We start from the raw sequence: 288,358 nt of genomic DNA, 5'->3' as shown, positions 1-288,358 counted from the left end.
CTGACACAAAGGCCGCACCAATTTACTTCACGGAAAAGTATCCTGTAAGTTTGCTGGGCACGTGCTTCCTGACAGCTGGCAATTGTGATCCTTCCCATAGTGCATCAGTTATCCCTGTATGTTTCCCCAGCATTACACACAGTCAGCAAGTTAGCTGGCAGACATGGTACAAATCATCTGATGTCACTACAGAGCATTTAATCGTGCACATTTACATGATTAGTACTCACCAACAGGGCCACCAATCACGATTCCCAGGTGGTCCAAGAGATCCTGCTCCCTGGTGATGAGGTCAGCCCACCGGTGCTTCAGCTGGTGGTCACTTCTCTGGATGGCATACACACGCTGCATGTGATGCAGCACCTTTCCCCACCGGATTCTGTGCGCCTCTGTGTGATACCCCTGTATCACCCTGCCCCCTGCCTCGATCATCAGTGGCAAGAAATGGCACACAAGCCATATGAAGCCCCCCAACTCCTCTTCACCTATCCTGCCAAGACGTGGCCTACCAGACATTGTGAAATGTGAAAGGGAATAGGGGTTAAAGAAATAGAAAGGGGAAAAGGGGGAAAGTAGGGGTACAAATACAGAAGAAAAGTAAACTTAACCACTAAAAGAGCCCAACTATCCCCAAACTACCACTACCCACAACAGACTCCCACAAACAACAAAAACACTAGATAAATGGACAAATGTACACAAAACACAGTAGGACAGTATACACCAACAATATTTATTTCACAAATTGACAATAGAGACAGCACACAGGACAAAAAAGCACAAAATCTAAGGACACCACTCTCTACACAGCCTCACAGTCTAGAAGAATCATAGACTGCAAAGTGAAAGTACACCCACTGTACATGATCTGTAAACAGGATATCCTATTACATCACTTCCTGTATAAAATATCCACCCTTTTTCGCGTTATGCGTCATTTTTTGTACACCAATACTGTATTTGCGTCATTTTTTTTGACGCACAGGAGTGAAAATTAGCCTGCATCCAAATAATAGTACATGGCCTGTACAATTATCTGGATGCGGCCTAATGATCACTCCTGTGCGTCAAAAAAAATTACGCAAATTCAGTATTGGTGGACATAAAATGACGCATAATGCTAGGAACGTCAAAATTTCAGTGCATGAACTGGTTTTGAGCATTTTTTATGTTTTATTTTATGTTACATTTGGGACACATCAGAGATAGGCTGATGGCACCCACTATGGTGTTGATGGTGTATGTTCACGTGTGACATCATACTGCAGCTGACCATGATCCGCTACCTCCTTCACAGTATTTTTACGGTTGGCTGACGCACTAGATGGCCATATGTGTGGCCTACATATATGCATTGCACAAATTGGGCATGTTTGGCATAAGGAGAGGATAGCAATGTGATGCACATATGTACAATACCTAAATGCCTTTGGCTCAATGTGTGTGCTTTGGCAACTAATGTATTTGTTGACCAAGTGTGTGTGTATCACATGATGCATTATTGCACATATGCTTGTATGACTGTGAAGTCCATGTGTCCAATCCTTAGATGCAATTCATTGTGGAAATTAGAGAGGACATGTGTTAGTCATACATGTAGCAACATCCGTAATGTGGACTTCCAAGATTTAGGGTAACGTAGACACCACATGTGACAAAGCATGCACCAGATAGATGTCAGACACTTGTTCATGTCAATGGTCCACATTTTCAACATCCTATGTCTTAGAGTTTTGGTAACAGCTTCCTAGGCACTAGTTGGTGAATCCCACAGTGAGTCATACACATGCATTGAGGAAGTGGGTACCATGTTGTTTGCCCAGACAGACAAAGGTGAATCACAAATGTATGATGACACCACAGTTGAGGTCATAGAAGTGAGCCACAACTCTCAAGTGGCTGTGGTGGACCAGCAGACGAGGCAGCACGTGTCCACATATTTTCAGTGATCAATTGCACATAGGTGTCTTGTTCATGTGTGTGGTCCAATGATGATCCTGTATACTTTTTGGGGTGTAATTTGTCACAGTTCGGTCCAGGACTCATCATGAGTCAGTGGCAGCTATTCCTGTATCTACTGAGTATCCTTTGTTGATCAATGTGAGTAAAGTGGATGTGGACATGAGAACCGACATGGGAATGGTCCCACCCTGTCACTAAAGACGTGTAATGAGACAGTCAACAGGGCAACCTTGGTGTGCTGAGTGAGATAATGTCTCAGGTGTCATGTTGCGGCAGGTGTCATTACAACATTTGTACACAGGTTAGCCTCTGCAATTCCCACTGCATCTGGGAACATCATAGCCTCTGTGCTGATTATTCTTGCAGCTATTCACCACACACGGCCCATCAATATGTTGTGAGCACTGTGATTCTGTGTGTGAACTGTCAGGGTCCTGACATGTGTGGATTTTTCATGGACATTATCAGAGGTTGCTGGTTCTGCTGAAGGTCCCGTACCCAATCCCTGCATACAGCCCTGGGACACTGTCACACTTTGTCATTCATGCATAAATGAGACCCAGACAAGGGATGGGCCATGAATTTTGCTTTTCACAGAGGATTTAACTCATATGGTACAGTTAAAAGGCAGATGATGCTATACAATGTATTTGGGTATGCATTGAAGAAGCCCATGCCCAAATACCCCCGATGAATGAGAGGTTTGCTAACGCAAGTGTGGTACATATGTAGACACAGGGATACTTTAGTGTGACGCACAGACAGATGCCAGTCAGGCTGCCAGAATGCAGGGTGAATCATGATCCTGCAATTTGACAAGTTACATAATCAGTGGTCTGACTAAGACTGTTTGTAGGACGAACTAGAGAGTTGACATGTTAAACTGTGTATGTCCTGTGTTTTTGAAGGTGACAAATGAACCCAAGGGCTGTGTTACACGGCTTAATTAGTATCAATGCTTAACAGTGTATTTGACAAAATGGCAACTCCTATGCTGTTCCAGGCATCAGTAGGGGCAGTGCTTGTTGAAATGGGTGGTGTGCATGGAGGTGATAACAGGTGTGGGCTGCATCTGTTTCTCACAAGTCCTGTAGGTGAGATTTGCATTCTAATGGCCAACAGACATTTTCACACGGGAAGCAATCTACAGGTGCTAACAGGGCTTAGAAACTAGAAGCCAGTGTATTAATTGACCTGACGTCCATGCAGTCAGATGTTCTATGACAATGGCATACCATAGGAAAGGGTGTAGCACACTGGGTTGCTATTGACAGGCTGTGTGTGTAGAGGAGGGAATATCAGGGTACACATCTTAGTATTCAAGGGACCTCTTCAGACAGGTGGATTGTGACCAGGTGCATGGGTGTGTCAGGAGTTAGGAAATGGGCTGACATGCACATGGAATGTCATGTGTGCAATGCTGCTCATATGTGAGGCACTAGTGCTGTCTATGTACAGCTTCTATGGAACTCTGGTCACAGATAGTCCTTGCAAATATTGGATGCAGTTGGACTTACTGCTGTCAAGGGTCTGGTCAGACATTCCTGTTACTGATGCAAAAACACATCGACTGCCTCATGTATGAGGCTTGTTTTCCCCTTATTGAGTGATGGTGTCTTAGTTGTGTGCCATATGCTGCGTTGGACCTTGATTTCAACATGTATGTGTGAAATAGGTGTGGTCCTCTGCTATTGGCCTTCAAAGGAGAAATGTACATGATATATGTCATTTACAGTGTGTGTGTATGTGACCATTGTATGTTACGCATCACATTAGCTCTGGGATTTTCAGTGTCCTAATCAGTGTATCAGCAATGCTCCATGAGGCAATTCTCTTATTCTGATAGTTAGAGATGAAGGTGTGCAAAAATGATTAGCCAGACCATGATATGGTGATTATTATAGGTGTTTATTTAAATTAGTTCATTAAAGTGGTGATGGTGATTATATTTAAAAGAAATTGTCCACAATATGTTGCCGCCTGCGTATACCAGCGGCCGTGTTCTGTATTTCCCCCTCATGTTGCAGGCCAGCATCCTCCTCTCCCTCCTCTTCAGGCATGTGTGGCTCTGGTTCCAGGAGGGGAATGTTTCTTTTGATGTAAATGTTGTGCAATATTGCACATGTTAGGATGATCTTACAGACCATCTCCGGGGAATATAGGAGGCTACCACCAGTGATGTCGCGGCACCGGAACCTTGACTTGAGGATGCCGAAGGTCCTCTCAACTTTGGTGCGTGTCCTCCTATGTGCGTCGTTGTAGGCACGCTCTGCTGCAGTACTCGGGTTGCCAATAGGTGTCATTATCCATGGCTGGATGCCATACCCCTGATCAGCTGCAAGAGAAAATTAATGGGATCATGTTGATGTAGCTAGCCCCATTGAAATTACCTTTCATGGCAGTAGTTGTCTTGTGTTGTCTGTGACACTTTTGTGTTATTATGTCGCATCCTAGGCTTGTAGGATGTACCATCTGCATCGTGTTGTTTCCTTGGCTGAACGAGTGTTTGGCTGCTGACCGTTTGTCAGCAGTATGTTTTGGGATTTGCAGTACAGTGTGCCCTCCCTAGCATTGTGACTTGTGATACAGGTGTCCGTGTGTCTTCACTGGGGGTGAGATGATAGTTCCATACACAGAATCATTTTGACAGTGTTGTTAATACGTTCATATCAATGTACCCTGGACATCCCATACCTTTAGACTTATGCAATGGATTAATGTAAACGTCATTGGGACACTTACAATTTGCAAGGTGACATTTAGGCAATCCACTCCACACGTTGTGATCTTTGACGTCTTAACATTAGGCTGTACAGTAATTTCAGATGTGTGACAGGTTTAATGGTGACCTAAGAAACATGGCTATCGATGTCACGACCTCAGTGTGTTCCTGTTCATATGTTGCTGTTGTGGTGTATGTGTTGTGTGTCCTAGAGGGTTGCTGTGCAGTGTGTGTATATAAGTAGGTTTTTGTACTTACCAACAAGTAGCACATTGCCATACCGTCCATCCTGGAAGTGTTCATTGATGGTGCAGTGACAGAAGATGAAGGAGTCATGGACACTCCCAGGATATTTAGCCACGATGTTGGTGATCAATCCTTGGTGATAGACTATGGCCTGCACATTGATGGATTGTGTGTGCTTCCTGTTGCAGTAGAGGTGTTCAGTTGCAGCAGGTGGCACAAGGCGTACATGTGTGCAGTCAATTGCACCAACGACATGTGGGAAGCCACTAATGAGGTAGAACCCCTGTTTTGTTTCCTGCTGCTTCTGCAGTGTGTTAGGGAAGCAGATGTGGCGGAGTATAAGTCCAATGATGGCATCCAGTACTTTGGGCAAAAAGGCAGAGAATGATGGTTGTGATATTCCGAAACCAGGGCACCAGTTGTTTGAAAAGAGCCACTTGCCAGCATGTGAAGTACGGCAAGCAGCTTGGTTTCTGTTAGGATGGTGCGGGTGTCAGCAAAGTGGGTGCCAACTGCGGTTCAATGTTTCGCAGCAGCTGCTGAATGGCCTGCCAGTTCAACCTGTACCTCTGGATGATGTTGTGTTCCCTGAGGCCATGAAGGGTTGTTCTGGGGCGGAATATCCTCTCCTGCCTTTGGGGTCCCTGCTGGTGTTGTTGTAGCTGCTGGGCTCTGCGCCTGCGTGCACGCTGGATAAGAATCACCTCCATGTCTCCCTTTTGCTGCTCTGCTGTTGCTTCTGTGTGTTATGATTAAGTACAGGTGTGTTTGCCCCATTTTAACGCCTGCCCTGACCCAGGCGTTAAATTTTGATGCAAATCGGGCTGTGTGTCATTTTCCGGGTCCGCCTCCCGGCCGTGCGTCATTTTTGCCCAAAAGCATAAATACGACGCACGGCCCTTTAAGTCATTTTTTGGACGGGAACGCCTACCTTGCATATCATTAACCCAAAGCGGGTTGCCGCATCCCAAAAATGACGCACACGGTGGAATTTTGTTGTCCGCAGGCTCGGGCGTCAAAGTTTAAATACGGTGCAACGTTTGCGCTGAATGTGCGTCAAATGTTTTGACGCACATTCGGCGCAGACGGAGTATAAATATGCCCCTTAGTTTCTGACAAGAAATAAAAAGCTGAGATCTGGATATGTTTCTCCATGCCACTTTCCCAATTTCTACCACTGCGCCTCTGCCAAGCCTTTTCTTCTTTGTGTCTCACAGAAACCTCCCACGTCTTAGTCCTGCGCTGAAAGCATAACAAACAGAAGTCCTGTAGGTTTCTCAGTAACTTTTAGATTTCACCCTAAAGACCAGGGTGTTACTATCATAGCTGCAAGCACCTAGGACCGGGGAACCTGTAACATAACAGATTGCTGTCTTTTACTACTCTACAAAAGGTGAGATTCCATTTTATTTCTTTCTAGCAACAGGGCCTTGGTACCCTTGCTACTCCATTGGTCCGGCCAAGGGGACTGGCTTCTAGTTGCTACATTAGTCTATACTGATATCTTAAAACTCTTACAAAGGGCAGTTTAAACAGTTTGCAATATTTGGGCCCGTATTTATACTTTTTTTTAGCGCCGCATTTGCGCCGCTTTTTGACGCAAAACGGCGCAAACCTACAAAATACAATGGCATTTGGCAAGTTTGCGCCGTTTTTGCGTCAAATAACTACGCAAATGCGGCGCAAAAAAGTATAAATACGGGCCTTGATGTTTTTCTCTCCGAGGATCAAAAACATTACGTAATCCATGTTCATACTCCATCGTAAATACCCGCTCCAATAAATAATTATGGGGAAATTTTAAAACCATGACACAAGAGCCAATGTGCCATGGATTATGCAACCTGACCATGATCACTAAGCATTAAGGGAAGGAAAGTAGTGAACTTGCATAGGCACTTCAGGAGCACTCTAGCGGTGTTATGGCATTTTTAAGACATGATGACAATGCACAAAATGGTTCATTTTTACATTTATCTAGTTAAATGAATATCATTGCTTTGTTTTTTCTCAGAACACATTGTCACTCAAAGTGTTACCCGTAATGCCTTAAAATGTCACACATAACAACTCTGAAAACGTGGACGTGTCACACATAAGCAAAACACAAACATGGCAACTATGTACATCCTGAACTGATTTATTTCAAGATGCCCTGTGGTTTGATAATGAAGAAAAAGGAAGCTCAGTGAAATATATAAGTGCCTAGGCTCACACAGTTTGTTCAAGCAGGGAACCCAGGTTTGATGTCAGGTTTTCTAGATTTACATTTTGCAATTTAGCCATTAAATGGGTATCTGTCTCTCCCATTTTACATCAAAGCAGTGCTTTAAATCGGCACTTCCTAATTTTCTCTCATCGAGTGTCAGAACTTCTCGGACAACTAGAGTACCAGTACTCATAGTTTCTTGGCATCTGCGTAGATGCTGCTGCACTCAGTAACTCTTACCTGCAGCAGTCAATATGTCACCGAACATGTGAGAGAGATAGAAAGTAAAAGCAAAAAGTCTGTGAGAGTTTACATGCGCAGGGCAGGGTCGAATTGGGAAAAAAATTAGGCCCAGGCACTGAAAGAAAAAGTGGCTCCCATTTGTGAATAATAACCTTTCATGATACGATGATTAGTATCTAGAGTAATTGTGGGAGAAATCTCTTCTAAATTAAGCTTTCCTCTAACTTGTGGGGTTAGTAGCACTGGCCAAGACAAGGCACACCAATAGGCCACCATTATTTCTCACCTGATCTTCAGGCCTATGCATTTCTCTACTTCGGTGTCTGAATGTGTTAGTCACCTGTTGGTCCCTTAGTCTTTGCCCCGCCCACCTGCCACCACCAAAGATCTTTGAATGTCCTGTATCATATCAGGCCATGAGTCAGAGACCATGCACATCCTTTGTTTCCGGAGGCTTCTGTTCAACATGAAGGAACCATGGCTCTTCCTTTTTTTGGTTGTCACCCAGGAGCCTCTCTGCAAGCAATGTCTTTGGGATTGCATACACCCTTGTACTTGACGTTGTTTGTATTTTGGGTAGAGACTTGATTTGAATATGGAAGCGCTGCAGGAATTCACTCCAAATGCCTTTCTCTTTGCCTTCATACCTCCTTCCTATTTCCTGTGTACACCTCTCTTGTTCTTGCTATCACTTTTTCTCCTCTCTCTAGTTATTCCTTTTTCTCTCATTTAGTTATTTTCCTCTCCTTGGTGTCTCTCATTCTGCCTATGCCCATCACTCAGTCTGTCACGTCCCCTCTCTTTTTCCATATCTTTCTCTCTGTCTTGAAATCCCCCTATCTCTCCCACTCTGGTCTCCCCTGTGGCCTGTTTCTTCATCTATTTTTATATCTCTTATGTCTTTATTCCTCCTGGTATTTTGTGTTTCTTCTTGAAGTTTTATTTCATTTCTCTGTCTGGCAAACCTCCCCTTGTTTCCTGTCTTGCTCTCTCCTGTCAGTCTCTTTCACACCCCTCTGCCCATTGAATTCCTTTGTACTGTACCTAATGATATATTCTTATGTGTCCCTTTTATTGCTTTGCTGCAGACAGTAACGGAAAGTCCTCTTGTGTCTGGAGGCAGTGTTGCTTTTCGCCGTTCTATCTATCTTTAACACATTTCTGACCCTTGCTAGAGATGCAGATAGATGGAGCGACTGAGGAGGAAGAGATAAGGAAGAAGAAGTGATGAAAGACAGTGGAGAGAAGGGTCAGAAATGTGTTAAAGATGGAGAGAACGCTGGAAAGCGAAAGTGGAGAAGAAGGAGGCCAGAAAGTGGTAGCACATGCTGTGCCTGCTCAGTTTCGCCATTCTCCCGCTGCACAAGGCAATGACCCAGCCATTCTCTGTGCTTGGGTACAATGAGCTCCGATCTTTGCTCTAAGGCTAAAGCTGCCTTTAAAGTCAAGCACCAGTGGCCAAACCGGCCCAGGCAAATGTGATTTTATCTACAGCTGAAAACAAGCATTTGCATTGCAGTGGGTCTTGCATTTACTTGAGTTGGAGCTATTGGCATTGTAAATGCATAACTGAACTTTTTTGCTACATTAATTGGTCAACCCTGCAGCATATTTGGGCCCCTTCTGCCACATAATTCCAGTGGCCCTGCATATAAGTAAAGGGCTAGTAGGCCTAGTGGAATTTTTTTTTTAAACAAGGCCCTTAAAACACAAACTACTCCCAGGTGCAAAACATATTTACTTGGCAGTTGGTACAGGCAACATTGCCCGCGGGGCAATGAATAAATAATTGTACTCCAATAATGTGTGCTTACTGGATCACTGTCCCTTTACTGCAGTCGGAGAGTTGAACAAAACGCCCATGATTTGTCACACGCTTGAGGAGAGCCATCTCATATGATATTAATGATCCTCAGTCAGGCTTGAACTGAAATATTAGCTATAAAATATTGACCACTGTACACCATTATCAACTGTAAGCTCTCCTCGAGGTTAGTTTATAAATAGACACACACATAGCTCAAGTTTCATAGCCTCAAACGTGTTTAGTTCATCTAGTCATGTTTCTGCTTTGTATTTTCAGCATGTATCACGTTATAAAAATAAAACGACAAGTCCTAGAATGCAGCGCTGAAACATAACTAAATGAGCGACTCACACATTGAACTAGGGAGCTGGACACCTCTACGAATACTACTCCAAGTGCTGGTTTCCAGCTTGTATCACGTTATAAAAATAAAACTACAAGTCCCAGAATGAATATGCGCGCTGCAAGGAATGTGTACTAAGCAGATCAGAGTGCATACAATGTAAACATGTCAAAATAGCTCTGGCGATTAATGTTCTTTTTGGAGAGAGAACGCACTTTTGTCTAGTGGAAGCTTGGACGCATTATAAGGTAGTGCATAGGGTTAATGTGCCTGCTGCAAAGAAGGTGTGCTAGGCATATTACAAAGTGCATATAATGTAAAAATGTTTAGTATTCTCGAATGTTAAAGAACTAAAATCTCTGCCACCACGCCAATTAGCATGGTCGGATCACTTTCTGTTAACATTTAAATTAGACATACCTAGGCACAGGAAACTGATCCATAACACCATTCCACCTACCAGACGTTGGCATAATTTGAAAGCTGTTGACTGGATTTACACTCTAGAAAAGTCTAAACCACCCAGCCAGAACAATGTTACGGACCTATCAGAGTCCTTAAACAAATGGATTACCGGCAGTCTAGATATTCTCGTACTGTTCTTTCTAAAGGAAAGGGACGACATAAGTAGATCTCTCCCTGGTTTACTGCCCATCTTTTGCATTTCAAACGAGAATGGAGAAGATGGGAAAGAAAATGGAGAAAGTCATATGACACTGCAATAAAACAAGAATATAGGAAAGCGATTCGATCATATCATACTGAGATAAAAATAGCTCAAACAAGATATTATTCCTCAAGAATTGAGCGGGCGGCAAACTCTTCCTAAAGAGATCTTTCGGGTCCTTAACCAGATTACCCAGTCTCAAGAGGAATCTAGTCCTTTGGAAGCATCGCAGGAACATGTTAATAACCTCGCTTCTCACTTCCAACAAAAAGTATTGGATATCTATACGACCTTCCCCCTGCTATTGATTATACTCAGGCGACACTAGAACAGGATTATATAGCCCCCGCGGTTTTATCAGATTTCCATGCGATATTGGAAGAAGATGTTAGGAGATATCTTTCAATCATTAAATCAGGATCTCCTCTAGATCCAGCCCCTCCTCAAGTGCTGTCACTGGGAGCGCCAATGACAATTCCCATCATTACAGATCTTATTAACCTTTCACTGTCCTCTGGAGTAGTGCTAGACCAGTAGAAACATACAATTGTCAAACCACATTTAAAGAAACCTAATCTTGATCCGGTACTGCTTAGCAATTATAGGCCTATTTAATTATTGCCTGTTATGTCCAAAATTTTTGAAAAACACCTCAATATCCCATTGTCCAGTTTCTTGGAGGGCAATAATATTTTATAGTCCACTCAAATGGGCTTTAGACCACTACACGGTAATGAGACTGCACTAATTGCGGTCACGTAAGAGGCCAGAAGGCGCCTAGACCAGGGTTCAGAGACAGCTATCATCCTCCTAGACCTAAGTGCGGCCTTTGATACAGTTGATCTTGATATTATAATCGACAGGCTACAGAAAATTTGAATTTCTGGGCTGTCCCTAGACTGGATCACTTCTTTTATCAAGAATAGAACATTTCAAGTTATAGATAGATCTTATTTTTCAGAATATACAAACAATAGCTACGGAGTCCCACATGGGTTCTCTCTTAGTCCCATCTTGTTTAACATCTACATGCGACCCCTGGCAGATATAGTTAAACCTTTTGGACTAACCTTAGTGTCATATGCTGATGACACACAGCTAGTCGTTTCTCTATCTAATGACCCCTGTAGTACAAGTACATCAATTGTCCCCTGTCTCCAAGCTGGAGCAGCATGGATGACCAGAAGCAAGTTGAAACTTAATTATGAAAAAACAGAGGTGATGATACTTGGACAACACACAACAACAATCCCTAATCCGTTAATTAGGGAAGGCTTGGGATCCTTACCTCCCCCCAAAGGATTGATCAAAAGTCTGGGTGTATGGCTTGACCCCCAATTATCAATGGCCCACCAAGCCAAAAAAATAGCTGTGACCTCCTTTGGTATCCTTAAGCTTTTAAGAAGGGTTTTTACAATCCTACCTTTTACAGCGAAAATAATTATCATACAGGCACTGATTAGCTCATGATTGGACTATGGAAATGCACTGTTCCTTGGTGCACCAGGATATGTAATTAAAAGACTACAGACAGTTCAGAATGCTTCTGAGCGATTGCTGTTAAGGCTGTGAAGACTTGGCTATTTAAATTGTAAGTCCCGCTCTCACTTTTTCTCGCTACTATTTTAGCCATAAATGTTGGGAGGCCTACGGGTAGTCATGCGCTATACAAATCCATATAACATAACATAACAATATGCCTGCTGCAAAGAACGTGTAGTAAGCAGAACAGAGTACATATGATGTAAAAACGATACCGCTGATCGAGTTTGCGCTCTGAGCACTGCGAGCATCATGGCAGCCAAGAGAATGTACTTTTGTCAAGTGGAAGCTTTGATTCATCATATGGTAGCGCACAGGGTTAATGTGCCTGCTGCAAAGAACGTTTGCTAGGCAAATCCCAAAGTGAATGGCATGTGAAAATATCAAAATTACTCTAGTGAATTTTATTCTTTCTAGAGAGAGAATAGACTTTTGTCTAGTGGAAGCCTGGAGTAATCATAAGGTAGTGCACAGGGTTAATATGCCTGCTGTTTGCTAGGCAAATCACAAAGTACATGTTATGTAAAGGATTTCAACATAACTGGCAATTTATGTTCTTTCTGGAGAGAGAACGTACTTTTGTCTAGTGGAAGCTTGGAGTCATCATTAGGTAGTGCACAGGGTTAATATGACTGCTGCAAAGAACGTGTACTAAGAAGATCAGAGTGCATATAATGTAAAAACAATACTGCCGATCGAGTTCGCACTCTAAGCACTGGGAGCACCATGGCAGCCATGAGGCGCAGACCAAAGAAAAAAGTAGTTTGCTCACCCTGAAGTAAATCGGCAATCGTGCAAATCGTGCAAATCCCTGTAACAGGGTCGGTGTCCAAGGCGGTAAGCAAACCGCCCCAAAGTGGGACAAACGTAAAGCATTAACCAATTACATCAAGTGATTTTTGAAAGGCAAGCCCACAAATGAATGAAAGTGATGGGCATGAGGTGGGCGTAGTTAAAAGCCCACAATACTTACAACAGGTCAATGCGCTTGTGCGCTAGACCTAAAATCGGCCTACCAGCTGACCTCTGACTCAGGCCTCTCAGACATTGACTGATTGCCTGCCCTTCCAGTCCAGTGCTGGCATGTGGTATTACGGTGAGAACGAGAAGTGGTACATGTGGACTTGTGTGAAACTCAATATTTTGCAGAGAAAATGTGTTTGTGTTTGTGTGTGTGTGAGAGAGAGTGTTTTATTGTGTGTGTGTAAGCTGTATTTAGATGTCTTTGTGTGAGTAGAGAATGCATATGTTTATGTGTCATCTCCTTCATTTCCAGATCAACATAGTTACAGACTTCCATATTTGGCAGAAGTAATTCCACCTCTTACCTTGATAGCGTAAATTAGAAAAAAGATGTTTGCAGCAACACTTCAGACTAAAGAAACCTAGGACCCTGGGTAAAGGAATTTCCTGGCTGAGGAAATTGAATTGACTGTTGGGGAATTGTTGAAAGTGTATTCTGTCAATTTCAATAATTAAACATCAGCTTGGTGAACAAGTGGTGCTGCAAGTCCACCTTAGTAGAGACAAACATATTTGAAAAAAGGGGCACTGGGGAGGCCAACACCAGTTTTATTCATTGGGAGATGGCAATGACCAAGGTTGGCAGTCGAATGCAGGTAGGGACACAAAGAGCATGGTCTGACAGCCAAATTATGTATTATTGTCCAGATTTATGAAACGTGGCGCTACATTGAGTGTAGCAGCACTTTTCATATGGCCCCTTGTGCCCCCCTACCGCCACCATATGTGCGCTGTATTTAAAATACGGTGCACCATGGCGCAGGGTAGGGGGCAATAGCATCAGAATTTCTGACGCTATTGATGTACTGGTGAGGGTTATTACCAAAATGTTCTCTCTTAGATTTCTTTGCGCCATTTTTCTGGCCCCCCCTAACAGGGGAACGCCCCCTTTGCATACATTATGCTTGGTGCAGGCATAATGTAATGCAAAGAGTTACAAAGTGGCACAATGCATGCATTGTACCACTTTGTAAATAAGGTGTGGGGAAAAGGCCACCTTAGCATAAACAAATGATGCTAAGGCACACTAAAGCAGCACAAGGCCCTCTTAAATCAGGGCCTATGTTTTTAAAACTCTGCCCCAGAGAAATTGTCAACACGACAAATACAATAGTAACATGTTCTGACTTACTTAATTGGTCACAACATGCTGTGTTTAATATATCTTATGGGGTTAAGACACCTGCTACATCTAGCTACATCTTGGACCTAGCAAGTTCTAGGATAAAATGATGCTTTGATAACTCTGGTGGTTAATGCCCTTGCTAGAGCAAACAGTGTCCAGCCTAGTCACAGGTTTGATTCATCATGAAGGATCACAGAGGGACAACATGCCTGCTGTAAATCAAAACATGCAAAATGCAGATCACAAATTTATTTTTATGTAGATAGATCAGATGATTAATAATCTTGTTGCAGCGAGCTCTGTTACATGTAGGTCATAATTAAAAATCCTTGTAATGGAGATTATTGAGTTAAGACCTTGCCTCAAGGAGTTGCATGCAATCTACAAGGTATACATTTAGAATATTACTGCATTCCCTCAATCTTTTATGATTTTAAGGTTGCCAAAACGATTACTTTTTATACTAATAAACACTTACTAGTAAGTGGTACATAAATGAAGTAATAAATCAGACATATCCACCCTATATTCCTGCAATGCATGCAGATTTCTTGCACAAAAGGTTAGAAAAGTAAAAAACGTAGCCCTGTCTCTTGTGCAGCACTAAGCGCCACCCTTCCACAAACTTCACCCCTAGTCCACAGATCCATTTAGTCAGAACCTTCAGTTATTGTTTTCCATTTAAAGTACTGCATCACAGGTTAATAAGACTCCGGACCTCATTTATGTGGCCCTAGTGGCACACTGCACCCCCGGAGCAACATTTTTTTATGCTACGGTGGTGCAATGTAGTACCCCATATTTACGAGGCCATGCAAAGCCACCTTGTATGGCTTTTCATGGCCTTGTAAATATGGACCCCTTTCACGCAGAACACTGCTTGAAAGGGGCATTCCATGGTTGTTACTTGGGGTGTTCCCACATAACACCCAGGGAAACCGAAGGAATCGGACTCATTCCCAGATTTACAAGTCTGGGAATGCGTCAGATTCCTATGCCACCTCACTGGTAGCGTAAGAGTGACATAACCGTGAGAAATTTTCTGCAGCACACTTAGCAAGAGGAAAACCCCTCTTGTGATTGTTTTTATGCAGGAAGGTGCCCCTTTCTGCACAAAAACAATCATCTCCACAACGCAGGCACCTTGGAACCATGGTGCAAGGGTGCCTGCGTTGGTGCATGGCAGCAATTTGTGCACCAGTGCAGGGGGGGACAATAGAAATGCACTGTATCTTGTAGATGAGGCCCTCTGTTTTTATTTCTTTGTGCGTGAAGTTTGTCCATGGAGGGCATGCAGAAGCCACATAAAGGCTTGGCTTGATATAGACTGTAGGATCTGAGAGAACTACGAGCTGAGTCTCAGTCAGGCATTTGGCCCAAGCCTTGCTCAAGCCTTCAGTGGCTCACCTAACTCTAGCAATAACCTATGCATCTCAGTACAATAGTTATTTAAGTAACTTTCAGTGCAGCTTGGAGCTTGTTTGTTTCAAAAGAGGTAAATGTAAGTTACAATTACTAATTGGATATCTTTTTTATTGTGCAGGTCACAAGTTCAGAATCAATTCTGTTCAAGCTTCTCCGTCTGTCTATGAATTTCAGAAGTGCCAGCGCTTCAGTGATTCTCCATGAAAGTCAGATAAGAGTTATAGAAATATCTACAATTTTTTTAGAATACCACAATTTACTATTGTATTGTATTGCCGTTTATGTAGTGCTTACTACCCTTGATGAGACATTGAAGCGCCTTCTGGCAAACAGCACACTACTTCATGACTCAAATATTAATGTTTAGTTAATTCGTTATTGGTCTTAGTATTCTGTTTTCAAGACTTTACATGTTTTTAGACACATTTCTTTGTAACATGATTAATGGCATTTAAACATGGCCATTAGGAGATGATTTGTGATTCATGCAATGAGGCTGGTGAGACTGGTGAAACTATTTGTATTTCTTTAGAGGAGAGAGCAGGGCCCAAGACATCTTTTGTTTTTAGGTCTCACCTAGGCAGCGCATGTGCTGCCTCTACGAGGCATGGTGTATCTCAACTTTGGGCATAAACATGCCCACCTCTTGTAGTTCGTTGCTCTGTGTGCCTTTCAAAAATCCTCGCTTTTCTGTGGGCAGTTGCTTACAATTGTCCCTCCTTTTGGTGTGCTGCTCACAGCCCATGAGACTGATTCTGTTACTTGTAGACTTTCACTTCTGGGCCATTCGTTTTACGTTTGCACACTATTTTTTCTTTTGCAGCTCAGCCCAGTCTCGGGGAGTAGCAGAATTAAGTGCTGTACAATCCTGCATGTGAGCCTCTTGTGATTCTTGTTTATTCTATTCCCTCCGTGAGCAAAAGCCCACGGCTTTCCCTCCTCCTCCTTCTCTGTTGACAGACTTGAAGAAATCCAGGAATGCGGGGGCTTCATTGCATCATTCATGTGCAGAGAAGCACTCATGGCCGTCTCCCAGTGAGCTCCACTGCTACCTGCGTAAGCCAAAGACCACAGCTTCTCCTCCTCCTCTGACAAATTGTGTATTGACACTTATTCTGAAGAATTACAACCATTTGAAGCTATTTTGTGATTCTCATTGAATTCTAAATAGATTTTCTACTCAGTCGGGTGACACTTTTATCTCTTTTTATTTGTCTTGTCGGGTCATTTGAGTTAAAGCGCCTACTCGAGATTAGAAAATTCAACATAGAAAATTCAATTGTTTCATGAAACTATCAGTGGGTAAGACATGTCCTATGTGCAATGAATGTAAAATACTTTACTGTGAGCTGCCACCATGTTTAAGTGCCAGCAGTCTTGAGGTAGGCAGTATGCTCTTTTCTCCTTCTTGCAGTGTGTTATACCTGGGCATGTTTTGCTGTTTAAATACCAGCCACGGTTCAGCGGCTCAAGCTACAGGGACTCCAGATTACAGTGACAGCGTGAAACACAAACCTTCAGGATAAGGGCTGCACATTTCAAAGTACCTCTGAAGTATCCTAGGAAGTCTTTGCCATGCTCTAGATGATTGTACCTAAGAAAGTAAAACCATTCTCTTAGTAGTAATTCTTCATTCCAGCTCCTACAGGTAGTGCTGCCAGCTGCTTCTATGTTCCTAATGGTAATTTTTCTTTCTAAATGCTCTAGGCAGTATTGCTAGCTACTTTACGGGTCCCAGTGGGAATGCCTCATTCTAAGTCGTCTAGACAATGCTGCAAGCTGCTTCTCTGGTCCCAGTGGTAATTCCTCATTCTAAGACCTTTAGACGGTGCTGCAGCTGCTTCTCTAGTCCTGTTGGTGATTCCTCATTCTAAGTCTTCTAGACAATGCTACAAGCTACTTCTCTGGTCCCGTCGGTAATTGCTCATTCTAAGTCCTCTAGGCGGTGCTGCTACCCACTTCTCTGGTCCCAGCGGTAATTCCTCATTCTAAGTCCTCTAAATAGTGCTGCTAGCTGCTTCTCTGGTCCCAGTGGTAACTCCTCATTCTTAATCCTGTAGACAATGCTGCAGCTGATTCTCTGATCCCAGTGGTAATTAATCATTTTAAGTCCTCTAGACAATGCTGGCAGCTGTTTCTCTGGTCCCAGTGGTCATTCCTCATTCTAACTTCCCTAAACAGTGCTGCTAGCTGCTACTTTGGTCCCAGTTGTAATTCCTCATTCTAAGTCCTCTAGGCAGTGCAGCTAGCTGCTTCTCTGGTCCCAGTGGCAATTCCTCATTCTTAGTCCTCTAGACAGTGCTGTAGCTGCTTTTCTGATCCCAGTGGTAATTCCTCATTCTTAGTCCTCTAGGCAGTGCTTCAGCTGTTTCTCTGGTCCCAGTGGTAATTCCTCATTCTAAGTCCTCTAGGAAATGCGGCAGCTGCATCTCTGGTCGCAGTGGTAATTCCTCATTATAAGTCCTCAAGGCAGTACTGCTAGCTGCCACTGCTCCCAGTGGTTCCTCATTCTAAGTCCTCTAGACAGTGCTGCTAGCCGCTTCTCTGGTTCCAGTGGTAATTCTTCATTCTTAGTCCTGTAGATAATACTGCAGCTGCTTCTCTGGTCCCAGTGTCAATTCCTCATTCTAAGTCCTCTAGACAGTGCTGCAGCTGCTTTTCAGATCCCAGTGGTAATTCCTCATTGTTAGTCCTCTAGGAAGTGTTGTACACTGCTTCTCTGGTCCCGTCGGAGATTTCTCATTTTAAGCCCTCTAGACAATGCTGGAGGCTGCTTTTCTGGTCTCATCAGTAATTCCTAATTCTAAGTTCTTTAGGCAGTGCTGCTAGTTGCTTCTCTTGTCCCAGTGGTAATTCCCCATTCATAGTCCTCTAGGAAGTGCTGGAAGCTGCTTCTCTGGTCCCAGTGGTAATTCCTCATTTTTAGTCCTGTAGGCAATGCTGCAGCTGCATCTCTGATCCTACTGGTTATTCCTCATTCTAAGTCCTCAAGATAGTGCTACAGCGGCTTCACTGGTCCCAGTGGTAATTCCTCATTCTAAGTCCTCTAGGCAGTGCTGCAGCTGCTTCTCTGGTCGAAGTGGTAATTCCTCATTCTAAGTTCTCTAGGCAGTGCAGCTAGCTGTTTTTCTGGTCCCAGGGGTAATTCCTCATTCTAAGTCCTCTACACAGTGCTGCAGCTGCTTCTCTGGTCCTAGTGGTAATTCCTCATTCTTAATCCTCTAGGAAGTGTTACAAGCTGCATCACTGGTCTCGTTGGTAATTCCTCATTCTAAGTCCTCTAGACAATGCTGGAGGCTGCTTCTCTGTTCCCGTCGGTAATTCCTCATTCTAAGACCTTTAAGCAGTACTGCTACCTGCTTCTGTGGTCCCAGTGGTAATTCCCCATTCTAACTCCTCTGCACAGTGCTGCACCTCCTTCTCTGGTCCCAATGGTAATTCCTCATTCTGAGTCCTCTAGGAAGTGGTGCCAGCTGCTTCTCCAGTCCTGTCGGTAATTCCTCATTCTAAATCCTCTAGACAATGCTGCAAGATGCTTCTCTATTTTCAATGGATTTTCCTCATTCTAAGTCCTCTAGACAATGCTGCAGCTGCTTCTCTTGTCCCAGTGGTAATGCCTCATTCTTAGTCCTCTAGAAAGTGCTAGAAGCTGCTTCTTTGGTCCCGTCGGTAATTCCTCATTCTAAATCCTCCAGACAATGCTGCAAGATGCTTCTCTATTTCCAATGGATATTCCTCATTCTAAGTCCTCTCGTCAGTGCTGCAGCTGCTTCTCTGGTCCCAGTGGTAATTCCTCATTCTTAGTCCTCTAGAAAGTGCTGGAAGCTGCTTCTCTGATCCCACTGGTAATTCCTCATTCTAATTCCATAATAGAGTGCTGCAGCTGCTTCTCTGATCCCATTGTCATTTCCATATTCTTAGTCCTCTAGGAAGTGCTGCTAGCTGCCTCTCTGGTACCGTCGGTAATTCCTCATTTTAAGTCCTCTAGACAACGCTGCAAGCTGCTTCTCCGGTCCCGTCGGTGATTCCTCATTCTAAGTGCTCTAGGCAGCGATCTTAGTTGCTTCTCTGGTCCCAATGGTAATTCTTCCTTCTTTAGTCCTGTAGCCAATGCTGCAGCTGCTTCTGTGGTCTCAGTGGTAACTCCGCATTCTTAGTCCCCTAGACAGTGCTGCAGCTGCTTTTTTGATCCCGTTGGTAACTCCTCCATTCGAAGTCCTCTAGGCATTGCTGCAGCTGTGTTTCTGTTCCCAGTGGCAATTCCCCATTCTTAGTCCTCTACCCAGTGCTGCAGCTGCATCTTTGTTCATACATCGACTACACTCCAAACCAAAACACATAGGCAAAAGACATTGCGGGTCATTCCGACCCTGGCGGTCGGTGGCCGCCAGGGCCACCGACCACGGGAGCACCGCCAACAGGCTGGCGGTGCTCCTACGAGCATTCTGACCGCGGCAGTTTAGCCGCGGTCAGACGCGGAAAGCCAGCGGTCTCCCGCTGACTTTCCGCCGCTCGTAGGAATCCTCCATGGCTGCGGAGCGCGCTCCGCAGCCATGGAGGATTCCGACTCCCCCTCCCGCCATCCAGTTCCTGGCGGTTCTCCCGCCGGGAACCGGATGGCGGGAGGGGGAGTCGCGGGGCCCCTGGGGGCCCCTGCCGTGCCCATGCCTATGGCATGGGCACGGCAGGGGCCCCGGTAAGAGGGCCCCTAAAAGTATTTCAGTGTCTGCAAAGCAGACACTGAAATACGCGACGGGTGCAACTGCACCCGTCGCACCTTCCCACTCCGCCGGCTCTATTACGAGCCGGCGTCATCGTGGGAAGGGAGTTTTCCCCTGGGCTGGCGGGCGGTCTTGCGAAGACCGCCCGCCAGCCCAGGGGAAAACTCGGAATACCCTCCGCGGTCTTTCGACCGCGTAGCGGTATTTCGGAGGGGGGAAGTCTGGCGGGCGGCCTCCGCCGCCCGTCAGACTCAGAATTAGGGCCATTGTCATTTACAATACCAATAGCTCTAACTCTCACAAATGTGAGACCTACTGCCCTGCAAATTCTTGTTCTAGTAATGTCTTACTTGAGGGCGAGGTTGGTGTCCAGGGTGAAGTTTAGGATTGAGGAGTTTTTAGTACTGACAGATGGAAACAAGGAGCTTAAACACACAGAAAACTGTCAAGCCATTCGGTGTTTCATTCTTAGTACCATTAAACTTGGTGAATATAACCTCTGTTTATAGTGCCATTAAATTGCAGACATGGGTCACAAAGCTTTAAAAATAAAAAAAGGTATTTTTATTCAAATTAAGATAAATATCATTAAAGAGGCTTGCGTATTTTGGATTACAACCAAGAGTCATTATAGTTTACAAAAGAGGATTATTTTGGGTAATGCAACTGACTGCGGTTATCAAGGTGTTTCTTGACATGCGTAATAAGCTCATCTTGTATTTTTTTCCTGTTTTATGATGTCTGGCATGATAGTACAGGCATCTGTATGACCTATTGTTGCCTGTTCATTAAAATATACATAGAGTGGGCTTTGGCTACGCCCCGAGGAGTAACCCTCTCTCAAATTATGCTATTGGCTGTTTGGTGTATTATTCTAGCTTCAGGAATTGCTTCCATTGGAATGCGTGAGGGCCGTCTGAAAATACTATTCAATCATTACACTATTTGTAACATTCAATATTTTTATGTAATCTATGCATTCTACAAAGAAAGCAATTCTTTTTTTCTACTACCTCCTCATGCCATCCCTGAGTATCGGCGAATCCAATAGGTTTGATTTTTTTGTGCTAAACACAATTGTACATTTCTGTATTTTCTTCTGTTAGCATGTTAAGGTCAGACCTAATGCTTTTCTTATAGTGTATTTATTAGATTTTTAACAAGACACACAGTAATTGCAACCAGATTTGCCTTCAGAGATGGTACACACAATAAGTAATCCAATCAGGTACACCGTCTTATAATAAAGTTGGTGATTGGTACATGTCCGATATATTGATTACGACAGTAACAGTGCAGGATGTTACCTCCTCCGCCCCCCAAGTTATGCATTGCTCCATGCCAATCTGCCACTGGAGGAGCCCTTGGAGATCACCATTGAGTGCGCATTTGCCGAGTAGGAGCGCTAGGGCTGCAAAGTAGGTGCACACTTTGGCCCTTATTTATACTTTTTTAGCGCTGCGTTTGCGCCGCTTTTTGGCGCAAACAAAGCGCAAATTTACAAAATACAATTGGCCCATATTTATACTTTTTGACGCACAACTGCGCCAACGCAGTTGTGCGTCAAAAATTTTACCGCCGGCTAACGCCATTCCAAAACGACATGCGGGCGCCTTATTTATTGAATGACGTTAGCCGGCGCTGCGGACTGGTGTGTGTCAAAAAAAATGACTCACACCAGGCAGCGCCGGCGTAGGGGAAAATGGAGGTTGGGCGTCAAAAAATGGGGCAAGTCAGGTCTGAGGCAAAATTCAGGCCTCAACCCGATTTGCACCATTTTTGTTTTTACGCCCAACCCCCATTGAAATGACTCCTGTCTTAGCAAAGACAGGAGTCATGCCCCCTTGCCCAATGGCCATGCCTAGGGGACTTATGTCCCCTGGGCATGGTCATTGGGCATAGTGGCATGTAGGGAGGCCAAATCAAGCCCCCCTATGCCACAAAAAAAAACTAAAAAAAATACTTACCCCAACTTACCTCAACTTCCCTGGGATGGGTCCCTCCATCCTTGGGTGTCCTCCTGGGGTGGGCAAGGGTGGCAGGGGGTTTCCCTGGGGGCATGGGAGGGCACCTCTGGGCTCCTTCTGAGCCCACAGGTCCCTTAACGCCTGCCCTGACCCAGGCGTTAAAAAACGGCGCCCATCAGGCTGGGCGCCGTTTTTTAAGGCCTGGCCCCTCTTGTGCGTCAAAATGACGTCAGAGTATAAATATGGGGCACAGGCCTTAAAGTCATTTTTTGGAAGGTAACGCCTACCTTGCATATAATTAACGCAAGGCTGGGTCCCCCTTCCAAAAAATTACGCACATGGTGGAACTTTGACACCCGTGGGGTCAGACGTCAAAGTATAAATATGGGGCAGGGTTTGCGCCGATTGGGCGTCAAAAAGTTTGACGCACATTCGGCCCAAACAGAGTATAAATATGCCCCAATTGTATTTTGTAAGTTTGCGCCGTTTTTGCATCAAAAAGGGGCGCAAACGCGGCGCTAAAAAAGTATAAATATGGGCCTTTGTGTTGTTTTCTGCGCTTAAAGATGCACAGGGCACATGCTTCCCATGTCTGGATGTAAGGCCTCCTGCACGGCGGTGTGTACTGACTGCTAGTAGCTCTGTAGGGCTAGCCAGGACCATAACATATGAGTGAGGTCTGCGTCTAGGTTTGGCATCTTGGACAGCTAATCCGCGCATCGGGAGTTTAGCTGGGCAGGGGTGAGATATGCCCTGTTAAGAATAAAAAATTGTTTATTTTGGAAGCGAGCATTCCGGGAGACTAGCTAGGTGAATTCTAGTGCTTGTTGCAATTCCCTGTTGTGGAGCACCTTGTCGAAATTGTTCTCCCACTTGTGGGAGGGCGCTGTGAGAGGGACATCTGCAGGTTTGTGGATGGCCTTGTGCAGCCAAGTGATCAGGGCCAGATCTAATGCTTTTGCAAATGATTGTCTTTGCACTCAGTAGGCCAGGTACACAAAGGCAATTTCAGCTGTGAAGGAATGCTAATGGACAAAAATAGCTTAATTTCCTCCTGTCAGAAATTCACAAAAAAAATTCTGAGAGACATAAATGGTTTTTATACTGCAAAATTATCTTCCACTAGTACATAGGACCACGCAGTTGTAGCCCCCACACAAGGGGGTGGGGTGTAAGTGGAGCATTGCATACTATGCCTTGTACGGTTTTAAAGACCCACAAACGTTTGAGTTTGTGCCTGCTGAGAAACTCAAATTTGTTCCTTCCTGAGTTTTATTCCAGCAATGGGCTAAATTAGCTTCACTTTCTGCTGCTTAGAAATGGGAAATGATTACCTCCAAACTAGCGCGAGATGCAGGGAAAGGGTTTAGAGAACTGCTGTCCCAATGGAATAAAATATATATATATATGTATTTGCATGTGAAGCTGCAGGTTAACTGTGCGTAATGACATGCATGTATGGATGTTTATGGTATTTCTATAGCACAAGCCTAGCCAAAAGGCAGCAGGGAGCTGCATGTGATGAAAAACAAGCATAAAGTTGATGAGTAATAGGAGACGAAGTTAGGTTGTGGATGGTTAATGCATTGTGATATAGTGCTCTTTACAGAGGTGAGTCTTCAACTCTTTCCTTATTTGGAGCATTGCTGGTGCGGTCCTGAAGGATACATGGATTTTGTTCCATATCCTGGGCACATAGATGGAAAAGCTTGTCTCCGAGATAAGTGACGGTGCCAGTCGCTTGGCTCTGTAAATGATGGAGCTGGTTTTGAAGATGGTGCAAGCTGGCAAGAGGTTCTAATGCAGTTCCATCAGAATGAGGCTGATGTGATCATATTTATTCAGGCCCTGGATGAGAGTGAGACCTGCTGCAGTTTTTAGGATGCTCCTAAAGGATATCAGTCTGGAGTCAGTGAGGCCATGGAAGAGGGCATTAACACCATATAGATGTGAGAGTATGAGGGTTTGCGCAGCAGTTCTGAAGTCACATTTTGAAAGAAACAGTTTGGCTTTCTTTAGAGGAGAGAGCAGGTCCCCAGACATCTTTGTTTTTCTGGCAGTGTTTTATTTGAGGGCGAGGTTGGTGTCCAGGGTCAATCCAAGTATCTTGGGGATTAGGAGAAAGTTGAGGTTCGAAGTTGTTGTTTCACCAGGACACATTTATACTATATGTTGTATGCTATTCTTGCCAAATAAAAGGATTTCTGTCTTGGTTGGATTGAGCTTCAAGTAGGCTCTGTACATTTAGGTTTGGATGATAAACAAGCAGTGTTTAAAGCATTGGATGTCTGAAGCAGAGGAGACATTCAAATAGAGTTGTGTATCATCAGCATATTGCTTAATCTTGATGGTGTTATCTGTGAGTAAAGCACCAAGCAGCTCCATATAACTTTTAAAGATGACATAAGACAGTATGGAACCCAGAGGGACTCCATAGGTAATAGGGATCTTTGTGGCCTTGCGATGGCCATGTGAACAAACTGGTGTTGATTGGAAAGGTAAAAAGAGAACCAGTGAAGGGCATTGCCGGTGAATCCAATTTAAGAATTCTGGTTGCGTATGATGGTGGGATTGTCGACTATGTCGAAGGCAGCTGATATGTCCATCAATATCAAGAGGTGTAGGAAAATACCATCTTGCCTGGCATGTTACCCCCATATTTCACTGTATATATGTTGTTTTAGTCTATCTGTCACTGGGACCCTGCCAGGCAGGGCCTCAGTGCTCATAAGTATGTGCCCTGTATGTGTTCCCTGTGTGATGCCTAATTGTCTCACTGAGGCTCTGCTAACCAGAACCTCAGTGGTTATGCTCTCTCTGCTTTACAAATTTGTCACTAACAGGCTAGTGACTAAATTTACCAATTCACATTGGCATACTGGTACACCCATATAATTCCCTAGTATATGGTACTGAGGTACCCAGGGTATTGGGGTTCCAGGAGATCCCTATGGGCTGCAGTATTTCTTTTGCCACCCATAGGGAGCTCTGACAATTCTTACACAGGCCTGCCAGTGCAGCCTGAGTGAAATAACGTCCACGTTATTTCACAGCCATTTACCACTGCAATTAAGTAACTTATAAGTCACCTATATGTCTAACCTTCACCTGGTGAAGGTTGGGTGCAAAGTTACTTAGTGTGTGGGCACCCTGGCACTAGCCAAGGTGCCCCCAAATCGTTCAGGGCAAATTCCCCGGACTTTGTGAGTGCGGGGACACCATTACATGCGTGCACTGTACATAGGTCACTACCTATGTACAGCGTCACAATGGTAACTCCGAACATGGCCATGTAACATGTCTAAGATCATGGACTTGTCACCCCAATGCCATTCTGGCATTGGGGGGACAATTCCATGATCCCCCGGGCCTCTAGCACAGAACCCGGGTACTGCCAAACTGCCTTTCCGGGGTCTCCACTGCAGCTGCTGCTGCTGCCAACCCCTCAGACAGGTTTCTGCCCTCCTGGGGTCCAGGCAGCCCTGGCCCAGGAAGGCAGAACAAAGGATTTCCTCTGAGAGAGGGTGTAACACCCTCTCCCTTTGGAAATAGGTGTGAAGGCTGGGGAGGAGTAGCCTCCCCCAGCCTCTGGAAATGCTTTGATGGGCACAGATGGTGCCCATCTCTGCATAAGCCAGTCTACACCGGTTTAGGGATCCCCCAGCCCTGCTTGGCGCGAAACTGGACAAAGGAAAGGAGAGTGACCACTCCCCTGACCTGCACCTCCCAGGGGAGGTGCTCAGAGCTCCTCCAGTGTGTCCCAGACCTCTGCCATCTTGGAAACAGAGGTGTCTGTGGCACACTGGACTGCTCGGAGTGGCCAGTGCCAGCAGGTGACGTCAGAGGCTCCTTCTGATAGGCTCTTACCTCTCTTGGTAGCCAATCCTCCTTCCTTGGTAGCCAAACCTCCTTTTCTGGCTATTTAGGGTCTCTGCTTTGGGGAATTCTTCAGATAACGAATGCAAGAGCTCACCAGAGTTCCTCTGCATCTCCCTCTTCACCTTCTGCCAAAGGATCGACCGCTGACTGCTCAGGACGCCTGCAAAACCGCAACAAAGTAGCAAGACGACTACTAGCAACCTTATCGCTTCATCCTGCCGGCCTTCTCGTCTGTTTCCAGGTGGTGCATGCTCTGGGGGTAGCCTGCCTCCTCTCTGCACCAGGAGCTCTGAAGAAATCTCCTGTGGGTCGACTGAATCTTCCCCCTGCAACCGCAGGCACCAAAAGACTGCATCACTGGTCCTCTGGGTCCCCTCTCAGAACGACGAGCTTGGTCCCTGGAACTCAGCATCTCTGTCCAAGTGACTCCCACAGTCCAGTGACTCTTCAGTCCAAGTTTGGTGGAGGTAAGTCCTTGCCTCCCCACGCTAGACTGCATTGCTGGGTACCGCGTGATTGGCAGCTGCTCCAGCTCCTGTGCACTCTTCCAGGATTTCCTTTGTGCACAGCCAAGCCTGGGTCCCCAACACTCCTTCCTGCAGTGCACAACCTTCTGAGTTGTCCTCTGGCGTTGTGGGACTCCCTTTTGTGACTTCGGGTGGACTCTGGTTCACATTTCTTCTAAGTACCTGTTCAGGTACTTTTGCGGGTGCTGCCTGCTTCTGTGAGGACTTCCTACGTTGCTGGGTGCCCCCTCTGTCTCCTCATCCAAGTGGCGACATCCTGGTCCCTCCTGGGCCACAGCAGCACCCAAAAACCCTAACTGCAACCCTTGCAACTAGCAAGGCTTGTTTGCGGTCTTTCGGCGTGGAAATACCTCTGCAAGCTTCATCGCAACGTGGGACATCCATCCTCCAAAGGGGAAGTTCCTAGTCCTCTTCTTTCTTGCAGAACTCCAAGCTTCTTCCATCCGGTGGCAGCTTCCTTGCACCCTCAGCTGGCATTTCCTGGGCTCCTGCCCACTCTCGACACTGTTGCAACTATTGGACTTGGTCCCCTTGTCTTACAGGTACTCAGGTCCGGAAATCCACTGTTGTTGCATTGCTGGTGTTTGTTCTTCCTGCAGAATCCCCCTATCACGACTTCTGTGCTCTCTGGGGTAGTAGGTGCACTTTACACCTACCTTTCTGGGTCTTGGGGTGGGCTATTTTTCTAACCCTCACTGTTTTCTTACAGTCCCAGCGACCCTCTACAAGCTCACATAGGTTTGGGGTCCATTCGTGTTTCGCATTCCACTTTTGGAGTATATGGTTTGTGTTGCCCCTATACCTATGTGCTCCTATTGCAATCTATTGTAACTTTACACTGCTTGCATTACTTTTCTTGCTATTACCTGCATAATTTTGGTTTGTGTACATATATCTTGTGTATATATCTTATCCTCATACTGAGGGTACTCACTGAGATACTTTTGGCATATTGTCATATTGTCATAAAAATAAAGTACCTTTATTTTTAGTACTTCTGTGTATTGTGTTTTCTTATGATATTGTGCATATGACACCAGTGGTATAGTAGGAGCTTTACAGGTCTCCTAGTTCAGCCTAAACTGCTTTGCCAAGGCTACCTTCTATCAGCCTAAGCTGCTAGAAACACCTCTTCTACACTAATAAGGGATAACTGGACCTGGCACAAGGTGTAAGTACCTCTGGTACCCACTACAAGCCAGGCCAGCCTCCTACAAGAGGTGGAGGTTCTCTTCATCTGTGGTCAAGAGGACATCATCTGCAATGTGTACAGTAGCAGTCTTTGTGCTGCAGTGTGTTTTGAAGCCACACTGGCAGTCGTGCATGTGATTCTTAGCATTGATGTGATCTTGGAAGTGAACATTGACTGCTTTTTCAGCTACCTTGCCAATGAATGATAGGTGAGTGATGGGCCGGCAGTTGGTGATGTCATCAGGATCTAGTGTAGGTGTCTAGGAGTGGGATGGTCTGGCTGTTGTCAGTGCTTCTTAGAAGATGCGTTGAGTGAGGGAGTCATTGGCAATGGTAAGTAGGGGTAAGACAACATCCCTAAACAGAGCTGTCTTAAAGGCCGATGGTAAGACACCATCTTCATAAGAAGTCGCTTGGAGGGAGTCAAGTATGTCAGTCAGATATGGGAGGGATAGGGCTTTGAAGGCCGACCATTGCGGTATTCTATGGGAAGGGTTGGGTGTAAGAGATGAAAGAGGCTTGGAATCATTGATATGCTGTGGGATCTTCTGTATTTTTTCACTGAAGAAGAGGTTGATGGCATTGTACTTTTCTGTGGAGTGAGGAATAGGTGGGTCCAGCAGAGGGTTGATGGTGTGCTTGATTGTTCTGAGCATTGTTCTGCTTCTGTTGATCGCATCATTGGTGGTGTTGGTGTAGTACTTTGCTTTGGCTGATGTGATGAGATGTCTGTATGTTGCACAGAGGGACTTCAGCATCAAGTGGAGTTCAGGAGTTCCATTTTTTTCCAATTTGTTTCCTGTCTGCATATGGATCATTTATTGTCAGCAAGGTCTTTAGAATAACAGGGTGATGAAGCCTTTGGCTTGCATTTGTGTGTTGTAAATGGGGTGTGGATATTCCCATAGCTTTTCAAAAATATGTTTATGCTGTTCAGAAGGGTGTTGGTGTCACACGTGGAGTTGATAGAGTGAGAGATGAGATCAAGCTTTAAATTTTCCATGGAGAAGTCTTTGAAGGCTCTGACAGTTTGAGCTTTTGTGTCGACCTTGATTTATGGGTAGTATGCTGAGGAGAGAGAGAGGGGTATGGGTGGTTTGAATTGGACTGTTAGCGATGTTGAGAGGATAAGGTCAAAGAGGTGGCCTTTGGAGTGTGTTGTTTGTGCGAGATACAGTATCACAGACAGTGTAGTTATAAGGCTGAAGTGTGGTCTTGTGTGTTTTTTCAGCTTGTGTTGTATGGGAGGTTGAAGTCACCCAAGAGGGTGGTGTGGGCATGTTGGATGGACAAAGTGGAAAGGAGGTTTGAGAATTTATCAATGAAGTCCTGTCTGGGAGGCCTGTAGAGGAGAAAGGTGGCAGTCTGAGTTGCAGAGAGTAGGAAATGGACATGGACGTCATTTAGGGGTCACCAGAGATTGCATTTGTGACCCCTGGCTTATCCTTTGTGACCCCTGGCACTATCCTTGTGCCCCCTATCCTAGGAGATTGCTAAAGCAGTGTCAGGAATGCTTAACTGGGCTTTCTGAGCGTTTTTCTTTTACTTGTGTTTAACTCGCAGCCAACATTAACATGTTACCTGCCATAAAAAAACATTCAGCAGTGGAACCACACCACACTGAAACAAAATATTACCATTTGTGACCTGTGGGACATGGGCTGAGTTCTTTTTAGAGAGTTAATCTCCAGTAAGAACCTAGAACAGTGGTAAACTGAAAATAACAAAACTTAACTAAATAATTTATTGTTTCTGACTTAAAAGGCCTATCAAAAGGTCACTCCATGTCTCTTGCTGTCTCTGAGGGGAAAGTGCAAATACAGCACAGAGTAGAGAGAAAATAAGTGATGAGAGGAAAGAGGGAGCAGCAGAGGGGCCAGAAGAGAGAAAGAAGACACAACAGATAGGTGAGATACAGAAGCAAAAGAGAGAGAAATAGAGTGGGTGTGAGTGTGAGAGAGAAAGAGACAGACTGACAGAGTGAGAAAGAAAAATAAAGAAACAGCTGAGAGTAATTTTACGATAAAGAGATATATGCTGGAGAGATATAGCCAGACGTGTGAGAGAGCCAAGAGAAAAGTTTAAGACAGGCAAAAAAAGAGAAAGCTGACAGAGGGAAAGATAGAGATGTGACAGATAGATGAGAAAGATACAATCGAGACAAAGAAAGGGAGACAAGAGAGAAGTTTAGGACAGTGGTGAAAAAGAGACATATGACAGACAGTGGGAAAGACAGAGATGTGACATGCATATAAATGAGAAAGGAGAATAGAGATATAGGGCCATAGTTATACTTTTTGACGCAAAACTGTGCTAACGCAGTTTTGCGTCAAAAAAATTAGCGCCGGCTAACGCCAATCTGAAGCACCATGCGGGCGCCGTATTTATTCAATGACGTTAGCCGGCGTTAGCCGCCGGCGCTGCCTGGTGTGCGTGAAAAAAAATGACGTACACCAGGCAGAGCCGGCGTAGGAGGATATGGAGCTTGGGCGCCAAAAAATGGGGCAAGTCAGGCTGAGGCAAATTTTTCGCCTCAACCCGATTTGCGCCATTTTTTTCGACTCCCAACCCCCATAGAAATGACTCTTGTCTTAGCAAAGACAGGAGTCATGCCCCCTTGCCCAATGGCCATGCCCAGGGGACTTCTGTCCCCTGGGCATGGTCATTGGGCATAGTGGCATGTAGGGGGGCACAAATCAGGCCCCCCTATGCCACAAAAAAAAAAAAAAAAAAAAACACTTACCTGAACTTACCTTAATGTCCCTGGGATGGGTCCCTCCATCCTTAGGCGTCCTCCTGGGGTGGGCAAGGGTGACAGGGGGGTCCCTGGGGGCATGGGAGGGCACCTCTGGGCTCCTTCCGAGCCCACAGGTCCCTCAACGCCTGCCCTGACCAGGCTCTAAAAAACGGCGCAAAAGCGGCCTCGGAGTCAATTTTTTAGACGGGAACGCCTACCTTGCATATCATTAACGCAAAGTAGGTGTCCACGCTAAAAAATGGCGCAAACTCCATGGACTTTGGCGCTAGACGCGTCTAACGCCAAAGTATATATATGGAGTTAGTTTTGCGTCGGAATTGCGTCAAAAAAACAACGCAATTCCGGCGCAAACAGAGTATAAATATGCCCCCTAGAGTGCAGAAAGGTGTGAAAAAGGGCTAAAAACAGACAGGTCAGAAAAACACTGCAGAGAGTGGATCGGGTGAGAAAGAGACATCTTAGAGATAGTGAGAGACTGGTGAGTAGGAGGCAGTTTAAAGGGAGAACGATGGAGAGTAGAATGCATGTGTAATAAAGGTGATGTAGAAAGACTGGTGTGAGAGAGCTCAGAAAGAGACAGAGAGAAAGAGGGGGACAGGTGAGAGAGAGGAAATAGAAACAACTGAGCAGAGAGGGAATGGAAAGGTGAGAAATAATTTATTAAGAGACTGCTGAGAGAGGGGAAGCAACCTAGAGAGGTGATAGAGAGGTAACAGGCAGATGAGAGAGAGGTGGATAAAGGGACTAGTGCAAGGTCGATGAACTAGAGAGATGGGTGAGAAAAAGAAAGAGAGGGGTGAGTAAGAGGTGTGAGAAAGGTGGGATAAGTACTAAGGAGTCAGGTGAGAGAAAGGTAAACAAGACAATTCAGAGAAGTGGTAAAAGGGGAGAAACAAGTGGGAAAGACTCTGTTAAGAGAGGTGGTATGAGATAGGAGAAGGGGAACAGAGAAACTGATGTGATACCTTGGGGAGAGGGAGACAGGTGAGAGAGTGAGGGCTGATAAAGAGATAACGGCTTTGATACAAATAGCTGTGAGAGGTAGGGGGATTGATGGGTGAAATGTATATGACAGCTGGAAGAGAGGGCAGAGAGCATAAACAGAAATTGAACTGCTTGAGAGAGAGCTGAGGGGAGGATGTGGGTGCATTTATAAAGAGGCAGATGGATGAGAAAGAAACAGCCGGATGAGATGGAAGTATGTAAGAGGGAGATCATAATGACATAATGACAGTACCTAATCTCATTATCAACCTTGCGTATATTGCATGATTTGTGACTTCAGTGATGTTCCTTCTCATGGTGTCATCAGAGTAAAATGTCATAAGACATCACTTCCTAGAATGATATTATGTGAAAATTTGTCTGATGTCACTTCCTGTGATGTGACTGGGGATGGTGAAAAGGCAAGTGATGTCACTACCCCTGGGATTTTGGTGAATCGACGCCCTTGGAAATGGCTTGTCAACAGCTCCAAGGATTTGAGTGTTACTTGCTTCCCTAAGGTGCAGAACCAGGAGAACTTATGGATAACATCAAGGCTTCCTCCCTTCTTATGTCTATATTTTAACACAGTAGATGCTGGAGCCTGTGGGAAAAAGGACATCTAGGATGTGCAAAAGTTGGGTATGGACCATGTTTCTGTGATGAAGCTTGTGATAGAGGACCGGGTATGCAACATCTGGTGCATGGAGTCCTGCACATTGAGCGTTGATTAGCATGAGTTAGAATGTGTGTTCTGTAGTATAAGTGTGTGGTAGTCAGTTGGACCTATGTACAACTAAACTTTGGAGAAGAGGGCGCACAGGGAATATCACATGACATAATATTCATGTGATGCAAACTTAGAGGTACACTACTAAAATATTTGTGAATTCCTATGGCCCAAGTCGTATTGTTTGAGGTCAAAGACAACAATATTTCATGTTTACTTTGTCCTTGGGACAAGTAGGCCCAACTCCCTGCAGCAAACACCCTTGGGTTGCCAGTTTACAGTGCCACATTAAAAAGCAGGGAAGGGCATTGCCTGCAGTTGAGGTAATATTTGTGTCCAGAAGTTAATCCTGTTTAAACTTTTATTTAGGGTTCATTAATGCAAAGCCTTTATTATTTGGGTGGGCACTCTAAATAAATGTTGTAATCTTGGATGGCACTACTGACTGTGGTTCCAGTAAAAAACTATGTACAAATGTTTGTGAATCTTAACAATATGATACTACAAATAAAGCTCCCACAATTCTCTCTGATTGAATGCAAATATTTGCAGAAACGTGCAAGCAGAATTCATGATTCTTTGCTTTCAAAATAACATGTTTACAAAAAAATGCAACTAGGAAAATATGTTTTGCTAAACTACTGTGACATTTTAAGCATCTTTTCTTTGAAGCATTATTTAGTCAAATGTATTGACGCATGCTAGTATTTCCAAAAAATACAAATAATGGAAAATCTGTATAACTACTTTCAACAAAATTATGGGAAACATGAAAATAAACAAGCATCGGCATAGCCAATAGGTCTGACATTGGTGGTCAGCCTTTTAGTTTTGTCAATGTGTGCCTTGTTTTGACGTGGGTTTTGTAATACTTTATTGTTGTGGGAGCTGCCAAGCTCTCACCATTGTAACAATCATTGCCAAAAGGAAAAATATTTTTGGTCTCAAAAACCACACATCAACGCAGTAGTTCCTGGCACTAAACAAAATTATTTTGTGTGCCTATATACTGCTTGTGAATGAGCAGATTGTTATCAAGCATAGTGAAACCAGCTGATAGATGGATAGAGAGAGATATCGAATTTTAATATAAACAAAAGGTCTTTGTTAATGCCAGACCTAAATAGGGGGCCAATTCCTAAAGAAAAACACAAACATGCACCTATGGTATGTATCTTTGTATTAGTGCAGATTAACCTATTTCATGAGCTCACAAGATTTTATAGAAGTAGACCAGGAAAACGTATTCCTAGAAAGTATTTGTGAACTGTATTTTAGTGCAAGCAAACATGCATGTGTAGATTTACTCATTTGAAAATCTTTTGAGAGTTTACAAGTTTACAAGTTCACTTTCTCTCAAGCCATTTTGTTCCTCAACCATGAAATGAGGCTTAACTTCTGCCCTTATCAGGAGTAAATTTCCAAACTTGCACTTTAGTAGGTTTGCACAGACGCAAAAGGGCATTCCAACCTTGGAGCTATTGTTTATCGCTACCTTCAGCTCCAGTATGTAGATCTGTGGAAAGGTGGCATAATGAGAAAGTTGCTAGTATTAAAGCCCTATAATGGTATTAGCCCGGGCATAATCAGAGAGGCTATTTTCAGCGCTCTTATATTGCTGCCATAATTTGCCACTGCATTACATGGCACCAAATAGATAAATATATTTTTTTACAGGACAAAAAGATTTATGAAGCAACCTGTCTCAGGACAAGTGGATAGTTTATTAACTTCCACACCCCTGATTCCACAAAAGTGCAAAAGATGTTGAAAAGAGAGGACATCTCAGCATATACTTTTGCATTTTTTTTTTATGTATCAGACTCAATTATATTTATTTCTGCATTAATAAAAGTAATATGCAAGATGCAGAGTTCCTATCTCCTTCTCATTTCGAGGGTGTCACTACCTATAGAATAAGTTCCATGCTGAAACAGAGAATCTCAGAGACTTCAAGCGGTTAAGGCCATTCAAACTCACTTCGACATCCAATAATTATTCTCCATTTAGTTTAATGGAATCAGATGCCTCAATCACGCACTTTCTTCTGACCTAATATGATGATAACTATGACATAACAAAATGCAATAAATGAAAGTAGGATTTCATAAGATAATCACACCTCTCAAGAAAAAACACGAGTGCTCTACATGACACGTAAAAAAATAAGCTGGTTTGACTTACACACATCATGGGTCGTGAATGTACTTTCTTGGTTGCATATGTGAAGCACATGTGAGTTACATATAGCCGAAACATGCAGCATATCATACATTGAACATTTTGCATTACAAACGAGTTACGAATATCGGAACATGTTAAGTTTCAAACGCTGAAGATACAAGTTAAAAAGGAAAATATTTTGGGTTAGAAATTAAAACATTTTGTGTTGCAAATCTCTGAACCACTTTGGATTTGATAAAATGAGCATTCAGGTTACTCAGTGTACAAAAGGGAAACATTTGTTTATAAGTTAAAAAGTGGGTTTACAAGAAAGGTAGCTAATAAAAGGTGTAAGTGACAACAGTGATCTTTTTTTCAGTTTAATATTGCTTTAATCAAAATTAATAGTAAACAGTAGTACAATAGGAAAAATAAATGGTTACAATATATATTTCCAAACAAAATCGGACAAGTATGTTAAACTAGAGAAATACAGAGATAAACGTCCGTACGAAAATGTTTTATACAGGCAACAAAATATATATTGTACTATACAATACTAGCATACTAGCATTTTTATTAAAGAAAGTTAATAATGAAATAAAAGAGAACAGGAAGAGAAAAAGAAAAGAAACTAAACAGTGCAAATTGTAAAACACATATTTGAATGTGCCAACCATTAATTCTATATAGAAAATTAAGGAGGTTCAAAAACAGTATTGGTAGTGGTATAAAAGGTCTTTTGTTTCAAAAGAAAAGAGGTAAGAAGAAGCCATAGCAATTCTCTTTTGATTAGCAATTGAGTATTATTAGCATTTGCACAATCCATTCTGTGATAATAACAAATCAAATTCCACCAAGGGACTACAGATATTTTTGAGGTATCTTTCCAATTGGAGGTTATAATTTGTAGTGCGCTAGCAATAAGAAGATCAACAAAATAACCAAGCATAAGATGAGATTGCCATTTGGAAGAAGCACTTGCCAAAAAATGTGTAGACAGAATCTGATTAATTGTATCCCAAACATGTAACCAAAACATTTTAACTAAAGGGCATTCAAAAAACATGTGCATATAATGACTATTTTCTAGAGAACATGACCAACACTTGTAGTCTGCAGTGAGTTTAAATTTATAAAGGTCCATAGGAGTATAATAAAGTCTCTTATAAAAATAATATAATGTTTGAGTTGTAGACGTTGAACGAGATGTTTTATGGAGTTTTAACCATATTTTCTTCCACACGTGTAAAGGAAACTGTTGATTAAAATCTAGTTCCCAAGCTAGGTCTATTTTAGACTTTGGTCTTACAATGTAGGTAGTTATAAGAATTTTATATATAAAGGAAGCCTTTACGGGCATGGAAAAATTGTAAGGTTGAGAGGGGATCTGTGTAGAGGAAATGAATGTAAGGATTCAGTTAAAAAAAATAAAGGATATTTTTGAGGTATTGGTACAGTACAGAATATTGGGAAGAGATATGAAACTTTTGTTGAACATCCTGAAAATCAAGCAGACCACCATCTGAGAATAAATGATCTAGGGTTATGATACCGTCATGTATCCATTCTCTCCAGGCCATAACCCTGTTATTTAATGTAATATCTGTATTATACCAAATAGGAGTTTGTTGGATATTCTCCTGGGACGAGTGGGAAGCAATGAGTAATGGTTTGGCAGTAGAAATAGAGTAGGCAATCACTGGAGATTGGAAGGATTTAGGGAGTTTTGAAAAACGAATTACATCTTTAAGAGTAAATTGTGTGATTTGTGAGCACTCTAGTTGAGTCCAAATAGTTGTATCATCCTGGGGGTTGGAAGAAAGGAGCGCCCATATTTGTTTCAGGGTAAAAACAGAATGATAACGCTTATGACAGGGAAAATTGACACCACAATTTTCTCTATATTCCTGTAGTTTAGTCAGTGATATACGGGATTTACGTTTATTCCACACAAAAATCATGAATAATGTATTGATAGTTTTAAAAAAACAGAGGCAAGTTTAACTGGAGCATAGACAAATAAAAATTTAGTATGGGCAACATCATCATTTTGATTGTAGCCAATCTCCCCCACCAAGTTATATATAGAGGGTGCCATCTATCAGATAATTTAGAAATTTTCGATTTCACTTCCTGGAAATTAAGTTGGATAGTGTCTTTATTAGAATTAGAATATAAGATACCCAAGCATTTTATATGTTTAGAGTTCCAAGTAAAGCCAGTATCTTTATACATGCTGGATAAGCAATAAGCATTTGATGGTAAACCTCTAATTTATTTACATTAAACTTATATCCTGAGACATTCCTGTAACAATTGAAATAATTCAGGAGTAGTTTTTGGGGGTTTGAGATAAAAAGCGAAATATCATCAGCATATACTGTGAATTTAATTTCCAAATCATTATGTTTAAAGCCATAAAAATCAGATGATCAGTGTATTTTCTGTAGAAAAGCTTCTAGGGCTAATATGAATAAAAGGGGTGATAGTGGACAGCCTTGTCTAATACCTCTGTAGAACGGAAAATATTGAGATTGTTTACCATTAACAAAAATAGATGTAGAAGGTGAAGAATATAAAAGTCGAATAAGCTTAACAATGTGTGGACTGAACCCACGTCACTTTAAAGCCCCAAACAAGAAATCCCAGCATACTCGGTCAAAGGATTTTTCTGCATCTAGAGTTGTAGCAGGCATAGGTTCTTTGACTTAGAGGCTAAATGGATAATGTTAAGAAAAACTCTAGAGTTATTGGAAATATACCACCCCTTAACAAAACCTGACTGATGTATATCAATTAAATCTGGAATGAACTGAATAATGTGGAGAGCAAGAATTTTTGCAAAAATCAGTGGTTATAAGGGATCTGGGTCTATAATTTCCACAGTTTGAGAAATCTTTATCTTTTTTTGGAATTAGACATAGCGTGGCTTCAGAAAATGTACCTTTTGTTTGATCTTGTGCTAGGAAAAACTGAATAAGTAATAATAGTTTAGGGACTAGAATACATGTAAATTTAGAATAGAACTCAACTGAGAAGCCATCAGGACGAGAAGCTTTATTTTTTGGGAGTTTGGTAATGGCATGTTTAATTTCAGCCTCAGACATCTCAGAATCTAAGGGAGATAAATCCACTAACTTTGCAGTTGATTTAGGAATAGGTTGGAAGAATGAATCTATGTCTTTCATGTGCTTTCTGGGGAATATAATTTGGAGTAATAGTCCGTAAAGCATTCCAAAATTTCTGAGCCACTGGTGTGTCTGTTTCCATGTTTATCTATAATAACACTAATTTTAGATTTTTGTTTCTTAATCTTAAGTTATTTAGCCAATAATTTACCCGATTTATTCTTTACTCCATAAAATTTAGAATTAATTTTGAGCAGGGTACCACATGCACTTTCCCAGGATTGTTTATTATATAGTAATTTAGCTTCAATTAACTTGGATAAAGTATCTGGTTTATTAAAAGAGAAATATTCATGTTCAAGATGTTTGATTTGTTCAAGCAATTCAGATGATACTCTGTGATTTTTTTTATTTTTTTTGGTTTCAACGTATTCAATAATAAAACCTATAGCTGTAGCTTTAAATGCAACCCACATAAAATTCATCTGAGTATCTGAGGGTAGATTGTTCCCAAAAAATTAATCTGCAAACACCGTAAATTGTTCAATAAATAGTTTGTCCTGCAATAAAGAATTATTCAATCTCCAGCGATTAGAGAAGGGGAAATTGCTTGGGAAATCCAAATCAATAATAACCGGGGAGTGATCAGATATAAGGATAGACCCAATTTCAGCATGCAAAATCGATTGAACAATATTTTGTGTAACAAATATATAATCTATTCTAGAGTGTGAGTAATGAACTGGAGAATAACATGTAAATTCTAATACATCTGGGTGAGCAATTCTCCATACATCATGTAGACCTCTAGATGAAATCTGCATTGTATTGGGGATATATTGGGTTTGGGAACGACGGTCTACAAAAGGGTCTAGTAATTGGTTGCAATCCCCCCACCACAAAATTGTCAGATTTGCAAGAGAGTAGCAAAGAAGAATAATTAGCCCAAGATAGAGGTTCTACTCCAGTAGGACCATCAAAATTGCATATAGAAAATAGCATACCATTAATCCTGGCTGTCAATAAAACCCATCTGCCTGCATTATCTTTGACCTCTTTTATAACCTGTATTTGCAAGGATTTATGGATCAGAATTACTACACCATTTTTGTTGTTAACTCCAGAGGAACCAAACACACGACCTACCCAATTCTTATTCAGACATTTAAAGTCTTGTTCCTCAAGATATGTTTTTTGTATAAGAGCAATTTGACAATTTAATTTAGAGAGATGTTGAAGCACTCTTTGTTTCTTAACCGGATTACGTAACCCCTTAACATTCCATGAAATCATACGAAGACTGGTCATTGGCGAACCAATAGGAATCATTTGATCGTAAGTAAACTTAAAATGCAGACAACACATGAATTATAAAATAAGAGGGAAGGAAGGCTAATGAACATACATATATAGGTGGTTGCTTGTTGTTGTCAATATTGTATTAGAGAATAAAAAAGAGAGTGAAAGAAGAGAGATAGAAGAAAAAACAGAAAATATAAAGAGGGAAAGTGATTGAGGAGGCAGCACAGGCACCCCAAAAATCAAAACAGAAGAAGATGACGAATAGCCAAAAAGCTTTAGTCATAATTGTCTTGTAAAGAAGGATATTTTATGGGAGAAAGGGTGGAGCACGAAAGGTGGAGGCCAGCCAACAACGATCACCCGAGGAAAATAAAGTATTCAGTAACAAGGGGGAGGAGAAAAGTGAGAACAGAGATATATGTTTTAAGGAATAAATTAACAGCTAAGAACTGAACTTATCAACGAGGGAAGTGACATTGTATTGTTGACATTACATGTACACGAGAACATGGACGCACTTGGAGAAAGAAACTTCTCGACTTGACAGATCAGCAAATTTGGTACCTGGGAAAGAAAAATAAACTGATTAAAGGTCCCATATTGAATGATCAAGTCTTGCTGAGTTCCATAGCGTCTCCCTTGTGATTATATATAAATTGTTTCAAATCAAATCAGACGGATTATCAAAGGTAGTTGTTTTATCTTTAAATGTAACTTTAAAAAGACAAGGGTGAATAAGGCCATATCTCACATTCATGGACTTCAAGGCTGGTCTGAGATCCAAAACTTCCTTTCTTCTGGCAGCAGTTGCCCTAGCTAAGTCTTGACTGAGGATATTTTTTGGCCAGACCATAGCATTTGTTTACGTTATTTAGCAGTTCCTCCTCCTCATCCTCTGTGTGCCCTCCAGTGCACTTGGCTGTCACCTAGGCCCTCAGCGCCTTTTGCAGCTCCTCCTTCTTGGATGAGCTCTTAATGGGACAGTCAAAGCTTCTACAGAACTCTTTTAACTGAGCCATGGTATAGCTATCCAATTTCTCCAGGTCAAATGTAGCTCCAACTGCCGCATCTCCAGATTGGGACATGATGAAAAGTCAACAAAAGTGCAAAGTTCCAAAAAGCAGAAAAGTTCCCAAATGAAGTTCAGAAGTCAATCAAAGATTACCACAAAAATGGATGTAGGGAAAAATCCAAGCAAAAGAGAAAAATCAAAGATCACCAAACAAGTAGTATGTGGTCACGTAGTGGTCTGCACTCAAAACAGTAGTGTACACTTAATCACTGTATGACAAGTACAAATACAAGTCCAAATCCGAACCGCTGATCCCCAATGTTAGAAATGGGGTCTTTGGTTGACAGGAAGGTTACCCCCTGTTCAAGCAAGGACCCTCACTCTAGTCAGGGTAAAAGAGAATCACCTTCAGCTAACCCCTGCTTACCCCCTTAGTAGCTTGGCAGAGCAGTAGGCTTAACTTCAGAGTGCTAGGTGTAAAGTATTTGCAGCAACATACACAGTAACTTAATGAAAACACTACAAAATGACACAACACCAGTTTAGAAAAATAGAAAATATTTATCTAAACAAAACAAGACAAAACGACAAAAATCCACAATACACAAGTCAAGTTATCAATTAAAACTCAAAAAGAGTCTTTAAGTAATTTCAAACACACACTAACGCAGTTAGCGTGAAAAAATACCTTGGGTGCGTCAAAATAACCCTGCACGGGTGAGTGCGCGTCAAAAAGGGCTTGCGATGCATTGATTCCACTAACGAGCAGGATCTTGCATCGTTTCTCGTCTCGCCAGGTTGGGGCACGTCGTTTCTTCTCTCCGCAGGAGAGCGATGTGTCAATCCAGTCAGCAGTCTCGAGTCCAGGCAAGCCTTGTGTTGTTTTTCCATGTCCAGCACTACTTGAGTTGGAAATCCAGCCGTACGATTATCCGAAAACCCCGCAGCGCGGGTTGTGATTTCCCAGCCTCCGTCAGAGATGCTGCGCGTCGTTTCTCCCGCTAGGTGCGTCAATTCTTCAGTTGCATTTCCTGCGAGCGTCGATTCTCAGCTGCGGAGCCTGCAGCGCATCGTTTCTTCAGCCCCAGATCGGAGTTGCGTCAATCTTTTCCCTGCACAGCGCTTTGTGCGTGCATTTCCTTGTCTTTAGGCTCCCTGCTTCTCCTTTCAGGGTCCCAGGAACTGGATGGGCTACACAGGGCAGAGTAAGAGTCTCTCCAGAGACTCCAGGTGCTGCAGAGAGAAGTCTTTGCTGTCCCTGAGACTTCAAACAACAGGAGGCAAGCTCTAGATCAAGCCCTTGGAGATTTCTTCACAAGAGTGAAGGCACACAAAGTCCAGTCTTTGCCCTCTTATTCTGGCAGAAGCAGCAACTGCAGGAAAGCTCCACAAAGCACAGGCAGGGCAGCTCTTCTTCCTCAGCTCTTCAGCTCTTCTCCAGGCAGAGGTTCCTCTTGTTTCCAGAAGTGTTTCTAAAGTCTGTGGTTTTGGGTGCCCTTCTTATACCCAATTTCTCTTTTGAAGTAGGCCACTTCAAAGTAAAGTCTCTTTTGAATGTGAAATCCTGCCTTGCCCAGGCCAGGCCCCAGACACTCACGAGGGGGTCAGAGACTGCATTGTGTGAGGACAGGCACAGCCCTTTCAGGTGTAAGTGACCACTCCTCCCCTCCCTCCCAGCACAGATGGCTCATCAGAAAATGCAGACTACACCCCAGCTCCCTTTGTGTCACTGTCTAGTGTGAGGTGCAGCCAGCCCAACTGTCAAAATGACCCTGACAGGAAATCCACACAGAGGCAGATTCACATAAATGGTATAAGCAAGACAATGCTCACTTTCTAAAAGTGGCATTTTCAAACACACAATCTCAAAATCAACTTTACTAAAAGATGTATTTTTAAAATGTGAGCTCAGAGACCCCAAACTCCACATGTCCATCCACTCCCAAAGGGAATCTACACTTTAATCAGATTTAAAGGTAGCCCCCATGTTAACCTATGAGAGGGACAGGCCTTGCAACAGTGACAAACACATTTATCAATATTTCACTGTCAGGACATATAAAACACATTACTATATGTCCTACCTTAACCATACACTGCACCCTGCCCTTCGGGCTGCCTAGGGCCTACCTTAGGGGTGTCTGACATGTAAGAAAAGGGAAGGTTTGAGCCTGGCAAGTGGGTACACTTACCAAGTCGAATTTACAGTTAAAACTGCACACACAGACACTGCAGTGGCAGGTCTGAGACAAGATTACAGAGCTACTTATGTGGGTGGCACAACCAGTGCTGCAGGCCCACTAGTAGCATTTGATTTACAGGCCCTGGCACCTCCAGTGCACTTTACTAGAGACTTACTAGTAAATGAAATATGCCAATCATGGATATGCCAATTACATACATATTTTGTAAAGAAGCACTTGCACTTTGGCACTGGTTAGCAGTGGTAAAGTGCCCAGAGAAACAAAAACAGCAAAATCAGAGTCCAGCACACATCAACAACCTGGGGAACAGAGGCAAAAAGTTAAGGGAGATCACGCCAAAGATGAAAAGTCTAAAACTGTCCCCTCCAGCTGAAAGGGAGGAGCAACTACCCAACCTCATGGGAGTTCTCATCAGTAAGGCAGAAGAACCTGGACAGACCGTCAGCATTGATGTGCTCTGTACCAGGACGGTGTTCCACCGTAAAGTCCATCCCCTGAAGGGAAATGGACCACCTCAACAGTTTTGGATTCTCACCCCTCATCTGCATTAACCATCTGAGGGGCCTGTGGTTGGTGTGAACTCAGAAGTGAGTCCCAAACAGGTAGAGTCTTAGCTTCTTCAGTGTGCAGACCACAGCAAACGCTTCACGTTCTATGGCACTCCACCTACGTTCCCTGGGTAGTAACCTCCTGCTAATGAAGGCTAAGGGTTGATGTAGGCCCTCTTCATTAAGCTGTGAGAGTACTGCTCCAATACCATGCTCTGAGGCATCTACTTGCACAACAAACTCCTTGGAGTAGTAAGGTGCCTTCAGCACAGGTGCTGTGCACATGGCAGCCTTCAGGGCATCAAAAGCGTTCTGGCAAGCCTCTGTCCAGATCACTTTCCTGGGTTGCTTCCTAGAAGTCAACTCAGTTAAGGGGGTAACAATGGTATTATATCCCTTAGCAAACCTCCTGTAATATCCTGTGAGACCTAAAAAGGCTCTCACTTCAGTCTAGGTCTTGGGAGGCTCCCAAGCTAGAATCGTATCAATCTTAGGCTATAGGGGTGCCACCTTGCCACTCCCCACCTGTTGTCCTAAGTACACCACAGAACCCTGCCCTATTTGGCACTTGCTCGCCTTAATAGTGAGGACTGCCTTCTACAGGGCCTATAACAATCTCCAGAGGTGTTGCAGGTGTTCCTTCCATGTGGATCTAAACACAGCAATGTCATCCAGGTAGGCAGTACTGAACTCATCCAGTACTGCCAACACCTGGTTGACCAACTTCTGAAAGGTGGCAGGGGCATTCTTCATCCCAAATGGCATCACTTTAAATTGAAAGTGTCCATCTGGCATAGAGAATGCTGACCTCTCCTTGGCCTCCTCAGTTAAGGCAATCTGCCAGTACCCAGATGTTAAATCAAACGTACTGAGGTACTTGGCAGCTTCCAACCGGTCAATGAGCTCATCAGCTCTGGGGATGGGGTGTACGTCAGTCTTGCTGACCGCATTGAGTCCCTGGTAATCCACACAGAACCTGAGTTCTGGAGTGGCACTAGGTGCAGCAGCCTTTGGTACCAATACCACTGGGCTGGCCCAAGGACTGCTGGAGTGCTCAATAACCCCTAGGGCAAGCATTGTGGATACCTCATCCTTTATGCATGCCCTGACCCTGTCAGTCACCCTGTAAACCTTCTGTTTAATGGGTGTACTGTCCCCAGTGTCTACATCATGTGTGCACAAGTGTGTGACTCCTGGGATCAGGGAAAACAGTGAGGAAAACTGTCCCAGCACGTGGCAACAGTCACCTTGCTGCTCTTCAGTCAGGGAGGGGGAGAGGATCACTCCCTCCACGGACCTATCCTTTTCTCCTGCAGACAGGAGGTCAGGAAGAGGCTCACTCTCCTCCTCTACCCCATCATCTGTCGCAAGGAGCATGGACAGTTCAGTCCGCTCAAAGTGAGGTTTGAGGCGGTTGACATGCAGAACCCTTAAAGGGTTCCTTGGAGACCGCAAGTCCACCAGGTAGGTGACTTCACTCTTGTGCTCCACCACCTCAAATGACCCAGTCCACTTATCCTGGAGCGCCCTAAGCTCCACTGGTGCCATCACCCACACTTTTTGTCCAGGTTGAAACTCAACCAGAGTGTCATTCTGGTCATACTAGCGTTTCATGTCCTCCTAGCTTGCTTACAGGTTCTCCTGAGCGAGACTCCTGAAGCGGGAAGTGTGGTTTCTCAGAGCCAGCATGTAACTGAATACATCCTGGGGGAGTTTACGAGGAGCTTTCTCCAAAGCATCCTTGACCAGACTCAAAGGTCCCCTCAGAGGGTGGCCATAAATCAGCTCAAAGGGACTAAATCCAAGTCCCTTTTGAGGCACCTCCCTGTAGGCGAACAGAAGGAATGGCAAGAGGACGTCCCACTTCCGCCCCAAGGGCTCTGACAGGCCCATGATCATGCCTTTTAAGGTGCGGTTGAATCTCTCAACCAGACCATTCCTTTGGGGGTGGTAAGGGGTGGTAAACTTGTAGGTTACCCCACATTCCTTCCACAGAGACTTCATATACGTGGATATGAAGTTGGTACCCGTATCAGATACCACTTCCTTGGGGAACCCTAGGCGGATAAAAACCCCCATCAAAGCATGACCTACCACAGGAGAAGTGATTGATCTCAAAGGAATGGCTTCTGGGTACCGGGTGGCATGGTCCACCAAGACCAGGATAAACCTGCTGCCCATGGCTGTCTTAGGGTCCATAGGCCCCACAATGTCAATGCCTACTCTCTCAAATGGAGTACTGACAACAGGCAAAGGCTGCAGTGGAGCCTTACATTTCCTCCCGCTCTTGCCACTTGCCTGACAAGTCTGACAAGACCTGCAATGTGCATCTGAGTGCCTGCGCAGTAGGGGCCAGTTAAAGTGGGTGACACGCCTCTCAAAGGTCTTGTCCTATCCCAAATGTCCAGCTAAAGGCACATCATGAGCCAACCCCAGTAGGAAGGCCCTGAAGCACTGGGGTACCACCAGCACACGGGCTGACCCAGGCTCAGGAACCTTAGGCTCTCTATAAAGGAGGTCATCCTCCCAATAGCTCAGGTGTGATCCTGGCTCCCTGCCAGCCGCCTGGTCTGCAGCCTGCTCCTGCAAACCCTCCAAAGTAGGGCATGTGCTGCACAGAATGCTTCCATGATGGGCCTCCCTTCCTGCTGCCACTGCGACAGCTCAGGGACCTCCCCCAGTTCAGCCACCTGTTCCACTGTAGGCTCCGGGACGTCACCCTCAGGCTCTGCCTCCTCCCGGACAGTGGGAACTTCTAGGGCCGGTTTCCCGTGCCCCCTGCCCTTCCTCTTCTTGGCGGTCCCCTGGGCCACTGTTTCAGGCTCCAGGGGCTCTTGATTACCCTGACGGGCTGCCATTGACCGGGTGGATACGCATACCCACCCAGGCAGACCCAACATCTCCAAGTGAGACCTGTGTTCCACCTCCTTCCAAGGGGAATCCTCCAGGTCATTCCCTAGCAAACAATCAACAGGCATGGTTAGACTCACAGCTACCTTCAAGGAACCTGAGACCCCCCCCCATTCAAAGGGAACCTGTGCCACTCTGCACAGGCGCTCTGAGTTGTCCACTGTAACTACTTGGTGAAGAACCCGTGGATCAATCTGCTCTTCAGACACCAGCAGACTCCTCACTGTAGTCACACTGGCTCCTGTGTCTCTCAGAGCCTCCACCCTCTGTCCATTAATAGTCACCCACTGCCTGTACTTCTTAGTGTTTTCAGGCACTAGGGTTCTCTGGACCATCTCACTGTCCCCTAGTGAGACAAGGGTCATCTCAGCTGGTTCCTACCCACCAGAAACCAACTCCTCCCCAAGCGCTACACTGGCCAAACCCTGGGACGGCGTACCAGTGGGTGCTGGTGTACTTTTGTGGCATTGAGGGTCCCCCCTCACATAACCCACCTGGTCACATACATAGCACTTACGTGGGGGACCACCTGCCACTGGCTTCCCTTTGGAGAACCATGGCTTCTTTTCAATGGGGCGTCGGGAATCCTTACCATGGGAATCAGTTTGGGGCCCTTTAGAGAACACCCCTGTTTACCCTTACCCCCCCTTTCTTCTGAGAGGGACCCTGCCCACCCTTGGCGTGGTCTCCCCCATACCTCCTTTGGACCCTGGTGTTCTCCCAGAGGTCCGCTTCCTGAGCAAGCTTCCTGGGGTCAGTCAGCTTGCTGTCAATTAGGTGCTGGCACAGCTCTGGAAAACATAAACTGTACAAGTGCTCCCAAGCAATCAGATTGTAAAGCCCCTCACACGTAGTTACCTTACTGCCCTTCACCCAACCATCCACTGACCTGCAATAAGAATCAACACATTCCAACCATGTTTTGGATTCCTTCTTCTTGTAGGACCTAAACTTATCCTTGTACTGCTCGGGATAAGACCATACTTTTTAAGCAAGGCATCCTTCATGCTAGAGTAGGTGAGATTCTAAGCATCCCCTAAGGCTGTCAGTGTACCCCTCCCCTCTACCTCAAAGTGCTTCCACAGACCCACCCCCCAAGGAGCTTCAGGGACCAGATTCATATGGAGAGCAGACTCATACCCCTTAAACCACAAGTATATGTCGTCCTCCCTTTTATGATTCTTCACAAGGTCTTTAGGAATGTGCACCCTCCTTTCAGGCTGCACTGTGATGTGGCTGCCACCAACCCTACTAGACTGGCTCCTCTGATCCAGCTCTCTCAAGCTACGCTCATGAGCCAATAAAATCTTTTTCTCTTCTAGGGCCATCCTCATTTTCTCCAACTCCCTCTGGTGTTCCCTCTCTGCCTGTCTGTCCTGCAATTCTTCAGGTGTCAGACCCTTAGATGAGACACTCATCCCTGGACATAACAGGCCCACCCACAATACCATTGTGTATGGATTGCACTTCTTCCTCCTCATCTTCCTCATCCTCTGTGTGCCCTCTAGTGCTCTTGGCTGTCACCCAGGGCCTCAGCGCCTTTTGCAGCTCCTCCTCCTTGGATGAGCTCTTAATGGGACAGTCAAAGCTTATACAGAACTCTTTTAACTGAGCCTTGGGATAGCTATCCAATTTCTCCAGGTCAAAAGTAGCTCCAACTGCTGCATCTCCAGATTGGGACATGATGAAAAGTCAACAAAAGTGCAAAGTTCAAAAAAGCAGAAAAGTTCCCAAATGAAGTTCAGAAGTCAATCAAAGATTACCACAAAAGTGGATGTAGGGAAAAATCCAAGCAAAAGAGAAAAATCAAAGATCACCAAACAAGTAGTATGTGGTCATGTAGTGGTCTGCACTCAAAACAGTAGTGTACACGTAATCACTGTATGTCAAGTACAAATACAAGTCCAAATCCCAACCGCTGATCCCCAATGTTAGAAATGGGGTCGTTGGTTGATAGTCAGGTTACCCCCTGTTCAAGCAAGGACCCTCACTCTAGTCAGGGTAAAAAAGAATCACCCTCAGCTAACCCCTGCTTACCCCCTTGGTAGCTTGGCAGAGCAGTAGGCTTAACTTCAGAGTGCTAGGTGTAAAGTATTTGTACCAACATACACAGTAACTTAATGAAAACACTACAAAATGACACAACACCAGTTTAGAAAAATAGGAAATATTTATCTAAACAAAACAAGACAAAACGACAAAAATCCACAATACACAAGTCAAGTTATCAATTAAAAATCAAAAATAGTCTTTAAGTAGTTTCAAACACAAACTAACACTGTTAGCGTGAAAAAGTACCTTGGGTGCGTCAAAATAACCCTGCACGGGCGAGTGCGCATCAAAAAGGGCTTGCAATGCGTTGATTCCACTAACGAGCGGGACCTTGCGTCGTTTGTCCTCTCGCCAGGTTGGGGCGCGTCATTTATTCTCTCCACAGGAGTGCGATGTGTCAATCCAGTCAGCACTCTCGGGTCCAGGCAGGCCTTGCGTTGTTTTTCCACACCCAGCAGTACTTGAGTCGGAAATCCAGCCGCACGATGATCTGAAAACCCCGCAGCACGGGTTGTGATTTCCCAGCCTCCGTCAGCGATGCAGCGCGTCGTTTCTCCTGCTCTGTGCGTCGGTTCTTCAGTCGCGTTTCCTGCGAGCGTCGATTCTCAGCTGCGGAGCCTGCGGCGCATCGTTTCTTCAGCCCCAGATCGGAGTTGTGTCGATCTTTTCCCCGCACAGCGCTCTGTGCGTGCATTTCCTTGACTTTAGGCTCCCTGCTTCTCCTTTCAGGGTCCCAGGAACTGAATGGGCAACACAGGGCAGAGTAAGAGTCTCTCCAGAGACTCCAGGTGCTGCAGAGAGAAGTCTTTGCTGTCCCTGAGACTTCAAACAACAGGAGGCAAGCTCTAGATCAAGCCCTTGGAAATTTCTTCTCAAGAGTGAAGGTACACAAAGTCCAGTCTTTGCCCTCTTATTCTGGCAGAAGCAGCAACTGCAGGATAGCTCCACAAAGCACAGCCAAAGGCAGGGCAGCTCTTCTTCCCCAGCTCTTCTCCAGGCAGAGGTTCCTCTTGTTTCCAGAACTGTTTCTAAATTCTGTGGTTTTGGGTGCCCTTCTTATACCCAATTTCTCCTTTGAAGTAGGCCTACCTCAAAGTAAAGTCTCTTTTGAATGTGAAATCCTGCCTTGCCCAGGCCAGGCCCCAGACACTCACCAGGGGGTCGGAGACTGCATTGTGTGAGGACAGGCACAGCCCTTTCAGGTGTAAGTGACCACTCCTCCCCTCCCTCCTAGCACAGATGGCTCATCAGGAAATGCAGACTACACCCCAGCTCCCTTTGTGTCACTGTCTAGTGTGAGGTGCAGCCAGTCCAACTCTCAAACTGACCCTGACAGGAAATCCACAAAGAGGCAGATTCACAGAAATGGTATAAGCAAGAAAATGCTCACTTTCTAAAAGTGGCATTTTCAAACACACAATCTCAAAATCAACTTTACTAAAAGATGTATTTTTAAAATGTGAGCTCAGAGACCCCAAACTCCACATGTCCATCCACTCCCAAAGGGAATCTACACTTTAATCAGATTTAAAGGTAGCCCCCATGTTAACCTATGAGAGGGACAGGCCTTGCAACAGTGACAAACAAATTTATCAATATTTCACTGTCAGGACATATAAAACACATTACTATATGTCCTACCTTAACCATACACTGCACCCTGCCCTTCGGGCTGCCTAGGGCCTACCTTAGGGGTGTCTGACATGTAAGAAAAGGGAAGGTTTGAGCCTGGCAAGCGGGTACACTTACCAAGTCGAATTTAAAGTTAAAACTGCACACACAGACACTGCAGTGGCAGGTCTGAGACAAGATTACAGAGCTACTTATGTGGGTGGCACAACCAGTGCTGCAGGCCCACTAGTAGCATTTGATTTACAGGCCCTGGCACCTCCAGTGCACTTTACTAGGGACTTACTAGTAATTCAAATATGCCAATCATGAATAAGCCAATTACATACACATTTTGTAAAGGAGCACTTGCACTTTAGCACTGGTTAGCAGTGGTAAAGTGCCCAGAGTATCAAAAACAGCAAAATCAGAGTCCAGCACACATCAACAACCTGGGGAAAAGAGGTAAAATTTTAAGGGAGACCACGCCATGGATGAAAAGTCTAACAACTACATTAAGTGTGAATATTGTAGAAAAAGGGCAATAATTGTTCTTGGCTTGGATGAAGTAGATGGTTGAGCTGATCCGATACGATGGGCTCATTGTATATTAAGAACAGTGGTGCTCTGTAGACCAACAATCTTTAGAATATGTATTTGCAGAAATGTAACCATGTCCTGGTCCTCTGCTCCCTCTGGAATGCCATAAATATGAAGGTTATTTCATCTGTTACGATTTTCCAAATTTTCTGTCTGTTTTTTAAGTAGCGTGAGTTCTTTAGACAGATTGTCTACTTTGGCGGTGGTATCCTGTACATCGCTAATCCGCTGCTCCACCTCAGCAAGTCTAGAGTCCAAACGTGACCATTTCTCCTCAATTCGTTGCAAGGTTATATTCGTCTCCACTACAAAAGGTTTAATTAACTTTAACTCATCCATAATGTCCTCGAAGGTAAGAGGCGAAGGAGATTTGGGGGGGAGGATGGGTCTTTTTTTGCTCTTTTATTGCCTCCTGAATCCTTACGACCATTAATAGTGGAGGTAGAGTAAAGAGAGGTTCTTGGAGTATGTGGGACTTCCATATTAATGGTACAGTTAACGTTGAAAATAGTAATAAAGTGGATATTCCAATTCTCCAAGATAGAAGAAAAATTAGTATAAATGTGCCTTCGTAGCCAATAGAATTCTCAAGACATTAAGGCCAAAATACTCAGTGTTGCGGTAACATATCCAAGTTATTGCTTATCAATTAACTCCACAGGTAATAGCATCTGTCAACTTCATATATATATTATAAGGTTGTCCATTTAATTGCTGTATTAGACTATTAATCGAAATCTGAGGAGTTGAGAGAAAAAAAAACCTAAAATGGCGGCTGAAATCCTGTGAGGATCAGGAGCAGCAGGCATAAAGAATTAAACTCTGTTAAAAACCAGAGTTAAAAATAGAAAAAAACTCAACATGCTGCTCTCTAATCGTTCACACACCATTACCAGAGGGTAATAAATCTTTAGCTGTCAAAATGCAGCTTGTCCGTGAAGAAATCACCTCGGCCGATTGGGAGCGTCATTATCAGGCAGCCATCTTAATTTGCTCCTGTGCGCGTTCTCACACAACAGTGATCTTAAGTCAGGGGTCTGTAACGTTTTTGCCAATAAGAGCTACTTATGATCAATGGAAATGAACCTGAGCTACTTATATTTAGTATAGTGAACACATCAAACCAGGTTACATTAATGAGCACACTATGCACGTTTACGAGCGGGAAACACATCCATACATCTTGCAGGGTTGCCAACAGTAATGTAAAAAAGGCTTTGCCAATCTGGGATGCCTTGCTATGGGTAGAACAAAACAGCCATAGGTGCACTGCTCCTGGCACAAAGGTAATAATGTTAGTATTAAGTCTCCCCATCGCCAAATTAATTTTCAGTTAATAGGTTTATGATTATTTTGGAAATTCAACCATTATTCACCTAGAATCAGCTTATGAGTTCTAAAAATATATACATTCTAGCCTCAATTACACTCTTTTCAATCTTGGTAGACTGATATTAATTGATCCAAGCAAATGTTTGTGATTTAGTAGGCTGAACTGCATACAGGAGAGCTACTTAAAGGAAGCCAGAGAGCTACCAGTAGCTCACGAACTACTGGGTGTAGAAGCCTGTCTTAAGTAATGCATTCACAGCATGTAAACACTACTTTGGAAATGTAACATAACCAGTTTTATATAACCATGAATCTGGTTGAGTACTAAGCAGTGGCACACAGTTTTTGCCCTAGGTTAAGAATAGCCACTCTAGGATTCATCCAGTCACAATGTTATGTGGAATGCAGCAGCTGCACATCACATAAGCAATCACTGTAGAAGTGGGCGCAGGCTGTGCATCGCAGTATACAGTGCACAATGTATTCATTTAAAGTTAAAGCTTGGCTTTTAAAAAGTGATAATTTCAAGTTCTTTACTTCTTCATATGGCAGTTGTTTCATGGTTTCAGACGGATGCTACTTTAGTTTTATGCATAAAATAAGGCCATTTCGAACCCGAAGAGAAAAGATTTTAGGGTTAGTTACTGAGTAAAGCTTAGGGCCACTTTTCATGTGCCCCTTAGCGCCCCCTAACATCACCATGTGTCCGCCGTGTCTAAGATATGGCATCCCCTGGCGGTAGTTAGGGAACTAGCGTCAACATTTTAAACACTAGTTCGGAGCTTTGCAGGATTAAGCCAAAAATGTTGATGCTAATCCTGCAAAGCCCATTGAGGCCCATTGTAAACACTGGTGTACCTCCTTTCAACGCCTCCTCGTAGCAGACGTTACAAGTGCTGAAAAAAATTACGCAAATACATCTCTTAGATTTCTTTGCGACATTTTTTCAGCCCCCTACCGGGGGAACTCCCCCTTTACATGCATTATGCCTGGGGCAGGCATAATGTAGCGCAAAGGATTACAAAGTGGCACAATGCATGCATTGCCCCACATTGTATATATGGCGCAGGGAAAAGGCCATCTTAGCGCCGCCTTGGCCTGAAAAAAACGATGCTAAGGTGGCGTGAAAGTGGCGCTAGACCCTCCTAAGTCAGGGCCTTACTGTTTCATTAGCAAAAGCGGAATAATTCAGATTTTCAAGAATGCATTTAGCTTCACAACGAACAACACAAAGAATGGCTGCCACCTTTCATAGGCCGCTCTAACCGCATTTTGGGGTAAGCATGAACATATCGAAGTGTATTTATGAAATACAATTGAAATGCACCGGATGAAATATAAAAAGTAAGCACGCCCGTGAAGTTATATCAACATTTGTCCTATAAAAATTGACCGTTGCTAATTTTTAGGTTAAATACCAGCCTTAAAATAATTGAGTAGTTCAAAGGTCAAATGGTGGAGCTATTTGAGTTTAAGTGAAAGGTAGTTTGAGGCTCCAAAAACCGAAGGCTAATTGCCACAAAATGACATTCTAGGAAAACGTTCTACCCTTCTCTAGCTGCCCTGTGCAAGGCAACTGTACTCTAGTAACTAGCTGAGACCCTAAAAATAGACATTCCTTTTCCCTCAAATGATTACTATTAATTATGTTGACCTCAAAAGGATGAAAGGCTGAGCCAGACCAGTCGTCTTTCAAACTTTTGACTTCCATGTTATTAACGCATTCAGGCCCATATTTATAGTTTATTTGCGCCGCATTTGCGTTAATTTTTTTCACGCAAAAGCGGCGAAAATTTACAAAATATAAAAGCGGCGAAAACTTACAAAATATAATTGTATTTTGTAAGTTTGGGCCGCTTTTGCGTCAAAAAGTGACGCAAATGCGGCGCAAAAAAGCATACATATGGGCCTCTCTGTACTTACCCGTGAATCTGTTTCGACAGCATATAGTAGTGCAGCTGTAAAGCAGCTAAAAATATAAAGGGGCACAGCCAGATAAGAGGCACTATATTTAGGTGGCAGGTGGTGAAGATAAAAAAGGAGTGCCACAAGGAAAAAGAAATGGACCGTGAGGGTAGAGAAGGGAAGTGCCATCACATTTTTCCTCTAAACGTCGCTCTTTTGTTTCCCTCATCCCCTAAAAAATTATCGGTATATATTGTTTCCATCTCTAACAAAAACTTGAATGAAATAGGGAATCACGCTCAATACAGAGCCGAAGAATTATGTGGAAATCTGTGACAGTTTCTATTGTGGAGAGTAAAATAGCTGCGTCAAAGCATCCACAGTAATATGTCTTACAACAGTAAAAGGAAACATTTTCGTTATCCGCGTTAATGGGGCGTGTTCTGTGTGGCGGGCCTAGCTGTACAAAAACCAGGAATTATTAAATCTATCCCTTTGACCGTATCATTTATTTCACACAAACACATCGGAGAACAAGCATGTGGGTCTGCACTTGTGCTGCTACAAGAAACGCAGAGAGTATCAAACACTCCTTGTTCTACAGACAATTTTATCGGGTTTACAAAGGAAGGCACGGCGTTCCATCATAAACAGGCATAACAGAAAGGCTGACACATAGACATTGAAGGAGTCCGACTGAAACAAGATTGACGTACAGTGACCATTGGCAACCAGAAGGACAGTCGTGTGAGAATCATTTCTGTTCAATTCAAGCGTGTAGCTCAAAAAAATACATCGGGGTACCCCTACTGTGCGCTCTGTTGTTCAGTATGAACCTACATCTTATAGTCCACCTCATCAATCTCACCTACATTTCAAAATGGCTATAAATGGGGATTTGGCTTGGGCAACCAGACATTTGGAATGCCTGGAGAACTCACTCTACTGGACCACAGACAGCTGCTGATTCAATAAGTGAGGCCCGCTGTAGGTGATAATAATTAGTAATGCAGATTTTCCCAGTAAACTATGAAGGAAAGTCTTCATTTTATTAATGACACTGAGGCGAGTATTATTTTTTGCTAATCTTGCTTTAATTAGATAGCAGCAGTCAAGAAAACTAAAATTCCCCTGAGGCTAAGCAACAAACAGCCAATGGGAATAAAATACATGTTGTAATAGCCACCAATCATAGACCTGCACATAGCATAGTCACAATACTTGACTGCGACCAGCCCTCTTTTCTTGTGAGAGTAGTTAATGAGTATGAGAGAACATAGGAAAAATAGGCAAAACTACGGCAATTGCCAGAATCAAAGAAAAAAGTTATTGACAAAAGTTCATCCATAAACAATTTGATGGAGAAATCAGCACTTCTGGAGGAAAACCATGCTGGGACTGTGAGGAATCCAAGGTAGAGGTTAGAAACACCATCTGCATTGTAATGTTCTTAGGAAGACGGTGGCAGGTTTGTGGATGCTGTCAGGGAGGGAAAAGAACAACGTCAATCACCAAGAGTTGCGGTGGGATAATACTCACCTCTGTGTCTTTAATAAAATTAAGACTTTCCGTCATTGTTTATTATTAAAATCTTCATTTTATGTCAAGACCAGAGGTTCCCTTTATGCTTTTTTAAAGCATGTTAATTACCATAGAAGTTGCTGTGTGAACTGGTTTACATTAAAATGTCCTAAAAACACTACATTTGAACCAATCAGCTGATCTCAGAATGTCTTCAAGTCTGCAACCCACCCAGAAAGCTTTGGAGGCCATGGCACCCCTAGAGGAATGAGCCACAAAGACTGAAGTATCAATGCCGACAAAGGAAATGACCCATTGGACCCATCTGGCTAGGGTAGTTGAAGAAACAGGTTTGTGAGGTTTGCGGAAAGAGATAAGGAGTTGTGAATGAGAGGACATTGTGAGATTGGTTGTGTGCTCTTCATAGACCTTAAGGCATTGTCCTTCACAAAGTTTAGGTTAATTAGGAAAGTAAGGATAGAATACAGATCGTAGATTAGTCTTAATGCGTTTGCTGACAGAAAACAATACTCCAAATAGAGTAAACTGATGGGAGGAAATGTCTAAAGCTTTAACATCTGACAGACGTTTAATAGAAATTCACTCTCATAATACCACAGTGAGTTTGGCAGAAATAATTTTTAGCTAAAGAACTGCATTATCAGGCCAAGATAACAACAAATTCAAAACAACATTAACATCTTATAATTTTGAGTACTTGAAGTGAGGAAGAATAGAAAATGTTACTCCCTTTAAAAGACGGCAAAGGAGAAGGTGTTCTCCCACTGGTTTTCTGGTAATGTAGGTATGATGCATGGAAATTTCAGATCTGTATAAGTTGATTGGATTGTTCTGTGGGCCTTACCTGCACTGGCTTCCGCTGCTAAGAAATTTATAACATACGTTATATTGGCTGAAATGGAATTGAGAGTCCTTCCCAGACACCAGCTTGACCAAAGAGACCAAGCGGAACTGTATGCTTGTCTAGCACCTGGAGCGCAGTCTTTGTTAATGAAGTCTGAAGCCTCTATCGAAATAAGGTTGGCAGAGTGGTCTGACCAGACACCTTCCAAGCCGAAAGGATGTGGGATTTGTTGAGAACTAAGTTGTGGGGATAACCTAAGGTGTCCAGGAGGACGGAAGGAAAGAATGGAAGCAGGACTGGGAAGTCAATTGATAGTTCTAGAAAAGGATGGAACCACACTGGTGATTGCCAGAAAGGCATTACTATCACCATTGTGGCCTTTTGGCCTCTGACCTGGGCAAGAGTTCCTGTGTTCATGAAAAAAGGAGGGAAGGCATAATTGACTGATGTGGACCGGTTCTGAAGGAAAGCATCTGAATCTAGGGCCAGGGGGTCTGGACGCCAGCTGAAGAACTGAGGCAATTGGGAATTCAAGCGCAAAGCAAAGAGGTTGATTGAAAAGGACTCCATTTGTTGAGGAGTTTCCAGTTGCTGAAATCTCTGAGAAAATGAGAGTGCCAATCTGCGGTCACATTCAGTCTGCCTGGCAGATACTCCGCTGTAGGAGAGATCCTATTTTGGAGTCAAAAGTCCCATAGACTTTCTGCTAGACCCGCCAGAGGTTTTGATCTGGTACCTCCTAAATGGTTGATGCAATGGACAGCTGACACATTGTCCATACGGAGGAGGCTAGAACGCTGTATTTTGTCTTTTGCCAGAAGTTTGATTGCAAAGGAGCCCCCAAGCATCTCTAAATAATTGATATGCAATTTGTCTTCCTTGATGGACAAAGTACCTCCAGTCGAGATAGGACCACAACGGGCCCCCCAGCCCGTTAGGCTTCTGTCTGATTCTAACACAAGATCTGGGGCTGATGCAAAGATAGTCCTGCCATTCCAGGCATCTAAATGTTCTATCCACCACTGAAGTTCTGAAAGTCACTCTGGACCTATGCTGACAATATCAGAATAGGCAAGACCTTTTCTGAAATGATGAATCTTTAGGCGCTGAAGGGCTCGATAGTAAAGGGGTGTGGGGAAGATAGCCTGAATAGATGAAGACAGGAGACTTAGGCCCATATTTATACTTTGTTAGCGCCGCATTTGCGCCGCTTTTTGATGCAAAAGCGGCGCAAACTTACAAAATACAATTGTATTTTGTACGTTTGCGCCACTTTTGTGTAAACAAATGACGCAAATGCGGCGCTAAAAAAGTATGAATATGGGCCTTACTATCCTGGCCAGTGATGTGAGAGATTTTTGTACTGCAAAGAGTTCAAAGAATTTCTGTTTTGATAGTTTTTACTTTTTGATGTGGAAGATGAAGGGTAGTGGTTGAAGAGTTCACCAAGAAACACAGAAATTCTATTTGTTGAGTGGGAGGCATTATGGATTTTTCTTTGTTTATTATGAAACCCAACTGTGACAGTAGAGAACACATGAAGTGAAGATGAGATAGAAGCATGTAATGGTTCTGGTTCATGTAGAGAATGTCTTCTAGGTATATAGTTAGCCTGATGCCTAGAGATCTGAGGTATGCTATCACTGGTTTCATTATCTTTGGAAAGCACCAAGGTGCTGATGGTAGGCTGAAAGGAAAGGAAGAAAACTGGTATATTTTTCCCCGCCACTGGAACTGGAGGAATTTTCTGTGGTTCGTGTGAATAGGGATTGTAAGATATGCATCCTGCAGATCTAGATGTACCATGTAATCAGATTTGCAAAGGGCATCTCTGAGATGTACTATAGTTTCCATTTTGAAGTGACCGTAAATTACAAATTAGTTGAAAGCTCTGAGGTTGATAACCGGTCTCATTTTGTTGTTTTTCTTTCTTACCAGAAAGAGAGAGCTTATGAAACCTAAAAGGTCTGGGTGTGTGAGTTGAATTGCGTTTTTCAATAAAAAAGAATTTACTCCCTCAGAAATTAAAGTGAACATGTCTGAGGAGAAACGATGGGGATAAGGAAAAAACATCTGAAATGGGGCTGCATAAAACTCTATAAGATAACCCTGTGTAGTGTTTAGAACCCCTGGGTCTGCATTTATTGTTTTCCATTTTGGAAAAAACATTTGAAGACGGCACCCTACAGGAGGAAGACCAGAAAAGAGAATTACATTGTTGGGTGCTGTTATTGAAACTGTGTTGTCCCCGACCCTGATAACATCTGCCCCTTTGTGGGTAGAATTGGGGTTGGTGTTCCTGCACTCCATATGATGAATTGAAGGAGCCTCTGGATCTTTGGGGTTGAAAGGAACGGCCGATAAAGCGGCCCCTGCCTCTAGCGGCCCATGCAAAAACCTGCTGTTTGAAGACTTTCTTGAGGGACTGACGCACTTTATCGATTGAGGAGAAAGTAGTGACATATCTGATTACATCCTTAATGAAGGAATCTCCGAATAGCAGTCCATACGCCTTAACACCAGGATCGAGAGTCACCAAATTTGCCAATTTAGGATCTAGCTTTAATAAGAGTTCTTTTCTCCTCTCACGAAAATGGCTACACTGGCATTTCCCAGAAAGCAGACCTGCTCTGTATCCATAGGGAGAAATCTAGAGGATCAATGTCTGAATTTTCTAGTTTGGATGACTCCACCATGTCAAAAAAGCAGGCCAAGGGACCTACTAAATCCAGTCATTTATCCTGGCAGGTTGAACAGGCTTTGTCCACCCCATTGTGGGGATCTTTACAGAATTCGGAAAAGAAAGTCATGAGGGGTTGGTCTATGGAGGGAGTGGATGTGATATGGGAGTATAAAAAAGGTCTTGGGCATTCAGATTTTAGTTTGGCCCTTGTCTGCTTATCTAGTGGTTGTCTTAATCTGGAAAATATGTAATCCCCAACATGTGAACTAGGAAACCATTCCATTGAGTTGGGATGGCGTATAAGGGAGGGGTCGAACATAGGGGTCCATTCCAAGTCTAAGATAGTTTTGGCATTGAAAGGGTCAGGAGAAGAAAGGGGCAATTTAGTTTTTTTGGGAGGAGTGGAAGAAGGGTCGCTAGTGCCCAAATTATCTGAAGCTTCATCAGTGTCACCCATGTCATCATCAGTATCGAGGATGTGTGAAATAGCAATTTGCTTTGGGTCACCCTGCAAAGTTTTATTTTAGATTTGCATTTAGAGTGAGCAATAGAAGCATTTCCCTCATTGGAAGGAAGCCTTGGAGGATCCAAGTCCTCAATCTGGGGGGAAGATTTCTCACCAGTTAGTGTAGCGCTGGAAGGGTTGACATTAAATTGGGACTTATGAGATGACATAGCAGTGAGCTTACATTTTCTGCTACCCCCTGCATAATGGGTCAGTAAAGATTTTGTCATCATATTCTTGACAGAGCTTTCCAGATTCTTACCATTTCATCTATGGAGGCCGCGGTGACCTGTTCAACAGAGTTGTGAATAAAATCACATATCCTTTTTGAAAATTTCACCCTCATCATTAATATCTTCCATGAGGGGAGAGGAAGGAGTAAAAACTGAGGAAAAGGAAAAAAGGAGGAGGAGAACATGCCCAGAGAGGTGTGTACACCCTTGCCTGGGGCCGATAGAAGGCTCGAGGGCAGAGATTTAGGCCACTCCCCTTCTGACGTGGAACGAGGAGGAGGGCCGGTGGAAGCAGGAAAATCGGTCGGACCAGAAGCGACCAGGCAATGAAAAGACGCGTGTGGAAAAGCGTCTCTGTAAGGTTGAGAGCAGTGAAAGAGGAGACACGAGGCAGCTGACGGCGGTGATAATGGCCTAGTTACATGTGGTAACGAGAAACAACTGTTAAAGCCCTTGGCCAAGTGCGAAGCGAGCGTGAGCCGAGGAAATGTTTAGAACACGAGTAAGGGGAACTTCAACACAGAGCGGTTACATGCTTTATAAAAAAAAACTTGAGACACTTAAAGTAAATTAACCCAAGCAAAAACTATGTATATATATATCAAATTAAATATGTATGAGAAGTACTTATCTTGACTGCAAGCAGCAAGAAAAGGGGGCTGGTCGCAGTCAAGTATTGTGATTATACTATGTGCAGGTCTATGCTCGGTGGTTATTACGATATGTTTTTTTATTCCCATTGGCTGTTTGTTGCTTAGCCTCGTGGGAATTGTAGTTTTCCTGTCTGCTGCTATCTAATTAAAGCCAGATTAGAGAAGCAGAAGAGGAGCCTCCGGTCTTGACATAACATTGCCACAACAATACCACTATATGTAAATGACTTCAGATGCTAGGCGTGACGTCCATCTTGCTGTAACACCTACTGTGTTATTTTTAATTCAGTCAGTAGTTTGCATATAATCCACACTTTGCAGAGCCTAGAAACTAAGGTAGCAGAAGTGGGCATGACATGGAAAAAAACACCTTTTTCTAGCACTGAAGTCAATGTACTCGTTTTTGGTTGACGAGAAGATACAGTTTAATTTCTTATGATCAGCAAGTAATGCATTCAGCAGCAGTAGCCAAAATTGTTCCAAAAAATTGGCTGCTGATTGCACCCCGATCTCAGGACCTCTTCCAAGCCTTCAAAATCTACTGAGAGATATTCCTTATAATGAAATACAAACAAAAGTTCTTCAGTGTCCCTCAGTGTTGTGGAACGTACAGTGTGGAACAACTTGGAACTGGAGACAACAACCACGCCATCATGTGTTTAAAAAAACCCAAACTATAAGATTTGGGGCCTCATTTACAAGCCCTTTCCACCACCGCTTCGAGGCGCTTCATGGCACTAGCAGTGCATTATATTCGTCCATCTTTACAAACTGACGCATTGTGTCACATTTTACCTGTGCCAGGTACAATGTATGTAGGGTAGGCTTTCCCCACGTAGAACTGACGCAATGAAATTTCCAACTTTTTACTGCATCATTCTATGACTGCACTGCATCAAAATGTTACAGCCTGCTCAGACCAGGCGTAAAATTGATGCAGGGCTTTTTCCTGTGGGACTCCCCTCGCATTGCTGGAGTTGCGTCAGTTCAATGTATCAGCTCTCATTGGCTGCACTCTACATCAAGGTAAGAAGGATGAGGATCCTGGAATGTTTGAGGATAGGGAGGAGGAGACAGGAGTGCATTGTCAGAGTGCGCATAACATTGTTTGACCAAACAGAGGAGGAGATTTAGGACAAGTATAGGTTAAATTCTGCTATGATATTAGAACAAATAGCAGATTTGCAACCACAAATGCAGCAACACACACAGAGTGAACCAATGCAATACCCACTCATGCTCAGGTGTTATGTTCCCTGCACCTCTTAGCCTCAGGAAGCTATCAAGGAGTAATAGCAGCAGCTGGATGTGTGTCCCAAAGTGTGTGTTCACGCTGCTTCCACGTATTCCTGAATGCAATGCTAACCAAAAAAAATGAGCACATCATATTCCCCAATACCCCACAGGACTTGCAGCTCACATAATTACATTTCTATCAGGTAGCCCAATTCCCAGACGTCATTGGCTGCATTGACGGGACACATGTCGCAATCTGTCCACCATTTTTTATATATATATATATATTTTGTTGAACAACACTTGGCAATGCACTCCATCAAGATTCCAATATTAGGTATTTATTTCAAAGTTACAAACGACGCGTTTCGACCAAACGGTCTTTTTTAAGTTACATATATATATAATATATTTAAAGAAATCGTAAATGTAGCCATTTCATGAACATACAGGTCATCTGTAATGGCTCACACATCATCACGGATTTAGTGGCCAGATCCCCTGGCAGCACACATGACTCCTACGTATTCAGGCATAGTGGAATCTATACACGGATACTCGGTGGGGAGTTTGAAGAAGGATACCAACTTGCTAATTAATTACAGAACAATGTAGTATAGTGTACAGATGAGGTTAGAGATGGCAATGACTCAATATTCACTCCTGTCATTGTCGGAAACAGTACACATAAAGTGCCATCCTTCATCCTCACACCATACCTCAATCCATCTACACCAAGTGAACGGCACTACAATGCTGCACATAGGAGGAAGCAAAGTGTAATTGAGAGGACATCTGGCATGCTGAAGAGTCACTTTTAATGCCTGCACAGAAGTGGCGGGGCATTACAATACAGTCCTGAGACCTGTTGCAAGATTGTGGCTACATGTGCTATGTTGCACAACATCGCAACATTGAGAGGCATACCCCTGGAACCTTCAGATACGGAGTCTGATGAGGATGATGTCCCGTTACCACCCACACCCAGCAGATGGATCAAGAGCAGTAGATGGCAGATAAATAAGTGCAGAAATTACACACTATTATTTTTTATGTAAGTAATGAAGAAGAAACATATTGGCCCTCATTACAACCCTGGCGGTCGGTGTTAAAGCGGCGGTAAGACCGCTAACAGGCCGGCGGTAAAAAAAATGGAATCACGACCATGGCAGAAACCGCCAACATAGACAGCCACTTTAACACTCCGACCGCCACAGCGGTAGAAACAAACAGCCCGGTGATCACCGTCAACAGACAGGCGGAAGACAATGTACTGCCCACACTATTATGAGAGGCCAATCCGCCACCTTTTCCGGGACGGAAACAGGACTTGGAAGGGAAAACACTCACCTCTACACATTCCACGAGGAACCAGGATGGGATGGAGCCAGAACTCCAAATACTCCCTGCGATGGTATTCCTGCTCCTCCACCAGGTGCACGAAAGACGGCGGGAACGACCACGGTGAGTACTGCACCTATAACACAGGGGGGGGGGGGAAAAGAGAGTGACACACACACGCAACACGCAACACTCCCATCCCCACCCTCACCCACAACAACATACACACAAATACATGCTGCAACATTACATTAACACCCCCTTCAAGAATGCAAGGACAAAAGGAAATTAGTTGAATGATTGTAATAAATAAAAATCCATTAGTTAAAACTTGAAATACAGTAAAAACAATTATGTACACCAACTACACAAGTCCGGATAGTGCACCATTCATAGTGCGTGGACCACTGGGCCCAAAATGCATGGGCGAGGCCCACACTTGATACCAGACTCCAAACGGAGAGAACACTGCAGGGGCATCAGATCGAAATGAAACAGGCACCTCAGGGGGAAGGGAAGGGGGGCCACCTCAGCCGGATGAGTGCACGACGCCAGCTCCATGAGGGGGCCCCATGCCCACTGCTGTATCCTGGGGACTGCAAAGCCACAGTCTCTCAAGTCTCTCAAGTGGGTGGGTTGCCCACTGCTCTATCCTGGGGAGTGCAAAGCCACAGTCTCAGAAGTCTCTCAAGTGGATGGGTTGCCCACTGCTGTATCATGGGGAGTGCAAAGGCACAGTCTCTCAAGTCTCTCAAGTGGGTGGGTTGCCCACTGCTCTATCCTGGGGAATGCAAAGCCACAGTCTCAGAAGTCTCTCAAGTGGGTGGGTTGCCCACTGCATTATGCTGGGGAGTGCAAAGCCTCAGTCTCTCAAGTCTCTCAAGTAGTGGATTGCCCACTGCATTATCCTGGGGAGTGCAAAGCCACAGTCTCTCAAGTCTCTCAAATGGGTGGGTTGCCCACTGCTTTATCCTGGGGAGTGCAAAGCCACTGTCTCTCAAGTCCCACAAGTGGGTGGGTTGCCCACTGCTTTATCCTGGGGAGTGCAAAGCCACAGTCTCTCAAGTGGATAACAGTCTCCACTGGTTCTGGAGGGGGCTTTGTGCCCAGAGTGGTTCATCCTGCCAAGGACAGAGGTAGTGGATGCCTTTCTCCTCTGGTTCTGGAGGGGGCTTTGTGCCCAGAGTGCTTCATCCTGCTAAGGACAGAGGTAGTGGATGCCTTTCTCCACTGGTTCTGGAGGGGGCTTTGTGCCCAGAGTGCTTCATCCTGCCAAGAACAGAGGTAGTGGATGTGATACTCCACTGATGGTGGTGCAACATGCAAGCTGGCCAGGCTCCTGGAACTGACCACCAACCTCGTACGACTGACCGCCAGGGATGGCAGCCATGTCTGCGGTGGTGCCACTGGCTCAGGATGTCGCGGGGCCGCTGGCGGTCCTGGCGGCGGTGTCAGTGGCATAGGTGCTTGCAGCGGACTCTGTGGCATCGGTGCTGGCGGCGGGCTCTGTAGCAGCGGTGCTGGCGGCGGGCTCTGTGGCATCGGTGCTGGCGGCGGGCTCTGTGGCTTCGGTGCTGGCGGCGGGCTCTGTGGCGGCGGTTCTGGCGGCGGTCTTTGTGGCGGAGATGCTGGTGGCGGGCTCAGTGACTGCGGAGCTGGTGGCTGGCTCAGTGACTGCGGTGCTAGTGGCAGGCTCAGTGACTGCGGTGCTGGTGGCGGCCTCAGTGACTGCGGTGCTTGTGGCGGCCTCAGTGACTGCGGTGCTGGTGGCGGTGTTGGTCTTGTCTGCCGTGCAGGTTGGCGTCGACGTGGACCTGCCCTTGATTTTCTGGCCCTTCCCCACCTTGGATGGTAGCGCAGCTGTCTTGCCACTATCCACTTTTGTTTTGCCTGAGCCCTTGGAGGCAGGTGTTTTCGCCATCTCCCAACGGGATGTGTGCAACTTTTTTACTTTTAGAGGTGGCGGAATGTCCTTGCCCTCGCTCCATGGAACACTGGCAGCCTTGTTGCTTGGCGCACTCCAAAAGCCCGCAGTTGCTGGCACCACTGTGCCCGGTGATGTGATGGCTGAGGTGCTGGGTTGGGACCTGGAAAGGCGGCCCTAGGGGATGGACGGGGGGGGAGGTGTAGGGAAGAGGTCAATATTAGACAGAAAAAGCTTTTTAGACACACTGGGATGGGTAGATGGAGGGGGTTTGGAAGTGGAGGAAGAGATAGTGGTTGTAGGAGGTGTACGTTTGCTGACTTTGGGTGAAGGTGCATGGGCTGGAGGCTGTTGTGAGGTGGATGGCTGTTGGGTGGGTGTGTGGCTGCATTTGTGTACTTTGGGAGAAGGGCTCACAGACACACTGGGAGAGGACACAGGGGATGTGTGAATGGTAGTGGGGTGGTGAGTGCACGTGAGCGGTGTGTGGTGATGAGCGTGCTGGTGATGGAGGTAGTGGCTGAAGATGTACTGCATGCAGGTGTGAGTGGAGACGAGACAGGGAGGGAGGAGGGAGACGTGGAGGAGGGGGACACAGTGGAGGCAGTGGATGTTGGTATGTGTGCATGGGTATGATGCTTGTGTGAGTGCCTGTGAGATGTGTGGTGCTTATGTTTGCCAGAGCCACCCTTGTGTGTTGAGGTGTGTGCATGCTGGTCTGATGGTGTGCTTGGGATAGGCTGAGGTACAGGGGATTGGGTCTGGGTTGAGGAAGCTGGAGGGGGGAGGCTAGACAAAGGGACAATGGCTGCCATCAGTGCTGAGGCCAGAGCCTGAAATGCTCTCTGTCGGGCTGTCTGGCCAGAATGAATGCCCTCCAGGTATGCATCTGTTTGTTACAAATGCCTCTCTACACCCTAGATGGCATTCAGAATCGTAGACTGCCCAACAGTAAGGGATCTCAGGAGGTCAATAGCCTCCTCACTGAGGGCAGCAGGGCTGCCTGGGGCGAAGGAGATGCCCACCCTTCTGGGTGAGCGGCCACGGGACACACGCCGAGGAGCTGCTGGGAGGGCGGTGCTGGTAGGGGGGGTGGCGGCTGTACCTTTTGATGCGGGGACACAGAGGGGCCCACCACCGCAAGGGAGCTCCCATGAGAGGATGAGTCGCTGTCGCTGATGTCACCTCCTGTCCCCTGTCCCCGCCGTGGAGCATCCCTCTCACTCTGTCCCACTGGTGGCTTCAGACTCCGTTGTCTCGCCCTCCAGGGCCATGTGGGATGCAGCTCCCTCCTACTCCGGTGCCACTGCTCCTCCGCTTGATGATGCTATTGCATACAAGAACAGGGAGACCACAAAAAGGGGGGGGGAAGACAGAAGAAAGACATGTTCAGTTCATGCAATACCACTACCGTTGGCGGACACTACAGACACAGCAGCCCTCTGCACTACGCCATGCACTTAGAGTTCCCTTATTAATCACAGGGACATGGGGTACAAGGCCTATGCCTGATTGCTGCACACATGGAAGTCACAGGAGCCTGACTAGGTGTAGTTGGCTCTTACCACTGGTGGGGTTGGGGTGCCACATAGCCTGCCTCATGAAGGACCCTTGCCTACAAAACTCGCCCTGGCCTAGGGGATCCCATAGCCCACTTCCCCCACCCAGACACCTCGAAATGTGCGCAGAGTCAGATGGATGTGACTGTACTCACCCCCTTGTGGCTGCTGTGATGCCCTCAAGAGCCCATCCAACTCCGGATAGGCCACCGCCAGGATCCGTAACATCAGGGGGGTCATGGTGTGACGGGCACCCCTCCCACATTGGGAGGCCATCCCCAGCTGGGCCTCGCCGTCTTCTTGCTCCAGCGGCGAATGTCCTCCCATCTTTTACGGCAGTGGGTGCTACGTCTGTGGTGGACCCCCAGGGTCCGGACATCCTTGGCGATAGCACGCCAAATATCCTTCTTCTGGTGGGCGCTAACCTAGAGGAATTGTACAGGAGATAAGGAAAATCTTTAACCGTCCGGACCGTCACAGTAATTGACCCACATTCCCACCCTTGCCCTGATGCACATGCACTCACCGTCCGCTCATGCAGGCCTCAGTCCCCACCCCCTGTATCTTCCATCCACACCACTCCAAACAGGCATTGCCCATACATCATGCTCACAGTGTACTCACCTGTTTGTCTGGAGGACCGTAGAGTAGCGTGTACTGGGGGAGGACCCCATCCACTAACTTCTCCAACTCCTCCGAAGTGAAGGCAGGGGTCCTTTCCCCAGACACATGAGCCATTGTCGCTTCCAGACTGAGGTCACAGCAGCACTTGCAGTGTAGGTCCTCTCCTGTCGAAGGTCAGGTATCAAGTGAGTGAACAGACAGAAAATGGCGGTCACGTCCGCGGCGGTGCGTACCATCACCGCCGGCGTACATCGTCATTGGCTCCTGGGACCCATAGGGTCCAATGTTAACCAATGCAGGATTGCGCTGCGGTCTTCGATCGCCTACCGCGACGGTGTACAACGCCAGGGCAGTTACCTCATATCCCCTTGTCCCACCTTACAGGTCAGGCAGCTGCCATTTCAGGGGGCCACATGGCATTATTTTTAAATGCATCACACCTATCTAGGTTCTTGCATACACACAGTGACAGGCACATTGCAGATTGACAAATGTGTGCAATAATTATTATTTCAATACCTCAGTGTTGGCTGACTCTCTGCTCGCTGTTCTTGTCCATAGGGCACATCCGCTGGGGCAGGTGAGGAGATGGCGGCATCCTCCGGTGTACAGACCGCTGGTGGACCTGTCGACAATGGAAGAGAGACACGTAATAGTCACCTACGGACTTGATCGTGCAACAATCCATGAGCTGTGTGCCCAGTTGGAGCCAGACCTGATGTCAGCTATCCGCCATCCCACAGGAATCCCCCTCTAGTGCAGGTCCTGTCAGTACTCCATTTCCTGGCAAGTGGGTCTTTTCAAACTACAGTGGCCATTGCATCAGGGATGTCCCAGCCAATGTTCTCTAACGTGTTGTCAAGAGTGTTGTCTGCCCTGCTGAAACACATGCGCAGCTATATCGTGTTCCCTCAGGTGGAGGATTTGCCCACAGTGAAAGGTGACTTCTATGCCCTGGGACATATCCCCAACATCATAGGTGCCATTGATGGGACACATGTGGCATTGGTACCCCTTCGCAGGAGTGAAAAGGTGAACAGAAACCGGAAGAGCTACCATTCAATGAATGTGCAGATGGTGTGTTTGGCCGACCAGTACATCTCCCATGTGAATGCCAAGTTTCCAGACTCAGTGCATGACGCTTACATTTTGAGGAATAGCCGCATCCCTTATCTGATGGCCAACTCCAGAGGCACCGTGTGTGGCTAATAGGTGAGGACAAGGACCCTATACCGTGTGAATAGTTGTCTGGGTCTGGGGTTGTCCCTAAGGGTTAGTGTGTGTCTAACAGTTGTCCCTCGACATTTGCAGGTGACTCCGGGTACCCCAACCTCTCATGGCTACAAGGAGGCACATGGGCGAACTAGGAAAGTGATCGAAAGGACCTTCGGCCTCCTGAAGGCCAGGTTCCGGTGCCTCCATATGACAGGTGGTTCTCTTTACTACTCACCAAAGAAAGTGTGCCAGATCATCGTGGCCTGCTGTATGCTGCACAACCTGGCTTTGCAACGACAGGTGCCTTTTCTGTAGGAGGATGATCCAGAAGGAGGTCTTGTGGCAGCTGTGGAGCCTGTGGACAGTGAAGAAGAGGAGACAGAAGAAGAGGATATTGAAAACAGAAACAACGTTATCCAGCAATACTTCCAGTGAGACACAGGTAAGAAGATGTCACTGGCTCACACCTCTCATACAATTGTTAGACCTATCATATATCTGTCACTTTCACCCAGTGTATGGACCCTGACTTGTCACTTTGCCTTTCCATTTCACAGATGTGGGTCCCACTGTGTGACCTCTGCTATATTACCTCATGGATTAGAGCTGTGTGATATAGGTATGTTGACAATACAATCGACATTGCTATTTTCCTTAGTGATTGCAAATACACATTTGTGAAAGCACAGACTGACTCCAGATTGTTTTGTGATTCAAGGGTGTTTATTTCAGTGCAAATTAGTGGAGGGGGTTGTAAAATGGGCAGAGGTGATGGTGGAGGATTGTCCATGGCAGAATCCAGTCTATTTGTTTCACAGGTGCATTGTCCAAAGGGGCATAGGAAGTGGGGCTAGGGCAGTTGATGGATGGACAGGGTGACGAAGTGGGACAGAAGGATGACATTTAGGGTGGTCTCATTTCCTGGCGGGGGTCTTGGCATTGTTCTCTGTCTTTGTCCTGGATCTCAGGGACCGTTTGCGGGGTGGTTCTCCATCTGCAGGGGGTGGGGTGCTGGTGTCGTGGTCCTGTCCACTAGCGCCGGCGAAGGTGGTGGGCTGTTCATCATCCAGTCTAGTGTCAGGGGCCCCTTGTTGTGCCACAGTGTCCCTCCTGGTGTTCACAAGGTCCTTCAGCACCCCTACAATGGTGACCAGGGTGGTGTTGATGGACTTGAGTTCCTCCCTGATCCCCAAATACTGCTCCTCCTGCAGCAGTTGGGTCTCCTGAAATTTGGCCAGTGCCGTTGCCATTATCTCCTGGGAATGATGGTACGCTCCCATGATGTTGGAGAGGGCCTCGTGGAGAGTGGCTTCCCTGGGCTGTCCTCCCACTGTCGCACAGCAGTCCTCCCAGTTCCCCTGTTTTCCTGTTCCTCTGTCCCCTGAACCGTGTTCCCACTGCCACTGCCCCCAGGTCCCTGATGTTCTTGGGGTGGTGGGTTTGCCTGGGTTCCCTGTAGTGCTGGACACACTGCTGCTTGACGTGTCCTGGGGACAGAGGGATGGACCCGCTGGGTGGGTGCTGTGCTGGTGTTTCCTGAGGGTGGAGGCTCTGTGGTGGCATGTGCCAGTGTCAGGGGAGCCGACTGTCCTGAGGTCCCAGATGGGCCGGGCTGGTCATCTTGATCCAGTTGGACAGAGCTGCTGTCATCACTGTGGGCCTCTTCTGTGGGGGGAGTGGACATGTCTGGAACCTCCTGTCCGGTGACGTTGGGTAGGGGTCCTGCAGGGGTGTAAAGGCATTATTACTGCATCTGTGTGTGCCATCGTGTGCAATGGGTGGGTGACCCTGTACTCCAGTGCTTGCATTCTTGTGTGATAGTTGGTTTGGGGATCTGTGTGGGTATCTGTAGTGGACATGCTTTGGTGATGGGTGTCCATGCTTTGTTGTTGCATGCAGGGCTTGCTATTGGGATGTGTGGGTTGTGATAGTAGGGCATATGTGAGGTGTTGGAGTGATGGGGGTGAGGGTGGGGTATGTGATAGCATGCAGGTAGGGTGGGGGATGTAATAGTTAAGATTTGACTTACCAAAGTCCATTCCTCCTGCTACTCCTGCGAGGCCCTCAGGATGCAGTATAGCCAAGACCTGCTCCTCACATGTTGTTAGTTGTGGGGGAGGAGGTGGGGGTCCGCTGCCAGTCCTATGAACTGCAATCTGGTGTCTTGAGACCAAGGAACGCACCTTTCCCCGTAGGCCGTTCCATCTCTTCCAAATGTCATCCCTAGTTCTTGGATGCTGTCCCACTGCGTTGAACCTGTAAAACTGTAAACTTCGCATTTGTATAGCACACTACTCACCCGTTAGGGTCTCAAGGTGCTTTACACATACCTCTGTGGAACCCCTCCTGGCTTTTCCCAGTGAGTCACCCACTCCTGGACAGCCCCAGGGTGAAGCCAGGCATCCAAGCGATGTGAGGGACGTTGTGGAGATTAAGCAAGCTATTGCCCAGAGTTACAGAGTGGGGCCCATTAATTAGATTAGGCACAGAGGCGAGAATTATCTGGTCCAAGGGAATTGAGCCGAAAACCCTCCAAGGTGGGTATTGAACCCAGGTCACGGGCCAGATCTCTGCATCAAGGTCTGCCACACTAACCATTGTGCCACACTTTTCCACCCTGTCTATGATTCTGCGCCATAGCTCCATCTTCCTAGCTATGGAGGTGTGCTGCACCTGTGATCCGAATAGCTGTGGCTCTACCCGGACGATTTCCTCCACCATGATCCTGAGCTCCTCCTCAGAGAACCTGGGGTGTCTTTGCGGTGCCATGGTGTGGTGTGGGTGATGTGTGGGGTGGTGTGTGTTGTGATGTGTGAGGGGATGTGTTTGTGTGTGTTGTCTGAGGTGCGTGGATGTTGTGTGAGTGATGGTGTTGTGTGCCTGTGGATGCAAGTATTGTTGATGGTGGTGTCTGTCTGTGCTTCTTTCTCAATTGTTGTCATAGGGGTTTGTGGGTGATGTGGGTGTGCGTTTTATATTGTATTGGGTGCTTGGGAGTGGTGTGTGTATGTGTATCAGGTGTGTGTATTTCGAATTGTCCAATGTGGTTGTGTTTTGTATATGTGTGTGTATTTTGGCGCAGCGGTGTTTACCGCCAATGGAATACCGCAGTTGAAAGACCGCCATGGGGATTCATGGGTTGTGATAGTGTGGGCGTATTCCTGTTGGCGTGACGGTGGAGGTTTTGTTATCGCCAGTTTATCACTGACCTTTGGTGTGGCAGCCTTGTATGGGTGTCTGGATTTTGGCGGATTCCGGCCTGTGGTTCGTAATAGCTTTAGCGGAATTCCGCCGCTGCAGCGGTGTGTTGGCGGTCTTCTGCACTGCGGTAAGCGGGATTTACCGCCAATGTTGTAATGAGGGCCTTATTGCCTTAACTTCAGGTCAAATATGTGGGCATACAACTTAGGTAGTTCAAAAGCACTATCTGTACTTCAATCAAATGTTTCACCATAAACATGATATAAGTAGTGTAATGTCACAAAACAATAAGCACCAGAGCATGTCCCGAAACTTTTTGCATCCACGCACTCCACTGGAACGGGCATCTCTTGTTGAGGCTTCTGAGACAGCACTGTCTGTAACAGCAATGCCTATACTCCATCATAGGGGCAGTCACACTACTGAGGCTGGAGAGCTTCTCACTATCCCTACCACCTAGGTCGCTGTTCCCAGCAATCCGGGCTGTCTGCATGTTCTCCACTGCATTTGTAACCTGCACCAATCCCTGTGCAATGTCTCCACTGCAATGTGCCATCTCCACTTGCATTCCCAAGGCATGTCATGACAGTAAAGCAGTTGCATTTGTGAGGCGATGGACAGATCTTCTAAACCCATCCAATCTGTCCATTAATTGGTGATGACGCCTACGGAGGGTGACATGGTCCTGCTGCATTACTGTGCAGAGTTCCTAAATGGCATTCGTCCTCTCCCTTAAATTGTCTGCTGTTGCTTTCTGTCCTTCCAACACTATTGCATTCACCTGTCACATGTTGTGATTCAGAGACACCAACTGCCCGTGCATTGATTTCATGTGCTTACATTGTAGGTGCTGCACCTTCAACATTTATGCCTCCAGATCTCTAAACAAAGATGGGCCCTCACCTTCATCAGAGCTCTGCTGTACATCTCCTGAGGCGAGTGTATTGGTGCTGGAAAAGGGACTGACGTCTGTGGGTACTTCTATCCTCTGAAGGTGGTGTATGCACGACAAAGAACCCTGTGGAACCTCCCTTCTTTACCAGGTCACTCCCCATGTGGATAGTGTGGGGGTCTGCCCTTTTACAAGAAATATGACCACCCTTGATCTCGGACTTGTAACCCCATGAGAATTACGATCATTGTTGAATTGCAACAGTAAAAATTTAATCTATGTGATCAAGTGTCCCTGCAATTTAAAATACATTGGTATGACCACTAGATGGGTTGGGACATGGATTTGTGAACACAGAAGTACAATCTTTTGCAAATAGGACTCAACAAGGCTTACCAATCATTCATTTTCACAAACGACAGTGCGAATGACATGGAATGGTATGTTATTGAGAAAATCACATAAGCAAAATATGACACAACCACTGTTATGATTTGAACAGCGGTGGGTATGGAGGCTCCATACAGACAAAGATAGGCTGAATGATGAGGTACTTTGGTCCGCAATACAGAAGTAATGCAAATTCCCGACAGAGGCCACCATACAATGATTGGACCTGATTCTTTGGCCACATGACTTACTTATCGCCTAGTGATGGCTACAAGCCTTATACCTCCGTCAAGACATATGTCTGGATATGATATTAGGGACTTGGACAAATCCCTACTCCTTCTCAAGTGAAGTTTTTCCCACCTGCCCCTTGATGCCCTCCTCAACCCTCTTTCACTTGTGTTACCCTTTTCCCCTTTGTATCCCTTAATATTGTGGACGGCATAAATATAAGGCACCCTGTAAGGGATTCAGCCCAAGGCGATTACAGTATTGTAGAGACTTTGCTCGGACGGGAAACTACATCTCCCACCATCACTTGCAAAGAGTTGTGCGGAGAGTGACGTGCTTTCCATTTCCCTCAGTAGCCATGGTGTGTTTTTGTCCTGAGTGACACTCCAAACTTGCTCCTTAAAGCTCAGCTCACTGTGTCTGCCTCCTCCTGTGGATCAGGCTTCTGGAACCAACATGGACTGACCCACTTCCTGGTTTTGAGGTCATCAAGTTGCTCCAGAATTCAATAATCGTAAATTGCGATTACCTAATAGCGATTTGCTATTTTACCGAATCGCTATTTGCGATAGCGAATTTTAGACAATCTAAAAAAAAATGCAAATCCTATGTTGCAACACATTTTGCGATTTAGTAAAAATCGCTGTTTAGTAATCACTAATACTTTCTATAGAGAAAGTGTTTTTTTACTTGCCTATACCATTGGCGCCAGTGAACAAATCTTCATAAAATGTTCCTAACAAAAATTGACGCTCACTTGAGATGCTGTCTGAAAAGTTTTGGGGTGATCAGTCAAGTGGGGGGCTGAGAAAAAGGGGGTGTCACAATTTTTTTTTCCCCCATTCATTTTTCCATAGGGATTTTGAACAGCAATAGTGCTGAAACGACTGGACGGAATTACACCAAATTCGACAGAAAGCTAGGGCCTGTTACAGTAAGCGACCTTTTTGTGATTTGGTGTAAATCTGTTAAGTAGTTTTAGAGAAATTAAAGAAAATCCAAACTTGTATATATAGGAACACAAAGGCTCCTCAAACCCTCCTTCTGATTGGTTGCCAACACTGCAACAAGGAAGTGTTAGCAGCCATGTTGAGATCGGCTTCAGCTGAGTCCTAGAAAAAAAGATGTAAGAAAATAAAAGGGGCCAGAGTAGGGACCCCCTGACCCCCTGGCTCTGGTGTCTCCCCCCCAGATCTAAAAAGCATTTAAAAACTTTTTACTACGATTTGCGGCAGATCCGTGGATCCAACATAAATTAAAAAAAAGATTATGTGGGTGGAGGGCACCTGGCACCCCGCAGCCCTGGGCACCATAACCTCCCTGGAGCTCTAAAGAATTGTAACGGGGAGGGGGCGCCAGCCAAACCCTGCAGCCCCAGGGACTGCCAACTCTCCAAAGCGTGAAAAAAATATGATGCGTGGGCTGTGTGGCCTCCCTGCTGTCCCAGGGTCTACCACATCCCCAAGGCTTAAATCAAATTTAATGCCCTCCTGTAGCCCAGGGGACTGCCACCTCCCCAAGGCATGAAACAAATATGATGCGGGGGAGCTGTGTGGCCCCCCCGCTGCCCCGGAGACCACCACGTCCCCAAGGCTTAAATCAAATGTAATGCCCCCTGTAGCCCCAGGGACAACCACCTCCCCGGGGCTATTAAAGTTGGGGGGGCTGCGTGGCCCCCCCATTGAGGAGCCAATGATGGCCCTGGGGACTGCCAGCCCCGAGGTCTGCTCCTGCTATGTCCCAGGGTGCCAACTCCCAGGACACTGCTGTTTGCTTTCGCCTAGTGGGAACTCACAGCTCCCACCAAGCAAGAAAGTGGAGTTCTCATCTGTCTTCCCTGCACGCTAATATGCGTTCAAGGAAACAGATGAAAACATTGCTTCCACAGGGAAACAGATGAAATCATTGCTCCGCATTGCTCTCACAAAGATTGCTCTCTCTCTTCCATCCCATAATGGGATGGAAGAGAGAGAGAGACAGAGAGAGAATCATTGCAATGGTCTCTCCATGCAATGACAGCTAAAAAATAAACACATCACATGAGGAAGTCACCTGTGGCATAATGGTTAAGGTCACAGATCATCACACTGAAAGTTGCGGGTTTTAGTCAAGGTGTGTCTGTAGTCATTTACCTACTGTAATTACTTTAAAAGTTTAAGGTTCATACTAAAACATTCCCTCACTCTTTTTAATTGACAAATATATTTCTCTTTTCAATTTGTCCAGAAATATTTCATTCTAAGTATATCATTCACCAAAGCCTAAAAAGTTCTCTATCTTTCCCCCTCTCACACTATTTCTCTTTCTCTCTCAATTTCTCTTTTTCAATCTCTTTCTCTCACTCACACACCCACTCAGACCCTTACGCACCCACTAACAGACTCACTCAGACACTCACACACCCACTCACACACCCACTTAGACCCTTGTGTACCCACTCGCATCCCACTCACAGACCCACTCACACCCTCATGCACTCACTCACATACCCACTCAGACACTCATGCATCCACTCACAGACCCACTGAGACTCACCCACCCAGTCACAGACCAATTGAAACCCTCACACACCCACTCACAGACCCACACGGACACTGACACACCCACTAGGACACTGATGCACCCACTCTCACACCAAGACTGACACTCATGCACCTACTCCCAGACCCACTCACACTCTCACACACCCAATAAAACCCTCACACACCCAGTCACAGACCCAAACAGACACTGACGCACCCACTAAGACACTGATGCACCCACTCTCCCACCCAGACAGACACTCTCACAGCCACTCTCACCCCCAGATACACTCTCTCACACCTATTCTCACACCCAGAAAGACAGGACACGGCCAACTTCCACCACGCACGGCCAAAGGGCCGATCGCCGCTGCACTGCTAATTACCCCAAAAATTACACCTGTTATGACGTCTTTGATAACATCACTGATAATATCAATGTAATATTTGCAGTAACATTTTTGACGAAAAAACTGTGCTTGGTGGGGGCGTGCGTTATACTTGCCTTAGGGCACAAGTTATAGTTACTTGCGATAATTCTAACTATAGCAGGTGAATTGCTATGGTTTTGTCCTTATAACCTTTGTTTTTTTTAAATGAATACTATATATATATATATATATATATATATATATATATATATATATATATATATATATATATATATATATATATATATATATGTTTTTGCTCTCAAACATTTAGGGCCTGATTAAAAGTCAGGAGGTAAATTTAATCCTCAGCGTAACCCTCTGTTTATGCACGGGACAGAATTACAAGTTTGGTTTCATGCATCCAATAATTACTGGATGCCATTAAATAACCCAACAGTCGTTAAATTTTGCCAGGTCAAGCCTGACCAAAAATAACATGGGAAACATATGGGGCTCAGATTTAAGAGCCCCTATCGCCTCCTTGTGCCACAGTAGCGTCATTTTTTTAATGCAAATGTGGCCCAACGAGGCCAAAATTTCTGTGGCAAATTTACAAAGTGTCGCAGTGCATGTATTGCGCCACTTTGTCAAACTTTGTGCTATATTATGCGTCAGGCATAATGTATGCAAAGGGGGCGTTCTGGCATTGGGGGGCCGAAAAAAAAATAGCGTAAAGAAATCTAAGAGATTTCTTTGCCTCATTTTCTTCAGGCACTTTTAACGCCTTCTCACAGCAGGCATTAAAAGGAGGCACAACATTGTTTACAATGGGCCTCAGTGGGCTTTGCAGGATTACCGTCTCTGTAGTAGCGTCATAAATTCTGAGGATAGTTCCCTAACTACTGTAATGGTGTACCGTATCTTAGATACGGAACACACATGGTGGCGATAGGGGGGCGTTAAGAGGCGCAAGAAAATTGGTGCTGCACTGGGTGCAGCGCCACTTTTCTTAAATCTGGCCTATGGTATTTACCATATCATGCAGATCTTGGTGCGTTAAACACCAAAATCCTCATGTTATTCCTCATAAACTCATAATAGGTGTTACTTATCGCATCTGATAAATAATGTACCTTGTGGTATCATTATTTATCAGGTGCAATAAATATTACCTCAACTTTAATCAGGGCCAAAGTCAGTTTCTGTTTCCTCTTCCCCCATCCCTTTTCTACCCCATCTATTTCTTTTTCCATTTCTTGTACCCTATCTCTGTATTTCCCATGCCCTGCATACTTAAGCTTATCTTTCTTCCTGTACTTTATATTCTGCCTTCCAACTTTCTGTACTTTGTCATCTCATTATTTTAGTCTTATCCTCTTCCTATACCTACCACTTACCCCTCTTCGTCTGTTCTTACCCCAGCCTTTCCAGTGGTTTCTTTCTGTCCAACATCCTCTGTTCTTTACCCATTCTTTTCCTGGGCTCTTTCTACCTGGCATTAATTCCAATACTCTTTCTGAGCCCTATCTTTACAGCTCTTCTTGTCCCTCCTTTTTTAGGGTCAAGCCTGCAAGATCATGCACTAGCGCAGGTGTCTTGCTAGCGAGAGTCTGTGGTTATCTATAAAGGGCCTGGAGCCCACCCGTTCTTCACCATTTGTTGGCCTGCGTAGTACTCTTCTTTAAAGCCTTGTAATTCGTGACTGCAGGCCAAATATAATTTCCATTCCTGTCTGTGGAGTAGGGACCAAGCACTGATTGATTCAACCTAATCAGTGCCCGTCCGCTGATCCTGATGTGATTTGGTACTTCTTTTTAACTTCTGCCATGCAAACAGAAGGCATGAGACTGCAAAACCGTGCCCCACAGGACAAACACAATTTCAATGTTTTATTTTCTATAGTTGATACTTTTCTTTTGCTTTTGCCAAGTCTTCTTTTCTCACTTTGTACTCATGTTTTGTTTTGTTTTTGCTTGTGGATGCTGTTCTCAAAAGATGATGAATATCTTGTTCTAAATATTGCAAAGCGACATTGGCCCATATTTATTCTTTTTGACGCAAACCTGCGTTAGTGCAGGTTTGCGTCAAAAAGTATAGCGACGGCTGGCGCCATTCCAAGATGCTGGCTGGGCACAATATTTATGGAATGGCGCTAGCTGATGCTAATGCCCTGTTAGCGTCCTTGGAAAGACGTGTCTAGCGCCAAAGTATAAATATGGAGTTAGGTTGGCGCTGAATTACCGTAATAAAAAAATGATGCTAATCCAGCGCAAACCAAGTATAAATTTGGGCCATTGTTTCTTTCTTATATGTAATTTCAGAATTTATGCTTTAACACATAATCGTGGTGTACAACCCCCAATCCACCCCACTCCAATCCAATCCGCTCCAGTCCAATACTAACCAAATCACCACACCTCACTGCACAACAATCCACCCCACTCATTCCAATTGGTCCAAGACCAATTCAATCCACCCTACTCCAAACCAAGCCACTCACCCAAATCCACTCCAATCCACCATATTCCAATCATCCCAACCCAGCCCACTCCCATCTGCCCCACTCCAATCCAAAATAATTTCTCCACTTCAATAAAAAACAATCTGCCCCACTCCAAACCAAAACAATGTGACTCACTCCAATCCCAAACAATCTGCCGTACTCCAATCTGCCCCACATCAATCAAAAACAACCTTCCCTACTCCAATCTAAAACAATCTGCCCTTCTCCGATCTGTCCCACTCCGATCTAAAACAATCTTCCAATCCCAAACAATCTGCCGTACTCCAATCTGCCCCACATCAATCCAAAACAACCTTCCCTTACTCCAATATAAAACAATCTGCCCTTCTCCGATCTGTCCCACTCCGATCTAAAACAATCTACCCACTCCAATCTGCCTCACTCCAACCCAAAACAATCTGCCTCACTCGAATCCAAAACAATCTGCCCCAATTCAAAACAATCTGCCCCACTCTAATCTGCCCTACTCCGATCCAAAACAGTTTGCCTATCTCCAATTCGCTCCACTCCAATCTGACCCACTTGAATCCAAATATTCTGCCACACTCCAATCTGACCCACTCAATCCAAAACTATCTGCCCCACCGTAATCCACCCAACTCAAATTCACCCCAATCCATTCTACCCCTATCCACCCCACTCCAATCCAATCCACCAAAATCCATCCCACTCCAAACTGCTCCACTCCAATCCGCCCCACTCCTGTCCAAAACAATCTGCCCCACTCCTGTGCAAAACAATCTGCCCCACTCCAATCCCAAAAAATCTGCCCTGCTCCAATCTACAACAATCTGCCCCACTCCAATTTGCACCACTCCAATCCAAAAGCAATCCACACCACTCCAATCTGGCCTACACCTACCCAAAACAATCTGCCCCACTTCCGTTTGAAACTATCTACCGTACTCCAATCTGCTCCACTGCAATCCAAAACAGTCTGCCCTACTCCATTCTGTCCCACTCCAATCCAAAACAATCTATCCTACTCCAATCTGCCCCACTGCTATTCAAAACAATCTTTCCCATGCCATTCTGCCCCACTCCAATACCCCACTCCAATTCACCCCAATCCACCTCACCCCAATCCAATCCACCCCACTTACCCCACTTCATCCCACTCAAATCCATCACAAACCACCCCACTCCAATTCACCCACACACATGGGCGTTCACAGAATGTTTTCCGGCAGGGGGGTATAATTTTAACGTCACCCATCCTCTGACCATTTTTGATAATGTCAAAAAGGGCAGGGGCATTGACATTATAGTGCAGGCAACGTAACACTATGGCGGCCATAGTGTTATGCTGCACTGTGAGCCTGCACACTAGGCTGTATCTAAATCCAGCTAGGAAGGCAAGCGTCCCCTCCTTGCCCCTGTGGATGCCCATGCCCACACAAGCACAATACAGCCCAATCCAATCTACCCTACTCCAATCCAATCGACCTCACACCAATTCAATCCACCGTACTCCAATCCAATCCACCACAATCCAGGCCAATCCACCCCACACCAATCCAGCACAATCCAATCAAGTCTAACCCAATCCATCCACTCAAATCCATTCCACTCTATTCCAATCCAATTCACCCCACTTGAATCCAATTAACCACACCCCACTCCAATCCATCCCACTCCAATCCATCTCAGTCCAATTCACCTTAATCCACCCCACTCCAGTCCAATCCAGTCCACCTTAATCCACCCCATTCCAATTCAGTCCACCTCACTCCAAACTACCTTAAGCCATGTGACTCCAGTCCAATCACACCACTCCAATCTAATCCACCCCACACCAATCCAATACACCCCACTCCAATCCACTCCACTCCACTTTAATCCACCACAATCCAATCCACCCCACTCCAGTCCACCCCACTTCAATCCATTCAACTGTAATCCACCTGCTCCACAAATCCATGCCACTACAAAAATACATCCCACTCAAATCCACGCCACTCCAATGCACACAACTCCAACCCACCCCACTCTAATCCACCACAATCCAATCTATCTCATTCCAATCCATCCTACTCAATCCTATCCACCTCACTCCAATCCAATCCACCCCACTGCAATCCAATCCACGACTATCCAATTCATCCCAACCCACTCCAATCGACCGCACTCCATTCCAACCAAATCCAGTCCACCCCACTCCACTCCAGTCCACCCCACTCAATCCAATTCACTCCAGTACAACCCACCACACCTCCATGCAATCCACCCCACTCCATTCCACCCTAGTCTATTTCACCCCACCTCACTCCAGTCCACCCCAATCTAATCCACTCCAGCCCACCCCACCCCATTTCAATCCACCCCACTTCTATCCAATCCACACTGCCCAGTTGACCCCACTCCGATCCAATCTATCCCACCCCACTCCAGTCCACCCCACTCCAATCCAGACTACTCCAATCCACCCCACCCCAATCCAATCCTATACAATCCAATCCACTTCATCCAGGCCACCCCACTCCAATAAATTGAATCCACCCCACTCCAACCCAAGCCACTCCAGTTCAATCCACCCCACACCAATTCAATCTAATCAACCCCACTCCAGTCCAACCTAATCCAATCTACCCCACTCCTCTCCAATCCCCCTTAACTCTAGCCCAAACTGCTCCAATCCACCCACCCCAGTTCAGCCTAACCCACTCCAATCCAATCCATCCAATCCATCCAACTCACCTCAATCCAATTCACCCCACTCTAGTCCAGTCCACCCCACTCTAGTCCAATCCGCTCCACTCCACTCCAATGAATCCAAAACACCCCACCCCACTAAAGTTCAATCTACCCCACTCCAGTCCAATCTAATCCACCCCACTCCAATTCACCCAACTCCAAATCACTCCACCCCACCCCAATCCAATCCACTCCCCCAATCCAATCCACCCCACTACAGTCCTATCACTCCAATTCAGTCCACCCACCCAAGTGCAATATAATCTGCCCCACTCTAATTCACCCACTGCAAACAACCCCATCCAATGCACCTCACCTCTTTTCAGTCAACCCCACTTCAGTCCACCTCATCCAGTCCACACAATCTACCCCACACCCACCCAATCCACTCTACTCCAATCCAATCAACCAAACTCTACTCCAATCCAATCCACCAGACTACCTCAGTCCACTACAACCACTCCACATTATACTATCTCACTCCACTCCACTCTACCACACTGCACTCTGTACACTCCCTGCTACCGAACCACTGAACTCTACTCTGTGCTACTCAACTCTATGACGCTCTACTCCAACAATTCCCCTCTACAACACTACTCCCCCACTGCACTCTATGCCGCTCCATGCCACTAACTTTTAGCCATGCTGAACAGCAGCCACACTGATGTACAACATGATTAAAACAGACTGCCAAGCCAATAGCTCTGATTCCCTTTTGGCTTTGCCAATGCTTGCCCTATTTTGTCTCTGCTGCGTCTTTCTCTCCACCCACTTTCTGTGCCCTCTCTCCCATTCTCTCTTGTGCCCCCCTTTTCTTGTAACTTTTCGATATTCCTCAGTCTTTTGTCTGCCCTCTCTCCTGACCTCATCTCTCCCCGACTTCATCCCCTCAAAATTCCCCTTTCATCCACATATTACTTTATGGTGTGTCTGAGAATGTCAGCTCAGTAAACGCCTGGTATCTGTTTCTTTGGTTTACGAGCACGGTTGCAAGCATAGTTGATGTATAATAAATAGAGTGATAAATGCAGTTTTAATTTTGTAGTAGAGGGAAAGAGGTGGACAGCTGCGGACACACGCATGTGTGTTTTGAGTCTTAGCAAGTAACCAGGTAAACTATAATAAACTCACATAATTTTATGTAATTGATACCTACAATATTAAGATCCCCCTGGCTAGGTTGAGCCCACTCAGATGTGCCATCACTCTGGGTGAGGGTACTGGTGATGACGCATGCCACGGAAACTCGTGGGTGAGAGTCCCTATATACCATCCTTTGGTATTTGGTCATGTGAGTGCAGTAGAGAAAGCTCAGTGGTTAGTTTACAAGTGATTTATGTCGCTTAGTGAGACAGAGCTCGTGATATCCGTTTTTCACTTTGATGAAATACATAGGAAATGTTTATGTATTTTTCCGGTCCTCCTCTCTGTTAGGGAGTTCAGGAGTTGTTTCCAATTAGCTGGTAGTGGGAAAGGTCTCACATCCTTCTCAGCATGAAAACATTTTTTTACATCTTAGTAAATGCTTCAGGGAAGTAAAATTGAGCTATGATTGAATGCTTGGTAAAAATAAGACCGGATATCGACAGTCCACTTTTTTCCATTTAACTGACAGTTCGGATCATGCACCGATCCGTCCCCTTCAATAACAAATGGAGCGATTATGAGGATGTGGTGTCACACAAGGCTCACTTACAAGGTACAGATTTTGCCATTTTTGTGAACAAGGAAATTTGGACGTGACTTGGTTCTAAATTGAAAATATTTCTACTATTCTTTGACTTACTGAAAATAACTATTCTACCCGTTTTCTGTATTTTAATGTATCCTGTCTATGTAATCTTACCATTTTCCATATTGGTTTCGGTGTGAGTTTTTTAAAGTTGTATAAGTATGTGGAATCCCAGGAGCACCTTGGCCGAGATTTAAGGGGCCTAGAGCCTCTTTGCGCCACATTATCATCATTTTTTTACGCTTATGTGGACCTACGAGGCCAAAATCGTTGCGCTAGTTTTACAAAGTTGCACAATGCGTGCATTTTGCCACTTTGTAACCCCATGTTCCACATTATGCCTGCGCCAGGCATAATGTATGCAAGTGGGGCCGAAAAAATGGCGCAAAGAAATCTAAAATATTTCTTTGTGACATTTTTTTCTTGTATTTTTAACACCTGCTCAGAGCAGGTGTTAGGAGGGGCACACCATTGCTTACATGGGCTCCTATGTATCTTTCAGGGTTAGCACCAATATTCTGTCGCTAACCCTAAACAATACATTAATAGCGTCAAAAATTCTGACGCTATTCCCCCTACCCTACGCCATAGTACACTGTATTTTAAATACAGTGCACACATGGTGGCTTTAGGGAGCGCTAAGGGCCACATGGAAAGTGGCGCTGCACTGGGTGCAGCACCACTTTTCTTAAATCTGCCCCCTTGTACCCTAGCTTGGCCCTGGGCACACCAGACTGAGGGGCATATTTACAAGAAAGTGGTGCATCACTCCTGATGCGCCATTTTCTTGTCCCTCTAATGTCACCATGGTAGAGCTATATTTACAATGCACGTTAGCACAATAGAATAGAATTTATAACGCTATTGTGGTGCTTTGATGGATTAGCACAATTAATTATGGCGCTATTCCAGCAAAGCACTAGGGAGGCCCATACGTTTTTATGGGCCCGTCACTTTAATGCCTGCAATGTGCAGGAGTTAAAAATTACAGAAAAAAGGATGCAATGAAACCTTGCGCTATTTTTTGCGGCCTCCCTGCAGGGGAACGCTACCTTGCATACATTATTCCTGACAAAGGCATAATGTGGTGCAAGGGGTTACAAAATGGTGCAATGCTAGCATTGCGCCACTTTGTAAATATGGCGCATCAGAAATGCCTAGCTTAGGCCACATTAGCATGAAAAACATTACGGTAATGTGGCGGAAAGAGGTGTTATGGCCTTGAAATCTGGCCCTAATATGGGAGCGGCATTTTAATGCCTATCTTGTAGATTTCACTGAACCATTTTTCAGGGGCTCCCAGCGCCGGAACGACCCCCTTGCATACATTATGCCTGGTGCTGGCAATGTGCAAGGGTTTACAAAGTGGCGCAATGCTTGCAAATATGTAAATATGGTACATCGGAAATGCCTACCTAATGCCACATTAGCATAAAATAATTATGCTAATGTGGTGCAAGGGGCTTGTAAATAAGCCCCTGAGTCTTCTCACAAACTTTAATTTTTCTGATTCTACAGGTTAGTATTTGGATAATCCATCAGATTTTAAATAGTACTTCTCCCTCTGGATAAAATATAACACCCAATTGTCTCTCAAAGTACAATATTGTAAAGATGCCATAACTAAGGTATAAATCAGGACCAGCCAGGCAATCTGAATTGTTCACACAGCCTCCAAAGGAAAAGACCGATATACCTACAAGTTAAATTCAAGCAATACCAACCAAACAGAATACTGTTCTTCAGGCTTGCACCACTTATCATCATACCACCTTACCACAAGAAATTCGTAGGAAGTACTGCTTTCTTAGTACAAGCCGCCAAGCTCTGAAACTCACTACCAGACAACATTAGAAGCACCCAGGAGCATATATGCTTCCCAAAACAGATGAAACATGGCTATTTGCTCAATAACTGCACAACCCACAACCCGGCAACAGACCCCAGTAATCATAACACAGGGTGTAACAAGGATACCACTGGAAAAGACATTTAAGATGACATTAAGAGGGAAGTTTACGGGTGCTGGCTCAGTGCGGGAGGCAAGCAGATTACTGTGTACGTGACCCATAGGTCAATCACTTCTGCTTTAGCTTATAGTTTTAGAATCAGAACAAGGTCTCTGGAACATCCCTGGGCTCTTGAGCAATGTCAGTACCTTGTGACTATCTGTGCGTTGCAGCACAACTTCAGTAGTGAGATCCCTGCTGCAGCTGTTCATCATCTCCATCCCCTAGTCTCTTTCTTGACGCAGGTGGCAAGGTTGTGGATTCTGTGGTCATGCTGGGAAGTGATTGCAGTCTCCTCTGTGGTTCACCACTAAACAAAAATCCACGACCCAAATAAAAGTGAAGATCCACTGTAGGTTCTTAGGAGTCCCTAGGGGGACAAGAGCAGGTTCCAGGAGCCTCCCCGCAGGGGTTCCTGTCACAGGACACTATGGTTGACAGTCATAAGGTTGTGCGCTACAGCGCCAGCATATATTGCAGTATTCATCGCGGACAGCGGTAGCTTATTCTTCTCAGCTCCACACACTATAAGTGCGCAGAAGGTCATGGGTTGACTGCCGAAATGTGGTCTTTTGGGACACAAATATTTCCTGCCTGGTGCACAATCCTTTGCTCTGTGTGCGCAACTGTGAGTATCTGGTATGCCATTGTTTTCATTTTTGGCCTGTCTCATGCTAGTCCCACATTTGCACAAAGTCTTAGGCCTGCCTTATGACACAAGTCTGGTCAAGGACAAGTCCTTGACCTGAAGGGGCGCATTAAGCATGCCTCCAGTAGTTTTGGGGGATTACTGTCCCTTTCGCAGGTTCATGCGTGTGATATGGTAGTGGCAGTATACCATGTTTTGTAGATAACTTTGCATAACTTGGCCTTTTCATCTGTGTTACAGGAGTGGGAGTCTACTAGCCCACTTCTATAAATTCCTTCTGCTGTTCATGATGAACCTGGAATCCTAGTGAATTCAGGTCCATGCCTGTCTGTGTGTGGTGTGTGATCAGTGAGTCCTGTATGTTGGTATGAGTGAACCAGAGTGGCACAGGTCTATAGGTTCCATGTTTGGATACCCTGATCTGCCCCTCTGCATAAGACGAAGGTGAGGTTACTTTCCCAGACATGGGAAGTGTATTGCTGACATTCATAAGATTGGATGGAGGGAACTTAGACAGTGAAATGAAGAAAGAGGAGAACAGCTCCCAATTAGAATTTTAATAAGATCCTTTGGTACAGAAGGGCTACTAATTAGTCTTCCTGGAGAATACCATTTGGTGGATGGTAGGAGTTTAAATGGAGTTTTTGTTGTCAAGGTCAAAAGGGTCTATCGAGGAGAGTCAGCCTTTTGTATATCTTGCTGATGACTGTCAGGTTTAGCTATGATAGTGAGGTGAAGAGTGCTCACATCATGTTGTGCTCCTGATGTGGATGGTCAGCCCTGCTGTAAAGACAATCACTCAAAAAAAGAGATTGAGTGTGGAAGACAGCCTGAGAAGGGCACATGAAAGGAGAGCCATCCCAAACTAGTCCTGAAAGTGCAGACAGAGAATACATTTCTCCTGCCTGTTGCATCTGTAAAGGAGTGGGAACAGTTGACCCATTTTTTGTTTTAGTTCCAGATTCTCTCAGACCAAAGAGGGTGTGCTCTAGAGAATACCCAGAGGATTCCTGTGCAACCAGAGCTGGTGTCTGCCTGATAGTCAGCATCCCAGAGGTGAAGGGACATCACTTATAGTCTGAGCTGGAGGCAGTACTGCCTGTCTGGTTCTAAAATGCTCTGAGAGCCCCGCCTGAAAGAAAGGAGAAAAATCAAGCCATCTCTACAAGAAGATCTTACTGCTGGTGTGGTGTGAAACAGGTAATCCTGCTGCTGGGGTCCATCTACCAGAGACTTAAGAAAAAGCACAACTGATGCCCTCCCAGCTTGGAGATAGTCATCAAAATTCAAGGAAAAGCAGTGGCACTCACAAAGCATGCTCGAGCAGATCCTGGCAGCATCCCTGCCATAGTGACTGTGGCATTTCTCAGAGTATGCCCGATCGGCCAACCGGGCTGAATCAGGGATTATATATTGCCCTGCATCACATGTTAGAGTGCCCAAATGACTGTTGCTGGTGTGACCGTGGCACTGGTTGATATGTGCCTAAGTGGTTTTGGTCACAAAAGAAGAATCCTGCAACCTGCAGCACCTAAATGGCCTCAGCTGATATTGCCTAAAATGCCTTAAAGCTGCCAGGTCACTGACACATGACCTACGCCTAGAAGGAGGACTGCCTCATTGCTCTATCCCAGTAAGACCACAGCAACTGGCATTCAAAGAATCACCAACTTGGAGGAAGGGGACTACTTCAGCTATAAGGTCTACCTGTTGCACGTACCATCAAGCCCAGAAGAGGTCCCGATTTGAAGACAGGAGCCGCTGACTCCAGGACCCCGCTGTGTGACATCCACCTGCCCAACACAAAAGGGGCAGGGGCGTGACTCGACCACCACTGACATATCTCCGATGTGAACAGCTATTAGAGGGGTGCGGGCCCAAGGCCTACCACCACCCAGAGGCAGGTGAGAGACTGAACAGAGCTGCTAATATAACAAGAGATTCACAAACATAAGAGAGGAAGTGCTGGACCTGCACTAGTTACTATGACACTAGACCCTCAGAGTACAGAAAGAAGTAGATGGGTGGTAGCGTAACAGGGACCAATTTTCTAACTGTATTAGCCTCAACACCACCTACTATGTATCTGATACTCTTTTGCTCTATGTAGTTTTGGGTTGTGTAGTGTAGTAAAGTGCTTGACAATCATGTTATTGCACTCCTTGGCCTTTGTTGGGTTATGAGCCTGTTGCATCCCCACACTCACCTCTTTGAGAAGCCTATGACTATTTGACAATGCTAGCACAGAGAGTCCAGTGCTGAAGGGGTTGTACGCGGCACAGTTTTGCAGAGCCATAGTAGGACATATCCCAGGACAGCAGAGTCAGACAACCCCAGTGTCCATGGCTATGGCCCAGTAAACTCTACCTCTCCTATGGCCCACTGAACAGGTCTTACAATTAGCAACAAGGAGTGTGAGATCTTACAAATGTAATTTCCAATTTGAAACAACAAAGCAGTAAGCCAACCTTCACAATTTCAGCCCTTTAAGCCACTTTGAGCCCTAAATAGCAACAATGGCAGATACAAGATTGAGCTGTGCATACAGCAACCTGTCCTTGGAAAAATTGAGGGATATGTGCATGGATAGATGGTTTATGGCTCCCAGAAGCAAGGGCATGGAGATCCTTGTGAGTAATATGAGAAGGCAGTTAGAGAAACTGAAGGGGGGGGGGGGGACTGTGATGGATTCTGGGGAGGGTACCATGAGAGGAACCCAGAGATTGAGTGCTGGGAAAGCAGGTTTTCTTAGCTCCTTAGCCGAGATGTCCCCTAAACATTATAAGGGCATATCCCAAAATTTGTGTTTGCCACTTATTTCTAGGGTACCTTTGTCAATGACTCCAGGAGTATTTCATTTGGGAGGTCAAGTCTAACAGAGACCCAGAACTTGTAGTTGGGTCTCCAGAAAGGAGAAGCCAGTGAGTTTGAGAGAAAGAAGCTTAGATTAGCTTGCCAGGAACAAGAGAAAAGGAGAGATTGACAGGAAAAATTGGTTTGTGTGGACAGAAAGAGGGGGCATAAGGAGCAAGAAAGAAACAGTGAAAAGCACAAAAAGAAAAGCAGAGAGAGGATAGTTTGAGAAAAGGAGAACTTCAGGATATCAACTGTGAAAGCTACCTCTTGGAAAAGCAATTCCACTTCCTACTTTTCAGGAGTTCTTACCAAGGTTCTAAAAGTGCTTCTACTCATGTATTTGAAGGAACAAAATATTTTGGAACTCTTTGTTAGTTTTCAGATTGAGTGTACCATTTAGGCTTTAAATGATGTGCCGAATGCAGCAACTCTCCTGAGCTGGTTGCCTATGAAGGGGAGAGTAGTCATTGGAAGGGTGCCTGTTGCTGAACAGATTATGTATCAATAAATGAAAGAAGAATCTCTGATTAGAAGGTTAGGACTGAAGCCATTTTAGTATCTGTAAATGTTCAAGGATAGCAAGTGAACTGATTGAGTATAATTTGTGACCTGGATTCATGGAGTATTGAATAATTTAAATAGGTGGGTGAGATGAATGGAGGCGAAGGATTTTCATGTCTTAAACCAGTGATTGTTTGATAGTGGGTCATGGAAGAGTGCTTTAACCCTCTTAAGTAATATCTGTTACCCGACAGAGATGGATACAAAGAAGCATGAATGCTGGTTGTTAGGTGGTTTGCCAACAATGTGAACAGCGGGTTGGAGCATTATGGCTTTTAGCCAAAGAGCGAGAGGAACTCCCCATAGACTGGATCCAAACTGGAAGGTAAGGGTCATGGCAATTCCCAAGGTTGCAAAGAAGGACAGAAACAGAAGAGGAATTAGGCTCCAAGTCAAGAAAGACGGATGAAAAAGGAATCACAGGAAGGTTATTCCAAGCCCAAGGTGTTAACTATTTTTATGAATCTTGATATGGATCGATGGTTCCAGCTGAACACAAGGGGCTAGGAACTCCAAGTCCTGCTGTAGCAATCATGCTGTGGTGGGTTTTCTGGTTAAAAAATGGGACCAGATTTGGAGAATGGTTAATACCTGACCAGGTGAAGAAGACAGTTATAAAGAAAAATATCCTGGGTGACACACAGTGAGGACTTCCTGCATTCCCCCATAGGCTCACATGGAACAGCACCGGTAGGACCTGATAAAGGAAATCCAACACTGCAGTGGGAAGAGTGCCCCAACCGCCTGATCTTCTAAGTAAAGTAAATGTGCAATCCCTGAAGAGGCAGAGGAGCATCCACTGCTGCCATTAATTTTGTGAAGATGCACAGTGCAAACCTCAGTTCTCAGTAGATCCGTTTGCAAGGTAGCAGAGACCACCATCACAAAACTCTGAATTGTTATGGAGGTCCCACACAGTAATGTAGAAATGAATGTCCCTCTGGTTTATTGCATGAAGCCAATTCCCACTTGGAGCAGACAGCCAATTTATATTCCAGGTTCACTATATATATATTGTGGCAGGAAGAGCTTGAGGAAGTGGCAAACAAAGATGTTGTGTAGACCTCGGTTTCACCTGTCAACTGTAGAGAATTCCCAGTTAACCCCTAAATTACTTTTTGCCAGAAGGATGACATTGATGTGCTACATCCTCAACAATTTCTGTACCTCTACTCAGAGCTTTCTTGAGATAGGCTGGTAGTGAGGAAATAAGAGCAGTGGAATTTGAAGCCTGAACCAATGACCCACACCGTATAAAGGCCCGTATTTATACTTTTTGACGCACAACTGCGCCAACGCAGTTGTGCGTCAAAAATGTTAACGCCATTCCAAAGCGCCATGCGGGCACCTTATTTATTGAATGACGTTAGCCGGCGCAGCTGACTGGTGTGCGTCAAAAAAAATTACTCACACCAGGCAGCGCCGGCGTAGGGGAAAATGGAGCTTGGGCGTCAAAAAATGGGGCAAGTCAGGTCTGAGGCAAAATTTTGGCCTCAACCCGATTTGCGCCATTTTTTTTTACGCCCAACCCCCATTGAAATGACTCCTGTCTTAGCAAAGACAGGAGTCATGCCCCCTTGCCCAATGGCCATGCCCAGGGGACTTATGTCCCCTGGGCATGGTCATTGGGCATAGTGGCATGTAGGGGGGCACAAATCAGGCCCCCCTATGCCACAAAAAAATTACGAAAAAAATACTTACCTGAACTTACCTTTCCTTCCCTGGGATGGGTCCCTCCATCCTTGGGTGTCCTCCTGGGGTGGGCAAGGGTGGCAGGGGGTGTCCCTGGGGGCATGGGAGGGCACCTCTGGGCTCCTTCTGAGCCCATAGGTCCCTTAACGCCTGCCCTGACCCAGGCGTTAAAAAACGGCGCCCATCAGGCTGGGCGCCGTTTTTTAAGGCCTGCCCCCTCCTGTGTGTCAAAATGACATCACAGTGTAAATAAGGCGCACAGGCCTTAAAGTCATTTTTTGGAAGGGAACGCCTACCTTGCATATAATTAACGCAAGGCTGGTTTCCCCTTCTAAAAAATGACGCACATGGTGGAACTTTGACGCCCGCGGGGTCGGACGTCAAAGTATAAATATGGGGCAGTGTTTGCACTGATTATGCGTCAAAAATTTTGACGCACAATCGGCGCAAACGGAGTATAAATATGCCCCAAAGTCTATTGTATGAGGTAATTAAATTCAAAGCCACATGATGCCACAAAAATTTCCCCATGCAAGGTTGAATGCTTTATTAACCCAGGGAGGAAGACAGCTTTGTTTCTTTAGTTCAGTGGAGGTGGAAGAGGTGTAATGGGTCTTGGGGAATATCTGTTGCTTCTTCCTCTGGTCACCGTTAGACGAGTCCTGGAAAAACTGGCAGCTTGTGAAACCTATAAACCACCTTATGGACATGATTTGCCTTTCAAGGAGGAGGCTGTCTGTCTTGGAAGAGTTTAGAAGCACATTTGGCTGAAATCACAGTGAAAGACATCAAAATTGCAGATTTGCACCCTGTCAATTGTTCATTGTGAGGGGAGGCAAACATTTGGGTGTTTAGGTGCCAATTCATGAGCCCCCGTGGAAGCACTTTACAATTAGTGTAGAGGAAAAGTGCTGCCCAAACAAACTGGAGGTGTTGCGAGGTTGCTTGCTTTGCTGTCCTGCTCCCCCTTTTACCCCTTGTGGTGTCAGTTACCTCCACGCATGATTTATGGCTTCAAAACATGGCCACCACTCAGCACACCTCAGTTTCACTGACTTAGGCCTCTTGTGGCAAGCCGGTCATGCCCTCGGGAGGCAGTTGTTGCGGGTCCAAAACTGGTCCACTGCACTGGCTGGCCCGTAAACCTTATCCACCTGCATAGAGTCTGAGGACCAAGGGGCATATTCACAAGAGAGGCGTATCATAGATGATGTGCCACTTTTCTTGAGCCCCCGTGCTGACACCTAACAACACCATGGTTGCACCGTATTTACAATACGGCGCACCATGGTGGTCGTTAGCCCAATAGTCCCATAATTTGTGATGCTATTGTGGCGCTTTACTACACTAGAGTCAAAAATGTTGATGCTAGTGCAGCAAAGCACAGGGAGGCCCATTGAATATAATGGTTGTGTCATTTTAATGTCTGCTCTGAGCAGGCATTAAAAATGAAGGCAAAATTGATGCAGTGAAATGTTATAAATTTCAAAGCACCATTTTTTCGGGCTTCCCTGCGCCGGAACGTCCCCCCTTGCATACATTATGCCTGACGCAGGCATAATGTAGTGCAAGGGGTCAAAAGCGGTGCAATGCAAGCATTGCTCTTCTATGTAAATATGATGTGGCAGAAAAGCCACCTTAGTGCCGCCTTAGCATCAAAACAATTAAGCTATGGTGGCGCGAAGGTGGCGCAAGGGGCTTGTAAATATACCCCAAAGTGTTTTGCCCTTACACTGACACTTACAAACACAGACAGAAAGACAGCACCAACACACATGACAGGGAGTCAGTAGTGCTCACGTACACATAGAAACACAACAACATGATAGTTTTCTTCAACACTGGGTAGTGTGAAGGGAAAGCAATGGGGCTACCGCAGGCTTGTCGGAGACACTCATCAGTGATACAAAGCTAACACAACAAAACCCCTCGCAAACAGGTGACAGGTCTAGTGTACTACACACTTACGTGTAATGGCACCGAACACCACCCATATCGTGCCTCTTGATCAGCTTTCAGTGCAATGGTTTCTTCTATGATACCACACATGTCTTGTTTGGGCCCCATCAATGCACAGGTTAAGTAAACAAATACATTACAAAGACATCACTAGTGGTGATCTGCGGTTGGCGAAACACGAAATGCAGCTGAAGTCTACCGAACAGGTGGTGGTGAGTAAAAGGTGCGTGAAAAACCAATGAGCACCTAAAAAGAGCCTTGAGGGACAGGCCTGTGGGCAGGGTTATATGTTTAGGGGGCACGGTCCCTAAGAATGACAACAACATAAAATGTGATTTTGCGAGAGGTCTAGTGAAAGGGATTCCTGGTTGAGTTATGGATGTCATATTTTAATATATTAAAGGACACACTCCTTTTCTTTTAAAATATTGCCATTATTCTAAGCGTAGAGAATATTAGGTTAAAATTAATAGACACTCGTACACTTTAAAGCACTTTTGGCTTGGAGAATTGATTAAAACTAGATAAAATTTTACAAACATTAAAATATAGGATTACTTCCCATTAGGACTACCTTAACTTAAATGGGACAGGATCAACATTTTTCGCATTGTTCCTATACTTTTCATAGACCATGGTAATATGCCTCTGTAGGGCTACTAAACATTTCATTGACAGAACCACTTCAATTCAGCTAGGCTGTGAAGCTTAAACTGAGAAGTACTCACAGATATCACCAAATCTGTTGCTCTGTTGCTAATAGAAGTGTACCAGCATCTTTAAAGCAGGTTTCTGTATATTTAATGGACATAACCAAAACCTCAGAACTGTAATACTGTATTTTCGTGAACCTTACCTATGCTCCTCAGCCGGACAAATATGTTTTTCATGTATAGCACGAGCACCTCTTAGGAGAGATTCCATACTCCTATTAGCCAAAATGACTGGACAGCAGAAGTGGCATCAGGTACTCTTAGACTTCCTGATGAAATCACAGTCCTGTCTCATCCTCCCTCTATTAGCCAATCACAAACTCCTGTTTGAAGCTGTTGAACTTTGAGTATGACAAAGAAGAGAAAACACAGAAAGTAAACAAAGCCTTGGTTATGTCAGGTTTTTGTGCGCACCAAGGGCATTGCCCTGGTTGCTAGCTGACAAGCCATGCACATGCTGCCCCTGGCTCCTACTAACTGACTTGATTGCAGCCGTACAGATATATCTGCTCAATCTTGTTTCCCTTGGTGAGAAATGTTGGTGTTTTTTAGCCAACATCTTTGATTCTGGGACTTTACAATTCCAGGTTTCTCGCTATAAGCGAGGACCTCTGATTTGCAAATATTGGAGTCCCGTTGTGTAAAAAACTGGACTAGCTGTATTTGATACCTATTTCGTCTGGCTTGTCGGCAGCTCTGGGTTGGTACAGGTGTTACAAAGAAATTTGTTATTTCTTAAAGTGCTGATATAGGTGCAAGTTCAGCTAAAACTGTCCTTCATGTCTGATGTATACTATAGAAGACGAGTATAATAACCCTATTACACTGCTGTAAACGACAGAATCATTTGCTCCCACAATACATCCTGCACAGTCACGGTTTCTGTTAGGAGACCACTGAAACACGTAACATCTGATGGGGCAGCGCTGGCCTGTGAAATAAGAACCAAAGAATGAGTCTTGAGTTCACCTAAGGTCATTTGCACAATTAGTAACTTCATTTTTCATTCTCATGAGATAAGAAAAGGTTAGTGTAACATCTGTCATTGGTATTGCCTCTTGATCTAAGGGCCTTTTAGCATCGTGTTATGTGACAGCAGCAATAACATTGCTACTGCTAATGTCCACTGCCTTGCATCCAAGATGCCTCAGGGTCTGTGGTCTTAAAATGTGCATGTTGTTACTTTTGCGATTTAGTTTACATGTCCACGTATCAGTGTCCCTGTATCCCAATGCCCCATTGTCAATTACACGGTGTCACTGTCTACATGTTAATGCCATTGTGTATCTGTGTACCCATGCCCCTTTCTGTTTATGTCCTCATGTGTCTTGGTCCCTGTGTCTTAGCATATGCCTCTTCTGTTAGTCTACTCAGTATCCCACCATTAGTGTCCTGTGTTCTAGCATCATTGTTCCGTTTTCGGTGTCCCTTTCTCAGTGCCCTTATGTCACCGTCTCAATTATAGATTTTTCTGTCAATTAGGTGATTACATTATTTTTAACCTATGTATGCACTGAGAAACAATACTGCATATGTTAGGACACGGAGACTAGCACCAATCACACGCTTAAGACTTTCTAAAAGCAAAGGAGAGATTATTCCTTGTAGCGATTTAGTGGGAGACTTTACGACAGCTTGGGACCCAAACTGAAAAATCTCCGTTCGCTTTGTAACTTGCACATTTATTAAAAAATATACTTTTGCCCAAAGTATTTTAGGCATTAGAAAGCAATATACAGATATATCAGAAAAAAATACACACTAAAAAAGTAAACTAAGAGTAAAGAGATAGAGCACATATAGAAAGTTAATAGGTTGAAAAATGAGTGGATAGATACATAGGGATTACAAAAGATGTGATTGAGAATAACTTCCTGGATGAGTGGGAAGAAAGAACTTCTCTTCTTCCTACTATTAAAGACCAAGTCTAACGTAAGAGCTTCTGCTAGCCTCGCTCCTTTTCATGGACCTCAATACATTTCCTGGGCTACAACAACCGACAACTGCACAATCTGTTGTTGATTGTGATTCTACAATATATAGGGCCTCATTTACAAGAATCTGATGCATCGGCAGGAAGCATCAGATTTCTTGCGCTGCCCTACAATTCCCTAGTGATGCCATTGATGCGCTGCATTTACAATACAGAGCTCCATAATGCACGTTTTCACAGATGCATCAGAAATGCTGACGAATCTGTTGGCGCTAAACTCATGCATTGCTGGACCAGTCTAAAAAAATGCGCTACTCCAGCAATGCGAGGAGGTCCTCATGGAGAAAAGCGCTGCTCTGAGCTGGTGGTAAAATTCTGACGATGTCAAGTCGCAGAATGACCCAGTTCTGCGTGGCTTTTCCTGTGGGAACGCCCATCCTGCATACATTAACCCTGGTACAGGTATATTGTGATGCAAAGGTTTACAAACTAACGCATTTGACCCAATGCATCTGTTTGTAAATCTGGTGCAGTGTAGAGCACTGCTAGCACCACCACTGTGTGAAAAAAAATGACGCAACAGTGGCACAAAGGCCTTGCAAATGAGGCTCCCAAGTTCTTCAGTTCAGTTCTTCGGATCCACCATGACACTCAGCGTGACCCCCAGTGTAAATGCTTGGATCCAGAACCCATTGAAAAAGAAAAATACACCCACTCACAGACTTACCAACCCCACAAGGGGTTAGGTGTGGCAGGGGTTGGATGCACCCAGGGAGATGGCTGCAGGGCCTAGCCACAGGCCAGACCCTGCAGCCAACACCCTGACAAGCACGGCCAAAGGCTGTGCGTGCCATGGGGTTGGCAGCACATGGAGGCCCAGCCACCCCCTTTGACCAACCCGCAGCTTGGGGCTGCATGCATGCAGGGGTTGGCTACAGGGCCTAGCTGCAGGCCAGGCCCTAAGGATATCCCCGACTGCATTTAAAAAACATAGAAATTCACTGAAAAAACTAAAAATTACAGGAACGTTACAGTTAGGAATTAGCATTTAGAAAACTCAGAACTTCACTGAAAAAAAGAAAGGTTAGAGGGACGTTATATTTACACACACAAAATAACAGAAATTCATCTGTTATAGTGTTTTCAAATAACTATAACTTGTGCTCTAAGGTAATTATAATTCACCTCCTCGCCATGCACAGATCACCCCACATATTACATCATTCATGACATCTTTTATGGCATCATTGATAATATCACTGCAACATTTGCAGTGACATTTTTTATAAGAAAACTGTACGAGTTACCGAGGGCACAGTTATAGTTACTTGAAATAACTCTAAATATAATAGCTGACTTTCTATGGTTTGTGCGTCTAATTCAGAACCTAACTATGAAGTCTGGTAACATTTGTTTTTTTCAGTGAACTTTGCAGACCTATTCTTTTTCTACTTTGGCTGATGATGCAAAGTTCTGTTGTGATTAGTTAAGGGGGTGCAAAGAAAAAGGGGATCCGAAAACACATTTTTCCACCAGTGCATTTTCGATAGACTTTTTGAACACACTTAGGGACAGATGTAGCAAAATTTTGCGAGTCGCAAATGGCCCGAATCGCAATTTGTGACCCTGCAAAATCGGAAATGGGATGCAAAAACCCCATTTCTGAATCGCAAATTGCGACGCGAGCCATTACCGACACGCAAAATTTGCGACCCCATTGTGCGACCGGCAAATAGGAAGTCGCAATTTGCGAGTCGCAAACCATATGAAAAAGCCACTCGCAAATTGCGACTAGTCGCAAAAAGCCCATTTTGCACACCCAATTTACCACTAAGTCAGAGTAGGTGGTAACCAGAACCAAAGTATAAAAGGAGACCCAGAAGGCATCTGGGTTACGCAAGATGGCGGAGATATAAGTGATAGCAAGGAGGAGGAGAGTCCACGCCGCACATCAAAGGAGGAGGAGGAGCCAGAGACAGGAGAGGATATACAGAACCAGGCAGACACTATTCCAACAAACAGAGGAGGAGATATATGATAAATACAGACTCAGCAGTGCAGCAACATTAGAATTAATAGATCTACTCAATCCGCAGCTGCAACGCCAGACTCTGCGCGGCAGCGCCATCCCCACACATGTGCAAGTGCTATGCTCACTGCACCTCTTGGCCTCGGGTAGCTATCAGGGGGTCATTGCTGTGGCAGGTGGGGTATCCCAAAGTGCACTCTCACGGTTCTTCAGATGTTTCTTAGATGCCATACTCACACACATGTCCAGATACATATACCTACCCAGGAATGAGGCAGAAATCAACAGCACCAAGATGGAATTCTACAGCATTGTAAACTTCCCTCATGTAATAGGGTGTGTAGACGGGACACATATACAAATATGCCCTCCTGCAAATCTGGAATATCTGTTCCGCAACCGGAAGTGTACCCACTCACTAAACATCCAGGTGGTATGTGACGTCCATTATGTTATCTCTGACATGGTAGCCAAATTCCCAGGGAGTACACATGACTCTTACATTTTCAGGCACAGTGGGATACACCAACGCCTAGAACGTGGGGAGTTTGGAGACGGATATCTCTTAGGTATTGCTGAATACACCCTGAAGCCATACACACAGGTCACTGTAGAAACCATCCATGCCCTGCTAACATTGTCCATTTATGCCAAACAGGTGACAATGCATATGCGCTACGACCATGGATACTTACCCCATACTTAACACCCAGCAATGAGAATGAGAGGCAATATAACAGTGCACATAGGAGGACCCAAAATGTCATAGAGAGGACCTTTGGACTGTTAAAGGCAAGATTCCGATGCCTCCACAGAAGTGGAGGTGCGCTCCAGTATGCCCCAATAACAGCATTCAAGATAGTTGGCGCATGCGCTATGCTGCACAACATTGCCACCAGACGTGGGCTACATCTCACCCCTGTAGACCCAGATTCGGAGGATGACGAGCAACAGAGACGGGACCACATTGCAAACCAATACTTTGGAAAGTACGTGCTAACTGTCACCACACACACTAATGTCACACACAAAGAGCCCAGTTGTGAAGTGGAACAAACAAGAACTTTTATTAAGTGAACCTAAGTAATGATGAACTGAACTTTTGTGAAGGGGCTGTAAATGTCCACCTGCATTGAGGACACATTCACCTCATGTGCCTCAAGTGTCCTGCAGTGCATAGGCTCAACTCCTCTGCCTGGGATGCCCAGCATGGCTAGTGCCCGGTGTGTCAGCAGACCCCTGACGTGCACTGCCATGCCTCAGGACTCGTGTGTCCGTGGCAGATGCACTGCTGACAGTGGACCCCTCCTCACTATCCTGAGGTGTGTCTGCTGTGCCCCTAGCCACCTGTCTTGCCTCCAGCATGTCCACAGCATGGCTGATGCGACCCAGTCCCCGAGCCACATCCCCTGCAAAGTGGCCCAAGTCCACCTGCAAACTAACTGTACGGCGTGACAGCCCTGTGGTGTTGACTGCCAGGCGGACGATTGATGCAGCCATGCGGTCCAACCGGTGTACGAGTTGCCGCTCACGGCGCCTTGCACTCTCTCTCTCTGACACTAGTTCAGTTACGAGTTGACGGATGGAGAGTGCAAGGTCACCGACATTATCGTTCAGGCGTTGGAATTGTGTGTTCACCTGTGCCAGCCCTGTGGTGAAACTACGCTCCATACGTTGCATTGCCCCTGATATTACTCTCATCTGCCTTGTCTGGAGGCGCTGAGCACTGATGAGGGCTGCCTCTGTGGTGGACATAGAAGAGTCACCTACATCCTCCTGGGACACTGCAGGGACATGGACTCTGCGTCTGCGACGCGGTGGAGCTTCAGGGTCCTGCTGGATGACACTGTGGCTGGGACCGGGTGCTGTGTCGATATCCACAATGTCCATTGGTGCAGCTGGAGGGGACTGTGGTTGGGTGGTGCTGGGCCCTGTAGTGGCTGCTTCTGACTCCTGTGCTGCCTGTTGGCTGCTCTTTGGACCCTGGACAGACTGGCTGGTGGGGGTGTCTTGTGGGAGACCTGTGGGACATAGGGAACACACTGTCAGTATCTAACATCTGTTGTATGCCTCCTAATAAACTGTTGCCTATCAGCTGACTACTGAACTACATTGCCCATAAGGCACCATTCTGGTGGTTGCAAGTCTGGAATGGAGCTAATTTGGTTGTGCATGTTGCTGTGTACTGGGTGGGTGGGGGTATGGCAGACATGGGTGTACATGCATGTTTCATCGTACTCACTTGTTGATATCCCTGGCGCTGACGTGTCCAGCACTCCCATTCCAGCCACTGCTTCAGGCTCAAGGGTCTGTTCCACAAGTTCCTCCATGGGTGTGGGTGGTGGGACGGTGGATGGGCCTCCTCCTGTGCCCCTCATCTCCCAGAGGCGCTCTGCCACCCTCTCCTTGGTCCCGGAGCGCTGGTCATACCATCTCTTTTTTTGTCTCCTCTATACTCCTGTGGCTCACCCCTATGGCGTTGACCTTCTCCTGGATGGCATTCCAGATCCTCCTTTTTTCTGTCTCTGGCACACTCAGGGCAGCCCTTCCGAATAGCTGGTCATGGTGCTGGCAGCATTCGTCTGTCAGCACCTCCAGTTCCTTTTTTTTGAAAACTTCAGTTTTCTCTTCCTACCAGAGTCTTCCATTCTTGCTGCTGTTCCTCCAGGTGGTTGCTCAGCAGTTAGAAATGGGTGTGGTCCTCCCTCCGCTCAGGTGTATTTGTTAACTTCCTGGCTGTGATGTCATCAGCAAGAGCCAGGAAGTGTTTTCCAGACTGTTCTGCTGCACCTGCATGCAATTTGCGGCACAGTCGCAATTTGCGACACCCACTCGCAATTTGCGTGTCCATTTTTAGCAAGGTCGCAAAAAGCGACCTCGCAAACAGCGGACTCGCAATCTGCGGTGCGACTTCATTTGCGAGTCGCAAAATTAGGTCACCTTTTCTTGTTGGATACCAGTTTGCGAGTCGGAAATTGCGAGTCGCAACGACTCGCAATTTCCGACTCGCTATTTTTTAGCTACCTACATCTGGCCCTTAGCAACAAAACCACTGAATGGATTAACATGAAATTTGGCAGGAATATAGATTGTGGTGTGGAAAGTGACCTTTTTGATATTTGATCTGAATTGGTTCAGTTGTTTTTATGTAATAAGGGTCAAAACTTACTGATGTATTGGGCCACAGTCTACCGTGGTACATGGCGATGACGAAACACAATATTATTGAATAATGAAAACCCATGCAAAATGAAAAGGCAGCCACATTCTTTAAACCTACTTTGTTCTGTGTTTTCATATGACAAATATCTATTACTCTTTTTGTAATGTATAGGAAGACAGGAGTCAGTTTAGCAAACTCAGTAGAGTTTGGGAAAAGTATTTTTATTGGTTGATATTTTTTTTAAGACGTTTAGGATGTACTCTGGTACTTTTGTATAATTAGCAACTACCACAGTAATGTTTGAAAAGTACATAAAGACTTTATATATGACAAAATACAATTAGACATAATATAGGGTGGCTCTTAAAAGAGCTTTTGTTGTTATTTTAACTAAACATATTTATGTATGTTTGTTGAGCAAAGGTTTTAGGTTTGAAATGAAAATATGGTTTCCATAGCTTGTAAAATGTACACCATCAGGATGATACAGTGCTGCATTAGAATATTTTATATTCAAATGAAAAATGAAAGACATTGCATGATTGCAAAGAAATCTGAGACTGCCTTGTTCACATGTGTTCGAGTTTTCTCAAACCTAGTAGCATTTACAGTAGACCACTTTGACTTTTCCCTCTGACAAATATTTGAGAAGATAAAATACATTTTGAAAGGAAATAATTATTGGATTGAATATAATTATGGCTACTAATTTAGCACAATACTACCAAACACCAAAATGAGGTAAGAAAATAAATAGCCTAGTCTGTAGCAATGACGTTTAACAAACATTAGAAAGGCATTTGAAACACACATTTCAGGTCAAATGACAATGAAAATGAATAGAAAACTAGATACATAATAAAGTAAAGCATTTTGTGATTGGTTAAATAACACAAAGTGGGCTATAAACACAGCCAAATAATATGAAATACCACCAACAACCATAGATACTCATCTGACTGCTGGAAAGCAATAGAGCTCTAATTCTTCTTCAAAGGCATTGAAAATTAGACCTTATCGTCAGATCTATATATTTCTACATAAAACAGGTACATATTTGCATGGATCTCTATGGCTGTTCTCAGAAATGGTACTTATCGGTTGTAGTTAGTTAATTCAGGAGATTTGTTATTCTGTTTCTTGCCCTTAACTGTGTTACATAGGTTACATCTAACAAGTTTGGAATTAACATTTTTTCCCTCTGGTTGGCAAAGAAAATATAAATCCCATACAATGGAGTGTTTCAGTTTCTTCCTTTGCACCACCTCATCTTCTTCCGTCGCAACAGCACAGGATCATCTTCTTCATCCATTGCAGTTGTCCAAAACTTCCAAGGTAGCTTTTTGAAAAAAAAGATTTTCCCTCTTCCAAAGAGAACAACCTTCTCCTTTGAAGGTATCACGTTGAATGGGGATAAGGTGTATTTTAGATGGCTGGGTCAGTTTATGGTGTACACCTATGGTGTGGCACCCTATATTGAGTCTAGGCAACCCTTAGTGATTGTGACTAGGCGTCCAGATGGCAAAAGCTCTCTAGAGGTATCTGAGGTGAGCAGCTGAAGCTTATCCAGGAGGAATGTAAAGCACTTGCAGTACCCCAATAGTCACACAATAACTCATTCACAAGAAAGGACTATGCAAGTGTTGCAAAAATAAAGAATTCTTTATTACAACACTACTACCAGACTAGCATTGGTATATACCCCTCTGGAGATATCTACACACATTATAGACACAAAATAACCATGGGAAATAGCATAAAAATACACAGGGCCCTGTGGGAGGGCCAAAGCATTTACTAAAAAGGTGGAATATGAAACAGTGACCTCAACCAAGGTAAGTGTGGTAGTTAGCTAGGGGCTGGGGGCAGATAGAAACACCAAAGGTAACTACAGTAAGTGTCCCCAGCAACCAGGTACAAGGTAGTTACCCACCCAGTTGTCCCATAGGCTAACACAGAGAGTAGTGGTTGAAGTTTGTAGAATTCAGTACCCTTCCCAGTAGACCCCGAGGAAACCAGCAGACAAGAGGATGGATGGAGAGTGCCCCTACTCCAGGATACCCAGAAGACATGAGTACTTACACCGGTGACCCAAATGAAGAGGGGAGAAAGGACTCTCTCTGAAGTCAGTGGATGCCACGGATTGTCCAGCTGCTGTCACAATCCATGGACCAGGCGGTAGAACTCCGGGGATGGATTCTGGATGTGGAGGACCTACAAAGAAAGGGGACAGAGTCAAGTACCCTTGGAGGTGCCTAGGTGGTGCATGTGTCAATGCCCACCCTCCTGAAGGTAAAGTTCCTGCAAGTCTTTGGGAGAAGAAGTCCAGCTGCGGCGTCCAGGAGCTGCAAAAGATCCCAGGAGTCACCTATTAGCTGTCTATCAGTGGTCGCCAGATTGCAGGGGGGTCAGTGGACAGCCAGGTCACCAACAAGCACTGGCAAATGCGAGCAAGAGTTGCTGCACAATTTGCAAAGTTTTGGGTACCAGCAAGGTCCAGGAAACTCTACCCAGGATGGGGAGTCAGGGCTGGCCCTCAGCACACATGAAGGCCACCAGACATTGATGGAGCTCCTACAAGTGACCCACAGGTGATGGACACAGGGAATCACAAGGAGGTCTCACCAGCACAAAAAAACAAGTCCCACGTCGCAGGAGTTGCAGGACAGAGGCTGACCTTCACATTGCAGAGTGCTGGGTGCAAGGGCTTCTTGGCAACTGAAGATCTCCTGGATGAAGGGTCAACAAGCATTGGCAAGTATAACAGTTGTGGTGCACAGTGGTTCCAGTCCAGTGGCAGGAGCAGGGGTTCACAGTCTCCCAAGTTGGTTAGAAGACAAGCAGGTCCCAGAGGAGGCCACAGACTCACCACCTGTAAAGCAGGACCTTCAGATGTCCATGGACATCAAACCCCACCAGCCATTCAATGTTGTCTTGAGGTGCCTGCGGATGCATGGGAGTGACTTCTTCACTCCAAGGGCAATTCCTTCGTCTTTCCTGGTGCAAACACAGTCCTTGTGAATGTGGAGGATACGTAGCCTTGGATGTTGCAGATTTCTTGCAGGAGCTGGAGTAACAATGTTGCAATGGAAGTCTTCCCAGCAGAAGCAGACATGTTTTGGTTCCAAAGCAAACCAGCAGTGGTTCCAGAGGCCAGGAGCAGAAGATGTCTTACAGAGAGTTCTTTGGCGAGTCTTGCTCAATGAATCTGAGGACCCGCCCACGAGGAGGCCATTAAGTAACCCTAAAATGGGGATGATCACTCTCTAAAGTGATCCACCTATCAGAGGGTGTCAGGGATGTGGTCTACCTGGCCTAACCAGACAGATGCCCGTAGGGGCCTCTGCACATCTTATTTCCAATATGTCAGAATCAAGTGGCCACCTGCCAGAGATCTGTGCATCTCCCTAGGGGAAATGCTGAACAGGGGTGGTCACTCCCCTGTCCTTTGTGCAGTTTTGCACTAGAACAGGAACCGGGGGTACCTGAACTGGTGCAAAATGGATTATGGAAGGAGGACGCCAAATGTGCCCTTCAAAGCAGTCTGGTGGCTCTCAGAGGCCACCCCATCCCAGCCCTTGGACACATAATACACAGGGGAAGGTGGTCATACCTCTCCCTTGCAGGAATTCCTCTGTTCTGCCTCTCCGGCCTGAGCCTGGCTCACCAGCAGGAGGGCAGAATAGTGTCTGATGTCAGCAGCAGTATGGGCTGGCAGCTAGACCCTGTAAGGCTGCACAGGCAGAACTGGGGCATCCTCTAAGGAACCCCCAGAGTACATGGTATAATGCAACTAACACTGGAGTTTGTGTAGTTGCATTATTCCAACATGTTTGATACCAAACATGCCTAGGCTCGGAGAAGCCATTATGTAGCTGGACCACTTGTGTCGATCAGTGTCGACTACGTACCTTAAAATGCCTTCCCCCCACTTACAGAGTCCAGGAATTGTCCTGGGGTCTATAGGGGCACCCTCCTCATGCAGGGGTACCCTCACACTTAGAGACATGCACCCTGCCCCTGGGCTTAAGGGCCTACCAGAGAGGTGACTTATAATGTCTAAGTGCAGCAACCAGGTTTGGTGGTGAAAGGGTGCATGCACCATTTCACACAGACTGCAATGACAGGCCTGCAGACACAGTTTGCATAGGCTCACATGGGTGGCACAATATATGCTGCAGCCCATAGGGGACCCCTGGTGTACCAATGCCCTTGGTACCTAAGTACCATATACTAGGGACTTACATGGGGGCACCAGTGTTTACCAGCAACCACATTTAGAGGAGAGAGCTCAGTCACTGGGGTTCTGGTTAGCAGGACCCCAGTGAACTACAGTCTAAACAAACTGATATCAGGCAAAAGGTGGGGATAACTATGCTTGAAACATGCCACTTTCCTACAGGTATAACATCCTGTTCCCTACAACTGACAGAGATGTAAGCCAAAGAAAGTATGTTGTACAAAAGCAAAAGTACCTCAGTAGTATCTCTATACTACTGCATAACTATCTTCGTACCTGTATAGTTCAAAAACACAGCCTACAGTTACAATACTACCACATATACCATTGAAAAGAAAACTAGCCATCAAACTCTGGATCCACATTTGAAATAAAAAATAATGGTATGATGCTAATGTCAGTTTTAAATTCTAGGGAGGTACCACAGTACTATCAAGAAAAGCAAAACCGTTGTGCAGACCACACTGACTTTCATAATGAAATTTGAACTACCTCAGAAGTACTATGGTACCAAAAACACAATTAAAAAGAATTGCTAGCATAATAAACATTATGAAATTCGAAAACAAAAATGAAAAAAACATACAACTTCAATGAAATTAACAAAGGTTTAAGGTTGTCACTATTAGGAAAACATAATTTATTATTTCAATACTGAACCAATTTAAACTACATAAATCTTAGAAATTCAAAAGTTATAGTTATAACTTACAGTTATAATTTGTGTCCCACTAAAAACTTACTATGAATCGCGCACCTCCGTACAAAGTGTTGTGAAATACCTAGTCAGACTACATGAACTCACACCTTCCCCATGCACAGTTCAAACCCTTTCCTATTACATCACTTATACCACATTAAATCATATCATTTATAGCAACAGTCATGACATCTCAAATTACATAACATATGAAACCACTGTGCATGGTTGCAAGGTGAGATGTAGTTCATGTAGGCTGTCTAGCGAGTTCAGAACATGGCGTACGGAGGTGCGCAAGTCATACGCCACTCCACTCTGCACTATTCCACTACACTCTACCTCACTCCACTGTACTGCCACTCCATACTATGCTTCTCCACTGAACGCTATTACACTCTACCCCACTCCACTCTACGCCACTCCACTTTACGCCAATCCACTCTACCCTATTCCACTCTACACCACTCTATGTTATGCTATTCCACTCTACCCCACTTCACTGTATAACACTCCAGTCTACGCCACTCCACCCTACGCCACTCCACTATACGCTATTCCACTGTAAGCAACTACACTCTAAGCTACTCAACTATTCGACTCTATGCCACTACACTCTACCCCACTCCATTGTACGCCACAGCACTGTATGCAATTCCACTGTACACCGCTCTAGTCTATACCACTCCACTCTCTGCCACTGTACTGTACACTATTCGAGTCTACGCCACTCCACTCTACGCCACTCCCATCTATGCTACCCCACTGTACGCACTCCACTCTAGCCTATTCTTAGTTTCTAAGTTACTCTACTGTACACTCTTCCAACTTATGCCACTCGACTCAAACCCAGTCCCCTGTGTGCAACTGTACTGTATGTTATTCAACTGTACACCATTCACTCCACTCTACACCAATCCACTCTACACTACTCCATTATATGCTATTCCACGGTACACCACTCCACTTTACACCACTCCAGTCAATGCCACTCCACTCTACGCCACTCCACACTACGCCACTCTACCCTAAGCTATCCACTGTACATAACTCCAATCTACCCACTCCACTATGTACTGTTCCACTCTATGCCACTGTACTCTAGGCCATTCCAATGTCTGCCACTCAACTGTAAGCTATTCCACAGTACGCCACTCCACTGTACGCTACTGCACTCTACACTACTCCGCTCTAAGCAATTCCAGTGTAAGCCACTCCACTCTACCCAACTCCACTCTACCCCACTCCACTGTACTCCACTCAGCAAACACTGTACTCCTCTCAACAACAGTAGACACCCCTCCTCCACCCTACCACAATATACTCCACTCTGTAGCACTTCACTGCACAACAATGTACTCCTGTCAATGCAAGTCTACAGCACTCTACTTTACTCTATGCCACTGTATGGCACTCCACTCCACTCTGTGCCACTCTATGCAACTCCCTCTATGCCACTCCACTCCACTTTACTGTATAAGGCACTACTATACTGTACTCCACTACTGCACTCTACACCACTCCACTGTACGCTGCTCTATACCACTCAAATGACAGTCTGTGCCACTCCACTCTACCATATTGTAACACACACTACTCTCCTTCACACCACTCCACTGTGCAACATTGTAATTCACTCTGTGGCACTCCACTCTGCTCCACTGTACAACACTTTCCAACACTGTACAACACGCCAGTTCACTCCACTGTGTAACACACCAGTTCACTCTACAACACTTTACTCCACTGTATGCTATGCCAGTTCACTCCATGTAACTCTACAACATGATGTTCATCTCTACACTATGCCATTCCACTGGACTCCTCTCCTCTCTACACCACTTTCAGAACACTTTACCCCATTCTACTCCACTCTACAAGACTCTGCTACACTATGTGCCACTATACCAGACTGTACTCCACTCTATGTTGCTACTCTACACTGTACAACCCTCTACTACAATCTACACCCATACACTCCACTGTACAACACTGTACTCCACACTACAATACTTTCCAACATTCTACAACACACCACTCCTCTGTACTGTACAAGGCGCCTACCCAAATTATGACAGCTTACTCAACTCTGCGCCTGTCCACTCTTGTGTGCTTCACCCCATTGTACTATACAACATGCCATTGCACTCTATAAAACTTTAGTCCACTGTTTGCAATGCCACTCAACCGTACTCCTCTAAATAGTACATTATACGACACTCTCCTCCACTCTACTGTACGACACTCCACTTAACACTGCACTCAACATCACTGGACTCTAAGATTTGAAACATACTTTTGTTAAACAAAAAACATTCAAATTAAATGGAAACACTAAAGGTTAAACCTTTGTTATAGTTGGGAAAACTGTATTTATTCTTTCTATACAAACCAAACTTAAACTACACAACATGTAAAAATTCTAAACTTAAACCTTGCATTTATAATTTACGGAACACTTTCAAATTACTATAACTTGCACACCTCCATACACAGTGTACTGAACATGGTAGCTACAGTACATTAAGTACAACTCACCACACTACCATGCACTGTGTTCTCACAAATGATTTGATTTGGCATGTCATGAGGGTTGTTGGTAATACTATAATTTTAGATGGCGTAAATGATATAATATGAAAGGGTATAAGTATGGAGAAGGTGTTTTACTAAGTAGTAAACTTACATGAGTGAAGATCTCCCCAAATAAAATATATGAGAGCTGGAGGTGCAGATTTACACTTGTAGGTTTGTGAACTTCATTTTATAGCAAGTAATTAGTACTACTGTAGTACTACTTTACATAATATGAATTGCAGTTTGTAAATCAGGCCCCTGGTGTCCTTGTTACGCTTCAAGTGACAGTGTCCCAATGTAGCTCTGTCAGTCTGCCCCTATCAATGAAGTAGTATCAGTGTTCTAGTGTATCCATGTATAAAATATTAACCTTATGGATGTGCACAGGTCCATTGGGGTGTGTAGTGAAACGTACAATGCTCAATGTCAGTGCCCCAATCCTATTATTGTATATTTGTCATAGTGCCCCGACATCAGTGATCCTGTATCATTGCCTCTGTGTCTTTTTCCTAGTGTCTGGGTCTCAAGTTTGGAGCACTCTTACTGTGATATTTTTATTTATAACATTTATACAATCTTAAGAATGGTTCAAAGCAATATCAGTAAAAAGAGAGGGAAATGGGGGTCATGTGAAGAATGGAAGAAGCCTGACGGCTGAAACTGCAAGGGAACCCTGAAGCACTTTGGTATTACAAAAGGGGCAGCAGACGCTTGTGCAGCCTTTTCTGTAATACAGATAGCATCAGTGCTACATATGCACCAGTGCAATCCCCAGGAGGTGTTCCTTCATTTTCTTGGGGATTTGGCCCCATGTAAATGACGGAACACTTTGGCTCTGCACCCTTAGACTATTATAGATGCAGGCGCAGAGGCAAAGGAAATTTTTGAAGGGGTGCTCGGAGTGGGTGCTCTGACTGTGCGCCACAAAGAGGACAACCCTTTAAGAGCAGAAAAAGGGTCCCTTAGATCCTCCACACATTCCCCTGCAGGGGGGGGTGTAGTCATTATCTTTACCCGCCTGAAAGAGGATCTTTGTTCCCTTTTTAAAGGCAGGCACCATTGTCACCTACAAAGTGAAAAACACTCTGGATGATTCAAACAGCTGGTACGCCTTTCACTAGTGCGCCACCCTCAGGTCAGGTGTGAGTTCTACTGGGTCTGCACTTAGTGCACTCAGTTAAACGTGCACCACCACAGCCCCGGGCAGTGCGCCTTATAAAGACCCTGGAAATCACACACAAATGTGGCTAAAGGCAATGAGAGGGTGGTCTAAGAAGGATAAAGCAAGAAGATTTGAAAATGTATTTTTGTTCAAAGAATAATTCAACTCGTTTCAAGAAGAAAGAGCTGGCAAGCCCAAAGCAAACAGTTCCACTCTGCATAAATTACATTTTGGCAGAATTGTTATCGTGATATCATAGTCATATCTTATGAAATTGTACGGGACCTGTTTGCGGATGAAGAAGTGCATCAAAAGCAAAGTGAAGAAAACATTTTTCTTTTGTAGAAATGCTGCTCCATTTCTTTCTGTTTATTTTTTATTGTTAGAAAAGCAATACAAAATAGAAAGGAAATATTTGGTATTTTGAAATTGTTTCAGAATGCAAAATGAGTTTGCTCTTTAGCACATATGCTGTATTTATATCCGGCTAGGTATTTCTAAAAATGAGAAAAACAGTTATTTTACAGGCACCACATCTTGACCCACGATGCCCTGCCTTTTGCCAGGACTACTTGAGGGTAGCAAACATTAATAACGGCTGGCCCAGCCCCAACGGGCCCCCCATAGCTATGCAGAAGGTCGGTACATACGCCAAAACAAGACCAAGGTTAAATCTGAGACACTGACGTTTGGAGTTCACCTCGAAGGGCAGAAGCTGCCTGTGTCGTCTGAGAACAGGGTGAATTTTAAGCTTTGGCTCCATACCACACAAATCCTGGTCTGGGCACGAAAGGGAAGTTCAAGCTCTGAGAACAATCCCAGTTATCTGAACTTGGGAGTCGGAAGCAGGATGGTATAGCCAAGAGTAGAGACCTCGACCTGTAGACAGAAGGAACTCAATCCTTTAGCAGCAACTGGAAGCAAACCAGAATGATATAACATCACTGGCTTCACCGACTGACAAAAAAATCCACTCTTAAAGGGCAACCTATGCTCATAAAGATTCTGGGGCATGTTTGTCAAAGAGTTGCATTGCTCTTGCACCACGCAACAAGGCGCAAGAGTGACGCAACTCTCAAGTTACATTTTTTAAGCCATGCAAGGTGGCCTTGTGTGGCCTGATAAATCTAGAGTAACGCAACGCAGCACAAATCACTGTGTTGTGTTACCCTGATCTGGGAAGGTGTTCCAGGCTGGAGCATGAGTGTTCCCACACATCCACCCATGGATTTTGGTATATTCCCAGATTTACCATTACTGGAAGACCTGGGAATCGGTCAAAACACTACACCTCCCCAGATGAGGTGTAACGAGGAGAAGTATCTTTATTTCTCCTCATTACTTCCTCTTTCAATGCGTGCCTCATTCTGTACCTCACAGAGAAAGAAGAAAATGCCTTTCAGGATTGTTTTTGTGCAGGAAGGTGTCCCTTCCTGCACAAAAACAATCCTTCTTACAAAACAGGCACCCTTGCACCTTGGTGCAAGAGTGTCTGCATTGGCGCTAGGCAGCACATTATGTGCCAGTGCAGGAAAAAGACAGGAATGCGCCATACAATGTTAAGTACTGGTCATTCCTGCCCTTTCCCTATCATGCAGCGCAGCTCATCAAGGTGGGTAGCTGTGCTGCATGATTTCTTATTAATTATGGTGGATATCTGAACCTGCTCCATAGATCTTACTCAGCTAAAATTTGCCCTTATATGAGGTATGAAGTGACAACTTGGGGGATGACAGAGCTTTAATGTTATATTCTCTATAGATACCAAGGGAGGAATTTAGACTTTGGTAGACCACTAAACGCACATTTTCCCTGCCTAATTTAGAGGTAGGGCACTGTCGGGTTTCCAATGGCAGAAGCTCACCTGACTCCCATGTCTCAAACTCTCAACATGGCAACCTGTTTGTCTCAGAACCAACAGATCATAGTGGCAGTGGCAACACAATAGGATTTTCTCTGCCCGGATCTGCCATCCGAGAAGTGGTGGATCTGGGTGAGGAAAACAATTGTCCCTGATTTATGGGGAGAAAACTCTGTGGACTCATGGGCCAGTGTTAGTTCCTTTTTATAGAAACAAACAATCTTTTTGGGTGCTCCCCCTAAAAAGCAAAATAAAATTTCTAGCAGGACAAAAAAAAAAAAGCATTGGCAAAGCTAATCGGTCTTACCAAATTAAGGTATTGGCTTTATTAATGTTTTTAGCCATGTTTTACAGCAGCGTGGCTGCTGTGCAGCATGGCTGAAAGTTAAGAGAAAAGCACTATGATACTGCCAGCGCTTGCTGCATTACTGCACTTTTTTATTACTGGAAGAATGGCTGGTTAAGAGGCATCATAGAGGCAAGGCATGCAACACGAAAGGTATGGCAATAAAAAAAACCTCTATGACACAGCCAGCAGTGTCCAAGTAATAGCGCTGTTTTTTATTATGACAGGTCAGTGGGGGAAACAAAGGAGGGAGGGTTGGTGGTGTTAACAATGACAACAAGAGGAAGGTGGGCAGCAAACAACGACAATGTGATGGAGGCAGAGCGGGTGCATGCCTGAAAGTTAAACAAAAAACACTGTGACACAGTCAGTGCTGGTTGCGTGATTATGCTTTTTTTAGGGTTAGCTAGAGGGCAGAGCAGGAGGCATAATGGGGTGTGGGAAGGAGTGCATGGGACACCAAGCGTGTGGGATGAAAAAAGTGATATGACATGGCCAGCGTTGTCCACATTATGGCACTTTTATATTATAGGTGTGTCCGGGCAAACAATGGAGGGAGGTCAGTGGGGTGGTTCAAGCAATGACAATGGAAGAGACGGAGAGAGGGTGCAAGCAGCAAGGGAGGAACACGGAGGAGGGAGAAGAACATGAAGGAGACCGTTGAAAAAGACGCACAATGGCAGACTGCCTAAACACAAAGAAAAAAGTAGCAGCTACAAAAATGAACAGTGGAAGGACACAAGTAATGGGATCATGCTTTGTGGTAGGGACAAACACATGAAGAGGAAGGAAACCTATGGCTGACCAATAAGAAGCTAGCAAATGAGAGTGACAATGAAGCCAGCTAATGGTATTCAATGGGCAATCTGTAAACCCACTGATAGGCCTCAAAGAGACAGTGCATGCTCTGTCTAGGCAAGACCAAAAAATGGTGGCCAGGTCAGCAGAGTTGTGACGAAAATGTATCTATCAATATGGCGGATGCACTTCCATCGCAGAGATCCCCATTAGGTGGAGACCACCAGAAGTGATGGTGGTGGACCACCACCAGGAATTTTGAGGCCTGGGTTATTCAGCTAAAATATTACACGGTCCTTTGTTACGAGTGCACATCCTGCAGCAGTGCCTAGACCAGGGGTCTTCAAACTGGGGGTGCAGGCCCCCCTAGAGGGGCCTCAAGTGATCCCAGGGGTGGGGGGGGGGGGGCAACCAGGCTCAGACCAAAAGAAGCATTATGCTAATAACAAGTTTTTGTTTTGAGCTGACAAAAATGAGCAGTAGCACCGCTCTGCAATGGGTCATTACTAACATGTTTTGTCATTTATATCCAAGCTGGGAGTATGTGTCAAAAAGGAAAGGACTCCAAATACTCTTCAAAACACCCACTCCAAGTCTAATAATCACACTGTGGATATTTTTGCACATTGGTAAAGCCTGCCTTACCAGAATAATATGCATTGTATTTTCGCACATTGGTAAGGCCTGCCTTAACAAATTAATATGCTTGGCATCATATATGTAATTGCATTTTTAAAACAGTAACAACTTAACTGAATATTTAAACAATGCCAATTTCATTGAATAATTGTAAAAAGTAGGGATGGGGGCCCGATGATTTTTTTTTCACGGGCGGTGGAGGGGCGGCATTAAAAAGTTTGAAGACCACTGGCCTAGACTATAGCCTGTGTTTTTCCCTGTCTTCCTGCTCTTACAGTTTCAGCACTCCGCAGCGGGGCGCTTTTCACAGGCTGCACGTGAGGCCCACGTGACTATGTCAATGCTTCCTGCCAGAGTGTCACATTGTAGGTTTTTTGTTTCCTGTGTAGAGGCCTGCAGAGGATATGTCCTTAAACGCATTACTCCTGTACCTGCAAGCCTCCCTTTCGTCACGAGAGAGAGCTCCCACGGTGTGCTTTGACAGTTAGGAGTGTGTGTTATAACGTTGGTAGAGCGCTAAGGGATGAGAGCTGCTCTGTGCATTTCGTACACTGCAAAAACACACAATTACAGATAGGATAAACGGTTAATACTAGCCCTTAAAAATACCAGAGGCTGAGCAAATTACACCCTTCAACGGACAATTTCGTGTCTATTCAAAAGCCAATAATGTTCCTCACCCCGTCACGGTTTTGCGTTACTGGAGCTGCCCACCTCGCCTCGTCCCTAATGAACCCCTGTCAGAACTGAGTGGTGTTGCCCTCCTCAGAGGTTACCGCCAGTCGATGCCCACCGCTACAGTGCCCCGCCAAAAGCGTCGTCACCTATAACCACATACCCGTGGTACTTCCGGCCTCTGAGGTGAAATGTCACGGAGGGGGAAAGCGGGCTCAGTGGTACACAGAGAGGAAGTTGATAAATATGCCGTTGACGCCCATCTTTTATAAAAAGAAGGGAAGTGAAGACGGTGGAGGAAGCTAGTGCAGTAACTGCACAAGGGCGAGCTGAGGCGTCTTAGAGCCCAGAGAGTGGCGAACACACCAAGGCCATAGACGCCTTATACATCCACTGGCACTGGCGGCGGAGCGGACCGTGCACGTCCTGGCAGAGCGTGCTAAGTGACTGAGGACACAGACGCTGCGCTTGCACACCAGGGCACACCGGCGTGGCGAGCGGCTGGCACCCGGGCCCAGGGTGTGCTGAACTCCAGGCGCACTAGGCCGGAGTGTGCACTCCACCACTGCATGCTGGGCATTGCGTCTCATGTAGGAGCCCTGAACCGGTGCCCTCCGGCTCCAGATTCCAACCGGGGCGCCCCCAAGGGACGAAGGAGAAGGTAACCCCTGTTCAGCCATTTTATACTACACTCGTCTCTCAACTGAATGATAGGCCAGGTGTAGGTGCCCTAATGAGTACTGTACCCTCTTTCTCTCCTGACAGACACAAATTGGGTTTGCAAGCTATATGGTTCTCACAGGGGATAGGGGAGTCCCATTTTAGGATGCAGCTTGGGGGTTTGCGCACAGGGCCGCCCTGGGTCCCCGGTCCGAGAGCGGTCGTTTATCTCCTCACAACAGGCTCCCTCGCTGTGGTTACATATCTTAGTAGCACTTAGCTCACCCCTCTCTCCACCACGTCGGGTAGTGCAGCTGCGGTTAGGGGTATCTCTCGCTCGGCAGCATGGACGTCACAGGCTGCCTCTAAGCTCTCCTCACTGCCTAGGGACCAAGAACATTCCTCTGGACCCACACCTGCGATCCCTGCTGATTTAGGTGGTAAGCTTACATTTTGTTCATCCAAGCCACATCCTACTACTTGTTGGAGCCATCCTGCTGATTTTGGGGGAGCTATAAATTGAACCTTACCAAGAAAGCTATACTCTGTACAGTTTTCTGAAATAGATTACTCAAAGCTGCTACGCAAGTTACTAAGTGACATCACTGCTCAACAAAGGTGCCCCCGCTGGTGAAGAGATGGGGACAATAAAACTGGCCACGGTCCATGAAGGTCGCTCACATATATCATAACATTTATTCCGCATGACGGCTCCTGAATCAAAAGCCATATGGTGCTTGCCCCTGAACCCCAAGTGCAAGTAATGTGGATTTAGGTGCAGGGATATCGTGAGGCTGTAAATATTTTTTCCACATGGTATTTTGTTCGTAAATACTACAATCTACAATGAATGAGAAATAGCCATGCAGACATGGTTTTTCCACATAAAAGTCCACACGGAACTTCTAATTTCATGCCAGTTCCATTAACCGCCACTCTTAGCTGATGGTAAATGGTAGCCAGGGTCTGGGTAGCGAGAAGTGCTTCTTTTGTAAGTAAAAAGGTGCCGGTGCGCAAAGCTCTCCTCTCAAACACGTGGCTCCTGCAATTAAATGTGAGAGTACGAAATACTGAGGCAGCGTAATCCTGAAGCCATCTCAGACCTCTTTAATCTATTTACAGCCGCACCCTGTCCCTTCAGCTCACTCTCGCTGCTTTCTCCCTTTGTGAGGCTTTTTAGTTTTTCTCTTCCTCCGTCTTTCTCACGTGTCTTTGCTCGCAGTAAATGCTTTAGGCAGAAAAATAAAGTGCCGGCCCTCAAAAATAAGTGCTGGTGCCACGTACCGGAAAGAACAAGCACGAATTAAGCACTGGTAGAGGGTGGGATAGTGGCAGTGGGCAAGGAAGCATGTGGACTGGCGTGATGGAGAATTACATCGCCCCTGTGCGGTAGTGGGGATCAGGATCGGCTTGGGACCGGGTTAGGGCGCACTTGCAGCCCAAACCTAAAGTGATTTTACTAGTTGGATTTTTCTGGTCTATCGTTCTCACACCTAGGAAATCCAGGTGCTGGATCTTCGGTTTAGTTATGATCAGGGTCAATGGAATTATGCGATTCTGCAGCCGCTGCTTTTTTTCGTATAATAAAGTATTTGCCACAAGTGCCAGGTAATTCTTCATCTCCTGCATTATCTGCAGATTTTAACAAAAAATGTTTTAGTTCAAACATTAAAAGTTTCTAAAAACATGCTAAGTGTTCACACGTCACGCAGATTGGAAGTCTATTCACAAAGATTAACTGGTCATCTTTTATTTGCTTATTTAGGTATTTGGTTGTTAAATTTGTACTAATGAGGTGAAATCTTTTCGCAGACAGTATTATCAATTCTGAAAATGGCAAAATAATGAAGTAGTGCTAGAAAAAATTTGCCAAATTATGCCTCATAATTGCTTTTATTTGCCGTATGATTTGGTACTCCGCTGTCGCATAATTTGGAGTTCCCCACATGTGCAGATATTACAACTATCATAATGTTTCACCCACAATCTAGCCATTTTACGAATGGTTTATGGTTTCTAAACAAGAGAGGGTCTACCAAAACCGCCAGCACACTACTTAACATATGAAATCCGTATTATGTTTTGGCCATTATCACAATAAGGGCGAGGATGCAGCCTTGGTGGGCTCTTCGCTCAAGTCTCAGAGGGGCTGAACACTCATGGTTGGGCCCAAATCACACCCTAACTGTAATATCCAAGTGTAATCCTGCTAGAAAATTGACCAAAGTAACATCTAGTCCAAACTCCAATAAAATTTGCCACAGCTTCGACCAGTTAACGTGGTTGAATGCACAAGAAAGATCCAAGAAGACAGATATATGGGTCAATGCTTGGCTATAATGTATTTACCTATGATCAAATGAAGATGAAGGCATTGCTCCATCCTACCTAGACCTTTCACGGTACCCTGACCACCTCATGCACAGTCTCTGGTTACAAGGGCAGCATCTAGTGACCAAGCCCTGCCACAACAGTTGCAAATTAAACATTGTATTGTAGTGTAATTGACTTACTACAATGCTTATTATCCCTGACGAAGTAGTGAAGCTCTTTAACAAGCTGTAATGGAATCCAAGGTTAGTGGTTAATGCAGTGCTTATAGGGATTAGTCCTGTGCTCTCAAGAAAACAATCCAATGCATTTACTCCAGTTTCTTTGTAGTGCTTTGCATTAACAGGAGTTAGGAGTGATCATTATTGAGGAGTGGTATGTGAGTTCATGCAGATGGTTGGTGGGACTAACAGATGAGATAGAGGGATTTAGGGACTGATTCAAAGTTTGGCAGAGCGGTTGCTTCATCACAAATGTGACCGATTTCCTGTCTGCTGTATTACGATCCCTTTATAACCTTTGTGGATCATAGTACGGCGGACGGGTTATCTGTCACATTTGTGCTGGAGTAACCCTCCCGCCAAACTCTAAATCAGACCCTTAGTGTTGTTAGGTTGCAGCTAAGACTTTCAAAGAAGGAGTGGTTGTGATTTTGATAATTTGGAATGAAATCATGACAATTGGCAGAAATACATTAATAACGATTATGCCAAACATGTTGATGCTGTGCTCAGAAAGAGAAGACAAGTGGAAGATGGAAAGTAAGAAGAGGTCCCATGGAAGAAAGGTAGAGGGGATTTTTTCATCCACAATTTGGGGTATACAGAGAAAACTTTTTGAGTTTTGAGCAAAAACCGTCTCCAAATAACCTTTATAAAGACAGAGGCTGTTCAGCCCCACTAAACTTAATTTTTTACCTCACAATCGGTGGACGTGGCCTGAGGAATGGATAAAGTATACCAAATGCGACCATTCCTCCAAGTTGCACACACTGCTCCAGTTGAGACCTACAAGCAATAGTTTAAATATTACCACCAAAAGTGGACACATTATGGCTGTTGGACCTCCATGACTAGACAAAACACTCCAGATGTGGTCTCTTTGTCTGGAGACAGTATTCCAGATGAGGAGGCCAGAAATGGACCCACTTCTCTAGATGTTGCTTGCAGAACTGAGAAATGGAATTGCAATTCAGAACTCACATGCTTCCCCCTCTGCTTTTATTCTAGGTAGACTGCCGCAATATGGCTGCAATAGACTCTTCATGGGAGCTGATGGTGTTTGTGGAGGAGCTGGGGCCTGACGCAGAGCCTGTTACCCTGAGGGTGACAGGGAACACCCATATTGGCGGTGTCATGCTGCAGACAGTGGAAGCCATTAGTGAGTACAATGTAAACATGTTTTCATGATCAGTGGGAGGCATTTGTGGCTGTCGATATCTCTGTTTCTATGGCAAGTGAGAGGCTCCCTTGGATTGTTACTGTGCTGATTTCCATAGTCTGTGAGAGGTGCTTCTCTTGTACTTGAGTCTCTGATCAGCAAGAGGCCTCTTTTTTTTAGGTGATGGCTTGTGTTCCATTTGGTAACGAAGGGTCACCCTCTTGCTGCCTGTCTGAATGTTTCTCTACTCAGAGAGTGACACTTCTTACTGTCCACGAATGTGTTTCTTTGGTCAATGAGATGCTTTCCGAGCCTTATCATTTAGCCCCCAGTGGGTTCTGTGGTCGGGTCCTGCCCTTCTGTCTCTCTCCAAAGCAGCTTCCTGTTCTGGCTGAGCACTTATCTTGTAGGCTGACTGATACCAGCTCTGAGTGAGAGGAGGAAGTGAGTGAGCGCTTTGTCATTGGCAGCCAAAAATAACCCTCAAGAGGGTAAGAAAGGGTGAACAGCACGAGACTTGCTGGACACAGAGACTTCATAAAGGGACTTCCATTATATCCCCCTTGTCACCTGCTCCATTAACACACCCACCACCTTCACCTACTATGACATCATCCCAGTTAACCCGACCAATGTCCCATTCATTGACTTCTTCATCACCTTTTCTGTCTTCTCCTCCTACACTGCCTTCATCATCCTCTCATTCACATCTTCCATCACTGCCTTCATTATTTATTTTATCATCTCCTTTACATCCTCCAACACTTTCTTGGTCAAACCTCCATCATTTCATCCACTAGCCTCTCCACTTCCTCTGTCACATACTTCATCACCTTTTCACCTCTTACATCACCACTTCTCCTTCTCCCTTCTTCATCACTCCTGCATCATCTCCCCCATCACTTTTACTACCTCTTTTTCATGACCACCACCATCCCCTCCATGACCTCTATCTTGTCACCACATTACCTGCTTTTTCGTCTGCTTCATCATCTCCTTTAACACCCTTTACATTGCCCACAAACTCTATCATCTGCCTCTCCTTTCGATATCTATACATTAACCTCCTTCATGGCCTCACAAATGGCCAGATCTAGCAGCTTCTTGATCATCTGTTCATCACAGTCAGATGTACATCCTCCACCACCGGACCCATCACGTCCTCCATTACTTCATCTGTTCATCTGTCTGTGGTGGACTTCATTGTTTACTCTTAGTTCATAAAGCGTGTGCTGCTCATGAGAAAAACAGTTCAGGGAAAACAAAGGGCAAACTAAGGCAAGTACTCCATACCCCTGGGGTGCACCCAGTTATTTGCCACACTGTCCATCCCCTTCACCCAGCTGAGGTTGGGAAATGTTCATGAGTACAACATGCACTCACAAGTTCATTGACTATTACGTTTATCAGAGGGCATCTCTGCTGCAAACTCCAGCCATTACAAAATGGGAATAACTGCTCACTGCCAGGTTTACCGGGTCCTTTTTGGATCACTTGTTTACCATGTTGGTGAAAAAAAAGCCAGACATTTTGCATCTGCTCGGTACAGGTGGAAAATGTCGGAAGGACCGCTGGTTGGTGTAATAAGTTGTGGGGCAGGAGTGATGGGCATGCTCGTGCCTGTCCAGACTGCAGCAAGCGGTGGGTAGGGCTATGGGATGCTGTTTGCCGCATCCCCAGCCCCTATAGCCTCTCGTAGAGGCCAGGTAGCTCTGGGACTGGAAGTATTGGGCCTGGGGATTTTGGTCCTGATAATTCCAAACACAGAAACACTCTTTGTTGCAAATTGCATTATTTCATTATGTCATTGTATCGTTATGAAGACCATAACCTTAACCATCTTTACCTAGTAACTCCTGCCTACTGAACTCGTCTCTTCACCCTAGTCCTACAGGCAGGGCTCCCTCCTCTCCTCAAACCCTATTGTTCCAACCACCCACCTGTGGGAGGACCAGGATCATCGCAGTTACCACCTTATCTTCTTTCTCGCCCTCTTAACGAAAACTCTTGCAAGGATTTCCTTCAAGTGCCCCACCACCTGTGTCACTGATAATATCCTCGCCAACTCATTTCAATATATTCTATAAAAACATCCGCACCAAGAAGACTCCCATGAAAATCTGCAACTTGCTCTTTGCCTGCCTCCGACACGTTTGGCACCATAGTTTGCTCCATACTCCTTAACAAACTGGTATTTCAGAAATCTCTGGGAACGTAATCTGCTATTCATCATACCCTTCACCTTATGTGATGTTGCTACATGACCCTACCGGCTCTGGACCTGCACAGGTACCACTTATTTGGCTCTCTGCTTATTTGGCTCTCTGCTCATCCCACTTGTGTGTCCCTGTGTAATATCTGTAGAAAGCATCATATCCTTCTTAAGAGTTGACTACCATCTTTTTACCAATAACACAAAATGATTTTCACATTTCTTCTCAAGCTTGGTAAATACTTGAAATGTTGGCAGCCTCTCTACCGACCACATTGGATGAGCATTTACTCTCTCAGGATACAACCAACCAAAGAGTGAAATACTTTAGGTTACCTAATTGAAAGCCCCTAGATCCACCTCTTTGCAACTCCAGTCTACCCACTCCTGTTTGAGCCATCTAGGGATTCTCTTCCATAGGGACCGGAGTCTGTCTACCTAAACCACTTCAAAAGGCACAACACTTGAAAATTCTACTGAAACCCAAACCTTTGAGATCAATCCTTAGACATTAGGTCGCCCAATCTCTCCTCCTTCCAGTCACTTGCTAAAGTCCTGGACATTGACACCCATGCCCTAACCTTTCATGCTGTGTCTGGCCTGACTGCCACTAAATAGGATGGCTCCTGGTCATGGTCTACCACCAACCTCTGTGGACCTTCTTGACACTATGGACAAATCTGTCCATGGCCCTTCCCCTGGCTGAACCCAAGTTATCTCCTGCCACATCCAACCTGCCTCCATTGATCACAAGTCCTCCACCCGCTCAAAGATCTAGATTAACTTTCTTTAACCTCTTGATTCAGTGCCATTGGAATGCCCATCCCATAGGGTTACTTGGTATTGCAGCAGTTGGTACTTGACGTAGACTAGCATGCTAGCACACTGATACCATTGCTAAATGAGTCCCCCACGCATCCAAAAACACTCTTTGAAATTTATGTCTCACTTTTAGTTCCTGGCTATGGCTCAATCAGACAAAAATTCTGCCAAGCAGCCCACCAGCTGTGCTGGGGCTTCTGGAAAAATAGAGGTTGTGTCTTATACAGGACCAGTTAGTCTTAGAGACAGGGCCCTGGACAAAACAAACTGAGTAAAAACCATACCCAGAGAGGCTTGGAATAACCAGGAGCCAAGGATCTAGAATGCTGTGAACTGAGATTGTGAAAGCCAAGGATTAGTGGAATGAAAGGGAAATAATGGGAAAGTTAAACATGTGTACCGGGCATAAGGGTTAGGCAAGCAGTTTTCAGAATCACAGCAGGGGAGAAGTATCTCAGACAAATAAGCACCTGAACATGGACAAACAAACACTAGAAATAGGTCATTTGAGAACAGTTCAGCCCATGTGCAAGGAGACAAGTGCAGGAAATCCACACGGCCTTAGCACATCCAATTGTAGATCACAAACTAAACACTCGAGAAAAGAAAGCTTCAACCATGAGCATATCACAATGACTACTTTAACCAGCAGACACGGCCCGTCCTTTAGGGCGGAGGGGCCATGCCCCACCACCATTTGCCCCTCATGAAGAGTGTCTGTCAGGCTGAGCAAAGGTCAGCCTGACAGACACTCTTCATGTTCAGGTCAGGCAGCCAGGAGCAGACATGCGAGATTTGTGCAGACTCCTGGCTGCCTGAGCTGAACTTTGCTGGGCTGAAGAGGTCACAGCCCCTATGGGCGTGACCTCCTCGGCTCAGCAAAAGTGCCTTGAGGCCCTCCCCCAGGTGACGAGGAAAGCATCACCCATTGAATTTGACCTGAGCGCTTCAGGTTTAAGCTCTAAAGCGCCCAGGGCGAGTGTCAATCAGTGACACCTTGTCACAGAGTGGGGTGGGGTCCGCAGTCTCACTGATCCCATCCCACTCTGTGACGAGGCTGGGACTGCTGCCTTCCCTCATTGGCTGATCTAAGGTCAGCCAGTGAGGGAAGGCAGCAGTCCCAACCCTCCTAGGACCTCCGAGGCTGACGGTATGTGTGTGTGTGAGATCTTTTTAAATGAATGTTTGGTGCGTGCCTGTATGTTTGAATGTTGATGAGTGTTGTTAATGGATGTGCGTGCGTGCGTGCATGCGTGCGCAAGTGTGTGAAAGTGTGAGTGTGCTTCCCGCCCGCCCCCCTTCCTCCTATAACTGCCGGCCGCTGCTGGTAACCAGCCCCCTCTCTTATACTGTACAGAAAGCAGACTCTCCAGGCTGTAAATTCTTAAATTGACAGATACAACCAACATACCTTTATCATTGATACCAATAGGTGGAAGATGATAAGATCCAACCTCACTGTCAAGCCCCCACAGAAACAATCCACTACATAAACCACTTAGACACATATTATGTTGGAAGGTTGTAAGCCCCCCCAATGCCTCATACTCCCTTGTGGATCTAACAGTCATCCTCCACACCTCATCATCCACACTTACCCGGAACTAGGAGACTGTCAAATTACCTCCCCCTTGATGACACTATCCAATGGAAAACACACAATTGCAGACCCAAGTCTACCACATAAAGTGCATGATTGCTTGAGAGACTGGAAGTTGTAGCAATACATATATATATATATATATATATATATATATATATATATATATATCACTTTTGACCTCTGATGAGGTTTTGGAGCACTTTTTGTTTTCGGACAGGTAGTCATACCGCGTAGAATGTTTACAACATTTAGAAACTTTGTCATGGATATGGAAATACAGCTTAATTTGATGTTGATCACACAGCTGTAGATACACATGCCTATGCCCAAAGCTCTGCTCAGAAGACTTTAACCGGTGCAATGAAATGCTGCGTGCTGAATACCAAGGGTGCTTAGTCTTAAATGTACTTTATGCCTGTTTATCCACTACCAGACACTCCCTGCCTCTTTATCTCACTCCTTGCTTTCTCTCTTTGTGACTGGTTTTCCATCTTTCTCTTCCTCCGCCTTTCCGCTTAGTGTTTTTCCCTCTTTTGCTCTCGGAAAATGTCTAATGTGGAAAAATTAGTACCAGTCCTCAAAAATGAGGGTCGGTGGCCCTCACAAGAACCACTTGCTTAAATTAAGCACTTTCATTACAGTTTATTAGTAGTCTGCTATGTAATTTGCTGTGCAATCTATTATATAAGGTTGTCACACATGCTTAGCAGGCTATCATGCCAAGTGTCATTCAAAATGTCCTGAAATGGTTATGTAATCAGTAATGCTTCTAAATGGTGCTTTTGACCCACCATTCCTCACGGCTCTTTCGGGCCCCAGCCCTGCTAAACTGCAAATTGTCAAAAAACTCTCAAAGCAGTTAGCATAACTGGAGCTCAGATGAGGAGGAGGAGGTGGAAAACTGAGTAGAAGCCGGTTTCGTGTTTTATTTTTATTGCACCTTTTCGTTTTCTCTCTCCCCCCTAGTGATATGGAGCCTTCTCCTATTTACTGGAGAACTAGGAGTTGGGGGTGGGGTGCAGTCCGGATTGTGATATTTTAAGAGATCTCTGTACACGGATGATTCTGATTTCGATTTGGCATTAAAGCTGGTGGACCTAGAAGCACAGGAATTGTAGCTTTGTTTTGTTCTCCTAGAGGAAGAGATGTAAAGGTACTGATCTAGGAAGCACAGGAGTTGTGTAAAGCAGTGGGAGGCAGGGGTGGCACCTAACATGTCTGGGCTGATGATGCCTGGATTACAGCTTTTGTGGGGAAGCTTTTCAGTTTATTATGGACGGAGCACGGTATTGCTGCTGATATTTTAAGGCAGATGCACCATGCTGGGTAGAATTGTTTGGAGGATTCTAATAATTATATAAGACAAATAGCTTAGTAGTAGTTGATTTTAAAACAGATAGTTTGGGTTGGAAATATTTTAATTTTAAGTATATTATACAAACTAAGTGAAGTAAGTCATGGCAAATGTTCTGATGGGCACAGGAGAAAGTAGACGGAGTCACATCGCATAGAGGAGGCAGTTTTGAATCAACTGCATAATCAGATTAAAGAACACTGGGAGAGGAAGATAGAGGATGGGGTATGAAATTTGAGGATGGAAAATGTAATTAAAGTCTTAAGATCACACACTACCAAACTTAGAACAAAAATCAAAAAGATTTTTGGGCCAAACAAACACTATTTTAAAGGCCTTCCTTTAGGAGGATTTGTGACTATGACTACGATTAGAGCAAAAGTGAAATCAAAAAGAATAATTAGAGGATTTAATAAAGGCACCAGGTGGGCTAAAGGCTGTAAATATCAGAGGAAATTATATTGGTAAATGTTTACATTCTACCAGGCCCTAAGCATGATAGCTTTATGGATTAAATGGGAAATCTTTTGAATGAACTTGAAAGGGACTATTTGATCTTTCAACCCTTTAGGGGAATTCAGTGCTTGAATGTCCACAGGAAAATCAGAGATTCTTCTCTTGGGTTGTACAAAGCTATACTATGAATTCCAGATCATATAATGAATAGTGTTAAACCAGATGGTGAGGATTTTTTAAAATAATTTAATAAAGCACTTTATTGAAGTTTTGAACTTATAAGTAAACATCTTATGGTACCATCCTTCCCTCCTCATCGTGCCCTTAGACCAGTGGCGGCCAGCAGTTTTAGGAGGGAAGGGGGCGGGCAGGAAGCACACTCACACTTTCATGCACGCACGCACGCACATCCATTAACAACGCTCATCAACATTAAAACATACACGCATGCACCAAACATTCATTTAAAAAGATCTCACACACACACTTACCTTCAGCCTCGGAGGTCCCAGGAGGGTTGGGACTGCTGCCTTCCCTCACTGGCTAACCATAGGTGAGCCAATGAGGGAAGGCAGCAGTCCCAGCCTCGTCACAGAGTGGGATGGGGTCAGTGAAGACTGCTGACCCCACCCCACTACGCGACAAGGTGTCACTGATTGACATTCACCCTGGGGGTTTCAGGGCTTAAACCTGAAGCGCCCAGGTCGAAGTCAATGGGTGACGCTTTCCTCGTCACCCGGGAAGGGCCTCGAGGCACCTTTGCTGAGCCGAGGAGGTCACACCCATAGGAGCTGTGACCTCTTCAGCCCAGCAAAGTTTAGCTCGGGCAGTCAGGAGTCTGCACAAATCGCGCATGTCTGCTCCTGGCTGCCTGACCTGGGAACATGAAGAGTGTCTGTCAGGCTGACCTTTGCTCAGCCTGACAGACACTCTTCATGAGGGCCAAAAGGTGGGGGCATGGCCCCTCCACCCTAAAGGACAGGTCGCGCCTGCCTTAGACCACATCCGTATCTCCTACTTGCTTCTCTTGGCCTGCCCTCAATTAACAGTCCCCTTGCAATCCTTTTATTGTGGGATGCTGTGTTCTGGGCCAGTTTAACGTTTCTTTGAAAATATTAGAAGATGTTGTATCTTGTTTTGTGTTGTAGTAGTGGTCCAGTTTGGTGTCTTCCAATCTTTCTCCTGTCGCTGGGTAGTTTTAGCTGCTTTTTCCATGGCCAAAATCCACCACAATTTCATAATCCACAAGTTGTTTTCTGAAGATGTTCATGTGCCCCAATTAGGTAATATAGTTTGTTTTGCTGCCAGCAGTATGGATTTTCCTTTTTCTATTTTATAACGGGTATATCAGCTATGATAAACTCCCCAACAATATGACATCTGGACACTCTGCTACACAGGAAACTGTCACTGCCTCGATTATTTGCACTGCTCATTCCTGTAGGGTTTTCAGATATGGGAAGGAGCATAGTATGTGTCAAGGAACTTAATTCTTCATATATACACTCCAAAATAACATTTCCCATTGGTGTGCCTTGAGACCCAGTTTTGCTGGTGTAAATTGCCACTGTTATAGAATCTTCAGGAGGGCCTCCTCCGGTCCTTCATTTCCTACAAAGTTGTTGGCTTTAGTGAGAATGTTGCTCCATTGGTCTGTGGGTTCCTAGATATCAAACTTTACGGTAATCCTGTCGCGAGATTACTAAAGCGTGGATAACTGTCTTTTGCAGCCTCAGAGAAGAGCCCGATAATTTTCTAAGGGATTTTAATATCCCAAAACATTTGCCAGCTAGGTCGGTGATCTGATTGCCGAATGTGAGGCCTAATTCAAACAGAAAGCCAAGGTTCTTGACCTTGGGGTACGGCACCGGTAGGGAGCCAAGTGCAGATCTCCACCAATCGGGGGTCCAAATGAAGACCCCCCCCCCCAGGAATAAAGACCTTTGTCTTGCCTGCATTTAATTTTAGGCAATTAAGGTCCATCCATAGGTACACCTCAGACAGGCAAGAACATTAAGAGGCAGCAGTCATGGCCTAGTTCTGCGACACAGTGACAATAATCTGAGGGGCTTATTTATACTTGTTTTTCACTGAATTTGCATCATTTTTTAATCGCAAATTTGGTGCAAAACTAACTCCATATTTATACTTTGGTGCAAGACCAGTCTAGCGGCAAAGTTATGGAGTTAAAGTCATTTTTTGGACGTGGAAACCTACTGTGTGTCAATAAGATGCAAGGTAGGCGTTCCTGTGCAAAAAATGACTCTTTGGGCTTAGCATCATATTTTTCCACCGTGCTAAAATCACACACGTGGGGGGGGGGTGTCAAATAATGGTGCAAAGCTTGCTTTGCGCCATTATTTAACGCCTGGGTGAGGGCAGACGTTAGAGAACCTGTGGGCCTATTTCCATGGTGGAACACCATGGAATAAGCCCACAGGTGCCCTCGCTAGCCCCCAGGGACACTACCACCCACAGCAGAGGGACAGCAGAGGATATGGGGCCCCATCCCAGGCAAGTATAGGTAAGTACAGGTAAGTACAGGTAAGTATTTCTTTTTAAAGTGCCATTGGGGGTCCTCAAATGTGCCCCTCTACATGACACTGGGTGCAATGCCCGTGCCCAAGGGACCTTGGTCATTTGTGCTAGCTATTGGGGTAATGGGCATGACTCCTGTCTTTTCTAAGACAGGAGTCATGTGGTATGGATGGTTTTGCGTCAGAAAATGATGCTAGGCTGGTTAGAGTCATTTTTTTTACTCTTAACCTGCCTAACGTCATTTTTTGGTGAAAAACCCCTTTCTCCCATACCGCCACCCCCACTTGGCTAATGTCATTTTTTTAATGCTAGCCTACCCTTTGCACCGGCTTGCACCATTCCATAAATATGGTGCCCGGCTGGTGCTCAAGAATGGTGCAGGTCGGTGCAAAACTTTTTGAAGCAAAACTGCTTTAGTGCAGTTTTGCAGCAAAAAGTATAAATATGCCCCTGATTATCATCGGCCTAAGATATGATTTCAAACGAGTACCACTTGGTGATAACCTCCAGGGGGCGCATGTAAAGATTGAATAGCGTGGGACTGGAGGATGAGTCCTGAGGCACCCCCTGCTGCAGTAGCAGGACCTTATATTAAAAAGGTTTCTGCAGGACCTGAAAGGTGCAGCCCTAAAGAAAAGACGCAAGCCAACCCCGTGTCTCCACTATCATTCTTAAAAAAGCTTGTGAAACACTGTGTCAACGGTCGTGCTCAGATCCAGCAGCAATGATGCTGGCATGCTGCCTCTGTCCAGAATCTGGCGCAGCGACTCAGAGGCCAGCAACAAGGCAGATTCTGTGCTGTACCAGGGCGAAATCCCGATTGTGTATTGTGAAGCAGATCCTTAGACTCAATAAACATTGAGAGCTGTTGGTTAACACGTTTTTCCACTGGTTTTGCAGAAAAAGGTAGCAGTGAGATAGGCCTATAATTCTGAGATGGAGAAAGATCCAAAGAGGGCTTTTTCGGGAGCGGCACACCAGAGACATGCTTCCAGCAGGGGGGGCCTGGGCGAAAGCAAAAGAGTTATTAATAATGTTTCTCAGTACTGGGTAAATCTCCTCAGCTTCCAATTGCAGGATAGCAGGAGAGGGCACATCAAGAGGAGAGCCCAATTTTATAGACAGAATCAGAGGCTGTAGCTTGTCAAAATCGCAAGGTTGAAACTGAAGCAGACGAGATGGATCTTGTGATGGTTCAAACCCGACCTGTAAATACAGAGGGGCATATTTAGAAGCCCCTTGCGCCTCTTAGTGTCATTTTTTTGTGCTACAGCAGCACTTAACAGGCCTTCACCCTGCGCCGTATTTACAAAGTGGTATCATTGTGCCACTTTGTAAACACTTGCACCACATTATACCTGCGTTATGTATAATGTATGCAAGGGAGGCGTTCCCCTGCAAATTACAAGATTTCACTGTGCCATTCTAGTGTCATTTTTAACACCTGCCCAAGGCAGGCATTAAAGTGATGCTATTGCTATATCAAATGGGTCTCCCTGAGCTTTGCTGGACTAGTGCCAACATTTTTGGCGCTAATCCAGCAAAGCGCCAAAACTACACCCAAAAGATTGGCACAGTTGTGCTAACGAGCGCCATGGTGTGCTGTATGGTAAATACAACGCTACCATAATGTCATTAGGGAGGGGGCGCAGTGCAGTGCAAGGAAACTGGCAAATCAGAGCAGATGCACAAGTTCCTTGTAAATATGCCCCAGAGTGTTCCTAGACCTCTCTGGGAAGGAGCAGTAGATAGATGCTACTATGTGCTGAAAATAATTTAGCAAAAGCATTACAGCTTTCCTCTGAGGGGGGACTGTGCAATGTGACACGATCTAGTGAGGAAAAAGAGTTAACAATCATATAGATTTCACGCAATGAGTTCTGGGCCCCCTTTGATTTTATTAGTATAAAAATCATGCCTCATTTGTTGAATGCGGTGATGGTAGACTTTAAAGCAGAGCAATAGTTGGTCTTGCTAGCTCATCAAAGTCATTGCACCACACACGCTCATAGCGCTTACATTGCTTTTTAGGCAAAACTGAAATTACATAGGCAATTCCATGTTTCATTCCGCAGCAGCTTTGATCATTCAGCATATCATCACTTCCTTTGGAAACGCTGGCTGAATCAAAGAGACAAGAGTACCCTTCAGATAACAGGCCAAATTTGATACAGCCGCGTTGCAAGTGCTGTGCAAAAACACCTCCTTACAAGTCATATCATGACTAACAGTAGTCTTACACTCGCTTCCACCAAGAAAGATCCCTGTTACGCCTTTCAGACATTTGTAATTGAAAGGCAACTCCCACATCTCATGGATATAACTGTCCCCTAACCGCTCAAATCTGCCAAATACAAAATGTTTTAAGCAGTCCGTAAACTGAAATGCAGAAATGGGCAGATTTATCACCAAATGTGTGAGCCATACAACAGAGGGATTTACTGCTACATTGAAAGGCGACTTTTCCAGTTTCTCAATATTAAGCATGATGTAACTCACTTCTTTTTTAGCCATTAGCTATTGTTGCCTAGTCAATTTAAATGCGACAAATAATTCAGTAGAGTTAACCTGCCCACACGGACACTTTTTAGGACCTGTAACATCCAACCTAACTGCATAATGGACCTCAGTTGACTTTGTCTGTGATGTAAAAAGGACATGTCATTCTGATTAATATGTATTGCAGAAGACACAATGTTATTTAGGGCGTGGATGTTGTTGGACAAGGTTTTCATACCATTATTGACAACGGGTAAAGCCTTTTTCATGTTTTCTTTGTAAATCTACCTTAAAAGTGCAGCAGTTTCCTTCTTCCGGATCTCATTGTATATGGCATAGAGGAAACATTTTGAGCGTAGACTTCTAGGACCTAACAAGAAATCTTGTAAGTCAACTTTCTCTGAAATGAGAAAGGTGTTCTTTGACAGCTGCTATTGTGGAGGAATGTAACCATTGTTTGCAAAATTTATCCACAATATATGTTGCTATGATAACTGAGTGCTGAGCCGTGACATAGCGAGGGTCTGGTCGGATTGCTCTGAAACCCCTGAGGAATGAACAAAACGTGCTGGACAACCATTTGTGTCCATTGGCCACAGTAACCACCCATCGGGACATGGACTTAAAGGTACCATTCTGAATCCAAGTAGTGAGCTGTTCTTCAGTGACATTTAAAAATGTTTGCCAATTGTTAAATTTAGCTGGTGTGGGGATCTTGGATGCATTTAGGGGCATATTTACAAGCCCCTACATCCCCCTTGCGCCGCCCTAACGTAATTCTTTTACACTAAGGTGGCATTAAGGAGGGCATTCCCCAGCGCCAAATTTAGAAAGTGGCACAATGCATGCATTGCAGTACTTTGTAATCCCTTGCCCCACATTTTGCCTGCATAGGCATAATGCATGCAGGAGGCCTGAAAAAAATGAAGCTGTGAAATTTAAAAGATTTCACTGTGTAATTTTTCCATCATTTTTAACCCCTAGCTAAGGCAGGCGTTGAAGTGATGCTCCTTTATTAGCCAATGGGCCTCCCTGTACTTTGCTGCACTAGCGCCAACATTTTTGGCGCAGGTGCAGCAAAGCACCACAATAGCTCCAAAAAGGTTGACGCTGTTAGGGTAATGACTGCTGTGGTGCACAGTATTATAAAGACAGTGCCACCATGGTGCTGTTAGGGGGCGCTAGGGGACGCAAGAAAAGTGGCACATCAGGACCGCCACTTTCTTGTAAACATGCCCCTTAGTTCTTTTATCGTTGCTAACCCCAGGCAAGTCATTTGCTGGAAAGTTTAATTCAAAAATTTAATTTGTACAGGAATAAGGCATGCCCTAAATATAGCTTCCCTACCCTGTATTTGCACACTTTTTGAATTAATCTTGTTTTTCCAAAACTCATACCCTTCAACAGCAAGCTAGGAAACAACACAATCCGAATAAATCAATTTTGTATTGGTTAGCAACATCTTTCTCACGTTTGAGGGAGGCAATTTAAAATAGTAAGATTCTGCATTTTTTGCATCGGGCCCAGTAAAATATGCAAACATTTCTACATGTGCTTTGGAACTCCCCACTGGTGGAGTCAAACAGTGCTCCCATTGTGTATAATCAAAAACTGATTAAGGGGCACTAGCTCGGTGCAGAAAGTAATGTCCCAATGGTGATAACAGAACATTTCCCCATAATTCGCTGTGTTCATGTAAACATCTTCACTTTCAAATACAGTGTAATATTTGAGCTAAAAAAGCATAGAATCAACTGTTTTAGCATCCCAATCTTGAGAAACAACCCCAGGTGTAATTACATCACTCACTGAAACTTTAAACGCGTAACGAATTTGAATTACCTCAGTCGGGCCAAATATATTGAATGGAACTTTATCCCATCTGGAATCAGAACAGTTGAAATGTTCACTAGGGGCAAGTCTTATGGGAAGAAAGGTAAGGTGTCAAAACCTCAACCACCAGTTCAATAGCAGAGCATTCGGGAAGATAATGACCATTTATCAATAGAAGGAAAACAATGACAAAACCAATCCAGAGTAGAAAGGAAACAATGTCAGTAGTATCCATAGATCGTATCATGGACGAACAAGATAGTTATTTTTATGCCAGTTATACAGCATACGTGTCTTTGATACTGTGCAGTTGCAGAAGCAGAAGAATTTGATAAAAAGCCATCCATGTCGACAAAGTAACCAGAAGCAGTCTGTGCAAAAACAGAAGCTAGTGCAGAACTGGTAGATGAACCCAATGCTGGTGGTTCATACTAAACAATGTCATCCGTTTGTGTTGAACTGGAATAGTATAGATCCACAGTTTGGACATTTCTTGTAGATGAAATGGTGACAGGAATTAACAGAAGCTCATTTTCCGCCCTCTCCAAGCTTGGGCAGACAATTGTAGTATTGGTACTTGCAGAAGCACTGTTGAGTGCTTGAAGAGGTATTTCCCGTGGGGTAGTGAGAGGGAAAGATGAACTACCCAGGAATCCTTGTGGTCTACTGTGCAGGATCAGCTATGTGGTGCAATTTAATGATGTAAATTGAAACAAAGCAGTTTTCTTTGGAACCAGGCCGTGGTGGTAGAATGACAGTTCTGGTACCGTGTATTCCCAGGACAAGAACGGGTGCTCTATTGGATGGGCCAAACCTTTTTGACAACAACCTTTTCTCAAACTAGATCCCCCACTTTAGGAATCCAGTCTGTTGATGTTGTTGGTAAATCCCTCATTCCCAAGGTGGTGGCATAAGCAGATTCATTTTCCTCACAGAATGCTGTATTCCCTGTAAAACAGCAACACCTTAATTTATGTCAAGCAGTGCTTCTGCCACCACCGCACCAGGGCCACCAAGATCTGGGACATAAAAAGGTATCCCAAATAGGACCTCATAAGGGGTGAGTCCTCCCAAGGACCTTCTGGGCAGATTATTTAATGCACTCTGGACCCCATAAAGGTGATGAAGCCAACTATGGCCAGAACCTAATACCCTTGCTGTTAAGGGCTGCTTTAAGTCTGGGTTCTTCCAATCCACAACCAAATTACCCTCAGAATGGTAGGGGGAGGAGTAATGGAGCTGAACACCCATCATGCCTGTGGCATCCCTGAATGCCCTGGAGGCAAAAGCTCTGGTCTGAGTGGAATGCCGCAACCGCATATGTGCTAATGAAGATTTGCAAATCTTTAATAACACTAGGAGGGGTGTCTGCAGTGGGCGTTTAATGGTGGATCCTTTAATTTGTTGGCACATGTCACAGCAAAGGACATACTGTTTGGTCTGCTTGTGTAGATCTGGCCACCAATAGCATTTTTGTAGCAGTGAAATAGTAGCTGCCACACTTCGTTGGGCAGGTGCAACAACCTCATGCGTTACTCTAATGAGATCTAATCTCTGGGCTTGCTTGGGGATCACTCAATCTTGCACACCTGGTATTGTTGCAACTGCAATTTTTTGAGCCGAAGCTTTCACAGCAGTCAGTGTCTCATCATCCAGTCGTGTATGGGAATGATTAATTGCAGCAACAAAAGACGTAGCTACAGCATATTTGACAGTTTCATCAGCCAGAGTGTTCCCTACAACGTGTACTCTTACATGTTGATAGCCCAATGTATGTCCTACACACGCTTTCAGTAGCCTGTCTTTAAGGTCAGCTACCCTCCACCACAAGTTTTGTGTTTGATGGTGATCAGGCGCCAATGATTTAAGTAATCATTTTAGGACTGCACACAGTAATACGAATCACACACAATCAGTGTTAGATGTTCAGGATCCATATGTACCAGTGCCAGGACCAGAGCTTTAAGCTCTGCAAGCTGAGCTGAGCAGTCCCCTAGAGTCTACATGTAAGTATTTTGAGGGTAGAATGTACCATCCCTCATTACCCAGCTAACAGCTGCACAAGCAGCAGAGTATTGGTTTTTGGTATCTATGGCTGGCTGAGATGAACCATCAGTATAAATGATGACTCAGTATTGGTCAAGAGGTAAGATGCTAGTGGGCGTGGGTGTTCAAGCTCATATTGGAGGAATTCTTGAGTCTGTGGTTTTAGGTGAAAGACATAAAACACATCAGTGGCAGTCAGGGAGATTGCCCATTGAATCCAATGTGGATGTATTGCTTTAGCATTTGGAACGCTAGCTATGGTGACCGCCTCAAGGGCAGGAGGTGGGGTAACAACAATAATGCTTTTTCCTTGGGCAAGTGGCCTCTCCTTGATGACAGCCATCTGAACAGCAGTTAGTAGTTTTTCTGTTGGTGCAAAATGTTGTTGTCTATTAGAGAATAAATGTGATTTGTATTGTATGGGTATTGTGTCACCCTCGTTGAAAGTAACATAGGTAAACCCATGGCACCAGCAATTATTCTGATGGCCACGTTTGTTTTATTATCTTGTGTGTGTATGTGTTGTGCTTCTAGCACATCTTGTGGTTGTAGGAAAGTACCCTTTTTTGCCATGGTTACCCCATTTTCTGCTTGATGTAAGTGTGTTTAACTGTGTTAACTGGGATCCTTCTAATCAGGATCCCCATGATCATGCTCTCTCTCCTCTGAATTTTGTCACTGCATACTGGTAACTCAGCATTTCACCCACAATTTGCATACTGGAGCCCCCTTATAAGTTCTTAGTATATGGTACTGAGGTACCCATGGCATTGGGGTTCCAGGGGATCCCTATGGGCTGCAGCATATCTTTTGCCACCCATAGGGAGCCCATGCAAAGGGTTCTGCAGGACTGCCATTGCAGCCTCCGTGAAAAGGTGCATGCACCCTTTCACTGCCATTTACACTGCACAAGGTCACTTATATGTCACCCCTATAGCAGGCCCTCCAGCCCTGAGGGCAGGGTGCAGAGTACCTGTGTGTGAGGGCACCCATGCACTAGCAGAGGTGCCCCCACGACCTCCAGGACCATTTTCCCTGACTTTGTGTTTACGAGGTCGCCATTTTACGCGTGTTCTGGACATAGGTCACTACCTATGTTCAGCTACATAATGGTAACTCCGAACATAGGCATGTTTGGTATCAAACATGTTGGAATCTCCCCCCAAGGCTTTTGCAAGCATTGGTTGTATGCTTCCATGCACTCTGGGTGCTCCTAAGAGGACCACCAGTACTGCCATTACAGCCTTCTTAGGTTTTCCAGACAGCCCCAGCTGCTGCCACCTCTCAGACAGGTTTCTGCTCTCCTGTTGCTCAAGCAGCTTGAGCCCAGCAAGGCAGAACAGAGCATTTCCTTTGGGAGAGGGGTGTTACACTCCAGCCCACTGGAATTGCTTTTAAGAGCACATTTGGTGTCCTTCTTGCATAAACCAGTCTACACCGGTTCAGGGACCCCCTTTCCCTGCTCTGGCGCGAAACTGGAGAAAGGAAAGGGGAGTGACCACTCCCCAGTCCTTCACCACCCCAGGGGTAGTGCTCAGAGCTCCTCCAGAGGGTACCTGGGTTTTGCCATCTTGGAGTCCAAGTTGGCAGGGAACTCTGGGAGCATCTGATTGGTCAGTGCCAGCAGGTGACGTCAGAGCCCTCCCCTGATAGGTGGTTAGTTGTGTAGCTGACCAATCCCCCTTCCAGGGCTATTCGGGGTCTCTCTCTTGGGTGGTTCTTCAGATTCCGATTGCAAGACTGCTGCAGGAATCCTCTGCATCCTGTACTTCACCTTCTCACTGAAGAAACTGCATCTGGACCCTCCAGGAACTCTACAAATGGCAACAAAGAAGCAAAGACGACTTCTGCAACATTGTATCTTCAGCTCCTGCCAGCAACTGCAACTGTTTCCAGGTCGTGCATCCAGACAGCCTGACTTCAGAACCAGAAGAACGAAGGAATCTCTCCCTTGGGGTGAAGGAGTCACTCCCCTGCTTCATAAGGCACCCCTCTGCAGCAAAGACCAGTGGCATGGGTCCTCTCTCCTGACAAAGTGTGTGGATCCAGAACAGGTGGTGGACTGAAGGGGTCCCAACGGTCCTGACGTCCTACTGTCCAACTTTGGTGGAAGTAAGAGCTTGCCTCCCCACAAAAGACAGTACCCCCTGTGCACAGCGTGTTTTGCAGTTGCCAAGGCTTGTTGGCATCCTTCCACAAAGTTCTTTGTGCACCATGCTGCTCCGGCCCCCAGCACTCTACCCTGCGACGCACAGCTTTCTGAGTGGTTCTCCGGCGGCGTGGCATCCCTTGTTGTGCTGCGTGGGCCTCCTTTTGCACCTCATTTATCCCCGTGCTGTGGGGCTCCTGTGCACGCTGCCTGGTCCCTCCTGGTCCTGGGCAGCGCCATTTTCTGCTAACCACGAGCTTTACGTGTGCCAAGGCTTGTTGGCGGAATTCAGTGATGCAAACCAGACTGCAATCATCCATTCAGTGTGGGACATCATCTGCACCAACCAGGAACCCGCATCCCTCTTCTTGAGTGCAGTACTGACTGTTGTTCTTCATCGGTGGTTCTTCTTTTGCACCTTCATCCAGGTTAGCAGGGGCTCCTGTTCTCCCTGGACTCTTCTGTGCTTTTTGGACTTGGTCCCCTTCTTCCACAGGTCTTCTGGTCTCAGAATCCACTGCTGGTGTCTTGCAGTTTCTTCTGGTTCTTGCATTATCTTCTTTCTCGTGTTCTTGTGTGCTCTAGGCAAGTTACTGTGATTTACTACTGCTTTCCTGGGCTCTGGGGTGGGTCTATTACTTACCTTTGGTGTTTTCTAATACTTCTAGCGCCCCTCTACACACTACACTTGCCTAGGTGGGAAACCAACTTTCGCATTCCACTTTCTTGGTATATGGTTTGTGTTCCCCCAAGCCCATTTCTAACTATTATGATTTTCACTATTTGCATTGTTTTCTAACAGTTTTTACAGCTATTTCTGCATACTAGTGTATATAATTTGTGTAGTACTTACCTCGTAAGGGAGTATAGTCTCTATGGTATTTTGGCATTTGTGTCACTAAAATAAAGTACCTTTATTGTTGTAACACTGAGTATTGTCTTTCATGTGTGTAAGTACGCTGTGACTGCAAGGATATTGCATGAGCCTTGCATGTCTCCTAGTTAGGCCTTGGCTGCTCATCCACACTACCCCTATAGAGCCTGGATTCTAGGCACTGACTACATTTCACTAAAAAGGGATAACTGGACCTGGTATACGGTGTAAGTACCGTAGGTACCCACTACAAACAAGGCTAGCCTCCTACAGTGGTAGTCCTCCGAGAATGTGTGTTCTAATGTCCAGTGTTTACCTGAAAAGTCAGGACGACTCAGATAAAAAAGTGGTTTTATGCGTTGTGCATAATCTGGAAAGTATGTTCTGCCAGTTGAAGAAACCCAGCAAGGACTGCAGGTTCTTGATGCTGTTTGGAGATTGTAATTGATTGCATTTTTTTAGAAAGTGCGGGGCCAGGCTCTTGCCTTCATCAATTCGTATCCTAGAAATAGGATACTGAAAAAAGCAATTTTTGTTTTCTTAAAATTAAATTTGTCTGAGATTATTTCTTTTTTCTGAGGTTTTCTGTGGAAGAGATTCTCCTCTTTGATGTCTTCTATCTTTATTTTGTGTTTGTTTATTCCAGCGTTTTTAGAGCATTCTTGTGCTTTCTTAGTACTTTCCTTAGTGGAAGTACTCTGTATTTGAGGTTTAGTTGGTCTGGCCCCCAGACTATCCCGCCATATACTGGAATAGGTTTCAGAAATAATCTTTGGCAGCGCATGCTCCTGGTCCTGCTGAGGAACCTCTCGGCGCCCCTGGCAAATTGCCAGTGTTGCTGTTTCCCCATTAATATTATATAATATTATTGAAGACACTGTGTCAATGTCGTGCATCAGTTTTATCCCCAAATCCAGAGCCAGGGCTGCCCCTTGTTCATTTTGAATTTGTGACATGCACCATTATTTATAATGGGCCCCCACGTACTCTGCAGGAGTAGCGCAAACCTTTTGGCGCTAATCCTGCAGAGTACATCAATATTGTCACAAAAAATTACACTATTGCCCCCTACCCTGTGCCATGGTGCAATGTATCTTAGATACTGTGCACACATGGTGGTGGTGGGGGATGTTAAGGGGGGTAAGGAAAGTGGTGCTGCACTGGGTGCAGTGCTCCTTTCCTTAAATCTGCACTACAGTGTTTTATATAAAAGCATGTTTTTGTTCAGGCCTGACGTGGGCATTTAGACAGTGCGTGCTCTTGTGGTGGTAATGCCAAACATTATCTCATGTTGTCTCATACTGTTCCCTGACAACCTTGGGTCAGGAACATGATGAGAAATGTTGTGCATAATAATAAAATAATAATAACAACGCTCTTGCAGAATAGCAGCTGGTTAGGAAAAATAAAACATCCCCATTTAAAAGCAAGCTATTCTAAAATGAATAAATGAAAATAAAGCATATTATCTGAGTAAAAAGGCACAGATCGCAGGCCTAAGCTAAGCGAAAATATATGTGTCCGAGCCAGGAAGTAAAATAAACGCACAACAACTGAACCAGTCTGCAGTGGGCTAGGTTCTGCAAACTGTTCTATCGACCACTGGTCGATACCTGATTTTTTTTATGTGTAAATGCCTACCCTGCATACATTATACCTGGTGCAGGTATAATGTATCACTGATGCGTTGGGCCCAGTTTGTAAATATGGAGCAGTGTAGTGAACTGCTAATCAGACAAATGAACCAGCAGCTCTTATTTGGTGTTCATACGCTCTGGCAGAAGACCCTCACTTCGTGCCTCATGAAGTATTTCCAACAAACGTGGAAGAATCGCAGCGGAATCGGTTCGGTAAAAGTTGACTGGCAGCCCGTCTGGACCAGGTGCTTTCCCGGACGCCATACCTCCCAACGCCTCCACTAGGTCTTCCAATGACACCTCCCCCTACAATTCCTCCACCTGGGCCTCCGTAAGGTGAGGCATCCGGAGACCATCCAAGTACTCCTGTACCCGGGACACACCCACACTCCAAGGTGAGGCATAAATATCCTGCAAGTGCTCTCACAGGTGCAAATTCACCCGTAACTGTCCTAAAATCTTTTCCCCAGTAAAACCGCGCAGCATCTGGATGATGGGGATGGGACGCTCCCGCCAGAGGAGCCAAGCCAACATATGCCCGAGCGGTCCCCCTCCCAAAATAGCCGCTGCCTATAATTCCGGCACACATAATTATCCAGTCTATTCCAGAGGTCCACAATTCTACCTCGCATCTCAAGGCAATCCTACTCCGAAGCGTTGCCATTATCTACTTGGCGCTGCATGGCTGCCAATACTTCCTCTTGCTGCGTGAGCTCCTGGTCCAGGTGTTTCCTGATACCATATGTTTTACTAAGGCTTTTCCCTCTGATAACTACTTTCAGTGCCTCCGATTCTATGCCTCGAGTCATAGCCATACCCAAATTTGTACTAAAATATCCATTCAGCACACCCTGAAGATCTTTTTTATATTCAGGATCGCCTAGTAAGTCTTGACGCAACCGCCACAGGGAGATCACAGGCTTGGGTATGTGCGTTTCACATTCCAAAAGGACCTGGTAAACAACTCGGCGGACGTCTAGTGAGCCATCATTGGCAAGAAGAAATCTATCCAGGCGGCTGTAACACGAAAATATTTTAGATGTGGGGTACATTTCTCTCCACACATCTACAAAGTGTAGATTCCTCATAATGCTCCGCAGTTTGGCAGTCATATGCGTCTTAGTATTCATCTTCGGCGGGTCCCTATCTAGTGCTCCGTCTAGGACGCAATTAAAGTCACCAGCCCACAGGGTGGGCATCCCAGTGTAAGATATTAATTCATGCTGGAGCTGATGATAGAACCCCGCATCATCAGTGTTAGGGGCATAAATATTCAAAAGACAGAGCTCTCGGCTATCCATCAAAGCCCTGGACTGGCTCACCTCCTTCCTCTCTGAAAGAACCCAAAGAGTTTGCCTTCCTCCTTTCTGGTCTACAGCCACCAAGATCATCTGTGGGGTCCCCCAAGGACCTCCCTCAGCCCCACCCTTTTCAACATCTACTTGGCTCCCCTCGCCAAAATCCTCTGCCCCCACGGCCTCACCATCATTTCATACGCTGACGACACCCAGCTCATCATCTCCCTCACTAGGAATCCAGCTACCGCAAAGAATAACCTGCACGCCGGACTCCTCGACATCACCAACTGGATGACAGCAAGCCTCCCCAAATTCAACTCAGACAAAACAGAGATCATCATCTTCGGTCCCAACTGGACAGCATGTAACAACTCTTGGTGGCCCACCACCCTCGGACCCCCCCCCCAACACCCACCACCCACGCACGCAACCTTGGCATCATACTGGACTCATCTCTCTCCATGACTCAGCAAATCAATGCCATATCGTCCTCTTGCTTCAACACCCTTTGCATGCTACGCAAGACTTTCAAATGGATTCCTCTAGAAACAAGAAGAACAATCACTCACGCCCTCATAAGCAGCAGACTGGACTACGGCAACGCCCTCTACGCAGGGACCACAGCCAAGCTTCAGAGAAAACTCCAGCGAATCCAGAACGCAGCCACACGTCTCATCTTCAACCTCCCTCAACACGAACACATCTCCACCTACCTCAGATCCCTACACTGGCTGCCCATCAACAAAAGGATAATTTTCAAAATCCTTGTCCACGCTCACAAAGCCCTTCACGACACTGGACCGGCCAACCTCAACGAATGAATCAACTTCCACATACCAACTCAACATCTCCGCTCCCCTGACCTCGCCCTCACTATAGTCCCCCGCATCCAACGCACTACCTGCAGCGGCAGATCCTTCTCCCACCTCGCCGCCAAAACCTGGAACTCCCTCTCCACCAACCTACGCAAGACCCAGGACCTCTTAACCTTCAGAAAGCACCTCAAAACATGGCTTTTTGAGCAGTAACCCTCTCCCCCTACCTCCCCCCAGCGCCTTGAGACCCTACTGGGTGAGTAGTGCGCTTAAGAAATTTATTTGATTGATTGATTGATAGTGCGCCGTGTAAAAATCTGTATCGGCCTTGTACATCTGCTTTTAGACTTCTTAATGCAAAGGGAGTCCCTGGGGCAACCCAAATAGAACCCCCCCCTAGCGTAGGATGAATAGGTCGCCGAATAAAGCTGCCCCTCCACTTTTGCTGCACTTTTTGCGCTTCCTTCTCTACCAAATGAGTCTCCTGTAGGAGAGCAATATGTACTCCAAGCTGTCTAAGATATGTATGTACTCTGTAGCACTTCACAAAGGAATTCAATCCTCTAACATTCCATGTAACTATGCATGTCAGGGTACCCACTATATTCTGTTCCAATCCACATGCCCCTCTACAGCTCCCGTCTGTCCCCTCCCCACCGACACGGAGCCCCCCCCCCCCCCCAGCACAGTCCCCAGGCCTGGTGCATGCACAACCAGATAAGTCAATGCCTCCTAAACAGAAGAATGCCCACAGTGCTCACAGTGTCAAATACAGAACTCCAACTCCAACTAGAACCCGCATAAATTTCTCCAATCCTTCCCTGGGTAAACACCTCCCACAACTAGTGTCTGCCCCATTGTGTGTGTACCCCGCTATCTCTTCTATAGACCAGAAGTGGGGAGCAATCGCTGTTCCCACTCGATAGCCAGATTCAGGTCCAGACTGCGCTCCAACACTCCCACCACATGCCAATCGTCCGGCCCGCACACAAAGTTAGCCAACAACAGGGGGGGTAGCACAGGCCTACCATTCCGCCACAGCCCCCAGTCTAATCGTCAACCCGGCCCCCGGCCCCCCAGCACCAAAAGGCAGCAGTAAATAAGAGAAAGAGAGGGTCAGAGAGAGAGAGAGAGAGAGGAGAGCCAACAGAGTGAAGACCCCAAGCATCAATCCAGAACCAAAGTACTTGACTCCAACCACAATGGAAGGTCCAAGGAATCACTCAGGTGTCCTCATTTCCTACTACTGGAGACAGTCTGCCCGTGACACAGGGGGACCAGGAGCGCGAGGACACCTCTGACGTGACAGTTTGTACCAACAGTTTAGCTTCCTCTCACTCCTGTCTCCTACGTTCAAGACTCAGGGTACCGTCCGAGCGAACAATCACTCGGCTTCCTCGGCCGGCGCAATGGCGCCTGGTACTTCTGCGGGCTGCAGTATGCACTTGTCCTGTCCCTCGGGGTCTCCCGCTACTCTCTCCATGCAGGGAGTCCGGCGTTCCAGTCCCATCATTCTGCTCCAACCAGTCCCACGCTGCTTCAGGAGACTGAAAGAAGTGTGAGTGGCCCAGGTGGAGAACCTTCAGCTTGGCTGGATACAGCAACATATAAGTATGGTCCAGTTCTTTTAGCTTACATTTAACACCAGCATATGATTGTCTTTGGAGCTGCACCGCCCTAGTGTAGTCAGGAAAAAAGCGGATGGTGTGATTCTCAGATGTAGGATCTCCATGTTTGTGCACATCCTGTAAAATCACGTTGCGGTCTCTATAGTTAAGGACCTTGGCTATAATAGTTTGTGGAGGGGCTCCCAGCTGTGGCGCCGCTGCTAGGGCCCTGTGTGCACGCTCCACCACAAATACAGCCGACAAGGGGGTATCAGGCAACGTTTTGCGGATCCAGTCTTCTACGAAGGCCTCAATATTTGCCCCCTCCACACCTTCGGGAAGCCCACTATATGGAGGTTACACCATCTCGCCCTACCCTCCACATCCTCGACCCGTGCTTCCAGTTTGCGTGTTTTAGCTTCAAGGATGGCCACCGAGGCCTTCAGCATGTCCATACCAGACTACATGCATGTCACTTGATGCTCAGTGCCAACCAATCATTCCGCCACTACTCTCAAATCGGCTCTCAGTAGGTTGACATCGACCGCTATGGCCGCAATCTGAGTTTGCATTGCATGACTAGACGACTCAATAGCAGCCAGGATTTGCGCCCCGGTGGGCTCCGCTCCCTTCTCACAGGGGGCCAGGGTGATGCAGACTCGCTCCTGAACTCTGCGCTGCGTATTGGTCCATCCGAGTTTGCTGCGTTCTCTTATTCGCTCTGTCTTTGTTCATGGCGCACACCCGATGGAGCACCTGCTACAAATGAACACACCTAATGCCGGGCGCCACACTTCCAGGCACAGTGCCAGCAGTGGAGCTTCATATCCGCGCCAACCACGGTCGCTCGCTCTCTAACTGCCTCACCCTCACAGAACCACTCCAGGGTGGATGCCGGTATTAGCAGGAGCAGTGTAAGCGTCATACTCGGCTCGATGTATCCGTCTCAGAACCAGCCAGCCCCGCACTCCAGGAGCCGGACGACCCAGGGTCACTCATTCAGAACACCGCTGCAGGGGAGCACACCCCCTAAACTAGTCCAGCGACTGGCCCAAACTCCCGTAGTAAGACCAGTGCAGCTCCGTTAGACCCAAACTCCCGCAGCCTGAGCGCCCACCTCAACATGCAAACAAACTGCACCTTGCTGCTCCCCATTCACCTCGATGGGCCTCTAGTCCAGCGGGGGGGCCACCTCCAGCTCCGTGCACACTATTCAGAGGGAGGGACAAGGGGGCCAGGTGCGGCACCAAATTTCAACTGACTCCTCACCGTGAAGGACCCCCCGTCAGGGTCGCCCCTTCCTAGGCTGTGCCGGTCCACTGTCTCATTCAGCCGACTTTAACCTGTTTTCAGATAGCACTTGCGATCACAGCCACCATCTTGGGGTCAGGCGCTCTCCCCATGCGCTCCCCCGCGGCTCGATTGTGACACTTGCCTCCATTTTTTGTTGCTCCTTATGTCCTCCCCTCTACCCACGGGGCCTCCAGGACCCTTCTGCCAGGTCCGTGGAGGTCCGGGGTGGAAGGATCATGCAGGATGAATAAGCCGGGGCCGAGAGCACTCTTCTAGTGCTGCCAATTGGCCATCTTGTCGGCCACGCCCCCATCCTGTATGTTTTGTGTATTGTTTTGTGGTTCAATATCATCAATAATGTATAGGTCAGGGTCCACAGCTTCCAGTAATGACTCAGTGGGAGGTCCCCAGGTTCTAATAATGATTCAGTGAGGGTCCTCGCGTTCCAGTAATGATGAAGTCGGGATCCACAGAAGTCAAAAGGTTGGGAACCACTGGTCTAGAGGAATGGAATATAAAAGCTGCTATCTTTGCTAAAGCCCAAATTGGTTTTAGAATGAGTGATTTGACAGTTTATTTAGCCTCTGCTGAAACTGCTAGTGGGAAAATATGCATTGCAAAAATGAATGTTTGTTTATGTGACTATTATTGATCTTCTTACAGCATTCAATGTGGGGGCAGTAGTCGATTGTAGTGCAAAAGGTTGAAGCGGGCATCCATAACCCTCTTTTATCTTTAACTTGATAAAGGAATCCAAATAGGAGGAAATAAATTACTGCTGCAGAAAATCATCACATAAAATGGCTTAAGAAAGGGTTGTTAATTAGCACCTTCTTATTTGTAATATTGCAGTTGCCTAAATACACTCAGTCAAGTTCACTGCTTTCTCCATTGAAAGGTTTTGGATGCTGAAGTTAAAGTGTGACCAAATCTCAATAAGAGAATTACAAAGAGGTTACAAACGACACAACGGTTCTTAATGTCTCCTGTGTCTGGGGCTGATTCAGTCATTGGTACATGCGATAATATTTTATGAAGCCCCTGATAAACACAGAAAGGATTTGTTACTGCCATTATTCAGAAAAAAACAAGATGTGTAATGGGCATCAAATACTAAATTATGTGACTGAGTGTAAAGGTTTTCAGTTCTGTTTTAAATTAGTTAAACTTTTGTGCGTTCTACATTTTTAATCTGCCTTTATTTAATGATTTTGTGTATCAAATGACGACATAAATCAAACCAATAAATAATTGATTGATTGACTGTTGACTTATTGATTAGAAAGGGAGAGCAGTGCCAGACAAGAGATCAAAATTAACTCTGGCAAAAATGTTCAACCCAGAACCACACTTTGGTCCATAATTACCATGGTTGCTTAGTTAGGTCATATTGGCCCATCTTACTTTGAAAGCAACTTCTCGGCCTGCAGCCCAATAGGAAAATGCCAGAGTGGCGGAATAGTCAGTCCAACGTTGATGAAATATGAAAACAGTGGTGAAGAATGAAAGGAGAAATCAAAAAGGGTCTGCAAAAGTGAGATAAAGAAATAGGAACTGTAGAGTGATGAAAGAAAGAGGTACAAGATGATATCAGAAAGAGGCAGCCTTGCTGTTCGGTATGTCTAGCATTCTAGTGCCAGCAGGGAGCTCCTAAGATAAACTTTGGGAGAGGAGATATACATTCCTTCAATGCTAATTGTGTAGTCAGCCTTCAAAGGACCCACCCTTTTAACCAGTGATCAGACAAAAAAGGAGGTCGACTGATGAATCCTCAAAGTAACCTTATTACTTTTTCCTTTCAGAAATTTCCAAGAACTGGTCAGACCATGCCTTATGGTGGGAGCAAAAGAGGATGTGGCTTCTCAAGACAAACTGGACTCTGGACAAATATGGGGTCTTGGCCGATGCGAGGCTCCACTACATGCCACAGCACAAGCCCATCTCCCTGTTTTTGCCCAACATGAAGACCGTGCGGCTGAAGGCCAGCTTCTCCAGCCCTGTCTTCCAATGTGTCATGGGCATCTGCAGGTTACTCAGTGAGCAGATACTGTTTTTCTCTGGCAGAACAGGTTTTGTTGTGTATGTGGCTAGGCTACAGGTCCAGTCTGAGGACACACACACATGTTCAGAGCCAACATTGTGAGAAAGGACACAAATTACTCTGGCCACTAACTACGGAGAATTTGTGTCTTCTTTTAACACATGCACTACCTTGGCAATATCAGAAGTAAATGGAGATATGTGTTGATTATTGCATGGCGTCATTAGGCATGTTATTGTGTTTCTCATGACACAGGGAGAAATATCTTAATGTCATGGGAGCATGAAAGAGGAAGGGTTGTACATTTTACGGGGTGGGTGCTAGGTGGAATAAGAAATGGATCAAGGAATAGAATGGAATTGAAAGACACTTCTTTCCGTAATAGGTTTTTGCTCATAAGAATGAAAGAAAGGAAGGAACCAGAGAAGGGAAGAGAGAAAACCAGGAGAAGAATTAAACAGAGGAGGGAGGAAGACAGGGAAGGAAGGAGAGAACCAGGGGAGAGACGAAGGTAGGGAGGGAAGGAAGGAAAAAACTGGGGGAGGGAAAATAGCAAGTCCCCATACTCACATTCTGCCTTATAACCATCACTCATCATACTCCCTGCACCTGAAGGATGTTAACTTCATTCAAAGCTTCAGGGGCAGGGATTAAGTAGTCTGAAAGTTCAGAGCCAAAATGTCCATCCTTTTTTTATCTTTATAAATGGCAATATGCCACATCTCGGTTCAAGAACATCTCCTGTAATTGACCAGTACCTCATGGAATGCTACATCCACTAACACTGAATGCTGTAGCTTATACAACAGAATTCTATTTTTCATGTCTCTGAATAGTCTTACCTGTCGCGTAGAGATATATCTCTTGCTGTTGGAAGGGAGTATCTGATTTCACAGAATGCAAAATCCAAAGATTAGAAAGAGTATATCCCATTGCATTCTCACTTCATTAGATGGTAATTTTGTTATGAAGTAATATATCTTGTATATTAGATACCTTGGAATGTTGTATCTTGTGAAGTGGAATAGTTTATTGACTAGCATGGGATAATATATAACTATCCAGGTAGAAACAGTGCCTCTTAATCACCTAACAGATATCAGGCACCCCGAGGAGCTGTCCCTGCTTCGAGCCCCAGAAGAGAAGGAGAAGAAGAAGAAGAAGGAGAAAGACTCGTCAACAGAGGCGGTCCACGACTTGACTGGCCTGGTCCTGTCTGGAGGTGGGTGACCATGTTGCAAAATACGAGAAGGGTACTAGCAAACGTTTTACGTAATTGGCTGACCTTTCCTGTTGTGTTTGCCGCCTTCCAGGTTCAAAGCAACAGCAGGTGTACAACGGAATGCCGGCCTTTTTTACCGACAGCCCTGAAACTGAGGAATGTTACAGAGTCCTGTCCATCAGTCGGACCAGCCTGACCCCTGAAAACATCCTGAAGAGGTACCGGCCAGGCTCACTCTTGGAGAAAGCACAGATCAACAGTAGGTGAGAGAAGAAGCCTTGTTCCCAAATATAAGTTGGGGAGGGGTCCAGATGTGAGTGAATAACTCAAAAACATGTTTGAAAGGCACTCTGGTCAAATACTTTTCTTTGAAACAAAATATTTAGAAATTAACTAATTAACATAAACAAGTGTGTTTTGTCGAAAACAAAAGTAGGAGAAAAGTTTGCTTTGCGAAAAAGGTAAAGATATTCATTTTTTCCGTTTTTGTAGTCCCATAACATCTGTGGCCTTCTACTTTTTTATTTCTTAGGCCTGGCGTTTGCTAAGACCTTTTGATTTTACTGAAATTAAATGTATATTATATTTACTTTTAGGGCCTTGCAGCAAGCCCTCTTCATCCACTGGTCTGTTATTGTGTTATTCACATTTTCTTCCTCCCACTACAGCATACAACATAGGTTAATGGGCAAGCCTGTATCAGTAATTTACTAACTACACAGTAAATGTCGGGATTCTGCCCTTTAACAAGTAGCACATCAACACACAAAGTAGTTTCCTTAAATGCCAGAGACTAATATGGCAGTTCATACGTTTTGGGTCCCAAAATAGCTTTGCTTGTAGCCAAAGTTTTCTAAGATTGATGAGGGCCAGGTAGTTTATCCAAAAATAAAGTTTTGCAACAACAAAACAAGCACTGACAAAGTCAAAAGACTACTGGCCAATGCCAACCCTATTGGCTTTACCAATGCTTGTTACTCCTCTGAAGTTCATGGAGGCGGCACATTCTTTCAGCCTTCACCCTGTTTTTGCTGTAACTCTGTATTTGCCAGGAAAGGCTTCTGTAGTGCAACAATGCATACAGATTGCTTTGTCCATTCAACTGATAATCGCCACTAGTGGGTAATTTCAACAGCATTTCGCAGACCCTGGCTTTTATCTGCAAACAAAACACCTCCATAACAGTTAATGAGAACAGATTAATGTTCTGCTTATAACTGATACGAGTACAGTAGATACAATTTAAAGAACATCTCTTTATTAAACGTTTTGCAAACATAGAGGCATATTTATGAGAAAATAATGCACCGCAGCATGACAGGAAAAGGGTAGGAAAGTCCTGTATTTAAAAGAATAAGGAACATTCCTGCCCTTTCCCTGCGCTGGTGCCCTTTTGGCTGCCTAGTGCCAACCCAGGGACCCTTGCACCATGGAGCAAGGGTGCCTGCGTTGTAAGGAGGATTGCTTTTGTGCAGGAAGAGACACTTTCCTGCACAAAAAACAATCCCCTGAGGCATTTTCCCCTTTCAGAATGCAGCACACAGAGAAATAAGTATAATTCTCCTTGTTTCGCCGCACCTGGGGAGCCATAGCAGTTTTGGCACCTTCCGAGGTCTACCACTTTTGGTAAATCTGGGAATGCACCACAATTTATGGGTGTTGTGCACCCAAACAACACCAATGTAATGCCTCTCTGGGACAGAGTAACGCAATGCAGTGATTTGCGCTGCGTTGCATTACTTTCGATTTATCAAGCCACTCAGGTACATGAAATCACATCTCTCAAATTTTCACAATTCTAATTGCCAACTATGCATTTCGGGCACTAAATTTTCTTCATCCGTATGATACCTCTGTGAATAAATTAAGTCATCCCTAAAGAGAAAGCGAACAGAATTATTTAGAACTGTAAAATTATTGTTTGAGATGCTTATTAGTAAACGAAAAATAATTTACAAAAATCCTACTTCCTTATGCACAATGTAGCCTTACATTCCTAATTATTTTCATGTCAACCTAGGGATGATGTAAATTGTGAGGTGGTAGTAGTACACACATATTTAATGTTATACCACTCTAACATAATAACCCCTCTGCACACTCGCCCCTTATCTGCATAGCTAAGTATGCACAGGCTTGTGTGTGGAGAGATTAGTTTGACAGTGCTGACTTCTTTTCTTTCACAAAAGATGCTATGGTAACAGAATTTCTTTGCCCAAATAACATCTCAAAAAAATATTGCATTCTGCATATGGTTTATAAATAGAGCTCTTCATTGGAGTTAATAATAGAAAATGTATACCAAACGAGAGATATTTGGTATGCGATATTTAAGCATTAATGTTTTTGTAAGAAAATGTTTTTGGCAACAATATTTTAACATGGAGCCCCAAAAATAAGAGACTTGATTGTTTGGCTCTGACCTGCCAGACAACATATTCTCTGACTCTCTACTTTTGAGTGGAGTTAAAATCCTCCAGGTGCAGGGAGTGAGACTTTGGGGACTCTATTCATGCTTCTCGGCCCCTGCACCACACTTATTTTGAAGAGACTTGGGGGCATATTTATACTCTGTTTGCGCCGGATTTGCGTCGTTTTTTTTTACGCAAATCCGACGCAAAACTAACTCCATATCTATACTTTTGCGTTAGACCCGTCTAGCGCCAAAGATCTTGAAGTTTGCGTCATTTTTTAGCGTGGACACCTTCCTTGCGTTAATGATATGCAAGGTAGGCGTTCCCTTCTAAAAAATGACTCCGAGGCATGTGCGCCGTATTTATACTCCCGGGCAAAAATGACGCCCGGGAGTGGGCGGGTCCAAAAAAATGACGTCCAGCCGCTTTTGTGTCATTTCTTAACGCCTGGTCAGGGCAGCCGTTAAGGGACCTGTGGGCTCGGAAGGAGCCCAGAGGTGCCCTCCCATGCCCCCAGGAACACCCCCTGCCACCCTTGCCCACCCCAGGAGGACGCCCAAGGATGGATGGACCCATCCCAGGGAACTTAAGGTAAGTTCAGGTAAGTATATATATTTTATTTTTTTTGTGGCATAGGGGGGCCTGATTTGTGCCCCCCTACATGCCACTATGCCCAATGACCATGCCCAGGGGACAGAAGTCCCCTGGCCATGGCCATTGGGCAAGGGGGCATGACTCCTGTCTTTGCTAAGACAGGAGTCATGTCAATGGAGGGTGGGAGTAAAAAAAAAATGGCGCAATTCGGGTTGAGGCAGATTTTTTGCCTCAGACCGACTTGCCCCATTCTTTGACGCCCAAGCTCCATTTTCCCCTAAGCCGGCGCTGCCTGGTGTGGGTCATTTTTTTTGACGCACACCGGTCAGCTCCGCCGGCTAACGTCATTCCATAAATAAGGCACCCGCATGGTGCTTTGGAATGGCGTTAGCCGGCGTTAAATTTTTTGACGCACAACTGCGTTGGCGCAGTTGTGCGCCAAAAAGTATAAATACGGCCCCTGGTGAGATGAGATGTCTTAAAAGTTTGCCCATTCTTCTCCCAGTCCTGCAGATACAACAAACTTACTTGTACTTGCCAACCCATGTCTGTGTCCTACAGCCTGTAACTGACTTTTGCTTGCTCCTGTCTTAAAGGCTGTCCCTGACCCTCATTCCCCTGTCTCTGCAGGTGGCTGGACTCGTCTCGCTCCCTGATGCAACAGGACATAAAGGAGAATGATAATCTCTGGCTCCGCTTCAAGTACTACAGCTTCTTTGACCTGGAGCCCAAGGTGAATTTGAATGCCTCTAAGTCTACAGGAGGTGGAATCAGCAAGATCTGATCTATAAAGGGTAGTATGGCATGGACAAGTCTAACACCTTAGTCCTCAACTCAAGAGGTTTATGTGTTTGGGAGTTATTTATAAGTACTGCAAGTGGCCTTTCAGTTACTTTTGTGAAGTGACCCTCCATTGGTACACAGTAGCAGTGTTACCTGGATAAGCAGGCAGTGAGAAAGCGGCTTTCTGGGGCACATTTACAAGCCTCTAGCGCCACTGGAGCGTCACTTTTTGTGATGCTCCGGTAGCACTGTGCGCTGCACCATATTTACAAGGCTGCGTTAAGCTACTTTTGTGGTTTAATGCGGCCTTGTAAATATGGCCCCTTCACATGCAGCACTTTGTGTGGAAAGGGAGTGCAATGGGTGTTGCTATGGGTGTTCCACACCCATTGCATTTTGACGCTGCCCCAGATTTACAAGAAATCGTAAATCTGTGGCAACAACAAAATCTACTGCCACCAGAGGGGTGGCATTAGCATGGCGCAACAAGGAGAAATGCCTTAATTTCTCATCTTTTTTTTGCTCTTTCTATGTATGCAGCACACATAGAAAGAGCAAATCGCCATTGAAGATTGTTTGCCGCAAGGGTGGCTGCATTGGAGTTAGGCAGCTAATTTGGCACTGGTGCAGGGGGAAACACAGGGATGCGCTGTAGTTTTGTAAATATGGTGCATCCGTGCATTTAGAAGTGACGCAGCACGGCGCTTCCACTTTTGGCGCAGCGTCACGCTGTATCAGTTCTTTGTAAATATGCCCCTCTGTCTCTCTAGGCGTCACATTGGTAGTTGTGGTATTCTCATATTGCTTCAGTGCTTATCCTTGCAGGATCTTGCTGTCTCACAGGTGTTTCTCTGTGTCTCTTTAGTACGACATGGTACGGATAAACCAGCTGTATGAGCAAGCGCGCTGGGCAGTCCTCCTGGAGGAAATAGACTGCACGGAGGAAGAGATGATGGTCTTTGCAGCGCTACAGGTACAAGACTGCAAACTATGCTCTGTGGTGCCACACCACTGTGATGCTGAGCACAGGCACACAGGGCTGTGTGTACATTGACTATTACACATCACGTTTCCAATAGTTCACTGCTGGATATGTGCTGAAGGACATAACTGCGCACAAAGAGTATTTTATGTTCAGTTCAGTGAGATCAAAGTCAAAATGATCAGTTATAAATATGTACACATACACCCACACACATTTGCATCTCTCATCCTATGTTTCCACACACACTTAAGAGTGTATTAACCTGCATTTGTATACATTATTTCCAGTATCACATCAACAAGCTGTCTCTGACCTCTGAGCGCCCGGAAGTGCATCGGGATTCTGGGCTGGATGACCTAGACACGGCGTTGTCCCACCTTGAAGTGAAACTGGGTGGCTCTTCTGCAACTGATGTCTTGGTAAGGTTGCAAGGTGTTGGAAACTGTACATTCCCTAACAATGAATGTGTGTCAATGATTAGACATTTAAAAGAGTACATTCTTGAGCTAGACGCAGGTTGTTTGAGTCTCCTGTGGTATCTCTGTAGGTCTCCTGAGCTTTCTCCATCTCTGGGTATTTTGTTAAGTGAGCCCCTCTTTCCTGATCCGTCTAGACACACACTTCCACCTTTAATATGTGCATTTTATGTTACGTGCAGGGCAGGCAACTGGCCTCTGATAGCAGCACTGTGCTGTAGCATGCAGTCAATGTTTTACTCTTCCTCTTCCTTTCACAGGACAGCCTGACCGACATTCCAGAACTGAAGGATACATTGCGCATCTTCAGGTGAGTCACTCTGTGACATACACACAGGCCTGCAAGCTCAGCTGTTGTTCTGTCTCCATGCCAAGAGGACCCAAAACACAAGCACAGACCTAGCACCCCAGTGTGGAAGTAGTGGGGCAAAAAGGGCATCATGTTTTGGTTAACACCATTAATTACGTAATTTATTTTCACAGAGCCCAAACCCTACATCCAAGTCTCTCTCCCGATTGAGTGGACCATCTTCCACCTGCTGCACAAAGCCCAAAACAAGAGGCATCTAACTGGGAAGAGCGTCAGAGACTGCACACACACTCAAAGCACTTCCTTTATACTTTGGAGTTTAAATGTACCTGGCTGCACCTTTCATGAGCAATCCATTCAAGTTTGGATAGTTGCATTTGGTGAAACTCCGTACACCCGAAAAAGGTTGCCAGCAATATGGAAATACTGTACCCCAGCACATAGGGACATCAGGCTTCCCACTCAGCCCTTTCGACTAAAAAAATTAGGATTAATTTGCCCTGGTGCTTGCAGGTAGCGGACACTCATCTTTAGGGATCAAGGCTTATTTTCCATCAGACCAAGAACAAGAGAAATTATTGAGGTGAGAAAGAAAGGGGACAAAAAACGATAGGAAAACAGTGACTAAAGAAGAAAACTGGCATGAATAGCCCACAAGCGTAGGATTAGGAGATAGGAGGTGTAGGGTGGAATAAAAGGCATGAGCCAAAATTAAAAACAGCCACCTTTCATATCTGGCCACCCGGCGTTCAGAAGTGCTCGCGATTTGCTCCAAGGAAAACTTTAGCCAGCTGCATTTTTTAACAAATTAGGCAGTGTTGGTGGGCAAGCAGTACTTCTCACCTTCAACTAATAACTCTCCATTAATGTTTCCTTGCAGGCCCAAGCGTCTCACACTGAAGGGATACAAACCTCACTGGGTGGTTTTTAAGGAAACATCAATATCCTGTTACAAAAGTAAAGAAGATTGCCTGGGGGAGCCTGTGCAACAGCTAAACCTTAAAGGTATAACGTGGAATCCCACTTCTCTTGACCCCGGCTGTACCAAAGAGTCTGAGTTCTTCAGTTCTTGATGGATAGGTTCAGCAGCTGCTGCATAGTGTTGTGGGCAGACTTCAGGTTTGTCAGTGGGTATTGGGTAGCTTGTGGTGTGACAGATTAATTATGTCCATTGTAGAATGTACTTAGTACTGTGACCAAGGGGTGTGATATGTTCAGGTTCAGTTATAGGCATGTATGTTAAGCGAGAAGCAATTCTAGTGTGATTGGCTAGTACTTGGTGGGTTGACTGCCATAGTTGCAGTTTGTGCCGTCACTCTTTATGCTGCAAAGACATTGTCGTGGTCTAGTGTTTCAGTAATGTCTAGGAGGATGGACTGAGCCTGGGTTGAATTTGGCTAGTAGACACACAGAGTTGGGCTTGATATTACCGTATGATTGGCACACAGACCAAAAAACAACTTTGCTAAAGTACATCAGTTAGTTGGTGATCTCTGCCTACTTATAGCTATGGACCTGAAATAGTGGGTGGGATGATCTATGAATCAGGCACAGCTGTGCCTGTTGTCATGTGCTGGGCCGTGCAGTAGGTGGGGAATTGTAATTGTAGTTATATAGCACTTACTATGACTGCTCACTCACTGGTGCTGTAGTAGAAAATACATCTTGACAAAAAGAGTAGGGTGGGCCTGGCTTTGAGTCAGAAAGTTAGGCCTGTGGTTACATGTTTCGAGGATGGAGCAGGTCAGGAGTAATTAAGCTTAGTGCACCGTTTGGATGTTGCTGTGAGTCAGATTGAGTCAGATACAGTTACACACAGTCATTTTTGTGACAGAGTAGACAAGGAGTGGTTTGAATCACTGACTGGTGATGGGGTTAAGAATAGTTCTTGTCAGGGTGCAGTAAGTGGGTGTTGCTGTGAGTCAGGAACAAGCAGGCATGCTGTCATTGTTTGGTGATACTGTTGATAAGGAGTGACCGGATTCATTCACTGTTGCTTTGGGGAGAATAGTTCTTAACTGTGTGAAGAAGCTGTATGTTTTTGAGAGTCAGGATTTGTAATACCTGTGATATTTTTTTTGGTTGATATAGGAGGAAAAGTATTTTTCTCATTAACCGATGCAGTAGGGGAAGAATGTTTTTTTCCCTTGTACAGTGGTCGGATGCCAGTGCGAGCCAGGAACAGATGTTTAATTAGGCCATTATCAATTTCTTCCAGTGATTGGCCACAGCTGGGTGGACAAGAGGCTACGTAGTTATCACTGAGGCTGTGTTGGGCGAGAAACAGATGTGCTGTCTTCTATTAGCAACAAATGGGGCTACCACAGAGAGAAAAACTTTCCCCGCTTATAGCCTTGTCTTAAATCTTTAGGGTGCGAGGTGGTGCCTGACGTCAATGTCACGGGGCAGAAGTTCTGCATCAAGCTTCTAGTGCCCTCTCCGGAGGGGATGACTGAAGTTTACCTCCGCTGTGACAACGTAAGTGCTTTGTACTCACCACTTTTCCATAATGGCCATCAGTAGCTTTCTCGGTGTGGAGACCACAGAATAGGACCTGATGCATGAGAGGTCCAGGATTCTTTTGAATGATATGGACATGCTCCGTCCAGAGTGAAAGCCTAGTCATGATGAATGGTGAGACAGCTTAGATATGGAGGTGGCTCAGGATTTATACAGACCTGTTGATGCAAGATTTGGTGCATGAAGAGCATACTGTACTTTTCTTGTTGTTGCATTATTAACCCCTTAGAATCCTGTTATTTTACTTAACTTTACTCTACAAACCTGCACCTCTACATTAAATTTCCAAAAACACAACGAAAGATGTGTTGAAGCTGGCACTGCTATGTAATTCCTAACCACGAAGAAGAACGACCAGAGCTGTTTCCACTGTCAACATCCCAGAAAGTAGCTAGGCACTCTGGCTCAAGATTTGGTATTCACCTGAAACTGCTTTCTGCAGGCTCATTTTGAAGTGTTTTGAAAATATGGCTAGGATTCGATGGCTTTATTTATGAAACAATCTTTTACTGATTAGGACTCCCAGAATAACTAGTACCCCACACTTTGTTAGTGCTAGTTGAAAAGCAAATATCTGTACTTTATGTTTTTTTATTTAGGCACAACATAAGAACACCTCAGACAGAATCCATGCATACAGTTGTCCAGCATGGAGCTTTAATTACTACTATAGGAATGGAATTATACCTAACTTAGATTTGTTCATCTCAGCATCGGTTTTATCCTAACTCGTCTTCACTTAGGCACTGTGCACTGTCTTGTGGCTTTTCCACAACAGAGCAGTTGGTTCTCTAAACTTCCAAAATGCCCTTGCGGTAACATCTCTACACAAAGCACTATAGGGCATATTTACAAGCCCTTTGCATCACTTAGCGACACACTAGGTGTCATTTTTATGACGCTAATGTTGCGTGAATTAGGCAAAATGCATGCGCCATATTTACAAAGTAGCTCAATGCTCTAGCATTGTGCCACTTTGTGAACTCTTGCGCCTCATTATGCCTGCGCCAGGCATAATATATGCAAGGGGGCGATACCACACCAGGAAGCCTGCAAAAATGGCACACTGACATTTACAAGCTGTTAATGTGCCATTTTTAGTGCCATTTTTAAAGCTTGCCTAAGGCAGGCATTAAAATGATGCACCCATTGATTGCAGTGGGTCTCCCTTGACTTTGCAGGATTGGCACCATCATTTTTTGAGCTAATTCTGCAAAGCACAATAGCGTCAAAAGGTTTGACGCTAATGTTCTAACATGCGCCATATTGTAAATACGGCACACACACATGGTGCCATTAGTGTGGTTTAGGGAAACGCAAGAAAAGTGGCACATCAGGAATAATGCTGCACTTTTTTGTAAATATGCCCCTTTGTACTTTATGTTATTTAGCATTCTATATGTCAGTGCATATACAGTTTTTGCACCCTATTTTTCATTGTGAAGTTATTAGATGTTACAAAGGAAGACTTAAGGCCTTACAAATATTAACTTTGGAAAACATGCAATAAATCAGTATATTTATTCCAAACGAAAGTAAGAAAACAGTGTAGTTGGAAAACAAAAACATCTTTGAAACCATAAATCATAATTGCCCAGACATACCCCAATTGACAGAAAGCACAGTTAAAGTCACAATTTTACAGTACTCTTGCTCATGTCAAACATATATTATTGTACTGAGTCCAAGTACTAAATGTCAACGACGGTTCGATCCCTTATTTGATTGTTGGGATCATATTCAGGACATAAAAATTATGCCTGAGATACACATAAGTAGTCAATAACTATATAACCAAGACCATAGGGTAAAACAAGTTACTGGATGTCCCCATCGGAACCAACAGAGTCTCGACAACATAAGGTGAATGCATGTGCCAGCATGCAAGCGAATTATTGGCAAATAAAGCCTGGAGTCAAAAGCAGTCATGTGTCGCGCGACACCTTATGCTTTGATTTATTGCATGTTTTCCATAGACTTCATTGCGATTCTATGTGGTATTTAAATCTATAGTCCTTTTGATCTAAGGGACCCTTGCTTCTTTATAAAATACTTGCCCCTGGTCCCTTAGTTCCTGTGGGTTGTCCCTTGTGTGTTTTAAAATTACAGAGATTAGCACATTTTTTGTCATAAATTATATATGAAACTCTTTACTAATTAGAAAAAAGCATTACATTTTATTGTATTTTTTTTCTGCTTTTGTTATCATATTTTGTATTGCCAAATAATGCCTGTTAACTTTTATCATGAATATTGTATGTAGTCATGAATCACTAATTAAGAGATTATATAGTATTGATTATATGGACTTTTATGGCGATTAGCTGAATAAAGATATGTTCTGAGTACATAGTCAAGCGCCCCACATGCCGTGCCACAGCTTGCACAGCAATCTGCGAAGAAGCTTCCCACACAAAGAATGTGTCAAACGCACTTAAAAACAGCATTTATGTTGGAAGAATTATTGTCTAGTGCTTAAGTATTTTGAAGTGATACAGGCTGGGACTATAGAAGTCTAGAAGGGGTCTGTATTTGGGCAATGGTTTCGTACTGTTCACACCCCTTAAATGTGTAAAAACCTATAACAGCTATAGGGAAATGGAAATCTCTTAGTCAGCCCAGGTTTCCCATCATTTCGTATTCTTGCTTTAAGTTTTTTTTGTAGCTTCCTACCTCCTGTTCCTCTTTTGCTTGTGAAAGGCTCTGTGAGGTCTTCCAGCACTTCCTCTTGTGATCTGCAAGTTTTCCATTTACTCATTAACAAAAATCTTTATATACGCACAACCACCCATCTGAGACATTCAGTAATACTTCATCTTCAAGGATCCATCTAGCCTAGCTCTTATCCTTGAATCGGATGTTCACTGGCTTTCTTTTGTACACTGATATTTTTAATGATGCCCTATAATATTTTGTAATTTTTGTAGTGTATGCTTCTGCTTCAGCATTAAAACCATGATCTATTCACCTTATCCTTACACACAAAAAAACAGAAAGCTCTGGTTTCTCTTGGGTGCCAATTGGCTTCTAGAGAGATGGCATAGCCTCATATTCCATTCCTAAAGTGATATCATAGACTGGAATCTAGATTCAGGAGTGATCTATTTATTAATTAGTTTTATAGAGTGCTGCATATCACCTTTTGGCCACTTCAGAGTGCTGTAAAGGTGTCACAGTCTGTGCATTGTGTGGAGACAGGTATTAGAGTCCAATGAGAGGGGTTAGGGTCCCCCACAGGTACTGTCAGTATCGCTAGACAGGAGGGAGTCCTAGTACAGGACTGAGAAACAGGCAGGGCACTGGCAGATAGAGGGGGAAGGGAGAAGAGCTGGTTATATGCACACATGGTTCAGGTTGCTGATTCCTTTTTTTCTTTGGCATTGTTCATACTGAAACATGAATATGCTGCTGTTGCTTCTTCTCCTGATTTTTCCCATATGTTCACATGTATGCTTTCTTTTATCCCTGTTAGGCATGCTTGCTCCTCCATGGTAAACAGAATCTATGTAAGATGAGTAGGGGGCCTGATCAGGCTATATTGAACATTGTCATGGCCAAGCATGAACAAAATGTGACTCCACTTTTCCGTTTAGAATATTGATACTGCATGAGATGTGTGGATGTGTTATACATGCAAAGATACAGTAAATATGTTAAAAGAAAGAGTAGGGGTTGGCTCCCAATCTGATATTCTCTATGGCATGGGTCTAGATTCAATAGTAATTGAGCAGGATGTACAATGCAAACGTAGTGGGTTCTGTCCTCAAACGTAGGACACACAGCATTCAAAAGCCTAGGGCTTTGAAATGTCAAGGTCCTAACTCTGTATTTCATCTGTTTGAAGGCTCTTCAGATGATCTGGTGGACATTTACTGATGAGCGTGACATCCTATTACGTCTACAGTGGGTGTTAGCCTCTGCTGATTTCCTAAACATTTGCCTAGTGGGCCTTATTGCGTACTGCAAATAACTTGGACCTTAATCCTTGCATTCACCGGGAGCCGGTTTGGTGTTTTCAAGGCTGCTTTATCTCATCCTGGTACTGCAGGTTCTGGCACTTACCAGCTGCTTTGGTTTGAAGCCCTTACTGCCTCTCAATGGCTTACATTGAGAGCCTGATTTTAGGTCGAACGCGCAAGCGCTTTGACCTGTTGTAAGTCCTGTGGGCTTTTAACCAGGCCCACTGCACGCCCATCACTTTCACTCATTTGTGGGCTTGCCTTTCAGAAATCTCTTGTTATCATTGGTAAATGCTATACTTGTGTCCCTCCTCGGGGTGGTTTTGTTACCACCTTGCAGACTGCCCACTACATGGATAATTGCACAATTGCCGATACGTTTGACTGTGAGCAAACTTTTTTTTCCTTTTGTGTCTCTCTTTCGCACTCATGCTTGTGGCTGCCAAGGCGCTTTGAATTGGCACGCTAATGTCAACTGTTTTACTTTTAATTTCCAATGTATGTGGCAAGAAACATCCAATTAGGAATTTACAACGCCAATAGCTCTAACTAGAGCAAACGCGAGACCCATTCCATTGCAAATGCTTGCTAGTATTGTTACAGTTGCCTAAGTGTGCCACCATCAGTGTTACCATCAGCTCCTGTGACTGGAGGTCTGCTTACAGGAGCAGGATGATTTTTCATAGTGGTAAATTCTGAAATTGGATGCCCTTGTCTACTGCAATGATTTCGGAGTGTTGGAGAGGTCAGAGTGAGCTGAATAGGTTTTCCAGATTCCAAGCTTTCAGCAGAACTATGTCACAGTTTCCTATCTGCAGATATCATAGTGGAATGTCAGCTTCACAGAATGTTGTCACAGTTTGACATGATGTTCCTTGAGTGGTACCATATTCTTATGCCAGGTTCCTGGAGTTTTGTCTTGTATTCCCTTCATCAAAAGACTAACCAGTAATGGTGGAAACTACTGTCAACTGTTACATCAATAGTGCAAACTCACTGCACCTTGAAATTCCTACAGATATTTGCCGGCTCTTGCCGAAGAACACATTTTTACTCCACGTCGCCTACATTTCCAAGTTTGCACTTTAGGGTATTTCATCAAGCAGAAGGTGATCCTTTAATTTTCCTATTTCATACTGTTTTGGGTAATCAAGACATTGTAAGGAGGCAAGGTCTCTAAGGAGAGTAGTTGACAGGCCTCTCCTGTCCTGCAAGGATTCAGGGATCTCAAAGGGTCCAATTGACTTCTGCTGCTCCAGTTAAGCTTCTGGCGCTTGTCAAACCCTGTTCAGAGGGCCACAGGGCTAGTGGGCCTTGACCATGAGTTGGGAGGATGTTTGCCTATCCGGGGTCTAACTCTGCTCACTGGGCCAAGTACAATCCTTTCTGCACTTAACTCTCAGTGGTAGCAATGAGGTTCAGTCACAGGCATCTTAAGGAGGTAGAATGGGTGTGCTCAACTTTGGCACTCAACAAACACACTTCCACTTAATAATGGATTGTCCACCCTAGTACTTCTTGAGTAACAGCTCTGATCAAGTGGCAGAGGACTTCCTGTTGTGCAGTAGCTCAGGTCATGTCACAGTTGATTACGTCTTGTAGAGAAATTCATGTCACGCAGTAGTCAGCTTCTTGGGTGCAATGTCTCAGGTCATGTGACAGTGGATAACTTCAGGTGCAGCAACTCAGGCCACGCTGCATCTTGATGATTCCTGCTAGGAATCTTAGGAGAATCTTGAGCTTTCCAACACTGGGGCATGCAGATCGCTCTCTGTATTTATCCACTTATGCAGACCCACTGCCCTTCACCTCTGAAAAAGTAGTGGTTAGGTAGACATCAACTGTGGTTACTTAGCAGCCCTCTTAGCACTCCTTCCCTTGGTCATTGAGAACTTGGAATTGGAACAACCATTGTGTCCCACTTGTATACAGTTAAATCAGCCAGGAGATGTGGATCTTCAGAACCAGCATGGGGTGGGTCTCTTTTCATGTGACCTCCCCAGGCTGCTCTGCAGGCAGAGCAGGGCAGCCTCCAGACTGGAGCACCCACAAAAGATGCACAGAGGTGTGAGTTTCTGCAATCAGGGAAAAAAACAAAAGACTGACCTTACATAAGGAATTCGGTTTACCTTTAACAACTGTAACTACAGTCCCACCACTCACCCACACCATCTACCAAATCTCAACGTGAATCTTCACAATTACCTTGTTGTATATGTTTAGAGTTGTGTGGGGTCAGTAGAAAGGCTGATATCCTAAACGAGTTTTGCAGGGAGCCCACTGAGGTCTTGCATTCATGCACATTGCATGCCAGCTATGGTCTATATAGTCTCACTTTGAGACAGCAGGAGTAAAGGAGCTGCACAGTTAGCACTGAATAGTGCATGAACTGGCAGTTCTTGAGCTAGGGGGCATCAAAACATCATGGTCTGTCAATGGATGAGCATCGAATTATAGCATGCAGCAAATGCAGCAGCTGTCTCTCTAACACCATAGACCACTACACAGGACCTGTGGGCCCTGGTTATCAGCCTCGTTTCCAGAACTGGAGGGTCCCAGCCTTGTTTCCCATCTCATATATGTGTCTCTGTGAAGTCATCCCAAGTCACTTTTACTGTGAAGGGAAAATTGCTAGCAGTGGCAAAGACTAATTCCAAGTCTAGACCTTTAGCCTTCAGGTGGCTATCAGAAGCTCTGTGCATTTCTTTCTCTGTTACAGAGATACATCAATACTCTCCTTCATATCACAGCTTTAAAGACTTCCTGAAACATGCAGGTAGAAGAGATGAAGCCCACATTCAGTCAGAAGTATGATTCTGTCTCCTCCCATAGAAAAGCAGAAAACTTGTTTTCAAGCAACCACTAGGCTTTCAAATGCCTATCCCTCACTCACCACCTCCAGACTGGTCTAAATGCAGTTTTATTGGTCAATAGTCAGACAGCATGGCAGAAGAACTAGCAAATTTGACACCCAGGATAAGATTGTGGTTGGAAGAAAAAAATACTGTAGCCAGGATTATGATTGGTCAGGGTGCTAAATAACAAGTATATGCCTTCTCACCCGGCCACACTGTATATTGTACAGACCAAAGAGACCCCCACATTGGAAATAAAAAGTATTCTTATGCAGCCAACTGTGTTTAGTTTTCAAGTGTCCAATTCCCTGTCCATTATTACATGCTTTATCCCCTGTGGCCGTCAGTCCCAGGAGAGCTTGAGGGGGCAGGGCTCTGAGATCAGTTAGACTGTTGTGTATTAAGGATAGAAGGATATAAATTCTAAGACGTATTCAAGAGCGAAACCCAACATTCTACACACTAGAACATATCACCCCTATCTTAGTCTTAGTGCAGTTCACTATAAAAGGAAAGTATCTTCAGAATGAAATAGGCACCCCAACGTTCCCTGTTAAAGTCAGAGTGATAAAATAGATATATCATGATCCCCTAAGAAGCCACAGTTGGCGCCCAGAAGATGTGGCTCTTGCAATAAGAGACCAGCATTGGCAAAGCCAATAGGTCACGCCTATACACGATCTATTGACTGTGGCAATGTGTTTTGCCATGTTGTACACCAGTGTGGCTCCTGTTCAGCAAGGCTAAAAGTTAGTAGCCTGGAGTGGAGGAGGAGAGTGTCAGAGTGGCGGTGTTTGAATGTCGTAGAGTTGAGCAAGAGGATTAGAGTGTCATAGAGTTGAGTAGAGGGGAGTAGGGTTCAGTGGCAGAGAGTGTTGTGGGGTGGAATAGGGTGGAGTAGCTTGTAGTGGATTGTGGTAGTGGGGTAGATTGGATTGGAGTAGAATGGGGTGGATTGGATTAGAGTACAGTGAGGTGGATTGAGTGGAGTAGATTGGTGTGGGGTGGGTTGGATTTGAGTGGGGTGGATTGAAATGGGATGAGATGGATGGGATTGGGGTGGATTCAAGTGGGATGGATTATATTGGATTGGGTGGGTGGTTTGGATTGGAGTGATGTGGTGGGGTGGATTAGATTGGACTGGAGTGGGGCGGATTATATTGGAGTGGGCTGGGGTTAATTAGACTGGATTGGAGTAGGGTGGGTTAGATAGGACTGTAGTGGGGTGGATTAGATTGGACTGGAGTGGGGTGGATTAGACTGGAGTGGGGTGAATTGGAGTGGGGTGGACTGAACTGGGATGGGGTGTAATGGATTGGGATAGAGAGGATAGACTGAAGTAGAGTGTGGTGGATTAGAGTGAGTGGGTGGAATGGCGTGAGGTAGACTGGAGAGGGGAGGATTAGATTGGGGTTGAGTGGATTAGGGTGGAGGGATTGGATCGGGGTGAGGTATGTTGGATTGATTGCAGTGGATTGGGTTGGGGTGGATTGGAGTGCGGTGGGATGGATGGGTTGGATTTGATTTAATTGGAGTGGGGGGTGGACTGAACTGGGATGGGGTGGATTGGATTGGTCTGGGGTGGATTTGAAGTGGGTTAGGGTGGATGAATTGTAGTGCGGTGGACTGAACTGGGATGGAGTGGGGTGGATTGAGGTAGAGTGGGGTGGATTGGAGTGGGGTGGAGTGGAGTGAAATGGGGTGGAATGGATTGGGTTGGGTGCACTGGAGGAGGTGGATTGGATTGGGGTGTGGTGGATTGGACTGAACTGGGATGGATTGGACAGGGGTGGATTGCATTGCGGTGAGGCAGATTGGATTGGTGTGGGGTGAATTGGACTGGTGTGGGGTGAATTGGACTGGGGTGGGGTGGACTGGAGTGGGGTGTAACGTTTATGATGGAGTGGAGTGAGGTGAATTGGTTTGAGTGGGGTGGATTGGACTGAGTGGGGTGATTGGACTGAGTGTGGTAGATTGGAGTGGGTTGGATAGGGGGGGTGGACTGAATTGGTTGGATTGGAGTGGGGTGAATTGGATTGGTGTGGGGTCTACTGGATTGTTGTGGGGTGGATTGATTAGAGAGGGGTGTACTAGGTTGAAGTGGGGTAGATTAGGGTGGCCTGGGGTGGATTCAAGTGGAGTAGGGTAGATTAATGTGGACTGATTGGACTGAGTTGGGTGGATTAAAGTGGATTGTATTGGAGAGGTGGATTGGGTAGCAGTGGACTAGACTGGAGTGTGGTGGATTGGATTGGGGTGGGTTGGACAGGAGAAGGGTAGGTTGGATTGGAGTGGGGTGGGATGACTGGAGTGGGTTGGTTGGATTGGAATAGGGTTGGTTGTATTGGAGTACCATGGATCGGACTGGAGTAGGGTGGATCCGACTGCAGTGGATTGGATTGGAGAGGGTTAGATTGGACTAGGCTGGATTGGATTAAATTTGTGTGGGGTTGACTGGGTTGTAGTGAGGTGGATTGTGGTAGATTGAAGTGGGTGAATTGTGATGGAATGGGTTTGATTCGGGTGAGGTGATGTTGATTGGATTGTAGTGGAGCAGATTGTTTTAGATTGGAGTGGGTTGTTTAGGATTGTAGAGGGGCACGTTGGAGTGGGTCAGGTTGGAGTGCAGCATGTTGTTCTGGATTAAAGTTGGGGAGATTGGAGTGGGGCCGATTGGAATGGATTGGAGCCGATTGGAATGGATTGGAGTGGGGACTATTGTTTTGGATTGAAGTGGGACATATAGTTTTGGACTGGAATGGGGCAGATTGTTTTGGATTGGAGTGGGACAGATTGTTTTGGATTGCAGTGCAGCAGATTGCAGTGGGGCAGATTGTTTTGGATTGTGGCAGATTAGAATGGAGCACATTGTGTTGGATTGGAGTTGGGCAGATTGTTTTGGATTGGAGTGGGGCATACTGTTTTGGATTGGAGTGGGGCAGATTGTTTTGGATTGGAGGGGGTAGATTGTTTTGAAGTGGTGCAGATTGTTTTTGATTAGAGTGGGACAGGTTAGATTGGGTGGGTTGAATTGGGGTGGATTGTAGTAGGGTGGATTGGAGTGGGGGAATTGGGGTGTACTGCACACTTATGTCTTAAAGCATCATTTCAGATATTACACATAATAAAAAAAACTGTTGCTTTGCAATATTTCATACAAGTTCTCATCTTTTGAGAAGAGCGCTGAGAAGAGCGCCCACGAGAAAAAACGAAAGAAAACATGAGTGGAAAGTGAGAAAAGACAACTTGGCAAAGTTAGTTTAAAAAAATAAAACTTTGCAAATGTGTTTGTCCTGCTCTGCACATTTCTGCCAGCCACAAACCTTCTGTTTGCAGGGCACTAAAAGTAAAAAAATAAAATAAAAAAAATAGTACCTTGATCACATCGGGTATTTTCAAAAAATTAGGCAAAAACCAATAACCCTTAGACCTGGGTAGATAAACATTAACAACAATATATGGTCAAAAAAAGGGGAAGTGTATGCCTTGACTTCCACGGCAAAATTAATTAAAAAAATGTAATGTGGATTGATGTTAAATAACTTAGTGACTTCAAGACTACTGGATTGAAGGAGCCTTTAGGAAGTCCAAAGTTCATTTTTAACCACATTTTTGTATATATTTTATACAACACTGGCACTTTTATGCATTACAATATTCACTTTCACAGTTTTTTATTTTTTAGGAGCACCTAGTACTTATCAAAAACCATGAGAAATTTGTGATCGAACTAAAAGATTATAGTGAACGATTTGGTAAAGAAATAAAATATGAATTAATTTAAGGATACCGGATTGAGTAAATGGGATTCCTTTGTTTGAGAAATACATTTTGCCGTGGAAGTCAAGGCATACACTTCCCCCTTTCTTTGACCATATATTGTTCTTAATGTTGATCACGTCGGGAGCAGCGGACGGGCACGGGTTAAGTTGAATCAATCAGTGCTTTGTCCCTGCCTCACACAGAGGAACGGAAATGATGCCAGGCGTGCCTTGAAAAATTACAAGGCTGTAAAGAAGAGTGCCAGGCAATCCAACAAATGGTAAGCGACAGGCAGGCTCCAAGCCCTTTACTGTACACAACAGAGTCTTGCGAGCGAGACGCATGAGCTAGCCCTGCAATTGCAGGCTCAACCCTAAACATCAAGACAATGCCTCACAGAGTACTGTAGCAGAACCCCCCTCTCAACTTTTTCATTGAGCCTGTTGACACACCAGAACAAGATACAATACACTGCAACTTCGACTGGGTGGCTGGTAGCAGATATTGGTTAATATGGAGAGTATAAATTCACTACAACCTGTCACGCCATGCTGTATGGAAAATCTGTTAAAGCATAAACAATCTGTATCAATCTCGCACTCCAAACTCTACCCACCCTGTAGTTCCACCACAGAAACATCAGTCACCCCATTGTAATCTAATGTAAGTAAAAAGATAGAGCAACAAGTGCCGAATCTACCCCTACAAAAAATAAATATTACAGCCAAGTACAGGAGTACTAGTGATTGAAGAATAAGTACCGACAGAGTCAATGAAACAGAAGGTCCATCTCAGTGATGCTTTAAGTAGATGAATCTAAGAATAAGTACCGACAGACTCAATGAAACAGAAGGTCCATCTCAGTGATGCTTTAAGTAGATGAATCTAACCAGGCCTCGTCTCGTCAGAAGCATGAATGTAGATGATTATAAATAAATGGAGCTACCTCTCACACAGAAAAGGCGCAACCAGTTTGTTCAATCCCCTCAACATGTATATTTCCAAACTGCATGAGCTTACCTCATCATCAGTCTAGCTCCCTTCAACAAAATGCTCCCCACACCACTAATCATTATTTGCTTTGGAAAGCTGCCTAAAGTAATGCAAAGTAGCAATATGTGCTACTTTGCGTCAAGGGAGCAAACCATGGACTGGTACAGTGTTTTTCCCATGCTACCACTCGTGCGTTTTGACACAAATCACTATCTACTAACATTTGTAGAGTGTGATTTCTGCAAAACAAAAATTGCACCTCCTGAAGGCAGGTGTAAAGGTGCAAGTTTCAAAAGCCTTCACATTTTTCCAACTTTGCACACGTGCTGCACTTTACAGCACAAATACGATATGGCGAAAGTAGTAAAGCATAGTTGTTCTACTGGAAGGGTCCTTTTCTAGTACAAAACCTATGTTTGACAAAACAGAAAAACACCCCCCTGCACTATGGTGCCAGGAGGATGTGAGCTGGTGCATGGCAGCCTGAAGTGCGCCCGTTCAGGGATAGAGAAAACAATGCCATGTGTTAGTAGATACAGCTCTGCTCTGCTGTCTCCCTTCCACTCAACACAGCACCTTTGGTTGGTGCGTTGTATTAAAATAATTAGTAAATCTGCACCTTGGTCTCTACTAATATCACTTTCATGTTTTGAATCAACAAATGGGGCACTCTCTTGCTCACAGGTGTAAATGCTAGCTGTGGAACTGTGGTTGTGGGAGAGTAATACAAATCTGGTGCGTCCACAACTCATCATGTATACAAAAACAATATGTGAATGGATACACGAAACAGGCCAACATATCACTACCATGGTTGGTGACCACCAGGGGTGTATTGTCCGTTTATATTTCACCTGACATGGGCTTTAGCATTTGGAGGCTGATTTTGAAGGCAGCGGGCTCTTCAGGCCCCTCTTTCATTTGCTTTACCTGCTTCAGATAATTCAGCACTCACATCTGGGGTTTTGCAGGAGAATGAGGAGGAAAGAAAGAGAGGAAAGTATGCAAGAGAGTGAGGAGGAAAGAGAAAGATTAGAGAGGAGGACGGGAGCCAGTTCTGCCAGGCCTGGATCGGACTCCCAGTTAGGGTGACCACCTGGAATTGAGGCAAATTCTGGACAGGACTGTAAAATATTCAGGACAAAGGGTCAAAATTCAGGACAAAAATTCAGGACAAAGGGTCAAAATTCAGGACAAAAATTCAAGAACAAACAGTGTTAAAGACACACGCAAGAGACGCCATGCCTCACTGTGTTGTCAGTGCATTTACTCTTTTTTAACATAGCACTATTTATTCACTGTGGTCTTTTTATGATTGCCTCCTGGTATGCTACATTCAAGTGTCACAATATGTCCTTGTTCAGTAGTAAATGAATGCCCTTCAGTACTGCAGCAAGGCCATCACCCATACCCAAATCTACCCAATCTTTCTTGAGGAGAAAGTAACAGCAACATTTTGATTATGTTTTTGAACATTTTGAAACCCCTGGCATACAGTTTGGGAAACATTAAGGTAATTAACCTTATGCTAGTTTAAACAAATTGAACAAAAACATCTGGCTTACCCCAACTGCCCATAGACTTTCAACCTAAAAATAATGTATAGAGGCAGAGCAGATGGTGTTGGCGACAGTCTCACACCTAATGTCAGGATGTGAGGTTCCCATATCTTGTCTGTAGTCTCACAGCACTAGAGTGTATGTCTGGGACTCTACATTTATCTCAGAAATGGGAGCCCAGACTACCAATCAAAGATAATAAAAGAGGAGGATGAAATTGAGATCAATGGAAGATCCACGGCAAGTGATTCAAAGGGTTGTTGCTAAGAACTGGATAAATAAAGCAGAAAAGAACAAGGTGGAACAATTCCTAAAATCGGACAGGATGGGTCCACCAAGACTATTGGAAAGTATTGGGTACCTGGGGAGGCACAGTCAAGTGGTTGAACAAGCAACCCCCATCCACCTTGGCAAACTCTTCTGGTGCAATAGTCCACTGTTCGTGCTTGTGAAGGGTGAGCAGAGACCAGACCCCTTGCAAGGTAATTGCCCTCTTTGTCTATGTATTTAAATGGTTTTGAAATTGAGCAAAAGCCAAACTAGTGATCTGGGTTATCCATAAGTGTCAAGTATACATACAGTCTTCAAAATATTTGGGATGTAGATTGCACAAACAAAATGTGCACATTTCAAAATGTAATTAGTGTTTCTTTCACAAATGGCACTGTTTTCCCCTTAATATACAATTAGAACTCAGATTGAACTGGGAACCAGTTACCTTCTGATACCTAGCAATTAATATCTACCATTTTCCCACTGATTTGCAGGATGGAAATCTCGGCAGAGCGTCACGGTCCCTCCAAACCCAGTTTGCTTTTTGTTCTTCTCTTCTGCTTTCTGTAGTGGGCCACAGGGCACTAGAGAAGATGGTGTGCTACTCCAATGATAGGATTATTTTGCAAACCTTCCCCGGCTCATCCTTCATTACTTCTTCAGACATGCCACACATCTGATTTGGTCGCTGCAGCACCGTCGGGTAGCTCTTTCCACTCTAAAGCTACCCGTGACTGCAGGTGGATTAGGTCTTCTGGACTTAAAATGCTATTATTCAGCTGCACAGGTCCAATGGGTGGCTTGCTGGCTTTCTGCCCACCTCTCTGCATGAGATGGGGTTTACCAGTAAAGACTTTTAAGAAAGGCTTAATGCACTGCTCATTGTTTCCTACTGACCATTCTACGGATCACCATCTGGGGTTATCATGCACAGCTTTCCCTTGCCTTGCTAGAACATGCAAGCTTGCTGACATGAAGAAACCCTATGCTCCTGCACTGCCTTTGCTAAGCCTTCCCACTCGCACAGGATGGCTGTGCTCAGAGCAACTCCATTAGTGGTATGCTGCAGGTGTCTTAAAATTGGGGGATTTCTTTCTGGACGGCGAGCTACTAAATTTCCAAACCCTTTTGGCAGACTACCATCTTCACCCTGGTCAACTCCTTACTTACAACCTCCTTAAATAATCAATAAATGCCCTATTTCATGTCTGCCACCTAGCACAAACCCTACAGGAGGTGTGCCAGATGCTCTACACCATAGGAACTGGTGGCAAACTGATAGAATGGGTGTACAGACCTTTCCTGCATCATGGAAACCACTACAGGTCTTTTCGTCATACTACCTGGGTGATTGATGTGGCCAAACCTTTGCAAGATAGGGACTGGACTAAAATACTGGACTTTCCCCCAAAGAAGTACCCCACGGCTATCACTTTAAGTGCATTCATAGTGCTTCCTTCTGAATTCATTCCGCCTGTTGCTTGCCATTGGCCTTGTGGTTTGTAACTCACATTTTGTTGCTTTCAATTTGCTGGCTTTATTTGTTTAGGCCATGCAGCTTGAGTTTGTCCCTTCCCTTGCCAAAACCTTATTAATAGTATCCTTCAGAGTGCTCCCTTTCTGTAAGCAGGCCTGTAAATCTTGTTCTTATCTCATCACATTTGCTGTGCATTCAAAGAACAAAGTCAAATGTCAGGCTCTGTCTTCAGTGGGAACTTAGTGTTTACTTTTCATTCTCTGACTTCAAAGTGAGAGGATTTATGCACCAATCTTGCTGGATAGTGGGGTTAGGAAAGAGTTTTTTCTTTCACATGACAACATTTCAATACACTTCAGAATATATCAGAATTAGGAGTACAAATGAAGCACATTTTTGTTAATTCTGAACTGTACTGGAAACAAATACTTTTATATGATTAAAACAAATCATTGCATTAGGTGATGCAATTGCCACACATCACCGTCTGAGCCCAGTATAGTTTGATTTGAAAAACTGTATATCTGTGCAAATGTAATGGTCATTTCAATCACAAATGTGTTGTCTGTAATGGCAGTGTGTTACCACATGATGCATACTCCACTCCACGCAGCTCTGAACCACTCCTCACCACTGCACCCTACTCTGTATCACTCCACTTTACGCCACTCCATGCCACTGCACTGCACTTGTCTCCATTCTGAACCACTCCACATTATGCCACTGCATTCTATGCTATTTCACTCTATGCCTCTCTACTCTGTACCACTCTACTCTATGCCAATGCACTTTACGCCTCTCTACACCACTGCGCTCTGCTCCTCTGTACGTTATACTACTCCAGTCTAAGCAACACCAATCTAGTCTGCACAACTCCACTCTATGCCACTCTGCAACACTGTACACCACTGCACTCTAAGCTAATACACTCTATGCTAGTGCACTTTACTCTGTAACACTCAACTCTATGCCCCTGCACTCTACATCAATAGACTGTACATCACTCTAATCTACTCTACAGCTCTGCACTGTATGCCACTGCACTCTACACCACTTCACTCTATGCCCTCACACTCTGTGCCACTCTATGCAACTCCACTCCACCCTGCACCTCTCCACTCTAAGCCACTTCACTCTACTGTGAAACAATCTACTTTATGCCACTGCACTCTAGCCTGCACCTCTCCACTCTGTGCAACTGCACTGTACTCTGAAACAATCTATTCTACACCACTGCACTCTAGTTCAATGCTCTCTACACCACTGCACGCTGACACTCTACTCTGCAACACTGCACTGGCTGCCACTATACTCTACACCACTCTACTCTGTACTACTACATTCTGCCCCAATACACTCTATTCCACTGCACTCTATGCCACTCTACTCTGCCCCATGCCACTATATGCCACTGCACTCTACACCAGTGCACGCTAAACAACTGCATTGTATGCCACTGCCCTTTACTCTGCACCACTGTACTCTATGCCACTGTTCTCTGTACCACTCTATACCACTGCACTGACACTCTAGTCTGCAACACTGCACTCTATACCACTCTACTCTGTACTACTGCACTCTAGGCATTATACTCTACTCTGCACTGCACCACTCTACAATACTTCACTCTGCACCACTCTACGCCACTGCACTCTGTCACATGAGTCTACTCTGCACTCTATGACACTGCTCCGCTCTGCATTACTGCACTCTCTGCCACTCTACTCCGCTGCACTCTATGCTACACTACCCCATGCCACTCTGTCACTGCACTCTGCGCCAATGCACTCTAAACAATTGCACTGTACGCCACTGCCCTCTACTCTGCACCACTGTACTCTACGCCACTGCTCTCTATGCCACTCTACTCCACTATACATCACTGCACAGACACTCTACTCTGGAACATTGCACTCTCCGCCACTGTACTGTACACCAATCTACTCTGTACTCCTGCACTCAATGCCACTGCACTCTATGCCACTCTACTGTGCATCCCTCCACTCTACGCGACTGCACTCTACAGCACTATACTCTACTCTGCACTGCACCACTCTACACTACGCCACTGCACTCTCTGCCACACAAGTCTACTCTGCACTCTATGCCACTGCACCACTCTACACTTCTGCACTCTCTGCCACTCTATTGCATACCACTCTACTCCACTGCAGTCCATGCCACTGTACTCTGTCCCATGCCATTGCTCTCTAAACCACTGCACTCTATGCCAATGCACTCTAAACAACTGCACTGTACCCCACTGCACTGTACTTTGCACCACTGGGCTCTACGCCACGGCTCCTATGCCACTCTTCTCCTCTCTGTACGACTGTGTCACTAACTTTTAGCCATGCTGAACAGCAGACACTCAGGTGTATAACATGGCTAAAACACATTGGCAAAGCCAATAACTCTTGTGTAGACGAAACCTATTGGCTTTGCCAATGTTTGTTAGTACTGTGAGGTACAGAGATCCCTGAAAGAACTGTGAATGTGTAAGTCCTTATTTTAAACATGCATTCAACGCCTCATCAGGGGGGTAGTAAGCGCTATATAAATACTATTATATCATAATATAGGCTGCTACAAAATGCACAAATACATTAAATACAAAAAAGGGCTTCTCAAATACAGATATGAATAAAATACAGTTTATACCTAGTACTAACATTTTTTTATAACACTCCATTAAAACCACACATTCCACAGCTCACCTTGGAAAACCATTACAGTGCCTCTCTATCATAAGTCAATGCAGGTTTTCAAGCCCCTTTGCATTTGCAGATTTACCAGTTGCCCACAATTGCATTTCTTTAGGGAAGGAGATACCCTGGCACAAAGGTCTGTGTCTTATCTGTATGCCCCTCCCTCAGAGCACAGGAGCCTTTCAATCCAGCTGGGGAAACTGATCTGCCCATAATTTCGCCCTGCCAGCTGTTGTACTTTAGGTTAAAGGCTCAAATTACGGACAAATGCCGTCCGTTAAGGCTTTCATCACGGACAACGGACAGCAGGGCAAAATTACGGGCAGTCTGTGAAATATACAGACAGGTGGTCACCCTACTCCCAGTCCAGCCCTGCAGACCACACAAAGGGATAGTTGCCTTTTGCTTTGCTTTTGATCTCTATGCATCAAGGGACAACAAAAGGTATCCACTTCCACTCTTGGTTGGGCAGAGTGTGCTTCATAGATTTTCCAACTTAACTTCTAAGCTCCAGCTCACCTCTGATACCTACTTTACAGCGCTGTTAGATACCTCCAGTGGCTCAGACCTAGGTTTCCAACTTTGCTAACTTCTCTTCTTGCGAAGGCAGACACTTAAAAAAAAAAAAGGTTGCTTCTGTTTATTGATTATAAATGACATATCACTGTGGTAAATGTTCTCATTTAATAACATCTAGAATACAAGAATGCCATTGATGCAGAAGCTCCAACCAGTCTCTCGCAAGGACTTCTGCTGGTGCAAAATACCACTGCCAGGTCCAGGTCTGGGTAACACAGAAGAGAACATATTACTTCCACATTTAGGCCTTTACATTGGCTGCTAGTTATAATGCGAACAGTATTAAATGCAAAGACAGCGGTGCATAAAGCAGTATACTCACCAACACTTCAGTTGTGGTCAACCAGATCTACCTGGTATACCCCAGACTGGTGTCTCTAGTCAACTAGCCTATATCTACTGCAAGTTAAGAGAACACTAACCGCTACCTATAGCGATACAGCGTTCTCAGTGCCTCTTCCTTTATTCAGTGAACAAAATAAGCTAAAATGTGAAAGCTTTAAAAATATTCCCTAGTAAAGGTCTTTCATGCTTATTATTTTTATTTTGTCCTTTTCATTCTCCGTGCTTATGTCCACCTCTGCAGCACCAGTAATCTTCGCAGTCATGTGCTAAGCAAGTAAATTCACATACCATAAAAAACACCCAAAGAGATGTCTGATTGTTCAGTATCCTGGGGAATGGGAAACAATCCCAGTTGCCTTTGGTAATCTCAGAAGAAGCACTTTCTTCTGTACCTTTGGCCTCACCATCGCTCAGCTTGTTAAGATACTTACCCAAAGGCGCCACGATTTGACTTGGTATAATACTGCAGTCATACAGGCGGAGGGCCACCGGACGGAATTAATTTATGCATCAGATTTTTTATTAGTATTAGGCTATAAAGAATAAGTCATCATTTTAAACCAAATATTATGAACACAAATTATTTTGTTTTCTCCAACTCGCCACATTGAGTATCATAAGGGATTTAGGCAGATGCTAATTGGTAGTGGTTTCTGCCAGTTGGAACACAGAGCACCAGTGTTTCTCTCTGCATAACCATGTAGTTAGTAAACATTTTGATTGACTGGTCTACTTGTACCTTTCCGTTTAGAGGCCATATCCCATAAAGAATTTGCATACTTTATTTTTTTACTCACATGCTTTTGAATTAATTGCATCCAGTGATCTTAAACAAGCAATGTGGTAGCCACGACTTGGCAACTAGATTACTTCAAAGAGTAAAGTAAGCCAATCGTATGACCTCGCTCCTGAAAAGTTCTGTACAGTTTTTCATAGGTGCAATGATATTCTCATGCGTTATCCCTCTTTTTTGTCAAACATTCAGACTTTCAGACTTTCATATTAACCAGGGACTCTTCCAGCTTACTTTGTTCCTACATCATACTTTGAACACTGTGTGGACCTTTTAGTACCTACAAATTAGAATAATGTATATCTTTAGCTCTTTGAATAGACATCCTGTATCATTGACCCCCAGCCACAGTTAACAAGCTTCACAGCCTCCATTGCTTGTAATACTTGCTTGTGCACTCTGGGTCATGGCGTCTAGCAGAGACCCCCTTGAACAGATGGCATTTCTGCGCTTGCAGTCCACGCCAAGTCTGTATCAGTTGTCTTGCAGTCATCCTTCTTCTGAATGTTCAAAACAGACATTTAGATTTACAGACACCGTGCTAAGCACACCAGATGTAGAGGTACAGGTTCCCTTTGGCCAGAGCAACTGAGTGTTATGTTTAGCTGTGCCTACCTCACGTGTTGCCTCAATATTTGGTCTTTGTATCCAATTAAATTTCCAATGCATGTTCATCATCATGGTGGCTCTTATATCAGTAGTCAAGACTCCAGCGATGATGAGATTGTTTATGATAAAGGCATTCAGGTGTAGAAGTTAAGAAAAAAGGTGATGGGTAACTCAAAGGAAGAGTGACTGGTAGACTAACTGCTACAGACATAGCTCTTTTCGAGTGGCCTGGATTTTCACCACCCTCGACTTTACAAATACTAGTGGTATTGATAATTCCATGTTCGATTCTCGTAGTAATTCCACATTCTCCACTGCTTTTCATAAGAGATTTTGGATGCTTTCAGGAGCTGAAATATCTATGAGAAAATTAACAGATCTGTGGAAACACCAAGATCTCATAATTGCGATGGGGTTAGTACTGCAGTTGCCGTCCCCAACAGAATTAGGAGGCCACTCATAACCTGGGCCATTTGGGTAACCAAGTTGGTGTAGGGGCTGTGCAATAGCCTTCTAGCTGTAGACCAATGACTGGAGAAGAAGAAAATAATGGTAAGCCCACAGGCAGGGCCGGGCAAACATATCTGCTCACCACCAGGATACACTCACGGGTGAAAGTGTGCTTTACAAATACACATAACATTGGGCCAAGGTGTGCTGAAGTTGTGAGGGGGAAATCCACGCCTCTGTGATACAAATACATTGTAGCTGGAGGCCTGGAAGGAGGGTGACATTGGCAGTGTGGAGTAGAGAGAAGAGAAGTAGTCTTTTCTAAGGAACTGCCTTTACTTGATTGGGGCAGCAGCGAGCGTCTCTGCAGTCCTGGGGTGAGATGTTGACCTGTCTCCAGTGCCTGGGAAGGGATGTCCCTCCCTGCCGACAGCCATGGAATTGTGGCCCAGAAGATGGGTGTTAGAGGCCAAGCTGAGAATTCAATTAATTTTACCCGGGAGTGCTGGAATCATCTCACCTGAATTCTCAAAACTCCTGACAGTTTAAACAGTGGATGAATAATCATGTATCCTCGTTTTTTTGGGGGGGAAGGGGGATTAGGGATCCTAAGTACCCAAAGACACGTATTTAGCCTTGCTGTCTGCAAGGGTGGGGGGGGGTTGGGGGGAGGAAGGAAGACAGACAGGTTACTCCCCACTTTACCTTTGGACTATACTCATTGGAATATTGGGGCTGTTACGAAAGCAACATACCTGTCAGAAAAGCTCTTCCATGGTGTAAATAAAAAAGAAAGTGCCCCTGAAAGAAAGAGTGCATACAACGTTTGTAGTATATAATAGACTTTTTTTACATGCTAGTCTGCTGTAAGCCATTTGCCCTACAATTATTACGTTAACAGATAACTCAACACTAGGAATTATTGTGAGAATGATCCGAATGTAACCCTAAAAACGTTTCGAGCTTCCGTAATGTATTAGTCTTCTCTCCCTACTTGCCCTTGGCATCTTGGTGCTATGTTGACGAGCCACGTAACACCCGCCCGCCCGCATACCCGCTGTAACCCTGATGGCCTTCAGTGTAGTGTTCCTTCGGGCAATATGTCTCCGAGGATCCAGGCAAAGTACACGTAGCGATGTTTGCCGGACCCACAAAGCTATCATAGGACACATTACTAGATGTTTCAAGTGAGACCAGGGTAGCGAAACCGGAGGCCTAACAAGGACATACAGGCTTATTCCCAAACTGGAATTATTAGTACACAATGTGGGAGCAGACTGTTTTACCTTCAAACTGCTATTAATGATAAGTGTGGAACTGGAAAGTATGTGGTAATGTGCAGACAGTGTAAAACAGATTATTCTGCACGAGCACAGCAACACACATGCAACACACATGCAACACACACACACACACACACACACACCCCTTATTTCATTAAACGTTATGGCCACATAGATCCGAATAAATTGGGTGCCAATATATATATCAAAATTACCTTCAGTAGCCTTCCATAGAACAGACATATTAAAGAGTTCCCGCTGTTGGTTGTGTACTCTGGAGTGATATGAGTGTGGACAGATAGAAAAGGACGACTGGTCTGAGGGCACGCTAGTTGTAGTACATCCAGAAATGCATGGGTCTTGTAGTACTCAGCTCAAAATGCACCAATGGAAGGCTAAAGTAGAATGGTCTCCTTGGTGGCTTGTTTAAAGGTTTCTGATCTAGGGGTCCATAGTACATATGGAGTGAAGGGGAGTGATGTGTGCGTGAGGAATAGTGAAAGGGGAGATCAAAACGTCCTTTTGTGATGTATTGTATTGTCTTGATATTGCATTTAAACTGTAGTATTGTTTCTGTGAATCTATGTAAGAGTTTTAAGCACTGTATTTATATACAGAAAAGTTTATGTAAAAGTGAAATATATAAATCTAAGAAAAAATGTCAGAAAAGAAAGTATGCAAAATGATATAAAAATGTAAAGGACATTTTCGGGTCACTCCAAATCAGACTTATTCCACTGACAAATCTAGATAGGTTAAGATAGATAGGTTAAGCGGAAAGTGTTATTATTCATTGTGGTTGTTTTCCCCCTTTCACAAACCTTACAGAATACATTTGGGGATACCCTGTGTTTGATAATTTTGATAACATCCAAGCTACTGTGTCTTCAGCAAAATTATTTGGAGTGCCAATGCATATGCACTGCCATCTTCAAATGCAGCCTATCATTAGGAGTGATGTCACACTATTATGTTTCTGGCGTACTGGCACAATCTGATATTAGGGGTCTGGAAAGTTGTCATAATATTCTAATAGTAAGGTTCTGTAGCAGTGTGTCACACTCTGACATTAGCTTTGTGGTGTAGTATCACAATTAGATTTTAGGTTCCTGGAGTGATGTCACAGTCTCGTATTAGGTTATGGTACAATGTTGCAATCCGATTTTAGGCTCCTGGAGTGACTTCACAGTATGTTAGGTGTCTGGCACTATGCCAAATCCTGATATTAGATTTGTGGTTTAACATCCCAGTCTGATATTAGGTTTCTGGAGTGATTTCACAGTCATATTAGGTTTCTGGTGCAATGTCAGAGCTTGATTTTTAATGTGTAGTGAGCTCTAACGTTCAATTTTACATTTTTGTAGTGATGTCAGAACCTGATTTCAGGTCCCTGGAGTGACCTGGAAGTCTGATATCAGATGCTGAGAGTTACATATCCGAGCCAAGCAACACGTTCTGGAACATTGTAACAGTTTGAAAGTAGGCTGCTAGGATTATGGCACAGTCTGATTTCAGGTAAAACGCCTTTATATTACAAGCAGACACCAGATCTATTGACAAATGAGACACTATGCTACGAGTGGAGTGAGGCTACGGTCTACCCTTCTCTGTCCAAAAAGAGAAGGAGCAACCCATTCCAGGAACCAGGTATCACACACGAATGTCATTCTATTATGTTTCTGGCATACAGGCACAATCTGATATTTAGTGGCTGGGAGAATTGTACTTTTAAGTAGCATTACACCATACTCTGATACTAGCTTTTAGGTATGATATCATAATTTGTCTTTGGAGTGATGTCACAGTCTTAGAGTGCTTTGTTTTTATTTGGACAAATGGAAAGATACAAGAAAGTCAAATTATCTTTGTATGAACTTTGGCTCTTTAATGAAAGGCTATTAAAAAATAAATAAACTATCACTCTTTAAGGAAAGCCTTGCTTTCGCAAGCATATACCAGAACTGTTGAGATATGAGACACCATGCTACGAGTGGAGTGGGGCACACAGTTAAGTCCACATAGGTCAGAATAAATAGGGGGCCATAAAAAAACAGCACAGATCATTTCAATTGGGGGGTTATGACAAGCTCTTCCTTGGGCCCTGGCTGGGGTTGCAGATTCGAATCGAGCTGGGGGAGGGGCGGTGGTTTTGTGTGTGGGGGGAAATGGGAGGGTTCAGGTCTCATCTCTAATGTGGCGTGGATACTGGGTTGGGATTGTGGGGGAGAAAAATACAAATAAAAAAACTGAGGCTTGGAGGTATTAGTGCAGCATTCTCCTGAAACAATTAAGTCAGATTTAATTCTTCTATCTTTTTGCAGGGTGTGCTGGATGCTGGGTATAATATGATAATGGTTATTTCGGAGGGTTAGTCAACAGCTACATATCCTTTTGTGGAATATAAAATGTATGAAGTCCGCTCATAAGTGTAAATTAATAAGGAAGGAGTAATATTTGCATCCACACACTTAGTCATTCTGCAGGACGATCTTGGTTATCATGTATTGATCACTGCCTGCTATACCGCTGCCCAGAGAGGAATTGCTCTTCTAGCTCTGCATAAGAGTTGGGCTGTTGCTGGGTATTGTTCAGACTCAGGCGGCTGATGGATTATCACAGTGCTCACAAGGGGCCAACTCTGGTTTTACTCTATGTGCACTCTGTGGTGCTAACCGATGTTCCTGTAGTTTTTAATGGTATTTTTGTCTTGAGCTGCATCGGTGGCCGGAACCCATGCTACTCTGCAATGATTTCAATATTATTCTCAACCCGCGAATTGACTCAACCTATTCTGGGAATAGGGCTACTGCCTCCATAGACACTATCTTTAGCAGGGAAAAATGCTCCAGGGCTGCTCTGCAGCAAGTTATGTGACTCCATGCTCACGTTGATGTCTGGCCATACTCCTGGCTGGGGCAATACGGGCTCACCTATTATTAGACTGCCAATAACTCATTCTCTCAAAAAGACATGTTCCTTGCCAGGCATTCTCTTCTTTCACATCTTAGCATCTCCATGAATCCTCGGGTGATCCCTGATCACAACTAACTCTCTCTCTTTATCCGTGCAGAGGGCTCTTTACTAACTCCTAAGCTCAGTAATTGGACCTTTGACAGGAAGCTTAAACTTTGATGAAGGTTTCATTCACTCAATGGACAGGGAGGTAGGGATTTTTTTAGAGCAGAACCTGGGCTCAACTTCGAGTCTTTCGGTCTTGGGTGCCCTTAAAGCCTTTTGCAGAGGCCATACTCTAAAATACTCTTTTGTCAGAAGGAGCTAGGCCTGGCTGAAGCAAGTATTCGGTCTTCTCTTACTTACCTGGAACGCATCTCGATATGCAGTGCAGCTGCTCAGGATAGGGTGTTTTGCTGATCAATCTGCAATCGATCAAGATTCCATCTGGAAATGGCTACTTGATAATGCGATCAAGAAGGCCTGGGCTAAGCAACTAACTACCTTCAAAAAGTTGATGAGGGCCAGCATGGGTTTGTTCCACGGTGGGATACCACAGCACATAACACAGTAATTACTGCTGTCAATGTAAGCTCCGCTCAGGGAAACCTGGTCAGAATGATAATGCTAGGTACAGAAAAGGCGTTAGAATGGGTTTCATGGCCATTTCTTGGGGCTACTATGAAGGGATCGGAATTTGGCTTGTGGTATATTACTCAGGTTCAGCAGCTATATCAGAATCTTAGAGCCAGACTCCTGTCTAGGTAGTCTGACAGACTCTATTTTGATTAATCGAGGTACCTGTCATGGGAGCCCGTTGTCACCCCACCTTTTTGCGCTGTATATTGAACCCTACATTCAAGCTCTCAAGAGATCTGGGGATATTCTTTCTTTGCGGATCCACCAGCTACAGCTCAAATTGTTAGCTTATGCAGATGATCTTACTATCTTGACCTCAACCCCTGGGATTTCTTTATTAGCAGTCAAAACTATAGCAAGCAAATTTGGGGCTATCTCAGGGTACAAGCTCAACCTTGATAAAACTCTGGATCTGACAAATACAGCTCCATCTGGGCATGATCAGCACTGGGTCAGCTCAGCTACATACTTGGGGATAGAAATTTCTCTGAAGATGCAAGAGGTAATTGATTTTAATTTTGGACAACTTTTCACAAGAAAGATTGCAATATTATCGTAAGTGGGATTGATTATGTATAGGGCTAATTGGAAGGTGTCATCTCAATAAAATGATTATCTTGCCACTTTATTTATATCTTTATAACTTTTCTGATGTACACCTCTCTATCTACACAAAGCATTCTTTTCTCAGTTTGAGGCCTCGTGGCAAAAATGTATATAGGTGGTATAAAAAGCCTAGAGCCACCATATTACTGCTCAGAAGCCTCCGGAGGAAGGACATTTTTCGCTACCAGACCCACAAGTATATTACCTAGCGGCGTTCATGGCTCGCCTTACTAGGGTTTTGGATAGTGAACCTTGGGAGTTAGGCCACTTGTTTCCAGAATATCTTCCTTGGGAGGAGGGGGGGGCAGACATTGTTCCACAGAGCGGAGTCATTGACATGGCATATTTTAAAAGGACTCGGTTTAAGACTTTGTGCGTCTTTCATTCCAAATGGGCTTAACTGAAAATAAGATCTCTGGGTATCACTCTACAACATATTCTCAAATTTAGGTTGCACTCCTAATTTTCCTCAGCCAGTACATGAGAGTTTCATAGACTGTGGGGAGGGCTCCCGCCTTCTCATGTTGGGGCATTTCTAGGAAGACGATGCTCTTCTCTCATACGAGATACTATCTCAAAGATGTATTCTTCCCTGCACTGGATTCTTCCGTTATCTTCAGCTTTAGCATTTTATCGGGGTCTGAAGAGGGATGACGTGGATTGCTCCTCTAATGCCTCCTTGGAAGATTTGCAGCGTGGCCCACCTAGAAGGGCATTAGTCTAGCATATAAAATTATGTTGGCCGAGGTTCAATGGTGACCTGATCCCTTTCAGCATACTGCTGATAAGTGGAGCCGACGTCTCGGGTCGAAGTTACCTCTGTCAACATAAGGCGCACAATTGTTTTTGTGTATACCATCTTAAAAAACACATGTGTCAAAACTCATCAGTTTAAATTTCTTAACGACTTTTGTCTATATAGTATGAATTTCAGGCAGGATTCTAAACTCCTTCAGTAGATCACGCAGAAGGTGTTCACATTCTGCCACCATTCCTTTTATTTCTGACTATTGGCAGACAGTTTTTGGGAAGCTAAATTAGTTAGTTAAGACTAATCTGAGGTGGGATTCTAAACTAATTGTTTTAGGTCACTCACATTACATTCCCGGGCACCTGGGTGGAATTTATATGTTTGCTTTTGTATTGGTCCAATTAATCTGGACTCGCCGTTGGTTATTGGCTCAAGCACAAATTCGTTAATACGGGTCCCTTCAAAAGCTTGATTATCGACAATGATGAGCAAAGAACTAGGCTCAGGAAGATAGGGGATCCATTGAGGGGGTTCTTGTCAGGCCATTTTCCTTTTTTTTGCTTGTGTTGTTTTTCTCATCCAGTCACACCCAGCATTGTCTTGTTATTATTTTCTATTTTTATGCACGATTCTGGTATGTGGTATGTTGTAAACGTACTCAGCATACAAATATATATATTTTTTTAAAATAGAATTTGCTTCAATAACCTTCCATACTACAGACCTGTAAATGGGGACGGAATTTGCAATGTGACTTTATGATAAAAGATCATATTGCAAATTGTGCCGTTTCATTCCCTAAACATTCACATAGGAGTTTTAGAAAGAAAAGTTAGGAACAGAGTTCTGTGATATACAAAATCAGACTTGTAGAGCTTAAGTAACCGTTTCTGTCTCGTGCTGGTATTCCAGGAGCATCAATATGTCAGTATATCTTCCCAGACTCCCAATATCTGATTGTGCCAGTGTGCCAGAAACATAATAAAGTGACATTAGTGTGTGATGCCTGGTTCCTGGAATGGTGTTGATCCTGGACCTTTGGACAGAGAAGGAGCTTTGACTGTGGCTTCACTCCACTCTTACCACAGTGTCTCATTTGTCAATAGATCTGGTGTCTGCTTGTGATAGCAAGGCTTGTCTATCATTCCAGGAGCCTCACAACAGACTTTTTAGCACGAGTAATGCCCAGTGTGAATAACGATTGAGGTGTTGGATCACCAACGGTGTATATGTCAATAACAGATTAAAAGAGGTGCACCCTTTAATCTTTCACATGAGTCTTAGAAAGAAAAGTTAAGATCAAGGTCTGTGATACACAAAACTAGACTTGTATAACTTAAGTAACTGTTTCTGTCATATGCTGGTATTTCAGGAGCATCAATATGCCAAATGGATGGCAGCCTGCCGCCTGGCTGCCAAAGGCAAGACAATGGCTGACAGCACATTTCAGTCGGAGATCGAGAATATATTATCCTTCCTCACTCTCCAGAAATCGAACCCAGACAGCTCGCAGGTTTCTGCCGATTCCGACAACGTCAATATGCAGGCTCTGGTGTCACCTCGCTACCAGAAGAAGTTCAAACCCAAACAGGTGAGGGACTGTTGCATTAATGCCAACGGCAAGGGCCTTCTAGTGTGATCTGAACAATGAACAGAAACGAGGTACACTGCAGATTGGGTGGAGGAGGGAGACACACATTGTCTGATCTCGATTAGATAATGGCAATAATTCAACTGTTGTTTGCTTCATGAACTACCCTTTACAAGCTGGATGGAGGCAATAACTAAGCATTTTCGGTGGTGCCAGTACCTCTGGAGTATGCCCAGAGACATCCCCGTCACTGGGTGGGCCAAATGAGAAGCCAAGCTTCTTCCCACCATGTCTGCCTGCAATGCACTATTGCTCTGTCTGGTGAGAGAATTCTGGGGAAGACTTCTCCACCCACAAAGCTTTTCCCATTCCCTCTATGCTGTAACCTCTTTTCCTGTTTCCCAGGCTCTGCTTTCCATCTCTGCTGACCTGCTCGGCTTTTTGATTAAACCTCTGAGTGCAGTATATTTAACCAACATAAGAGGACGTATAGGATCAATCATGGAGTCCTACTGGTTGGTTGCCAGCTGTGATAACCTCTGTGAAGTATGCCCAACTAGGGGTCTGCTACTGTTTGGGCAGAAGTCAAAAGCCCACTAGTATACATGTGACAAAAGTCCTACTACTGTTCGGTGGTGTCAGCCCCTCTGTTTTACACCATGTCAAGCGTCTTTTAATGTTTGAATGAAAGTGAACAGCCTGCCGCTGCAAGCTGAGTTACAGATGCCATTACTAGTTTGGTGTTTGTCATTCAAAAATACAGTCAAGCAAGGGTTTGGTTACTGGCAAGGTAGCAGAAGGAAATGGCTTTAAACAATTAAGAGCCACCTCCGCTGGGACAGGGAAGACAAGTACTTCATCAGTGTCCACTCAGACAGTGGTTGTGTTTGTGGTCGTGGCGTCCTCAACAGTGTGTGTCTAATCATGGATCTTGTTACTGGTGTCGTGGAAAAAAGAGTCCAGGGAAGACCCAGTCTGATGAACTTCAGCTGCTGTCAGTACAGTATGAACCAGTGCTGTTACCCCCTTCTTCTTAAAAGTCCAATAAAACAGTTCCCCTTTTAAAAAAGGGGATGAAACCATTCCACGTAATTGTAACCTATTTCAGATAGTCGATGCACTCTCCAAAATGAATGAGAAACAACGTTTGTTAGGAACAGTTTAGAAGCAAGTGAATGAAGGATTATGCTTTTGCCAGCCGAAGCAAGGCTGTGCGAGGAAACTGACACTTTAGAAAAGTAGCATAGATTATATATTAATAAGGTATACAGTATTAAAGGTCTTTGTGGTGTTTATTGACCTCAGACAGACTTTATATAGCACATCAAGGTAAGACATACCCTGGAAGCAATGGAGAACCCACTGGGACTTCTACAGCTCATCTGACACATACGCAATGGGCAACTATGCCCAAGTGTACTTTGAGTCATAAGGTGACTCTAAACTTCTAGTTCCCCTCTCTAAATATTCATAAATAATCTTGATCTCTTTCTTCAAAAACAAAAAACTGGAAGAAGATTATCAGTAGTGACCCACCCAGTGTTTGCATTGAAATGACACCAATGACACCTCTATCTTGAACGTTTTGAAAAATTCTACAGCAAACAAGCTGGTCCTAAATAATACATAAACTAAGATTAACGTTTGCGGAGAGACACGAGTCAGGTTAAAGATTCATAATTAACAACATAGGGATCTGATGTGCTACTTGCAGTCGCAAACTGATGATGTTCAATTCGCACACTGTTATCTCCGATTGGGGATGAAATTTGCACTGTGACTTTATACTAAAAGGTCATATTGCAAATTGTTCATTCTCATGAGGCCGCAAAATAACCAGCTTAATAAATATTAATTAGGCAGGACACAATTTGCAACCCCTGTGATTGGCTGCAAATGCAAAGAAAGAGGCCTGCAAGGGGCAGCAAATCTTCATACATGTATCTGTGTTCCCAGATGGGGACAGGCACTGTTTTTTTGAAAAATAAATAAATGGCCAAATAAAAAGTTTCTCCTTTGAGAAGACATCAGCGGACCCTGTAGCAAACACTTTGACAGTTCTCTTTTAGTGAGTCTGCTTTTATTCCTTGATTGATGTTAGCTTTTTTGATCTCTCACAGAAAATGTGTAGGTCTTAGAATACATGCACAAATGCAGGTATCTACTTTGTGTGCTGACATATTATATGTTTTATTTAAATGGGCACAGCCATTTCAGTATGGCTCCTTAAGAGTCTAGGCTGCCATGTTTCTTATTGTTTTACAAGGGTGGATGCTTAAGATTAACATGTGGATAGAGCAGACATATTTTGAACCATGTTAGTTTCGTCTTGCAGAAGTCATGGTGTCTCTGAACCCTGTTTTGTTTTGAAATTATGAAATAAAATTTGTGGTATAAATTATATAAACGCCAGGATATAACCACTGATTAGTAGACGTCTTCACACTAGAATTATACCCAGAGATCACACTAAATTGCAGAGCCTGCAACTCAGCTTGAGAGTTGATTTCAGAAGCCATGCAAAAGGTGTCCTTAACTGGCCGCATATATTTTGTTTCCTTAGCAGAATTCTGATAAAGAATAGCTGAAGCCAGAAACCAAAAAGACAAGTTTCCAGTTTAATGCTTTGGCCACAATTAAGCATAGCATTTAGGAATAGTTTTAGGGTGTTATGATAGCAGAGACTCCCTAAAATGGTAGAAACTTTTAGTTTGTTTTTGCTCATCTTTACACAGCTGTTTTAATGTGTTGCATTCTGTGGTTAATTCATACTCCATGCACTAGAATAAGGATTTTAAAATAAAAAAATTAGGTTACATGTACCTGTTTCTCAGTACTATATTTGAGTGGGTTATTCCTAAACAAAATATTGGATTGCCACTGTGTCCCTGAAGTCATCTAAAGGCCTTCATAGAAAACTAAAAACACTACCTGTGCAAGATTGCACAGTGGACTTGTGTCAGGACTGTGATCCAATTGTTTTTTCTCATTTAATGTTGGTGCACTGAACTGAGTCCTTGCAGCAGAGGTTTAGAAATGCGACCCTTGCGGCTCTGCGGACTCTGAGATTTCGAAATAACACTGCCTGCTTCCACTCCTTCCCCCACCTCTGACCCCCAGCCCAGGCTCTTGTCACTGTTCTCAAAGGGGAAGCTCTCCCACATGAACTGCTTAAACTTTGTGAATCAGTGATCATTCCAACACGGGATCGGTAATTGAATAATGTTATGTTGTTTGTACTTGTAAAGCACACTATTACCTGCGAGGGTATCCTGGCACTGTGAAATTCAAGAAGAGAGAAGGCTCTGATACGGAGTGGGAGGCTGTTCTACACTTTGGGAGCAATGTAAGAGAATGCTTATTCTCCTGACCTGGTTCTGTGCGTACATGAGATGTGCGAGTAGAAGTCCTGCGGAGCGGAGGCGTCTGGGTCCTTGGTGGAAGAGTAAACCTGATCTGTTTATGCTACCATGTAACATTAAAGCACTGGCTTGCTTACCTTGCAGTTAACCCCGCGTATCCTGGAAGCTCACCAGAACGTGGCTCAGCTGTCTCTAATGGATGCCAAGATGAGGTTTATACAGGCCTGGCAGTCTCTTCCAGATTTTGGCATCTCATACTTTCTTGTCAGGTAGAGCTGAACTTTTAATGTTTGTTTTCCTTTGTTGCTACTGTCAGTGTTGCAGATTAGAATTAAGAAAGTTGACAACATCAAAAATATCAACAATCACAAAGCTCACATAAGACCTACAAATATAACTATAAAGGTGCATTTGGGTTGGGAGGATTACAGATGGTATCCTGCTACAAATGTTTGAGGGAGAACACTCTGCCAACACCCCAACTTGAGACTGCCAAGGTCATTACAACACACTGACATCTCAGTTGGCTGTGGCAAAATAGTAACCCGATTTAAGTTTTGAAGGGCCATCCATACACACCAAATTCCCAATTAGAGAGTTAAGAGGCCATATGTACACCTCAACATGCCAACTCAACACTGGTGATCTATTGTCAGATCACAAGAGATGCCTAGTATCTGAACTCTAGAACCACCATCTCAATTCTGCCATAGTCGTACATTAGCATTGCAAACTGATGCTGGTGAGGTCTTGTCAAGTTATCAACACTTTATGCCTGGACAAGCAAAATCATGTTTACAGAACACCACACCTGAATCCTGGATGGGTGCGGTAATCAGTGCATGCTAAAACTCAAACATCACTAGGGATGTTTTACGTACATATTGAGACACTATTCCTGGATTGAGAAACCAAAGCCTATATGCCAGAGCTTCAAACTACAACTAGTGAGGCCACATATATGGAACTAGTATATGTACTTGTAGGAAAATGGCTTCCTGTTGCTGTAACCCCTCACGTTTTGCCTGATATTGATTTGACTAAGAAGTGTGTCGAGACCCTGCTAACCAGGCCCAAGCACCAGTGTTCTTTGACTAAAAATTTACCATTGTATCCACAATTGGCACACCTCTAGCACCCAGATATGTCCCTTGCAAAAAAAATACCAGTGGTACCAAGGGCCCTGTGACCAGGGAAGGTCCCTAAGGGCTGCAGCATGTGTTGTGCCACCCTAAAGGTCCCCACCCCTAACACATGCACACTGCAAGTGCAGATTGTATGGGTGGGTGAGGAGAAAAAGTCAAAGTCGACATGGCATCCCCCTCAGGGTGCCATGCCCACAACCCACTGCCTGTGGCTTAGGTAGGTCACCCCTCTAGCAGGCCTTACACCCCTAAGGCAGGGTGCACTATACCACAGATGAGGGCATGGCTGCATGAGCACTGTGCCCCTACAGTGTCTAAGTCCATTCTTAGACATTGTAAGTGCAGGGTAGCCATATTAAGTATATGGTCTGGGAGTTTGTCAAAACGAACTCCAGTTCCATAATGGCTACAATGAATACTGGGAAGTTTGGTATCAAACTTCTTAGAATAATAAACCCACACTGATGCCAGTGCTGGATTTATTAAAAATAAAGCACAGAGAGGGCATCTTAGAGATGCCCCCTGTATTTTATCCAATCCTTCAGTGTAGGACTGACTGGTCTGTGCCAGCCTGCCACTGAGACGAGTTTCTGACCCCCATGGGGTGAGAGCCTTTGTGCTCTCTGAGGCCAGAAACAAAGCCTTCACACCTCCCCCCTGCAGGAACTGTAACACCTAGCAGTGAGCCTCAAAGGCTCAGGCTTCGTGTTACAATGACCCAGGGCACTCCAGCTAGTGGAGATGCCCCCCGGACACAGCCCCCCCTTTTCCAGGGAGATAATGAGAAAAACAAGGAGGAGTCACTCCTTCAACCAGAACTACCCCTAAGGTGACCAGAGCTGAAGTGGCCCCCTCCTTGGAAAATCCTCCATCTTGCTTTGGAGGATTCCCCCCATTAGGAATAGGGATGTGCCCCCCTCCCCACAGGGAGGAGGCACAAAGAGGGCGTAGCCACCCTCAAGGACAGAAGCCATTGGCTACTGCCCCCAGACCTAAACACACCCCTAAATTGAGTATTTAGGGGCGACCCTGAACCCAGGAAACCAGATTCCTGCAACCTGAAACGAGAAGGACTGCTGACCTGAAGCCCTGCAGAGACGACGGAGACGACAACTGACTTGGCCCCAGCTCTACCAGCCTGTCTCCAGACTCAGAGAACCAGCACAGCGATGCATCCAGCGGGACCAGCGACCTCTGAGGTCTCAGAGGACTGACCTGCACCTAAAGGACCAAGAAACTCCAGAGGACAGCGGCTCTGTCCAACACTGCAACAAAGAAACCATCTTTGAAGAGACTCCAGCCTCACTCCGGAAGCATGAGTCTCCACATTCTGCATCCGACGCCCCCAGCTCGTGTCCAGAAGACCCAACACCGCAGAGAGGACCCCCAGGTAACTCCAACGACGTTGACACCCTGAGTCGCCCTCCCTGCACCCCCACAGCGACACCTGCAAAGAGGATCCAGAGGCTCCCCTGACCGTGACTGCCTGGTAACAAAGGAACACGACACCTGGAAGAAGCACTGCACCTGCAGCACCCAGGACCGAGAGGAACCAACTACAGGTGCAGGAGTGACCAGCAGGCGGCCATCATCCTAGCCCAGTCGGTGGCTGACCCAAGAAGCCCCCCCCTGTGCCCTGTATGCACCACCAGAGTGACCCCCGGGTTTCTCCATTGATTCCTATCTGCAACCCAACACCTACTTTGCACACTGCACATGGCCGCCCCTGTGCCGCTGAGGGTGTATTTTGTGTGCCTGTTTGGGACCCCCCCCCAGTACTCTACAAAAAAAACATGGTCTGCTCCCTGAGAACGCAGGTACTTACCTGCTAGCAGACTGGAACCGGAGCACCCCTGTTCTGTGTAGACGCCTATGCTATTTGGGCCCTACTTTGACCTCTGCACCTGACCGGCCCTGTGTTGCTGGTGCTGGGTGTTGGGGGTTGACTTGAACCCCCAACGGTGGGCTGCCTATGGCCAGGAGACTGAACTTGTAAGTGCTTTACTTACCTGAGAAACTAACCAATACTTACCTCCCCAGGAACTGTTGATTTTTGCAATGTGTCCACTTTTAATATAGCTATTAGCCATTTTTGCCAAAACTGTGTACATTACTGTTTTAATTCAAAGTTCCATACTTACCTGTGTCAAGTACCTTACAGTTTATGTACTTACCTAAATTCTGAATCTTGTGGTTCTAAAATAAATTAAGAAAATAATATTTTTCCATATAAAAACCTATAGGCCTGGAGTTAAGTCTTTGAGTGTGTTCTAATTTATTGCCTGTGTGTGTACAACAAATGCTTAACACTACCTTCTGATAAGCCTACTGCTCGACCACACTACCACAAAAAAGAGCATTAGTATTATCTAATTTTGCCACTATCAACCTCTAAGGGGAACCCTTGGACTCTGCACACTATCTCTCACTTTGAGATAGTATATACAGAGCCAACTTCCTACAGTACTGTACTAAAACGTTAATCATGGACGTGAGAGGTCATGTACAAGTTAAGTACTCAATCTTGCATTAAGGATGCAGAGTACACCTAATGGCCACATGACCTGGCAAGGGCATGAGTACATTGAAGCATCTCAATCCTGAGCTTATGAGTCTATGAGCAGTAACAGCAGAAGCTGATATACCTTCGAAACGTTCTTACAGAACGAAATAATAGGGATAGTAGAAAGTAATAGTGTTAGCGAGAAGGAAAATGGTAGGGACACAGAAAACATTACCCTGAGATGCTGGTTCCTACATGTTAGATGCATCCTCTGGTCTTGCCTTACAGGCAACATTTGCTGATCTACTTTCATATATCATAGTATTGCCCATTACTGTACATGTATTACCAGTCTTTTACCCTCTTTCCTTGATGGTGCAGATTCAAAGGCTGCCGGAAGGATGAGATCTTGGGTATAGCCAATAACCGCCTGATCCGCATCGACCTCAGCGTGGGTGACGTGGTGAAGACATGGCGCTACAGCAACATGCGCCAGTGGAACGTTAACTGGGATATTCGGCAGGTGAGTGTCAGATAAAAGATGTACCCTTCATGTTGTGGGCAAATTAAGTGGAAAGTGCTGGCCCCACTTCTGAATCTGTAAATTATTTTGTGAGACATATCTGAAACAGTTAAGTCTCGCTCTACATTTATATAGTGATTTCAGAGAAAGTTGATCTTAAAAAGGGTTCCATCTGTTTGTACATTGTTAAACAGCTGACATATAAAGTTTCAAGCCTGTCTGTAACTGTGATAGGGGGTTGTGCCACTATTTTATATGGTGCTGTGTTTGGAAAGTGCTACAGGATACAGTTTGTCAGTGATGAAATATTTATGTATGTATGACACTCAACTTGTTCCCTCTGGTCAACTCACAAGTGCTGTTTTTGTATCTTATACGTTTGTGATATTTAGCACCTGTTTCTCCACATTTTTTTCTCTGCCCTCCACAGGTGGCTATCGAGTTTGATGAACACATCAATGTGGCCTTCAGCTGCATCTCAGCCAACTGCAAAATTGTCCATGAGTATATCGGAGGTTACATCTTCATGTCCACCCGGGCCAAGGATCAGAACGAGACTCTAAATGAAGAGTTGTTCCACAAACTAACTGGTGGCCACGAAGCACTCTGAAGACTCTCTACTTTACTTTATTATCCCTCTCTTCCAAAGCCTTTTGCTCCCATTTCTCAAGAAGGCTTTTAAATCACCTTTTATCTCTGGAATTCACTGGGACGTTACCCCTCCGTTTTAATATCCCTCACGAGCTACTGCAAGGCACTATTACAATGTTTCTGCTCCTCGTATATTTTGCTCCATTTAATTAATTTGATCTGCTGTGTATAAAAGACAATGGACTTAGTGGAGTGGATTTGCGGCCATGTGTGGCAAACCACGTACGGTACGGATAACTAAAGACAATGATAGAAAAGAGACTGCTCTAGAAACTCAAATGAGTTTCCTTGTTCCATTCCTCCTTTGATGGTGACACAGAATTGTAGAGAGGTACCCCAGATTTGCTTTACAAGTGGACATTAATCACAGGAACCAGCGAACTGATGAAAAATGTAAAAAAATAATCTAGCATTTCGTATGATTTTCTATGCTAAATGGCACGATGCACAAAAAAAAGGGCGATGGCCATATCTACATCCCAAACGTATGCCACTCAGTTCTTTTCGGACTATGCTATTTTATGTCTACGTCTGTCCATACTTGACTAAAATATCAAGACCCCAATGTCTTCTCTTTTACCTGATCGTCCTTGATAACTGCAGCAGTTTACTGCAGAAGAATGTTAGGCCAAAGGTGTTATGTTATTGTTGGTTGCTAGCTTTCAGGGAATTTGGCCGTCATCTCTCTGTGCACAGGCTCGAGTGCGCTAAAAAAGCAGTACAGTTATATTATCAGCAGATGCACAACTCCTTCTACCATGGTTGCCCTCCAGAGAGAAGGAATGTCTAACTTGCGTGTTGTAACAACTGAAGTAGGTTTTCACAACATGCTCTCCTTATATTCTGAGAACTATATTCTGAGAACTAGACAGGGTGTAAATCCACTTCCACCACTCTTGCCAGTGGGCTTGTCCCACCCTCTGACTTCCACTTTTCTTCCCCCATGTGATGGGTACATCCACACTTCTGACACTCGTCGTTTTCCAGAGAAGAGCCCCTCCCACCTCTGTCACTCACTTTAACCTTAGTAACAGGCATCATTATCCAAATCTAAAACTCTCTCAATAGATCTGGACACATTCTCTCGCTTACACCAAGGTCTACATTGTAGTGTCTGTCAATGTCCACACACCTTCCGCGTCTGGACACTCTCCTTGGTCATGTCTCTTCACTTTTACTACTCGCCCTGAAGCTGGCTCCGTTTCTTATGTCTGCCTTCTTCTGAACACCTACATGTGTAGCTTTCTGGCCTACTCACTTCAGAGATTTCCACGACCCACATCCCTATATATTATACTTTACTTTAAAACTAAGTCGCACAGCAAAGAAACAGAGGAAAACTTATTAAAACATGTACATATTTATATTGACCATATTGTGCATCCTTCCATTACAAGAACCTCGTGACAGTGTCAATGCAAGAGGCTGCCTTCAAGCACAGTGCACAAGGCCTGCACACAAGGGCGGTGTACCAGGCTGATCAAATGAATGACACATGAGTCCTCCTCACAAAGATGGTGGACAATGCCTCCTCACAGGCACAGTCCACTAGGTCTCTTCACAAGCACAGTACACAGTGCCTCCTCATAAAGACAGTTAACTAAGCCCTCTCACACTTGTGTTATCTGACTGACTTCCTTGAAGTACACTTTGTAGTAGGCAAGCGAGAGGTAAAGCAAAAACATCTTCATTCTTCCACTTGCGTGTTTAGTTTCACACTCAGTCCTTGTCTGTGCAAGTGGAGGCCACTTCATTCCAAGGGAAGCAGGTGACCTGAAAAGAGAAAGAGGTACATCTTGAAATCACGAATACTGGTGATTTACCTTAGTTGTGGTGCACTTAGACTAAATTAATTTGATTACTACCAAACACAATTATCCTTCTTTTAACCACCCAAGAATGATGGAATCAGGTCAAGCTAAAAATGTTACCTGCCGTAATGATCTTTCTGGTGGATAATCTATCTCCCTACCTACAAATTCCTCTCCTTTAGAATAATCCCAAGTGTCAGGCTGGAACCAGAAACTTCACAGTTCTGACGTCGCCTTCAGGGGGTTCTGGCTTTGTGTTGATGTTGGAAGTGACATCACAACGCCACATAGACCACTCTCTGGAGAAGAAGCGTCACTTTCCATCAATTGTTTTCTCCACCTTCGGACGAGCAGATGGATTGACATAGACTGAATAGTACAGTGCTAAAACATAATTTGGGATCTTATAAACTTTCCATATAACAATCCATCAAATGTGGAGGTGGGCGGGCTGGTGAGGAATCTTGAGATACATAGAGACAGTGCAGTGAAAATCCCCTTGACAGTGCCAATTGTACAACCCCTAACGGCAAAGGAAAGCGCGTGTTGGAAGATCTGTGACAATGTGGCCTACAAGAGGTGTATATATCTGTCCATGCACTAGGCAACAAAGTTGCTCCATCTGCCAGAGTAAGCAGATTTAGTGGGTTGGCAATGCGCTGCAGGATAACTATCAGCCACCTCCGGTGGCAGGTGAAACATACTCAGATGTCCATGTTCAATCTCCAGGCATCTAGGTTGTGGCCTATTGTAGGAGGCTGGCCTGGCTTACAGTGGGTACCCTGTGGTACTTACACCCTGTGCCAGGTCCAGTTATCCCTTATTAGTAGAATAGAGGTGTTTCTAGCAGCTTAGGCTGATAGAAGGTAGCTATGGCAAAGCAGCTTAGGCTGAACTAGGAGACATGCAAAGCTACTATACCACTTATATCATATGCACAATAAGAGTTACTAAAAATAAAGGTACTTTATTTTTATGACAATATGCCACAAGTATCTCAGTGAGTACCCTCAGTAAGAAGGTAAGTAATATACACAAGTTATATGTACACAAACCCAAAACAGGTAAGTAACAGTAAGAAAAGTAATGCAAACAGTGTAGAATTACAATAGGTTGCAATAGGCAAACATAGGTCTAGGGGCAACACAAACCATATACTCCAAAAGTGGAATGCAAATCACGAATGGACCCCAGACCTATGGGAGCTTGTAGAGGGTCACTGGGACTGTAAGAAAACAGTCAGGGTGTCCAAGATACCCCACCCCAAGACCCTGAAAAGTAGGAGTAAAGTACACCTACTACCCCAAAAGGACACAATAGTCGTGATAGGGGGATTCTGCAAGAACCACAAACACCAGCAAAGCACTGAAGATGGATTCCTGGACCTGAGGACCTGCATGGGGACCAAGTCCAAGAGTCGCGACAGTGTCTGGGGGGGCAGGAGCCCAGAAAACCCCGGATGAAGGTGCAAGGAAGCTGCCTCCGGATGGAAGAAGCTTGGAATTCTGCAACAACGAAGAGGACTAGGAACTTCTCCTTTGGATGGAAGATGTCCCACATCGCGATGAAGGTTGCAGAAGTGTTCCCATGCAGAAATACCGCAAACAAGCCTTGCTAGCTGCAAGGGTCGCGGTAGACTAGGATGTCACCCCTTGGAGGAGGAGACAGATGGGGCACTCAGCAACTCAGAGAGCCCCCACAGAAGCAGGCAGCACCCGCAGAAGTACCCGAACAGGCACTTGGAAGATTTGTGAACCGGAGCTGGGTCAGAGTCACAAAGGAGGGTCCCACGATGCTGGAGGCCAACTCAGAGGGTTGAGCACTGCAGGACGGAGTGCTGGGGACCCAGGCTAGGCTGTGCACAAAGGAAATCCTGGAAGAGTGCACAGGAGCCGGAGCAGCTGCAAATCACGCAGTACACAGGTTTGCAGTCCAGCGTGGGGAGGCAAGGACTTACCTCCACCAAACTTGTAGTGAAGGATCACTGGAATGTGGGAGTCACTTGGATAGAGTTCCTGTGTTCCAGGGACCACGCTTGTCAGGATGAGAGGGGACCCAGAGGACTGGTGATGCAGTCTTTTGGTGCCTGCGTTAGCAGGGGGAAGATTCAGTTGACCCACGGGAGATTTCTTCTTGGCTTCCAGTGCAGGGTGAAGGCAGACAGCCCTCAGAGCATGCACCACCAGGAAACAGTTGAGAAAGCCAGCAGGATGAGGCGCTACAATGTTGCTGGTAGTCGTCTTGCTACTTTGTTGCAGTTTTGCAGGCGTCCTGGAGCAGTCAGCGGTCGATCCTTGGCAGAAGTTGAAGAGGGAAGTGCAGAGGAACTCTGGTGAGCTCTTGCATTCGTTATCTGAAGAATTCCCCAGAGGAGAGACCCTAAATAGCCAGAAATGGAGGTTTGGCGACCAAGAAAGGAGGATTGGCTACCAAGAAAGGTAAGAGCCTATCAGAGGGGGTCTCTGACGTCACCTGCTGGCACTGGCCACTCAGACCAGTCCAGTGTGCCCCCAACACCTCTGTTTCCAAGATGGCAGAGGTCTGGGACACACTGTAGGAGCTCTGGGCACCTCCCCTGGCTACTCCTCCCCAGCCCTTCACACCTATTTCCAAAGGGGGAGAGTGCAAATCCTTTGTTCTGCCTTCCTGGGCCAGGGCTGCCTGGACCCCAGGAGGGCAGAATCCTGTCTGAGGGGTTGGCAGCAGCTGCAGTGGAAACCCCGGAAAGGCAGTTTGGCAGTACCCGGGTTCTGTGCTAGAGACCCGGCGGATCATGGAATTGTCCCCCCAATACCAGAATGGTATTGGGGTGACAATTCCACGATCTTAGACATGTTACATGGCCATGATCGGAGTTACCATTGTGATGCTATACATAGGTAGTGACCTATGTAGTGCACACGTGTAATGGTGTCACCGCACTCACAAAGTCCGGGGAATTTGCCCTGAACGATGTGGGGGCACCTTGACTAGTGCCAGGGTGCCCACACACTAAGTAACTTGGCACCCAACCTTCACCAGGTGAAGGTTGGACATATAGGTGACTTATAAGTTACTTATGTGCAGTGAAAAATGGCTGTGAAATAACGTGGAAGTTATTTCACTCAGGCTGCAGTGGCAGGCCTGTGTAAGAATTGTCTGAGCTCCCTATGGGTGGCAAAAGAAATGCTGCAGCCCATAGGGATCTCTTGGAACCCCAATACCCTGGGTACCTAAGTACCATATACAAGGGAATTCGATGGGTGTGCCAATGAGAATTGGTAAATTTAGTCACTAGCCTGCAGTGACAAATTTAGAAAGCAGAGAGAGCATAAACACCGAGGTTCTGGTTAGCAGAGCCTCAGTGATACAGTTAGGCACCACACAGGGAACACATACAGGGCACATACTATGAGCACTGGGGTCCTGCCTAGCAGGATCCCAGAGACACAGGAGCTAAAACATACATACATACATACAGTGAAAAGGGGGGTAACATGCCAGGCAAGATGGTACTTTCCTACACCTATGACACATTAGGGAGCAGAATCATTTCCCCTGACTGGGAGATAACAGCCAGTCTGACTGGCAGGCTAAGCAAGAGGCAAGTGGAGAAACACAGAAGGCCCGTGTACCACACCCTCCTTGGGCCATCCGAGGCAATGAGAATGACTTGAGCCCGGTCTTGGTAAGTCTTCCTCATAACTTGAGGAATCAAGGGTATGTGGGGAAACACGTAATGCAGTCGAAGTTCCACCTCAACAGAAATTAATTCCACCTCAACATAAAGGTGAGGTTCCTCTCAATGAATACTGGAGGGCACAGATTTGCTGTCATTGATCATTGTCCAATCAGTTGAACAAGTTCACCTGAGGTGTGTCCGACTGGGGGGCAAAAATGTCCAGGACTGCCGCTGTTAGAAGGTGCCACTTGTGATCAACAGGATAATTCTGGTTCAGGCAGTCAGCTCTGACAGTGACCCCACTAGGTGACTGGCGGTGAGCCAGATCCCTTGGCGGTGTTCCCAAGAACACAATCTCAATGCTTTCAGGAAAAGGCGGTGAGACCTTGATTTCCTTGCTCGTTGACCTACCACATCACTGTAGTGTCAAGATCTTGGCAGATCAAGCTTGAATGCAGGTAGAGGAAGGCCTTGAGCGCAAGCTTAATCACGCACACTTCCAACAGGTTGATGTAAAGAACCCATTCTTCCAGAGGCCTTTGAGCTCTAGATCCTCCAGATGAGCTCCCCACTTTGAAGTGGAAGCATCCGTCAGTATCATAGCCATGGTTGAAGAGCGGGAGAAGGTAAAAGAATTACAATAACCTGGAGAATGAAAATATAAGCAATATATAGCAGATTATAAGGCATTGTTGCAGAAAGAAAAAAAAAAATCAGCTTATTTTACTCAAAAGAATGAAGCCTCAATAAGTTCTGTAAAAAGGCCTGTTTCAGACAGTTACTAAACTCACCAATGTCTCCAGTAAAAACTTGGCAAGGATCTTTCTGCAATACCCTTCCTAATTGTTTTCAAACTTAAGTAGAAGAGGTTTATAATAGGTTTTACTCAAACATGCCAACTATTCCAGGGGAAAGGAACTTTTTTCCCTCTTGCTTAGACAATGAAACGTTTAGCAAATTCACTTCCCTTACGATTGAGCAGGTAAAATTGCTAATCAAATCTACAAAATCAGGCTCTCCATTTGATCCATGCCCTCAGACAATTGTACAATTAGCGTTTAAGATTATAGCAACTTAACTTAACAGAATTTTTAATGAGATGTTTAACTCAGGCTACTTACCTAAACAAGGGAAAATTGCATCAGTGCTCCTATTAATAAACAAAAAGAATAATAATCTCTATCCTCTGGACCCTAACAGCTATCATCCAATTTCTCGGCTCCCTTTGCCAGCCAAAATTGTGGAGAGCAACTGGCCTCCTTTATAAAGGATAATAATAATGATCTCTTAGATTTCACTCACTCCAGATTCAGGAGTAGCCATAGTACAGAATCAGCCCGATTGTGGCCACAGAGGCGATAAGGGCAACTCTAGACAAGGGAGACAGAGCAGCCCTTATTTTACTTGGTCTATCAGCAACATTCGAAATAGTCAATATTGATCTGCTGCTTGACCTTTCCTATAACATCAGGATCAATAGGGTGGCGCTGGCCCTACTAATATTTTTTCTCTCCGGATGAGAACAATCTGTGGCTCTAAAGGAGTCTGCCTTGTGGGATCCCTCACGGGTCCTCTCTGAATCCAGCTTTATTTAACATTTATGTTACATCATTCAGCAGCTTGATCAAATTATTTGGGGTTCCCTTAGTATCATATGCTGACGATGCACAAATTGTCTCACTCTCTAGTAATAACAACACTGGAACCAGTTTTCACAACTGCATGCGGGCTGTGAGGCCGATTAATAATTGCCTAAAGTTAACTTCCAGGAAGACAGAGGTCTTCCTGTATGGCAATAATGCTTCTTTTTGGTAGCTCCAAGAAATGGGAACTCTTCAAACCCGGTCAGAAAGTTAAGGAACCTAGAATTACAGGTGACGACAAGCCCACCTTTGGTGAGCAAGTCACTACTGCCATTTCTTCTTTTTATACTCTAGGGACAATACAAAATCTTTCTATGCATTCCACATTAACTACAGAAGACAGTAGTGACGGCCCTAATTCTATCTAAAATTGATTACTGTAATGGTCTCTATTTAAACATGCAACAGCGATTGTTGAATATGCTTCAGATACTGCAGAACACAGTAGCACACATGCTTATAGGGATTCCCAAGTTTCATTCTGCCCAAGCCTTATGAAAGCTACATTGTCTACAAATCAAGCAGCATATCACCTTTAAGACCCTATGTATTGCCTACAAAGCTCTTCACGACAAGGGCATGGGGTATCTGAAAGGTAGCTTTTAATGGTACTCTCCTAACAGGACTCTTTGCTCTACATCGGCCAAAATCATTACAGTTCCTACATTCAAGCGCTCCTCTTGTTGCGGTAGAAGCTTTTTTCTTCGCACAGCTAAGCTATGGAACAGTTTACCTTTAAATACCAAATCCATGTCCAATCGCCTGTCTTTCAGAAAGACTTTAAAGCGCTGGTTATTTGTAAATTAGTAATGGCTTTGCTTCTGACCTTTTGAACAGTTGCAGCACCAAGGCGCCTCAAGGTATTAATGCGTTTTATAAGTACTTATTATATCATAGCAAGCAATTCAGGTTTGTCTCATTCTGTCACCAACCACTTCTGCCACAGGGCTGGAAGAGACCACAATAAAGTCTATAAGGTCTCCTCTGTACTGTAGCCACATCTTGCAGAGGCTCCCTTGCAGGGCCCTCATTTACTAACATGGGTGGACATGTGATTAGGAGAATGAAGGAATACAGCACACCCAGGCATCTCAGCACACTCAGAACTGCAACTTTTGAGCCTTGTTAGAAGGATGAAACCATCTCCTTGATGTCAGCAATCATCTGTGGAGTTTAAAAGGCATGGAGAAGGATGGTGTCCAGTACTGATCCTATGAATTGGAGTCACTGGGAGGACCACAGGTGAGATTTGGGCTAATTTATTGACAAGACCAGTTCAAACAGCAGGGATCCTGTCGACTGCAGATAGTGTGGCACTCTCTCTGCCGATCCGGCTTTGATTAGGCAGTTGTCTGGGTACAGCAAGATTTTGATGTCCGACCTTCTGAGATAGGCCGCAACCACTGCCATCACCTTCATGAAAGCCCGCAGTGCCGACGTTCAGCCAAAGGGGAACACTGCAAATTGATAGTACTTAGAACCCATCACAAATTCTTAGTAATCCTGGTGTGACTACAGGATAGGATTGTGGAAGTATGCATCCTGCAGGTCGAGTGACATCTTCAAGTTCCAAAGCAGTAACACCGGAGCCAGGGTCAGCATTGTGAACCTTTCCTTTCTAAGGAACAAGTTCAAGCTTCTGATGTCTAGGGTCAGGCACATACCACCATCCTTCTTGGGTACCTGGAAGAAACATGCACACCATCCTCTGTCTTTATCCTGCTTTGGCATTAACTCCACCACTCCTTTCTGTAGGAGTGCTTCTACCTGTTGATGCACGTGGTCTGCATGGGGAAAACATGGTGGGTAGGGGATGGGGATTGGAACCTGAAGGAAGGGAGGGGTGTAACCTTTAATTACAATTTGGAGGACCCACTGGTATGGCCTTTCAATCCAGGAGAAAGGATATTACACCATCACAGGCTATGAGTGGGATTGGGAAAGCAAGCTACGTGAGCTGGTGGGGAGGGGGTCTGGGTTTAGAAGAAGATGAGAACAGTTGCTGGGCAGATCCAAATCCCTTTCCTCTGTCTCTGTCTAGCATGACAAGTGTATTTTGTTCCTGCTACTGGGCCTGAGTTTGAGAGCACTGACACTGGCAAAAAGAGAAGCCTCTTGATAAGCCACGAAAAGTTTTGAACTGGTGGTAATCCCTCTTAGAAGGTGGCAGTTGCTAGTCCAAGAAGCATGCTATGGTCTTGCTGGTCTCGAACTGCTCTAAATCGGAGTCTACCTTTTCTCTAAAAAGCTGTATTCCATTGACTGAAAGGTCCGTGAGGTTGGCCTGAATGTTGAATGTACATAACCAGGCATGTTGCCTCATAGATATAGAGCTGTCTTTAGCCCGGGCCACAGTCCACAGTATCCACCCCAGACTTAATGATATGCCAGGAAGAATTCTGTCTATCCTTAATTATTTCTTGTAAGTGTGCCCTCAAGTCTACCAGCACTTAAGGGACAATCATCTTGGCCATATCCCCGAGAGCCTGGTTATAATGAGCTAGGAGGCAATTTGCATTGAACAATTTAGGTGTAATACTCCTCTCAGTGAAAGTCTTCTTTCCCTTGGCTTCTAGGAGTTTTGTCTCCCTGTACGAGGGAACTGATGGGAAGGTGCCTGCTGGCTGTCAGAAAGGACATGATAATTGAATTATTAAGCTTGCAGGTGAAGGGTAGGTAGAAGGAAAAGGTGTATCACCTAGAGCAAGTGGGTAACGTCTAACCACCAGTCTGTTGACCGAAGGAGCTGATATGGTTTGCCCCATGCTGCCAAGACTGGGTCTAAGACGGCATCATTGAAGGGCAGTAATGGTTCAGCCGCTGGAGTTGTTGGTAGCAGAACCTCAGTGAGGATGCTGGCCTTTGCCTCTACTGTCGGGAGTTCAAGGTGCAATACCTCCATCACTTTCTTGACTATTGTATGAAAAGACATCACAACTGGAGTGGGCTCCCAGTAGGAAAGTCCATCATAATCTCAGGCAAAGTGTCTAATACACTTGTAGAAGATGGTCCTTGCAGCTCATGTATCTGGTCAGTCCCATAGTCACCTCCATATAGATATGGGCCACACCCCAGCAAATTGTTATTTTGTACATCATGCCTACGCAGTTTGGACCCAGCTATATGCAAATCAGTCTTGACCTGCTCCAGTGGGAAGAGTCCTGCTTGATCTGCCAAGCCAGGTCCTCCCTGAACTGAAAGAACACAAGAAACCCAGGGCAAGTTTTGGGTCCAAACTCAGGTGGCATGGTGTGTAAAATAATGATGGACTGAGATGTGGCCCGAGTAATTAGCAGTGGCTGAGATTAATTCAAGCATAGGATAATATTATGCCACTGACTAACATTGACTGCCATAGGATAAACTGTGCCATTGACTAACGTTAACCGCTGCAAGATAACATTGAACCCTTCACTAAGGTTGACCCCATATGAAAATACTGTACTTTCAAATAGCACTCGTCTCCATAGGATTACATAATGCCATTGACTGGATGACCTTTGTCCATTTGGAAATAAAGTAAAGTAGGTTTGCGTATGTGCCAGAGTGCAGGTGTTTTGTGGCCCTAGTGTTTGAGCCTCTTGTTACTTGCATCAGTCTCTTCTCAAATTCTGGAGTAAAACCATCATAGTTCTGTGCCCTGGGTCCGCTATCAAATCATGAATGTATTCCAATGCATACACAAATGTGGGTGGTTCTATGCAACTGCCAACTCACTAGATACCAAAGAGTTTGGAATGCAAATCAGTGATACCGGGAGGCTTCGGTATTGTCTGCAGGTGATAAGGCATAGTAAATACCAGGGAGCTCCCTTAATGGCCGCTCTGACCTGCTTTAATATTAACGTGTTGAAATACCAATCACTGTAGGTTACTGTTGCTTGATTTTATTTGAATGATATGGTTGAGGCACTTACATTCAGGCTTCAGCTGCAGAACCCTCTGGAAGTACCTAGGATGAAGGAAGCCTTTGCTATCCCCTGGGGTCAGAATGGCTCTATTGACCGACCAGTAAAACTTCAGTCCATCTATGAGGAAAGAAAAAGGTCTTCAATAACAGAGATGAACGAAGCATGCTTCAAGTATGAGTAAGACATCCATATCACAACACTACTTTTATTTGTTTTTGACTGTGATGACAGTGTCGCACTCAGGAACCAAAGCCAAACTCATTATGTCCTCTTTAGTTCTTTAGGGTAAATTTGAAAGAATCTTCTGGGTTTATATTTTATTCAGAAAGTCACCAAGAGAGCTGCATAACTTGTAAATCTGCCCTTCATATTTTTCCAGGGCACAGGCTCAAATATAACTATTCCACAATGCCTATATAGCACTGTTTTCAATTGTTTTAAATTGTTAGCATCAAGGAGCTGAGGGAACTAAATGGGACATATGTATGAAATACAATGAATACATATTAAGGTTCCAGTTTTACACAAAGCAGAGGCGGTCTCTAGGAAAGGCAGGGATTGGATTATGTCATATGTTGCAACAGCAAGCACAACACAAAATCTACTGTCTTAAATATCAACATATATTTATTAAAGAACAGTTATAATAATAGGACAACAGTGCACATATTCGGGGAGTGTGGCTTGAATGGCAAACGTGGCGGACGTGCTCTGAAAGAGCCCTGCTGCTTGCCCAGTCTAACTGGCAACCATCCTACCGGGAACCCACCATCAATATCACCCAAAAAAGAACCTCCCACCCCTGAGTCCTCCACTGTCTTGCAGCCTTGCTAGACAGTCATTGGGGATACATGAAGCGAGGGAGGGAAGCCGTTGCTGATGAGGGCTGGGCCCAGTGGCGGAGCAGCGCCCCTTCAAGAACACACCGGGGGAGCGGCCCCTGGGCACCAGAATTGGATGTGCACCCAGAGTTACAAGCGAAGACGAACCAAAGGAGGGGCATTGGACACGCGATACTCGATGTGAGTTGGCTGGCCCTTGCCGCACCTGAGACCCAGTAAGGCCTGGAGTGCCACACATGAACGCTGGAAAAAGCGGCGAGCTGTTCGACTTGCTGCCCCAAGGAACAGGGAGGAATGCGCACTCAGATTGTGCTGAGAACTCACAAATGGTGGGGGGCTAGCAGGGGGCTCCTTGTAAGGTTTACACACCTGACACTTGAGGCGGCACGTCAGACCCATCCCCCACTCCGCTCTATCCTTACCATGTGGCCTACTGTTATCGGAGCTACACACTAGGCTGCATTGTCAGTGAGAAACTGCCTTTGTGCTACAATACACAGCAAGTACAAGTGAGAAACAGATTTACCAGCTCCCACAAGACTAAGTGCAGGGGAGCCCCATGTAAATTAAATTATTATTGACACTTGACTGGGGGCGCTCTACACAGGCACGGAAATGCTTTTTCTTATACACTGAGACACCAGATGGCAAAAAAACACAGGTGCTACCTGGACATTAACATTAACAAACCATCCCATATAAGTGCCTAACAGACTTTGGGGGGGGGGGGGTTTAAAGACTTACAGGCAAAGTTTACAGATTGCTATTGCCTACACATCCCCAGACGAGCAGCAGGCACAGTGGAACTCTCTGTAGCAGCCCATCCTAAAACGCTTATCTGCCATCAGTCATGAGAGTAGATTGGAATACCTCTTTCCACTTAACAAAGGGGGCTGCTTGTGCTGCAGCACCCTGAACAATCGTTGGGCACAGGCAAGCATCTATTGAACCTACTGACTTTTTCTAGTTGACGTTTTCTACGATGGAAACTCTAGGAACATGTGCACAACTTATTTAGACCCCCCCATTGCCATTGACATATTGGAGGTGCACAGTGTGTGTTGGACCTACGGGACTCAGGGGCTGCTCGTGCTGCCATCCACAAAGGCCCTGGTGCAACCTGGCAAGCGAGTCCTTGAGTAGAGACAACATATTGGTCTGGACTTATAACCCGAGGCAATGGGGCGGACACGCGCTATCACAAAAGGAACACGCTTGAAATCCCCCATGGAGGATGATCGGCTGGTAAGGGATGTGGGGCGCACAGATGTTACCACACCCCAACTTTCCGTAAGTGATCAACTCAACTCTGAGCTTGCAACAGTGCACGTGGCGGGCCTACTGGGGGGAGTGGAAGGATCAAATTCTGTCACCTATGTGAAGCAAAGACTGTGGCAACTACTTCCTCAGGATGCTCTCTCACGCTTTTTCACAGTACATCGTCCCCACTGTGTACCAGCACGTAGACTGGCGCCGTGATCCAACCCATAACCATTCCTGTTATGCCTACTGCCAGAGACAAAGACACTGTTCTGCGCAAGGAACAGAAGCTTGGCAAAGTCGCTGTGGATAACGCCAAAGTAATGCGTTTTCCTGACTACACAGTAATGGGCAACAGCAGCAGAACTCCTTTCTTGCAGTTAAACGTCAACTTCACAAACTAGATTTCCGATATGCCCTCCTCTTTCTGGCACAACTGGGGGTGGCAACCGGCAATTCTCCAACACCCCGGAATAAGAGTGGGACTAGCTGGAATCAACATGACATTCCACAGCAGACAGCCCTACCCGCTCTGGCATTAAGTTACATGACGGGAAAGCTCTACGTTACCGAGGTAGACTGTCCACGGCAATCCCAGCAGCTGATAAATGCACCTGACCTGGAACGAGTATTACAGGAGGTGTCAAGCGTTACAGAAGGCCGCAGCACTCAGTGAGCAATAGCGATGCTCTGGGCTGGATGATGAATCAGACAAGACACTCGATGGATGGATCTACTACTATTTGGCTGTCCAAAACAGACTCTGGGGCTCTTCTGGATATCACTCCACCAACGACAAATTACATTATCTGAAACGCTGCTCACATGGTTGCCAAGGTTTACAATTTTCTTTTCACTAGGCGGCATGTCCATCAACGTCCTCCCCTAAAAGACATACGCAATTTCCCTAGCTTATCTTTTGCAGGGGGAGGGGAGAATATCATCATGGGACCAAAAAGGTGCTTGCACACTAAACAGCCTACAATGAATACAACTATGCCTTGGTAAGCAGAGTGGCCATGCACTGACGAATATACATGGGTTCCTGTACATTTATCCCTTAGCATAAGGGGGCACTCCCTAATTGGCTGCCTAGGTATAACCCCTCCTTCAGTACCTTAACTGCCTGATTCTTGCTGAGTTCTAGTTATCTCATTAAGCGGAAACATGTTGCGTTTCTGCTTCATTGGTATTTCAAGTTTTCTGTAACAGGTTTGCATAACATTAGCTAAGACCACTGACCTACCATGGAACAGTCCTCCCACCCCCGGCCCTCCACAGGCACATCGAGCACCACTATGCTCTCGCTGACACTGCCATGACCCCCTGTGTTTCGGCAACATACACCTCTCACTATGACCCATTTTAATATACTCACCCGGTACGTGAGGGGCATGCACACACCATCACGCCAATGCTCTGTATATTCCTACCTGAAGAGACGATCCACATACATAGCACTACTGCAGAAGACTCCACTTATCCACTCAGAAGCTCTCAAGCTGCAAAGACATTGGCGTGGGCAGTTATTTGCCACAAATTATTCTACTTACGCCAGGGGGATATTGCTGTAGGTAACCCCGGACACTGCTCATAGTTGAGAACATGTTGTTGGATCCAGAAGACCACTTTGCCCTGGTGAAAGGCTGGCTTGATGGCCATCCCATCCTGCTCAGCTCTATTTATGCCCCAAATACCAACCAGACTGCCTTTTTACAATCCCTTTCCAATGCCCTATCTCGATGGAGTGACACAGCATGGCTTCTTGTGGGGTGATTCCAATAGTGTACTGGATACTACCCTTAACCATTCCCCCCTGACCCTATACAACTGTAACTACCAATGCTCACACATTGACTGATTGGCTCGGCCAATGGCAGCTAGTTGATTTCTGCAGGCCCATAACCCAATCACAAAGGTATACTCCTTTCATTTGGACCCACACAACCTACACGTCCATATGGACAGATTTGTTGGTGCATCATCGCTGCTCCCCTCTATTACAAATGTGGAATATATGGGGCGCATCCACTCTGATCACAACCCTCATCTGCTACAGCTGCACTGGGTGACCATCCAACCTCCCATTCCTACATGGCGCCTGCACCCTGCACTACTGGAAGATCCGCCATTAAAAACTTCCCTTGGGTCAATGGTTGTAGAGTATTTTCATAATAACACTAAAACAGCATCCCCAAGACTGATAGAGTGGGATGCTTTTAAGGAGACGATGCAAGGACACTCCCTATGAGTGCAGGGTAACATGGGACAACAGATTAATAGGGGCGTCTCCTGCTTGGAGAAAACATTCTTAGATCTGGAGAAGAGGGCAGCTGGCATTCCCAGTACTACACACGAGCTAACAGATGTGCAACGTGAACATGCTGCCCTACTGGAAAGACTGTGGGCCTGATTACGATTCCGGCGGGCGGCGGAGGCCGCCCGCCAGAATTCCGCCCGCCAGAATTCCGCCCTCCATAATACCGCTCCGCGGTCAGAAGACCGCGGAGGGTATTATGAGTTTTTCCCTGGGCTGGCGGGCGGTCTCCAAAAGACCGCCCGCCAGCCCAGGGAAAAACTCCCTTCCCACGAGGATGCCGGCTCGTAATAGAGCCGGCGGAGTGGGAAGGTGCGACGGGTGCTGTTGCACCCGTCGCGTATTTCACTGTCTGCAAGGCAGACAGTGAAATACATTTTGGGGCCCTGAGGATTCCTTGGGGGCAGCGGGAAACCCTTCTCTGACCACAGCTAAGCCGCCGCGGTAAGAATGCCCCGCGGGGCACCGCCGGCCTGTCGGCGGTGCCACCGCGTCCCACGGCCCTGGCGGAAGTAATCCGCCAGGGTCGTAATGACCACCTGTGTTCTCTTACTCATACTGTGCACTCAGCACACACATATTCATTGGTTGATAGAACCGGACGACTACTTGCATGGATGGATCATCAGGCAGGTTCAACCACAACAGCCCATAACAGCGCTACGTTCTGAGACAGGCACCATCCTTTATGCACAACACGTTATCCATGAAGAGTTGACCCGACACTACATATAGGTGTACCACACGGTCACTAGCCCGGAGGCATATGACTCCTTTACTAACCTGCCATTGCCCTGCATTATATGGTACAGGATGCAGAACTTGACAGTCTCATTACACTGTGTGAAGTCACATAGGTGATCAGGGCATTAGCCACTGGCAAGTCCCCGGGACCCGATGGTTTGCCCACTGAGCTATACAAATTCTTTGCTCCTCAATTAACCCCGCGCTTAAGTCCTCTCCTGGCCCAAACCAAATAAAGATCCCTGCTCACAAGCCCCGACCGACCGTTGGCTCTACTTAAAACTGATTATGAGATACTGGTGAAAATACTTGTGGAACATCTGGCACCACTAGTCTCCTGCTGGGTTCACACGGACCAAAACAGGCTTGTCCATGCCCATAACACCTCACTGAACTTATGCAGTTTCTTTAGAGTTATGACATATGCCTGCCATGCCTGGCCTTGTGCTGGATGTCCGCTCTTAGGCCTTGAAAAGGCTTTCGAATCATTGGAATGGAAATATCTCTTCATTACACTGCCTGATATGGTATCGGGCATTGCTTTCTGCGACAAGTAAAGTTGCTATACACTGACCCCTCAATCAGGGTCAAGACCGGACCCCTACTTTCAAATGCAATTTCCATATGAAGAGGAACGAGACAAGGCTGCCCACTGTCGCCTTTTTTTCCTTCCCTGGCGATCGAACCACTAGCGTTGGGAAGTAGATTTAACACATCCTTGCTCAGAAAAGGTATGGGCTGCCCTGATAGAGGGACCTAAACACGTACCACGCAATGCCCGGTTTAAGCTTACTCAGCTCTACATAGTACACAGGGCTTACCTTACTCTAGCTAACGTGAACCAGTTTTATCACAGAGTTGATGCAGCCTGCCCGCACTGTGCCCTCATAGATGTTGACTTGCTACACATGTTATGGGCCTGTCCCAAGCTACATACTTAATGGGTCACATCTAGCTTAACAGTGTGCACAGAAAGCCCAAAATTGCACAAGTGGGAAACATGCCTTCTAGGGTTGTATCGTAGACACAATAAACACTGAGTGACTTCCCGCTTTTTAGACCTGGATTCCTCAATGGCCAAGCAGCTTATCACATGAAGGTGGAAATACTCAGAACTCCCACTGCCTATTGCCTGGAAACAATTGCTGCTCAACTGGGCACAAGCCAAAAGTGTGGCCATGCATAAGGAGGACACACTAGGGCTGCAGAAATATCCCATCACCACCCACTGGGACAACATTCTTTCTGATCTGTAGTCTAACCAAACACTCAAACCCAATGATAACACTAGCAATGTGACAAGAACACCGGACACATAACAGAGGCTGTTACAAGATATTATCTGTATTACACGTTACAATGTCCCTCATGTAGACACTTTTTGAAGTCCTCAATACTAGGGTGTCATGTTATGATTCTCAAGATAAAAATTGTGGGATGGCAGCTGGCTGCACTTAATGGTCTATCAAGTTGTTTGATTTAAACATTCATTATAGCATGGTTATTACATGTATGGATCTGCCTGCTCTGCCACAGGTGATATGCCTAGCGTATTGTCTATTTCTTTTATCACAATATGTTTGTCATTTGATAATATTTAGACACTGTCATCACATGTTATGGCCTACTTTGCACTAAATGTCAACAATTCTATTGCTGTATTGTAAAATGTGATGATTTAAATTCAATAAACAGATTCAAACAAAAAAAACAGTGTATATTTTCTGATTACAATACTCCTAAATTAGCTCACACCATGAAAGAAAACTATTCAGTTTATTGTGGAGTAAAACAAAAAAGAATACTTAGAGCTGGATTTAGAGTCTGGAGGAGTGGATACTCCGTAGCAAACCTGACTGAAAGCCAAGATGCTATATTACAAGTGCTTTATATCCAAAGGCACTTGTAACAGAGCAGACAGGATATCTGTCACGTTTGTGACACAGTAATCCATTTGCCAAACCCCCAAATCTGCTTAGGCATGAATAACATTGTATAACTTAACTAACTGAAACTACATTTTACAAGGTATACCTCAAACACAGAAATCACATTAAAGAGCCATCACCCTTCCTAATTAACCAAATTAAATCCTGGATACTTTAAGTTGTAACTGCTGTAGGTGAGATATATCATAACACGATTCTGGGGTTAGGATCTGGCTGAAGAAGAGGATACAGTGCTTTCCAGGCCTTAGATAAGAAGAAATATCCTTACAAAGTGCTTCCACAGTCTACGGACAAACGCATCTTTGAAGCAAATCGGTACCTGAAGCACCTAACAAACACCGATACCAATGCCTTTGATCTGGTCAACTCACCTGATAAAGCTTTAGGAAGATCTATAAAGATAGCCAGGTCGCAACTTTTGCGCATGCCTAAATAACAAAAGATAAAGCGGGAAAATTAAAATAGGTCTGCAAAAGGACACTTAACAGCTCCCAGAAGCCCTCCCCGTCTCAAAAACAATCTGCCTTGTCATAAAGGCCTTCTCTTCAGCAATGGTGTTATGAATATCTACCATTCATCTGACTCAAACAGAACACAGAGGAAACAGAGAACAGCCATCTGAAGTGAATTACAGCTGTATTTACTGCAAAAGCATTAGTGCTACAAAGACTGGATATGGTTACATTGAATACTGGTAGAAATGTATGGGTTACAGGTCATAGAAGACAATAGTACATTACGTCAACTGCACGTTTATGCGATGACAGCACATTCTATAATGTCTGTGTTGCTCCTCAAGCGTGGAGGGGTATGTTTGAGGGGAGACTTTAAAGTAGCAAGATAGGGTTTTGCTTGAAGATTACTTGGTAGGTGTTTCATTAGAGAGGTGTTAGATACAAAGCACTTGAACTTTGATGGAAAACTAGGTGGTGCCTAGACTGAAAGGCAGCCAAGGTAAGAGGCAGTATAGAGATAAGAGAAGTGCTAGATAGATAAGGGAAAATATGTGGAGAGAACTCTATGCTTAATAGATAGCCACCCTTCCTGGTGGTGTGATGGTAAAATTGTATGAATTGTTGGCTATGAAATATGCGAGTAGACTGGGATAGACAGATCAGGATGGGCAGAGGTCAATGGGAAAACAATATTTTGATTTTTGAGTTGTTAAGGTTTGTAGAGCAGTGACCTTCCGAATGTGGTAAACTGCCAGAAATTCTGGATTAAAGGCAAGTCATGGAGGGTAATATTGTCACTTAATTCTTTAGAGCTATGCCACTCAGCAGCATCATTAAGTGTCATGGTCACATCATACAGACAAATACAAACGAATATCAGGTAACCCGAAAGGGACCTTTTCTGTCTCTAAGCCAGGCATAATCCAGGTCAGATTTCGGAATCTAGTTAGAGGGCCATGATTGAGGGTGCAGGAAGGATACGTCAAAGCAATCAAAACCCCACCACAGCACTGGAGGAGAAAAAAAAAAAAAAGGGAGTTGAGAGAACAACAAAAAAATTGTTTAGGGGTGGCAGTCAAGTGAGTGAATTAGCCTATGTGCTCTTGTTATCTTTTATATTGTAAGACAAGCCTTGGAGGCCATAATTTGACAGTTCAAAGCCTTGCAGCAACACAAGCCTCTCCACTCTCAACTGGTCTTCAAACACAAAGTTCAAATTAGTGGAACAGTCTGGTGCAACCATGTTGTTCTGTAAACTCCACACAAACAGTAGAGATTTAGAAACCTTGCCTCATGTGCTGAATGGGCACCAAAAATTGGTATTAGAAGCTGCTATTGCCACCCAGCTGTTACCTCAGTGCGTTAAGTCTAGAATGGTTGCCAGTGAATACAGGAATCCAAAGGATATTATGAGCACAGCAGAGGACTAGTAAGCGCATGTACACCCCCTGTTGAAAATGACCATATCTGTGTGGTGGAATTTTGGCCATGATGGTTTTGTTGGTTGTAGAACTTTGTGCACTTTACCCCTGCTAAGAAAATAAGTTACTTACCTGTAACTGTAGTTCTCCAGTATTGGAATCTTTCATAGATTCACATGCTTGAATCATTCCCCGTCGTCGAGATGGGAGTCCCGGTATAATTTTCACAAGTAATGTTAAAACATATTGAAGAGAAAAAGGCCTTAGGCCCCTTCAATTTGATAGTCTATCAGAGTCATCCTGTGAAAAAGGACCAAACTTGATCCTCCACCAATCAGGCGACAGCACCCTTCAGAACCTCCTGAGAGAAGCTCTAGCACCTCAGATTTTCCACGCACAAGTGCGTATATTACGATGAGTATATGTACTACTAGAAAGAAAGAGGTGAAGTGAGCTTCTCCGGGGAGGTGGGTGGGTCGCATGTGAATCTATGAAAGATTCCAATACTGGAGAACTACAGTTACAGGTAAGTAACTTATTTTCTTACTCCAGTATTAGAACTTTCATAGATTCACATGCTTGAATCAGAGTAGAAAGCAATAACTATGCACATTGTAAAATGACAACCCCTTTAATAAACAGGTTATCTTAGACCACCAAACCTTATCATCATCATGTATAAATTGATGAAGTATATGAGTGTACTGACATATGTCTCTACATATATATCTATATATACATATACATATATACACATCTATCTATACACACGTATATATACATAAATATAAGTATCTTTTTATCTCTAATATAAATAGGGATATTCCTGTGAAGATACATGATGAAATTTAAATAACAAACCAGTATTAAAACATAAGACAGTAATGTAACCTGAACAATATCTGATAACCCGCTTACTTATGGGATTATGATAGTGTTCTATTATCTTTAGATACATTTTTTTTTTTTTTTTTTCCAATGTGCATACCTTTTCTAGGATGGAGGGATGTAGGAGAAATGGCTCACCTTCACCTGAAGAGATTCCTGAGAACCGCTTGGCCCACTGCTACCTCTCCGTGCGAGAGGGACTCCAAGCAATAGTGCTTAGTAAAGGTATGACAGCTCTTCCATGTTGCTGCCCTACATATGTCTTGTAGTGGCACTCCGGCAAACAGTGCCGCCGACGATGAGACTTTTCTCGTCGAGTGAGCATGCACAGATGACTGCAAAGGTTTGCCCGCTGCCTGATGGCAAAAGCGAATAGCAGAGGCGATCCATCTTGAAATACTCTGCTTGGATAGCGGGTACCCCTTCCTAGGGGCACTGCACGCCACAAATAGCTGATTAGAGCGCCGAAAAGCTTTTGTCCTGTCCAAATAAAATTGAACGCATCTTTTCACGTCTAGAGAGTGTAATGCTCTCTCCGCTGGAGTAGATGGATGAGGGAAAAAAGACTTGAAGACCAAAGGTTCGTTAATGTGAAAGTCTGACGGAACCTTTGGAATAAAATGCGGGTTAGTGCGCATTAGTAGTCTATCTTGTTTAAACTGTAGGAATGGCTCTTGGATGGAGAGCGCTTGTACCTCACTGACCCGCCTAGCTGTTGTAAGAGCTATCAATAAGGCAACCTTCCACGATAAATGTTTGAGGGAAGCACGGTGGATCGGTTCAAAAGGATGCTTCATCAGTTGTGCCAAAACAATGTTCAGGTTCCACGAAGGAGGTGGAGGTCTGAAAGGAGGGTAAACCCTGAACAACCCCTTTAGAAATCTCTTAATCAGCCGAGAAGAGAAGAGTGAGGGTGTGTCATCTGAACGTCTGTATGCAGCTATGGCTGCTACATGAACTTTAATGGACGAGTGTGCTAGGCCAGATCGAGCTAACTCTAAGAGATACGGCAACATCTCTTCTGGTGGTGAAAGAAAAGGGTCGATTTGACGCTGATGACACCAGGCACAGAATCTCTTCCATTTACACTGATACGCCTTGTTAGTGCTATCCGCTCTGGCCTGTGACAAAATATCTCTGCAGTCCTGCGGGATATTCAAATGCGCAAATTCTCTGTGATGAGGAGCCATGCCGCTAACCGCATTGACTGCAGATCAGGGTGTCGAACTTGGCCGTTGTTCATTGTTAGTAAATGAGGTAACGGCTCCAGCGGAATATGAGGTTTGACTGAGAGAATGAGGAGCTCTGTGAACCAATGTTGGCGCGGCCAGTACGGGGCTATCAGTATGAGAGTGCACGGTTCTGTTTTCATCTTCGTGAGGACCCTTGGGATCAACGGAATGGGAGGAAAGGCGTAAGCAAAGATGTCTGACCAGACTATCGAAAACGCATTCCAAGATCCCTTTTGGTGATGCCAACTTGCGAAGAACTGGCATTTGGCGTTGTCCTTCTTCGCAAACAGATCCACTGTTGGTGTTCCCCACTGGGAAAAAATCTGGGTGAGTACCGTCTGGTCTAGCTCCCACTCGTGGCAGTCCGATTTCTGCCTGCTGAGTGCATCTGCTGCCTTGTTGTTTATTCCCGGCAAGTGCACCGCCGATAGTGTGACGCCTTGCTGCGAGGCCCAGTTCCAGATCGCTTGGGCTTCCCTGGAGAGGGTGAGAGATCTTGTACCTCCTTGTTTGTTGAGATAGTGCATCGTAGTGGTGTTGTCCGTTCTTATCACCACTCGCGATCCATAGATTCTTGGGAGAAACGCTTGTAAGGCAAGGTGCACTGCCCTGAGTTCTAGCCAATTGATATGCCTTGATGCCAGATGAGTTGGCCATTTGCCACTTATCTTCAGGTCCTGTAATACTGCGCCCCAGCCTTCCAGTGAGGCATCTGTTGTTATGGTCCACGGGGCTGGCTGTTGAAGAAACGAGAGACCGATTGAGAGATGATGCTTTTGAGACCACCACCTGAGGGTTTTGATCATTATCGGAGTAATTTGTATCTGGTCTTCGAAAGTTCCTGATACTTGAAGCCATTGACGGTTTAGCTGCTCCTGCAAGGGGCGCATCTTTAGCCGACACAGAGGGATCAGAGGTATGCATGAAGACATCATGCCCAATAGTGATTTGAAGAGACGGACTGTAACCTTTCGTCTTTTGTGTATGAAACTCCCTAGGGTTAGTAACCTTTGTTGTCTCTCTAACGTGGGACATGCGATGCCGGATTCCGTGTTCAGTTTTGCTCCCAGAAAAGTAATACTGCGGCCTGGTAGAGGGTTGGACTTTTCCCAGTTGATCGTGAATCCGAGATTGGTCAGCAAGGAAACGCACTTTCTTGTTGACTTGTGTGCTCCTGTGTAAGTCTTTGCCTTTATTAACCAGTCGTCTAAGTATGGAAAGACCTGGTGCTTTCTTCTCCTGAGAGAGGCTGCCACTGGTGCTAGGCATTTGGTAAATATTCTTGGGGCTGATTTGAGCCCGAAGGGAAGGACGCGATATTGATAATGGCTCCCGGCTACAGTAAATCTCAAATACTTTCTGTGGGCAGGGTGGATTGGTATGTGGAAGTATGCGTCCTTGAGGTCTAGCGATGACATAAAATCTCTTTGATTGAGACGCAGAAGGACGTCTTGCAGGCTGATCATTTGAAACGATTGCTTCTTTAGGTATACATTTAGTTGCCTTAAATCGAGGATCGGTCTCCAATCCTTCCGCTTTTTTCGAATTATGAAGAACCTGGAATAAAATCCTGTTCCTCGTTGATCCCGAGGCACCTTCTCTATAGCTCCCTTGAGAAGGAGCTTGTAGACCTCTTCTTTGAGTTGTTGAGGGTATCTTGAAGGAGTCCTGCAGGGAGGGTTGGAGGGAGGTTTCTGGACAAATTCTAAAGTATGGCCCCGTTCCACTAATTGTAGGACCCACTTGTCTGACGTAATGGTTTGCCATTGACTGAGAAATAAGGAAATTCTTCCGCCCAGGGTGACAGGAGGAAGACTGGGCGTAGCCGGCGCCTCGAAAACATCAGGTTCTACGAGCTGAATCTTTAGCAGGGCGGGTTGAGCGTCCACGGCCTGCCGGTCTATTATAGGCTGGTTGAGTCAGTTGTCTTTGGGAATAGTATGGCCGATATTGTTGTGAAGCTGATGGATAGGAAGAGTATCTCTGTTGTTGATATCCCCCTCTGTAAGAGGGCTGGCCGCGCCCCCTAGGACGAAAGGATGATTTCCGATATTGCAGGGTCCCTAGTGACCTTGCAGTGTCCGTGTCTGTTTTAATTGACTGTAGGGCTTCGTCCACATGTTTCCCAAATAACGCTTGGCCATCAAAGGGTAAGTCTAGGATCTTATTCTGGACTTCTGGACGAAATGAGGTGGCTTTGAGCCAGCCCTGTCTTCTTAACACAGCAGCACCTGCAAGCTGTCTGAAAGCAGTGGTCGCGATCTCCATTGCACAGTCTATAAGCTCTGCAGACGTGTGTTGACCCTCTTGCACAGTCTTATTTGCCTCTGATTTTACGTCTTCCGGCAGTTGATTAATGAAAGGTGCAATATCCGCCCAAAGCTGTCTGTCGTATCGAGACAAAATAGCCAAGGAGTTGGCAGCTCTAAGCACTAGGCTGGCCATAGAAGAGAATCTTTTTCCTATGTTATCCAGCCTTCGACCCTCCTTATCTGGGGGTGCGGAAATCGGAGCAGAAGGATTCTTCGATCTTCTCTGAGCCGCTTGAGCTACTACCGAATCTGGAGGAGGATGGCCTGTCAAGCATGTTGGGGTATCATCAGGAGCTTTGTATTTCTTATCCAGACGTGGTAAAACTGCTGTGACTGTTGCTGGATTAGTCATGACTTTAAGGCATTCTTCCCACAAGTAGTTCACCATCGGGATGGAGCGCACAGACTTCTGGAAGGGCTCTTTAAAATAATAAAGGAAACAATCTGTTTGCTTCGTAGGTAGCGGTAATGCAAAACGCTTGGCTGCCCTCTCTAAGAGATTGTGAAAACCTCCAATGTCTTCAGGTGGGGACTCCACCTTCGAATGAGAAGGAGAAGATGGAGCAGGAATAATATACTCGTCCCACTCTGAGTATCTATGAGCTCTCCTTCTTCTTGATCTCCTTCTGAAATGTCAGTGTCTTGGGGAATTGTCATGTCTGGGGTGGCCACATCTGTGAGATGCAAAGACGTTGGTCTTTGATGTGGAGTAGAAGGACCAGAAATGGGCGATGGATGAGGCTGTTCTCCTTGTGGAAGAAACCTTCTGTTATAATCCACCAACATGGCTCTAAGGCCAGTAAGCAGGTCGGAAGGGATATACGTTCCCTGTTGATACTGCTGATGCTCCAAAGAAGCCTGGGGATCATAAGCTTCCTCATATTCCTCCTCTTCCTGATATTTTACATTCAATTCAGAGGGGCTGTTGGCTGTACCAAAAGGCCCATCTTCATCTGAATCTTCATCTCCCTCCAAAAGATGTACTGGTACCAGGGAGGATACCTTACTAGGTGAAGTGTGGGTTGGAGTTAATTTTTCTGTTCTTTTTTTATATTTTTCCCTCGTCGACGGTGTCGTCGACGACGTGTAAACTGACTTTGTCGTAGACGGTGGCGTCGACGCTGGACGCACTGTTATTTTAATAGCCGCAAGCTTCGCCGACGAGTCTACCGTCAACGGTAAAGCTGACACTGACATCAGCGCCGTCGACGATGACGAGGTGTAGACGGTCGTCGACGCTGAAGTCGTCGTTGTAGTTCTCGTCGACGGTGGTGTACTCATCGACGATGTCGCCGACGGAGTCGTGGACGATGGAATACCTAAAGTAGCTGGAGTCGTCGGCAATGCGCCCACCGACGGTGCCGTCGACGGGGAATCCGTCGACGAGGCCTTTTTTCCAGTCACAGAAGATGGCTTTTTGAAAGGCACAGATGGTGGAACCGATGAGGATTTCCTGTGCCTCTCAGAACTGGAAGAATGTCTTTTCCCCTCCTTACTTGAGAGTTTAGTTGGGGAAGAAGATGGGCTGCGACCTTTATAAGACCCTGAGGCAGTCTTTTTGAGGGCTTTCCTTGAGGTTTGTGAGGGAGATCTAGAGCGTGATCTTGCCCTTTTAGTTGATCTCTTGGATGTTGATGATTCCTCACTCTCAGAATCAGAAACTGGATCCTTCCTATGTTTCAGTTTCTGCAGCCATATTAATAATCTGCCTTCTCTATCCTTTAAGGTCTTAGAAGAAAAAGTACGGCAAATCTTGCAGTCCTTGGCTGAATGATCTGGATAGAGGCAGTAAATGCAATCTTGATGAGGATCTTCAGAATGAAGTCTTTTCTTCCCACAAGTCTTGCAGTCTCTAAAGAGACTTTTCTTTTCCTTGTCAGACATAGTTGAAAAATAGCTGACAAATCCAAATAAATGAGTTTCTCTGAGAGAAAAAGAGCTGAATAAAGGTGTGAAAACAGAGCAGAGCTCTGAAGAGACTCCCTAGCACGACGTGCGGTAGAAAATCTGAGGTGCTAGAGCTTCTCTCAGGAGGTTCTGAAGGGTGCTGTCGCCTGATTGGTGGAGGATCAAGTTTGGTCCTTTTTCACAGGATGACTCTGATAGACTATCAAATTGAAGAGGCCTAGGGCCTTTTTCTCTTCAATATGTTTTAACATTACTTGTGAAAATTATACCGGGACTCCCATCTCGACGACGGGGAATGATTCAAGCATGTGAATCTATGAAAGTTCCAATACTGGAGTAAAGTGCCTGTGCTCCCCCTTTCAACGCGATGAAATTGGCATACCCCTGAATCACATATTGAACTTTCCTTTAAGTCCCTCATATATGGTACCAAGGTGCACCTAGGGGCTGTAAGTTAAATGTCTCAAGAGTACTGCAGCACTCACTATGCCATCTACTACAGTGACAGTGTAAACAGGACTGCCTACCATTTGTAGCATATCTGTGCTGTTTTAAACTGAAAATTCAACCTGCCAAAAACACCTTTTAAATAAACCTTCCTTTTAAATTTTAATAGGCCACCACTAAGTAGATACTACTGCCCTCACAGCAGGGTGTACTGTATTTAAAAGAAGGACATGTAAAAGTTTAATCTTACAAATGTCCTTGCAGCAAAAAGGACCCAAAAGTTAGTTTTACTGTGGCAGGGTGGCTGTTCCATAATACAATTATCTCTGGCTAGGAAACAGCTATAAAATGAATTCTTAAGACTTTTTGAAATATTTATTACATGCCCAATTCACTAGTGAAGTCGGATTTGTAATAAATATTTTGCAAAATGTACTTTAGAAGAACAAGTTACTTACCTTCGGTAACAAATTATCTGGTAGAGACTATCTAGCTGCAGATTCCTTACCTTAGAATTCCCTGGTGTCCGCTTAGAATCCAGAATTTTTCTGCTGAGCAGTACCCTGCCCGCGCCGTCGGGTGGCATTGCTTGGGTCCGCGTGCGTCATCCGGCTCTGCGTGGCATCATCTGTGTCGTTTGGAGTCATCTGTGACGTCACGGTTGTCTACCTCGGCGCTTGTACATCAGTTCTTTTTCCACAACTTCCCATGCCAGAAGCGCAGAGTCATGGAATAACCAACAACTTTATTATTTTTTTCTTTTTCATTTTACGCTTGATTGTTTGATGAAAAAAGACATGCCTTTAAGAAAGGCAAAAATATAAAAACAGGATATTTATATATCCGCAGAGAGGGGAGGCTTGAGTGGGTGTAAGGAATCTGCAGCTAGATAGAGTCTCTACCAGATAATTCGTCACCAAAGGTAAGTAACCTGTTCATCTGATAGTCTTCTAGCTGCAGATTCCTTACCTTAGAATAGATACCCAAGCTATAACTCCTGGTGGTGGGTCTTGAGGATATATTTCACACCAGGAAGTCCTGCAGGACCGAGCGGGCAAAATGCCCCTCTCAACTCACCTGGCTATCCAGACAGTAGTGTCTCGCAAACGTGTGCGAGGAAGCCCACGTTGCTGCTTGGCAGATGTCAAGTACCTGCACGCCACGAGCAAACGCAGTGGTAGCAGCTTTTCCTCTGGTAGAGTGAGCCCTCAAGCCCTCTGGAGGCTACTTCTTGGCCAAAGCGTAGCAAATCTTTATAGAGAGAACGACCCAGTGCTAAATGGATCGTTTCTGTAGTGCCCGACCCTTTTTTGTCCCCAAAGTACTCCACAAAGAGTTGGTCATCCACCTGGAACTCTTTTGTGCAGTAAAGGTAGAACTAGAACGCTCTTTTTGGGTCCAGCCGATGGAGACGCTCTTCTTCCTTAGAGGGATACGGTGGTGCAAAGAGGGGGGTCAGGGTGATATTTTGACCCAGATGGAAAGGGGTCACCACCTTGGGGAGGAAAGAGGCACGAGTTCCGAGGACTACTTCATCAGGATATATCGTGAGGTACAGCAGTTTTGATGATAAAGCCTGCAGCTCACTCTCCTGGCAGATGTAATTGCCACCACAAAGGCTGTTTTGATAGTGAGCAGCCAGAGAGGACAGTTATGTAAAGGCTCAAAACGAGCATACATTAGGAAAGTAGGAACAAGATTAAGATCCCACTGGGGCATGACAAAAGGCAAAGGTGGAAACATATGCACAAGCCCTTTTAAAAATCTTTGTACGATGGGAGACTTGAACAAAGATGGTTGGTCGGGTAAGCGTAGAAAAGCCGATAACGCAGCAAGATAGCCCTTGAGAGGGCCTAAAGAGGAACCTTGTTGGGCGAGAGATAGAATAAACAAAAGGACATTAGATAGAGAAGAAGAAAGAGGATCAATAGACCTCCCTGTACAATATGAAACAAAACATTTCCACCATTAGACATAAATCGACTTAGTAGAGGGACGCCTGGCTGCCAGAATGACATCACAGACTTCGGAAGGGAGGTCATAAACCATCAACTGTTGCCGCTCAACCTCCACGCATGAAGCCGCAAGGCTGACAGGTTCTGGTGAAGAACCTTCCCCTGCTGCTGCGACAGAAGATCCTCCAAAAGAGGCAACCTGATTGGAGGACTGATGCTCATTTTGAGAAGCTCTGGATACCAGACTCTAAGGAGCCCAATCCGGAGCCCACTAGGATTTCTTGGGCCCGGTCGTTCTTGATTTTCTTGAGAACTCTGGGCAGAAGTGGTATGAGCGGAAAGGCGTACAGGAGGCATGAACTCCACTAGCGACAAAAAGTGCAGCCTAGCGATAGCCCCCTTGGAAACTCCAATGCGCAAAACTGCTGACATTGCGCGTTTTATATGGAGGCGAACAGATCTAACCAAGGCTCTCCCCACTGCGGAAAGAGGCATTGCACCACCTCCGGATGGAGATACCATTCGTGATCTGCTAAGCATCGTCGGCTGAGTTTGTCCGCCCTGGCATTCAGAAAACCCGCCAGGTGTTGAACCACCAGGGTTATGCCCTGCTGTTCCAGCCATGTCCAGAGACGCAGAGCCTCTTGACAAACGATCCACGACTCCACACCGCCCTGCTTGTTGAAGTACCACATTGCAGTGTTGTTGTCCGTGAACACCTGCACTACCTTCCCTTTCACAACAGGAAGAATTGCCTTTAATGCTAGTTGGATTGCCCGAAGCTCCAACAAGTTGATATGGAGCCCGGATTTCGCCGGAGACCAGAGACCTCTGATCTCCACCTCTCCCACATGGCCGCCCCGTCCCAGAAGTGACGCATCTGTCACTACTGTGAGATCTGGTTGGGGAAGGGGGAGGAGTCTTCCTTTGACCCAATTGCAGCTCACTAACCACCACTGCAGATACTTTCCAGTCCCCTCCAAGATCTGAACCACGTCGGTAAGATTTCCCTGATGCTGTGCCCATTGGAACTTCAGGTCCCACTGTAGAGCCCTCATATGCCATCTGGCATGCTTGACCAATAGGATGCAGGAAGCCATGAGTCCCAACAGCCACAGAGTCTGTCTCACCGAAAACTAGGATAGAGGGCGAAACATTGGTATCATAACCTGAATATCCTGAACTCACTGCTCTGGAGGATAGGCCCGATACTGCACTGTGTCCAGAACCGCTCCGATGAACGTGAACTTTTGTGATGGAGTCAGGTGTGACTATGGCACATTGATAGTGATTCCCATCGAATGCAGGAGGTTTGCTGTCGTCTGGAGGTGGGTGCAAGAGCCTGGGGCGTGGGAGCCTTCAACAGCCAATCGTCTAGGTAGGGGAAGACTGAAATCCCTGACCTGTGCAGATGAGCTCCTACCACTGCCATCACCTTTGTAAACACCTGAGGGGCATTGCTGAGACCAAAAGGGAGCACGGTAAACTGAAAGTGCTTTTGTCCCACCTTGAAACCCAAGTAACGCCTGTGGGCAGACAGGATGGGGATATGAAGTTACGCATCCTGCAAGTCCAACGCTACCATCAAGTCTCCTTGGTCTAGGGCAGACAAGACCTGAGCAAGAGTGAGCATCTTGAATTTCTCCTTCTTGAGGAAGAGATAGACGTCCCTTAAATCCAAGATAGGACGAAGACGCTTGTTCTTTTTGGGTATCAGAAAGTAGTGGGAAAACAACCACTGCCTACTTCTGACATCGGGACCCTTTCTATATCTCCCTTGGCCAAGAGAGCCGTAACTTCCTCGCGGAGCAAAACCAAATGGTTCTCCATCAGCCGTTCTTTTGTCAGAGGGATTGAGGGAGGAAAAGACTGGAAGGGGAGGGAATAGCCTTTCCGTATGATCTGCAAGACCCATTTGTCCATGGAATGCCAGTGAGGGAGATGAAATTGAATCCTCCCTCTAACTGGACGGACATGGTCCTGCAGAACCACACTAGGAGGGCCTGGGTGCAATGGAGGGGGGCTGTATGGTGGCCGACCCCTGGCCAGACCCTCTGGGTCTGATGGTACCACGACCACGTCCTCTCCCGGGATTGTGTTAAGCCTGAGGACGGTGGCTGAGTTGTGGCTGGAGTGGTACTGCGCCCCTTCCGAAGCCTCGAAAGGGATGAAAGACAAACTGCTGCCGAGCTGGCGCTGAGAGGCCCAAGGATCTGGCTGTAGCTTGAGAATCCTTGAACCTCTCAAGCGCGGAGTCTGCCTTCTCACCAAAAAGGGGAGAGCCATCAAAGGGCATGTCCATCAAACTTGATTGGACATCCCTGAAAAGCCAATTGAACGTAGCCAGGAGTGGCGACGTGGGGCCACTGTCGACGCAATCGCTCTACCCAGCGAGTTGGTCGTGTCCAATCCACACCTGATTGTAAACTTGGCTGCATCCCTCCCATCCTTGACAGCCTGGGTGAGAGTATCCTGTACTCCCTCTGGGACCTGGGGCAGCACCTATGCCACTGTATCCAATAAAGTATGGGAGAAACCACCCAATAGGCAAGAGGTGTTTACTGACCTCAATGCCAGGCTGGAGGAAGAAAACATTTTCTTTCCAAGCTGATCCAGCCTCTTGGATTCTCTATCCGGGGGAGTGGAAGGGAAGGCACCACGGGAAGTAGAGGCTTGGACCACCAAGCTCTCCGGGGTGGGGTGTTGGGTAAGGAAACTAGGGTTGCTTGGAGCAGGTCTTTGGCAGCGGCCGACTGTCCTATTCACAGGAGCCCCTGTGCTGGGTTTGGACCATGTTCCCAGAATGATGTCCGTTAGGGCCTCATTGAAGGGCAACATCGGCTCTGATGTAGTCACCCCCCGACTGAAGCACCTCGGTCAGGAGATTCGTCCTGACTGGCACCGTGGGCAAGTCTATGTCCAAGACCTCAGCTGCCCTATGCATTACCATAGCATAAGACGCTCCCTCCTCCGTAGCCACATTAGGAAGAGAGAGCATACCAGTATCTGGAGATGTGTCCAGTCCACTGGCCTCCCCCAGATCCTCATACCAGTCCTGTTCATGCTCCAGGTCGTTCTCTAAAGGGTTCTCAGACCCCTCCCACTCCTCTCCTGTGCATGGTTGTTCAAAATAAAGCTCAGGTGAAGATCTGGGCCTAAATGGCGCCATCGAAGTCAGAGTCAGCGTCGTACGACAGCGCTCCGGCTCATCGGGGCCAAGATCTGCTATCGGATCCTGGGGTCCCCAACGGCGCCGAGGCCGAAGCGGCCGACGTCGAACCCGATGGGGCCGCTGCTGACCCCACGGGGCCCAAAGACCCACCCGAGGGTGCAGCCCGCTCAAAAACAAGGTCATGGTCTTGTAAAGTTCCTTTATTTGAGCGGGAGTCGCTCCGGTCACCGGAAAAGGGAGAAGGCGCGGAGTTGGCCCTGGCGACGGCTCCGCGGAACCGCGCTCGGAACGTCAAAGTTCCCTAGATGCCTTGTTGGCCGACGGGCGTGTCGAAGTCGAAGTCCGCTTAGACTTCTTCTTCTTCTTGTGCCTCTTTTCTGATTGATTGGATGACCTTGAATGCGAGGAAGAGGACTTGGGGCTCTGGGAGCGGTGCCGTGACCTCCTCCTACTGCGGGACCGTGACCTCCTCGGAGTCACGCCATGAATATTTCCTGGGTGGGAGATAAAAGGAGGAAGATCCAGATATGGACTTAAGGTATATATTTAAAGTTTAAGCAGGCGTGGCCATGGGCGTCAAGATGGCGGTCGCACTCTGAGAGTGCTCCAGACCCCTCCGTCATCCGCCCGGATAAATCGACCCCTTGGATCCTGTCCCTTCACTCACGGGACCCCCGGGGGTGTGCTGGCAGCTGGCGCCACCGATCGGCCGTGAGCCGCGGCTTCAGGGAGCTCGTGCTCCCCTGGAAAAACTAATCGGACCTCCAGCGGCTGGGGCCGGAGCTCCTTGCGGTGACGTGCTTTACGCGACCGGCCTGGCCGCATTGCTGGGAGGGGCCCGGCGAGGCCATGTCGCGTCCGCTGGTGCCCCAGGAGTGGCATTGTGCTGCCCCACGTGGCGGAGGGAAGAGGCGGCCCCGCCTGACGTCTCCGGGAGCGGCTCCCCTGGGCCGGGTCGGCCCCCCGGTGTAATCCGCACCAGAGCTGCGTCTGATGCGCGGGAGGAGGAGGGAGTGGAGCCGTGCACCAGCTGGGTGCATACAGGCAGGAGGCCCGATCAAAGACGGCCGTCAGGGCGCCCGTGGCGCGCCGGATGACGGGGGTGCTTGGCCCCCCTTGGACCTTGGCTGAGTCAGGGATCGGGGAAAGAAGGAGCGGACTCGCCCTCCCCCCTGGCCCTGTGCTGTATTTGAGACCCGGCCGAGACTGGGGGGGGAGGGGATGGGGGGTGTCGTGCCCCTGGCTGGGCACGAGCCAAACTTGGAGGACTGCGAGGGAGCCGAGGGAGCAGTGCCGGAGCGGGGCGGCGGCTGGATCGGGCCCCCCCGGGTGCCGCGGCGCGATGTCTGGTGGAGCCGGAAGGCCCCGAGACCCTCCCCCATATATCCTGGGGAACGGGAGTGGCCCTGACCGGATGGGACGAGGGCGAGGACGACTGAACCGGACCCCCTCCTCCTCTGGCTATTTGACGCAGTGAGTGACCCTGCCCCACTGGGAGGTGGAGGAGTGCGGAGACTTCGGGCCTCAGTGCTGCTGGCTGGTGCCCAGCCCTGGGGGCAGCCTGGGCGCGGGCCCCCCTCTAGGTGCCCCCTCTGGGGGTCCGGTGTGTGTGGAGCGTCCCTGGAGTGACCGGACCCCGCCAACGCGGTCAGACAACGCCGCAGACGCTTGGCTCGTCCCCGGAGTGGACCATGGGGAAGGATAGGACCTCCAGGCAGCCGCAGCCGTCCCTACAGAAGATCGATCAGTTCACCCCACCAGCGGCCCCCCGAACCCTGGAGGGAACCGCGCCTGGCGACCAATCTCCAAACGGAGTCAGTGCTATCCTTCAAGCAATCCAAACATCACAGCAGGCGGTAGAAACCAAAATTGGGGAAGTGAGAGAAGATGTGGGCCTCATCAGACAAGACCTTAGAAACGCAGTGGGCCGGATCACAGAAGTGGAAAATCGCGTCTCACAGACTGAGGACGACCTGGCGTACCTCAGGACCAAGGTAGCCCACCTACAAACTCGAACTGGCGAACTGCACCGCCGGGCCGAAGACGCCGAAAGCCGCTCTAGGCGCAACAACCTGCGCTTTGTGGGCTTCCCGGAGGGAGTGGAAGAAAACAAGACCCCTGAATACCTGGAGGGGTGGATTAAGTCCTGGATGCCAGAACACACCCTTTCACCATGGTTTGCAATTGAACGGGCTCACAGGGCCCTGGCTCCGCGGCCTCCACCGGGTGGGCCTAGGAGACCCATGATTGCTCGCTTTCTAAACTTTAAAGACCGCAACACTATTCTTAGGGAGGCTAGGTGCTCCCCCGACCTCCTCTGGGACAACCACAAAATCCTAATTTTCCCCGATTACACCCAAGAGGTCCAGGACCGGCGTCGGTCATACGAACAAGTAAAACAAAAACTCAGAGCGATGCAACTTTCCTACATGCTCCTCTTCCCTGCACGCCTCAAAGTTATCCTGGCCGGCAAGGCACACTTCTTCGAGTCACCCGAGGAGGCGTGGGACTGGCTCACGGAGGAGGGGGTGAGGAGCCGAAGGGGCCCCGTGGACCGACCTGAAGAGGCCCGGCCCCCACCTGAATATACGGAGAAGCCGCAGGAGGACAAGGTCCAGGCGCGGGAGGCGGAGAAATGTGGATGCCCCGGCAGAGGAGGACAAGAACAATGTTTCAAACCTGGACTCCTGGGTGGGCGGGGACCCCGGCGGCTTCCTGGGAGACCAAGCCCCGGGTCAGGGGCCAGGGGAAGATCGCCTGAGTCAATCCCCCTTGGATAATGCGGTTCCACATGTTGGGTTCTGTTATATTAGGGGGAATCTACCACACTTGGCATTGATCCGTGCAGATAGAAATAGGGACACGCCACAATGTGGCGGTTTCTAGCAATATCCAAAGTTTGGCTACTACTAGCCGATTGCAATTGATCCGTCTGAATGGAGGGGTCCACTACTCCACTTAGTGACAGCCCACCTGGCTGTGACACCCCAACTGGGTACTTGGGTGACAGATGCTTCCTGAGTAGAAGTATGGGGTGGGGGAGGTCGGGGGGGAAAAGGTTCTTTAAGGTTTAGTACAGTTGTTTTGTTAAGTTTCCTTTGTTGCACCAGTCATACTGACCCTTCGCGTTTAGATAGTCCGTCTCTGGGCCCTCGAATGGGCTCCCACCACGTCACGACCTCAGCAACATACACATGGCATCCTCACTGACACAGGTACTTTCATGGAACATAAACGGTCTATTAGACAAAATCCAGAGATCCGCGTTATTTAGCACCCTGCGCAGGTACGCCCCATCAACGGTTTTGTTACAAGAGACGCATCTCCTTGGTACTAAATGCCCTATGCTGGGGGGGGGGGGGGGGGGGTAATACGATAAGGTTTACCACGCGGGGTTCACAAGGGGCTCTAGGGGGGTCGTCATCCTATTCCACCGCACATTGCCCATCGTAGTCACAACCACACACTCAGACCCACAGGGTAGATTTGTGGTGGTGACGGGAACGCTAAACGGCCTACCATTTAATGTCGTGAGTGCTTATGCCCCTCCGGCCGGACTAGATGCCTTCCTACTCGCGCTCCGCCGGGTTCTGACCGACCTCCCCCAAGGCACTACACTAATAGGAGGGGATTTTAACTCCATCTTAGACCCCGGACTTGACGTCTCTGGTTCTGTGTCCACCGCGCGGTCCAGAAGGGCGTCAATCTTGAATGGGTGGGGCAACGGCCTGGATCTGTGTGAGGTGTGGAGGACCTGGCACCCCAGGACGCGACAATACACACACACACATCGGCCGCTCACCAATCCCAAGCCAGAATTGACCTCGTATTCATGCCGGCACTCGATGTCTCTAGGGTCACCCAAGAAAAATACTACCTCGAAGGGTTTCCGATCACTCTCCAGTGCGAATCCGACTGGGGGGCATTGACCCGACCCAGCGCCTGATGTGGCGCATGAACGCCTGGCACCTACAGGAAGAGGAGTACACTCTTGAGATTAGGGACCACCTCACCCAATATTTTGACCTGAATGTAGGATCTGTACAATCCCTGGGCACGATTTGGGCCGCTTGCAAGGCCTCACTCAGAGGCTTCGCTAAACACCTTGTCCGTATACAGGAACGCGCCCGCGACTCACAGGTGGAGAAACTCGAAGCCAAGGTTGCATACCTTGAACGACTGGACACCACAGCCGCCTCAGCATCTATCCTGAGGCAACTTACCATGGTCAGGGAGGAGATAAGGCAGGTGGTACTGGAATCTGCAAAGCATTCCTGAAGGGCCTCAATGGCCCGTGTGTACGGCTGGGGGGACAAGAATGGTAAACTCCTACACTGGCTGGCCTCACGTTCACTAGCCAATAGAATTATCCCGGAAATCACGGATGAGACAGGTTTAATTGCGAACACACCGAGTGAAATTGCCAAAAGCTTTGCCTCCTTTTATGCGGAACGCCCCCGCACCCTGGCCGATAAGGAAGCCCCCCTCCTAGATGACATTGCCCTTCCAAAACTTACACAAGCAGCCAGGGAAAACTTGGAAGTGGCCATAACACTCGCGGAAATTACAGTAGCAATATCCAGCTTATCAACGGGCAAAACACCTGGCCCGGATGGCTTCCCGTCGGAACTTTACAACAGGTGTGGGGACATTCTAAGCCCTCACCTGCTCAATATGTACGATGAGGCTGAGAAGAATGGCTGTTTCCCCTCCGAGATTGACCAAGCCACTATAGTGGTGATCCCAAAAACCCAACCCCCGTCTCACAACCGCTTGGCATACAGACCTATCTCTCTCCTGAACACCGAAATTAAGGTGCTGTCCACTGTACTTGCCACTAGATTGAAGGTTCTACTTTCATCCCTGGTACACCCGGACCAGTGTGGGTTTATGCCGTCACGTAGCACTAGACACTGCATCAGACGACTACACGCCGCCCTGGCACATCGCAGGACTTTGACCCTTTCCCCTTTGGCCCTTCTTCTACTTGACTTCGAAAAAGCCTTTGACACTGTGGACTGGTCCTACCTGGAACACGTCCTACGAAATAACGGCGTCGGGCCTAGGTTCTGCGGTCTTGTAAAGCTACTATACTCTAACCCAACCGCACGTGTCCAGGTAAACGGTGTAGCCTCCGAACCGTTCCCCATCCGTCGGGGAACTTGACAGGGATGCCCACTGTCCCCGTTACTATTCGCACTGGCGAGGCTGATAAGGAAGGACCCCCTACTGGAGGGTTGGTCATGGCCCGCTGGTCCAGAGGACCGAGTAGCATTGTACGCAGACGATATCCTCATTTACCTTGCTAACCCTGCCTCGAGTGGCCCACGAATCTTACAACTACTAGACCTCTTCTCACAGACCTCAGGTCTGACCTTAAACCCGGGCAAATCCTTGCTGATCCCCCTGCACCCTTCTAGAGATTGCATCGACTGGCAACAAAGCATCCCGATCCGTCGCAATAGCTTTAAATACTTGGGCATACACATAGCCTTCCTACCTGAAATGACATGGGAATTAAACATCACCCCACTGGTTAAGAAAATTAAAGATGATCTCCAGCGGTGACAGAGCCTTCCCCTTAATTTACTGGGCAGGATAGCACTTTATAAAATGATGATACTTCCCAGGTTCTTGTACCAGCTGCAGAACTTCCCACACCCAATCCCTAGGAAGTGGTTCAAAGAAGTGGAATCAACAGCACGCCAATTCTTGTGGCATGGCTCCCGCCCCAAGCTATCTCTTACTATTTGCCAGCGAGATATCCACGACGGGGGCTGGGGATGTCCAATATCTATTTCCACTATTTAGCAACACAACTGCTGGTGATTAACGACTGGCTGGGGGGGGGGGGGGCTGGACAGACCCGCCATACAGACTGGAACTCCAGACAACAGGCTACAAGGGTATTTTTAACGCACTGTACGGGAGACCGATCCCACAAAACATTCCGGAGGTGACTAGGATGACTCTCACAGGGTGTCGGGCTGGTGGAACCGTCTCACTCAGCAGACCCCTCTTTGACAAGGGAAATGGTTGGCGGAAGTCACCGCATTAGAAGGTTTCCAGAAATGGGACAACATTGGAATCTCCACCCTCGGGGATGTATGGGGAGGGTCACACCCGCGATCATTTGGGGAACTCCAAGGAGTCTACTCACTGAACAACACCCAATTCCACAAATATTTACAACTTAGACACGCCCTATTGGTGCATGTGCGATCAGGGGACCATTTTCCAGAGCACAGCCCACTGGAAGTGAAGGTACTGATGGGAAGCCTGGGCAGGGGGGGTATCTCTCAGCTATACCGCACCATACTTACCAACACCTCCCCACCTCTCGAGAGACTCCGTTCAAAATGGGAGAGCTGGGTGGATCCAATAGAAGAAACAGACTGGAGAGAAGCGTTGAGGGCTCCCCGATCACTGGCCATATCCTCCCGATTCCAAATGTTACAAACCCTCTATTTGCATGCAGCATACCTCACCCCAAAAGACTCTTTAAAGCTGGCCTCCGGCCTACAGCTAATTGCCCCCGAAGCTCCAACTTGGAGGCCGACTTTTTTCATATGGTCTGGGCTTGCCCAGTCATAGCGACGTACTGGAGGGCAGTCACAGGAGAGATCTCAGAAGTCCTACAATTTGAGGTGGAGATGTCTTCTACACAGCTTCTACGGGGGGGCCATGGGGGAATCGGGACTCACTAGAGCGAATCGGACCTTCCTGGGAGTGGCTTGCTTGGTGGCAAAAAGAGACATCATGGTAGATTGGAAAGCCGAAACAGCGCCGGCTTTTGCCAAGTGGAGGCGAGGGGTGGACTGGTGTGCGCAATGCGAAAAACCGATATATGAAGCAAGGGGATGCCCAAACAAGCACAACAGAGTATGGGGGAAATGGGTAAACACGTTAGACAACTAACTGTCCGTGTTCATGAATGACGATCTATGCTAGCCTTAGGCATGATGCCTCCGGGATGAGGGAAAGGGGTCCAGGGTGCGCGTATATAGTGCCACTGCCTGTTGTTACGTTGTGAACTATTGTCCCAAAACTAGACGAACACACACACCCAATGTCTGTGGAGCCCAGAGGGACAAACGATGCATTTAGATTCTTTTTGGTTTAATGGTGCCACATTATTTTTATTTTCATTTTTACTTTTAATTTAATTTAATTTGTGTTTAAACTTGTATTTGTATTTCTTTCCGTTTATCTAACCTAAAACGCAATAAAAGTTCTTTATAAAAAAAAAATTAACAAATTTAAGCAATGCACGCACAAGTCGAATTTCTAGTACAGCAATTGCAATTAGGAATTGGAATTATGTATAAATAAATTAAGGAACTCAACAAGGCCTTTCCTGTGTAGAATATTTATAAATAGATTTAATGTAGACTAGTTTACTGTAATTAGAAAAGAAATAAATACAGGTGGTCATAATTGTTTCAATAATATATAAAATTGATAAGAGGAGAACCAACCCCCTTCAGGTGATATCAGATGTGTGATTAGAGTGGGTATTTTATAATTAATATTTCTAAATTTTGCGTTGCCATAAGAATATATAAGGAATAATAAAGTTTGAGATGTGAAGGATTACTAGTCTCTATATGTTATGACTATACAAGTTTAGGATAGCTAGCGAGTTTTAAGAATAATAATAAAGAGTCGAGTATGCACCCCGAATATATGAATTTTATCGTACTCGCGAGTATAGGATATAAAAATAATCTAAATATACAAATACCTATTAGGATTACATAATACTTATAAGGGGAGATGGAGAATTTATGTTTAAGAAGATTATAGCGTTGAGTTTACGATAAAACCTAGTCCTCTTTCTACTACTAGAGGGGGCGGGTATATAAGTAGAAGTGAAAAATGTACTCCGCTTGGGAGTCTAACGGCGTACTCACAGTTCAAAAGAGAACACGGCAGACAACACAGGTATGTGAGAGGGCTCTAAACTGAGTAGGTAGAAGGAATTAATGGATACTAGTCACCCGACGGGGGTTATACATGTATTACGTTGCTATAAACTTGGTTATACGATACGCTTCGTGTTACTGGCAGTTCGAGGCATCCATAGAACATGGGATACAGGAAAGAATAAATAATTAGCAGGTAAGCGGAATGGGAAAGGGAGACTATATAAAAGAGCTATTTGTTAGTGAGACTAGCGACTATTACTTAAATCGTTTGGTATTTATTAGGATTGGTTTTATTATATAGAGGATAAAATCTGCAATACCAATACAGATATAAGCGGAGGTAATTATGATGATGAACACATGAGAAGAGATCATTTGGAGATATAATAACGGAGGACAGGTAATGCCTTTTGATAAAATATGGATTTAACACAGATATGACTGTGGAGATCCCCACTTAAGTGGCTAGAGATTCACTTGTGTGTGCATGCTTAAAAACACAGATGTTATGGAGCATGCTTTAGGAGATTGATTCACTATGTGTAAATAGATGATATACCTAAAGGATGTATATAACTAAAAAAAAAGTTAATATGTAAATCATTTATAACGCTTGGTTTCCACCTAATGAATACAAATCACTATAATAGGCTGCACGAGAATGGGTTGGTGGGACATGTGGAAATTTAGGTTGGATGTACACTTAAAGAATATATATATTACATATTGTTTACAGCCTTAGGAAGCCCTGAGGAAGTCGTTGGGTGACACCCCAGATGAAACACATGTTGGCTTGGCTGGAGTGGAAGTAAAAGAATTTTGGATTAAATTGGGACTATATTTAATTGTACGTGTATATATAGCAAGACAAGTGCTTAGTGTGGTTGGATAAAGAGGAAGGCATTCAGAGCAAAAGAAGGGAGAACATAGCGACACCAATTAAACTAGTCCTGATAAAAAGGATTGCCAACCAATTGAAAATAGTTATGACCTGATGTTGCTCCAGCAGTGTCTTAAGGTTTCCTTCAAAGTGGTCACACCTGTCAGTCACGACCTAGAAGACATCCTTGTGGGGTATCCAGTCACTCCACCACAGAGGAGGCAGCGGTTGCTATCCTCTAGTGTTCTTGAGAACTGACAGATAGTCTGTACATACAAATCAACTGTGCTCTCAGTCTCTAGCTAGGAATGCACAAATACAGGGCCCAAGTTGACTGTAGAAATGTGCATGTGCTGAGGATAGACCAGTTTACTATGTTCAGATTCAGACATTTTTTTTGCATAAAAGTCTGCTGAACTTTTCAGGCAACTGATATGAAACTTCATCTACATCAGAGAAGAGCATCCCATTAGTGGAGGCATTTCTGCAGTGGACCCCTAACCAGGCTATACTTATGCCTATACATGACCTCCAGAAGTGAACATAAGAATACCCATATGATCCATGCCTTTATATAGTTTGCTCACCAATTAAAGTCTTCTTATGAATGTTCATCTAACTGAAGCCAGCCCAAGAAAGCCAGCACTCAAATGAGACCAGAAGCATTAAGTCACTGAAGGGACAAATGGGTCTGGGGGAAAAAATTATTTGATTGGAGGATGGCAACAAACCTAGCATCCTGGTTAAAGTCCACTGAGAAACAGGACAACGCTACTAGAATTTTCTTTGGGTCTTGAACACATTGCTGGCATGGAATTTGAGGATGGAGGGTCTTGTATCCTTGAAGAAACCTGGGACCAGGGTATCTTATGTGAGGGGCAGAAGACTTCCTGAAGGTAACAAAAAACAAATCACTGTTGCAAGGCAATCTCAAGGAGAAATGTTGCCCAGGTAGGCAATTATGTGAAACAAGTCTAGAGAAAGGTGACCCAGTGAAACAACATGTTGCAGAGGAGATGCCAAACTGCAGGTGAAGTGCTTGAAAACAACTCAACTGTTGAGACTTGGAAGATTTATACCATCACACCTGGGCTTGTCTCATTTCTGATGAAGAAAATGTTACTGATGAAGCCTGAACGGGAATCGGAAAAAACATATCCTTAGGCTGCCTTCCTGACCAAGTTGCCATTGCCCTCATCTACAAAAATAGGCTGATCTATGGGTACAAGGATTTGAACAGAATGAATTGAATTCAATGGAAGTGAGAGCTATTCAATGTATTATGTCATAGCTTCCAACTGCATCCATCATACAGGGATGTGCAGTTATAGAAGCCCACCGATGCATAAGCAAGCCAATTTTTCACCATGTTTTAAGTGGGTTGAAGAAAGGTCTGCATTTGCCCATTCCAGCAAGCCCCGATACAGAGTCTTGACACTTCTCCATTGATCCTTGGTCTGTGAAGACTGCCACTGCTTATCACAGAAGCCAACATCTGACATCTGCTGGAATGAATGAAAGATCCTCCTGTGAGATCCTGGCCCCTTCTTGGGGCATGGCTTTTTGATCCCTCTCCCTCTGTACCCAAAAACACAGTCTTGAAAGACCCATCAAATTTCTCCTTAGGCCAAGTGAACAGTTGGCCCATGAGGATGGGTCAATTTTGATCAGCAAGCAGTTTTCGCCAGAGAGAGTTGTACTGGTGTTGCCAAGGAGGCATACAGCCTTGATGCAAAGATAAGAAACTGACTGACAGGACAGAAGCCTTTTTACATTTTTTTATAGCCTAGTTAAGAGGACCGATTAATCCAGGAGGCAGTCTTCAAAGGCACTGGACTATTTATCAGAGCCCTTTGAAGAGTCATGCATGGATCTGCAAAGGAAGAATGGATCCTTGAGTCGCTCTCCGGTATATAGAGAACTTCAAACTCAAAAAGTGATGGGACACACTGAGTAGTGGCACTATGATCTCCCTGGGCACAGAGTCCCTGTAGTTAGCAACTGTGACTTACACATCAGGGCATCTGAGTGGAGCCACACCCGTTTTTCTCATACATTCAAGGTTCTAAAGTTGTGCAGCACTTACTCTTTGAGGCAGTGACACAGCTCCAGACATATAGGGATACTGGGTACTGAGTACTGCAAACTAGGTGGCTTATTTACATGCCCCCTGCGCCAAATGAGCATCACTTTTTTTTTTTTTTTTTTACACTTCGGTGGCGCACAGTGCAGGCCCATATCTACAAGGCCACACAAAGTCACCCTGCGTGGCTTTACATGGCCTTATAGCTATGGTGTAAGTAGCTGTGTTGCCTCACACTGCATTTGGTGGGAGGCGAGGTATGGCATAGGTGTTGCTGTGGGTGTTTCCACTCCACACCCATGATATTTGACACTGCCCCAGATTTACAACATCGCGTACATCTGGGACAGTGCCAAAAACGTAGGCCTCCCTAGAGCAGGCGTAACGAAGAGATGTTTACATTTCTCATAATTTTTACCTTCTTCCATGTGTGCAGCATTCTGCAGCACACTGCGAGGAATAATTATACATTTTGAAAAAGAAACATTCTAAGAACCTGTCAAATGCTTTCGTGTGTTAAGCACTTGCCATCTTGGAATGTTCTTTCTTTTTCAGGAAACATTCTAAGACCACTGCCTTGAGGGCACACGCTTTCGCAAATGCAGTGATGCACCAACACAAATCTTCACATTTTAATTTACTTTTCAAACATTGTCGACAGTCATCTTAAAATAGTAAGCTAAAAATGAGAAATGAAGACCTTGAGACCACTAAATAAGATTAATTAAAAAATGCAAGCAGAGAGTACGATAAGAAGGGCCGGGGAATCACCACATGAAGGGGAAACGCCCTGCAGATGTGGGGACCCTCAGGGGAAAAAAATAACTTAAACATTTAAAAAATAAAAATGGGGAACGGGAAAGAGCAGCAACAGATTAATGGCAAGTGAAAGCAGAAGACAGCAGGGGGTATGGATGACAGTGAATAAGCAGATGAGGAGAGAGCAGGGAAAACAGAGTGTCAAAAGAAAAGTCAGCAACATAACTCATCCATTCAGAACCATTGTAAATAAGTAGAGCAAAATGGGCAGGCAGACACAAACATAGGAATGAAAACCATTGAATAAGAAACGGAGAATTGAGATACGCAACAAAGCAATCCAGTCATTAGTATGGGGCTGACCCAAAGCCCACTCTATTGTATGGTAGACTACAGGTCTTCAACAACAGGCCGCTAATGCTGTCTGTAGGCCATTGTGAAAGGGACTCGAGGACAGAACTTGACCAAAATATTGTGTAGCCACTGCATGTGGTGGGTCAGACCCGACAAGATAGGCTTTTCTCTCCTTTTTTTTAGATAAATTAAGAAAGCCTGATGCATGTTAAGAAGCATGGTGAGAAGGATAGAGACAGGCAGCATGGAGATGCAGATAGATGCTTATAAAGTAATGAAGGCTGCGTACCATTCGGAAAAGGAAGAACCTCACAAAGATGCAATAAAAGGGAGGTGGAGAAAAAGGGTTCATGGAAAAAAGAAGCAAAGAGCAGTGAGTGTGGAGCTTACAAAGGCAGGGTGAAGACATAAGAACAGAAGAACCATCCCTAGAGACAAGCTGATAAAGCAACAACGAAATATAAAATTAATCCTACTAGGGGAGCACAGCAGTACCATAATGTAATAAGCAAATCAGTCACAAATACTAGCCTAAGTGCCTTCACTGAAATCATAATCTCCTGCCCAAGCCAAAGGATTCTGTTTTAAAGATAGAAAGTGAAAGATGGTAAGGAGATGATCTGTATTCTATCTGCATAAGGTGATAGGAGAAGGTACATGAGGTGAAGATGTCACCTAGATGTGGTGCAATGGAAAATAGGAGAGAGCTGAAGACTGAGCCTGTGGGCGGGAAATAACCTCAAAAAGAATTGAGGGAGGTGATTATGAAGAGATCCATGTGTCAGAGAAGGAGCAAATGGTTCTCTGTGCAAGTGTGACAAACAGGATGAGGTGGTAGACATTGATGAATTCCTACATAATTCAATATTCCATTACCTCAACGGCATTCAACCCATGCTCACTCCTCTCCACAAATCTGTCTTGTATGACATCTTCAATGCCATATTTCAGTCTTTCTTCCATTCTTAATACCTTCTCTCCGTGTTCTTCCCCTATGACCATATCTCCAGTCTTGGTTCACTCACACCATTCACATTGTCCAATCCCTGTTAGTCATTCAGCCCTGCAAGTGCAGTAGGTCCTGTATTCCTTGAAACCTGCAGGTAAGGCCATAAATGACTTTGCCACTGCCATTATCTCGGCTCAGTTTTAATTCTGACAGTACCACATCACTTCAGCCACCTGGACATATCTTGCATACTAAACTCCCTCAAACACCCTCGAACAACACCCAATTCAGTCCATTCAATAAGTAAGCAAATTTGCCTACTACTACTCCAACATTTCCCTCATGCACAGCACAAAAGCCTATGACCTCCTGTCTCCTCCACCAATCCACAGATCTTCAACTTCGCTGACCTCATTTCTAGAATAAATGCCAATTTCATCCAAGGCTACTCAGATCAGTCCAATAAATGCCAATAGGCAAAAAGACACACAAGGAAATGACCGACTGTAAAAAGCCTCAGTATTTTCACATTATCTTTTGATAGCTAGAAGCTAAGAAGAACAGGTACGTAAAGAACACTGACCGCTAATCACATCCTCTGCACCAGGTAGTCCAGGAGCAAGGTGGATGTGCATCCTAGACATACGTGAGAGTCCGTGACTCTTAATGGATGGCCAGAACCGCAAGTAGGTACCATGGACAACACTGTCTGGTAACGTAGTTTCCTTGGTAATCGGGATCAGCTCCAAGTCCTCTACCTTCAAGAACCAAATAAGAAAGGAGTGATTGTACAGAAAACACAAACACTTCTTTTATCACCACAGAAACTAATACTAAAATGTCTGGCCACTTAGGTGACAGTGCATGTTGTTATCACCCAAACCCTAGCAATGGGGCCAGATTTGATGCTACTGGGGCAATCTGGAACCCCTAAGGTGAAGGTGCCCTAAGCCCCAGCTTCGAAATACCTTGGTATATGGCAGCTTGGTATGTGAGTAAAGATTAATTCAGGAACAGGAGATAGATAGCACTGACATCAAACCACGGAATTTGCTCATCAACACAGTCATCAATATGAAAGAGGTTATCCACGTATAGGATACTGATGACAAACACATTATCTATTCATTTCTATAGTTCTTACATTCATGAAGGCATAATCGGCTTTAAGAGACAATGTTAGAAACATAATAACTGAGCTTATAACTGTATGCACCAATATATGCAACTATGGGAAAGACACAAACCTAAAATACTAATGACCAGATGCAGTATCCATTTTTTCAGGGCTAACTCTAGGAATTCAGAGTTTGCAACTGCAAAAAATGTTCTTCCTGTTCCTAAAATGTATCGTAGGAGTCTATAAAGTTTTACTGGCTCCTAAAATGGGTCTGCAACTGAATAACTATTTGGTATTTGGAAGAGGGGTAGTGTGGGCATCCCTTACAGATACCATATCGGTATGCAATTTATGAATGGTTTTGACCATTAACTTAGTTGCAAACCATTGAAAAGTTACACACCTCCAAGTTGGGGTGGTAACCCATTTGCAAAAGGAAGAAGTCCGATTAGGATGAAGTCTCTTTCAGAATGTTGAAAAAAGATTTAGGGGGTGTAGGCACCAACTCTCAGTGAAAATTTCAAACAAAGGGATTTTTTTTTCAAATGAAATCCCACCATCTCTAGAATTCTGTCCAATCATGATGAGTCACAATTTGTGAACTACCCTATCAACATTAGTGCGGTAGGTCTGACTGCGAGCCATGCCGATCCTGAATTTTTCAAACGGATCTATTAGTACATAGGTTAGTTTGCTAATTTTTACAGTAACTGCAAAAATACTGGTTGCACATTGCAACAAGTTATTGGGAGCAGGGTAATAATACATCTAGCCCTAAATTCCCTCTTCCTCACTATGTTAAGATGTGTCTTGTTAAAGGAGACAGGCTATATTGTTTAAAAACTCAATTTTCTTTCCATCAGTGCAACCACTGCAGTGTCAGTGTTAATGTGAAAAGGATGCGATAAAAAAAAATAAAAAAAACACTTCTGCATACCTCTACGTATCTAGATCATGTTGTTGGGTTCCTGGATATCCAGTGATCCTACGCACCTGTAAAGAGTGGCCTTGGTTAGCCCGAATCTGCAGCCTGTTGTCAGCCGGATGCGAGCGGACTGTGAAGCGCTGCTTATTGCTGTTCTCTACCACCCGAAGCACGTCTCCCTGGGTGTAGGCACGGAACTGTGGCAAACCAAGAATCTCGTCCATGTACAGGAAACCATCTGCGGAGAGAAGAAGAAGAGGGATGCAATTCAGAGACACACAATGGGTATAGGAAGAGAGAAAAGAAGAAGAGAGGGATGAGGAGTGGAAAAAAAATAAGAGAAGAAATGACCCCTTAACCATGTCCACACACACTGCTGCAGATGAGCGCTCCTCCCCATCACACCATGCCGACAGAGATAAAAGGGGATGTCCGAGGTCAAGAGCTCACCAGATCCCAGCTGCAAGCCAAGTTTGTCAGCTCCATGGCGCAGGAGGAAGGACAGGGCTTTGGACAGACGCACGTCTGGATTCTGAGGAAGGTAGTGGAAATCAACTGTTAAAGTTGTTTTTCTTTAAAGTCATTCATGAGCAGGAAGCATGATAACAGGTGACAGTTCTGCACTGGTTATAGATATCAAGCTTTATTGATATAGATAAAGGATCATCTGAACTCAAGAGCTAGGCTCATTTATAGCAGCTTAGAACTGAGAGTTGAAAATAACAACTGTGTGTACTGTTTGGATGGAGGTATGATAACGCTCACAGGCTACAACTATTCAACGCAAATTAGTGTTGGAAGCAGAATCTTGTACAAAAGTTCAAAACGACCAACTAAGTTGGGACCTCATCTGTTCCAGACATTGAGCTTAAATATTATGGATTAAAGATTATGTGAACTCCAGAGCTAGGCCAAAGCTCCCATCTAAAATGTTACCTCATCATGTCGCCTTTCACGACCACCCCTTGCTTGTCTTCTAGCACCATCTTGTAAATGGTCCATCCTTCCTTTCGACTAGGGCTCAAACGGGAACTCGCTGAAAGAAGAAAGTGACAGTTCCCTGAGGTCAGAAGGATGGCACTTGAGTGCTGCCTGTATCTAAGGCTACAACAATGCTCCAGTCTTCACAATGACAGGCAGTACATCTAAGAAATCCCATGAAGAAGGGGTTAGGAGGACCTGCAGAAACACTCCTAAGAGCATATCTGTCTAACGCAGGCCGACCAACATCCAAAGTACACAGGGTCATCCAACATAAGATCCTTTTGTCCAAAAACACCTTTACAAGGTTAACTTCTGCCCCAATTTACCAGGGACAGTTGTGGTTTTCAGTGACAAATATATGTCTCAATTGCACTGGAGAGTAGGGAAAAAATATCCTTTAGTCTACTTGTTACCATATGAAGGATATCTGGCCACTTTTGGTGGCCTTCTGGTATTGATTAAAAGTCACTGTGGGGTTGAAACTGGATAAGAAGGTGAACCTTTTAAATCACATATAAAGGAAGGTCCCCCTCAGGTCCTGGAGTAAGGGGTGCCACTTGTATAAATTTCGAGGCACAGTTCTTATTTTCTGGAGAAAAAAAAGACATGTTTTCCATGTTCTCAAAGATTTGACATCCCAACATTTTCAATTCAATAGCGTTTTAAACTTATACTATAAATAGTGATGCGAATATAACCTGAATCAAACATTATGTTCCAAACAGTAAGAAGGGTTAAAATGCAGTGTTCTGGTGAGGTACTCTACCATAATTACACCCTTGCGTTGCTCAAGAATTCACACATCACAAATGACATCATGGATGACATCGCTAGTGACATCACATATCCTATCACCACTGCCATCAGTGATGACATCATTGTCAATACTCTTGCACCCGTCAGTCCTTTAGGTGAAAAGCACTGCTCTTTGGCTCTGCCAAACGATCTCAGAACAAAAACCTTGTCCAACATCAGGCATGCCAACTGAATATCAGACATGGTTTGGGCACAGGACTGCACCTTTGAACGGGCCCTTTACCCACTACCTAATCAACCAGAGCTCCCTTGGCTCTAACTTGAAATATGTCAGGTAGACTGTGGACGCAATGTCTTCTATCATTAGGTCAGGCCGTCACTCAGCAACACTTCCCCCCCCCCACCCCGAGGCTGCTGAGCACAGAGCTCCGCTTTTGCCAAGGTCTGTTGCTCAGAACACCTGCCTCCACATCTCACAGGTTACAACATGTAACCTTTCCATGTAGAAACAAGGACACATTTACACCAGTCAATATACACGCAAAAGAGGAACCATCTGTGGCTTCAGTGTGGTCACATTTATGTCAATGGTAATGTACACTTTGTATCCTTTTGATGTGCCCTGTGCCTACTCCACTGCCCTGAAAGCATGCCCTGTGATTGCGTCCACCACGCACTTGGCACAGAACATGGTCACAAATCCTGCCCTGCTTGCAGTCCACCAACCCGTGAAGCGGCAAAGCACATCCTGTGACCATACCCTCTCAGATCTAGTTGCAAGGTATGTCCTCCACCCAGTTTTTCTGACCCCAGATCCTAAACAGCATGGTCTTCAAACATGCCGAGAGGGTTCTTGCACACTACTCTTATTTGTCCATTCCCAGAAACAGACACAGATAAGAAGAAATGTGCATAACATGTAGAAGGGTGCACAAGAGGGGTGATAAGGAAGGGAAACAGCTACAAAATGTTTTTACTTGGGGAGCAAGCTGAAGCAAGTCGGCTGTAGGATTTTTGTACGGTGGCCCATGGGCCAGGCCAGGGAGCTAGTTCTGGGGTACTCCACCACCTGAGTCAGTATCGGACACTGCGTAAGTGCTGAGGATTCTGAGTAAAATGGTAATCAGCTCCCAGTCTTTGCCGGTGCTGGGAATATTAATATCCCTATCACCACCACGCCCCCCCGCCACGCGGGGAATATGGCATAATAAGGCAGCACTTTATGATATTAAACCCTCCATTGCTGCCATATCATGGGCGGGGAAGGTTTAGAGTGAGGGGCTTCAGGCGACAAGGAATAGAGTTCCTACTTCTCTGACCAGACTGGGGCCGTTTAGATTTAAACACCCCGGAACCACTTTCATTGAATGATTTCCACTCCTGAGTCTGTACCAACTCATGATTCACCAAATTCGTCTTCCCCAAGGTAAGAAGGAAATATACATCTTTTGGGTTTGTTAAAATGATTCTCGTACCGATAGTAGTGTTTTGAGAATCACACACTGTTTTATCTTTTTCAGACTAAGTGAATTAAACTTCCTGGAGAGGGACCCAGAATTTCATCTGAATGTGAACTCTGAGAAGTGTCATCACTTATTCTCGGATGTCTTTATACCCAACAATGGCAGATGGGACTTTTAAATTTCCGGTCACTAAGATTTGATAGTTTAATTCAATTTTGGCTTTTAAAAGGATTCGACAACCAAACCGATTTACTCCAAGCACAAAGATTTGTGACCTTTACCAAGGCTTATCGTCCTCTCAAATTCGTGTAAATATGTCCAGTAGTTGTTGCTGTGCTCATGAGAAGAAAAAAAACATATACATCACTTTAAATCTGAAACACATTTTTTGAGGTGCTTTCCACAATGGCCACTTCTTTATCAATTTTAAGGACACCTGTCAAAAGAAAAATTCAGGGATGGGTGAGAGCTTTTGAAAATGCTGCGTACATAAGCTAAGTGGTGCTAATATAAAAATGATCAATAAAAACAGTTTTCCTAAGAAATAAGCAACTCTACCAAATGACAGAGGTAATTGTTTTTATAGCACCGGGTTCTCTGACGTTTTTCTCTGTCAACAAACTTTAAAATGGGAAATTCTCAAATGCCACTTAGCTAATAAGTCAAAACAAACAAAGTCAGCTGACGACCGCACACAAACACACACACACACATTTATAGAGTATGTTACTTTAAAATTACAGCAAACTATTGAACATGTTTTAATCAAATTTAAAGAAGCACATAGAATTACACGCATTACAGGAACACATAGAATAGAAGGAAATGGCATCTGAGAAATTTGGTAAAATTCTGCTCAGTCTCACTCTTGTCAAAAACTGATACTTGAAATTCGGATATGCTCTGTTTTGAGCCCAACCGACAAACTTTGAACATCTTCATCAATCAATGGGCAACTTGCAGGGATCAAACAAAATTATATATATATATATATATATATATATATATATATATATATATATATATATATATATATATACACATACATATACATATATCACACACACATCTCTCTCTCTCTCTATCTCTCTCACTCACTCATTCCCTCCCTCCCTCCCTTATTTAGTTGTGTACCTGTCAGTAGAATTCCGGACCAATTTTTTTGGTTTGCTTTGTGCATATCAGTTCCTGGTGGGGATTAACAGAGAGAGGCCAAAATAATGCCACCTTGCTGGCATGGCTCAATACGTGTACCAGGGGTGGGGTTCAGAACCAGGGCCAACACTCACTGTGCACAGCCGACCAGCCAAAAGGTCACACGCTGGGGCCAATCCCCACCAGAAGGTCAAAAGTTGTACATAGTATAACTTTTTCTCATAGAAAAAGGATGTAATATGTCACCAAAAAGAAAACAGAAATTAATTGAGAAAAACGTTGTTAAAATGAAGGTATGCTTTCTTTCACTCAATGGACCCTAAAGTATGGTACAAAAAACAACACTGACATTTCTTTAAAACTCCTCAGTTACCCATCTCGCTGCTAGGACCCAAACCCCCTTCCCCACTTGTACAAAGCCCTTTTTGGCTATTTGGGGTAGTTGGAGCTTAAGCCCCATAACATTTTGTTCAGATATGGTATCAACACCAAATTTGCGTCCTTTTTTTCAACATCCTGGGGGTTCTAAAGTTACCAAGGGTTTGTGGATTCCCCTGGGCAAAATATAGCTCAATTTTGAGTTTTATGGGGGGAAAATGGGAAAAAAAAGTGCTGCAAAAAAAGTGTGTTTTTAACCCCCTACTAACCACAACAACAAAAGGTTTGCAGTGCTAAAGTCACAATTTTCCCAGCAACAGGCAGAATTGAATCAGAAAACCACAGTTTTCAATACAGTTTTGCCATGTAACTGGGACATAGTTCATTTGTCCTATTTTTTGTGCTTTCAGCCCCCTTCCAGTTAGTGATAGAAAGGGGTATGAAACCTCTGAAAGACTTTGGCGGAAAGCTAGGCATTTCTGAAAAGTAGACAAACTTCTGAATTTAGTCAGGGGTCATTTGTGTAGGTTCTTCAAGGTTTACCTATTGAAAGTAAGAGTTGAAATAAAACAAAATTGAAATTGAGTTGAAACAAAACAACCATTTGTGTCTGTTTTAATCTGTAACTTCTAACTATGGCAGATTTTCGAAAGCAATATACTGTTACGTCCGCTGGACCCATCTGGTTGTGGGGATATATAGAACTTGCAGATTCGCCAAGAACCCTAGGTACCCAGAGCCAATAACTGAGCTGCACCTTGCAATGGATTTTCATTGTGTGCCGGGTACATAGAAATTCATTTGGTAAAATATAAAGTGTGAAAAGTAGTTTTCAAAGAAACCTATGTATTTCCAAAATGGGCACAGGATATGGAGTTCAGAAGCAGTGTTTATCTCTGAATTTGTAGACACCCATACTAGCATGTGAATTAGAGGGCATTTCTCAAAATGACTTCTTTCTTCCACACTGTCTTACATTTGGAAGGCACAAATGCAGAGAAAGACAATTGGTAATAACGCTTGTTCTGATATTCTTTGTTCCCCAAGTCGCTCAATAAAAATCTTATCTCACTTGTGTGGGTAGGCCTAGAGCCTGCAAAAGAAAGCGACCCAAAATGCAACGTGGACACACCACATTTATTACACCAAAAATTGACCCTTTTTTGCAATGTGTCTAGCTGTGGATTTTGGGCCCGGCTCAGCCAGCACCTAGAGTAACCTAGCAAACCTGTACATCTTTTATGACTAAAGACCTGGGGAAAATCCAGTATGGGGTGACTTGTGTGGCTTTCACCAGATTCTGTTACCCAGAATTCCATAAAACCTCAACATTTGTCTAAAAAAAACATTTTCCTTACATTTCTGTGATGGAAAGTTCTTGAATCTGAGGGGAGCCACATATTTTCTACCAGCCAGCGTTCCCCCAGGTCATGTTCCCCCAGATGCTACCTTACTTGTGTGGGTGGAACAAGCACCCACAACAGGAAAGGGCCCAAAACGTATTGTGGACACACCAAAATTATCTATTACAAAACAACCTGTTTTTGCAGGGTGGCACCTACATTTTTGGTCCCAGGCTCGTCTGCCAACTAGGAAAAGCGACCAAACCCAGATATTTCGGAAAACTAGACACCTGGGGGAAGTCCCTGGAGATGGGGCCAGGGTGGATCCCCCAACGTGTTCTTACCCTGAACCCCCGGCAAGCCTCAAATTTAGCTAACAAAAAAATAAATCACATTTTCCTCACATTTATGTGGGGGGAATCACTATGCCAGCACAAATTTCCTACTGATCAGCTTCTCCCAATAAAAATAATACCTCACTTATGTAAGAGGGCCATGTGCCTGCAACAGGGAAGGGCAAAAACATGTAGAAACTGAGGGGGGGGGGAACCAAAGAGGGTCCAAAAGGGCAGTTTTAGTTCATATGGTTTTGGCTGACTCTGCTTTGGGCACCCAAACAAGTGCAGCAGAACTTTTATCAGTACAGATGGGGGAATGCTGGGTGGTAGGAATTTTGCAATGCAATGTTTTTCATTTGAACTCTCCCCAATAAATTATTTTACATGTCATTTTAGAGGATAACATAGTGAGACACAGCAACATATCTTTCGAATTAGCAATATTCTGTACAACCTGCAACTGACTGTGTAGAAAGACTGATAGGCCAGAGTACAGAATATTGGCATAGTCCAGCCTAGCATTGATCAGAGCATGAACTACTGTTTTGCAAGCTTCAAAAGGCAATAGAGCCAAGAATTTCTTATGTGAAAGTAGTAGGGCAACACATGAGTCAGGGGCTCATAAGATCTGTGGGCAGAAAGATAGATCTTTATCAAATTTCACTCCCACGTTTCTCACGTATGTTGATAGTCAATGGAGAGTGATCATACCAGCTGGCCACTGTTCACTGAACCAGACCTCCTGTGTACTTCCAAAGAGCAAGACTTCTGTCTTTTCTGAATTACGTTTAAGGTGACTCTGTTTCATCCAGTCTAGAACACTGATGAGACATGCTTCAAAAGGTTTCTGTATAAAAGCAAGGTACTCACCTACAGAAAAAAACTGTTTTGTGTCATCCGCATAACGTCATATGACTGAATCAGTAAGGCCAAAGGGCCATGTACGCATTAAACAATGTAGGGCTGAGTGAGGAGCTTTGCCACACCCAATAGTTAAGCAACTTGCTTCCTGAAGAAAAGGTGGAAGCCGAAAATTACTGCACTGTTGCAAAGAATGGACTGTAAATATCTGCCAGCTGTTGCAGAAGTGTAGTGTGAGATACCATATCGATCACTGCTGATAAGTCTAAAAGAATTAAGGCTGCATCATACCAATGGTCCAACAAGATTTTAATGGATTCTGACACCTGTACCCTTTTGGACATTCCTCTTCCAATGGGAATACAGAAAAGACAGACTCAAAGGGTTGCTACCTCTTGGGCTGAGCATCAGAAAGCTCCCTAAATGAAATATGGAGGGTGGCTTTGAGGGCATCCTACGATACATTTGTAAAACATTACAGAATTGATAAACTAAAACCAGAACGTCATGGTTTTGATGAAGGGGTTTTGAATTCTGTATTTTCTTCTTAATCTGAAATTGCTCTTTTAAAGGGTGTTGCAAATCTAGGGGCATAATAATCATTGTGTTGTGTCACCCTTGCGCCACACAAGGGGGCACAAGGGTGATGCAACAACAAAGTCAGATTTATCAAGTCCTGCAAGGCCACTTTGCATGGCCCAGAGTGGCTTGATAAATCTGGAGTAACACAAAAAAGCACAAATTGCTGCTTTGCATTGCTCTGCCCCAGGGAGGCGTTCAATAGGTGGAGAGTGGGTGTTCATACCCATTGATCCATGGATTTTGGCACACTCCCAGATTTACCAACCCTGGTAAATCTAGGAATGCATCAAAATGCTACGCCTTCCCAGGGGAGGCGCAATGAGGAGAAAAATCTTTATGTCTCTTTGTTGTTTTCTCTTTCTAAGTGTGTTGCGTTCTGCAGCACACTTAGAAAAGAAAAATGCCTCTGAGCAGGGTCCTGAAGGCCAATAGACCACTTGCTCTGCAGCTTCTGTGCATGAATCATCAGCTGTGCAACCTCTCACTGTAACACCAAACCTAGTGCTATACATTGAAATATCAAGAGGTAACCAAACACTATTTAGGAATTTGACCAAATAGAACAGATGAAATTTTGTCTTAAAAATTGTACATATTTGGTTTTAACATAGCTGTATAAAGTATATGCTGCGATGTGCGCGGAGATTATCTGTTTAGCTGAAAATCATACTTTGTTTTTGGCAAAAGTTTATCGATAGGAATTTTAAAACATACCTCTGGAATGGAATATTTAGTTCTGACGTAATTTTGAATAATTAGCCTTAATGCCACCATGTATATATCATGCCACATTGCATAACTCTTGGTAGCTCTTTATTAAACTGAATTGTGATCAGTACCATTGCTAGTACATGTGAAGAGTAAGATCACTATAAACAGGACCACTAAAACTATGTGGTAGGGGAGGAGCAAATTATGTAGCAAGAAAAGACAAATAATGTGGCGTAATGAGGCACATTTCGTGATGGTATTACTTTTTCCTTTTTTTACACTAGTTATCTCTATATGGGCATAGGCTGCACCTCAGTAGTACAATTTTACCACCCAAGTATAGCAATACGCAGCTGAAAAGTGACCAGTCAGCCTTTGCAAAGTTCCTTCAACTGTGCCTCAACACGTGTTGCAGTATTTTTTAGCAACTTTTGATCCAGAGCTAGAAATATTGTTTTAAACATGCAGATTATGCATCAGATAATGGATTATGTGGCATATGGGGCAAATCCATGATGATGTGAAAAACACCATAGACACAAAATTGCAAAATTCGGGTGGACCCGACTATAACTTGTGAATATGCAATGTACTGTGACAAGATATCAGAATATAAAGTGTGCACATTTGTAACCATGCAACACTGGTGAAAATAAAACCAGCTAAGCACAATTTCTTACTTGAGAAAATAAAGAACTTTTTTATACCACAGCATCTGGCAGAGAAAAGACACATATTTTAGTAGGCATTGTAATTCCACATTATGGCAGCTCATCCAATGAGGCATGAAGTACCACTATCTGATTAGTATAATGCATGCTCTATTCTATAATAATATGTTGCTGTGCACATTCTACACAGACTAAACTACATAACACCCTCAGAAACACCACACAGACACATAAACAGCCATTATTGAGGTGCAGAAGGTCGTTCACAGTCGTGGGCTCTTGTGCTACTGCACTTGCTCCATCATTGGCAGGTAAACCCCTGACCCCTCTCCCCCAACACACACTGCCGTAACACACACCTCCCCACAGCAGCAAGCCTCAGACATGAGCTAGGGTTGCCACTGGGTTTACCGGTATGCCTAGTATTTTAATGTCTCAGCCAGCAGAAAAATAGGGGACGGCATCTAAAGCCAGTATCTTTCTCCCAATCAGTACATAATTGAAACAGCTATTATTAAAAAAATTGCACTTTAAAATGTATTCTAGAGGTTCCTTGATGACCCCTGTCTGATAATTAAGTAAACAAAAATGAAAAAATCACGTTTGTAGACATCGAAGAACAACGTAATCGTTTTTTTTTCCTGTTGCCTCTTCTGCTGTGAGTGGGAGGGCCAAAGGCCATGTTTGGGTAGGCCTGGCCCACCTGCTAGAACCAGACCTGCCTCTAAGGGCTGTTTTTGTGAAGGAAGGGGCCCTTTCATGCACAAAAAGAATTCTATGTCAGGACAGGAGGCTCGGATTTTGCTTTCTCTTTCTTTACTAAACTTACACAGCAGCCAATCACAACACGTTAAAGGAAAAAAACTACATTTCCCAATATCATGAACTATAAGTCACGTGCTCCAATCACCAATCGTGACCTCCAAGCATAAGAGTCCTGAACCCCAACGTCACTTCCTCTTTCTTTGCTGCTTCGCAGCAGATAAGTGACACTTTATCTATTCTCTGTTTTATTTGTTAAAATTGTACGAATTTGCTTGTGTATATTTGCGGTTTTCAGCGCCGCGATTTCGTGTGCTCTTTTCACATTTAAAGTGGTTTTAATAAGGAAAGTTTTAACTTTGATTAAGGGGCGGGAGCGCTGCGCGCAGTCTGTCTTCACTGCCGGTATTGATTTTTCCCGGCGCGTGCGTTTTACGAGCCGATCCATTCCTTCGAGTGTTTTTCCTTGGATCGGCTCGTAGATTGCAGCGCGCTTAAGGCAATCAGCAATACTGACTGAGGCAGGCTGAAAAGGTGTATCCCTGACGCCCAGGCAGTGTGCTGCTGGGTAGTAAAATTATATTAGGCTCTGCCTAGAGTGGAATACAGGCGGCTCCCTCCTGAATATATATATTTAAATCATAGTGTTATAGAACTTTATAATCTACATCTGCCTGTTAAGGTTTTTTTTCACTCCCCCCTTTTATTGGAATTATACTCCATTGCTGACAATGGCACAATGGAATGAGGATGAGACAGGGTACTACCCTGAAGATACGGTGGACCAATTGGAGGTTAATTTAGTGGAGGCACTCGATTCTAGAGTGCAGCAATCCGTAAATGATGCCTTAGTGAGAGCTTTAGGCCCCTTTTCTGGCCAACTACTTGAGTACGCTCACTCTCAAGGCTGGGTCCCGGGTACATCCTCTGATAACCCAGAGGGGGTCAACCCTCTGCTTGCTTCCAAATCTAAAGCTGAAACAAAAAACATTACTGAGGGGGATCCTGAAGATATTTATGCAGAAGCCTTTGCTAAACTGTGCAAGAGGCGTATTGATGAACACAATTATAGTAATTTGGGAAATTCTGCCTCTTCTGGTGATTCGTCAGATCAAGACTCAGATGACCAATCCACGCCATCCTCCAGTAAGAAAGCGAAGAAACATTCTACTTCGCAGCTATTAAACTTCGATCCCTCTGAAATAATACACCCTAGATCCTCTAACTGGCTCCCGTCTTCAAAGGTAGCACAATATGTGCACGACAACTTGAGAAAAGGTTACGATAAGGAGGTTCGCACTCGCCTCAATTGTTGTGATTGGCTGCTGTGTAAGTTTAGTAAACAAAGGAAAAGCATAATCCTCGCCTCCGTGTCCTTTATAGAATTGAAAATTCTTGTCGCGTAAGCTAGACATTTTTTTATCCTGCCTGCAACGTAGAAGGATGCCTGCTTTGATGCAAGGTAGCACATTGACAGCCAGTGCGAGGAAAGGACTGGAAAGCGTTGTATGCATGCTGCACTGCGTGAAATAAAGATAAGTCTGCCCCCTACTTTCTCTTTTCAATTTCTTATTTTGAAGGCAGTTTTAACTCTAGTATGCTCACAAGCAATGAATATTACCAGTAAGTAACTTGAAATCACTCAATTTCTGGATGGAACTCTGGTTATCTTGCAGATCTAGAGCATGCCATGATGTTATCACCATGTAATGTGAGTTTTGGTTATTTTTAAGCAGGGATCTGCGTAAATTAAAAGCTACTTCTTTGAATGGAGGGTTCGGATTCCCCGCCTTGACAATCGCCCCGCCCTCACAATCGGAAAGATAGTGTGAAAACGTTCACTTAACCGACTCCAAAGCGAATAGTCGCTGACTGTTAAATATTTTCCCTAATAAAGACTTTACCAGCTCGCCTAAAATGTCAACAGCTCGATGTGTTCACTGTTCTATATGTAAAGCGGCTGGGGCAGACGCTGTAAGACGTGAGGCTCTGACAGCTCGACTCGCAGACTGGGCACGCGCTAAGGAGATTAACTCAAAAACATAAACAATACCGCGAGCAACCATGTTATAACTGCACTAACCCGTCCGCCGCTCTGCTCTTCGCGCACTCTCAACGCACCGCCGGGGGTAGTGAGCGCTATATACATAATCTCTCCTTGACACAAACATGGCAACAACACAGGAGTGTAAATAACCTAGAGAAAGGACTTCACTGCAACCCGAACTCCCCCGAGCCAAAATTAAACTCGGCGTCCATTTTGGTTCGGGAAAATGTAAATGCAGTTTTCTGATATAGATTCAGGACTTCAGTCTTCTATCTGAACAACAGAGCGAGAGTGAAGCAGCCGTAGATCCCATTCATTCTACTGCAATAGAAGCCCCTGAGTTTTCAGCATTTCCACAACTATCGGGTTTTCGGTTTGTGAGTGTGTATCTCATTTGCTCCAATATATATATATATATACATATATATATTTTTTTGCTATCTGGGAATTGTAGTCCTGATTTTATTAGTGAGTTGAAAAGGGCCACAGATATACCAGAATGCAAAGAAAACACTGGACTGGAAAGCTATTCGTGCATGTTCCTGAGAAACTCAACAGTTCTTCATTTGTTATGAAGTATACGACAGGAAATCGACCACATATGTGTTTATTGTTCTCTGTTTTGTAAAATCCGAAGTACAAACAGAAGCTTCGATAATGAAAGAGAAAGAGTAGTTTTATTCAGGCCAACAATCAGTTTTAAATAAACAACATTACTAATGAATGAGTACCCAACATGTATCCCACCTCACATTACAGTATGTATCCTGCAAACATGCCAATAGACCCGATTCGGGTGAAAGACTCCTGATTTCTGAAGCCAAAAATGACTATTTTGGTTGACTCCCACCTGAAATAGCTTCTGCTTCAATAGAAATCAGTACGAGAAAGGCATTCCCCGATTGTGTTTTTTTGAAAGCTACAACTTTCCTCTTCTAAAATGTTGGCATGTGTGGTATCCTGAAACCATCCATCTCCTTTTGCGTTGTAGTTTCATTTATTGTATTTTAATCTATGGTGTTACTTTATACTTCCCAGATGTTAATATTTGAATGTAGGTACATTTTGTACAACACACCATGCTAAATTCTGCCTTCTGTTGTCATTGCTACACGTATTTACACACCTCGCTTTTAATCTACCCATGGCTGTTAACGTTTTAAGCCCACAATCCCAAAAGGTGAACCAAAAACTGTAAGCCCCATAATGCAAATTTCTATTGGTTAAAAAGGCAAGATTTACTGAAACAGCCACACATTAAATGGCGCCACTAGACATTATGTGAAATGTACAATGGGGCGCATTCTTAAAGTAGGTAGATTATATGATAGGCAGATTGTTTAACCCCTTAACTGCCAGGCCTTTTCCCCCACCTGTGCCAAGCCTTTTTCGGGCATAACCATGAACAGACCACAACACTCGTCATTGAGGGATAAAAGGCCGCTTTAATAAAACAGGTCTGGCAAACAAATAACCTTGGCAAAAAGCCTCACAAAACTACTTGAACTTCACTAATACATAAATTACCTCCTATCCCCTCCCCCTCCCTCTAATACCCATTCCACAACTACCCCTTAACCCAAACACCTTGACCTGACCTACCCTTTACCCATCCCTTCTAAAATACCCTTGCCTGTAAATCCCTGTCCAGTCATCTTTATGTCGATTCCCTTCCCCACCCGAACTGCTTCTTGGCCCAAACCCCCCGCAGCCAGACCTGACTATCAGTGGCAGCGAACCCAACCCCCCCACAATAACAACCCTCATGCCTTACTACGCGCAGACCTGCCCTCTTAAAGAATAACCTATGAGAACACCAATGCCACCCAGCCTAAGGTATAACATAAACCCTCCCCAAAAACCCAAAGCAACAAAAACAAAAACAAAATAAATAAAATCCTGGGAGGGCGGGAGGGCACGAGCACAACACGCCTACTGGGTGTGACGACGGCCAAAGAGGCCGCCCACACCCAGCCCCTGCCATATATACCCCTGCCCAATGCCCGCCTTATCCTGCCCTACCAACCAATCCCCCTAAACTCGGGCCGTGGACTGTACCACGGATGCCCGACAAGCCCGGGGGGAGACCGGGCAAGCCCTCTACTCCCCCCAAGCCCCCATCGGGCATAACCATGAACAGACCACAACACTCGTCATTGAGGGATAAAAGGCCGCTTTAATAGAACAGGTCTGGAAAACAAATAACCTTGGCAAAAAGCCTCACAAAACTACTTGAACCTCACTAATACATAAATTACCTCCTATCCCCTCCCCCTCCCTCTAATACCCATTCCACAACTACCCCTTAACCCAAGCACCTTGACCTGACCTACCCTTTACCCATCCCTTCTAAAATACCCTTGCCTGTAAATCCCTGTCCAGTCATCTTTATGTCGATTCCCTTCCCCACCCGAACTGCTTCTTGGCCCAAACCCCCCACCACACAGGAAAACCCGGTAGGCATTTTCCTGCCCCACCCAACCCTACTATCTATCCCATGGCTTCAACCCCAATAAATCCGCAATAACCATACGCAAATCCAATAAATAAAGCTCATTACCTAAGAAAGAAAGATGGACCCCATCCTGTCTGAACAAAGCCACCTCCGAACCCAGAATGTTATCATGGCTCAATATCGAAAACCCATGTGACTTACAAAATGTTTTCATCTCTCTGTTCACTTTCCGCCTCTGCTTCTCAATACCTTTAAAAGAATGAGCACCCCTCCAGACCCTCCTAGGTACCAGACTTGTCCAAACAATGTGAGTTCCTGACCACCTCTCTTTAATACGGAGTAAGTCCACCTTCATCGTCTTGATCAAACCAATACCTGAAAGCGCCACTAAATCATTTTCACCTAAATGAATTACTAACAAATCCGGACAAACCCCCTGCCTTAGCCTCTGGGATAAGACATATAGCAATTCCCCCCACCTCATACCACTTTTCCCCACCCAGCTAACTTTAACCCTTATACCATCCAGGCCCAGCTGGCGACCAAAATGCCTTGCAGCTGCCTGCTTCTCCGCCCATCGCACAAAAGAATGCCCGACGATCCAAACCGCACAAACTCCATCTGGACCCCCAACGCAACCTAAAAAGAAAAAAGGGAGTGTTAATCAACTGCCTCTTACCCATCACCCAGGACTCACAGCACCAACCCTAAAAGAAAGGCTGAAAGAGAGAATTAATGATAAGCAGGGAAGAAAGCAAAACAGACCTGTTCCAACCAACCCCCCAAAACCCCCCCCCAGTCACTTAAAAATACGAACATACTGTTGAAAACACTGAGACCTCCATCTGCCCAACTCCTGGATTACCTGATCACTCCTCCCAAGTCTTCTCGCTTCCGTCGCCGCCCCAATCCTAAAAGAATGAGTCCCATAGCATCTTGGATCTAAACCCAACTCTCTAATACACATTTTCAGTACCGCCAAAACTTGAGACGCCGTCAACGCATTTCCATCCTGATGAATAAAAACCAACCTTGCAGATTCGGGCTATCTAGCCCCAAAAATTTCCCACAACCCAACCGGACAATCTTGCATACCTGTGCGATGCAAAACCACCTCTTGCCCCCTACCCAACTGATCCGTTTTTGATTTTCCCAACCAAATCCCAATATCCCCACCACTTACCTGTACATTAGAAAGCAAAAGACCCTCCCTCCCCCTCACTCCCAACAACTCCGAAATGCGAAAAGCACCATGAAATAACCATGCCATACATAAGGAAAACAGACGAACCTCCCAACTTGAAAAACAAACACTCTTCAAACACCGCAAAATGGCCCTAAGTAACTGGGACGTAATCGGCCTTCTTCTGTCCCACCGAGCACCCCCCGCCCTAGCCCAACCTGCCAATACCCTCCTACAAATCTCCCCTTCCACTGGATCGTAACCCCAAAAATACTTACCGTAAAAAGCAATCCCAGCCAACTTACCAGCAATTGTAACAGCAGACAAACCTTTCTCAATAAGATGCATTATGAAACGAACCGCTTCATCCCTTCTCCTCCCAATGACATCACTCCCCCTTACTACTTTTACCGCACCTGCTTCCAAGAATTCCAACCAGGCCTGCCAATAGCTCTTTCGCGTCGACGGGGCTATAGACATCTGAACCAGCTCCAAAAGGCTCAATTTCCTATCTCCCACAATTCCCCCGGTACGCAAGTCTTCTCCGAATCCGCTCCCGGTGCCAGACCACGGAACCTCTGCCACTGAAAACGAGATAGGGCGTCAGCAATATCATTATTAATGCCTGGAATGTACTTAGCTTTAAACATAACGTTGAACCTCAAACAGTGCAACAGAAAGATTCACAGCAACTTCAACACCTTGTCCTCCTTAGCTTTTTGTGAATTAACTAATGCCACCACAGACTGATTGTCAACATTAAATATTACATTCCGATTGGCTAAATGAGAGCCCCAAATCACCAATGCCACCACCAAAGGGAATAACTCCAGGAACGCAATACTATGCTTTGCCTCCTTCCATCTGACTGGCCAGGCCTCCGCCACCCAATGGCCATCCCAAAACAAACCAAAACCATTCGCTCCTGATGCATCAGAGAATATCTCCACTTGCCAAAACCAATCCTCATCCTCCACCAACATGGAAACCCCATTGAATTCCTGCAAAAACCCCATCCACATCCTCAAATCATCCTTGATGTCGGCCTTAATCCGAATGTGCTGGTGTGGCAAGCATGCTCCTCTCATCGAAAAGCCAAGCCTCCTACAAAAAGCCCGCCCCACTCTAACTACTCTGCACGCAACATTTAGGTGACCCAGTAGAGCTTGAACCTGCCTCAACTCCATCTTCTTCTTCTTAACTGCTTCATCCAACAACTCAATCAACTGCCGAACTTTATCCTGAGGTAACCTCAACTCCATTCTCTCTGAATCCAACTCAATACCCAAAAAATTAATACAAGTTGCTGGACCCTCCGTCTTCTCCGAGCCAGCGGCACACCAAATTCCTCCATCAATCTCTGAAATTCCAACAACGATCTGCCACATGATCCAGACCCCGCCCTTCCGACGAAAAAGAAATCGTCCAAATAATGAGTGACTAATCCCACTCCTTCCAAAGCCTGAAAACACCACTGTAAAAAGGTGCTAAACATCTCAAATAATGAACAAGAAACCGAACACCCCATAGGCAACATCCTATCCACATAAATTGCACCCCCAAATTGAATTCCCAACAGGGAAAAATCCTCTGGATGAACTGGCAACAACCGAAAAGCTGACTGAATATCCGATTTTGCCATTTCGGCACCACGTCCACACCTCCTCACCAAAGCAACCGCTTGATCCACTGACGCATAATGCACAGCCGTGTCCTCAACTGCGATGAAATCATTAACTGAAACACCCGCAGGCCATGACAAATGATCGATAAGCCTAAACTCACCCGCCTGCTTCTTAGGGACCACACCAAGCGGCGAAATCGTTAAATTAGGCAACGGCCATTCAAAGAAGGGGCCAATTATCCTGCCTAAAATCAATTCCTTCCTCAACTTCTCTTCAATCACCTCTGGGTACAACCTCGCGGATTTCAAATTATTAGCCCACCTACGCAACCTAGGCCCTTGATAACACAACCTAAAACCTTCTTTAAAACCATAAAACAGAACTTTCGCCTCTTCAACCCTGGGATAACGCTGTAGCCAATACACAATAACACTTAAATCAATAGGAGAAGGCCCCTTTTCCCCCAACATGCTGAGTCTGTCCTCTACCCCTGTCACCACCTCTGAACTGCTGTCCCTGACCACTCCACTGCATACCCCCGAAGCACTGATAGGATGGATGCCTCCCACCACAGTGGGCACAATCGTGCCGAAATCTACACGGCTGCCTGTTGCAGAAGCCACTGTTGAAAGCCCAGCAAGATCCATTCCCTTGCAAGTAGCTACGCTGTCCGAAACCCACCCCAAACTTGGTGGGACGCCCCTGAAAGGGCCTATACTGCACAGGCAGACCACTAGCTGTGTGCGTGGTTGGAGCATACCTCGCTGTCCTTAACCACTGCATCCACAGCTCATTATCAATTTCACCCCAGGCCTTGGACGGATCCATGGCTTTCCGAGCCCGAAACTCTTCATCGTAGCGGAACCAACCAAAACCACCATAATCCATCTGGGCTCGCCGCACTACATCCATATACTTAAAAAGAGCCACACAAGAATCAACATGCCGCTCACAATAAACACTAGCATAAATGAGAAAAGCAGACGTCCAATTCTCTATGTTTGTAGGCACCCTAGGCCTCCTGAGTAACTCCCACTTCTCCTCCTTAGACCCTTCTTTTGCCTGAACTTCTCTATGGAGTAATTTGAAAACATCAACAAATTCCCCTTTCCAAATCCTCTCCTTTAAATTCTGGGTGAGATGCGCCCCCAAAGGCATCGCCACCCCCATATAAGGTAATTTTTTACCCTTCAATACGACTCCCGAATTAACCACCGCCACCTTGTGCACCTCATCCGTTCCAACATTCGAAGCATCCTCTTTCATCACCACTTCCGACTTACCTGCACCAGAGTCGACCGAATCCACCTGAATTGAGGCATCCACACCCCCCTTTGCCAGCAAACCCCCCATGGCACCCTTTAGATTACCCCCGATCCCCTTTCCCACCTCACCTCTTGGTAGACTCCCTGCTACAGCCTGACGTCGCCTTGCAGGGTGGTTGCCCCGGACCACTCTGCCGCCGATGGCGCAATTTCAGTAACCACAGCCGAAGAAACCGGAAGAGCCCGATCTTCCATCTCTTCCTCGAAGTCCAGATCCTCTTCTTCTTGGAGCTCCCACCTTCCCTTAGCGCCCCGGCTAGTGGAAGGGACCTCATCTAATGAGCCCGCACCGTGACCCATTAGCGACATTGCTGACTCCCGCGCTGTCAGGTAAGCCGCTCCGGACTTCACCCTCTCTTCTCCCCGGTGTGCTAAAGGCGCCCTGGCCTTAACCGGCTGACTCTGACCATCAGAAGGCCGCCCAGCTTCCCGATGCACCGTCAACCCCTTCAGTCCGCCCTGAAACCGAGGAGCGCCACACCCAACGCCTACCTCCTCAACATCTCTCTGCCTCACCTCCTGTAAAACTTGAAACCTGCCTTTCTTCAATTCACCACTAGACTTACCCCAAACTCTACCTTTAAATATAGACCCATCCTGATCAACAAATTCAACCTGCTCACCTAAATCCAAACCTACCTCAGCAACCTCACTCTCCTTCACCTCCTTGTGAAAACTACCCAACAACTCCTTATCCACCAAACCATATCCTCCAAACCCTCCAACAAACTGACTATCAGAGTGCAATTCTCCCTCAACAACATCTAAGCCAAATGCCTCCAACCCTTCTTGCTCCTCATCAGATATCAGAATAACCTCCTCTGACCTTATACTTTGCCCCTGAGCCTCCAAATCCACCGCATTCCGCTTAAATTTAGGTGAAACCGGCACCTTTTCCTTTCCCACGATGGGCGCCGCCATTTTATAAATGCCTCCTAACCGTCTTTCCTCTAAAATGGCTGCCGGGCGCCCAACTCTTTCTTTAGTCGGTTGGGCTTGCTCCACTGACTTGATGCGCCCCGCCCCTCCCTCCCGCACACCTTCACGCTGCGCCCCCTGCCTATGCAGCACCGCCTCCGCACTCGAGAGGGCCGCCCCTCTCCCCCCAGCCGCAACCCGCCGGGGTAAAGAGCCCCCCGAACGCCGTGAAGACCTCCCGGCCCCCCTTTTGCGTGCAAACCAAGTCGGGCTTCCCTGGACCTTCGCTGGAGTCTCCGCAATATTATCCGGTGAGCGCGACGCCTTCCTGCCCTCAGCGCTCTTAGCCTTGAATTTTTTACATTTTTGCGGTGAGGATGAGCACGCGATAACCGCCGCGCTCACTCCCCTAGAAGACAACCTTTTTGGTCTCCTCAAGCCCACCCACGCCTCCTCCAAAACCCCCTCTTTTACTAAGTCCTCCCTACCCTCGTCCTGCAGAATTTTGAGAGCTTGTACTACCTTACTAGGCTCCATAATTTCCGACTAAACCACTTCTACTAACTACCTACTGCAAATAACTCACAATGAAACACTACGAACACTATACTTCAAAAGTTGAAAACGCCTACAACACGCCTACCCTCTGACACGAGCACAACACCACGAGCACAACACGCCTACTGGGTGTGACGACGGCCAAAGAGGCCGCCCACACCCAGCCCCTGCCATATATACCCCTGCCCAATGCCCGCCTTATCCTGCCCTACCAACCAATCCCCCTAAACGCGGGCCGTGGACTGTACCACGGATGCCCGACAAGCCCGGGGGGAGACCGGGCAAGCCCTCTACTCCCCCCAAGCCCCCATTGGGGCTAATTGGGGTAGTTTGCGCTTAGGCCCTCATAACTTTTTGTCCACTTAAGCTATCCACAACCAAATTTGCGTCCTTTTTTCCAACATCCTAGGGATTCTAGAAGTACCCAGAATTTGTGGGTTCCCCCAGAAAAGTCCAAGAAAATTGTCAAATTATAGCTAATATTTAGTTTTTACAAAGAAAATGGGGAAACAGAGCTGCAGAAGAAAGCTTGTGTTTTTTTCCCTGAAAATGGCATCAACAAAGGGTTTGCAGTGCAGTGCTAACATCGCCATCTTTCCAGCTTTCAGGAACAGGCATACTTGAATCAGAAAAACAAATTTTTCAACACAATTTGGGCATTTTACTGGGACATACCCCATTTTTACTATTTTTTGTGCTCTCAGTCTCCTTCGAGTTAGTGACAGAAATGAATGTGAAACCAATGCTGGATCCCGGACAGCTAAACATTTCTGAAAAGTAGACACCATTTTGAGTTAAGCAAGGGGTAATTTCTGTAGATACTTCAAGGTTTTCCTACAGAAATTAACAGCTAAAATAAAAAAAAAATTGAAATTGAGGTGAAAAAAAGAGCCATTTCTGTCCACGTTTTCTTCTATAACTTTTTCCATCTATGGCAGATTTTTTAAAGCAATATACCGTTATATCTGCTGGACTCTTCTGGTTGCTGGGATATATAGGGCTTGTAGGGTAATCAAGAACCCTAGGTACCCAGAGCCAATAAAGGAGCTGCATCTTGTAATGGGTTTTCATTGTATACCGGGTATAGAGCAATTCATTTGGTGAAATATAAAGAGTGAAAAATAGGTATCAAGGAAACCTTTGTATTTCCTAAATGGGCACAAGATACTAGCATGTGAATTACAGGGCATTTCTCAAATAGACGTCTTTTTTATTCACTGTCTTACATTTGGAAGAACAAAATGTAGCGAAAGACATGGGGCAATAACACTTGCTCTTCTATTCTGTGTTCCCCCCAAATCTCCTGATAAAAATGGTACCTCACTTGTGTGGGTAGGCTTAATGCCCGCAGAAAGAAACACAACATGGACACATCACATTTTTACATTGAAATCTGACGTGTGTTTTGGAAAGTGCCTAGCTGTGGATTTTGGCCTCTAGCTCAGCCGGCACCTGGGGAAAGCTACCAAACCTGTGCATTTTTGAAACCTAGACATCTTGGGAAATCCAGGATGGGGTGACTTGTGGGGCGCTCAACAGTTCTGTTACCCAGAATCCTTTGAAAAAAAATATTTGGAGGGAAAAAAAAAATTCCTCACATTTCGGTGGGATAGAAAGTTCTGGAATTTGAGAGGAGCCACAAATTTTATTACAAGACAGGAGGCTCCTATTATGCTTCCTTTTCTTGCTTTAATCTTAACAGCATCCAAGAAAAAGAACATTACAACAAGAACTACATATCCCATGAATCAATAAAATAATATGTCACGTGTGAAGTCACAAAGGAATGACCAATAGCATGCCAGCAACCCCACTAACTGTCTTAACTGCAAGCAACAAGCCCTCTTTTCTTGCTGCTCACAGTCAAGATAAGTTATACATTTCTTCATACGTTTTACATTACTATATTTGGTGTACTTTATTATTATTATTACTATTGTTATTAGTTTTGTGCATGCTTTCATTGTTTATGCTAGATTTCTGTGTTTGTTTTTCACTGGCGTTATGAGCGTCTTGTTCGCTTGTCATCTTGAGAGCCAAACGTTCTTCCAGAACGTTTGTCTCTCACTCTCCTGTCAGATTCTGAGGTACGCGCCTCAGATAACGCTTACCGTCACCGGCTTCACCTCGCGCTTGGCGGCGCGTCTTCTCTTTGCCTTCTTCGATGGTTTTTTTTTTTTTCGGTGTTCAAAGACGGATTAGGGGGCGATTCGACACCGCGTCTTCCACACATTCTGCCCAGAGTACGATATCCTCTTTGGGCGGAGCCTGTGGGTGTGGCCTCTCTAGCCTCCCAGGATAGGGCGTATAGAACAGTGACTACCTATAGATCTGCTATTTCTGCTGAGCACATTCAAGTAGATGGAAAACCTGTCGGTGAACATCATTTGGTGTGTCGTCACTTGAAGGGAGTAAGATTTTCCAATCCTCCTGTTTCTAGATATGATCATTTATGGGATGTAAATTTGGTTTTGAATTTGTTCAATTCCTGGCACGATAATGAATTTCTTTCTCTGAAATGCCTTTCGGCAAAGTTAACAATGTTGCTATGCTTGGCTTCTTTGAAACGTGTTTCCGATGTTAAGGCTTTAGATGTATCCTCTGTCCAATTCTCTCCCACTAATGTGTCTTTCAGAATTCATAGGAGAATGAAAACAAATGTGTCCATGGTTCATTATACGTACTTTCCATCACATCCTAAACTTTGTGTTGGTAACTGTTTAAAAGTTTACATAGCAAAAACTGCAGATTTAAGAACGTCCTCCTCTCCCCAGTTGCTGATTTCCTTTTTCAAACTGTGTAAACCCGTCTCTTCTCCTACCCTTGCTTGTTGGGTTAAGTGGGTTATGACCCTCGCGGGTGTTGACACCACTTCCTTTGGGGCTCATTCCGCCAGAGGTGCTATGGCTTCTAAGGCCCACTGGGCAGGTGCTCGTTTGGAGGACATTCTTAGATCGGCAGACTGGTCTAATGTTTCCACTTTTAGAACGTTTTATTGTAAACGAATTTCCACTGTTGCCGATTCTGTTATTAACATGCTTTAAACAAGCATAATAGGAGCCTCTGGTCTTGTAATAAAATTCTGATTTTCCTAGCTTTAGTGAAGGAAAGTCTAGATTTTATTAAAAACACAGAGGAGAGTATTATCCCACTGGTTTTCTTAACCCTCCCATTTCTATTTCAGTGCTGGCTTCCCCTGCACCACTCGCTTCTTCATGAGGATGTTCGTCCTTCCACCAAGTTTTTTCCTCAAGAAGTCTCTGCATCTGTTACTCTTCATGAAGATCGGTCTTTGTCTTCCTGTCGTTTTGTGGACCGGCCGAATTCGGTTTCCCCTTTAGCTCTGGACTTTGCGAAATACTTTTTTACGTTATTGATGGCTTTTTCCATTATATTGATTATTATTCCATTGTTTTGTTTCCCTTGACATGCTCTCTCAAGAAAAGAGGGCTTGTTGCTCGCAGTTAAGATAGTTATTGGGGTTGCGGGCATGCTATTGGTCATTCCTTTGTAACTTCACGTGTGACATATTATTTTATTGATTCATGGGATATGTAGTTCTTGTTGTAATGTTCTTTTTCTTGGCTCCTGTTAAGATTAAAGCAATAAAAGGGAGCATAATACTCGCCTACGTGTCTTTAATAAAATCTAGACTTTCCTTCACTAAAGCTAGGAAAATCTGAATTTCCTTCCACCCAGCATTTCTCCAAGTCTCCCGATAAAAATGGTACCTCACGTGTGTAGGTGGGCCAAGTGCCTGTGACTTGGAAGAGCCAAAAAACATTTCAAAATTGAGGGGGAACCAAAGAGGGTCTAAAAGGGCAGTTTGGAAAAAAACGTTTTTAGGCTGACTAGTGGTGCAGAATGTTTAATGGTATAGATGCAACAATGCTGGGTGGTAGGAATTTGGTGGGTTCCTGCAGATTCCGGAAGGTTCCATCACAAAAATGTGGGGAAAATGTGTGATTTCAAGCAAAGTTGGAGGTTTGCAGGGCATTGTGGCTAATAAAATGGTGCAGGGTGCATGTGAAGCACACCACCCTGGACTCACCCAGATGTTTAGTTTTCAGATGAGTCTAGGTCTCATAGATTTTTCTACTTGGCAGCGTCCCAAAGTCCAAAAAGAGCAGCCCTCACCATTCCAAGTGGGATGATTTTGAGAGTTAGACAAGCTATCATGGCCCAAATGTGAAACCAAAACCTAAAATAATCAAATGTCCTCTTGCTTGCCACTGGTATAAGATTGTTTAGTGTGTGGGGGAGAGCTGAAAGACTGTTACCCCCTTCAGTTGGGGTGGGGGCACAACCATGCCCATACTGGTTGGTAGCCACCACCCCACTATTTTTTACATTTTGTTTAATTCTCTGGATTCTAGTAGGCTTTCTGCTCCCCCGGGGAGTGGATCAAGGGTAATTGCCCCATCTGCCCACCGGTGGTCAGAACAACTTTGTCCCCATTTATTTAGGGTGGGGGTATGGCCATTCCCGCACCCTCTTTTTTTGAAAAACAATCTTACCTGGTGTCTAGAGGGCTCTCTGCCCCCCTTGGGTGCAGATGGGCATCACATATATAGGCAAATCTGCCCCCAAGGGGGGCAGAAATGGCCAACGGTAATGTGCCCCAATGGGGAGCGACCCTGGCCCAAGGGGCTGCCCCCCCAAACAAAACACACATACACACACACACCTATTCCTGGTACCTAAGTGGTTTGGGGCAGAAATGGCCTAAAATGAATTTGCCCCCCAGGGGAGCAACCCTTGCCTAAGGGGTTGCTTCCCATCTGTAAAAAAATAAAAAAATGAAAAACCCTGGTGCCTAGTGATTTTTGCACCCCTTGGGGGCAGATTGGCCTAATTAAAATAGGCCGATCTGCCCCCAAGGGGACAGAAATGGCCTGAAATAAATTTGCCCCCAGTTGAGGGACCCTTGTCTAAAGGGTCGCTCCCCTTGCATGAAATTGGCGCAAAAAAAAAAAATCCCTGGTGTCTAGTGGTTTCTGCACCCCCTTGGGGGCAGATTGGTCTAAGAAAAAAGAAATAGGCCGATCTGCCCCCAAGGTGAGCAGAGATGGCCTAAAAAAAATTGCCTAAGGGGTCGCTCCCCACGTCTAAAAAATTAAAAAAACGATCCCTTGTGTCTAGTGGCTTCTGCCCTCGAAGAGCAGAAAAGGCCTTAAAAAATGTCCCCAGGGAAGCGACCCTTGCCCAAGGGGTTGCGATCCTTCATTGTTTATATTAAAAAAAAGAAACTCCCTGATGTCTAGTGGGCATTTCTGCCACCCGATTGCTTTACGATCAGGCTGCAGAAATGTTCAGAAAGAAATCAAAGGAAAGGAAAAGCTGTTCCTTTCCTTTGATGCCTCTCTGCCTGCCCCCAGCCCCAATTGGAAGAGAAATGCTTTCATTTCTATTCCGATCGTGCTGGAAGCTAAGCTTCCAGTGCGATGGGGGTGACCTCTGATGAGACATCACAGGGGTGGGGGATAGGGGTGGAAGGGGAAGTGATTATCCTTCCATCCCTGCCCTGAGTGGTGTGTGGTGGGCGCTCCCCCAGGGACCGGGCCGGGGCCTGCACCATGGACGTAACCATTATGTCCTTGGCCCCGAAGGAGTTAAGTTACATAAATTTGTGCCAAAGGAGTTGAACCGATCCTCTCACCCTCTCTCTGGGCTCCTTTTCTTTGAATCTCCACGCATGGTAGTGCACAGTTTCAGTACTTAATGTGTACAAAAAATACACACCAGAGCTTTTTCAAGTCTTTTCTCGGTCCATGCGTGTGGAGTTTAGCCAGTTAAGGTTTTTTCATTGCATTTTGAGATTGGAATTCCTGTTCACTCTTTTATTAAGTCACGAATCCAAGTCGCAGAACGCGTGTTAAAAATGCAGACTGGATGAGATACTTACGAATGGATCAGAAAAACTTGAGGACCTTCGCTGTCCTACCAGACTATTGCCCTTTCCCACCCCACCCCCCAAAAAAATCATACATTATAACATACATAGAGGGTTTTTTAGTCAGCGGGCTTCCTCCATTGGCCTTTTGAATTGTCATTCACATTCTGCTTTCTCCCACAACAGCATAAAGCATGGGTCAGCCCTCTTTACCTACTGGTTCCCTTCACGCTGAATAACTACACAAGTTCTGTGTACATGGGTTACAACCACCTCTAAATGGTTCCTTTCTCTTCAGTTGCAAAGTTAGTTCAAAGTGTGATTTTTTTATTTTAACTTTAAATAATAAATGTTTTAGTGACACTTTAGCACTGTAGCTGTCTGTGATCTGAGTGCTTCTTTTGGGTGCTGATTTATTTATGCTTCCTTCCCAAATATTATCAGTAAAATAGATGGTCCAAATGAAAAAAAACTTGTTTCTTAAAAAAAAACTCACTAGTAAAACAGCCAACACAGTGATTCTTTTCTGCATTTACATTTTTTATTGCAAGCACAAGGCTCCCACGTTTAGGTGACAGCATATTTTCTAAACTAACTTTCGCACCAGTTTGCTAATGCCAGACTTATAGGTCATGCCAATACTTGTTTAAGGAGTGCACCACCCACTTCCATCACTGCAGTGACCCACTACAGAGTAGGTGCCACCAAATGTTTTTGGTGCTGGCAACAAACCCACCAGTAAGCAGTGACGGATTCTGAATCTTTAACTGATGGATGGAAATAATGCTTTAAATAGTAGCATTGGAGCAAGCCTCACTTTTTTAGGAGGGCTGGGATCAGGGGTTCCCTAGAGGAAAAAAATGTGTAAAAACAGTGCCATATGGTGAATTTCACATCACATTTACACATAAAATCACTGAAAACCCAAAGGTTTTAAAGGAGCAATAGTGAAGTGTTGTGGAGCCTTCTTAGTGATGTTTGTGGGCACGTCATTTTAGCAACTAGGCCTGCTGTCTGTGCCCTTTAGCCCAGTAACGTTTCATTTTATTTATTCTTTTAGAAATTATCACATTTGTGGTGATGTTTTATTCTTCTTTATCTTGCTGTCCTTTCGCCTAGGAAAGCATTTACATTTCTTAGCATGACATTCTTTCACTCTGTGCTTTCTTTAAGGCTGTGATGAGATAGGATTGCCGGCACAAGTGCTGCACCATGACTCTAACATTTCACAGAAACCTACGTATTTTTACATGGGGACACTTTTCTCAGAACACTAGCTGTTTTATTACAAAAACTTCTCTCTGTCCCCAGCATGTCAGAGGGAGGTTCCAGCCAGATGACCACAATTGCATTGTAGCGTAGGCTCTCAATATTCTAATGAGACTACTAGATTTTGAGCGGCAGAATCGCCCGTGGTGTGAGAGACTGAGTCAGACCCACTGTAGGTGACACCTATCGCTCCAATCCGGGTTTTGCTTCAGCCAACTAGCAGTGCCTCATCCCTCCCCGAGGGCAGGGATGACTGGGCAGCCGAGTGCATGACATAATGGGTTTCTCAGGGAAGCCGTGGTCACTCAGGTCTCATCCATTTCTCTCAGTTACCCTAGTCTCATATATAAAATGACAAACAGAGGCAGTATATGTTTCAATAATGATTTTAATAAAACAACTGCATCTTAGATAGCAAAGCATGAGCTGCAATAACCAGGACAACACAGCGTGACAGTATTCAAATTGTGACGAGGAGAGTGAAGCATAGAAATAACACTATCATATTGTCACTACAGTCAATAGACTAACTCCTACCTAGGCTATGATAGAGCACAGCATGTTTAGCTCTAATTCTGCCCTTCAGGTTCCCCTGGGAAGACATCATCCCCCATACCTGAGCAAAGGCCTGTGGTCTGCGTTAGAAACTGTAGCAAAAAATTCAGCAATCGGCATACAGTCGTGGTTCTCTGGCTGGAATCTCCTTCTAACGTGTAAGGCACAAGGAAGTGTTTTTATAACAACACAGCTGATGTTCTGAGAAAATGTAAGGATGTGGGTTTTCTACAAATGTTGGAGACTAAACTTATACCACTTTCACCGGCAATGTACCGTGCTTTAGCCTTGGAAGAAGCACAGTGAGCAAGAATGTCTTGTTTGAGAACAGAGTGCCGGCCTAGGCAAAAACAGTTAGATAAACAGAAAATAAAACAAGAACGTAAAAGTGGCTATTGTAACAATAAAATAAAGCCGAATAAAATATATCTAGGTTAGAGTGCAGAGCGGCTGGGCCAAGTGTGTTAAAATAACGTGCATGTAGCTATAGCTAAAATAAAATGGCTACACAACAGCATGCTGTCTGACTTAATTACAGCTGCTCACTGAGACTGCCGGTTCCCTGGCCTATATGGGGAAGGTGTCTCAATAGATGACAGGCTCCTTCACTACTGTCATACTCAGGCATGGGGGATGATGTCTTCCCGGGGGGTCCTGAAGGGTGGATTAGGGCTTATCCTGTTGTGCTCTAACATAGAACATTAATGGAGTCGGTAGGAATCACACATCTTGTATAGTGACTGTATGGTGGGACTTTTCTTGTGTTTAACTTCTCTTGTCACCGTTCTGCATTATTGCAGTTCATGTTATTTTATCTAGGTCGCAGCTGATTCAATAAATCTTATTGAACTATTCCCTGCTTCTGTTTGTCTTTGCATGTGTGAGGCGAATGTAACTGAGAAAAAAGGATGAGATCTGATCCACCATGATTTCCCTGAGAAGTCACAATGTCATGTGCCCTGTTGCCACACATCATCCCTATGCATGGGCAGAGCTAAGGTGCTGCTTGCTGGCCTGAAACGGATTAAGCTGACAGTTGTCACATGGTGTGGGATCGAACTCAGTTCCCCACAATTCAGGTGATGCTGCTGCCCAAAATCCAGCAGCCTCATTAGGATAATGAGAGCCCATGCAACAGAAGTATTCCTATGATTTTGTGGTATCCCATTACCAATTTCCTCAAACATTACACCAGTTTATTAGACTGTCCATCAACATAAACTCCTCACACTGTGCCTACCGCCAGCTTTCAACACTGCTGGGATTCCTGGCTTGTCACAATTTTCCTCGTTGTAGTTTTCTAAGAAGCCACTAGTGCAAGCTCAGAATACTGCTCACTATTAACAACTCTTCACACAACCCACCTGTGCAAATGTCTCAATACTAAAACATGGTAGCTTATCACAGTGCTGACAAGTGTCCCATCTTATATCATCTGCACAGTGGTTCCATCACCCTACCAGTGGTGCAAGCTTTTCACACTTGCTACCAGTAGACTTTCTCCATCTGCCCAGCAGTGCCAGCCTATCAAACTGCTTATCATTGTCAATGTCTCACATTGAACTCTTCGAAATAACCAGGATGATATTCTGAAATCAACAGTTATTGATAGCCCCTCATGCTGACCCTAGGGCAAGGGTCAATTACTGACCTCCAGTGCCCTCACCTCATAATGAAACCCAATTTTCCGCCTGCCCTCACATTTTTTGCAGTGCTATCTGGTCACACTGATAACTGGTGCCACTTATTTACACTATCCCCAGGGCTAAACTCCTCACATTGCCCACAACTTATTCACATTGCCCATCATGTTTACCAAAGCTCACCATTGCCAGTTTCTTATACTCTCTCCCAGTGCTAGCTTTTCAACCTTCCCACCATTGTCGGCTCCTAAAACACCAAAAAATGAATGTTTTCTGGTTAGATCAGCCCTAACTTAGTGCTGAGCCACCCTGCCGTATGAGAAATTCCCATTTTAAAGGTGGATCAAATATCCCAGTGTTCCACCAATGGACCCAACAGGCATATGTTTAAACGAACTAGACGGCCTCACCCCCTCGGGTGTCATGCATCATCATCGGCCACCCCACACAAAGCATCCTCTAATGGCAGGCGGGCCCTCTTCAACAGACTGAGGGAATGTAGAGGGAGAGTTAGAAGGATCTAGTTAAGAATCTCTGTCACCTACCAAAAGGACACCTTAGTTTTGTTGAAAGGCGGTGAAGGCCCACAAATGTGTCTGGGACTTCTTTCAGGACCAAAAACCCTATGTGACCATATCTATTTCTCTTAATCAAAATGGTCATACACACTTCAGTGTTCACAACGTATGGAAGTTGGCCTTTGATAAAGTCTTGATAGGTATGTTCAGAGTATCGGTTGGAGATTACAAGTGGTTTCAGAGGCACAAAATGTAATTACTGCTTTCTCTCCCTGTGCTTGATTGCAGTGCGTGGCTATTAGGCTCCCCCACTCCGCTCCTCCATGAACCATTAGAATCCCGTAGTTAGAATGAATATTATTTTTATGTATGCAACAAACGTGTTTTGGCATTCACCTTTTCACTCTTGTAAGTTAAGCATGATTTGGATATTGGGTCTACACAAGCATGAAATATATACAGTGTGCTGTGAACACTGGAGCAGCACAATGTTTTCACAAGGGGTGGGCTAAGCATGGCTTGCCCGGCAATTTGTAATGTGCAAATTTATCCCACCTGTTTGCGTTATTGTTTGATTCCTTTTTTATGATTTCTGTGCTTTTCAGTGTTGTTTTTCAGTAATGTCAATATGTATAAATGTCTTTGCATGTTTCTTCCATAGGAACCTTTACTAAGAAAGAAAAGCTTACTGATTGAAGCAACCAGAGAATAGTCACCTGGTTTTGTACGTGTGTGCATGGAGTGCGTGTATGACCATTTTGATTAGGAGAAATATGAAGGGTCACACAGGGTTTTTGTTGGTCCTGAAGAAAGCCCCTGACTCCTTTGTGGGCCAACTAAAGGCTGAAACATGTCGACCTGAGTACGACATCAGTAGCATAATGAAGTCTCAAATGCCCCATTATATATTTCAACCATCTCTTTCCCCGCATTTCAATAAAAATAGGGTGTCCTTTTGGTAGGTGACAGGGATTCTTAACTAGATCCCTCTGACTGACCCTTCGGATACCCTATTGCTATCTATCTACCTATCTATCTATCTATCTATCTACCTATCTATCTATCTTCAACACCTAAATATATAACGTCACTTTAACTTTTGTTTTTCAGTTAATTTTAGGGTTAAATATATTACCCAGTGGTGGTTGACATTCTTTAGTTATAGTTAGAAACACGTTTCTGTAGGCAAAGCATTTTTTGTTCTGCTGTTAACTTTGGTGCAGTCTGACGAATTTTCACAAAACTTTCCAAAAAGTGTCACATCCACCTCACCTCCTTCCTGGAAAGATCTGGGGTGATCTGTCTAGCAGGGGCTGAGAAAAAAAGGGAGAGGAGGGTCCCTAAACACATATTCCTTATTAGTTTTTCTATAGGAAAATTGAACAGTGGTACTGCAAAAGCTGCTGAAAGGAATTACATCTATTTAGCAGAAAGTTAGATCTTTGTCCAGAAAGCGTGCTTTTTGTGATTTGGTGTAAATCCACTTGGTAGTTTTTGAGCAACTAACGCTAAAATAATGGTATAATTCATGCAACAGAGGACTCCTGGAGCTGACCAATCTCATAGGAGATCTGGTTGGCTGCCACCACATCAACAAGGATGTGGCGGCACCCATTTTAGGACTCAGGACTCATTCCGGAGTCCTACAAAAAATGTAAAATATAGATATAAGGGGGCAAGCTATTGATACCTTGCCCCCTATACCTGGTTGGGGGGGGCGGTCCCGCAAGGACCACCTTCAGGGGACAAAATTGTTTTTTTAAAAATTTTGCAGCAAATTCATGGAGGATCTTCAAATCCACAGCAACATTTAAAATAAAACAAAAGAAAGGCCCTAAAGCTCAACTGTAACTCGTGCCATAACATTACTATCACTCACGCCCTTGCCACGCACAGCTAATTATCCCACACATTACATCACTCATGACATGATCTTTGACACCAGTGATAAAATCACTGTAACATCTGAAATGGCATCATTGATGACAAGACCATGCATGGCAGGGGCGTGCATTATAGTTACCTTAGGGCACAAGTTACAGTTACTTGACATAACTATAACTGGTGAATTTCAGTGGTTTTGTTAGTCTAAAACAGTATGTTTAATTGTCATTTTCGCCTAGCTACAAGGTCACTTTAACCTATATATATATATATATATATATATATATATATATATATATATATATATTACCTACTGGCTTTTGCCAGTAGGCAGTTATAGTTAGGGACATGTTTCCATTGAAAAAGTGTTGTTTAACTTGCCTATATCTTTGGCGCCGTTTGACAAATCTTCACAAAATGTTTTTAAAAATTGTTCCTGAGAATCTTGTGGTACCTGGGAAGTTTCGGAGTGATCCGTCAAGCAGGGCCAAAAAAAAAGGGGAGGCAAAAAAAGTGTCTTTCCCATTATAATTCCCATAGGGATTTAGACATGACTACAGCCCAAACCACTGGACGGAAATACACCAAATCTGTCAGGAAAGTAGCTCTTGGTCCAGAAAGAGTGCTTTTTGTAAGTCTGTTCAGTAGTTTTTTGAGATATTAGAAGAAATACAGATACCAGGAGGCGCAAAGGCTTTGTGAATACTCCCAATCACAGCTCTGATTGGCTGCTAATACTTCAACCAGGAAGTGATGGCAGCCATCTTGGGACTCGGATGAAGCCGAGTCCCATAAAAAAAGATGGAAAAAAAGAAACGGGACCTGGGTAGGGATACCCTGACCCTTTAGCTCTGGTGCTGGGGTCCCGGGAGGACTGTCTCCCAGGGCAAAAAATTGCCCAAAATTTGCGATGAGGGTTGCAAATATGCGACAAAAATAAAAAAAAAACAAACACGGGGTCCTGCACTTGTTTTGGAAAAAGCCCTCAGGTGGGCCAGGTCTGGGGCCCTGTGAAAATAAAGGAGGGGCGCACAGGCCCCCCCCCCTCCTAAGGCATATTTATGCCCCGGGAACTGCCACCTCCCTGGGGCTTAGATTTAGTTATGTGCGGGGGCCATCCCCAAAGCCATGGGGACTGCCACCTCCCTGGGGCAAAAGATAAATTAACGGTGGAGACCAGAGCACACACTGCCCCCTCCCTCCCCCGCCCTGGGGACCAACACCTCCAGAGGCTGTTTAAGGATAGGGGGGGGCCACGAGGAGCCAATAATAACCCAGGGGACCGACACCCCCCAGGGCCTGCTCCTGCTATGTCCCAGGGTGCAGACCCCCCGGGACATAGCTGTTTGCTGTGACTTAGCGGGAGCTTTGACAGCTTCTGCCAAGTCACAGCAAACACTCCAATTCCAGCAAGTGAGAGCTGTCAAGGAACTATAATTTGCAGCCTAAGGTAACTATAACTCGCGCCCTCGCCATGCACTGCTAATTACCACAGATATTACACCACTAATGACAGCTTCTATAACGTCATTGAAAATATAAATGAAACATTAGCAGTCGAATTAGTGAAGAAAAAACTGTGTACGGCAGGGGAGCGGGTTATAGTTACCTTAGGCCATAAATTATAGGTATATATATATATATATATATATATATATATATATATATATATATATATATATATATCTATACATATATATATATATGTATATGTATATATATATGTATTTTTTTTTTCCTGGAAAAAACAAAGGTACAGGGATGTTATAGTTAAGATGACGGTTTACCTATACAAACCCATAGAAATTCAGCAGTTATACTTATAGATATACTTATGTTAAGAAACTATCACTCATTGCCTAAAGTTATTTTCTGGCACAAGTTATAGTTTCTACAAATAAGCATAGCTATAAGTATAACTAAAACTTTTGAACTTCTATGGTTTTGTATGGTTAAAACATCAACTTATCGATAACATCCCTGTAACCTTAGTTTTTTCATTAAATTTCTATGTTTTTTTAACAGACATTATTAAATCCAGTGCTGCGCAGGGCCTTTGGCCGTGCGCAGCAGGTGCTGGCTGCAGTCCTGGCCTATGGAAAGACCCTGCGGCCAACCCTCCTGCATGCACCCAAACCCAAGCTGAGCATGTCCTTTGGCTGTATGCAGCATGGGGTTGGATGCAGTGGGTGTTTGTTTTTGACAATTTTTCTCCAGATCCGTGGATCCACCGCAAGTTCACATAAGGGGACTGCGCTGAGCCATACGGATGATCTGCGGATCGGTTGGAAGAAATAATTGTCAATTTAGGCATAAATGCGTGCAGGGAACAGAGATGAAAATGTTACTTTCTATTTGACAGGTCCCGCTGTCAAAAAGTGGAGTACTTGCTATGACTTGGTTGCAGCTGTTAAAGGGGTTGGGCACCCTGGGACAAAGCAGTCCCTGGGGCCATCATTGGCTCCTTGAGTGGAGCTGCACAGCCCGCCTCCCAGAAGTCTAGCCCAGGGGAGGTGGTGGTCCCCGGTGCTACAAGGGAACCGAAATGGACCCCCTTCACTTTTTTTTATGTTTGCCCTGGGGAGGTGGTGGTCCCCGGGGCAGTGGGAGGGCCACATGCCCCCCTCTGCACTGAATATTAAGAAAGCCCCGGGGAGTCCCCAGGGCTGGGGGGGACAGGTGCCCCCTATTTAATTCATTAAGCCCCGGGGAGGTGGCGGTCCCACGAGTGTTAATTGATTAAAGCCCTGGGGAGGTGGTGGTCTCTGTGGCTGTGGGGGGACCAGTTGCCACCCGCACTACAATAAAAGAATGCCCCAGGACTTGGTCCACCAGGGGGCTTAAAAAAGATGAAGCGCGGGAGTCAGTGCTTTCTTTGAAAAAAAAGATTTCACCAGATCTGCCTTGAAAATTTTAAGAAAATGCTTCTTATCCCTGGGGGGGGGGGTCCCTCTCGGACCCCACCACCAGAGTTATGGGGTCAGGGTATCTGTACCTTGGCCCCTTTTCTTTTTTTTTACATTTTTGTCTAGGACTCAGGTGCTGAATCCCAAGATGACTACCAACACTTCCTGGTTGAAGTGTTGACAGCCAATCAGATCTCAGCACGAGGTCGTAAGGGGTCGCGAATCCTTTGCGTCCTTCTATACACAAATTTGTTTTCCCCTTAAATTCTCAAAAACTACTGAACAGATTTCCACCAAAACAAAACGAGGTCGCTTTTGGGCCCAGGACCTACCTTTCTGCCAAATTTGGTGCAATTCCGTCCAGTAGTTTCGGCACTATCGCAGTTCAATTTTTGATATGGAAAAATGAATGGGGGTAAAAGTGTTTTGGGACCCCTCTTTTTCTCAGCCCCCCGGATGGATCAACCTGAAACTTTCCAGACAGCAGCTCAAGTGAGCATCATATTTTCTTGGAACATTTCGTGAAGATTCGTCAAGTGGCGCCAAAGTTATTAGCAAAACAAAAAATGCTCTTTCTATAGAAACTTGGTCATAACTATAATTACCTAGTGGCAACCGCCACTAGGTTATATATATAAATTGTTTTAACTACAAACAGTATAATATACATTTTGCATTTGATACTCTGTCATAACAAATTAACTAATTTCTGAAGATACCAATCTTTTTACATAGAGTTCTTCTCAATAAAGGTGCACATGCAGCTTCTCTTCACAATTCAATCCATTTGGTTCTTTGCTGTCAAAAGTTAGTATGTACTTAGACTCCAGTATTCTTAATTTCTTATTTCTTTTTATCCCCTAGCATCTGTTGCTATTCCATCAATGACACTATACTTGAGAGCGTGTACTCCCCCTACATGCACTTACTGATAGCGTCTAGCTACAGGGTAGGTTGTGTCACTTTTTTACCACCCTTAGGTATTCAGCTGAGTCTCCAAAAAACATTTTAAAAAAAGAAAAGGGGGCAGAGTAGGAATACCCTGAACCTCTAGCCCAGGTGCTAGTGTCCTCCAGGGACCCCACCATGGCAAAAAAGCATTTTTAAATTCTTTTGCCAAAATTCGAAGAGGATCGGTGAATCTGGCAAACTTAAAAAAAAAAAAAAAAACAAGTGCGGTCTCCTGCCCTTCTTCACTGTTTAGCTCCTGGGTGGGCCAGGCCCCGGGGGCATGAGGTATTAAAAACAAAAAAAGGAGGGAGTGCACTGAGACCCGCTCCTCCCCTATCCTAAACCTCCAAGCCTCCAGGTGATGCCTGGGGTTCTTAAGCCCCAGGGACCACCACCTTCACGGGTCTTTTTTCACATATTGGAAGGGGGCCACACGGACTCCCCTCCATGGGCTCCTTTGAGCCCCGGGGACCACCACCTCCCTGGGCCTCAACTGCTATTATGTAGGAAGCCACGTAAACCCCCCTTCTGTGGCTCTTTGGAGCCCTAGGGACCACCACCTCCCAAGGACTTAACTAAATTGTTTGGAGGGGGACCGTGCGGTTCCCCTGGGCACGGGGAACCACCACCTCCTCGAGACCTGTTACAAAATTAAAAGTGGGAGGAGGGCTGTGTGGCCCCCCTCCCAAGCCATTAACGGTCCCCATGACCACCACCTCCCCAGCGCTGGCCCTGTGCATACAAAAGGAGGGGGACCCTCCTGGAGCTACTAATGGCTCTGGGAACCGCCATACCCCAGGACCGGCTCCCTATCTTGTGAGGTGCCCACACTCAGGAGAAAGTAGGTTGCTTTCGCTTGGTGGGAGCTTTAACAGCTCCCACCGGCGAGAGCAAGTGTAAGTCTGCGTTCAGGAATACTGCTCCCACTCGCTGGGAATGGACTTTTCATCTGTTTTCCTGTCCGCTGTTAGGTGAGCAGGAAAACAGATGAAAGGATTGCCTCAGAAAGCAGGGAACTGCATTGTTTCCAGCTCACCCATGCAGGAGCAATGCCGGCTCCCCAAAGAGAAAAGCACCTTTGTTTGGTGAAGATTCTACTCTTTGTAGTCTTATTGTCTTCTCTGCACCACGATTCATGCTATCAGTATGAAGATGCTCGTGGAACAATTAGATTGCCAAAATCATGGACAAACAAGGTATCTGGAGACATTAACTTGGGGTCCTTTACACAGCTGTTGTGTGGAATATGCACTATAAATTTAACTAACGAGGTAGTACCTACTAATTAGGCAGTAGAAATTACTCCAGTTGGGTAGACATTTTGTGCAAGACTGTGGACTCTCCCTGGAAAAATAAGAAGCTCAGGGTACATTCTGGCACCAAGGGTCATTTCACACAAATCAAAGCACAATGGGAAGCACTTACAAATATAATCAAAGCAGGTGCCCCAGTTGAAGCTTTGCTTTCATAAAGTACATATTATCCTAAGTTCTTGCTCTTGGCCAAGGCTACTGGATGCATGCATGGGGTTGGATGCCTATCGTTGCCCTGCGGCCAACCAGTGTTGTACACGGCCAAAGGTCTATTGGGTGTTGGATGCAACCCCTCTGTGTTAAAAAAAAAATAGAAATTCACTGAAAAAAACAAAGGTTACAGGGACGTTATAGTTAGGTTCTGAAATTACATGCACATAACCATAGAAATTCAGCTGTTATAGTTAGAGTCATTTCAAGTAACGATAACTCATGCCCCAAGTTATCTTAGGGTACAAGTTATAGTGACTTGACATAACTCTAACTCATTTTAAAGTAAATTTCAATGTAAATATGTGATGGATCCACAGATCAGAAACCCAAGAGAAAAAAAATGCACCACTCACACACCAAACCCTGCCTTGCACAGTCAAAGGCTGTGCGAGCTGGTGGTTGTATTAATGTACTGTAACTATATATTACTTTATGTTAAAAAAAACATAGAAATTCATTGAAAAAATCAAAGGTTACAGGGTTGCTATAGTTAGGTTGACGGTTTACCCATACAAACTCATAGACATTCAGCAGTAATGAATGAAGAAACAATTCAGGCTGTTAAGTAACTTTAGGCCACAAGTTATAGTTTCTAAACATAAGTTTAACTATAACTGCTGAATTTCTATGGTTTTGTACTGGTAAAACATTAATCTAACTATAATGTCCCTGTAGCCTTTGTTTTTTTTAATGAATATATATAGTACCTACTGGCAATAGCCAGTCGGTAGTTATAGTTAGGGCCAACCTTTCCCATAGAAGAAGTGTTTTTTCTTTTGCTAATAACTTTGGTGCCATTTGACAAATCTTCAAGAACTTTTCAAAACTAGTTTGACACTCACTTTACCTGCTGTGTGGAAGGTTTCCAGGGGTGATTCATCAAGCGGGAGCTGAGGAAAATGGTATCCTAAAACACTTTTTCCCATGCAATGTCTATGGGAATTTAGCATTTTCTTAACACAACTACAACCCGAACCACTGAATGGATTTTCAGCAGATTTAGCACAATGCTAGATCTTGGTCTAGAAAGATCTCTTTTTGTTATCTGATGCAAATCTATTTACTAGTTTTGGAGTTATTAAAGAAATAAAAGTTTGTATATCTAGGGCCGCGAATCCAAAGCCCAGTGGGAAAAACAAAAATATCACCCACTCACCATACCTTCTACGTTAAAAAAACGTTACAATAAAAAAATAATCGAAATTCACTTAAAAAAACAAAGGTGACAGACACGCCATAGTTATGTGAATTTCTATGTTTTTGTGTAGTTAAAAAATGCACCTAACTATAATGTTCCTGTAACCTTTGTTTTTTTTCCAGTGATATATATAATGCGTACTGGCGGTGGTTATGACCTAATTTCCATAGGAAAATTGTTTTTTTGACTTGCCTATAACTTTGGTGCTGTTCAATGAATCTTCACTAAAAAAAAATTGAAAAGTGTCCTGCTATGTCTTATTGTGCAAGGTTACTTTCGGGTGATTCGTCATGCTGGGGAAAAGGGGGTCAAAAAAATGTTTGTTCCCATGTTAATAGAAATTTTGAACATTACTACAGCCCGAACCGCTGGACAGAATTACACCACATTTGGCAGAAAGCTAGCTCTTGGTCCAGAAAGCCGGCATTTTTTGATTTGGTGTAAATCCATTCAGTACTTTTAGAGCTATTAAAGGGAAATAAATAGATATATAGGGGAACAGAGGCTCCGCAGATCCCAGAGATCTTGTGCTGAGATCTGTTTGGCTGCCATCACTTAAACCAGGAAGTGTTGGCCGCCATTTCGGGTTCAGCTTCAGTAGAGTCCCCAAAAAAAAGCAAATAAAAAGAAAAGGAGCAGGGTACGTATACCATGACTGCCTAGCCTTAGTGTTTTTAACATTTTCTGTGAAATTTGAGGAATGTCCCCGAATTGGCTGAAAATTATTTTTAAAAAACATAAGCGCAGTCCCCGTGCTTGTTAAAAATTAAGTGGGCCAGGTCCCCAGGGCATGAGCTACTATAACAAAAGGAGGTGGGGTCTGGGAGCCCTGGGCACCACCACCTCTGTGGGGCTTTAAAATAATTTTGGAAGGGGTGCTGTGCAGACCCCCCCTCCATGGGCTCAAATGAGCCCCGGCGACCACCACCTCCCTGGGGCGTGATTGATTTGATGGTGGAGGGCCGCACAGACCCCCACCTTGGGCTGTTGGAAGCCCCAGGAACCACCACATCCATGAGGTTAAATGAAAAATACTGCAGGGGGCTGCGCAGTCCCCCCACACCCCGGGGGCCACCACCTACCCAGGGCCAATTAAATTTTTTAAAGAGTGAGCAATTAATGGCCGTGGGGACTGCCAACCCCCAGGTCCGGCTCCTGCTAACTCTCGAGGTGCCCACCCTCAGGAGATAGCTATTTGCTTTTGCTTGGTGGGAGCTGTGACAGCTCCAGCCAAGCAAACACTAACTCTGCTCCCAGCAAGCAGGAGCCTAAAAACTGCTCCCGCTTCCTGGGAGCAGAGTTGTCATCTATTTCTCTGCCAGCTGTCATGTGGGCAGGGAAACACATGAAATGTTGCTCCCGCATGCAGGGAACTGCATATTTAGCAGCTCCATGCACGCAGGAGCAAGGCCCGCTTCCGCAGGAGGCATGAAGCAGGCTGGAACAGGGAGGACCTTGAGGTTCCCCCGCGGTCCTCATCAAATTGAACAAACAAGCACTTACTTCTGTAATGTACAAATCATCCTCTCGTCTTGCACATCGCCAAGGCAAAGCAAGTGTGTTTCCCTGAGGTTCCACCATAAAAAATTGAAAATGAAGACATTCAAGGAACAATCACATAGGCAAAGTTACAGACACCAAGCTCACTGGAGACATTATCTTGGTGTCCTTTACGCAGCTGCAGTATTGGAGATGCACTATACATTTACCCAACGATGTAACACTTACTAATTAGCCAGTAGAAAGTACTCCAGTTGGGTAGACATTTTGAACAAAACAAGGGCCTCCTCTTGGATAAATCTGCAGGGCAAGATTCATTTTGGCATGATGCTCATTTCATAGAAATTAAACCTCAACTGGAAGCACTTACAGATCTAAACAAAGGAACAGCCCAAGTTGAAGCTCCACTATTGTAAAGTATTAACCATCCTAACCTTTTGTTTATGGCCAAGGCAAAGCAAGTGTGCTTTTTCTGCATTTCTAGTTTGAAAAGCTATCTGTAAACCTTGATGGAGGTGTGAAGAATGGGTCATTTCTTGTCATCTGCGGCTGAGACCAAAGATTGTGTTCTCCCTTTTAAAAACGACAAGTAAGTAAAATTTCCTATAAGCCCAGCCCTCGTGGCCCGCCCCATGTACATTAGTGGTATGCAACATCTTCCAGCCCTTTTCCCAGGATGTTGGACAAGTTACTAAAAGGCCCATCAAGCGTGTTTCCCACAGATTTTGGTGGCACGTTCTTGATGCACAGGAGGATCACATCTCCATCAAACTAAGAAGCATTTACTTCAGTAAAGTACACATCATCCTCATGTCTTGTGCATGGCAAAGGCAAATCAAGTGGGAATTCCCAGCAGTTCCATCTTGAAAAGTTATCTGAAATGGAAGGCTTTTTATCTTTGCTCGTTGCTGTAGTGATACTACGAGCATGTAAAATGACCTAGAAGCCCCTCATCATATACATTAGTGGTACGCAGCATCTTCTCATCCTTTTTCCAGGGTGATGGACTGCTAACTGAACCCCCCCCTGATAGGGTTTCCCTCCAATTTTGGAGAAGCAGGAATATGATCACATATCCACCAAACAACAAATCACTTCATGAAAGGTGTGGGGTTGAGAGGTTGTAGGGGGAAGGTCGCAGGGCCTGACCTGCACCCTGCAGCCAACCCCTGCCTTGCACTTAACAGGCGTTCAAAAATGCTGATAAAATGGTGCATTTTTATGGCCCCTTTAGCGCTGGAACGCCCCGTTTCATACATTATGCCTGGCGCAGGCATAATGTGGCGCAAGGGGTTACAAAGTGGTGCAATGCAAGCATTGCACCACTTTGTAACTATTGTGCAGTGTTTTTGCCCTTCCAATGCCACATTAGCATAAAAAAATAACGCTAATGTTATGGCGTTAGGATGGCGGTAGGCCACCATAAATCTGGGCCTGAATTTTATATAAGTATTGCTAGCCATTTACATTTCAATTATGTTTTAATCTGAAGTAGAGAAGTAAGTATAATTTAAGTAAATAGCTAAATGTGTTTGTTTAAAAGAAATATGAGCATTAAACAACTGAACATTGTCGAACATTAGATTAAGTATTTATTAAGTAACCAGAGCCGCCTTGTGGCCGCTCGTGCTGAGACCGTTCGAGTATTGCTAGCAAAGGTTTCAACTGCATGACAAGTGCAAACTGCCGTATTTAAAAAGGGCACACTACAGTCTGACGTTAGGGTCAAAAGTGCAGTTTTCAGAGGAGAAAGGCCTTCTTTGAAAACAAACAGACTTGTTTCAGGGGGAATTCGGCAGGTGGGGCAGGCTGCTTAGCAACAAAATGCGATATTGTAAGCGTACGTTGCTGAACAACAGACTTCAACGTTTGAAAGACTGAGTAAGGACGGTTTATAAAAAGGAAGTAGGCAGAAAATGTATAAATAAAAAGAGTATATTTATAAAACAAAGATATTAAATTGAGATTATGACAGAACAGGAGACTGGGGAGAATAGCCAGGAGAACATTATAATGAAAATTATGTCACAGGAACTCCATGATGCTGTTCAGGAGACAGTAAAGAAGGTTCTTAGCAGTAAGAGAGAATTAATTCATTTCGATGAGAAATAATATTTTTCAGTCTCAGCAGAGGAAGACACGGTAAACAGTGGCCCATGTGGCAAATGTATAAAAAAGAGGAAACATAGAGAAGTTGCATCTATTAAGAAGAGAGTCCTACAGTATGTAGCTCACAAAGAATTGGTGTCCAAAGCGGTACTCATAAGGGGCAGTTTAACACTGTAAACGAGGAGAATAATTTTTATGATTTTAGAATCAACAGGCAATGAAGCTGATTCTGATGAGTATATTGTAGACTTGAATTACAAGGATTGTATAGATGACAAATTTGGTCAAGGGGCAATTTATCCAAGGAAACAAGTCATTCGTGGATCCATTAGAAGGAAAAATTATCCTATCCCACTGATATAAGACACCCAAGGGGTAAAGATTGGTGGCCATTAGAGCATGTGGCTGAGTACACAAAGCATCGGATAAAAAGGCTTTTAGAAAGGGAAGAAAGGTATATTATGAGGACAGAATGTTCACACCCTGTGATAGATGAGAAGGAGACTATTACACCTAATTTGGACCCAGAGTTGATCATTTACCACTTTAAAATGGGAAGAGATCTAAGAAAAGGCTTAGAAAGGTATTTGAAGCAATGACAAGATACACTTCTAGATATTCTGGGACTGTTAGCAAGGATGTTTGATTCAGTGGAGGAGGCTTATTTGAAGGGAAATGATTTGAATATTCACCTATTGAGAGGATGATGTCAATGTGAAATTTGCTTTTTAGGGAATGCAAATGCAGGCCTACTAGCTGAAAGATGTAAAACTGCTCTCATTCATATTAGTCCAAAATTGGGAGATTTTGTAAAACAAAAGAATCCAGTGAAGAGGCCAACGGTCTATTATTTAGGGAAGGAATGGTTAAAATGTTAAGCAAACATGTACAGACATTCACTCGTTTAGATAAGATGCAAGTTTCAATGCAGTGAGTATTTGCAGGAAATCGTTTATATGGGAAGGCTGGGAGGAGAGGGCAGCTTTTCAGACGTGGAAATTATAAGTCCCAGTACACAGGATACCAAAGTGGTGAAAATTAGAGAGGAAACCAGGAAGGTCCCAGTTTCTATCCCCAACGAGGGAGCGGAGGCAGATTAAGAACATCCAGAGGAAGAGGCCAAAGTGCCAACCTGGGACAAGGTGAATATGAAGACAGTTTCTGGTTGTATCCAAAGAAGGGTGGGAGGAAGGTTGAGATTTTATCAAGATCAATGGAGTTTTGGCAGCTGGAGGGGTTACCAAATAGACTTTTATTCAGAATCTCACCAGTCGAAAGAACCAAACAAATTAATATTTCAAAAAGAGTTGGAGGATTTTGTAACAGAGGAGGTGGCTCAGATGTTAACAAAAGATGCAAAAGTAAAGGGAGAACAACAGGTTGGATTTGTAAGTTCCCTGTTTTTAGTAGGAAAAAAGAACAAAGGTTTGAGACTAGTAATACATTCAAGGAACTTAAATCTATTTGTGATATACAAACATTTTAAAATCAAAGTGATTAATCTTTTGGGGCATATGTTTTAGGATTTGGATTGGATGGGGAAAATGGATCTCAAAGATGCCTGTTTCACGATTCCAATTGCCTTGATGAGTCAGTGCTATGTGCAATTCAGAAGGAAGGGGCAATTATACCAATTTAAATGTCTCCCTTTAGGTTTGTCAGCAGCTCTATGGTGTTTCAAAAAGGTTTTAAAACCACTAGTGGAATTTGTGAGAGGAAGAGGTAAAAGATTGATTTTGTAACTAGATTACATTTTCGTAATGATGAGAGTTTGTAGGAGTTGAAGAGTCAAATGAATTTGGTAAATAATTTGCTGAAATCACTGGGTTTCATAATCAATATTGAAAAATCTATCATGGTTCCATCTCAAACTTTGGAATTTCTGGGGTTTGTGGTGAACACAGTTGTGAGTCGGTTACAGTTACTGGAAAAAAGTAAGGAAGATAAGACAAGAAGTAAAAATTCTGTTGAAAAAGGAGTAAGTGAAGTTGAGAGAGTTGGCAACTGTAATTGGTCTGTGATCTTATTTAATGCAAGCTATATTTCCAGTTGAAAGACTTTGTGCCTGTCAGAGGGTCTGTGGTATTTGGACAAGATATCCATGAGTCTAGAAGTGAGGGAGGAGTTTAAGTGGTGGATGGAAAATTTGGAGGCCTGGAACGGTAGAAGAATATTTGGGATGAAACCATATTATGTTCTAGAGACAGATTCGAGCAAATCAGGATAGGGTTCAATGTGTTCAGGACAGGCAGCAGTCAAGGTGCATACAAAATTATTTGGGAAGTGTGATGCTGTGCACAATGGGTGCGGAGTGAGTGAGCAGGGGGGCAGAGTCAAGGGCTTGACTAAGAAAAAAAATCTGTAACTTTTTTCAGTGTTTCACCTTCAAGTAACTACATATAAAATAATACAGCTTAAATGAAAAATAAATGCAAGTTAAGTTAATCAGTGGGAAATGAATCCTGAATGATGCAATGAAGCATAGTGACTTGTGTATGTTTAGTGTGATACAGTCCCAGTCTGCGACAGAAAGCACTGTGAATATGTAAGTCATTATTTGAAACTTGCATTATACACACTATAACATAGGCTGCTGCAAATTGCACAAGAAATATTTTTAGATAAAAAAATGCTTCTAAAATTTTGCTTTTAGTAATACCAAGACTGTTACTAATGCATTTTTTAGAACTGCCATTTAAAAGCACACACTTCACAGCTCAGCTGGTAACTCCCTTGCAACCACTCAAAAATAATACATCTGTGTCATCAGGAAGCTTCAAGTGATTCCGCCAATTAAAGCAATTCCAGCTTCTGAAAACCCCTTACATTTGCAGATTAACCAGATGCACACATTAACTGTCCCAGGATGGTTCTCTTTTCTCAAAAAGTAAAGGAATTGTTTTGGTTAAATTTAAAAAATGTGGGCACGTGCCCCTCAGGTCTCTCCCACTTTAAACACTGAGGACAGGAAATAGGTGGAGTTTTGGATGTTTTGGAAAGAGAGGATCACATAATTGTCAAGAAATAAGAGTGGGGTTATTTGCCTTTAGCAGTTTCAGAAGATAGCTGAAGGGAAATTGAGTTCTGTTGAAGATGGACAATGTGACGGCAGTAACATATATAAACAATTTGGGAGGAAGCAGATTGACGAGACTGTCAGACTTAAGGGGCCATTACCACCCTGGTGGACAGCAGTATTTTGGCAAAAGGTACTGCCAAAAGCTTCAGCAGTATTTTGGCAAAAGGTACTGCCAACAGTGTCCAGCTCCTTGCTGGGTCACAGACAGGATACCCCTGTCTCCCACCATGCTGCTCTCTCCATGGAAGGTACTGTGAAATGAAGAGTCACTGTGTCTGTACCTCCAAAATGAGTCTGGTGATGTTTATATTTTTTCTTATAACAGGAAAAAATCAAAATCCTTTTTGGAGCACAGATACAAATGTATGTGCCCCAGCAGGGAACTAGACAGTGTTTGGATTTTTTCTAAGACTAAGAAGAAATCAGTAAGCATCTGGCCTATTTCTGGTGCCCCTTGTGTGTCTGTGCTGCTGAAGGTAGCCAGAGGGTGTTTGGATTTTTTCTTATCAAAAGAAAAAGTCCAATCCCCATCCAGTGCCTTCGTTGGCCGCAGATGCATGTACATGTGCCCTCATGTAGGAAAGTAGCCTCTTTTTAGCATGGTTACCCACACTTTTTGCCTGTTTGTCAGTGTGTTTGACTGTGTTCACTGGGATCCTGCTAACCAGGACCTCAGTGATTATGCTTTCTCTCTTCAAACTTGGTTACTTACATCCCACATTTGCCATACTGTTGCCCCCATGTAAGTCCCTAGCATATGGTACCCAGGTACCCAGGGCATTGGGGTACCAGGAGATCCGCTTGGGCTGCAGCATGTATTATGCCACCCATGGGGAGCTCATGCAAAGTGTATCTGCAGGCCTGCCAGTGCAGCCCGCCCCATAGGGTGCATGCACCCTTTTTGCTACAGGTCACTGCACCAGGTCACTGTAAGTCACCCCTATGGTATGCCCTCCTAGCCCAGAGGGCAGGGTGCAAGTACCTGTGTGTGAGGGCACCCCTGCACTAGCAGAGGTGCCCCCACGAACTCCAATTCCATTTTACAGGACTTTGTGATTGCGGGGACGGCATTTTATGTTTGTACTGGACATAGGTCACTACCTATGTACAGCAACATAATGGTAACACCGAACCTAGGCATGTTTGGTAGCAAACATGTCGGAATCATATCCCAATACTGTTGCCAGTATTGGAAGTATGATTCCATGCACTCGGGGGCTCCTTAGAGGATCCTCAGCATTGCTCCTACAAGCCTTCTGGGGTTTGCCGGGCAGCCCAAGCTGCAGCCACCCCTCAGACAGGTTTCTGCCCTTCTGCTGCTTGAACAGCTCAAGCCCAGGAAGGCAGGACAAAGGATTTTATTTGGAAGAGGGGGGTAACACCCTCTCCCTTTGTAAATAGGTGTTACAAGGCTTGGAAGGGGTACCCTCCCCAAGCCACTAGTATGCTTGGAAGGGCACATTTGGAGCCCTCTGTGCATAAACCAGTCTACTCTGACACGAAACTGGACAAGGGAAAGGGACTGACCACTCTTATGTCCATCACAACCCCAGGGGTGGTGCCCAGAGCTCCTCCAGAGTGTCCCTGGGTTCTCCTATCTTGAATCCAAGATTGGCAGGGACCTCTGAGAGCATCTCAGGCAGGTGAAGTCAGAGCCCCCTCCTGATAGGTGGTCAACTGGATAGGTGACCAATCCCCCTTTCAGGGCTATTTAGGGTCTCTCTCTCTTGGGTGGGTACTCAGATTAAGCTTGCAAAATTCCAGCAAGACTCCTCTGCAACCTCTACTTCAACTTCTAGCTCCTGGACCCTCTAGGAATCGACAATCTGCATCCATGACAAAGACTCTGCTTGCAACATTGTTTGGACGGCTCCTTCCAGCTTCTGCAACATTTCCCCAGTTGTGCATCCTCTGAGGGTGGCAAGTCTTCAGTCTGCACAAGAAGGCATCTCCCTTGGAGTGAAGGAGTCACTCCCCTGCATCCGCAGGCAACAACTGCAACGATGACCAGATGCGTGGATCTCCTCTCATCCTGAGTTGTGTGGATCCTGCATGATGGGTGGTGGTCCAGATTAGTCCTCTTGGTCCTCTTTGCCAGCTTTCCAACTTTGGTGGAGGTAAGCCTTTGCCTTCCCATGCAGGACAGTACCCCTTGCACTGCATCTCTTGTAGCTACCAAGGCTTGTTGGCATCTCCTCCAAGGGATCTTCAGGCTCTGTGTAGCCCCAACCCTCAGCACTCCTTCCTGTGACTCACAGCCCTCTGCATGCTTCTCCTGTTGCATGGGAACCCTCTACAGTTGTGCTGCTTGGTCTCCTCTGCGACTCCTGGTTCCCATTCCAGTGGGACTCCTGTGGGGGCTGCCTCTTCTTCTGTGGACTCTCTCCCTTGCTGCTGAGGGTCCCCCTAGGACTCCTTCTGTGGGTTGAGTCCTCCTGGACCTTGCTGGTCCCCGGCAGCTCCACGTTTGCTTCACATCGACTTCTGCCTTTGCCAAGGCTTGTTGTTGGCTTTTCCACGCCACTGACCAACTGCAATCATCCATCTGGCATGGGACATCGAGTGCATCCTCCAGAAACTCTTCACCTGCTCCAGGGCTGCATTCCTGACTGTCTACATCCTACTATCGACCAACTCCTGCAACCACAGCTGGGTGGGTAGTAGCTCCTGCTCCCCCTGGACTCTCCTGTGACTTCTGGACTTGGTCCCCTTCTTCCCACAGGTTTTCCTCCTCAGGAATCCACCACTGGTTTCTTGCAGTCTTGTCTGGGTGTTGCATTTTCTTCTTTTCCTTCTTTTTGGGTGGTTTGGGCAAAATCCAGCAACTTACTCCTTTCTTCCTGGTCGCTGGAGGGCACTGTGGTACTTACCTTTGGGGTTTCCTAGTTCCCCTAGCGCCCCTCTATACATTCCACTTACCTAGGTGGAGGTCCTGCCTTTGCATTCCATTTTTGTAGTATATTGTTTGGGCTTCCCCTAGGGTCACTATTGTCTATTTGCATTTGCACTGTTTTCTATCACTTTTTATGCCTATTACTGATTACTAGTGTACATATCCAGTGTGTTACTTACCTCCTGTTGGAGGATTGCCTCTCTAGTACTTTTTGGTAATTGTGTAACTAAAATAAAGTACCTTTATTTTTGGAACCCTGAGGGCCTCATTACGAACCTGGCGGTAAGCTGGCGGTAACACCGCCAACAGGCTGGGGGTGTTCCGCCAGCTATTATGACACGGCCATACGGCCGGCCCCTCCAACATATCATAATCCCCGACCGCCAGCCTGGCCACGGCGGTAAACACCGCCATGGAAAGGCTGGCAGTAAGGGGGACTCGGGGTGCCCCTGGGGGCCCCTGCACTGCCCATACACTTGGCAAGGGCAGTGCAGGGACCCCCAGGCACAGCCCCATTGCGCATTCAGTGCCCGAATTTCGGGCAGTGAAATGCGCGACGGATGCTACTGCACCCGCTGCACATCAGCATTGCCGCCGGCTCTATTACAAGCCGGCTGCAATGTTGATGTGACTTTTCCACTGGGCCAGTGGACGGTAACACTGTTACTGTCCGCTGACCCAGTGGAAAAGTCGAAATAGGGAGCCAGATATACAGCCAGCACTGGTGGTATTCTGGTGCCCGCCGCTTCGGCGGTCTTTGGCAAAGACCGCCAAAGTTGTAATGAGGGCCTGAGTGTTTTCTTTCATGTGTGTAACTGCTGTGTGACTACATTGGTATTGCATGAGCTTTGCACGTCTCTGAGATTTGCCTTGGCTGCTCATCCACCGCTACCTCTAGAGAGCCTAGTTTCTAGCCACTGCCTACACTACACTAATAGGGGTACCTGGACCTGGTATAAGGTGTAAGTACCTTAGGTACCCACCACACACCAGGCCAGCTTCCTACACCTCAGAAGTAGTCAGTCACTAGACAGGCTGCTGCACACGGGTGGTTGGTGGAACACTGCACTGACCTACCTGCCCCAGTGGAGGGAACCTGAGTGCAGTGGTGGTAAGCCTCAACTTTCAGTGGCTGAGTGTAATGCACTACTGCAGTGGTTCCCAACCTGTGGTCTGGTGACCCCTGGAGGTCCGCAAAGCACTCTCAGGGAGGTCCGCAACTGCTTAGAAAATGAAATATTAACAGATAAATAAAGTGTATATAAATAAAGTGGCTAAATGTACAACGGAAAATTCTAAACCATGCTGTAAATGTCAAGGAATTTGAAATTGGAGGCTAAAAATAAAATGTTTGTCCTCATATTGGCTCAATGGATCAGGGCAGGTGCATCAACCAGAATATAGTATGAACAATGTGTGGTTTCAATTACATTTAGAAAAGCTACAGCATTCCCATTAAAATTGCAGTTTTAATTTTTTTATTTAAATTTGTTTGCAGTTTGCTCAGTTTTTCAGCAGCCCTTTCACCACGCCTGTGGCAGAAGTTACTACTCCTACTGTGCTGCAAAACCTCATCACAGAGCACAACAGGCTCTAATGACGGGTGAATTGGTATCAGAAGAGCACATCAACCAAGGTTAAGCCTGGTGCTTACTGCAGCATAGGGGAAGAAGATTTTATTTTTTTGAATAGTTTAATTTAACAGAGGTTTGTGCAGTTCTAAATATGAACTCTGTAAGGGGCTCCTTCTTTTCTTTTTGAATCACATTGTGAATCAAAAATAATTCCATCATCTGTCCATGGGTATCTCTCTGCCCCTCAACCCTTTGAAAAAGCACATATGAAGTTTTTCCAATCCTCTTTTCAATTTCCTTTTTCGTAATTTTAATCTTATTTTGACATTATAATACATGACTACTTGTCCCCAAATCCAAAGGGAAACAAGCTGAATGGATTGCTTATGTGTGAGACGCGAGACAACTTGAAATCTCATTTATTCCTTTGCTAGCCAAAGCATTCTGAAATGTAACATTGTGTACAACCCATGACACACTGACCGCTTGTTGTCTTTATTAGCACCCACTTTTATGGGTTTGTGGGGTGTGGCAGTCTAGTAGTATTTTGGTGGTTGCTGTGATGCAGCACTGTTGTAATCAATAATGGATGCTCGTAGGTCATAAAGGAAGTAGGTTTATTAGCTTAGTTGTAGATTACAGTTAAGTACCAACCCAACGAAATAAACAGAAAAGGTTAAACGAACACTCTTGGCATAATTGCAATACTCCAATGCGATGTAAGATGGTAAAACACAGTTAATCAATACATTCCACAAATTTACAATACAAGTGCTCAAATAACTTAAAACTTCCATGCTCCCCCAGCAGAGAACACTAACTACCTGTTCCCCTCCACAACACTCATACCATAACAGGACAAGCCTGTTGCCCTGCACAACTCAACACTCAACAGGGCTAGAGTTTTGTAACTTGTACCCCCTCAAAATTAATTAACACAGGGCCAGGGTTTAACTTACCCTCTACTGCATTGGGGTGTAACAACATACACCCCTCACCATTCCCTTAAATATAACTAGAGTTACACCTACCCTTTACTGCATTGGGGTGTAACATGTACCCCTTTAAAAATGGGCATGATACACTGCCCCTACATCCTTAACCCCTTAGGAAGGATTGACACATATCACTGGGTTGAACCCCCCCTTAATATTGGGCTTAATATACTGCCCACGTATCCATCACTGGGTTGTACCCCCCTTAACATTGGGCTTAACACACTGACCCCACATCCGCAATCCCTTAGGAAAGATAGTCGAAAACACGGTCAAAAATAAGGACCAAGATACTAATATCACAACATTAAAATGTCACTCTGCACATGTGACTCTAGCATCCAACCTCAAATTATACGTCTTTAAAATCCAGCATGACTTTGAAAGTTCAGCCTAATATACACATGCAAACTTTTTGGCAAGCAAACTTTAATGTTAAAATACCATTAGGGTGTACCTCCCATGCGTAACATACATGCCACGACTCAACAACTTTAGAACACGTCATTAACGGTATAACATTTCTCAATTCAGTACAGCATTAAAAACAGTATTTTAGCAGCAGCAAGCATTGTCAGCATAAACATAAGATTAATCATTCAACCCCACGATTCTTTAAAATCCAGTATGGCAGTATTGAAAAATACAGTCAAGCAATGTATGGTATTGAGTAAAACGCACATGCCACAATACCTAAAGTTAAATTATTCTCTGGAAAATATTCAGATCCTCCACACCGATGAGTGACTTCTCACCCGAACATACAAATATTCTCCTTTTTGTATAACCAATTCCAGTTGCAGCACATCAGTTTTGTGTAGTTCCGCTAGTGTCATCTTTTCTCCTCTCTCCCCGCTTGTGCATTAACCCGCTGGTGAATGTTTTAGTGTTTGTTCAAGTCTTTGAACATAATCACACTTTAAATTAAAAAATGAAGACCAGGGACCTGGACCATATTGTTTTACTCCTCCTCACGCTTTAATCGCGCGTTGCATACCGCTTCAGTCACACGTTGCATGCAACTTTCTGTTCCCTTAGGCACAGCAGTGCGCATTCTAGCCTTCAATCTGTTACATCAGTAAGTAGCTTTCTGACACGCATTGCATACCACTTCCTGCTCTCTGAGGCACAGTGGTGAGCACTCTAGTCTTCAATCCGTTACATCAGAAAATAGCCTGGAACACATACATTCCAATGCCTGGAATGCAAAACCATCTTGCTCCTCACAGAGACACATGGCTGGAATTCCACAAACAATGCACGTCAGCCTCAAAGATACTACGGATGGCGCATTCAGTCCTTGCTCCATGGATTGTCGGTAATGCCATATGACAGCCTCTCGACCATCCATGTGGCTGGTCCTGTCTTGGCAAACCATTAAGGTA

At 45.0% G+C, this 288,358-nt stretch overlaps 2 protein-coding genes across 4 annotated transcripts; one reads left to right on the top strand and one right to left on the bottom strand.

Annotated features, from left to right (window-relative positions):
* The first annotated feature begins 112,590 nt into the window (after window positions 1-112,590).
* On the top strand, window positions 112,591-190,005 carry FERMT3 (FERM domain containing kindlin 3). 2 transcript variants are annotated; one of them, XM_069207106.1, is made up of 15 exons: window positions 112,591-112,981; window positions 116,541-116,691; window positions 143,530-143,763; window positions 144,865-144,990; window positions 145,082-145,253; window positions 148,629-148,731; window positions 149,647-149,754; window positions 150,054-150,185; window positions 150,503-150,552; window positions 151,433-151,557; window positions 152,924-153,030; window positions 181,038-181,256; window positions 184,763-184,887; window positions 188,648-188,789; window positions 189,220-190,005. In XM_069207106.1, the coding sequence occupies exons 2-15, from the start codon at window positions 116,556-116,558 to the stop codon at window positions 189,397-189,399; spliced, it is 1,959 nt and encodes a 652-aa protein (XP_069063207.1). In that variant the 5' UTR covers window positions 112,591-112,981; window positions 116,541-116,555; the 3' UTR covers window positions 189,400-190,005. The 2 variants fall into 2 exon arrangements, with proteins under 2 accessions (XP_069063207.1, XP_069063208.1); XM_069207107.1 differs by lacking the exon at window positions 112,591-112,981 and adding an exon at window positions 113,313-113,420.
* A 776-nt stretch (window positions 190,006-190,781) lies between these two features.
* On the bottom strand, window positions 190,782-248,565 carry TRPT1 (tRNA phosphotransferase 1). Of its 2 annotated transcripts, none has more exons than XM_069207108.1 (8): window positions 248,453-248,565; window positions 237,302-237,401; window positions 236,816-236,897; window positions 236,434-236,603; window positions 234,904-235,078; window positions 207,949-208,005; window positions 200,472-200,582; window positions 190,782-191,213 (listed from the first exon to the last, which is right to left on the bottom strand). In XM_069207108.1, the coding sequence occupies exons 2-8, from the start codon at window positions 237,365-237,367 to the stop codon at window positions 191,191-191,193; spliced, it is 684 nt and encodes a 227-aa protein (XP_069063209.1). In that variant the 5' UTR covers window positions 237,368-237,401; window positions 248,453-248,565; the 3' UTR covers window positions 190,782-191,190. The 2 variants fall into 2 exon arrangements, with proteins under 2 accessions (XP_069063209.1, XP_069063210.1); XM_069207109.1 differs by lacking the exon at window positions 248,453-248,565 and adding an exon at window positions 245,617-245,636.
* Window positions 248,566-288,358: the final 39,793 nt, after the last annotated feature.

Source organism: Pleurodeles waltl, chromosome 9 (genome assembly GCF_031143425.1).
Source record: "Pleurodeles waltl isolate 20211129_DDA chromosome 9, aPleWal1.hap1.20221129, whole genome shotgun sequence".
Classification (NCBI taxonomy): Eukaryota; Metazoa; Chordata; class Amphibia; order Caudata; family Salamandridae; genus Pleurodeles; species Pleurodeles waltl.
This window is presented reverse-complemented; position numbering and strand designations above follow the sequence as displayed.

Coding starts and splice junctions, on each gene's coding strand:
- FERMT3 (XM_069207106.1), top strand. CDS start 116,556: ATGGCTGCAATAGACTCTTCATGGGAGCTGATGGTGTTTGTGGAGGAG. Junction 143,764..144,864: donor GGGCATCTGCAGGTTACTCA/GTGAGCAGATAC, acceptor ATCACCTAACAG/ATATCAGGCACCCCGAGGAG. Junction 153,031..181,037: donor TTTACCTCCGCTGTGACAAC/GTAAGTGCTTTG, acceptor CTGGTATTTCAG/GAGCATCAATATGCCAAATG.
- TRPT1 (XM_069207108.1), bottom strand. CDS start 237,367: ATGGACCATTTACAAGATGGTGCTAGAAGACAAGCAAGGGGTGGTCGT. Junction 235,079..236,433: donor ACCAAGGCCACTCTTTACAG/GTGCGTAGGATC, acceptor TGGTTCTTGAAG/GTAGAGGACTTGGAGCTGAT. Junction 191,214..200,471: donor TCTGCAGCTGAAGCCTGAAT/GTAAGTGCCTCA, acceptor TTCTCTTTTCAG/GTCACCTGCTTCCCTTGGAA.